This window comes from Pogoniulus pusillus, chromosome 12, assembly GCF_015220805.1.
Source record: "Pogoniulus pusillus isolate bPogPus1 chromosome 12, bPogPus1.pri, whole genome shotgun sequence".
Taxonomy (NCBI): Eukaryota; Metazoa; Chordata; class Aves; order Piciformes; family Lybiidae; genus Pogoniulus; species Pogoniulus pusillus.
Window position 1 is genome coordinate 9,700,049 of NC_087275.1, and position 288,358 is coordinate 9,988,406.

Consider the following 288,358-nt stretch of genomic DNA (forward strand, 5'->3'; position numbering starts at 1 on the left):
TGATTACTGAGTGTTCTGCTTGTTGCTATGTCTCTGCCACTCCTCACCTCTTTCCCAGTAAATGTGAAATAGCAGATTAATTTAACAAGGTTTCCTAATTTTTACAAAGTATCATACCCAGTTCCTATTAGGCCACTATCACATACCAAAGCACAAAGCCTTGAATGTTATTTCTCACGTTAACAAAATATATTGACTTAAAATTTATTTGTATTCACAGAATCACAGAATCTGTCTGGTTGGAAGAGACCTCAAAGATTACCCAGTGCAACCTTTGACCCAGTACTGAGGAGTCAACAGTAAGCCATATCCCTAAGCACCAGGCTCACACAGAGCTTGAACATGAATTTATTCTTATGTTATGCCCATTCATTACTTACTCGATAATCTTTACTAGGTTTTAGTTTTAATTCTGACCATGTAGATTCTGTCATTCATATGAAACAAATAAACATAACAACTCTCAAATGAAGTACTCTTACTACTTCTGGGTATTTCTTACCTATTCCCTGTAATATTATGTTCACAAGATGCAAATGTAAAATTTGTTTGCTAGGTCAGGTGTACAAGTAACTTTGGAGATGTAAACATTAACATCTGACAATATTGCTGCAGCATTTAAAACAAAAAAGATAATTAATAAAAGCTTTGGAATGAAAATTATTTAAAAACGCAGATATTCTTTTAAGTATAGGCAGGAACCTTCAGCAACAAGACCAAAAACCTGCTCCAGTCACATGAGTAGCTGGAGTGCTCCATTTCATATAGAATCATAGAATCACAGAATCAGTCAGGGTTGGAAGGAACCACAAGGATCATCCAGTTCCAACCCCCCTGCCATGGGCAGGGACACCCTACCCTAGATCAGGCTGGCCAGAGCCTCATCCAGCCTGGCCTTAAACAATTCCAGGGATGGGGCCTCAGCCGCCTCCCTGGGCAACCCATTCCAGGCTCTCACCACTCTCATGCTGAACAACTTCCTCCTCACATCCAGTCTGGACCTACCCATCTCCAGCTTTGCTGCATTCCCCCTAGTCCTGTCATTACTATCTGATAGCCTAAAAAGTCCTTTCCCAGCTTTTTTGTAGGCCCCCTTCAGATACTGGGAGGTCACCTCGGAGCCTTCTCTTCTGCAGACTGAACAGCCCCAACTCTTTCAGTCTGTCCTCATAGGAGAGGTGCTCCAGCCCTCTGATCAACCCAGCAGCCATTCTCTGGACATGCTCTAGCATGTCCACATCCCTCTTGTAATAGGTGCTCCAGAACTGCATGGAGTACTCCAGGTGGGGTCTCACCAGAGCAGAGTAGAGGCAGAGAATCACCTCCCTCAACCTGCTGGCCACACTTCTGATGCAGCTCAGCATCTCCAGGCTGCAAGTGCACACTGCTGGTTCATGTCTCAGTGAGGAAAGCTGTGCATGTGGACATGATTAAAATCAGACGAGTGCTTAATAAGGCCTGCCTTCTAGAGGAGAACTTAACCATGCAGTCAGGGTGGTTTACTTAAGCGGTCCTTGAATAACCACTGTGACCAGAGAGTAGCAACAGCAGCCTGTTGTAACAAGCAGCATGTTTGACATCTACATGTACAGGGGTGCTGTGGTCTGTTAATGTACAGAGCAGCTCTTTCACATTATAAATTTGATCCTAGACAGGATGAGAAGGATATTCATTTAGGAATCCGTTATTTAAAGAAAGAAAGAAAGAAAGAAAGAAAGAAAGAAAGAAAGAAAGAAAGAAAGAAAGAAAGAAAGAAAGAAAGAAAGGAAGGAAGGGAGGTGTCAGTTGATGAAAAACTTAGCATGAGCCAGCAATGTGTGCTTGCAGCTCAGAAGGCCAATCAGATCCTGGGATGCATCAAAAGAAGTGAGACCAGCAAGACAGGGGAGGTGATTCTCCCCTTCTGCTCCGCTCTTGTGAAACCTCACTTGAAATACTCCATCCAGTTCTGGTGTCCCCAGCATTAAGAGGGACGTGGAGCTGATGGGTGCAGAGAAGGCCCACAGAGATGACCAGAGGGATGGAATATCTCTTTTATAGGGACAGGCTGAGAGAGTTGGGGCTGTTCAACCTGGAGAAAAGATGGGTCCAGGGAGAACTTCTAGCAGCCTTCCAGTACCTGAAGAGGGCCTATGAGAAATACGGGGAGCAACTTTTCAAGTGCTGGTTGTGATGGAATGAGAGGGAATGGATTAAAGCTTGAGGAGGGTAGATTTAGACTGGATATTAGGAAGAAATTCTTTACAGTGAGGGTGGTGGTGAGACACTGGAAAAGGTTGCTCAAGGCAGTCATGGATGTCGCCTCCCTGAAGGTGTTCATGGCCAGGTTAAATGAAGCCATGAGAAAACTGGTCTAGTGGAAGGTGTCTCTGCCTATGGCAGGGGGATTGGAACTAGATGGTCTTTAAGGTCCTTTCCAACCTAAACCATTCTATGGATCTATGAATAACACATCTCTGAGGAGACATCCTGAGCAGTTTAGTTAATACATAACTTTGACATGTGACAAGCACTTACCTTTCTGGATTATTAAGAGATTTCAGCCTCATCTGGAGAACTCTAAGCTTGTGTTTTGGGCCTATTAAAGTTTTTGTAGAAAAAGTCAAAGATATTTTTGCTATTTTTTCAAGGTCATGGTAAAATCCACTTAGAATTTTGACTCTCTTGTACTGCTGAAACGTTGAAGCTTCACTTAAAAAAAAAAGAAGAAAAAAAAGATACTATTTCTAGTCAGGGTTTTGTTAGCTGAGTAGTAGTCACTATTGCTAAGCATTAGCAGTAAGGCCAGAAATCTTGCAAGATGCATTGACTTTGAGGTTTCAGAACAAGGACACCTACAACTGTACTCAAACCAGTATCATGCAAGGACATGAGACAGAGAAAAAATCATTTCAGTGTAAGAAGCGTTACCTGTGACACTGAAGTATATTCAGGAAAAAGAACTGTGGCCAGGTCTTAACAACCTCATATACCTTTTAACTACAGATTAACAAACTTAGAACTTTAGGAAGCTCAGAATATCAGTGCTACAAAGTGACAAAAAAGATTTAGAGACAAAGCACAACATACCTATTCATCACTGATTCTACTGTGTTTCCATCATAATCTGTTATTTTAATATTAATGAAACCTCTCCTAATGCTTTTATTCCAGGTGGTAATATCCAGTAAGTAATTATACACTGGAAAAAAAAAATAATTAGGAAACAATAACATTCAAAGACTGACCTCAACAGCATACAGCTTTTATTATTAGAATCTTGTTAAAAGTATTCACTAGCTGATGATAGGAATAGGGACTTCTCTCAAAGCAGGATAAGAAGGCCATTGACAAAAAATAGCTTCTATCAAATGGATACTTGAAGTTCTGTATAATTAGTGTAGTATTTGCCCCAGTTTTTACACTGTAAATTTTTGCATTAGAAAGCTACCATCAAAATTATAATGAAGAGCTTGACCTGCCTAAGAAAAACAAATAAACAAACAAAACACAAAATCAAGCTCTTCCTAGAATGCTGCAGTGTTATCAGGCTCTGCAAAGAGGGGATATGTGTCCACAAAAGCTACGTGTTCAGAGAACAGCTGAGGTATAGTGGCAGGGAGAGAGGAGAAACAGCACTGGGACAAGGTTTAGGTACAGGCAATGCAGGCAGTTAGCTTGGTGAGCAGGTTAATCAGAGGATTACTCACATTACCTTCTGTGTTTGCTAGTATTCCTCCCTTTCTTTTCACAGAATCATAGAATCAACCAGGTTGGAAGAGACCTCCAAGATCCCCCAGTCCAACCTAGCACCCAGCCCTGTCCATTAAACTGGACCATGGCACTAAGTGCCTCATCCAGTCTTTTTTTGAACACCTCCAGGGACAGTGACTCCACCACCTCCCTGGGCAGCCCGTTCCAATGGCAAGTCATTCTCTCTTCCTATTCCCCTTCTGCCCTAGAATGCTATACATAATCTTTGCAAGCACAAGAATTCCAACTGGTTGTTTTTTTTTTTTTTATGAATGCACAGATTTTAATACATGTGAAAGTGAAAGCAGAGCTTTATTTTTATGCTGCTGGAAGAATAATGAGAAGCCAGACTTAGCAGCCTGTGCAAGCCTTGAGAGCATGGAAAAGCAAACCCCAGGCAGACAGAAGTAGGGCAAAAGAGTGGTAGCAGGTTTGGGCTGAGGTGAAAAACCACTGGGAATGGGTTCATGAATGGTTAATGAATATGTCCATCACATATTCATTAACTTCTCCCTGTTAGAAACAGTGGTGTAAGTGAGCAGATAATCAATCAGAAAACTTGCCAAGATGAGGGAAAAAATAATGGGAAAACTTGATTTCACTTGAATTCCCTGTCTCCATACCCTAAATCAAACAATCTTAGACATAATAACTAAAGAGTGTGTTTACTTTTGGTTATGGTAATAAAGTCTGTTAATAAAAACAGAAATTGGATGAGAAATTAAACCTCTATATGGACAGATACATATGTAAACTGTTGCAGATAAAGCCTATGCCTTAATTCAATCCCATAGAGTACAACCATGAAACAGCTAAGTTCTCCCTCCAATGCTTTACTCCTAGAGAGATGTGGACTTTTAAAAGCTGGAGTAGTTTTAGTTGTTTATGGAGTGTTCCCTTCTTAGGGTGGTTCATAGAGATGTCTCTTTTTTATACCCCACTCAAGGCAGTCTTACTTCCCATTTTTGCTCTCTGAAAATGGCAGCAATGATCCTACCTAAGCGGGTTCTCTCAGTCTAGCTTTTCCCCTGTTTCCCTGATTCTCATTTCCTGTCTTACTTCTTCTTCTTGGCAGTCCATTTCATTCCTTTTAAGGTCACATTTCTTTCTCAGCTCAGATATTGCTTACTTTTCTGCCACAATCATTCTTGTCCTGTGAACTGCCACTTACCTCATTGCCAATTACACCATTTTATACAGCAGCTAACAATAACTTTCTGCTTTTAACATGCTTTCACTCCAGATCAGCTAACAAATAACAGACATAATGTTCCATAAAGAGTTTGTTATGTATATATTCAGTCACTCACTGCAGAATGGGTCTTTGTCCGTGGTATCAAAATAAGCTTTTGTTGGTGAAGTCTTTAATATTTTTTTCCATCTATCAGCATAATAACCTGAAATCCAAAGTTTAAATATTTCATTTCAGTCATTTAGCAAAATTGTGATACACATATCATTAAACATAAGAAATTTACCCAAAGAGACAGATATGGCTTCAATTTTCTTAAATATTCCCTGAGAACATAAAAAGACTTGGAAAATGCAGGAATCCCCAGAGTGTAATAGAATATAATATACAAGTATTTAATTGCTCTAATATAGCAGCATCACTAAAATTGCCATAATGAAATACTTGAAATATGTTTACTCTAAAGTACTAACTTAAAAAAAATAGTGCTTATATATTCCTACAGAGGTAATGAAAAGAAGCCCAAAATCTAGCACACAGAGAACAGTTACAGAACAGCTTTACATTAGGCAAAATTTCTTCCTTTTTTTTTTTATCATTACAATAAATATTTTTAAACCCCTTTAATGTATAATTGTTAAATCATTTAAAACCCTCTAATGTATAATTGTTAACATTATTTAATACAATGTCAGAGAATCTATAAGCCCCATAAGTTTATAGATGTAATGTAGACAGAGCTTTTGTTTTATACAATTCTATGCTTAATGACTTTGTGGCTTGATAACAGTCCTCATTTCTATTACAGAATCACAGAATGTCAGGGGCTGGAAGGGACCTCAAAAGATCATCTAGTCCAACCCCCCTGCCAGAGCAGGATCACCTATGCCAGATCGCACAGGAACACATCCAGGTTAGTTTTGAATGTCTCCAGAGTCTCTCCCTCTTAATTTTTTTAACCCAGACTGGAGAATAATGGCAGGTTCCAGAGTGCAAAGCTGTCACTGCGAGACAGGAAAGCTTCCAGTAGAAATTATGTGGTTCAGTTCCCCAGTTGAGCTGCCTGACAGGTTTTATAGTAAATTAAAAGAAGAAAAACATGACAGCTGACTGGTCAAGTATTTCTTGGACAGGGCTGTGTGATAGGTTGGACTGGATGATCTTGGAGGTCTCTTCCAACCTGGCTGATTCTATGGTTCTTCATATTTGTCCACTGCTAGCTTAGGCATTCTGTGTAAGCACATCAGACGTAGCTAATGAATATGCTGGAGATGCCTTCGAGTCTTTCTCTCTCACTTTATGGCCCTGTTATGGTTTTGGTTTATTATGAAATATCATAGTTCTGTTTATCTATATTTTTTCTTCAATCCTGATCTAACTAACATAGGATGTCCACCCTAATATAAGGATGTAAAGAACACAAGGTGCAAATGGAAAGTTAACTTCCAATTAAATCTTTTAAAACTTCATTCTTAAGTAAATCCTTCCAACTAGGAAATGCTCACACTATTGTAGTCCTTTTCAAACTGTCTCCAGATCCTCTCTACAAGCAATAAATTCCCAAACAACTAAAAAGCCCCCCAAATGAAAGCTTGATTCCAAAAAATGAGCCAGAGAAACCATGAAGTTGCTATAAATATTATTAATCTTAAATAGAAACTACAGATACTCTAGAGAAGATAACACACTGTGAAAGACTAAAGTGATGGACTAAGTAGAGGCAGTTTTTCTGTAGAAAGAAAATATATTGTGAAGCAGTTTCACACTGGAAAGGATGATGATCCAAGATTAAGAACTTTCAGCACCTATGTCTAACAGAGATAACTATAAAGCAGACAAAGCCACAAACTTTACACTGCTTTAAACAGTACACAGCTCTGCACAGGATTGATCTCGACAGATCACCTAACATGATACTACAGAATTCTGGAGTAGACCCAGGAAGAGCCAGTATGGATTTCCCAGAAAATCTCACCCAGTCCACAGCAGATAACATAATGCTTACCCAGTACTGGACAGGACATTGGCTGGAAAGCTTCACAATCAACACACTTTCCTCTCTTGTAATCCAAGTAAGAGTCACAAGGATATGTTATTATGTCACACCTTCTTTTTAAAGATGATAAGAAGAGGAAGACAGCTCTCTGGTGGTCACACTTAAAATATTCAATTCCTTCAGGAGAGGAAAAAAACAAAATGCACATAGAATGTGTCATAATTTTTCTTCATGAAAGAAAAGGGGTTATCAAAGTAATCCCATTTATCTGAGTCACTCCTAGTTAGCCATGCTTTTAATCTCTGGTTAGTTGACTACTGAGTGTAAAAAATGGATGGACACACACAAAAAGATTAAATTCCAGATGTTTTTAATATTACAGGTACAGAGAAAAATCTGTGGTTATATTTCAGAAAGAGTCTACTAAGTCTTATGGAATTTACAGACTTTTTTAATATAAAGCATGAATCTGAGCTAAAATTTGACCCATATCCTGTGCAGAATATTTAATCAGAAAAATGATCATAAGGAATACTTCAGAGATTCTTCTTCCTAATTTTTTTGGGTAAAAAAATCCTTCTTCTCTTAGTGAAACAAACTATGAGAATTGTACAGATGAATCATAGAATCCTAGAATGATCTAGGGTTGGAAGAGACTTCCAGAGGTCATCTAGTCCCACTCCCTCTGCAGTTAGCAGGGACATCCTCAACTAGAACAGGTTGTCCAGACCCCTGTTGAGCCTCACCTTGACTATGTCCAGGGATCAGGCCCCAACCATCTCCCTGGACAACCTGTTTCAGTGTTACACCACCCTCATAGTAAAGAACCTGTTCCTAACATCCAATCTAAATGTGTTCTTTTCTAGTTTGAAGTCATTGCTCCTCATCCTATCACTACAGGCCTTTGTAAACAGTCTCTCTCCATCCAAAGTAGGCCTCTTTCAGGTACTGGAAGGTCACTATTCGGTCTCCCCAGCGCCTTCTCTTCTCCAGGCTGAACAATCCCAGCTCCCTCAGCATGTCTTTGTAGCAGAGGTGCTCCAATCTCCTGATCACTTTTGTGACCTTCCTTTGGACCCACTTCATCAGGTCCATGTCATTTCTATACTGACAGCTCCAGATCTGGACTCAGTACTTCAGGTGAGGTCTCATTAGAGCAGATGGGATTCTCCCACACAGATAGAAGCACTATGCTTGTGCAGCAACTCTAACATGTAGCAGCACTGTGCAAATTAGTAGTAGAAATACAGACAAACATTTCCAAAAAGAGAAAAACAAACAAACAAACAAGGAAAACAAACAAACAAACAAAGCAAACAAACTGTGATGGTTTGGGTGTTACCCACCCCCTCCATGCTTAAGAAAATCACCCAGACTAGACTCAGTGGCTGGAAATTAAAGAATGAAGCTATATTTACAGCTTAGCACAATATACAAGCAGATATTTACAATATAAACAGAAATATACAAGTTAAAAAGTACTACAGAAACACAACACCCATCCCAGAAACCAGAGTCCTCAGGAGGAGCTCCCAACCACCCTTCTGCCCCCTTTCCACCCCTCTACCTTATCCCAGACTTTGCCTTATGTTCAAGGTGAGTTTGGAGAATTGACCAGGGGGGTTAGGAAGCAGAGGCATTAGTTACACAGCAGGTTAGAGAGAAAGAAGAAAGGCAGCCAAAGCCAAAGAGCAACTGTGTTGTCTGTGTTTGTTTCTTGTTTCTATACATCTCAGCAAGCCTGTGAGTGAGGCAGACACCACCATTGTTTCCTTTTCACAGTCTGTAATCTGATTCTTCTCACCAAAATATCCCAGCTAGGCTCAAACTAGCACACAAACAAACAAACACACAATGTGCAGCAACACTGTCCACTGAAGTAAGAAAAATTCTGTAGCAAAAGGTCATATCTTAAAGCTATTTTCATGCTAGAGCCTCAAAGAATTGTCCAAAACCTAGTTTGTTACTGCCAACCAAGAGAAATCTTAAGACCTAGTGAAGACTTGAAAGCCTTGCTTTTCATGCCATATGCAAAACCCACTTGGACACAAACATCTTCCCTTGTGCTTAGCTATATATAGACACAGGAAAATAATGACCACTCTATGCAGATTCTATAGGTAATATAATCACAGAATCAACCAGGTTGGAAGAGATCTCCAAGATCCTCCAGTCCAACCTAGCACCCAGCCCTAGACAATCAGACCATGGCACTAAGTTCCTCATCCAGGCTCTTCTTGAACATCTCCAGGGATGGTGACTCCAACACCTCCCTGGGCAGCCCATTCCAATGCCAATCACTCTCTCTGTCAAGAACTTCCTCCTAACATTCAGCCTATACTTCCCCTGGCACAACTTGAGACTGTGTCCCCTTGTTCTGTTGCTGGTTGCCTGGAAGAAGAGACCAACCCCCACCTGGCTACAGCCTCCCTTCAGGTAGTTGTAGACAGCAATGAGGTCACCCCTGAGCCTCCTCTTCTCCAGGCTAAACAACCACAGCTCCCTCAGCCTCTCCTCATAGGGTTTGTGTTCCAGGCCTCTCACCAGCTTCATCACCCTTCTCTGGACACATTCCAGCACCTCAACATCTCTCTTGAGTTGAGGGGCCCAGAACTGGACACAGTACTCAAGATGTGACCTGGTCAGTGTTGAGTACAGGGGAAGAATAACCTCCCTCACCCTACTGGCCACACTGTTCCTGATACAGTTCAGGATGCCATTGGCTCTCTTGGCTACCTGAGCACACTGCTGGGTCATCTTCAGCTACTATCTACCAGTACCCCCAGGTCCCTTTCCTCCTGGCTGCTCTCCAACCACTCTGTCCCCAGCCTGTAGTGCTGCCTGGGGTTGTTGTGGGCAAAGCGCAGAATCCTGCACTTGGCCTTGTTAAATCTCATCCCATTCTCCTCTGCCCACCCATCCAGCCTGCCTAGGTCTCTCTGCAGGGATCTCCTGCCTTCCAACAGACCAATGCCTGCTTCTATATAATAATATAGTTCCATCATACTGATGATAGTAGCATGGTAGAATACCTGTAATTATAGGAAAATCTTTGTTTAAAAAAGAAAAGTCAGCTGGTTTTGTTATTTCTCATTTGCTGAGTGAGGATGAAAAAGAAGGATTACAATGTCCTCAGCTCCCATATTACCAAATATATGCAGTGCCCACTGACTTCCATTAAACTTTTTTTTTTTCATTTGATCTCAAAGTCTTTTAGTTCCAGCACATTTTTACTTACCACCAAATGGTGTCCATGGACAGCCAGGCTGATCTGTTCCTCCATTTGCATAGAAATCAATGGTTCCTAAAGGTTTCTTGAAACCAAATGCTATAATAAAAATATCATGAATGAAAAGTAAAAAAAAAAGGCAGAATTATCCAGTCAATTATTTATCATTACATCCACTAAAAAACAACATAGAGGTCTTAAAGGTAATGTTTGCAATTATACTGTCCTTTTGTTCTGTATAGAGAAGTCATGTTATTTGTAGGTAGTTTCATACCAGTTTCTTTAAGAACAGTAAAAATACAAGCATTTAAATAGATAAATCTACGCATGAAGCTGTAGAATACAAAATTTTGTAGCATTCCAATTGTAAATAAAGATAATATGAGGTGAAAAGGAAGGCAGGATGGATTAAACTGAGTGGGAAATGATGCATATGTAAAACACCGTACACGAATGTGTGCAAATTTCTGTGAGATTTCTACAGCCACAGTCCTACCTAAATCTACTCTGATCCAGTTTAAAACCATTGCCATCGCTTGGTTTTTCTTCTGTTTAACAGCCAGTCTCAGAAATTTGTAATGCTGTGCAGTAAGAAAATATTCATGTGCAATTTATGTTAATGAAAAAAACAGAAACAGCTATTTAGTGCCATAATGTCCACACAGTAGTAGTCACACAGATGGCAGGGTAGGTTAGAAAGTGAGGTGCAGCCCACAAAGCCCAGACAGAGACTGCCTTGTCTATGTTTTTGTTCTTGTTCTTATACATCTCAGCAAGCCTATGAGTGAAGTAGACATCACCACTGTTTCCTTTTCATAGAATTGTAGAATCATAGAATCATCCAGATTGGAAGAGACCTCCAAGATCATCCAGGCCAACCTAGCACCCAGCCCTATCCAGTCAACTAGACCATGGCACTAAGTGCCTCATCCAGGCTTTTCTTGAACATCTCCAAGGACAGTGATTCCATCACCTCCCTGGGCAGCCCATTCCAATGGCAAATCACTCTCTCTGTAGCCTGTAATTCTTCTCACCAAAACCTTCTAGCTGTCTTCAAACTATCACACGTAGCTGAGACATCATTTGCACAAAGAAATTGATTAAATTCTTGTTCTCTCTAGCAACAAAAAAACTTTCCCGATGTAAATTTTAAGAGTAAGATTTCTCCAATTTTTTTTGCACAATACATTGGATTTTGAGCTACACTAATATATAGCAGTATTTTTCAAAGCAGAAAAATCTGTATTTGTTCTACAAAAGAACATGAGTAACACTCAGTTTAATCCATCCTGCCTTCCTTTTCACCTCATATTATCTTTATTTACAATTGGAACATTACAAAAATTGGTATTTTACAGCTTCACACATAGATTTATATATTTAAATGCTTGCATTTTCATTGTTATTAAAGAAACTGATATGAAACTACATAAATAATGGGACAACTGTGGTAGGTTTCAAAGATTTACTTAAGGTTTTGAGAAAAAAAATGAAACCAGACTATAGCATGGATGAAACAGGCTTCACAATGTTCTTCATTTTAACCTTACAATAACACAATTTAGAATTTGGATCTGTAGTGTACTAATGTGATAGAGCTGAGACTGACTGTCTCAGAAGAGACTAATTCAGCAATAATCACATGCTTACAACCTCTGCTCATACACGCTAGCACAGCAAAAAGGATGTTTATGCTAAAGTGTTTTGCAAATAGCAGTATAATAATGTAACAGACATGCTGCATCAGGAATGGTGTGGTCAGCAGGAGCAGGGAGGGCATTCTGCCCCTGTACTCTGCACTGCTTAGACCACACCTTGAGTACTGTGTTCAGTTCTGGGCCCCCCCAGTTTAGGAGGACCACTGAGATGCTTGAGCGTGTCCAGAGAAGGGCAATGAGGCTGGTGAGAGGCCTTGAGCACAGCCCTACGAGGAGAGGCTGAGGGAGCTGGGATTGTTTAGCCTGGAGAAGAGGAGGCTCAGGGGTGACCTCATTGCTGTCTACAACTACCTGAGGGGAGGTTGTGGCCAGGAGGAGGTTGCTGTCTTCTCTCAGGTGGCCAGCACCAGAACAAGAGGACACAGCCTCCAGCTGTGCCAGGGGAAATTTAGGCTTGAGGTGAGGAGAAAGTTCTTCACTGAGAGAGTCATTGGACACTGGAATGGGCTGCCCGGGGAGGTGGTAGAGTCGCCATCCCTGGGGCTGTTCAAGGCAGGATTGGACGTGGCACTTGGTGCCATGGTCTAGCCTTGAGCTCTGTGGCAAAGGGTTGGACTTGATGATCTATGAGGTCTCTTCCAACCTTGGTGATACTGTGATACTGTGCTGTGTTCATGTGTTTTTCATATTCAGAAGGCACAAACTATAGCAAAAAAGATATAAGTGGCAGCAGTGTATTGCTGCTTTTGCACAATATCACATGGACTAATGACTATATGGTTATCTACACATTTTCAGTTTGCTATTGCATGTAAGTTATTCCAGTATTTTCAGATGGTTGTGAAACTTCAGTCACTCAGTGTCAGGAGAACTGAATGAGACAGCCCATCATTGCTTTAATCATTAGCAAAGTTGAGTTTCAATTTCTTGATGAACAGGAATTATAGCATCCAGTATGGTTTCAAAAATACAGACACTGTACCACAGCACAGAAATCCATCTAATAACACAAAACATATTTCTGCAACATTATTTGGACATTACTGAAATGGCTTCTCCCTTCTCTTTTGCTTTCCTGCCTTTCATCAGATTGAATCAGGAAAGTAAAGGCTGTGTCATTACCATTAGTATCTGAATGGATTACATCAACAAACTGGGCATCAGTTTGATCCAGTCTGCTCTCTGGTGGTTCTCGACTGAACGAAGGGCCTGCTGGATCAAGACCTAAATGAAAATAACACTAGCATTATAAACCCTGAGGAATGTTTCTATAGATATACACAAGACCAACATTTGAGCATTACTCATCAAAGATGCTTCATTTTCCTGGGATAATAATAAAACCAAAATCCTGCACAATTTTCCTCAAGTTTCCCTTCTTCAACCTGCTAAGCAAAGCAAAAGATCCTACCACAAAACTGGTCAACCCTATATTTGAATTTCTCTCTTTCCCTAATTAGTTATGCTCATCTTCTAGTTCTTTGGATGAATTATAAGCAACAGCATTAGGGATCAAATCAAGATAATTATTTTTGTCATTTCCCCCAGAAAAAATTATACCTATTACATACTTTGTAAAAACTCAATGCATCATATAACTACCCTCGCCACCAGAACACAAGAGGAAGACATGGATGGAGAGAATGTCAAACATGCCTCCATCATTTTAACAGTTGGTGCTGAAATTACTTCCAGAAAAACAATTGTTATACACAACTAAGGGAAATACTACTTTTGGACCATGTTCTTCCCTGAAAGAAGTTTGGGGTCTAATTCTCCTTCTTAAGGCTGGCTCCTGGCTCCTGTTACATTTTGGAAGGGAAAAAAAGTATTCCTTAAGTACTCTGAAAAGAGGGTTTGGAGCTGTGAATCTCAAGGACAGGTAACTGCCCCCTTTCAGCCTGAAAACAGTTTTACTTTTAAATCCTAAGCACTACTGGAATCCAACAGCCTCTTCTCTCCTTAGCACCTCTTCTGATCACTACCTTAGTCAGCTTCCTTCTCAGCATGCTAGCTGCAGTGAGTTTTGCCCCTTCACATGGAGCCTGTGTGCTCAAGTTAGCACCATGGATTCTTCCCTAGGAATTAGCATCTAAAAGTTAATCCCAAACTTCATGTGACCCCAGCCCTGAAATATGTACCCACACGAGGTACTCCAATTGTCACTATATGCACCACTCCATAGATGACGATGCTGAAAATTAAACCAGTGTAAGATTTACAGTATCCACACAAGGGTTATGCATCTGATTTAAGAGCCCTGCAACAGGTAATTCAACATTAAAAGCCTTACCTGTAATTCTGCCAAGTTTGCCATTATACTTTTGGCCAACAAAACCAGCTATATGAGCCCCGAGACTAACACCAATCATATACATGCTGTCAAGAGAAGCTCCATCTACCTGTGTGGGGAAAAAAGGAACAGCCACAACCACACACAAGGTTAACTAAACAGACATCAGTAGACTGATTTAATTTTCACTTTTTGTCAGTGCTCTAAGTAGAGCTCTAAGTTCCTAACTGTAAAATCAAATAGAAATGACAAAATTGTTTTCAGTTTGCCATACTATATGCAGTTAAGCAGTCTAGTAATTATGAAATTCTTTTACTAGAAAAATGGAAGAAGGAAGCTGAGTCAAATTTCTTCCAAACTGTCACACTAGTTAGAAAACATGGGAGGGAAGAGGAAGGCGTTCACCAGATACAAGAAAGATGAACCAAGGAACAAGAGGGAAAAAAAATCACCCCCTGCCTTATCCTCCCAATAAAATAAAATATAATATTAACAATAAAGACTCATGTCACAGAGCCACTGAATAATGGTGCCAAAGGTACAGCTGCAGGAAAATCTTAAGATGCCCATTCTATAAAGCAGCCAGTACTTAAAAAAAGTAGACAATGAAAGTGACTGAAGGACTCTGAAACATTATCAGCAGATAGAATCTCTACAGTGCAATGAGATGATACGTGAACCTGGCACATTAATGTCTTAGAATGAATTAACAAAGCCCTCACAACTACTTGCTCAAGTATGAATCTGATAGCTTCCACAGTATCACACAGTATCATCAGGGTTGGAAGAGACCTCACAGATCATCAAGTCCAACCCTTTACCAGGGAGCTCAAGGCTAGACCATGGCACCAAGTGCCACATCCAACCTTGCCTTGAACAGCCCTAGGGACAGCGACTCCACCACCTCCCCGGGCAGCCCATTCCAGTGTCCAATGACTCTCTCATTGAAGAACTTTCTCTTCACCTCAAGCCTAAATTTCCCCTGGCGCAGCCTGAGGCTGTGTCCTCTTGTTCTGGTGCTGGCCACCTGAGAGAAGAGAACAACCTCCTCCTGGCTACAACCTCCCCTCAGGTAGTTGTAGACAGCAATAAGGTCACCCCTGAGCCACAACGTACCCCCACCACCACCGCTTGGGTGACTCACACATTGGGATTCAACAAGTCTAGCCTGATCATACCTTGCAGACATTGCTTTGTCAGGCTGATGTGTAACCAGCAATTAATCAAAAATCTGCCACAAGAAATTTACACTTTTTTCACTCATGCTGAATTATTCTTATAGTTGTATTTTATTTTTTTCTATTACGTAATAATAAATCTACTGTGGAGTCGCTGTCCCTGGAGGTGTTCAGGTAAAGACTGGATAAGGCACTTAGTGCCACGGTCTAGTTGACTGGATAGGGTTGGACTGGATGATCTTGGAGGTCTCTTCCAACCTGGTTGATTCTATGATTCTATGATAATTACAAATTATCACTATATAGTCCTAGAGGGCAGATTCTGATAGGCTGAGGTGACAGATGAGAAAATCTTTCTCAAAATGCTGAATTTTTAACTTAAATTGCACATGAATATTTTCTTACAGATTTCTGAGACTGGCTGTTAAACAGAAGAAAAATCAAGTGATGGCAGTGGTTTTAAACTGGATCAGTGCAGATTTAGGTAAGACATAAGGAGGAAGTTCTTTACAATGAGAGAGGTTAAATGCTGGAATGTGTTGCCCAGGAATGTGGTCAAGGCCACAGACTCAATGTGGCCCTGAGCAGCCTGATATAGCTGGAGATGTCCCTGTTGACTGGAGAGGAGGCTGGACAAGATGACCTTTGATGGCCACTTCCCACCTAATGCAATCTGTGAATCTGTGATAAATTCAACTGTGGCATAAATTAGATGATAACATGTTTTGTTCATTTGATCATACAACAATCTAAAGCCCAGTTAAGACCACAGGCATCAACAATTACTTCAGCAACTTCAAGAAGTTCATATCATTTTGGAATAAGCATTTCTATGTTGCTGATTTCTTTTTAATATAACATATTTAATTACGGTAGTTTAATAATGAAAGGAGTAATGTTTATTTTTAAACTTTAATGCTGCATACTACTTGAATATCTCTCATTTCATCTCCCCACTTGTGCATTTATTCTTTTCAAAGACCTAAAACTTGAAGATGTCTAAAGAAATTGTATGCACTCTTATACTTCAGTGAAAGGAAAGTGGGAGTTAAAGATATGTGGTAATAATGACCACATTCTCTTTAGGCACATTCAAATATACATTCCCAAACTATGCTATTTAAGCTTATTCAGAGCAGATGCAACCCTCTGCCTTACCAGCATCTGGTCAAGATAGTTCTTCAGTATTTCTGCAACTCTTCTGCAGTTTTCAACAGCAGTTTTATAATTCACTGTTGTAGCACCACGATTCCAATCAACTATAATGAGATTAATATCCCCTGAAGACAGCAAAAGCCGTTTCATGTCACCTAGCCATGCTGGTGGAGATCCTGTTGGTCTGAAGCCATGAATAACAAAAACCATTTTCTTGGAGGTATTAAGGTACTCAGATGCAGTAACATTGTGTTCAACCAGTCTCTCAGAACAATCCAGATTTTCCCTGGTGTATAGCAGTAGCTGGACTTGGAGTTCTGTTCCAGACAGGGCATTGCCTATATTAAGATCTGTAAATTCAGGACATTTTTTCTTCTCATCTGAAAAACATGAAAATGTTAGACAGTCATTTGATGAGTTAGATCACCTGAAACACAACCTTTTCACTTTTCTTTCCACATCTTTTCTCTATATGTGAAAAGCTCCAGACCTTTGCGGCGAGGTGCCAGAATATGCACAGAAGAATGAGGAGATACAGGTAAACTAATGACTCTGCAGATAGCACTGTGCTGAGCTAGCTCTGAATGCCATTACCAAGAAGGAAAGAAAGAAGAAACAAAGGATACTGTTCTCAGCCTGAAAAAGTAAGAACCTGTGAGATCAATGGCATGGGAAAAATTGTAGTACTTAGTATTTCTGTAGTCAGTTGTAGTATATGAGGTTAAAACACAGATCAATGGGGATCAACAAGAGGATATAGATTTTCAAATGAATCTAAAAAGACTTAATTTTTCTCCTGTATGCTTATCAGTGTCAAAAATTAACACTTCAAGAGGCATGCTTTGGCTGCTGAGGCCACATTGTGTAGCTTCTTGGCACAATGCCAGTGCCCATCACTGTTCTTCCATATGGCCTCTCTTCATCTTTGCTATGGTGTTAGCTGATTCATGGCCAAAGAAATTTGGGTCAATCTCTTGACTTATAGAGGGCTACACTACTTTACACAAGGCTTTTGTCTAATATTTGATGGCAGTCTTCACAATTTTCCTGTCATGGGCACCTTTGCACAAGCCAGTTAACTTCTAGAAAGCAAAAGTAGGAAGACGAGTAGCAACTACTCAGTTCCTTAGGAAAGAATTTAAAAAGTAACCTGCATTTCTCAGAATTAGAGAAGAGGCAGTTTGAGCTTTTCTCCTTTTCTCAGCAAGCAGTTAGCAGGGAGAAACACATCTATCACATTTACACATTTGAGATGGACAGAGATTCCTCACTGGGTTACAAGGCTGTGAAGGGCAAACACAGGGAGATTACAAGGTATCCGAAAAATGTTTTTGATGCTCTAGTGCAGATCTAAACCAAGTTAAACTATGTGAATGTAGTACAGCACTTAATACAGATAATTAAGGAAACTAGGTCATTCACCTCTGTGCCAAATCATGTATCTACAAGTTCTAGATCAGTCACTTCTGGAATGGACATTACACAAAAGAATGGATATTTCTGAAATGGAGCAGGGTTGAAGTTACAGAGTACTAGAAACGGCCTGAAACTTCCTGTCGCAAATTGTCCAGATATAAGTTGCACACCCATCATGACAACAGCTACCATCACTATGTGTGGGAAGTTAGAACTGCCTGTGTTTCCAAATAAATAGCACTGTTCTCCTCATGTAATGACACTGAATAATGTAAATGTTTTTTACCGAGGTTACTAGAATTACTAGAGCTTACTAGTTATTACCTAACTACTACTAGGGAAATGCACCTCACTGTCATTGCTGAGACTTATCCAAGCTCTTAAATTAAGAGATGTTCAGTTGCAGCTGCCTTGAATTTAATGAAAATAATATTTCAGAAACTGGTAAAATGTCAGACATGGGACATGATACTACAATGTTAATAGAAGGTATCACATTTAATCTAATTTCCATATAACAATACATGGCAGTCCAACAAGAATAGAAATTCTATCATATAAATGTCATATACAAAGCTAAACAACACTAAACAACCACTTAATTAGCTTTTTGCTACTCAGATTTGAAGCTACATGGAACACTTTAATATTTGCCTAATAATACTGTTCTTGAACCCAGTTATTCACTGATCCTTGTAATTCATTTCTACATGCTCTTGAGAGCAGCCCTGAAGAAAAGGTCTTGGGGGTACAGGTAGATGAGACAGCAGTGTGCACTTGAAGCCCAGAAAGCCAGTCATATCCTGGGCTGCATCAAGAGAAGTATGGCTGGCAGCCTGGGGGAGGTGATTCTCCCTCCCTACACTGCTCTCATGAGACCCAGCCTGGAGTACTGTGTCCATTTCTGGAGTCCCTATTACAGCAAAGATATGGATGTGCTGGAAGGTGTCCAAAGAAGGGGCACGAGCATGATCAGAGGGCTGGAGTACCTCTCCTACAAGGACAGGCTGAGAGAGTTAAGGTTGTTCAGTTTGGAGAACAGAAGGCTCTGAGGAGATCTTATTGTGGCCTTCCAATATCTTAAGGGGGCCTAAAAGAAAGCTGGTGAGGGACTTTTTAGGATGTCCTATAATGATAGGAGTAGGGGAAATGGAGCAAAACAAGAAGTGGATAGATTCAGATTGGATGTTAGGAAAAAATTCTTCACCATGACGTGGTGAGACACTGGAACAGGTTGCCCAGGGAGGTAGTGGAGCCTCCAGGCCTGGAGGTTTTTAAGGCCAGGCTGGATGGGGCTCTGAGCAACCTGATCTAGTGTGAGGTGTCCCAAACCATGGCAGAGGGGTGGGAACTGGATGATCTTTGAGGTCACTTCCACCCTGACAATTCTGTGATACCTAACATATAAAAGACACATGATGAAATATTTTTGAAGTGTTCCTCCATATCCATTTAAGTGTTTTGATTTCATATAATTTGAAACACAGAAATAAGAATTAATTCTTCTAAGGCCAGTGGAATGACAATGATACAAAAGAGAGAAACAGTCTGGTCCATGGAAGTGAGAAATCTATCACAAGGAAATTATTTTAGCTGATGAAATTTACTTAGTAAACAATAGCTGTCATTCTTTGAAAAGTAAATGAATATGATGTCTTTACACTGGAACTAGGTAAGTACTACAAACAGATTTATAGATTTAATACTTGGAATTGTTTAGCGAGGAGTCATCAAAGGTAGGTGTTTCAAATTCCTGTTTCTGTCTGATTACTGGAAGGAATAGGCAGCGCTGCCCTTTGTGCACACTTGTGGGAGCGTGCACATAAACTGCTCCGTACAGTCTGAACACACAGGCACAAGGGCAGTTTCATTCAGCTAATATACAATTTTCATTTTCCTGTGCATGTTTGTAAGCACTTTAAGTATCTTCTGTGGTTGAAAAGGGGAAAAAATTAAGTGCACATTGACTTATTTCTAACTACACTTTGTTATTTAAAGCATAACCATAACTTAAAAAAAACTTCTCAACCTATCAAACAGTGATACACAATAAACTTATGCTAATCTTAAAACTATGTCACAATTCATAGAATCATAGAATCAACTGGGTTGGAAGAGACCTCCAAGATCCTCCAGTCTAACCTAGCACCCAGCCCTAGCCAATCAACTAGACCATGGCACAAAGTGCCTCAGCCAGTCTTTTCTTCAACACCTCCAGGGACGGTGACTCCACCACCTCCCTGGGCAGCCCATTCCAATGGCAAATCACTCTCTTTGCTTTGTACAAAGTACACATTCCTGCATGTGTCTCCGTGCAAAGTACAGCCAGAGATAAAGTATCAGGCTTTCTTCTATTTACTTTAAAATGAAAACCTACATCTCATTTTCAAAGTGATCAAATTCTTTTTAATTGTCTGCTCTGTCAGGCATAATGCACAATGTTTAATCTTTTGACCAATTTAAATGAAGGAATATTTATTTTGAATGCTTGGGGAAAAAAAAAAAAAAACAAGCAACAGACTACATCATGAAAAACAAGCTAATAGTTCTTACCTGACCTCACCCAGTATATCAAACAGATGAAGAGACACAACTTCAGCATGTGGAAATGTAGAAAAGCAATATGTAATATCCACAGACAAATGGTAGATCTAATACCAGATTTCTAACCTAACGAATGCCACTAATGAATTAAGTGACATGTAGAGTAGGAAGTGGAAAGCAAAGCTGTATTAAAGCTTCTGCAATTCAAGACTCCTCCTATTGAATGACTTCAGTAGGCAGGGTGGTTACTGGTCTTTAAGGGTTGGGACTGTTCTTAATCTATTTACGGGTTTACACGTAAGCAATCAATGTTTTATATTACTGCCAACTCTGCTACATGTGTGCAATTTAGGAAGCAGAGTAACTAAAGTTACGTCACATTGGAGACCCACTCCATGCCTTTTTTGTGTCAACAGTGAAATGCAATTGGAAGCACTAAGACAGGCAAAAAAAAGAGACCAAACAGACATTCTGGTGACACAAACATTTTTCTGTAAGAACTTGTAAATAATTCTGACACCCATTATCTCCACAGATTTTTTTTTTTTGCACAAAATTATCTTTTGAGCTTCTTCTGATGAGTCAAATCCAAATCCAGAGGTCTCTGACAGTGTTTATATGGGAGAGAGAGAGAGAGAGAGAGCTTAGAACCCCTCACTTAGAACCCCTCACTTAGAACCCACTCAGACATTGACTTGCTGGGTATCTAACTTAATTGCATTCCCCCTGTGTCCTCAAATACAAAACAGATGAAGAGACACTTGTGTGCAGTTTGCTTATTTATGAACCAATTCATTAAGTAAATACTAAAGAATAAACTTCAGTTTGGAGGTTACGGTGAGGCAAAGAGGCAGATAACTGCATTATTCAAGTGAGACCTGTGGATGCTCAGCTTGCCTGTATCTGATCCCCAGTTATTTTCCACTGCAGAAGAAAGAAAAACAAACCACTCGAACGTGAAGGAGACACATCCTGGCTTTTGGTTTTGTTTTTGTTTTGTTTGCATAGTGTATCCTTTCCAGTGCTTTTAAATGTAAGGTCTAGCTCTCCTTTTCAAAACATAGCAGTTAAGGGTCTATGTGTGTAAGGGTGTGTGTCTTTCATTGTTCACTTTTAAGGGATCAGTCTCTTCCTCTGCTTTTATGATTTCGGGCAGCTCAGTGAAGCTGCTCTATTCAATCTCCTGCAGCAGACAGCTTTTAGGAAACCTTTTCAAAGTCTTTTCCCTTTCGATTGCAGCCACAAAGAAGATGCAGTAGACTCACTCAGGCAAATCTGTTCAGCTTAACCAGTGACTTTTTACTGCTTTTTTACCTTTCATTTCTCAGGTGTGTTACTGAAGTTCACTAAGGTAGTTATTATTTTGAATTCCTCCTCAAATCTCTTGCATCTTGTCCAAGTATTATTACAAAAGCATAACCCTACTGACATTAAATGTTACTTAGAACAATAATGGTGAAGTGTCAATTTGGCTCTTCCCCTTCTCTAATTTTTAATGTAGATTATTGTTAGAGCAAAAGCTTAGTGCACCCAAGTGACCACCAGTTAGGCAGCCCCAGTGTGCACCGAGTGTGCAGTACCCATTTGTATACAAATTAGGGCATGGAGAACTTAATGCCACTGAATCCAAATCAGCAACAGCCCTGGCAAAACATGTCATGCTTATCCAAGAGCCACTCACCTGACCTTAGAGGAAATCTTACATATGTCTTACATATGTACCTTTACATATACTTAATGCCACTTGTAAATACATTGCTCACACTGGTTCTTTTCCAAATGAAATCTTCTTTCCTGAACTGAAAACCAGTAAGCCCAGCTCACAGTATCACAGTAAAATACTGTGATACTGTGATACTCATGTCGATGAAACAGTTTTAAAACCCTTTGAAATCAGTCTCGGGAGAAGAGTCATTTACTGAATCGGCACCCAGAAAGGTTTGTGGTATTAATCAGGACATTAAACTAGTGCCTGCTGGACTCACCTCTCTGTCATACGACAAGGAGACTTTGTCCACCAACGGTGGACATATGACGTTCAGAAATTCCTGAAGCTTAGCTAATGTTACTGTTTACACTGCAGCTTCTGCTGTCATTTCACTGTCAGGTAAACCCTTCAAGGTGATCCTGAGTTTCAGGTACACTGTCACAAACAGATTCAAGACTCTCAAAACTACCACCTGTTCTGCTTCACTGCATATCATTATGTCTATTGCTTTTCTCACAAGGGTACACTCATCACTGAAATTTGGATTAACCTATTTTGAAAGCACCTTATGCAAACCAATGGAGGGTACAGATACTCTCTTCAGGAGTTGGACTATCCCCCCATAATGGTCAGACTCACTGGAGCAGTACTACCACAGTACAAGATTACTACAATTTATACGCATCAGAATGACATTTTAACAGTGCACTTTAACCCTAAAAGTCTCTGATAAAATGACAGCCAAAACCACTACAGATTGGTTTTCAAGATCAACACTTAATTCTTATTCAAGGCTTCATATCCTGATCTGTGGTCACATGTAAATATATTTCCTCTTCTAATCCATTCTCTACCACCAGGGATTGTGTAATCTTGGGAAATCCCATTCTCATAAGAATTCTCATTTCTCTTTCTAATCAAATCACTTCTCCAGAAAAGTTTCTAACTGCTATCTTAAGAGAGCTGCTTGCTTTCAGTCAAGACAAAACCACACCTAGTTTTTACAATGTGGTATGTTTAACTGTGGAAAAGAAAACTTGACTGAGAATTACAAAAGCAAAAATCCTGACTGGCCAGAAGAAACTTCAGATTTAATATGCAGTCTGCACTGTGGCTTGTAATGCCTGTAAATTGATAATCCCTTTCTAAATAGACTTGGCAAGTCAGTAACTAAGGCTCCATTAGAAAAACAGAGGGCACTGAGGCAAAGCACGCCATACGTGCTTGGGGGGAAAAAAAATGAAATAATCTTTTTCACATTTCTGTCATCAGGATGACTTCTGAAGATATGCTTCCTTGTAAAATAACACTTCGAAAGTACACTTACATGTGCTTAAAACCTGCAGCAACCACGTGACAGCACGTTATAACACAGGTATCACTCCAGCTTTAAACACACCCATACTGATTTGAAGAATGAACAGCTGGATCCTATTAAGATTCAGATTGGTGTAAAAGAGGGTGATCCAATGTCTCAAATTTTATTTAACTTATGTATGGATCCCCTGCTGTGTAAGTTGGAGGAGGAAGGAGTGTCCAACATTGCTCAAAAAATAAAATAGTGATGGCTTTTGCAGATAATTTGGTATTGCTGAGCAGACCATGGGAAAGAATGCAGAAAAAAACACTGACATTATGGGGATCTTTTGTGATCTAACTGCTTTCAAGACACAAAGGGAGAAGTGCCACAGCTTTTACAGCAAACCCCTGAAAGATTCATATATAACTGATGACTGTTCTTGATGGATGATTAATGGCACTCTCCTTAATATGACTGAGCCTGGTAGGTCTGAAGAGTACCTGAGTCTATGTATTGACTCAAGGATTGGAATATCAAAACCAGAACTACTGGAAAAAATTGAAGAAGCAGTTACAACAGAGTGGGAATACTTCATTGAAACCATGTCAGAAAGTTATTATCTTTAAAGTATATACTATTCCACAATTGGTTTACTATAGCTGACCAGGCTGACATAAAAGCTGTGCACCTGGAAACACCTGATTTGGCAGGCTGACTTTCTGATTGGAACAGTTATGTCTACCCTCATGCACCTGTGACATCCTCCTATATTCTAGCACTGGAGATGGAGACCTGGGTATTGCCAGACTCTTCAGGTTGATCCTTGATCCCTTGTGTGCAGACAGTTTTCAGACAAAACAACAAAACCACTCACTCAGTAAAACAGTACTGAGAAAGAATTTGCAAGATTATAGATTTGAAAGATTATAGGAGATAAAGGATAAAATCTCATATATTTGGGACCTTTGAGCAGTCGTGGCCATTTCAGAGAACCTAGGTGGTGAGGAACTAGTCTTGGGAGATACCCACTCCAAAAGTTATCTGAGGCCATATAACTGGTGAAAACAGGAACTGTGAACTGAATGAAAGTGCTATGCCAGGGTTATGGGATTTCCAACTTTGAGAAGAATAAAACCAGTAACATCCGGATTGAATACCTCAGAAAACTTCCTCCACAGAAAGTTTACCACAGTATTACACCTAAGAGCTGCTATCTACTCCACAAGAGAATTTTTGGCAGGAGGCAGAGACTCAGATTAAATCTCACTGGCATTGTCAGGCAGAGTGAGACCTGCTCACATGTTATTGGACACTGTCCCATGGTGCAAGACACTAGGGTTAAGAGACATACCTAACTATTTGACTTGTTAGCAAATGAAGCCAGAAAGAGACTGGGTAGCATTCCAGAAGCCTCTGCTGAAAGATGAACAAAATTATTTATACAAAACAGACCTGATATTCATTAGAGGAGGTCAGGCCCTTGTAGCTAACATCACAGGTGTGAGAGTACATCCCACATCCTTCACAGATGCAGCAGCACAGCAAATGAAATACCAAATCTTGAAAGATCAAGAACTCATAAATGCCAGTAATATTTGATTTACTGGATTTACTATTCAAGCACTTGTCAAGGCAACTATGAATTGTTAGACCTAAGTATCACGGTTTAGACCCATCCAGTTGGCACATAAACACCACACAGCTCCTCACTCACTCCTACATCCTTGGTGGGAGATGTTACCTCTGGCATTCCCCTTAACAAACCTGTTCAGCAGGGGGTGGGGGGTGGCCATGCTAAGGTTCAAGTAATTCCCTTGGACTAAATTAAGGCGTAACGACATCCCTACCAAAACCCCACCACACATAAACTCAGCACATAAGAACAGCCTAGTTTCTGTCCTGAGAAGGTCACTCACAGTATCACAGTATCACAGTATCACAGTATCACCAAGGTTGGAAGAGACCTCACAGATCATCAAGTCCAACCCTTTACCACAGTGCCCAAGGCTAGACCATGGCACCAAGTGCCACATCCAACCTTGCCTTGAACTGCCCCAGGGACGACGACTCCACCACCTCCCCAGGCAGCCCATTCCAGTGCCCAATGACTCTCTCAGTGAAGAACTTTCTCCTCACCTCGAGCCGAAATTTCCCCTGGCGCAGCCTGAGGCTGTGTCCTCTTGTTCTGGAGCTGGCCACCTGAGAGAAGAGAGCAACCTCCTCCTGGCCACAACCACCCTTCAGGTAGTTGTAGACAGCAATAAGGTCACCCCTGAGCCTCCTCTTCTCCAGGCTAAACAACCCCAGCTCCCTAAGCCTCTCCTCGTAGGGCTTGTGCTCGAGGCCTCTCACCAGCCTCGTCGCCCTTCTCTGGACACGCTCAAGCATCTCAATGTCCTTCCTAAACTGGGGGGCCCAGAACTGAACGCAGTACTCGAGGTGTGGTCTAACCAGTGCAGAGTACAGGGGCAGAATGACCTCCCTGCTCCTGCTGACCACACCACTCCTGATGCAGGCCAGGATGCCACTGGCTCTCTTGGCCACCTGGGCACACTGCTGGCTCATGTTCAGGCGGGTATCAATCAGTACCCCCAGATCCCTCTCTGTCTGGCTGCTCTCCAGCCACTCCGACCCCAGCCTGTATCTCTGCATGGGGTTGTTGTGGCCAAAGTGCAGCACCCTGCACTTTGAGCTATTGAACCCCATCCCATTGGCCTCTGCCCATCTGTACAGGCGGTCAAGGTCCCGCTGCAGAGCCCTTCTGCCCTCCAGCTCAGTCACATCTGCCCCCAGCTTAGTGTCATCTGCAAACTTGCTGATGACTGACTCGATGCCCTCATCCAGATCATCTATGAAGATGTTAAAGAGGATGGGGCCCAGCACTGATCCCTGAGGGACACCACTAGTGACTGGCCGCCAGCTGGATGTGGCACCATTCACCACCACTCTCTGGGTCCGGCCCTCCAGCCAGTTCCTAACCCAGCACAGAGTGTTACCATCCAAGCCGCGGGCTGACAGCTTAGCCAGCAGTTTGCTGTGGGGGACAGTGTCAAAGGCCTTGCTGAAGTCCAGATAGACCACATCCACAGGCCTCCCCACATCCACCAAGCGGGTCACCTGATCATAGAAGGAGATCAGGTTAGAAAAGCAGGATCTGCCCTTCCTAAACCCATGCTGGCTGGACCTGAGATCCTTGCCATCCCTCAGGTGCGCAGTTATTGGCCCCAAGAGAACCTGCTCCATCAGTTTCCCTGGCACTGAGGTCAGGCTGACGGGTCTGTAGTTCCCAGGTTCCTCCATCCGACCCTTTTTGTGGATGGGGACCACGTTGGCCATTTTCCAGTCTCCTGGGACCTCTCCGGTGAGCCAGGACTGCTGGCTCGTCATCTGTCAAAGCGGCCGCTATTCATGTCAGTAGATAGCGTACCTGTATTTACTAGCTAAGCACAGGTTATTTTCATTAATGAATTAATTTCACTAATGGATTAATGAACTGTAATTGTATGAACTAGTGAGTAGTAAATAAATGGATTCTTTCTCTCTAAGGTGGAAGCCAAAAGATGAAAAGGCAAGTGAGAAAACATTGGATATTAATAGCATGTAGGGATGACAAGGTGTCATGGGTTGTCTGCTGATATTAAATACCATCTTGCCAGCAAGCCAGCTTCAAAATGAAAGTCACAGAATCACAGAATTGTCAGGGTTGGAAGGGACATCAAAGATCATCCAGTTCCAACCCCCCTGCCATTGGTTAGGACACCTTCCACTAGATCAGGTTGCCCAGAGCTTGGCATTAAAAACATCCATGAATGGAGCTTCCACCACCTCCCTGGGCAACCTGTTCCAGTATCTCACCACCCTTATGGTGAAGAACTTCTTTCTAATATCTAATCTAAATCTACCCTTCTTTAGCTTGGATTCATCCCCCTAGTCCTGTCATTACCTTACACCCTAACAAGTTCCTCACAAGTTTTGTTGTAGACCCTCCTAAGATATTGAAAGGCCACAATTAGGTCTCCTCACAGCCTTCTTTTCTCCAAATGGAAAATCCCAACTCTCTCAGACTGTTCTCACGGTAGACAAGCTCTAGAGGATCATCCTCATGGCCCTTCTTCTGGGCTGGCTGGAGCAAAGAATCACAGGGCTTCCAAGTTCAGCTTGTAACATGAGCGGCTTCCTGTTCCAATTGCTGCTTCCAGTTTCTGGGTTTTGGGTGCCGGTCTTTTCCACTGGACTGACTTCCTCATGCTTGGGTGGGGGAACTGTTTTATCATTCACTTCTGCTGCTGCTTCTGCATTCTGTTGCACATTTCCTGCAGATAGGCTAGGGTAATGATGCATTACATTGTCTCAGTAAATTACTTATCTCAATCCATAGTGAGGTTTTTGTTACTTTCCCTCCTGTCTTGTGGGGAGTGGGGAGCTTCTGAGAGCAGGCTGTTAACCCAGAACACAAGGGACTTGGGAGTCATGACATGTCATCTATCCTGCTAATCACTAGTCTGCCTAGGTGGAGAGGGCACTTAATCAGGAAAAGGAACATGTACAACTTTATCTATGCTTGGAAAGTAACAATTGTTTTTCAGTTCTTCTTAAAGCCTCTTAAATGTACAGCATGCATCACCTTACATTTGTGTTTTAATAGGAACTACTACAACGCTTTATCATACTGAGGACTAGAATACTTAGGGGCCTTAGCCGTTTCTGAAGCATTGGCCAAGCGGCGCTGCTTCAACAGCTGCAGTATTCACTTGCTCCACAGGGTGGCGAGCGCAGTCCGCAGCTCTGCTCCCGCGCTGTCCTGCGGCTCTGCGGCACCCAACCTAGTCTTCACTGCGCGCCTGCGGTGCCTCCCGAACAAGCAGGAACGATGTCAGGGGTACACAGACGCTTCCTCCCCAGATCACGTTTCTATACAGTACACGCTCCCACTGGCAGGTCTGACAACAACAGTATTTCCTTCCGGTCAGCGAGAAAAACCCAAGAGAGAAAAAGTGAAATAAATGTCTTTAAATGACTAAGTTCCTCGCCAGCATAACAGCAGTAGCGAGCGCCTGGCACCAGCCGGCTGCAGGCTTAGTGTCTCTCCAAACCGCTCTTAAATAAAACCGCATCACAGAACTCATCGGATTGGAAATGACCCTCGAAAATCATCTTGTCCATCCCCTCTGCAGTGAGCAAGCAAATCTGCAACTAGATCAGGTTGCCCAAGTCTAGCTGCAAGACACACACCCACCGCGCTCCGCGCCGCTCGGGTCCCCTCCCCTGCGCCGTGTCCCTTCACAGCGCACCCGCAGCAGGCGCCGGGCCCCACCCCTCGCACGGGGCGCCCGGACCCGAGCTCGCTCCCTAGCAACGCGCCCGGCGGCTCGCCGCTGCACGGCAGCAGGGGGGATTCGCCCCGCTCTCGCTGGCACCCGGCGGCTCGCCGCTGCACGGCAGCAGCGGGGATTCGCCCCGCTCTCGCTGGCACCCGGCGGTGCCGCCTCCATGGCCTCGCCGGGGCGGTCCGAAGACGCGGACCGGACGCTGTTCGTGGGGAACCTGGAGAGCCGTGTGCGGGAGGAGATCCTCTACGAGCTCTTCCTGCAGGTGGAAGGCGGGCCTCCAGGGGCGGGACGGGACCAAAGGGCTGAGGCCTCAGCGGGCCCCGACCCGGGCAGGGACGAGGCGAGGCTCCGGGCTGCGGGCTGCGGCTCACTCCACCGGCGCTCTGCGCTGGGGAGCGGCCTGGCAGCCCCCGCCGCAGTAGCGAAGCGGTACGAGCGGCCAGAAGGCGTGAAGCTGCTGGCCAGGCGAGCCCGGGGCCTCTCGTCAGGGCATGGCGGGGTGCGCCTCCCGCAGGCCAGTGCGCACGGCCGGCCGCGTCGCGGGAGCCCTTGCCGCATCTCGCCTGTGCACGGCTCCGTGGCCCTCGGCGCCTTGCGGGTGGGAGCGGTCCCTGTCCTGCCCATTTCCCCAACCTTGGGTTTGCCTTATCCCAGCTGTGCAAGTTTTGGTGCCTCAGATGGGCCTCGAATTAGTGAGGCAAATAATTTTTTTTTTTTTTTTTTAAATTTTCGAGGAGGAAAAAAGAATTTTTGCACTTAAAAAAATTAATTCTGAGTAAGACATTTTTGGTCGATAATTTCATACAGAGAAAATGGTGTAAAATCTGATAGAGTGTTTTGAGCAAGTCTGAAACTACTAACGGTGAATGGACTTCACCTATAAATGACCTTTACATCAACAAGTCCTGCGTGGTAATACTTGAGAAGATGCTTAAAATTCCACTGGTTGGATTTTCAGAGAGGTGAGGGAGGAAATACCAAGTAGCTGGACCAGTTTCAAAACCTGAGTTTAATCCTCTTCTTTGGAAATAAGGTATGCCAAGGAGGAAAGAACGTTGTACAGACAAGGTGCTGACAGTGACTTGGCTTAGTTTTGCACTCACAGTGTCAGAATCTCTGGCTAGGCCAAGCATGTTAACCTTAAGTCGAAAGCAAAAGGTAGAAGAGTATATGGAGAGGAGGGAGCATTATATGTCACTAATGCAAGCTTCAGATTTCAAGATGGATGAACAAGATTTGATGATTATGGATTTTCCTAAACTTGTTTATGGTGTGTTTTGTTGGTGGTTTTGATTTTTAATTAATTTCTTCCCCCACCTGACATGATCTAGTTAACCACAGTAAAGTTAAAAGCTCATGACTGGACAGCTTAGTTGAAGGTGTGGTGATAAAATCGCCTCTAATTTCCCTCAGTCTTGAAGTGAACCATGCTTCCTTTCACTGAGTTTGCAAAATAAGGAGTGCACAAGAAGACGTGGGCAGAATCATCTGTTCTCATGTGATTTCATTTGCTAATCAAAACTATTTTTATTCACCTGCTTTATTCCACCGATGAACCTGATCATTTGTCGTGTTCACTATGCAGCATCTCAGTATGCTACCCCATTTGCATTGAAAGGCATTTTTGTATGGCGTACTCAGGCCCTTTGGGATTTTAGCAGTTTCCATCTCGTCTTTAAGTTTTTAACTTTCTCACAAAATTAGATAAGAAACACTTCTTTCTTCTTTATTTTATTTTTTCTTTCTCCCCCCCCCCCCATTTTCTATGCCAGTAATCCTACCTGTTTCCAACACTACGCAATTGACTACTGTTTAACTGTAAATCTTAGGTTAAGACAGCTTATCTTGCCAGCAGATATGACTAATACCATACAAGTTCTGGTACAAAAGTGATAAAAATAAGCAGGTGCTCTCAGAATGTGCTTTTGCATGACTCTTCTGCATAATCTGCAGCAGTCACAGAACTGGTGACGTTTATCTGGGTCCTTAGGTCATTCCAGTAACTACAGCTTATCTGTTTCCTTCACTGCATCTTGTTCTCACTCAGGTTTCTCTGTCTTTTGCTGCAGCAGTACATGCTTAGCACTGCAGTATGCTTTCTTGGACAGCATACAAAGTGCAGTACTCCTGCTATGGCATAATTCCAAACATGCACTCCTGACCTGCAGCTCTTCCCCCATCAAATTATGAGCAAGTATCTATTACTAGTTTTAAACTATTGGTATATTTATTTATGAACAGGAAGACTACATATTTAAAAGATGGACCTGCAAAGGACTCGTTTGTTGCTTCTAGTCCTTGAAGAACCAGATCCTCTTCATTAGGCAGATAATAACCAGAAGACTGGATATTTGCAATGATTTTTAAAACTGCATTGTAGCAGGTACAACAAAAATGCCTTAAGGAGCCACCTGAAGAGAAAATAAACCTGTTCAGAACCTTTCCTGTACCTTTTCTTTTAAAACAACAATGCAAACAAAACAAACATACACGAAAGCCCAGAAAACTTCAAGATGAGATCAGCATTTTGAAGATTGCCTGCACAGGACTACCTGGGTAGTATCCATTGCTGTGTAGCCTGATCACCCTCTGTGCCAATAATAAAAATAACATTTAAATTATTTTTGATCCTTTGTATTTGTATGACTTTGCTACTTTCACCAGGGTTGACGGGTGAGGGTTGTTTCCTTTTTCAGCAAAAGCATCTTATTTAATTGTGAGTTGACATGCATCTGGCAAAACATACAGAAATCAGACACCACGGATGACAATCCTTAGTATCTTCAGTCTGACAACATGGAGAGTATAATAAGGGGTATGGCTCTGCATCATCACTTCAAATGCTTACAGCAGACAATTTGCAGATTGTTGAAAATACAGAATAAAAAAGTAGATTACTTTCTATGGCTTGTTTGCTTTGAGTGTATGCTGTCTTTATTTTGAATGTTTATGCAGTTCCTCTAAAGCCATGGATGATTTCTGAGTGACTTCTACTGACAAGTACTTACTGCACAACTAGTAGTAGTGGAAGCCACTTCCACCAGTGAGTGCAACTTCTTTTGATTCAGAATAATGAATTCTCCATCTACTGCAGACATTCAGGTTTTTTGGTTTGTTGTGGTTTTTTTTCTTTACTGAGGCATTTTTTTTAAAACTTATGTTCAGTTTGTTGCTTATCTGGATACTGTATCCTAAAGGTAAGTTGCTTCCTTAATACTGAGCTGTGGCAGGAGGTTGTTGTTGGGCACTTCTTTTCACTCTGCTAAACCAGCTGTTTCGTTTGTTTTGATGAGAAAGTTAATTTGGTTATTTAATATACTGATTCCAGCTTGTGTAGAAAAACTTCATCTTTGGTAGCTACTATTGAAATGACAGTTGGTTTGAACATGAAGCCAATGTTTTTGCTGCTTTAGTTTTGTTCTAGAAGTCATATGCAAGGTTTGAAATGGTACATATAAGCAGAGATGGAACTTTTCAGTGAAGGTATTTAAGCCAAAGAGTGTGGTTTAGCATTTTGTTTTATTGATGGGTTTTGGGTTGTTTTTGAAGTGGGGCAGAAACAGTATGTTATCTGTAATGAGATGATTGGTGGTTTCTTGATTCCTCTTGCCATGCAATTGTGATGAGGGTTAGGCAGTACAGAAAACTTTGTGGTACTTCCAGAATCTTGTTTTCCCCCAGTGTTGATGCTGTCCATTTTAGAATTTTAAGCAAGACTGAAATAGAAGCCTATTAATGGAATAGGTAATTTGTTGATAGCTGGTATTAGCAATTTGCTTAGATGTCTTAGCTGTGCAAAAGTCCCTCTCTAATAATTGTGGCCAGCTATACACACAAAAAAATAACTTTGGACTCTGTGGAGTCTAAATTAGTCTCCACCTTGCATCAGCTATCAAAAACATCATTAAAGACTAAACATCACCTATGATGCTTGGCTCCCTTTTAACATTTGTGGAGCTAGCTTTTGTTTACAGAATGCTCAGAATTTGAGCTTGAGGGAATGTGGAAAGACACTTTTAAAATTAAGTATATATATTATACTGACAAATTTATACTGTTTCTGACTATGGCAAAATACACCTCACTGTGACATATTCAAAACAGAATGAAATGTCAATCTCTTTAAATTTCTGTGAGGAAATAATACAGCTTTCTTTCAGGCTGGACCATTAATCAAAGTGACGATTTGTAAGGACAAAGAAGGAAAACCTAAGTCTTTTGGATTTGTCTGCTTTAAGCACAAAGAGTCAGTGCCTTATGCAGTAGCTTTGCTGAATGGAATCCGTTTGTATGGAAGACCAATTAAAGTGCAGTATCGGTTTGGTATGTTTGTAGTCTCAATTTTTTGGTAAATGTTTCATTTTTCAGTAGAGCCTTTTATAAGTATGACCGTTTATCATTGTAACAAATCCAGATCCATGGGATTTTAACAAACACTTCTTTTGCATTTGGAAGGATTCATTCATATTTTTTGTTTACTAAGAGAAGACAGTAGGTTGGTTCAGAACAGCATAACATGCAAGCCAGCAAAATGTGGCAGTGCAGGCTTTCGTGACAGATTGCATTTAGGAACCAAGGCGTGACTTCAGTTTGCATACTGGCAGGAAAAGTTGGTTTACTGAGTGCTGCCACTATCAAGTGGTTGGATAGTTTTTATACTAAAGCCACAGAGTTATCAAAACTTGTTTTAAGTGGGAGGGGTTGTAGTATGAAGAACAGTTAAATCAGTCACATTCTTATGTTTATGAAATTAAACATAGAAAGCTAATGATCAGACAGAGTTTCCAAACCAAACATTAAGGGCTCATTTTCCCACTTTGCACTGTGCCACTCCTTACTTTAAAAGCTGTGCAGAGTACTTTCTGGGTTCAAGTAGAATGGCTGAGGTTCCTAAAATTGTAAGCATCTCCCACATCTGTAACTGAATGGGAATTGCTCTATTCTTGATTACTTGAGCAGTCCTGATTTATGCTTCTCTAAGTAAATGATAAGCAAACTCTTTTAAGGGGTAAAATAATACTACAGATTCCTCCCATAAAATGGCACCTTTACCTTGGATATATTAGCACACTAGAGATGATGCAGAATGCTTTCTGTGGATTTAACTTTTTAATTCAGTAGATGTAACTGAATAGTCATTATGCTCTTGTCTTATTTACAGGGAGTTCTCACTCATCAGAACTAAGCAGTCCTACACATGGTTTTGAGAACTATATTGATTTATATTCACCCTCGTATAGGTAACAAAGCTCAGCTTTCAATTAACCATATGATTTTTTAAAATACATTATTACAAAAATATTTGATGTGCTGGAGAAATCTTTAGGCTTTTCATTAAAACAGTTGTTTCATACTTTTATTGCCTCCTAACTGATGACTTGCAACAGGCTGTAGTTAGGTTGACAGAGGTTCAGTTAGCATGGATTTTCCATTTATTTGTTTCTGCAAGGCACAGGACCACAAGAAAATACAGAAATGCAGTGTTTTTACTGACAATGTTTGGAGCTGTTAAAGGAAAAATTCTGACAAGGGAGGCAATATGGCAAAATCCAGAACTCTTTGGCGATTGCACTTAAGCACATGAAGGTGTATTTTTCTTGCTTTGTAATATTTTTTTCATGGAATTCTAGTTGTTAATATCTCGATTCTCCTCATGCTCTTTTTAACTCATTCAAACCTAAGAGTTAAGTCTCAGCACTCTATTAAGCAGTATGTGGTAGATGTCTGGTCTTTGTACATTTGCTTGTTTTTCCTAGGTATCAAGAGCCTTATGGATATCCTCCCTTTCCTGTTACTCCTTTTCCCATGAATAGTTTACCTCATGAATACTCAGGCATTCAAAAGATGGTGAGTTTGTGTTAAAGGGTTAACAATTTTGGAGCTTCTTCATGAAGTTGAATGTATTCTTCCTTTTTGCAGTCTTAAAATGTCTTTCAGGATTTTATTGTATTAGATCTGTTTATTTTAGTAACAAACCAAACTATTCTCATACTGCAGGAATGTCTTAAAGCTTTATAGATTAAGGAAACAAAAAAATGACAAAAGTCTACAGATGGAGCTCTCCTGTACTGTATTCCTTTGGTGAGACAACTTAACCTAGTAAAATTACAACCATGCAAGTAATAGCTTCTTCCTATACAACTCATTGCTCAGGGAACCTCTTAGCTTTTCTGCTTAGTTCAGAAGTGCCCAGCACAAGTTTGAAATATCCTAAAACTCTCCCAACAAATCACCACTGCACAAGTTGGGGCAAAAAGAGTGTGAGGGTTTCTGGCCTGAAGCTTTGCATGTCCCTGCAATTGTTGTGTTCATAATCTGCTTCCACAGCAGTAGACAGTGTGAACCTGTGTTCTGCTTCCCTCTATCAGACTGGCACACTGGACCATTCTTGTCCTAATCTGTTTTGTCTGAAATATTTACAAGGCAAGGGAACTGGTATCTTCAGATGGCAACCTGTGGGCCAAACCATACCCACCTAAGACATCCCAGTGTTTCTGAAGGTGATGAATTTGGATTGGTAGGACTGAATACAGGCAGAATTAAATGTGAGGTACCGGCTGTACAGTCCTGCTGCCACAGTCTGACATGAGGAATTGGCAACTGTGCAAGGAGTAGAGTATCTGGATAGATTGCTGGCTGCAATCTGAGCAGAAAGATGGAGAGGTTCTGTTTCCTCTTGCACAGATGTGGTGGTAGCCTGCCTGCTTACCAGGCTGTGCTCTCAGAAGAGCTGAAGTATGCACAAGCTTTCCCATCCCCTCCACTCTGGTAGGACAGGTTGGGGAATATACCATCTCCCCCACTGTGCTCACCAGTGAGCCCACTCCTCAGCAGCAATGCCAGTACGTAAATACTGAGAGCACACATGACTGACTTCCTTGTGTTTTCTGCTTGTTAGAGGAGATGGTATGAACTATGTCACCAATGTTAAGTTTGTTGCGGCTTCAGCAGGAAGCAATCTCGTCACACCTACATCATGACGCATCTACCTCACCTTTATCTGTGTGAGCCATGCAGGCTACAAACTCAGACAGAGAGTCAAAGAGTGATTTAGGTTGGAAGGGACCTCAAAGATCATCTAGTTCTGACACCCTGCCATAGGCAGGGACATGTTCCCCTAATTTTTCTGGTTGCTAACAGTCATTAGAAAGATACTCTTTTCTATATTTGGGATGTGCATTTTGTATGAGAGGGGACGCTTGGGATACTTTAAGGACTATAGCAAGAAGCTGGGTAATTACTACGTTGTTCCAAGTGCTTTGATCTAGAAATTCAGTGTGTCTTATAGGAATGCTTTGTTTCACATTAACTTTAAACCAGGTTTAAAAAAAAAAATGCAGATGTGCATGTCTTTAACAATAGGCTTTGCAGGTACAAATACTTACAGTGTACAGAGTTGAAGTAATGCCATGTTTGATTACCTTACACAAAGACTTAACCAGTGTTTAATCTTAAATTAGGTGACAACTCTGCTCTAATTTTGCAATGAAAGATTGTCTACTTTTCCCAACTATACTAGTTGACAGAACAGAATACATATTTTATCCTCAAACATGCTGTGTTATGTTATTTTATAATGTATTTTCATGCTGTAATGCACGCAGAATTAAACTCTTCAGAACTTAACTCTTTACAGTGTTAACAACTCAAGTTTCTGTTTTTCTAGATGAACCATGTTCTAGCACAGCAGTACACAGTACAGAGTCCACTGGGTCAGCAATTTCCTTACTGTCAGATGACTCCACGATTGCCTTCAAATTTTTCCTTTTCTCCCTATCAGAATCAAGCTGCAGATTTTAAGTCTGCACAGAGTTGTTTTGAATTGGCTCTGCCACATTTGCGTGAATGTGAAATGCACCAGATGGATGAAAGTACCTCTAAGAGAAAAAAAGAACAACAAAGTTGTGACAGTGACACTAGTGTTGAGGATGACAAAGGGAGACAAAGAGAGCGTGACCAAAAATACAAGAAGCGCAAAGCCAAGAAAAAGATGCATTAATACTATGCAACTGGATTAATAGATTTTTTTTTCTTGTTATTCATCACTTTTGTTTGAGAGAAATTCAACCTTTCACTCTGGCACTTTATTTAAAAAGGAATGTTCAAGATTCATATTATTTTTGTAAAGTGTTACGCAGAAGGTATGCTGATACTTTATTTACAACTTACTGAAAGAACAAAGTGCTATTTAATGTATAGGAAGCATTTAAGAAGAAAAAGTTTTCCTAATAAAGGAAAAAAGCTATTTGGTTTCTCCCATGCTGCCCTGCCCCTCCCTGACGCAAGTAATGTAGAAACTTCATGGAAACACATAATTCAGCCACTTGTGAAGCATATGTATCACTTCATCATTTATGGAATGTGTTGTTTTGAGTGGTGTAAGAGTTTTCTGGAGCCACTGAAGAAGTCTGTGGGCGAAAAATTTTTAAGTGTCACATCAGAGATGTGCTTGTCACTGAAATATCAACACCTATAAAGTTTTCTCTTATTTAGATCTGTTGTTACTTTCAGTTAGGATCAGCTTGTATGGTTATCTGAACTGTTTTTTTTCCAGTAGTAAATCTGAGGTAAACCCAAGACTTACACATGTATCAGTGATGGAATGTATGTGCTTTATGGCTTCTGGCTTCTGGTACTGACCAGAACTACATGCATATATATATGCCTCTTTCTATAAAATTACTCTGTAGTTATTTTATTTTCTTAATTGCAAATCTAAATATTCGATGTATCAAATACTCATTAAACTTGTTATCTATCTCATTTACTTGTTAGCCAAAAAGCATGAGTCAGTGCAATTAGTACTACCTCTTACAGAGGAAAGCTCTTCCCTTGTGCAGCAGAGGAAGAATAAACTATCTTGTGCCGTCATGAATCAAAGTAGTTAAAGGATCTATTCTCTGTTGCAAACTCACAACTGCTGCCAACGATATTAAGACAACTACAGAGGTATTGTCTTACACAATACCAAGTACAGGTGAAATGTTTCTAAGATCCTACTATATGAGAAAGTGAAACACTTAATTTTCCGTTCTTTAATATTAGCAAAACTTCAATATTGCTTTAAGATAAATCTTCATAGTAGATGTAGGCTTCAAATTGAACCTGACAGTAAAAAGGAACTTTGGTTTTATTGAACTCAGTGTTCTCGGTTATACTTGGTTTGCTTGGAAGGAATGCTTTTCAACCTGACACCAGCACTAAGGAAGAATATCTGGTTTAAAGGTGGTGTGTTTTACAAGCCCAAATGAGTTTCAGTAATGAAAGAATATTCAGCTTTCAACACTTTCTCTTTTGTCTGATAAGATAAATCACACTTAGTACTAAGTTACTTTCTCAAGACACAGCTTTTAACTTCCCAAAGGGATTACTTTTTTAGCTTCAGACATTTTTCTGTAATGCCACACAGTATGGCACCTTGAAATGTCATTAGCAACTGAATTCAACCTTCTCCAGAAAGAATTTACATAACAAAAGTATATGCCTTAAATAAGATTTATGCCTTATGTTTTAAGAAACTTGGTTAAGTCTGCCCAGTTCCTTTATCTTGTCTCTCTAACTTTCCACACAAACACATTATAGTATTTTGATGGGTTTATTTGGACTTTTTTGTTTGTTTGGGTGTTTTGGTTTTTTTCTCCACCATTAACTTTAGGACTAAGCTATATAGATGTAATATAACATCTCTTGAAAGATACTGCTGATTCTGTACTAGTAAATCACGGATCACAAAAATTGCCACAGTAATGTTAAAAAATGGCATGTTAAATATACTGATTTCTTTAACCCTGTTCCCCACTGCCAAATTGAAATAGGTTTAATTTAAATTACATATAATTGGATAAAGGAAGAATACATTGACAGTAGGTTAAGTTAGAATAAAGTTCATCAGACAAAAGAGAAAACTGATGATGCCCAATCCAGAATTAGCCGAGAGAAAGAGAATCTTGCACAGGTCTAACGTGTTTTTATCAGACTTGTTCTGTGCAATTACACCCTATAAAAGGAATGTCAAAGAGGATCATATTGGATATGACTGATAAAATACTGATAAAAATCTTCTAAAGAAATAATTCTTACTGTTTTTCTCAGTCTTTTTTTTTTCCTGAGAAAGCTATGGGGTTTAACAAATTTGGATATCTGCATACCTGAAACTCATTGGTATGTTAAAAGAATTTTCTAGGCCTGTGGGAATGTGCTAAAACTACTTTTGCTGTAACCGTTTCTTTTGTACATTTGTGAACTTTAAGCATCACTTTGGTCAGGACCCATAGATATTTCAGTTACATTATTACCATATTTATGAAATAACATACTGGAAATAAAACATTTAAGTTTGGCCTTGACCAAGTATTTCTTCCACAGAAGAAAATTATTGTTATGTTGTCTTGGTCTTTTTACTTCCCGTACTGATGTCTGGCCACAAGAGCTTGCTTTTATTCTCATCACACAGGTTTTGCATTTAGACTTGTTTCTCTGTATTATGTAGAATGCAGTGCATGCTTATTTCCTTATAATCTCCAAAACTTGGTCAAATCAATATTGCTACAGTCAGCGATGCATTCTCATTTAAGGTGATAATGTGCCAGGTCAATGAATGTCAAAGGGGAGGTGCAATATTAACTGTAGAGTAAAATCAAGATACTGATTTTTATTAACTTTTAGGGAAAAAATGTGTAAAGGAAAAAAAACACAGTACCTTTTCCTTTACCACCTGGAAAAGGAAATTATCATCCATGCATTCCAGGAACCTCTTAGATTGCTGGTGCCTTGCTGTGTTGTCCTTCCAATGGGTATCTAGGTGGCTGAAATCTCCCATGAACACCAGGGCTTGTGAATGCAAAGCTGCTCCTATCTGTTTACAGAGAGACTCATCTCTTCTTGGTCAGATGGCTTGTAGCAAACCCCCACATGATGTCAGCTTCCCTTGCTTTCCCTTTAATCTTCACACATAAGCTCTCTGTCACCTCTTCTATCTCCAGACAGAGCTCTGTGGACTCTAGCTGGTCTTCCGTGTAGAGGGCCACAATCTCCCCTCCCCCTCACCTGTCTTTCCTAAAGAGCTTATATCTGCAGTCATAAGAGCCATCCCACCATGTCTCAGTAATGCCAATGACATCATAGCCCTGCAGGCATGTGCACGTTTGTAGTTTTTCCCTGTTCCCTGTGCTCCGTGCATTACTGTAGAGGCATTTAAGTTGGGGCTCCGTTGCAGCTGCTTTACTGACTGGAGTTCTCTTGCCCTGCTCTTCAGATGCTCTATTCACAGCCTGCTGTCCCACTTCAGGCCCTGGGTGCTTATTAGTGTCATTGGCCTTGATGTGTAATTGATTGAGCAGCCCTTCCCCCTGCAACTCTAGTTTAAAGCCCTCCTCACTAGATTGGAAAGGTTCTGCCCAAAGATGTTCTATCCCTTCTCTGAAAGATGGACTCCATCAGCCCCCAGAAGACCAGATCTCTGAAATTCAGTTTTGTGGCTTAGCTAGCCAAAGCATTGACTATTACACCACCCCCTCAAACATTTATTGATTTTCCCTATTCTGAGAGCCCTTTCAAACCCCTTCCCTTAGCAAGGAGGATTGACAAGAAGAATATCTGTGCTCCCAAAGCCTTCACTGCCACTCGCAGTGCCTTATAGTTCCTCTTACTGCTTTTTGGGTTCTTCACTGATGTGTCATTGGTGCCCATGGGAAACAGCAGCAGTGGATGATACTGGGACATGCAAAGTCAGGCAGCCTCTCTGTTACATCCCTTCCTACCTACCTTTACATTTGAATACTAATGAGGAAGCTGTTTGAAACTTTAAAAAACCCTATGAAGTACTGAGAAGTAACAAAAGTCAAAACTTGCTTACCTGGTACGCTGTCTGCCAGAGTTCCCAAGTGCTGCATCAGCCTGGCTCCAGAGGCAGGCTGGCGTTTCAGCTGCTAGTCCCGGGTGGGGTGGCACTGTTGGCAGTGAGCACACCCAAGAGCGTTTCAAGTTGCATGTATCAGACAGCTGGTGCTGCAGTGCTCCGATCCCACTGGAAGATGCAGCAGGTATCATCAAGCAGCTGGCTATGTGGGCCCATCTCTAAGGCAAAAGTGCTGTTGCCATTTGTCATTTTCGGGTGCACTAATACACTTCTGGTAGAACGCACAGCTAAGTGCCAGTAGTTTCATGTGTTTAGTCGTAAGACAGGACGCACACAGGCGACCACGTAGCGCTTCCTCCCCTGGCCTCTCAGTTTTTCATCTCCCTAGTACACATCGGGCCTGTCCTTCGCTGCTACCGAGGAGACAGGTGTCACAAGAAGCCCGCACCCTGGGGTGCTACAGGCAGCTTTTGGGGGCACACAATGCAAGTCGCCACAAGCTCTGCGGCCGTGGGGCCAGGCCGGAAGAGCTACCTTCGACACCTACCCGGCGACCCCGCGGCGCTGAGGACCTCAGTGCATGGAAGGCCGAGGCTGAGTCAGCGCCGCCCCCGCTACGCCCTGCCAGGCCTCAGGACCTCCGACCGCCGCCTCCCGACACCCTTGCCGGTAGAAAGCCCGGGGAGGCTCTTCGCAGTGTCTGGCTCGGAAGGAGTCATGCCTGCCTCTCACGGAAGCCAGGGCGGCTTCAACGAGCGCCTGCGTCCCACCGGCAAGAAGGTGACAGAGCGCGGGGGTAAGCACAGGGAGGAGTCGCCTCAGCGGGTTCCCGCCTGCTGCCCCGGGAAGGAGCCTGCGGCTGACGAGGGCACTGCCGCAGAGGCACTGCGGGTGGCTGCTTTAGCCTTGGCCTGGATTTGTGTGGGATTCGTGCTAGGTCTGTGCCAAAAGCAGTGAAGCTGTTGACAGCTGATGCTCCCCGCGCTGTGTCCCTTGAATTTATAAGGAGGGAATAATGTTTAGGTCGTGGTTTCGTCCAGTATCTTTTATCATTCTTTTCTCAGGGAAACAGGGACTTTGCCACAGGCAGGAATAAGAGCAGAATTTAAGAAGAGAGCGCTTGCAACCAAGGCTTGTACCGTGTTATTGGGTAGTAACACGCAGTGCTGTGTGGTAAGTGGTCATGACCACGGCAGACTTTTACATCTGATAGCGAAGGGCGAGCAGGTGCACAAGCAGATGTAGTCGTTAGGGAAGGAGGACATATGTACTTGTTGTGTATTTGGTTTGAGGGTTGTTTGTTTGATTGTTTTGTTCGATTGTTTATTATTTAATCGTTTGGATTTTCACAGAAAATACCAGGAAAAAAAAAGTTGTTGTGAAAAGCAGGAGCCGAGAGCAGCCGCAGCAGACACATTCGATAGGTGGTTGGTTTACACCATCTACCGAAAAGAAATGTAACTGCATCTTCGGCTAGAGACTGTTTAAAGAGGGTAATTTACCTCCATAGGTGTGCTGAAGTCACTCCAGGGCATGGGAGATCGCCTACTTGTTTGCCTCTCTTGTACCTATCTCCAGTGACATGGAACTGGCAGCAGTGCACAACCTTCCTAATCGTCTCCTTATTCGTGTGTACATCTTAGTAGTATGCAGTCTCTTAGGGTCCAAAAGGAGTTTGCTGTTCTTTAGGTATTATCAGTTGATAACTTCCAATAGATAGGGGGGGAAAAACCCACAGGATTTTAGGTTTCAGAAATTTAAGGGGTGTTTGTATGTACTGCACAAGGAGTCAAAGAATATCTCCATTTGGAAGGGACCCCTAAAGATCCTCGGGTCCAATTTCCATGTTTTATTGTTGGCGTGGTCATTCTCTAGAGCAGCGGTCCTCAAACTACGGCCCCCCAGGGTCCTCAGTCAGGCCCGCCGGTATTTACAGAAGCCCCGGGCCCTCCCCGCCGGGGGTTGGGCGGGAAACCAAGCAGCCACTTCCCGCCACTTAATCCGCTCGCCGGCCTCCGCAGCCGGGACTGGGCCGGAACCAAACTGCAGTCCGGGCCCAGACACTACTGGGCTGGAACCAAACTGCAGTCCGGGCCCCGACACTACTGGGCTGGAACCAAACTGCAGTCCGGGCCCCGACACTACTGGGCCGGAACCAAACTGCAGTCCGGGCCCAGACACTACTGGGCTGGAACCAAACTGCAGTCCGGGCCCCGACACTACTGGGCTGGAACCAAACTGCAGTCCGGGCCCCGACACTACTGGGCTGGAACCAAACTGCAGTCTGGGCCCCGACACTACTGGCCTGGAACCAAACTGCAGTCCGGCCCCAGACACTACTGGCCTGGAACCAAACTGCAGTCCGGACCCCGACACTACTGGGCTGGAACCAAACTGTATTCCGGCCCCCGACACTACTGGGCTGGAACCAAACTGTAGTCTGGACCCCAACACTACTGGGCTGGAACCAAACTGCAGTCCGGGCCCCGACACTACTGGGCTGGAACCAAACTGCAGTCTGGGCCCCGACACTACTGGGCTGGAACCAAACTGCAGTCCGGCCCCAGACACTACTGGCCTGGAACCAAACTGCAGTCCGGACCCCGACACTACTGGGCTGGAACCAAACTGTATTCCGGCCCCCGACACTACTGGGCTGGAACCAAACTGTAGTCTGGACCCCAACACTACTGGGCTGGAACCAAACTGCAGTCCGGGCCCCGACACTACTGGGCTGGAACCAAACTGCAGTCCGGGCCCCGACACTACTGGGCTGGAACCAAACTGCAGTCCGGACCCCAACACTACTGGGCTGGAACCAAACTGCAGTCCGGATCCCGGCAGTGTCTCGGGGACAGTGAACCGGCCCCCTGTTTAAAAAGCTTGAGGACCCCTGCTCTGGTGTATGTGAAAACAGTGTAAAATTAAGCTAAGGTGGTGGTCAATATCCTATTATTGGGAGTTTAGTTGTTCTAGTAGGACAAGGGACAGCAGATCTTTTTCGTTCTTCATACCTTGAGTTAAAGTGTGTTGGTAGGAGAAGGCAGCAGACAAAGTAGCATATGTATAAACCTTATGACAGCTCAGAATGAGCCCCTGAAAGTAGTCCCTAAAACATCTCAAAATAGCCCCTAAAACCTACATGTTTAGTAAAATTAAAACAAAACAAAATGGTACTTTGTTTTCAGTCTTTCAAGATGATACATTTTTCTTCTGTGGTCAGAAACACAGTCCTGAAGAGAATGTTTTTTTTTCTTTAGTAAGTTATCACAGTCCTGGTTTAGCAGGTGAGAATTTGATCCTTCTTGTTGATGGTTCATTGATGCTCACAAAACTATAGAACACACACTTGTGTTCCATACCATCAGTTCTGGCTTGAGCCAGAGCTCGAGTCTGAGATTGCTGCAAGCTTTTTCTACAGAAATCAAAGTTTACATTCTCTAGAGGTTGTATTCAAATATTTTGTGGAGTCACAGCCATTTTATAAGTTATCTAATGGCATTATTATTGATAACTAAGCACAACATTCTTGTTACAACAGATAATATTTTTAGACAATGAGCTATAAAAGGACAAATTAGGCTATCTTTTTTCTTGTTGCTATCACATTTTATTTCTCATCTCTCTGTGTTACATTCAACAATAGACAACAATAAAAAATATGTTTCCTTTATATGCCATGTAGTGATACAACCATTTGAAAGATACCCAGAAACAAATATTTAGTATAATATTCAAAATATTTTCCATGTAGCAAATTTCCTGCTCATTTTCCTCCCTCTTTTATGGCAGACTGCGTGTCGTTACTGTGGATCATCTTCTCATAAAGCCCCCTCGTCTTAGGAAAATTTCCACTCAAAAATAGGAACTGAAACCTCAACTATATCAAGACTTGAAGCTTCTCATTACTTAATATTTTGGATGTTGTTTCAAACAATTTTATGTGCCATGTCTTGTGACCATTACTCATATTTAATATTTTTTTTCTTTTTTCTTCTTTAAAAATCATGTGAGTCAGATATACACCCTTCAAAAATGGAAAAAATAGTTAAGAAAACCCCAAACAATTAAGGGTATTATAACTTTTTCTTGCTTTGTTCAATGTTATTAATTTTAAGGAAAACCTGAATCATAGAATCAACCAGGTTCGAAGAGACCTCCAAGATCATCCAGGCCAACCTAGCACCCAGCCCTATCCAGTCAACTAGACCATGGCATCAAGTGCCTCATCCAGGCTTTTCTTGAACACCTCCAGGGACGGTGCCTCCACCACCTCCCTGGGCAGCCCATTCCAATGCCAATCACTCTCTCTGGCAACAACTTCCTCCTGACACCCAGCCTATACCTCCCCTGGCACAACTTGAGACTGTGTCCCCTTGTTCTTTTGCTGGTTGCTTGAGAGAACAGACCAACCCCCATCTGGCTACAGCCTCCTTTCAGGTAGTTGTAGACAGCACTGAGGTCCCCCCTGAGCCTCCTCTTCTCCAGGTTAAACAACCCTAGCTCCCTCAGCCTCTCCTCATAGGGTTTGTGTTCCAGGCCTTTAACCAGCTTTGTCACCCTTCTCTGGACATGGTCCAGCACCTCAGCATCTCTCTTGAATTGAAGAGCCCAGAACTGGACACAGTACTCGGGGTGTGGCCTGACCAGTGCTGAGTACAGGGGAAGAATAACCTCCCTCATCCTACTGGCTACACTGTTCCTGATCCAGGCTAGGATACCATTGGCTCTCTTGGAAAGTTGTATTTGTTATTAATCAGCTGAGACAAAGCAACCAGATTCTTTCAAAGATTCAGAGGATTTGGTTGGACTCTGGCCCAGGTGAGATTAGGTGTTTCAGATTAGTTCTGAAATTCCAGAAAAATGGAGTTGGGCACAGCAGTTTCTTTGCTAGTTAGATTTTAGTGCAAACCCCAATGCTAATTACTGCAGCAAGACAAGTTATGTACATTTACTGAAAGTGTCAGTTAAACACAGCTGTGGTTCTGCAGGCCACCTAAATATTAACTTTCATTTGTATTACAGTTCATAAAATTCTTCAGACTTAATGCCAACTCAATCAAACCAAGCATCTTCAAAAACCAGGAGATCCCCATCAACTGCTTTAAAAAGACAAGCCTAAAACTTAAAGTATGTTAATAAAGTTTTAGCTAGAGCCCTGTTATATTACTTTAATATTGACATCTGGTTAATATCAAGTAGGTTCTTAATTTCTTGCCTGATAGCAAGGAAAGCTTACATTTGCTGTTTTAGAAAGGTGGTGAGAATTAATGGAGGCTCTCTGAAGAGTTTCCCAAAGAAGTGACTCTGCTACAGTGAAGGTGAACTGGTTCTCTGTCCTTTCCTGAAGATAAAGAAGCAACCCTGTCTTCATACATTACACATCTCTAGTTGGTGATGCCTAGTTTGTAATCTAGTTTCATTGGCTACATTAAACTAGATTACATTAAACATACCATCACTTGCACTAAACTGTTAGAAGCATTGAAGGATTTTAGGCTAGAAATAACCCTGCCTAAGTAACTATGATCTTCAGAAAGTTCTGGAGAGAATGGTGTGACAGAATGGTTCTCCAGAGAAAACATCTTTCTTTGTTTTCCTTTTCTTTCTTCCAGCAAAGGCCAACAAAGCAAAACCTCCTCATACCATTTAACCTCCTAGCAACGTTCTGAGTGCCAGAGGCAGGCTCTCTGTAAGCCCAGCTTGTTCCCATACATTATCCACTTTCATGTTCCCCTGCAGATCCACCCTTACTTGGAGGTAGGGTAGGAAGTGGCTGGGACTGAAATGGGTGCCATTCCTAAGTTTTAGGCATAAGGCTAATGGAAGTAAACTTGAGTTTTTCAGAGACCAACCCCTTTTGAAAGGTCCAGAGAAAAGAATCTGGTGGCTGGTGTCAGTAAATGGCAATTTTTTATTTGAAAGGACTGATACAAAGAAATAGAAAAACTCAACAGCTAAGACTGTTAATTAGCTATTCTTTAATAGCTTATGTATAGTGCTAGACGCAGCACTGGACACATGGGGGCTTTCCCTTCCAAACATGTGCATCTGAACACAAGTTTTACAGAATTAATATATGGTTAGCTACTACATATTAATGCTATTTCCTAGTCATTTACATTCAGCTCCTCCAGTGCATATGTGGCAGTGTCCCCTGGCAGTGGGCTTGGTAAAGTCTTCCTCTTAGTTGCATTTTTCCTCTCTGCAGTATGCTCTTTCGTTTGTTTTCCTTTTTCCTCTTCTGCTGACACCTGCAGGAACAAGCTGATCTGTCCCTGTCCCATTTTCCATTATCCGTAATTGTCTTAGATGAGCATTCCACAGATTCACTTCCATCTAAACATTACTTTGCTGTGTGACAGCTTTCTTTCTGCATGGTAAGCAGGACTCAAGCTTCTAAATAAAAAGTCCAAGATTCACATGATCACAGGATGTTAGGGGTTGGAAGGGACCCAAGGAGATCATCGAGTCCAACCCCCCCCGTCACAGCAGGACCACACAATCTGCCACAGATCACTGAGGAACACATCCAGACAGGCCTTGAAAGTCTCCAGAGAAGGAGACTCCACAACCTCTCTGGGGAGCCTGTTCCAGTGCTCGGTGACACTTACAGTAAAGAAGTTCCCCCTTGTGTTGAGGTGGGACTTCTTGTGTTGCCACTTACACCCATTGCTCCTTGTGCTATCCCAGGGAGCAAGTGAGCAGAGCCTGTCCCCCCCTCTCCTGACCAGCCCTCAGATGTTTATAAACAGTTATTAAATCCTCTCTCAGTCTTCTCCAGACCAAAAAGCCCCAGGTCCCTCAGCCTCTCCTCATAAGCCATGCCCTCCTGTCCCCTAATCATCCTTGTAGCCCTCTGTTGGACCCTCTCCAGCAGATCCCCATCCCTCTTATATTGAGGAGCCAAAATAAAACCTCTCCTTGAGGAGGAATGTAACATCTGACTCCTGAGAAGGTGCTTGTGGGTTGTCTCAAAGAGCCTTTGAACTAGACAGGTGACCTTCACTTGGTAGGAGATAGTACAAGGTACTAACTGTTCATCCTTTGAGGACCTAATGCTTAGCCTCCTTTTTCAGCTAGGTTGCTTGGGTTAGTGAAGGGAAGGTTGGGACAGCCAGTGTGTCAGGGTAGAATCTGAAGTGAGAACAAGGCTTAAGAAAGCACCATGGCTGTTTTTATTTTTCACAAGGAGAAGCATGGAGCAGAACTTGCTCCTGCTTTGCTTCTATTTCCTTTCCCACAGCATTAAAAAATCCTGCAAGCAGCATCTTCTCAGGTGCCACTCACCTCAGCCATGCTTGAAGTCCTTGCTGCATACTTTCTTGGCAATATCGCAGGAAAGACTGGGAAGAATTTGAGGAGCAGTCCCTCCTTTTCCTCACAGGAACATGCACATTTATTCCTTTCAGCAGCCATAGATAACTTCTGTCTGTTGAGGGAGGGTTGATCTAGCGTTAGGGTTGTCATCACGGCTTTTGCACTAGGGAAGAAAGAGGCTTGCAGATTCTCTGTAATAATTTTTCTGCTTATGTTTCTGGGCAGAAGTAGTCCATGAAAATTCCAGATTGGTTTTCAACTGCAGGCTTGTGTAAAACACCCTCCTTAAGAGCCCTTAATGACTCTGTTGTCTCAAAACACCCGCCTGTGACAGGGTCTACCCATGCCCCTAATGGCTTTCCCCAACCTCGGGAATAGGCCTGGCAGATGGATTAACAATGTGTACAGGGTTAACCCTCCTTGTGGGGAGTGACATATATGTAGAAGGCTTCTCACATGGAATACCGAAGGACAATTTGGGACGTGCTTGGACATGCTTCCCTACCTGCAGCTTTTCAAACTTCACATTTGCCCAGATTCTGCACAAACCTGTCCCCAGCCTTCAGTCTATGTATGCTGGGAGCCATTCTCCATGTCCATCCTGCAGCTGTTGACTAACACAGGAAAGAGTCCTGTTTCTGCCCCAAATCTGCCTCAAGCAAGGACACAAGCATAAGCGGGGTAGGAATTGCTCCCACTCCCAGCAAGAGCAAGGAATTGTCACTGCCTGCAACCAGGGTTTCCTTCCGAAGAGGCTTCCTCTTTCCTCCCAGCCATTCCTTGCTTTTTCTTGTACAAACCCACTTTTCTTCTCAGTAACCCAACTGCAGCTTGAGGAGAAAGGTGGCTTTCCCCCCTCCTCCCACCCCTGTTTTTAACATCCCTCTGTGACAATTGCCAGAGTTGTGTCACTCCAGAATGTGAGGAAGACTGAAACTATTTCTCAGAGAAATAATGCAAGTGAAACTAGACCTGTCCAAGGAACAGAAATTGCTTTTATTAGAAACATTCTGAAAGGTTGTTATAAAATGCATTTTACCATCTGCACTTGGAAGCAATTCAGGAACGTACAATGTGAGGCATCTTATACTTTCTGAATTTCAACTGGCAAAACAAGCTTTAGACATACAGATTTGTTACACACTCAGCACCACGGCCAACCATACTCAAGATTTCAAGGATTGTTTATAGAAAGATTTCAGTCTTTGAATATCAATTTGTTTAAAGAGACCTTTGTAAGCAGTACATTTACATACCTGGAAATACCAACTTAGTAGACTAATCTTTAAAATTCAGTGGTTTCTGCCAAAACACAGTATTAAAAGACAAAAAATAAATAACTTGGAATGCAGAATTCAGAAAAGTTATTTAATAAATAAGGATGTATTGTGGAATAGCCAATGTATAGTAACTTCTCTACTAAAAAAAATATCTTTGTAACAATCTGAATAAATACCTTTTGTCTTTTTTTTTTATATATACACAAGTAAACAACTCACCCTTCCCTTACAATTCCCAGAATAACACTGAAGGAGATTTAACTTCTCCACAGTATAAGACTACATGAAAGAAAAAAAGTACTTCATTTATTTGCACTGAGAGGTTAACAATTTCAAGTTAATCCCACACCTTCTTAACTTGTCCCAAAATTGCAAAAAGCTTTTAATAGTTCAGCTTTACTGTGATGTAGTTGTACTTTTATACCAAAAAAAAAAAAAAGATGAATATTTACTGTAACTCTAGTAGGTTTGAGATGAATTTACAGCAGGGTAAAAGGCCACAATGACACAAAGACACTGGAATATATGTTGAATTAAATACATACATGTGCAAAGCAAAGGCCCCAAATAGCAACTGCAAGAATGGTACTGTATATTGGCATTCACCCATGAGTTCACTGAAGAGGCACTTCTTTCAGCACAGGAGTTTAATTACTGGAAGTTCCATACAGACCTAGATAGGGTCACTTTCAAAGAAGTACAGAGAGAAAAAACAAGCCCTCAAATAATAAAGATCACTTTGGTTTTCAATTCAGGGAAATTAAACAGATGTTAGCAGTATTTTGGGAATCCTCTGTGAAATTAAACAAAGCTGATTGTATGGTTGTGTGCAGCTATGATTTAATTTAAGAGTTTTTTAATTGGATTACTTCAAAGATATGTTTAGACAACAGCTATGCAAACAGCTGAATCAGCACAACTGATTTATTGCAGTACCATAAATCAGGCCTACTGCCAGGAGAGTAATAAGCCTACTTTAATATAGTCATAGGTTAAACAATAAATCTAAGATCCACATATTATCTTGGCAAGCTGAATAGGAACAACATTATTCTGGAGAATACAAGAATACTCTTGGAAGCACCCATTACTAGAGCTTACCTGATTAAGACTGGGTTGATGGATGTTGAAACCAGTCTTAGCTGAATCAAGTGTTTTCACTGTAGAAAGTTCTGCACAGGTAAAAGAATTCAACTGGCCATTAAGTCTGATTTAATTTTCCAGAGAACAGAACTCTCACCAATTTATTTTATTCAGACCATTATTTTTTTTTCTCCTCATCCATATGCTATGTAGCTGAGTAGCAAACTATTTGCCTAGGTCCTAAGAAAGTGCTACCTGAAATCCTGAGTTCCACATTCTGCTTCCTTCCCAAAGAACAGCTACAATATTCCCATCTATATTCAAAGTGGGGATAACAAAACTGGAATCAAAGATACAAGCTAAAAAGCCAAACCAGCTGGGCAAATTTTCATTTACTAGGACTATAGGAATTAGACTCATGCAGGCAGTCCCTTCTGGCTCACACTTTCTGCCCAAGAATAACATAGCTTGGGGTACTCCAGGGGAAAGACATACAACATTTGTAGATGTGCAACAGTGAAATCAGTGTTGGCCAAATTCAAAGGAAGATGAGGTGTGGCTTTAAGATAGGCAGAATTACTGCACTTTTCAAATAAGGTGAGAGGAGATACAAATAGTTGGTGATATGCCCTTCTGTGGGGAACACTGGTACAACAGCAGCACCTGTATGTTAACCATAAACACCAGATCAGGAAGTAAGCCCTTGAAGACACTAAGTAACTCTGCATTAGCAAAAGCTAAGTTTCTTAACATCATTGGCTGAACCATGAGACAATTTGCCATATAAACTCAGTAATACCATTATGCTGTTATGAACAGCAGAAGAATCAAGTGAATGCATGTCTCATTCAAGCTGCAACATGCGTTTTAGAAAGGTGCTTAGATGCTCAGAGGACTCCATTTAATAAATAAATTTAAGCTCAACACTGCTAGTGCTATGTGCATTAACACTGCTTCACATTCTTTCAAAGTAAATACACTGGACCTGGAAATGCCTACAGTATCATATCACATTAGCTCTAACCTTTGGTCACACCCCTTTGATATTTCAAGCATACACCTCGTCAGTATTTGCTAATAAAATTTAGCAAGAAAATGTGTGTCATCACTAGCATTTTCATCCAATATCCAGTCCACAGGTAAATACAGGATACTTCTGACTTTCAAAAACCACTCGTACCTTTGCAGTAGCATCTAGCATGAATACAGTTAGGTGTCCAGGAACACCTAACCAGAACTGGTAAAAAGTTACACTAATATAGCTAAGATTAGGCTCCGCTGCCAGTCAGGTAAGTATGCACCATCAGAGTACGCTTTAGAGAGGGAAGATGATGGGAAAGAGTTTACTTTCAGTTAAAATTAGTCTTCCGTAAATGCTTATTAGGAATTTCTATGGCACTGACTTGAAGTGGCCAGGACCCACCAACAATTCCTGCTTGGATAGCTACGCCTGTTACGACGGCTAGATCAGGATCTACAGAAGTGTTAGGCTCCTTTCCAAAGAAATCCCGAATAACTTTGCGTATCTGAGGAATCCGAGTGGAACCTCCAACTAACACAATTTCATCCACTTCTGCTTTGTTTAGGTGGCCTTCCTTCAACACTTCTTCAATAGGCACAAGGATCTTCTCAAAAAGGTCTTCGTTTAAGAGCTCAAATAGCTTCCTGGAGATTTCTCTTTCAAACAGGACTTTGAGAAAGTTGTTCTCTACTTTTGGAGTGTCTCCAAAATTCTTCAGATCTGTTTTTTGTGAAGGCTTCTCTTTTCCACTTTCTGAAACTTCTTTTGTAAGCCTCCTTTCTGGTAAAGTCAATGACACCCTTAGTGTAGCTGCCTCATGAACCGTCAGGTTCAATTTAACGGCTTCCACAGCCTGTCTGAGGCGATGTATTTCTTCTTTTCTTGTTGGCAGAGAACCATACATTTGATGGAGCTGATCATATAAATACAGCATCAACCTCTGGTTAAAATCCTGTCCTCCAAGTTTGTTGTTACCTGGAACATCAGAATAGGGGGCATCAGAAGTCACTTCAAAACTACAGAAAGCAGCTCGCACCTTCTCATGAGATAGTGCTCAAGGGCCAGAACAATGATACCAGGACCATAAGCCTAACTTAAGAGCTCACACAGCTGTGAAAATAGACATAATTTTGTTCACTGAAGAATGAGTGAATCATAGAGTCAACCAGGTTGGAAGAGACCTCCAAGATCATCCAGTCCAACCTATCCCCCAGCCCCAGCCAGTCAACTAGACCATGGCACTAAGTGCCTCATCCAGTCTTTTCTTGAACACCTCCAGGGATGGTGACTCCACCACCTCCCAGGGCAGCCCATTCCAATGGGGAATCACTCTCTCTGTGAAGAACTTCCTCCTAACATCCAGCCTATACTTTCCCTGGCACAACTTGAGACTGTAATGTACAGATTTTTAATTTAGCAACCATCGTAGAATCTGCAGCCCTCAGTGTTCTTCCCCTGGGACTCTTCTGCTACATGGTAACAGAAAAAGGCAGTAGTGGCTTTCTCAGATATTCTCTGTAGATGAAAATATGTAATGACAAATTTCCAGCTGGAATCCTGTAACTGTATCTTACAACAAATTGTTTTTTCCAGGTAAAATTCCCAATTTCAAGTTTCTCTCTGCTCCAAATAGATTTCTGCTAGCACTTAAATAGCACAGCTTTATTGGGACTGCTTTATACAGTCATTCCCTGCCCCCTGCCAAAAAAAACCCCAACAATACTACTGAAGTGTACACAGATACCCTGCCAGAACTGGAAATGATGAAAAGCAAGCAGCAAACTTCAAGTTCTGCTAACAGGTAGCTTTTGTAACAGCTTTCAATGAGAAAGAGAGGAAGAAGAAATACAATGTATAACTGAGTTCTACTGAAAGCCTGCAGATTTTCATTTGTGTTGAACAATACACTCCAAGTCTCCATCATTTTGTTTTAAAAGAAAATAGGAAGTCACCTAGTGAATCTCTAGTGAAATAAATCTGAATGAAGTTGATGAATATTTCTTGCTGTTCCACTCTTATTGAGTGGACTGAGCATATCACATCAAAAACTTTGATCACTGAAAGCAATGCAGACAGCTGGTGCTGCACCTCACACCTGTCTGACTCCAGGTCATCTGAAAAACAAGTTGTGTACTTAAAGCTGTTTTACTACAGATTGCAGCCAGAACTCTGACACACACAGATCAGAAAACTTACTCCTGGGTTAATAACATGCACATTCTCAAACCCTGCCCAGCTGAGCTAGAGTCAAAGACAAGGTGAGGATGCTGTACAGCACTGGTCAATGGTTTGCAAAAAGTATTTCCAGCCTGGGAAAAGGGATCTGTAATCCCCAGACCCCCACAAGTCCAGTCAAAGTAACTAACATTCATCAGCACTTCACCAGTAGGGAGAAAAGTTAGTAGCCATGGATAAAATGAAGCCATAACTTATGCCTTTGAGTCACCCCAAACCTGTGTATCTATTTTAATTGCTGAAACCAAGCACAAACCTAATTTTGCATGAAAACCAGCTGAGAGCACATTCAGAGGATACTTTGTGACACGGCTAGTATGTTTTATAGAACCCCTCTAATGGTGATTTTAGGTGCACCTTTCCCCCAATTCCTGGAGAAAGCACAAAAATTTTCTCACCTGCCATGGCTCGTGTGAGGAACATCCCTCCCTGCTTGTTCAACAGAGACACATCCAAAGTTCCTCCACCCAAATCTACCACCAGAACATTAAACACGTCAGCTTTGTGGAGTCCATAAGCCATAGCTGCAGCTGTGGGTTCATTAATTACTCGCAAAATGTTGAGACCTACAAAGAATAAAAGATACCAAGCAACACTTATGTAAACTTTGGAAAACTACACTTCTCACATCACAGTGACATTTACCATTAATTGCTTTTGTTTTGCTGGGGGTTGTGGGTTTTGATTCTGGGGTTTGTCTGTTTGCTTGTTTTAAGGCCTTATCTGGTGTTGGTTTGGGTTTTTTTAACCAAATTTTGCCGTAAGTAAAATGTTACACAAAGGAACTAGTTTTCTAAGTAGTAATACTCAATGAACTTCCCTTACTTAAGTATAAGGAGTAGTACTTCCATGCTAGGGTGAAGTTATTTGCTCAAACAAGAGAAACCTTGTATGAGTCGTATTTCAAATGTTGTATTTCTGTTTAAATTATTGTCCAAGAGTGCTCTGTGAAGTCTCTCCATTTGAGACTACAAAACCCACTATTTTCCCTGGAGTAAAACTTACTACTCTAGCTATCCATGTTTGCATAAGTCAGTTGCACTTGTCAGTACTCAAGAGTTCTCTGCTGTTCCTTATAAATGCCAGTGGTCTGTGAAAGAACCAAACACAAAATCCATTCTAAGGATCTGTCACCAATTCACTGTTTCTATATGCTCCTCAAAAGACTCTACTGTTAGTGAAGCAGACCTGAAGACTTCATGGAAAGACTCTGGAACGAAGGGACATCACCTGCAAGGTTAGCTGCCTTAATGGTACAATTCCGCTGCCTTTCATCAAACTCTGCTGGCACAGAGATGACCGCCTTTGAAATGGGCATGCCAAGAGAGTCTTCTGCCATTCTCTTCAGTTTCAGTAGCAGCTGAGCACCAATATACTCTGGAGTGACGTGAAAGGTTTCATTAGTTGTCACAGAAAATTCAGCGGATCCGTTGTTGTTGAAAATCTACAAGGAAAAAGCAACAACTGAGAAGTTTTTGGTGTTTCATTGGGTGGGTTTTTGTATTTGCTTGGTTTTCTCTTGTTTTTAAATGCTGTCACAGCCTGCTCTCATGTTTTATTTGTATGTAGTCTTACTTCAGAAAAATATGACTGTTGGTTTGCCACTTACTGAATTACTTTTATTCCTTGACTATGTGCACTATTACAAACATGCCACTTACATCATCTGAGTATATCCTAAGTAGTGGGATCCACTGTGTCCAAGTATGACACAAAAGAAATTAAGACCTAGGAACTCTGTAACCAATTAACTTCCACTGCAGATTCAGAGATAAAAAGTAATACTTTTTAATCATTAGGTCTACCCTACTGATAAAGCTTCTCACAGGTTCATTTTTCTGAAAGGAAGAGGTTGGTACTGGAACAGCTTCTCTTAACAAGTAAAGAATTCAAAGACTGCTTGCAGTACCTGAAAATTTCTCTCTTTTCAGCAAATATTGCACTATGATAAATTCATTAACTTTTGTGTGGTTTTGTTTGATTGGTTTGTTTTGCCTTTTCTTAAAGCAGCTTTCAAATCTTGCTGCTGATCAAGGAAGCAGGATAGAAAATACATGACTTTTTTTAATCTCAGAGAAAAAGTGAAGTTTAGCAAAGCACAAGTTAAGACTTTAAAGCTGGAATTTATAGTTAAAGAGAAGGCATTGGAAGGTTACCCAGAAACACATTTCACTGTAGTGGACAGGGTCCTCTGGGAAAACCACTATCATCTCTCAGAGGCATACACACCTTCCAGAGGAGTTTCTTCCTCTCTAGATACCTCTTACTGTTCAGGTGTATCAGATTCAGACAAATGACTCAAGGTCATATAAGCTGGTCAGCTACTACATGTTTCAAGCATCCTATAGCATACTGCTCAGAAAGAACTCAAGAAGATGCCTCTTACCTTAAAGGGATACCTGCTACTTTCACTCTTCAGTTCTTCTGGAGAAAAGATTTTCCCAATGAATCTTTTTGCATCATATATGGTGTTCTGAGGATTTGAATCTGCCAGTTCTAGGCCATCATATCCTACATACACATCTCTGTCTGTGAAGGATACTATACTTGGTATGCTGTTGTGCCCATTTTCATCTGCAATAACCTTCACCTGCCCCGTCCCAGGAAGAAAGACGCCAACTGAGCAGTAAGTTGTGCCAAGGTCAATCCCAATCACTTTTGGTGTGGGCATTGGTAAATATTGCTGTGCTAGATAGCCAGCTAACAAGAGAGCCAGAATAGCTGAACCTGAAACACACATTTGAAAAGAAAAAGGTTAAAGTATCTACAGCTACAAACTTGAAATTCAATGCAAATTACACAGCATTATACATTACAACTCATGCAGTTTTATTTCATGCTCTGATGCCTGTTCTGCTACCTGATTAGCTTTCACTTTCTTCAAAGGTCACCAGGTAGTGCAGGTCTCTTAATTCAATGAAAAGCTGCTAGAAGATTTTTATCTTAGACATTCAATACTTATCTGATTTTAAAAAAGCCCAAGAGGTACAGCAAACCAAAAATGTCACCATCCTGTAATAATTATTTTTCTCTTTGCAAGGTACTTGAAATGTATAGGCTAATTAGCATTTTGAGAGGAACTGCTGGAGAATGACCCCTAAGGGACATCTTAATGGGGCTGCACAAAATCACAACAGTGAAAGGTCAAACTCTAGATTCAAATATAGCCAAACTTCATTTAAGTCTAAAAAGGGAACGCAAAATCGTGCCAACTGCCTCTATTTCAGCCATAGCTCCACAATGAGCATCTTCCCACACCACTGAAGCTTTTCTGTGCCTTGAAATCAAGGGATCGCCTAGCTTAAGTGCTAAGTGGTTTAGGGGCGAGAGGGGGCTTTTCCTTTTTACTTTTACATGTAATTAACACACGAAGCAAGAAACCCAAAAATCTAATGTAAAGCAATGTCTCTGAAGAGGGCAGAAAAGGGAAAAAAAGGGGGAAAAAAAAAAAAGAGGAGACAGGGGGGGAAAAAAGGGAAAAAGAAAAAGAGAAAGCACCAACAAATAAAATCTCAACACATTTAAGTTCGAATAGTGGATAAGGTCTTTCTCGCAGCAGGTGAGGCTGGCCAAGTATGTGCTTCTCAAACACACTTTGGTCCGTGAATCTTCTGAAGCCGTTCCTAGCAATACGCCAGCGAAGCCTGTGACTTTCTGAAGCGAGGAACACATCGAAACCATGACAGGAAGCTGCGCCATCCAGAAAATCCGCTCGGGGACGATAGCGGTGGCAGAAAGACTGCGACAGGCTCAGAGAACCAAGCCAGTGCCCACCGCCTGAAGCAGGGTAACGAGCCGCGCTTGGCCCATACCAGCCAGAGGCCGCCACAAGCGAGGCGGCGCAGGGGATCGCCAGCGTTCTTCCGACCCCACCGCCTCCCGCTCGCCACGCAGGCAGCGTCCCCCCAGCACTGCCATCTGCCCGGCCCCCTGGCCCCCTGCTCACCCAGCACTGCCATCTGCCCGGCCATGGCTGCCCGCCGGCCCCCGCCGCGCCGCACCGCACCGCCGGCTGCTGACGGCTCCTTCCGGGCCGCGGAGCACGCCGGGACGAGTGGCCGGCGCGGCGCAGCCGTCCAGCTCACATTGGCCTGGTGTGGGGGAGAGAAGACTACAGCTGCCGGGAGGCCGAGGGTCGAGGCTACTGCCGGCAGACCCCGGTCAGTGGGCTGAGAGAACGGTGGCTCAGCACCAGGGGATAGGAAGAACAGGGAGCAGAGCGGGATGGGCATCGCCCGTCAAGGCGCATGCGTGGAGCGGGGCCTGCCGGGCCGCGATGCCCACTGGGGGTAGTAGTTCGGCCGGCGGTGGCGGGGAGCCAGCCGGCTCCTGCGGCTGTCCCTCTGTGCCGAGCGCTGAGCGCCGCTGGCAGCGGCTGGCACCTGCGGTGCTAACTTGCCCTGTTCCCGCCGGCTCGCAGCGTCCTCCGTCCTGGCTTGCGGGCAGGCTGCAGGCCACAGTGCAGGGCAGGGTCGTAGCGCGGGTGCCCTGCTCCGGCAGCCGCCACCCCGGCGCCGTCCTGCCGGCGTGAGGCGTTAGAGACCGCGATTATGCCATCACTGGCAGATCTGCGCCCCTTACAAACCGTTAGCCCTTTAAAGAGAACGGTAAGAATTATTACATCTTTTATACTGTTACTGTTGACACCCGCGCTTCATAGTCTTTCGCTGAGGCGAGGCGGGCAGCTGCCCTGTCAGTCCCGGGCCAGAAACTTCGCGATGGGTAAAGCGATCTCACACACACACAGTGAAATCACCCAGGCTAGGCTCAGCCAGCTGGGAGTTAAGGAATGAAGCTATATTTACAGCTTAGCACATATATACACGGATATATACAGTTCTAAAGAAGTTAAAAGTAATACAGAAACACAATATCCCGCCCAGAAATCAGTTTGTCAGGAGGCTCCCCACCGAAACCTCCTCCCCTCTCCCCCTCTTTCCCTCCCTTCAGAAATAACCAGATCAGTCTCCTTATATCTCACGTGATGGATCTGGAGAGATCTGAGGTGAGATGTCAAAAAAAAGATGATGAGGTTAGGAGGAAAAAAAAAAGGCTTAGGTCGGATTAAAGAGTTACAGCCTCTGGGCCTCTAGGCCGCCACAGAGACCAGACTGCCAGAGAGAAGGAGCAGAACTGAGAGCTGAGGAGCGTGTGGGAAGTGAGTGTCTTATCTGCATTTTGGCTAGTTGTGTTTCTCAGCAGAAAAAAATGAGTGATATAGGGTACTGTTGCTTTTTTTCCTCTCACAGCTAAGGATTTACTTTCTCTCAGTAAAATATTCCAATTAGCCTCAAACCAGCACAGCACAACAGGGACTTCTCTTCAGAAAAACGCTGGGTTCCATGGTGAAATGATCTTGGCTGTGAATCAGGAAACCTGCTTAGTGTCTTGACTCTTGGTGCCTGTTTTGGAAGCAGACCTAGACCATCCAACACCTGCAGTGTTCTGATCAAGCACATGAAATGGAAGCAGAGCACCTGTGTTTCATCTGCTAGATCTGGAGAAAGCAGCAGTTTTCTCTGCTCTGAGATCGTAGAATCAGACTCAGTCAGGGTTGGAAGGGACCACAAGGATCATCCAGTTCCAACCCCCCTGCCAGGGGCAGGGACACCCTACCCTAGATCAGGCTGGCCAGAGGCCCATCCAGCCTGGCCTTAAACACCTCTAGGGACAGGGCCTCAACCACCTCCCTGGGCAATCCATTCCAGGCTCTCACCATTCTCATGCTGAACAACTTCCTCCTCACATCCAGCCTGAACCTACCAATCTCCAGTTTCACTCCCCTCCCTCTAGTCCTGTCACTCCCTGATATCCCCAGCTTTTTTGTACTTTCACTTCTAGCGACATGTCATCTTTCAATCCCTGAAATGCTCTGGTACGTTTTTGCAACTTAATAATGTTCTTTGTAATAGTTCAACAATGAGACAGACATGTCAGCTTTTACCTCGTCATATAAATGGTGAGGACAGATTTACTTGTTGCTCACCTGATATTTAGGTAATGAGAATCCAGATGAAACCTGCCCCTCAAATGCATCCTGGAGGATCAGAAGTAGTAATTAATGCAAGAAACACAATGTGAAATGCAATGTGGATTTGCTTCTTGCCAGCTGTCCTTCTGCTAGGGTATACTGTCCTAGGGACTTGCAGGTTCTTGCAGATCAGATTTCTGCTTCAGGCAGAAATGGGTTGTGAGAATGCAGTTTCCTTAATGCAGTTTAAGTGAGATGTTTTTTCATAGAAAATATCCATAAATGAATAGCTAGTAACAAATAACATAGTGGAAGAAAACTTGGGAGCAATAGAGGTGCTAGAGATATTAACTGCAATTGAACTTACTAAGTGATGGAAAGACACATAACCAAAAACTCCAAGAGCTTCATCTAAGCTGCTTCTTTAGGCAAAACATGGCATCACTTTAACAGACAAAAACGTATGCATCCTTCATTTATTGTTAACATAGTGACGTGATTCATTCTCTTCATGAGGGAGTGGAAGCTCTGTGGTAAAGGAGAAGGTTAAAACATTCACCCTTCTGACTCATGAGCTGACTGTTTTCTATTTACATGTCTAAATAGTTTCTCTTCCATGCATTTCAATGCTTTAATGATGTTTCTGGAAGTAGCACCATTGTAATTGTGGTCATTCTTAAGTCAGAGAAGACTTGTAATCATTGTTTACTGTATTTCTTCACTTGTGTAACTCAAGTGCAAACACTTTGTATTTTGTGTCAGTGGATGGTGAGCAGAACAAAAAACATTTACTGAAAATAAGGCATAAAGTTAAATTGGAATTCAATCATAATTTTGATATTTGATAGTGACCAGATGGAGAAGAGGAGGCTCAGGGGTGACCTCACTGCTGTCTACAACTACCTGAAGGGAGGCTGTAGCCAGATGGGGGTTGGTCTGTTCTCTCAAGCAACCAGCAAAAGAACAAGGGGGCACAGTCTCAAGTTGTGCCAGGGGAGGTGTAGGCTGGATGTTAGGAGGAAGTTCTTAGCAGACAGAGTGATTTGCCCTTGGAATGGGCTGCCCAGGGAGGTGGTGGAGTCGCCATCCCCAGAGGTGTTCAAGAAAAGCCTGGATGAGGCACTTAGTGCCATGGTCTAGTTGATTGTCTAGGGCTGGGTGCTAGGTTGGAGTGGATGATCTTGGAGGCCTCTTCCAACCCAACTGATTCTGTGATTCTATGGTACATGGGTAGCATCTGAAGTGTGACACTGTGGGGCAGATATGGAGGGAAGGTTTGAAAAATATTGATACAAAACCTTGCTCAAGAGATTTTGTCCTTGTCTAAAGCATAGGCCAGGTTTAGCGTTTTGTCCTGCAGGTAAAACTCTGGAAGACATTGAAATCACTTGATAACATACTTGCTGAAGGACAGAATTCAAGTGCCCTTTCTTATATAGTTTCCATTCTATTTCTTCAAAACAAAGCTGCATAATGAATTTAGCATATCCATCAAGCCTCTCCACCTGACTGGCTGCCCGGAGTCCTGACTGTTCCCTGTAGAATTACACATCACAGGTCACATGCCTGGGGGTCACATCAAGGAGATTGTCTCAGGCTTTGTGTTCTGCAGCAAAGGCATATCATGCAAGAAACTCCTTCAGAAGCCACCTTCCTCCTTGTAACTCTTTTTTTTGGCTTTTGTGTAGTTTGAAGGCTGAATCAACTCTATGTCCTCTGTAGTCCCTTGAAGGTAGCATTTGATCTTCAGCACCCATGATCAGATGAAGTCCAGAGTGCCTGTTTTTAACCCTCACATATTCTCCATGGATATTCCTGGATTTTGTGCAGAGATGGCTGACTTTTCTTGGATATGCAAAACTGCCAGAACTAACACTTGCCTACCCTTGGCAGTCCTTATTTTTCTGGCCATTACCAGACTGTTTTCTGGATCAGCTTCTTTTCCCTACCCTTGCAGAGCTCTTGTTTAGGACAGTGAGACTTGTTTCCAAGTGATGAGCTATATCTGAGAGGGTGGTACAAGCAGGAGTGGGTAGTTCAGGAGCAAATTAGAAATTCCCTTGTTGAGGCCTTTGATAAAAAATTAATATGCCCACAAGGAGGATGAGGATGAGTTTCCTCAAGTCATTACTGAAGAGTCCCCTTTTCAGCTACTGAACTGGCAAAGTTAAAAAAAGCTTTTGGCCACACATCCAAAGAGTCAGAGACAAAGCCTGTCTGGAGAATTTATCTGGTAAGAGGGGACCACATATTGTTAACAGAAAAGGAGGTTGAAGGGCATTGAGGACCTGGTGTGTTTTTAACAACAGGCAATCACAGGGCTTCTTAGTTGCTGATTCAGAGGGTGGCATATTGGGCCAGAGGTTTAAACCGCTTGGAAAGAAGAGACCCTCTAGCTGTATCAGGCACCATTGATCAATGGGTGGAACATGTACAAAAAGCCACCTGCCTTCAGATGTAAAATCATAAACCAAATCAGGGGTCCCCAACATTGATGCTGGTAGACTCGGAGAGAATGACCCCACTAATTAGGGGACTCCCAGAATCTCTGAAACCTCTGGGGTATACAATTCTCAGGGAAAAAGAATCATTGCAGCACTAGGATTGCAGACATCCAGGGAGGAAAGTATAGACTTGGGGGGGAAGTGGCTTAGGATTTAATTATGAGTGAAAGCATGGCCCAATAACTATTCAAGTTTTAAGATCAGAATCTAAAGGAATATAGTGGGCAGCAATGGCCCCTCTGCCTCCGCCCTCAATACTCTCAGTGAGGCCATAGGGATAGAATATAGATCATAGGTGCAACAACCTGTGGATTGCAGGTTGGTGACAGGGCATTCCCCAAGATCTGATCGATGGGTTGCTCATTGACAAATTGTAAAAAGTGGTGTTCAGCTGGCTGGACAAAGACTCAGAGGAGTGGAAGAGTAAGGTCCTGAGTGTTCTTCCACCCATAGAACTAGTTAAGAAACCTGAGATGGAGGAAAACTCCCTCCATCCCTTTTAAGTGAGCAGAGGGGTGAAGAGTAGATGCATATTAGAAGGCTCACAGAAAACCACAGGAGCACCTGTTGATTATGTGTGTTGTGGAGACCTAGGCTGGTGACAGTGACCTTTTGAATAGATACAGGAGCAGAAATTTCAGCCCCTAGAGTCAAGGATGCAGAACAGAGCAGTATAGCTAGAATGGTAGCTGATGCATTTGGCAGTATACACACAAAACCTGACTACAGTTAATATAAAATTAGCTGGAAGAGAAAACCCCAAGACTATCTCCATGGTTGTGGGACCTTTTCTGCTCAACCTACTGGGACTAGATGTTTTGAGGAGAAAGTTCATTTGGCATCCTCTCAGCTAACTTAAAATTGCTACAAACTGCATTGCTGCTCCCTCCCAGCTAATGAGCCCTTATCCCCTGTGTTGGAGGCCCTGAGAAGGGATTTCCTCTGTTAAAGAGGACCTTATATGGCAAGAAGTTATTATTTCAATCCATTTTCCCTGTAATTCCCCAGCGTGGCCAGTACATCATGGGAAATGGAGATTAACTATGGATTAGTGCTGTCTCCATAATACTGGCCCCTTGATGGTGGCAGTACATAATATACTCAAATTGATCTCAACCATACCAGAACAGACTCACCAGGTGATGGCCACAAATGATGTGAAAGATCATGGTTCCCCAGCAGGAGGAGGACCATGATTGGTTTGCCTTCCTTTGGGAAGAACAACAGTATACTTTCACCCACATCTGTAAGAGCTACGAGCATTCCCCTACCCTAGCACATCATGCTTTAGCACAAGAATTAGTTCAAATTTCCATGGAACCTGGAGTAAAGGTTTATCAATATATTTATGATGCACTGAGAGGAGGAAACCAGCCTACTCCAGTGCAGGTGACACAGGAAAGGGTTATACAACACTTAAGAGTCTTTAGGGCTTCAGATACCTGTAGAAAAAAATACAAAACCCTGCTAGTGAGTGATATGGTGGAATACCCTCAGAACACCCTTTTGGCATTAGATCAGGTGAAAATATCCAATAATAAGATGTTACAACATGTTCTTGTGTTATTGGTATTCTGGAGAAAACTTATTGCAGACACTTCTGTAATTGCAAGGCCCCTGTGTGACCTATTGTCACACCTGCACTTTGCCTTGCAAACAATGCTATGTCTGGCTGGAATGGCACCCCCTAGAAGAAACTCCTCTACACTTAAGAAAGAAGGGAGTCTTTGGGAAACAAAGCAGATCAACTATATAGAACCTTTCTGGAAGTCAGAGGGAAAATAGCATGTGTTAGTGGGGGTGGAAGTGATATCTGGATTAGTGAAAGCTGAAGTCTTCTCCCAGGCAACTGGGGAAAACATTATAAAGGCTCTAAAAATATGGTTTGGTTCCCTTCCATAACCTGATTCAGCCCAATCAGACAATGGCACTCACTTTACAGGACTGGGCCAAAGAAAAAGGAATTAAGTGGGTGTTCCATAAACCCTATTATCCAGAGGCAAATGATATAGTTGAAAGGACCGCTGGGCTCCTTAAGTGATTTTTAAAACTACAGGATCCCTACTGAGTCAATTGACTCTGGGATGCAGTTAAATAATTAAACTACCAGTGGAGGATAAATGGATGGTCTCAGATTAAAGCCTTCTGTCCAAAGACTTCATCATTGATACCTATTGCTATGAATTCAAGCTATCAGGAAAATTCCAGTTATTTCCCTAGCCAATTGGTGCTGGTGAAATTATCCACCATAGGACCCATTCCTCTTGTGCTTGTAGAGTCCCTTAACAAATATGCTTGGAAAGCAGAAAATACCTGATGAAAGAAGCACAAAATAAACACCAGATGGAGCGTGCCTTCCTTTTAATAACTGTTATTTTAGGAATGGGCTTTTTTGTTACCTTTTCTACCATTCCTCCTTTCTTATCTCTCACTTCTCCTTTGATACCTTTATTAGAGAAATAAACTGGTGGGGAATATTTTACTTTATTTGTCTCTTAATCTCATTATGAGTGAATCATGAATGGTTCTCTGAGATACTGGAATGGAAATGCCATGACAGAGAACTGGCTAAACTACATGATTTCAAGAAAAGATGATCTGCCTTCCAGTGTCTGCCCCCAACCACATCTACATATTCACTATGAGGCAGTCTGTGGGACTGCTGCTACACATATCTTTTCCCTCACAGCCAAACAAGTCTCTCCCTCTGTTGTCTGATGGATATTTATTCTGTGCAAAACCAAATTGTAGAACCATAGAATGGCTTGAGTTGGAAGTGACCTCCAAAGGTCATCTAGTCCAACTCCACTGCAGTAAGAAGGCACATGTTCCCTTCTGCTCCTAAACTACCCACTCCTGGTTGTACCACCCTCTCAGATATAGCTCATCATCTGGAAACAAGTCTCACTGTCCTAAACAAGAGTTCTGCAGGGGTAGGTAAAAGAAGCTGATCCAGAAGACAGTCTGATAATGGCCAGAAAAACAAGGACCTCCAAGGGTACGCAAGCATTACTTCTGGCAGTTTTGCAGATACCCCCTCTAGATTGTACCAGTGTTTCTGTGCCTAGTCCAAACCTATCAGGGAACATTGAGCATTATGTTTTTCCTATAAATCAAACAACACTTTGCTATCTGCCTTGGTGGTTTTGACAGCATCCATACCAATTGGTGGAGTGGTCATCTCAGAAAGGTCACTTGTCTAGTTAAGACACAAAATTCACTCTTTATATCCCTGAGAGGTCCCCACTTAGAAGATTTAACTGGAACTGGCAGCACTCTCACTTTTGAGTGAATTCTGTCCACGATGGCAGTTTGAAATGTCCTGTTCCCATTGCTCAGAGGATCATTCATAATTCACACACAGTGAGATTAAGACACAGACAAGTCAGATGCTGCCTAGCAGTTTATTGCTTTCATAAAAGTAGCAAAAGAGATAAGAAAGGAGGAGCAATAGAACAGATATTGAAATGTAAGCAAAGGTGTATTATAGATTGCAATAGGTAGTCACCACCACGGATCCAGCAGTGTCCTCATGGTCTGTTGGTTTTGGTGGTTCAGCAGGGAAGATCCCACCATGTCTTTTATAGTGCCCCCTTGTGGTTCTGTTTTTAACCAGACTCTCACTCCACATGCTCCTGCCAGACCATGCAGGGCACAAGACCCACACAGCTGTCACCTGGGCTCCGCTACGCTACTGAGCGTCTGGGCATCTGCCCCCTCAGAAATAGCCCAGCTGATTCGCAGACTCCTGCTCTGAGTCGTCCTTGCGGTCTGCCCAACCAAAAGGCCCTCAGTTCTCTTTTGATAGCAAAGCTTAGGTGGGTTTTGTTGCTAGAGAGTAACACAGCTGTGTTTGAGACAAGGCGCAAATACTGTCTTCCACAGCAGGAAGGCACAGCTCTATGTTGAACAGCCCACGTCTGGGTGGGCTGTGCAAGTCTGGATCCAAAGAACTGTTTTTAAAAAGCCCATCACTGTGATAAGGCTGGACATAGCTGAACGAGGGTAAGTGAGGAGGTGACATGGGCTGCTAGGACTGAGCAACTTCTGATATCTTTGTCGGTTTGGATACCTGGGTTGTACTGTATTCACAGCCAGCCCCCCTGGCAACAGCCCACTACACCCTCAACACTCACCTGCTGCTGACTTGAGTGGAAGGTGAGCATGCAGCTAAGTCTCTCTGAGAGTGTGGGCCGAGTGCTTTTTTATCCTTATGAGTGTATCTATTCACTCTGTTAGTAAGCTGTTTATAACATGTCAAAACGTTTTCAGGGATTAATTTCCTTCAAGGGGCTGTTGTTTTCCCTCAGTGCTTTGATAGGTGGAGGTAAACATGTTTTTGTTTGCAAGTAGCTTCAGGGGGAGAGTTGTTCTTGCAATGTAAGAGCAGAAGCTGGTTTTAAAGTGGTCTCCCATCAGATGTGAACTAGCATCTTCAGGAAAAAAAAGACTACTACACTAGGGAGTATTGCTTGAACAATACACCTGTGATGTGCTAAACACAGTTCAAACATTTGGTGTGTGCAGAATCCAATGCAGCTCGTTTTCATCTGTAGGATGCTCTGCTTCCCTGCACTTAGAGAAAAGGAAATTGAATATACAAGACATCCTCTTTTCTGCTGTTGTATAAAACTGAGCTTCCTCTTTCTAGAGTGGACTCAGTGAATGTTTTCTGTGCTGTCTCAATAGTTTTCAAGCCATTACCCAAACCCAAAACATAGGGTGCCAGGCTATAGTCAAAATACAATATGATCCCAGCAACACAATATTATCAAACTGTGTTTTTGCAATGTGAAAGAGGGAAGGAGAGAGGAATTTGGATCCACTTCCTAGATGGAGAGTGTAGTCAGTATCTCTGTGAGAAGGAAAGCTATTTAGATGGTAACATAGGAAATGTCAGTTTCAGTTTTTAACCTAAATAAAAGTAGGGTCTTAGCCTTAGTATAATCACATTGTCAAAACTGCAGAGAACTTAACTGATAGTTCCTTTCCCTGATTAAAATATTGATCTCCTCCTGCTGTATATGCTTGGGAAGGGGAAGAATTTTATCAGTGCTCAGTTTTTCTCTGGTAGATGGTTCAATGTCAGGCAGCTGTAAGAGAAGCGTAACCTTAAATTTAGACGCACAAGTTCCCATTCAAATTCCAGTGTATGGCTTTAAAATTTCTGACAGCTGGCCATTGCCAGTCAGAGGCAGCAGGAGCTGCTTGGGGATGCTTGAAGGATTCCTAGCACCAGGAGTGTGAGACAAGTGTGAGAAGCTTCCACCAGATGTCTCTGTCATGCAATGTTGCTTCCCTGGACCATTTTCGGTGTTTGACACATACCTGCAGATTCATATGAAGCATATTAACATTTTGCAATTGTTATCCAAATTCTTATAAGGGTCTAATTCATGAAGTTGGTGCCTCAGTTTTCATTATACTTTATTTAATTCCCGTTGACGTATCCATTCCATTGAACTCTCACGAAATAATTTCGAGGCTAACAATGTAGTTGCTGTTTTCCCTTTCACAAATACAGATGCAGTGATAACAGTAGAACATGAGCCTGTAGATGTCCAGGAAAACATTCTGGAAGAGAAACGAGATTTTCATAAGTCTCTTCCACTTCTCTACTTGAATTTCAATTGGTCTGCATGCTGATAGGTCTTGCTGTCATGTCAAAACAAAACAAAACAAAAGAGGAAAAAAAATCTTTTATGGAAGAGAAGAAGCAGGTTTGATGCTAACTGGTCTGCTTCCTGCTTCACCATGGTGCCATTTTGGGGTGGTGTTGCAAAGACAGCTGCTGCATGCAGCTGTGAGACTGGCTCAATTCTGCTCAGCCATCGGCATCCTGGGTTAGTGGGGCAGAAGTATGTCTTGGCTTGGATTTGTGCTGATGCCTGGAGCACATCATCCACTGCCTTCTCAGCTAGCATGTCCTGTGTGGGAGGGAGGGTGATACCCCAGAAACTCTGGGGATGACAGGAAAACTGATTGCTTCTACAACTGTTTGGTGACAAAGTGCTGCAAAGCACAACCTAGAGCACAAGGAGGAGGATATGGCTGGGAGTCTCATCATCTGCATGAATCATGATAGTGATAATGATAATGAATTAGAGTGCCAGCAGTCTCCCAGGAGGCCATTTTCTCATTCTTACTGTTGCTATATATATGAAATCCATACAGATGTCAGTCAGGCTTGTCGATTTTGTCTGTTTATAAATGATAACAAAAGGATAAACAGGAATGCACTCAAATATAGTTCCTGTAACAGGGAGCACCCCAGGCAAAGTAGAAGAGGTTTTGCAATATGTGTGGATAGAGAAAAGTTCTGCATTTGTTCTTGTGGGGTGCTGAGGCTAAAGTCTCAGAATATCTATTTTATGATTGCTCTTTTCCTGGAGGTATCACATCAGTGGGTTTGTACACTGGATAAGAACTTTGGACCTTTTACAGTGAATCTTTCCACTGACACAGAAGATCTATTTCAATTATCCTTTATAGACAGTGTTATGTTACTCTATGAGTGACTATGCTGTGCCTGTTTTCATGGAAATGCAAGTGCCCCTAATTATTTCCAGTCCAAATACACATGAGAAATACTAGTTAAGAGAATGTAATATTCCTCTTTACACAGTACTCATCAGGTCAATACAGAAATTCAGTGACTCAATAACATGCAACAGGCATGGAGGCCAAAATCAGTTGGAAGCAAGATTTCTCAAACACTGTCCAGGAAGCTCACAAAATCAGCCTTCTTTCGTTCTCTTAAGGAAAGTGATCTGCATTAAGGAGAGTCAGCAAAATTTTGGTAGCAGAGGATTGTCCTCATTTGTAATTGCTGTTTGGGCAGAGTGGTCATGGCATTTCCTAATAACCTTGACAACACACATCTCTGCTATTGGAACCAGAGTTGTCATTATTGTCTGAATATCCAACACACTGCAGTTTAGTGGATATGTAGTTCAAATATGACTAAGATGTGAGCAAGCTCATCTAGTGTTGCACAAACTCAGTTTGGTTTTATTTCTGAGTGCTATACGTGAAACCAATAGCACTTGACAGTATATCACCCAACGCTCTTAATCTACTCTAGTTCGTCTGAAATAGGAAAAGAAATGTTGAGAACACAGAAGAAAAGTCATGCTCATCAGCCTAAGTCAAGGTCCTTTGTGCTTCTTCGTACCTTCCTAGAACCTCTGGTCAATTGGCTTCCACTTTGCATTAGTTGTTGCTGTGCCAAGGCTTGCAATGTACCTGGAGGGCTCTTAAACCTATTTCTGACAATATTGATGGAATCATTCCGACATTAGTCAGATTACTCCTACAAGACAAGCAAAGATGCTAGCCACAGCATGTCTTCTTTTCTCAGCATCACTCCCCCATGCACTGTCATGTGAGTAGCAAGTGTCTTTTTAGCCTGGAGAGAAGTTTGTTGGAAGCAGATGCTGTAAAGTTAGAGTCATTCTAGAAGAAGTGCATGCCGCTACAGCAAATGATCCATCCACAGAGGCAGAAATTACTCTTTCTCTGCAATCTCAATAAAGTAGAAGTCCTCTGCCAGTTTTCTCTCTCCTTCTTGAATGATTGTGCTGTGTATCGGTCTGCTGGACTGCATCAATACCTTCTTGCAAGCCAATAATTCATTGCCATGCTTTTGGCTCAGTCCTGCTGCTCAGATATGCAAGTGCATGCTTTTGCCTATATGAAAAATCAGCTACTGCATATGCCCACACAGTACAGTAGCAGACTTTACAAGATATGTGAAATCTGTGTGCCAGCATTATTTGTGGGCGTTGAGCCCTTAAGCTTCAGAATATATTTATTGAATACAAAATACTGATAAAAATGCAGCAGTATGTTTCTGTTGTAGGTCTAAGAAACATTTGTGAGTATGTGCAAGCAGTCTCATTGGACAGGACTGCTTTTTTTCCCCTCTTGTTCTTAGCACATAGCAGAAAGGGGCTGGGACTGTCACCATGCTGAGGTGCTCCCACATTATCAATAATTATGATTGAACAGCAGTGTAAGGGTTAATCTCAGAAAGATGTAATAGAAGTATGTTAATTTCTGTTGATTTTTTGGGCCAGTGAATGTATATCTTCATGAGTTTTGGAGAAGCCTCAAATGTTTCCAGTCTCAGTGTAATAGCACTTTTTTTATTTTTTTTGCTGTCAGTCAGTCCCAAAGTGAGCAGAGCTGACAGATGTCAATTCTTTCAGATTTTCCTTTTCCTAAGAACCTTGACAGCTTGAGATGCAGGAGCAACAAACTTACTCTTCCCTCTCACCCCCTTCCCCCATCCCTATTTATTTCCACTGTAGCTGCCTTCTCTCTCACAAGCAGACATAGATTTCGGTCCCTATCATGCAGCATCAGTACTCTACCCTCGCTTTGCTGAAAAAGATCCAAGGAACAATACAACAGGCTACCTGTTCTTTTCTGTCTGCCTTATGCTGTGGTGACTATCTTTCATGCTTTCATTTTGGAAGCAGTTAAATATGACAGAAGAACTATAGGATAGATACAGATAAGTAATGATGTGCTACTCAAAAAGATCTGCTACAGCTCTACAATACTTGCAATATGCTTATCAACAAAATAAAATGCAAACAAATTGAAAAGAAAGGATTTGCATTTTCATTGGCAATAAATAATCCAAACTGAAAGATCTGTGGCTTTATTCTTGTTGCTATTACATTCATTTAAAGCAAAACAATAGTTGTGTATCATGCTGCTTATGTACACAGTTAGTAATAACCAGCTGTTTGAGGCTGGATTACATGTTCTGGCTCAAAAGGGAAAATATGACCTCTCTGAATAGTTCCAGAGGATGTTTATGTGATTGAGAGTTAAATAGTTAAACCTCTTTGGTAGTTTGATTTTGTACAGTAGGTCTTCCATAAAATAACATTGAGTTGACTGCTACCTGCAGTCACTGAGGGCTAGTAATTTGTTGCCATTCTATTTCTTAGTTTGATTTCTGTGTGGGTAAACCTGTTTCCCTGTGACTGCTTTTTATATTTAAGTTTCAAATTGTGCATCTCTAAAATCTGATCAGGACAAGCAAAGCCTATTTATTTTTTTCTGGAAAGTTCATTAGCCAAAAAGCTTTACCAGATGAAACCCTTCCCTAGTTCTCAGAACACCTTCTTTTTTAAAGTGCAGATTGATAGATTTTAGCTCAAACATGCAATAAACAGGAGCAGGGCTCTTCTTGTAACAGGCAGTCCTAGGAAAAATGTGGTTTAATTTGCAGCCTGTGAAAAAATCTTAATGGGATAATTAATGGAGGGCATATCAGGAAAACCAGCTTACAATCTCTATGCCATTTAAAATCACATATTTTATCTGTCTTTTTTCCCTCTTTTGACAAAAACATTAATCTCTCTCCTATACTGTAAGTCCTTTAGGACAGCAAAGGGAATTGAGGGAAAAAAAAACACCAAAACAAAAAGAGAGACTCTCCTTTTTAAGCATAAACATTTTCAATGACTTGGGAGAAGTGATTGCTGCTGGGAAATGGATCCACCTCTCAGTTCCTTCTGATGACAATCTCTACCATAGAATCATAGAATCAACCAGGTTGGAAGAGACCGCCAAGATCATCCTGTCCAACCTAGCACCCAGCCCTAGACAATCAAGTAGACCTTGGCACTGAGTGACTCATCCACTCTTTTTGTGAACACCTCCAGGGATGGCAACTCCACCACCTCCCTGGGCAGCCCATTCCAATGGCAAATCACTCTGTGAAGAGCTTCTTCCTAACATCCAGTCTAGACCTCCCCTGGCACAACTTGAGATTGTGTCCCCTTGTTCTGCTGCTGATTGCCTGGGAGAAGCCTCTATCCAGCGTGGGCGCTGTGTGGCGCCTGCTGTGGTTTTCCAGCTCATGGAGAATCAGGAGAGCCCTACACATGAAACAGGGTGAATCACAAGCCTGTCCCTCTTGGGGGAGTGCACAGTCCAGTAGTGCTTCCCAATTACATAGTCTTCCTGGCTCATTTTCAGCAGTTATCCAAAAAGTCCATTGCAAACCTATCCATGCAACAATGTTTAGGGCTAAAGAAAATTGAGAAAATCAGAATTAGATGAGAAAAATGTTTATGATGACAGTAAGAAGTTGCATTTTTTGGATAGTGCTTTAACTAGCTGAACAGCCTTGTTCAGCCTGCTCTCACTGTTGTTGTGCTGTTCCATGTACCATGTTATTTAGCTGGTTATTTGCTTTGTTTTGTTTCATATAGAATAAATGTTCTGTCTTTAGTTAAGTTATTCTCTGTGACTATAATGTTCTTCTTTTCTATTCAAGCAGGATCTGTTCCATCTGAATGATAAATTGGATAGAAGTTGCAGTAGTTAGAGGAAGAAAAGTCATACTACACTGGAGGTCATCATCCTGTAAGGTAAAGTATAATATTGTGACAGAGGCCATAGCAGGTGTTAAAGTGACATAACACAGAAGTGTTTTACACCATCTGAAATTGTAATGAGAGCGAACAGCCCAAGGGTGGATTTCTTACTGGTGCAACAGCCAGATTGCCCTAGGAATGAAAGGTAATTCACAGACTGCTGCAAGAAACAGACTATCGAATTAGTTCGTGCATAGTAAGTGTTCTCCAGCATCAGCCCTGTGCATTTGTGACTATAAGGTCCTGGGCGACATGCTCTTGCACCACTGGCGGCATGCTGTGATCCTTTCGGCTCTCGCTAGCCAAGTGGCAAGGGGCTATCGCAGTTCTTAGGACTTGAATCAAGATCTGTCAAAGCTAAGGGGACATCTGCCTGTTGTTTCAAAGCAAACTGATTCCAGGCTCCGCACAGCCCCGGAGGGAAGGACGGAAGGACAGGGCTTGGTGCTGCAGTAGGTGGCACTCTGTCCCCAGTCAGCCCAGCCTCTGTCCCTGCATCCTCGCAGGAGGCGCTGGGCAGCTGGAGGTGGTAAATTTTTGCTTAGCATCTGAAGGCAAGCCTCATGTCTTGCTGGGAGGATGAGACATCCCATGTCTTATTTGCAGAAGAAGGGGTATAAACCTTTTGTCATCCTGGGTCTATCCAAAATGAAATAGATCTATTTTGCTTAATTTCTCCTGCATTTTAATTGTGCTGCTGTAACTGATGCTTTATTTCTCCCAGAGTGAAGTAAGTTTTGAACCAGCCCTTTAGATGTATATTCCTTCCTTCCCCCTGCCCCACTAAATGTCAGATAAACCAGCATTTAACAGTGCACATTAATGCAGATGTGGGAGCTAGCACTCTACAAATACTCTCTTTCCTAACTGTTTTCTGTAGATTTTTTTCATCAGAGTATGAAACCATGGAATAGAAATGCTTTTCCACTCTTCTGTTGCTCGAGGTGCAATTGTGAGACCAGGAATATTGTTAGTGCAATGCTTTAAACTCTTACAACAGTTTGGTTTTTCTTCTCTCAAAATACTTTTTACAAAAATAAATTGCACCTGGTGCCCTGGTTTCATTTCTGCATGCTGTCTTCTCAGAGGTTTCACATAACTCAGAAATGGAAAGTCAAACTACACAGTGTGCTTTTGCTGGCTGTGTATGCAGGGGTAGACTAAAGAAAATACTACATTTATTCTCAATCCAGTGTGCATTTCCAGTGCTGAGTAAATACTAAACACAATGACTGAAAGGTCCTGTTACTAAGGCAACCAACTCTCGCGTTATCTTTAAATATATATACATACTCCCTATACTACTTGGCAAAAAAAATACAACTCCAAACTTGTCAAGATTTGGTGAACTGAATTCTTGATGAGGTTTGTCTTAGAAAAGGTTAAATGTTGTGTTTACCTCAGATTGGGCATTCTGGTTGACAAAAAGAGCAATAACAGAAGCTTAGAGAAAGGATAATAGTTTTCAAGTTGCAGAGAATAGGACAGCTTGTACAAAGTATGTGTTAGGACAAAACTTTCTAAGGCTTCTGTGTGCAGTAAGTGGTTTCACAGAATTAGTGCTTGTAAATATTTCATAGTGCCTCCTGAGACAGCTCATTTTGCTTGCTGTGGTAGGCAGGCCAGTGTATTTCTCTCTTGTGGTAATTGTAAACCAAAGAAAAGGAATGCCCAGCAGCATGGAGTATGGTGTGTAGTCTCTACATCTTGCTCTCGATATTTATATAGTTCTGTGTGCATATTTTCAATATTAGAACTTGGTGTTGCTCCAAAGGAATGGAGAGTGTAGTTGAGGCACTGCTTACATAGTAGCTCTCATTCAGCTGTCACAGACACAACTGACCTTTTTTTTTTTCTGTCACTGTTTATCTTGAGGGCCTCTCAGCTGTACTTTTATACCTTGTGTTTAAAAAAAAGATGTTTCAGAGGGAGTTCAGTGCTCATACTTATGCTTGTGCAGTGGCAATTTCATTCAGGGATGAAAACTCAGCAACAACACCCTAGAAGGAAGGGTGTCTGAAAGTCCAGAATTTAATGGGCTGACTTCAGCCATCCCTTGTAGGCAGTCTTCAGTTTTGTGACATATGGGCTGGGAAGTACATATACTGGAGCAGACCTTGGACTGGACAAGTTTGCAGCTTCTTGCAACTCACCACGCTGTCATCAAAGTATTACAAGTCTATGCAGGTTTATACTGAAGTTTTTAGGAGTTAATTTTAAAATAAATAAATATTTAACAAAATCTTGGGTTAATTTTCTCACAAGTTATGAGGGACCACACCCAGGATGGCCAGCTGAAACAACCAGTGGGATATTCGATACCATGCTAACATCTTACCTCTTATATAAAGGGCAGGAGAGGACTGGCCCAAGCAAGCACAGTACTTTTTGGCATGTTGGGTCACTGAGTGAGTGGGCATGTTTTGTGTCACTCACTTTATATATTACTTCATTAGTATTATTGTTATTCTTGTTGTTTCTTTATTCTTTGTATTGTTCTGTTGAACTTTCCTTATGTCCACTCCTGGGATTCTGCCTTTTACTCTTGATTTTCTTTCCCATCCCACAGCAGGGAGTAGGAGCATCATGTGAGTGGCTGTGTGCAGCTGAGCTGCCAGATGGGCCTAAGCCACAACACTCCATTTTAGTGCACTATCCCAGCAGCTTGGGACACTAAATTAAGTTGTCTCTGAAGGTGTTACTCAGCTCTACATATTCACTGGCAGTGAGTATCTCTGCCAGTCTGCTATTGGCAGGTATAAAAGGGGTCACAGAATAAGCCTAAGAATCAGTGAAACGGTATTAGATGAGACTTTATTTTCCAAGTGAAGTCTTAGTCCCAGTCTTTCTCTCATGGCTGTAAGTGTTGAGGCACTTTGCAAATACTTCTATTGTCTTTGTTATGTTGAAAAAGTTATTGTTCAGAATTGGGGAAATTTGCCTATGGGGAACAGAGATCTCTTCACTGTTGGTTGTTTTTGGTTTTGTGTTTGTTTTTTTTCTTGTCTTGTTTCTTGTTTTTTTCTAACCCTTTCTCACAGATCATACAGTAAGGCTAGGAGGTCCTTATCCATGTCCCTTAGTTAGGTTACTCTCTCTCCATGGCTCGAGTCCAAGCACCTTCAAGCTCTTTTTGACATCTTAGAAGTGACATCATTCTGTTTCCAGTTTTAAAAAGTGCCAGTGAAACACTGAGGCTGAGAAAAAAATCCTTGCTCCCAAATAATCTACTTTAGAAGAAACTTTTGTCTCATTTCTTTCCCAGGCTTTTCAGAAGTTTCCCTTGTGTGGTCTTAAAGGCAATGATTGTAATTAGGGGAATACCTTGTCCCAAGCACAACTGATACAGTCCTTTTGCCAATTATCCCCCAACAGGGATAAAAGTATTTTATTACCCTTAAATCCACAGGTCAAATGTGGTTTAAGCAAAGTATCCAACCCCAATGCTTAACTGCAGTGTAAATGAGGTCTGTCCAATACAGTTGTTTTCCTGGCTCACTAGCAGATGCTCAAGGAACACACTCTCCCCTTGGAGGCCTCTGTCCATCTGGAGTTCCCGAGAAGCCCTTAGGCTTTGCTTCTGTTTTATCAACAATAAGCTTCTTGCTCTCAAAACCTTCAGGGAATGTGGATTACGGATGCATGGAAATGGGATTTTTGGTAACAAGTGGCCAAATGTTCAGACATCTCCTCTAAAGACATTTGTGCTTCTAGTGAAAAAAAGAGTCTGATCCCAATAAGGAATCTGTTTCTAAATTAATAATGATTTTAAAAACTCCTCAGGTCTGAGATACATTAAAATACAAGGTGACATTTGAATAGGTACTGTGGGTCAGACTCTGATGCTCTAAGGCACATGGAGTACAGTTTTACTTGCAAGTAGTTCCATTAATTTCAGTGACCCAGTTATGGAGTAAGACACCACTCAGCAAAAGAAAAGATGTTAAAAATCTGCCCACAGTATTTGATAACTTGATTTCTGTACTGCTTCTCAGACCCAGTCACCCCGTTCTGCTTTCACCACAGTGCAGCATCATTTCATAGATGCTGACATCTCTAGATGGCTGTCAGCCTTTGTAGTGAAGAACATTAATGTTGTAGCTGTGTCAATAAAGCAGATATGCATCCATTCATGAGGATCTTTTTTTCCAATGATTCTTGTAAAATTATTTGGATTCTTTTTTCCCCTTTAAATTTGATATTCAGGTTTCTGTGACTGTGGTAACTTCTGTGTATTTGCATATAGTAGGCTGTGCAGCTGCAAAACTGCATTGGAGATAATTGATTTTCTCCCTGAAGTAATTTGGTGCTCTTCACTTCAGAGATCATCCTTTGGATTATCGACATCTTATTATTAGTCATTTGCAAAATTATTGCTATGCCTATGAGGTTCACACACTTGGCTTCTTTTCCTCAGGGTTTGCTTTCCAACCAGGAGGATTTTAATCCTCTTCTACTTAGGGGGGGGCGGGGGGGAGAAGGAAAGGGGGAAAGGCAAGCCAGCTAACTCTGCTGGCACCTTTCTCCACAAGGCTGACATTTCAAATCAGTGCTTCTTGCTTGCCTTTATGATAGCCTCGGAAAATGTTACAAAGAGCTTGGTCAGTGATGATAACCTCAGCAGAGCACTGACCTACAGCAAGGAGAGGAGTGTTTCCAGATGACTACAGTGTATTAGCAAGTAAGAAGTTTGTCCTTACTTGACTATGCTGTCACAATTTTCAGTGTTTCACAGCTGGACTAACTTTATGATAGCTCTACCCCATTCCTCCCCCCCACCCCCTGCATTTCCAATGAAATTCTAACTTCAGTATAAGACTTTACTCTACCCTAAATGGCAGGTAAACTGTCTGCCTAAAATTAATCGTATTATTTAGTTAAATATAAAAAAAATATCAGAATGGCCTTTGAAGATTCAGAGTGGACAGAGGGTGTGAGCCTTTTTGGTTCGGGTTAGATGTTCTTTTAGTGACAAAAAGTGAAAATCATGTTTTAGAAAAATTTTCACCAAATGTATTGTTTGATTCTATGATTCGGTGATTCTATTAAATTTCCAAGGCACAGTGGTTGGTTAGTTGTGTTGATTTTTGAAGCATCTAGGACCTTATAGAAGTGTCAGTGATAATCTAAGTATAAGGGAATGTTTAAGTCTTGGGTACTGCTGGTTCTCAGTTTGAATCATAGAATCATAGAATCAGTCAGGGTTGGAAGGGACCACAAGGATCATCCAGTTCCAGCCCCCCTGCCATGGGCAGGGAGACCCTACCCTAGATCAGGCTGGCCAGAGCCTCATCCAGCCTGGCCTTAAACACCTCCATCCATAGGGCCTCAACCACCTCCCTGGGCAACCTATTCCAAGCTCTCACCACTCTCATGCTGAACAACTTCCTCCTCATATCCAGCCTGAACCTACCCATCTCCAGCTTTGCTCCATTCCCCCTAGTCCTGTCATTACCTGATATCCTAAAAAGTCTCCCCAGCTTTTTTTAGGTCCCTTTCAGATACTGAGAGGCACTCTGTTTTCATAGCAAGAAAATGGTTAGAAAATTTTCACTAAGTGTCTTGGTTGATTCTGTGACAAACCCTATGAGGAGAGGCTGAGGTATCTGGGGTTGTTTAGCCTGGAGAAGAGGAGGCTCAGGGGGGACCTCATGCTGTCTACAACTACCTGAAGGGAAGCTGTAGCCAGGTGGGGGTTGATCTCTTCTCCCAGGCAACCAGCAACAGAACAAGGGGACACAGTCTCAAGTTGTGTGGGGGGAAGTATAGGCTGGATGTTAGGAGGAAGTTGTTGCCAGAGAGAGTGATTGGCATTGGAATGGGCTGCCCAGGGCGGTGGTGGAGTTGCCATCCCTGGAGGTGTTCAAGAAAAGACTGGATGAGTCACTTAGTGCCATGGTCTAGTTGATTGGCTAGGGCTGGGTGCTAGGTTGGCCTGGATGATCTTGGAGGCCTCTTCCAACCTGGTTGATTCTATGATTCTATTAAATTTCCAAGGCACAGTTGTTAGTTATGTTGGTTTTTTAAGCATTTAGGACCTTATAGAAGTGACAGTGATAATCTGAGTATAAGGGAATGTTTAAGTCACCGGTACTGCTGGTTCTCAGTTTGCACTCTGATTTTGTAGCAAGAAAATGGTATTTATCAGACCTTACAGTTTTCAACCACTGCATGGAGTAGGAGGAGTGACTCAGTGCTTCCATTACCACCCGTGATGCCCTGCTTGCACCTTTAGATGATTTCTGACTTGCGTTTCAGGTAATCATTGAGTAGGTAGGACCTGGTTTTAGTTACATAGTTGTGTCTGAATTAGGTGTAGGGGTGAAAATGATGGAGCTGTTGCAGTAACATCTGTGGCAGTAGCATGGTAACTTCCTCATTGTGTATGCATTTCATTGTAAATCAAGCTTTGTAAGCTTCCTGCCAAGCTCATCATCCTGTGGAAAAACAAATAATGCCAAATTGGGACCCACAAACTTATTTACAATTTTCTGATTTTCCAGTCATAGTTTCCATGGTGCTGGAAGAAGACTGATGTAAAGACGTGGTGTTCTGGGACAAAATATTAGATAACAATAAAGGCTCTGACTGCCAATAACATTTCTTCTGTTGAATAGTGTTAATTTTGGCAGTATGCACATGTACATGCATGTGCATATGCACAAGCCTCTCGTTTTTTTCTGAATTTATGGCTTTCTTTTTCTTGAGAACTCTTGTCATCTACCCATGAGGAGCTCAGGAATATTCCTGTGAACTGAAGAAGGATTCTGAGTTTCATTAATCTTAGGCTAGCCCTGACAGCCTGATCTAGAGTAGGGTGTCCCTGCCCATGGCAGGGGGCTTGGAACTAGGTGATCCTTGTGGTCCCTTCCAACCCTGACTGATTCTATGATTCTATGACAGATGAGCCTCTAATCTCAGACTCACATTTCTCTGGTAAGGGAGATTCTGCAGTCTTCTCTGTAAACTTGTTCCTTTGCCTAACTTTTCCCATAGTTATAACATTTACCTAATATTAAATCTCAATTGTCCCTTGCTGCACCTTAAACACGTTATTTCTTGTTCTGTCCTTGTTCTCTAATGAGAATAATTGGTCTACATCCTCTCTGTAACAGCCCTTTGCATATTTGTAGACTGTAATGCTTCCCCTCAGTCCTCTTTCCTCCAAACCCTGCAAGGCCTGCTCTCGTAACCTTTTCTCAGAGGTCTTGTTTACTAACTCTTTAATCATTTTTGTTGCTCTCATCTGAACTCTCTCCAGTTTCTCTGTCTGTTTTAAAATGCGGTGCCCCAAAATGAATGCTGTTCTCTGAATGGGGCTTAGCTGATGCTAAGTAGAGCAGAATAATTATCTTGCTTGTTTAACACAAGGTATTCCTCATCGTGGTTTTTGCCTTGTCTGCCAGAGCCTGGTCCTCTGACCTCTCCTTTATTACCCAACAGAAAACAGAAACTTTCTAGTGCAACATTTTAGGGCAAAGAGAAATAAATTAAGTTCTGATGTCTTAATTAGTCTGCTTTCCAAAGGAGAGGCACTCTCTTACCCCTCTACTTATAACATGGAGGAGCACCCAGCAGCCGAGCTTTCCTGTCCTCGGTTGGGGGGTCCTAGGAGGCATTGAGGTCACTCACTCCACAGATGCTCCTTTCCACAACACACACTTTGGTGTTGTGCTCCTCTTCCCTATACCTGCCCAGGTGCCATGACCTCCTATGCTTTCCCCTCATCTGTGCCCCACAGATCAGTGCTGCTGTGTCCAGGGACTGCAAGAGCCCCCAGTCCTCAGGTGATGTTCCTTGATAGTGAGGTTTCAGCCTGTCTGGCCTCCTGCAGACATGAGGCTGGCTCCACTGTCTCCCCACATCACCACCAAAGTTACTTCACATGTAAAACCAAGTGCTGAGCCTCAGATGATTGGTGCAAGCCTTGAGTGGTGTGAGGGCAGCACTGCTGAGGGCCCAGCTTTGGGCTGGATGCCCCAAACCATTTTCAGTGAGGATTCACCACTGCCCTTTTGGCCTGCCAGTAGTCAAGCTTTGAGGTTTGGTCACTGAATTTCCCAGTCCACTTTATCTCTGGAGAGATCTGCAGTGTGAGCAGGATGGAGCTGGAGAGGTGCGTATGGGTGCCAGCAGCATGCTGGTGACAGAAATATTAGGGTCAGAGAAGGAAGAACACATTAGTTTTTGCAGTCACACACAGCAGGCAGAGGATGTATTTATTGTAGTTCAAAAACAGTTGTCAAGGCAGGAGTTTTTATTTTATTTTCATGCCTGTACCATGAATTGTTTGGTTGAGTATGATTCCTGATACTTGTCTGGGCACTTGGTGTGAGAGATTTGAGTGGTGAGACCACCCTGCAAGGGCTACCAGGAGGAACTTCTTCCCAGAGAGAGTGATTTGCCATTGGAATGGGCTGCCCAGGGAGGTGGTGGAGTCACCATCCCTGGAGGTGTTCAAGAAGACTGGATGAGGCACTTAGTGTCGTGGTCTAATTGACTGGCTAGGGCTGGGTGATAGGTTAGACTGGATGATCTTGGAGGTCTCTTCCAACCTGGTTGATTCTATGATTCTATTATTCTTGGGCCATATGGCTTTGCATTCACTCTTTCAAAGCTCACAGATGGCAGCTAAGAGGTTATTTCCAAGATCTGTGCCAGCTCATGCCCCAGAAGTACATGATGCAGGGGCAAGATAAGAAACATAGGACATCGCTCATAATGGCAGCCATCACCATGTTCCATAGGAGCCTTTTGAAAGACTTGAGTCTCTTTACATTACAGTTTTCATTCGTAATACAAAGATAAATATACTTTCCAAGAAGTGCTGTGTGATATACTGTGGTGGTTTGGCCCTGGCTAGGGGCCACATGCCAACCAAAATCACTCTATCACTCTGCTCCTTATGTGGACGGGGAGAGGGAAAATTTAATGAAAGCGCAGGAGTCAAGATAGAAGCAGTTTAATAGGATGCAAAAGCCAAAGCAAAGGCAGCATGCAGAAGCAAAATCAAAGATGTTATTCTGTACTTCCCATCAAGCAGACAATGTTTTGGTCACTCCCCAGGAAGCAGGGCTTCAATACATGTAGTGATTCCTCTGGAGGACAGATACCATCAGTGAATGTCCCCACGCTTTCTTCTTTCACTTAACTTTTATATCTGAGCTGACAGCTGGCATGGAATACCCCTTTGGTCAGTTTGGGTCAGCTGGCCTGGCTGTGCCCCCTCCCAAGATCCTGCCCATCCCTCAGCCTAATGTTGCAGGGCAGGGGAAATGCTGGAAAAGTGCAGCCTTGATGCTTGACCTGGCAGCAGCCAAAACACTGGTGCGTTATCAACACTCAGCTACATCACTGCAAAACACAGCATTAAAAAGATGCTCTGGGGAGGATTACTGCAGCTCAGCCAAACCTAATACATACACTTAAAATGTCTGACAGGCTTTGGAGCTGAATACGCAGAGCTCTGTCTCTCAAACATCCCCTTTGACTTGCAGAATTTGGAGTCAGCCCTGGAGACCCTCTGACTGGAAGTGCTGCTGAAAATGATTACTTCTTTCAGAGAGCAAGACAATGCTTGCTGACACAATATTTTCCCTGAAAAAAAACCCTAAAATCTCCATAAATGAATTCTGCACAAGTGTCCCAGTCTCAGACTTTGAGGGAGAATGCAAGTGGTAAAAATACACTGACATCCCAGGCTCCACATTCAGCAACGGCACTGGGCCAAAGCTTCATCTTTGCTGAATCCACATTTGTTAAAGCAGAGTGAGGAAATGGCTATGGCTTCTTAAATCCTTGCCTGGCTTCTGGTCTACAGCCAGACTAGGGGGCCCAGGGGACTAGCAACATCTCCAAGGCTTTATAGTCACAAAGAATACAGACAGACAATAGTATAACCTGGGCAAATCCCCCGAGCCCTTTCTCCTTCCCTTCTGCCTCCCCTGCTGCCATGCGTCTGAGCAAAGGCGGCAAAGGAGCATCAGCACACTCTGAGCGAAGGTTTCAGCGTTGGCAATCAATCATGCATGCAGGTAGCACAGCTTCTCTCTTTTATCTCAGCACTTCTTAAGCAGTGCGGAGAGCGTGCCTACAATTTCCGAGGCTCCTGCCGAATGCAGCCGGCGTCAGTGACTGCTACGTTTTTCCAGATCGCTGCACCAGTATGCTGCCTGATAGACCTCTGGCATAATGTGCCACACTACCCAACTCCATGCTTGAGAACTAAAAAGGAGGAGACAGAAAGAGATGAACGGCATAGTTGTTTTGCATGCTGCACAGAGTGAAATGACACAGGAAGCAGGTCACCTCTTGAAGACGCACAGGAGTTATCGTTCTCAGTTAAATTAAGAGAAATGATTAAATGCCAGGTACTAGGGCACATATGGCAGATACTGCACAAGCACTTCTCTTGCTAAGAAAGTGACCATGTAAGCCACCAACTGACTTTAAAATAACAGAAAGTGTAGTTTCAAAATCACTATTGTTAATTTACTTTTTGGCAGAAGCAGAAGAATCCAGATTTGGCTGGGCATCTTACTTCACAGAATCATAGAATATTAGGGTTTGGAAGAAACCTTGAAAGATCATCTAGTCCAATCCCCCTGTCAGAGCAGGATCACCTAGTGTAGGTCACACAGGAACACATCTAGGTGGGTTCTGAGAGTCTCCATAGAAGGAGATTGCACAACCTCTCTGATCAGCCTGTTCCAGTGTTCTGCCACCCTCACAGTGAAAAAGGTTTTTCCTTATATTTAAGTGGAACCTCCCATGCTCCAGTTTGCACCCATTGCCCTTTGTGCTATCGTTGGACATCACTGAGAAGACTCTGGGTCTGCCCTCCTGACACTCACCCTTAATTCACAGTGTTAAAAATATACAGCATGCAAAGAGCACCTGAATGTATAAGGACATGGTGTCTGGCTTGCTCCATGCTTTACTGATGAGCTTGCATGGCCCTCAAAACAGCTTCCTGCATTGATCAAAGATCCATGAAACCCAAACCCAGCTGACTGCAGTCTACTGTCTCTTTTGGCTTCGCAAAGATATGAGACACACGTAAGCTAACTGAAGATGGGGACACTGTAGCAAAGTCTCCTGAAGTGTCTTCTCAAATCCAGCATCTCTATGGTGTTTCTTATTAGCCAGGGTCAATGCAACTGTCAGAGTAAATTCTTTTCTCAGGGAATTTTTCCTGCTGTCCCATCACTAACCTTTTTCTGGCTCAGTCACAGTGGGAAAACAGGACTAGAATAGTCCCTACAAAGTTTAGAGGGTTATTAACTACAGCCTACATGGCAAGTATCTTTGTATCAGATCTCCTACCCAAAGAAAGGCTTTTTCCCCCTGCACTTCTTTTAACCTTTCACTTCTCTCCAGCTAACACATTACTCATATTTAAAGGAAGGCACAGTTCATTTTAATGACTGTCCCACTCTGTATCAAAACTTTTCCATTCGTCTCAGGAAATTCAAACTATTAAGGGACATTTCTATGGGGAGAGAGACCTGTCCCATCTCTGAACTGTGATTCTGGAGTTTAGCAGTTTTCTGCTTGTGAAGATTGACCTCCTTCAAGAAATTTGTTCATGAATATTGTAATAGTTTTGGGCTTAATTGAAACTGATCTCATGTAAAAAAAACCTTCCCCCAGAAGTTTCTTCCCCCTCATTTCTTCATAAAGGGAAAAGAACTGCTGTATTACAGCAGAATAACATTGTCTTCATGGAGACCTCATGCAATATTGCACCTCAACATGAACTATTTAACGCAATCAAGCCTTACTTTATTTCCTAACACCTTAGGTCCTTTCAGCAACCTAGTCAGTGGAAAGTTTGGGGGAATTTCTTCATAGACTCCTGTTCTTTCAAGCTCAAAACATTACCACAAATTCTCTGACTCAGTGGAATAGTAGTTAAAAATAAAGGAAGGGAGTATGAAATCATCTCTTTGGTGTCCTAAGCCAGAGAGAGAAGCAGAAAAACTTTATTATTCAGCTAAACAGCATATAAACTCAGATCTCCACTGCTTGTCTTCAGTTGTTTCTGTCCAAGGGCAGTAGGGGAAACTGAACACAACAGCCTAACCTTTTCAGTTCACATCAAAAGATAACCAAGTCAATGTAGCATCTTTTGCCCCCACCCTTCTGAAGGACAGTGATAACTTTTGTAGTATAGGGTAGGATAGGATAAGATAGAATAGGATAGGACAGAATGAGATCAGAAGGTTGTTATTATACCTTACTTCTTTGAAATATATATGTCCATCTGTCCATATCTACTTTGCTACTCAGCTCCTGGCAATGTGATAGGCTATCTATCATGTTTTGGTTTGGTTTTTTTTTTAATCTTTAAAGGATGAGTAGGAAATGAAGTACCTGTATCTTTTAGAGACCAACTCTAAAAAAAAGTTCACTTTTAAATCCAGCTATTTCAGTTAGCAGGGCTTGGCACAGCCACTACGTCTGCTATCCCAGACCTTAAAAGATAATTTATAACAGAACTTTGAATGTTTCCTGGCTCAATGCATTTTTTAATATACTGGATCATTTGCATCAGTGTCTCTGTTCACCTTATATTTCATGAGTAAGTAAGTTGTGGAAGGTTAACCGTTTCTATAAAAAAATAGGACTTTATGTGGAAGTCAATATTGGCACAGTCTGTAGAAGCACTGTGGCTCAGCTGTCTGGGTGAATGTTTTGTCTCACTTTCCTTGCAATTCTTTTTGGGTCTACTGTCTTTCTTCTTCTTTAATTTAATTTTATTTGTTTTCCTAAAGTTAAGAGAAGAAAATTAAAAAACTAACATTAGCATCTGGTCAGGCCACACCTTGAGTACTGTGTCCAGTTGTGGGCCCCTCAGATCAAGAGAGATGTTGAGATACTGAAACGTGTCCAGAGAAGGGCAACAAAGCTGGTGAGGGGCCTGGAACACAGTCCTGTAAGGAGAGGCTGAGGGAGCTGGGGTTGTTTAGCCTGGAGAAGAGGAGGCTCAGGGGGGACCTCATTGCTGTCTACAACTACCTGAAGGGAGGCTGTAGTCAGGTGGGGGTTGGTCTCTTCTCCCAGGCAACCAGCAACAGAACAAGGGGACACAGTCTCAAGTTGTGCCGGGGGAGGTACAGACTGGATGTTAGGGGGAAATTCTTGCCGGAGAGAGTGATTGGCATTGGAATGGGCTGCCCAGGGAGGTGATGGAGTTGCCATCCTTGGAGGTGTTGAAGAGATGAGGCACTTAGTGCCATGGTCTAGTTGATTGTCTAGGGCTGGGTGCTAGGTTGGTTTGGATGATCTTGGAGGTCTCTTCCAACCTGGTTGATTCTATGATTCTATCAAATTCTTTAAACTGTCAAGTCACAGTCTGGCTAGCATTTCCCCTTATATAGTGCTCTGTGCCATGGTGAACATTTATGCTTATGGCACATCCCTTCTCGAGTAATTTATAGCATTTAAAAGCTTAGATGATCTCGTGGGCTTCTTGATTCCTTGGTGCTTAAGTGGACTCTTGGCTCTGTAGCAGCAATTCCAAATCTAGCAAGCAGCAGTGTACCACCACAGTGCCTGATTGCTACCATACTCATCCAAGGACATAACTAGCAGTATGAAAGATTTCTCCAAAGAGTGATGCACATAATTAACTGAATTACTTCAATAGGGTGTAGATAGGATACATTTAAAGTGGAACCTGTTACTGTGCCAGTGGCTGGATGAGAATCCTGCTGTACCGGCCGAGGGGTAAGAAAATTCTTCTCTGCCAGTTCTCAATGAAGAAGTTCTTGCTGTGACAGCAGATCTAGCTCACACGCTTGATTTAATGCCCTCAATTACCATATCTTTGTAATTATCGTCCATGTCTGATAAGTCTTGTGGAAACTATCAGGTCTTGAGTAGAGAATCTAGGAGTCTTGTAAGAATATAATGTCTTGAATTGATCTTTCTGTTTAATGTTTCATCACTCTGCTACCAATTGATCATTCTTTGAATAAAATGACTGCATAGCTGTATGCCAACACTTGTGATTCATTTTCACTTAGCTAATCAAAATGTTGTTTCACAAGACCCTGATGATGTTCAGGATACCTTTTAGGAGGTATTACCTTACTCCAAGCTGGCTGACTCAGATGGTCAATTTCTTATAACATTAGCAAACCAACCCCTGTGATTTACGTGTCATGCTTTTGTCTAGCAAACACTTCCTACGGGGCTACAAAACTACTTCACAGAATCACAGAATGTCAGGGCCTGGAAGGGACCTTGACAGATCATCTAGCCCAGCTCCCCTGCCAGAGCTGGGTCACCTGTACCAGATCACACAGGAATGCATCCAGGTTGGTCTTGATTATCTCCAGAGAGGGAGACTCCACAACCTCCTTGGGCACTGTTGCAGTGTTCTGTCACTCTTACAGTGAAGAAATTTTTCCTTATGTTTACAGGGAACTTCCAATGCCTCAGCTTCCACCCATTGCCTCTTGTCCTGCAATTGGGCATCACTGAGAAGAGCCTGACTCCATCCTCCTGCCACTCATCCTTTATATATTTATAAACATTGATGAGGTCACCCCTCAGTCTCCTCCTGTCCAAACAAAAAAAAGCCCCAACCCCCTCAGTCTCTGTAAGGAAGATGTTCCACTCTCTTACTCATTGTAGTGGTGGTCTGCACTGGACTCTTTCAAGCAGTTCCCTGTCCTTCTTGAACTGAGGAGCCCAGAATTGGATGTAATGTTCCAGATGCAGCCTCATCAGGGCAGAGGAGAGGGGGTGGAGAACTTCTCTCACTCTACTAACTACAGCCCTTCTAATACACCCCAGAATGGCATTGTCCTTGTCCACAAGAGCACATTGCTGGCTCATAGTCAACCTTTCATCCACTAGTACTCCCATGTTCTTTTCCCTTTCACTGCTCTCCAACAGGTCAGTTGCCAACCTATACTGGTGGTGGTGTTCTTTCCCAAGTGCAAGATTCCACACTTGTCCTTGTTGAATTTCTTTAAATTTCTAACTGCACAAGCTTCCAGCCTGTCTAAGTCTCCCTGCATGGCAGCATATCCCTCCTATGTGTTAGCCACTCCACCTGGTTTTATGCCATGAGCCAAGTTGCTGACAGTGCACTCTGTTCCCTCATCCAAGTTGTTGATGAGTATATTGAACAGTTTCATTGCAAAGTTGTCCAACTAGTGAGAAATCGTGGTATTTATACATACACATATATATAAATATATTAATAAAGAAACATATTAATCTGTTTGAAAGAGCTGCAGCACCACAGCACACCCTGCATCAATAACTGCACGCTTTCCTTTTTTAATATGAAACATAGGGATTACCTTGCAGATAAACCCCATTCATCATTAGCTTGTCAAGTCAAACATCTGGTTTTGCTCTATTTCGTGCTGAAACTATAATGCTAAGATTCAGATATTGACTTGTTTTTAGGAGGGCTTTCTTTTTGTTTGGTTTTTGAAATGAAAAGAAAATCTTTTGCTTCTTCACTAGTTATGAACTCCATCCATGTTAGTAGCTGAATTTTGAAAGTACATACCCATTAGCCAGAGATATTACTCTTATTTTTGAGGAATACTACTTGCTCTTTTTTACTGTTCACAGGCTCACAAGATGTTAGGTGTTGGAAGAGACCCAAGGGCATCACCCAGTCCAACCCCTCTGCCAGAGCAGGACGATACTATCTAACACAGATCACACAGGAACACATCCAGGCAGGCCTTGAAGGTCTCCAGAGAAGGAGACTCCACAGCCTCTCTGGGAAGCCTGTTCCAGTGCTCTGTGACCCTTACAGTGAAGAAGTTCCCCCTTGTGTTGAGGAGGAACATCTCTTGCTGCAATTTACACCCATTGCTCCTTGTCCTATCACAGGGAGCAAGTGAGCAGAGGCTGTCCCCCCACTCTTGGCCAGCCTTCAGATACTTATAAACATTTGTCAAATGCCCTCTAAGTCTTCTTTTCTCCAGACTAAAAAGCCCCAGGTCCCTCAGCCTCTCCTCATAATACATGCCTTCCAGTCCCCTGATCATCCTTTTAGCCCTCTGCTGGACCCTCTCCAGCGGATCCCTGTCCCTCTTAAACTGTGGAGCCCAAAACTGAACACAGTATTCCAGATGAGGTTTCACCAGGGCAGAGTAGTGGGGGAGAAGGACCTCCCTTGATCTGCTGGACACAGTCTTCCTAATACAGCCCAGGATCTCACTGGCCTTCTTGGCCACAAGGGCACATTGCTGTGCCATGGGTAACTTGTTATCCACCAGCATCCCCAGCTCCCTTTCCACTTATTAGGAATACTACTGTATTCCTAATAAATTAAACGGTGTAATGGAGCTTGATGTTTGCTATACCAATGAAATGATAAGTAAACATCACCTTTAGGGAGACTTAGATACTGCAGTAGGATGAGCCAGCAAGTCAGGATACTCCAATGTAATTAGAAAAGAATGGAGTTCTCAGCTCACAATAGTAAATGAGTGTTTTGTGGGCTCTAGGGGCGCAGGTGAATTTTACCCAGAAAGCCAAGCATTTTTCTAGAGTTTTGGGTCTGGTAAAATTGTATTCTCAATTTTAGTATATCATTTTATATTCCATGAGCTTCAGTAGCAGTAGTATTGGGAAAATTGGACTCTAGCACTGAACATTGCCTGCGTACCGCAATGTTGAGGACCACAAAGGACACAAAAAAGCACAGAACCCTTTTTAGCCTCCTGTGAATTATTTGTTAGTACACTTCAAGAAAGCAATCTTTTTTCCTCCCTATGTCTGTGTACAGTCTTGTGTAGCCATTTTACAACTGTTATCTTCAAGAAGACTCTAGAAGCATCTGGCAGGGCCAGAATTGTGATTTGTGATGTCAGACGCTGCCTTTCGTGTCATTTCTTAAGAAATGAGTTAAATGGCCTCTCAAACACTGCCAGATTGGCTATAAACCTGACTCAGTGGTTGGTGTGGTCAGCAGCTGCAGTGGCCACTGCATGCTGTCAAGCAAAGTGATCAATAATCAGTCAGAGTTGGAAGGGACCACAAAGATCATCTAGTTCCAACCCTCCTGCCATGGGCGGGGACACCCTACCCTAGATCAGGCTGGCCAGAGCCTCATCCAGCCTGGCCTTAAACACCTCCAGGGACTTTGTTTTGTTTGTAATCAACCATTGAGAAAACAACTGTTTCTCTAAGCCCAGTGATTAATTTATATTTTCTTAGGCATGATTAAAAATATTCTTATTTAGTGTCATGCATCTGCCTCTTTCTAAGCACTTGCCTTTGCTTTATACAACATTGATGGTCCTTTGAGTTAGCGATGCCTGTGCAATTCCAGATGAGAGCTCCCAGTGCTCACGTGGTACCATTTCTTCCTGATTAAGCAGAATAAGTGAGCACCTGATTGACTTTTACCATAAATGCTGACATTCTGCAGCCAAAGGGGAGAGGGGAAAAAAAAATCTTTGGTAGTGTTTAAAGGACAGAGGGCATTTTCAGCAAGGATTTCCATTTCAAGGGATTTGTGAGTGTAGTCTTGGATTAGTGTATGTAGTGGAAGCTTTACTTAGGAAGATTTTTGTCCTTTAAGGCACATATATACCAAAGCCCTTTGTTGTTCCCAGTCTGTGTGACTATATACTGAATAATGATTTCCCAATAGCTTTATGCAGCCACACTGTGACACCTCCCCAATTTCAGCTAATCTCACTCTTTGCTTTTTGATTTTATACATTTTTGACATTGCCTAACATACACTTTCAATCTAAAACTTTCAGCAAAGACTTTTAGCAATGTAGAAGTTCTTTGGTGCCAGGCAATTGAATTGCTGAGATGCTTGGTTTAGGAAGGAAAAAAAAAAAAGTCTCTTATGCTGATTTTGTTTTAGAACAAGCTGACTAGCTGCAATTGAGGTTAATTGACCTTTATAATGGATACACAGGACAGTACTAAAGCTGTATACATAAACTGCAAGTTTATTTGAAAGCAAATTGCGTTAATTGACATTCGTTGTGCATCTTTCTGTTGTTTATTGCTAGTTGCTCATGTGAATACTTTGTTGATATTATGGATAGGACAAACATTTGTTTCAGATAAATAGGATTTTCAGTTGAATAGGTTTTAATTAAATGATCCCACGTAGTCAATTTTGAAACTGTGGAGTACTGAACAGTATATGGCTAATCCTGTTATCTAGGCTCTTAAACTGTTGAATCACGCCTCATACAAATTTATTTATCTGGGACAAATAATGTCTAAATTCTCTGCAAGCAGTGCAAGATTTAGCTCCTTTGCCAGAGTAAACCATGAAATTATGGTGCTGCAGAGACCGGTTCAGAATGCGTGGTTGGTTTGTCTTACAGGGCAAACCAGTGTTACAGTAAGCACATTTTTGCTGCTGTATTGAAAATGCATGTTGAGTATGCACAGCTTCTCTCCTGCACAGGCCCTGTTCTGCTAGACATTCAGACATTGGCCTTCTTTTCACAGACCTCACTAGCCAGCTGTAGAGCTTGGACAGTATAACCACAGTCTTAATGCTTTTTACAACAAATAGTATTTTTGGTCTCTTAGCTAAATTCTAAACTGTGTCCACAAACTTAGTGAAAAACGGTCAATTTCTCCATTTGTTTTTTCTCTAAGGAAGGGAAGCCATTGCTGACAAACTCACTGGTCATACATACACTTCCACTAATGGTGTTTTTTCCATCGTTCTGACCAATCTGATAGCCTCCTGTGATGCTGTAACTAGCTGGGTAGATGAGGGGAGAGTAGCAGATGTTGTCTACCTTGGTTTCAGCAAGACTTTTGACACTCTCCTGTGATGTCCTCATAGATAATCTTAGGAAGTGTGATTTAGGTGAGTGGATAGAGAATTGGACTGAGTGACAGCTCAGAGGGTTGTGATCAGTGGCCCAGAGTTTAGTTTGAGGCCTCTATCTAGCAGCATTCCCCAGGAGTCGGTACTGGGTCCAATCTTGTTCAATGTCTTCATCAACAACCTGGATGAAGGGACAGAGTACGCTCTCAGCAAGTTTGCTGGTGGCACAAAACTAGAAGGTTTTGCTGCCATTCAGCAAGGCCTGAAGAGACTGAAGAGTTAGGAAGATGGAAACGTAATGAAGTTGAACAAGGGTAAGTGTAGAGTTCTGCCCCTAGAGAGGAATAACTCCATTCATCAGTACAGGTTAGGGTACTGCTGCTGGAAAGCAGCTCTTTGGAGACAAACCTGGGAATCTCAGTGGATAACAAGTTAACCATGAGTCAGCAGTGCGCTTTTGTAGCTGGAAAGGCCAATGGTGTCATCAAGAAGAGTGTGACCAACACATTGAGAGAGATTCTTCTCCTATACCCTACCCTAGTGAGGCCACCTCTGGAGTACTGTGTCCAGCTTCTGGCCTTGCTAGTTCAAGAGAGACAGGGAACTACTGGAAAGAGTTCAAGAAAGAGTTACAAACATGATTGCAGGACTGGAGCATCTCTCTAGGGCACTTTAGCCTGCACAAGATTGATAGGAGATCTTATCAATGCTTATAAATATTTAAGGAGCAGATGCCAAGAGGATAGGGCCAGTCTCTTTTCCGTTATAGGACACGGGGCAACAGGCACAAACTTGGACACAGGAAATTCCACCTAAGCATAAAAACAAATCTTGACTTTGATGATCATGGAGCACTGTATCAGGCTGCCCAGAGAGACTGTGGAGTCTCCTCTAGTGATATTCAAAACCCACCTGGATGCATTCCTGTACAGCCTGATCTGGGTGAATGTGCTCTAGCAGGAGGGTTGGGCTAGATGATACTAGAAGTCCCCTCCAATCTCTATGTTCCAGTGAGTTCTTTGAGACCAGGGAATTCTTTCACACATAGGTACTCTGCTCCAAGTACAGTTTCAATATTTTATTATAGCTTAAACACTAAAACCATAACAAGAGAGGTATAGTGGAAACCACAATAGGACAAGGGAGGTTATTCTTTCCCTGCACTCAGCACTGGTCAGGCCACAGCTTGAGTACTGTATCCAGTTCTGGGCCCCTCAATTTAAGAGAGATATTGAGGTGCTGGAATGTGTCCAGAGGAGGGCAACAAAGCTGGTGAAAGGCCTGGAACACAAACCCTATGAGGAGAGGCTGAGGGCGCTGGGGGGGTGCAGCCTGCAGAAGAGGAGGCTCAGGGGTGACCTCATTGCTGTCTACAACTACCTGAAGGGAGGCTGTAGCCAGGTGGGGGCTGGTCTCTTCTCCCAGACAACCAGCAACAGAACAAGGGGACACAGTCTCAAGTTGTCCTGGGGGAAGTATAGGCTGGATGTTAGGAGGAAGTTGTTGGCAGAGAGAGTGATTGCCATTGGAATGGGCTGCCCAGGGAGGTGGTGGAGTCACCGTCCCTGGAGGTGTTCAAGAAAAGCCTGGATGAGGCACTTAGTGCCATGGTCTAGTTGACTGGGTAGGGCTGGGTGATAGGTTGGACTGGATGATCGTGGAGATCTATTCCAACCTGGTTGATTCTATGATTCTATGATTCTGTGGCTCACATGCTACAGCCATAGGGAGAAACTACAATGCTGAGTAAGATATGACAAACAATCCCGAGTAGCTCTATTGATTGAAGGGCAGGCTATACTCTGGCCAGCAGAGCTCCTGAGATGAAGAGACAGCAGAACTGGCCAGCTGTCATCTCAAAAAGTAGGCATCCCCACTGGGAACCACAGCATCATAGTGGTAGACGGGTACCGCTCCAGCTCACCTACCTATGCTCTCGGTTTAGATGTGTTCAGAATTGTGTGATGTGGTCCAGTACACACCAGAAGGCTGAATCAAGGAGAACCAAGTTCCTCTCTTGTTTCACAACTTGTTACAGAAAGACTTTCGCTACTGCCCATGTGCATTGTTGGCTTCTGTGGTTGCACGACCCCCTAGCAAGGGGAGACTTCATCATTCTTCAGCTCCCTCTGCAGCAGGTTGCCCTCTGTGGAGCCTTTCAAGGTCATTGCTGGCTCCACATGCTGTTGAACCAACACCACATTCTGGTCTCTGATTACAGGGATGGTACTTGGAGACTCTGTTTGTCACTTGGGAGCTCAAACACCCTGTAGTTCTCAGGCCTTATCTTCTGGTAACCTGGCAACTATTTGGCCTGTTGTCTAGTTCTCATCAGACACATACCAACTCTTTCCTCTTACACCCTGCCATTCTGTGATTCTGTGAAAATGAGAAAGTAACTCCTTCTAAGTCCCTGATGGAAGTTTTTTTTATGTTACAAAGCACATTTTGCTTAACAAAGGTAAATCAAGCAAAAATTTCCAATACATTTTGTCTAATAAAGCAGAACTGAGACAGGTAGATGTCCTCTAAGCATGTTCATAACATTTAATGAGTGGTACAGAGATATCAGGTATTCTAACAATCTTCTAGCTCCTTCTGTTACTTCATTGGTGTCTGTAAATAGCTATGTAGCTGGAAAGGTAAGCAAGGAAATAAGCATTTACTGTATATTTTTAACACAACAGTATTCAAAGAGAAGTAACTGTTCTTCTAGGAAGTTACATTTCATTTTAATATGCTGGTGTAAAGAATGTTGTGTCATCTACCCCTCACATTAGAGATGAGAGCAAAGTTCAGAAGCAAAGTAGTTAGGTAATATGCAGAGGATTCTCTGATAGCATGCAAGCTCCTCAGTTTTGCTGTATTCATTTTCCCCACATGAGTGGCCTTCTCTTTCCATTTCTTTTACATTTGCACTCTGCAAAGCATAAGGTTATTGATGAGATTATTTTAAGAAGTGCTTTTCCTGGAGGATGCTTTCTTGGTAGCCAGCAAGGGATTGCTCCCTAATGTGATGGTGAACATTTTAGAGAGATTTGTGATATAATGTGTGTCACAGGCTCAACTTAAAAGCACCTTGTTTCTTTTCACAGAAAAGTGGGGAAAAAGCTGGGGCCTGATTTTCATCTCTGTCTGAGCTAATGAGCTCCAGAAGCAGTCACTAAGGCTTGCACTGAATACTGGGCATCCAAGCAAAGCAGAGCAGTAGTATTCAGGTTAGGGTGCTTTGAAAACTGAGAAAGTAGAAGCAGCAGAGGATGTCTGCCATGATGATGGGATATGTACTGCTCTATTCAGACTCAGTCCCAGCTCATGGAGTAACTCTTAACATTTGTATGTTAGTTTGCAGTCAGTAGCTACGATTTACACAATTTGGCTCCTTCTGCAGAAAAGGTAAGAGTTGGGTGTGATTCAGTCTCACCATGTCTTCTTTCAGCCATATGGCCATGACTGCTACCCAAACAATGTCAACCAACTTGCCCACAGTCTGTCCAAACTACACTGTGGGCCCACACACTTCTGACCTGTTTCTTTGTCCTGGTGCACAGCATGTCCATGATTTTGATATTGCATCCTAAATATCCATGTACAGCAAACAGCAGGAGAGCTTTTCTGTGTGTAGAGAACACCTCCAGAAGCCACGATTGAGGAAAAGCAAACTTAGAAACCCAAAATCTGGACTGTGCATCTTCCATAATGGGAAAGTAATGGATCAGTAGTAAGGGTGCATCTAGCCCTCACTCACTGTGAGCACAGAGGAGCCATGGAGAATCAGACTTTGAAGTCTGAGGGCTCTGAAGATGAATCATTTGAGAAAGCCCCACATCAGAGCATCAGCCATTAGGAGGGCATTAATGCTGTTGGTTGGCATGGGGAATGGGCCTTAGAAGGTGAGGACACGTGGGCTCTGCCCAGGGAACACATGCACTGTGGGATGTTGGCCAGGTTTAAATTAAGCAACACCACTTCCCCTCCATCCTGCTCGTCCCTCATTTGTGCATGACTTCTTTGCACAGGCAGATTTTTCTGTTCTCTTGCTGTCAGCAGACAAATTGCCTAGCAGAGATGGCTGGGCACGTCAGAGCAAATTCTGCCTAGCCATGAAAAATGCAATAGCCATCTAAGAGCCCCATAGCCTAACATGGACCCCCTCCCACCTGTTTCCTCCTTCTAGAGAACATGTATTTTCCAAGAAATTCAGGTTCATTACTGCAGTTTGTTATATATACATGGTGTTAATCTGTAGCTGTGTTTCCCTGGAATAATTACTATCTCCCAGTCCCTTTTGCCATGTGCTTGTAGAGACATTTCCTGGCCTTTCCTAGGCAGGAGGAAATAGAGGATTTGATGCCACTTTTGTCAATCTTCCAGTGAGCAGAAAACCCCGTCTTTTGGGGCCAGGTGTGATACAGAGCCTGACAGAATCACTGGCTGGTTGTCAAATTTTGGCAAGGGTACTAGCTAGTGCCAGCCCTCTGGCCAGCCCTCAGGGCTTCAGAGGCAGATAAGGAGCTACACACTGGTGTGTTCATTAGGTAAGATGAACACTGGAGACATGCAGACTGAATACACAGTCATAGCATAGCCCCTTTTGCATTCTCCCCTGAGTTGTAAGGAGAAATCTGCTCACTGTTGGGCAGGAACAGAAGGTCAGGGGTGCAAGTGAACATCTCATACAGGAGCTCTTGGACAAAAAAAAAACCCAAAGTAAAAATGTTTATAGCCTTCCACACAAGAAATTCCTGGAAGTGACCTGATGGCATCGTTGCACAAAGTAGCAGTACAACATACACAGTCAACAGACATTTGAGCATGATGCAAATAATCTCTTCAATGGCTGGCATAACCCAAAACCTCAACTGCAAGCTGGGAAAATGAGGCAGAGGGTTTGTCATGCTGTTACTAGACATGACGTAACTATTTCACGCTGACACAAAGGAAAGCTCAGCCCTGTACAATGACATGTGACTTAGTTGCAATACTGCCATTGAGGTTGTGTTAGGACAGAAGGATGTGCTGCTAGTGTGGCTTGAGGCACTGAAATAGTCTGCATGATGCCTTCTTTTAAGTGTTGAGACACAGTCTGTGTACCTATGTTTGTATCTGCAGACAGAAAGGACCGTGCTTACTTTGGCTTGATCGAACGTCTAATTTCCAGGGAAAGGGTCGGATTGTACTCACACTGTGAACCTCGTGGCACCTAGAAACTGGCTCTGTGGTTCACAGCAAGATATCCTTTTTTTTCTTTCTTGTGCTCTCTGCATCAGCCTTCTTCTCTAATGGCTCTGCCAGTGTGATGCAGATTCCTTGACAATGCCAGAAACGTGTTTAATTGTCACCACCTGGGAGCAAATGCTATGGTTTAAAGACCCCTTTTATAGTATAGCTAGTGAGCTGTGGGCTTTCTCATATCAAAGGAGTAACTGGCCACTCAATAATAACATTGGTGAAGTATGAAATGGATAACTGGACAGTCAGATGAATGGAAAATTGGCTGGACTGCTGGGCTCAGAGGGTAGTGTAAGGGCTGAAATGTCCAGCTGGCAGCCAGTAACTAGCTGAGTCCCTCAGAGATCAGTCTTCTCCTGAACCACAGATACGCCCATGTTCTGCTTTACACTTCATGTACTCATTCACACCTCAGCAAAATGAATGTGGAAGTTTCCTTGTTGCTAGCCTCTGCACTGGTGCATTTATGCACACTGACTTCCATAAGTTTTGCTATAAAACCTGGAGAGCAGGATGCTGACTCTTGGGATCTGCAGGCTAGTCTATATGCACTGCAGGGTTGCAGTCTGGCCCTCTTCTGCCCTCTTTTATGGTAGAGCAGCCCTCTAACATGATGGTAGCTGTGAAAGGCAGTCAGACAGGGTAGTTCATTCCTGGGTAGGAAGCTACCCACTAGCACCTGAATTTTTCTTTGTGTGCCATTGGTTTTCTGTCATGGGCAGGTGGCAGCACACATGCCAGCAGCCAGTTCAGGGCTTCAGCCCTGAGGGGACATCTGCTGCACCTGCACTGTGGCCTTCTGCAGAGGGGGAAATCCCCACTGGCTGAAGGCTTGTAGGGCTGACCCTGTTAACTTCTCCTCTATTGTAATTGACTTCCTTTGCACCCTTTTGTATGCTTTGTAGCTGTGAGAAACAGTGGCCTCTCAATTATCTTCAAATAACAGACTTATCCACCTTACAGTCCTCCTTAACTGTAGAGGAAGGTTAAGAAGAATGAAAAGGGACATGACACCATTGAGCAAGTGACAGAGGAATGAAACCTCTTCTCCTTGCTTCTTTTCCATGCCTCCTGGACATTTTAAAGATTCTTCCAACATATCTCAGTTCTCTACCAGGCTGGTTCCTAGAGTTACTTTTATTAGGATTGCTCAGCACTAAAACTGGTCAGAGAACTGTTTGTGCTATTGCAAAAAGTTCAATCCGTGATGAGTGCAGTTAACAAGGACACTCTAAAACAAAATAAGATTGGGTATACCTCTTGTAGGAAATATGGCTTTGGTTTGGTTTTTTTTGTTTGTTGGGGGTTTTTTGTTGGTTTTTTTTTTTCTTTGTGGTACAAAATTTCCTCATTCCTTTTCTCAGAATAGCTTGAGACAACGGAACTGTCTCCGTTTGAGATCTAATCAGCTCTGCCTTCACAGGAAGTTACAAATGTCTTGAGCAAGCTTTCAGTCGACACAGTTTTTTCTAAACAAGAAGCCCTTTGGTCAAAGCCTTACAGATTAAGCAAGACTGTTTAAACCACAGCTCATGGCCATAGTTACCAACCAGTTAACCTTACTTTATCCTCTTGCCATCAGCCCAAGTGAAGCAGGATTTGAGTCCTGTAAAATAATAGCAGCTGTTGGATATTTGGCTCTGTTGAAAGCCTTTGCTTCTCTCACTGTAACTAGTTAAGGTGGTCTATTTTTATTTGCAAAGCTATGCAAATAAATATTTCTCAGAGTATTTATCACAGGCTCACAGGATGTTAGGGGTTAGAAGGGTCCCAAGGAGATCACTCAGTCCAACCTCCCTGCCAGAGCAGGACAATATTATCGAACACAGATCACACAGGAACACATCCAGACAGGACTTGAAAGTCTCCAGAGAAGGAGACTCCACAACCTCTCTGGGGAGCCTGTTCCAGTGCTCTGTGACGCTTACAGTAAAGAAGTTCCCCCTTGTGTTGAGGCGGAACCTCTTTTGCTGCAATTTACACCTCCTGCTCCTTGTCCTATCCCAGGGAGCAAGTGAGCACAGCCTGTCCCCCCACTCTTGGCCAGCCCTCAGATACTTAAAAACATTTATCAAATCCCCTCTCGGTCTTCTCTTTTCCAGGCAAAAATTCCATGTCTTTCAGCCTCTCCTCATAAGCCATGCCCTCCAGTCTCCTAATAATCCTCACAGCCCTCTTTTGGACTCTCTCCAGCAGATCCCTGTCCTTCTTAAACTGGAGAGCCCAAAACTGAACACAGTATTCAAGATGGGGTCTCACCAGGGCAGAGTAGAGGGGGAGGAGAACCTCCCTTGATCTGCTGGACACATTCTTCCCCATACACCCCAGGATCCCACTGGCCTTCTTGGCCACAAGGGAAGATTGCTGTGCCATGGATTCAGAATTCGTATTTTAGTACGCCTCTGATCGCTGTGATTATTAGTCCTTGACCCAGCTAACTTAACAGCCATAATCATCTTCAAACTCACCTCAACATATTTTCACAGGTTCAGCATTTTCACAGATGTATAGATTGAAAGACTAAGTGCCTCTGCCGCAAAAACCTCTCTTAGAGGAAGTCAGACTGTCTTAAGTTCTTCTCTAAAAAGAGATGATAGAAGCCAATCTAAATACATTATTTCAGACATAATGAAAGTCATGATAAATAAAATCAGTACTTCATGTGATGACACACAACTGGTTACAAAATCTTCAAGAAACAAATGTAGCTGCTTGGTACAAGCTCTCACAAACTCCAATCTCATGAAAGGATTCTGCATCCCCACTATTTCTTACCATCACAGGGCCATTACTGCTAAATGATAACAGTCATTGCCAGCACAAAAAGTAAGATAAAACCAGAAACAAATATTAGCCAATTCTTATTTAATGTTCTAAACAGAGTTTATTTGAAGTCTTTCTAAAATTGCTGGGTTTATACTATAATCTTCAAAACAGGTCTGAGTATTAGGAGTTTGACAGCAGTAGCCATTTGACTGTGGAAAAATAAAGCAACTATTTGGATTGGGGAAAGAAAAGGAAAAGCTTTATGTTTCTTTATAGCTTCTTCAGAACTTTCCATGTCTTGTGGCTAATTTGTGAGCAAAAAGTTTCCCTATTGATCTGCTACAAAGATTGTAACGCATGATAAAAACATTCAGTGAAGTTGCCACCTCCTATGTCTATCTTAGAGCAGAGTTTGATGTGTAACCATCACATTACAAACATTTTGTAAAGGTCTCAATCACATGATTCTGTTTATTAATGAAGAAGTACCCTAAAAGAGGACAGGTAGATAAAATGTGTATTCCAGTGCAAAATATAGTGGGATATGACAACAAAATCTCATATGGAAGATAATAGTGCACAATAACCATGTTAGCTTCTGAGATTTGTATACAAACATATACTCAATTAACAAAGATCACACAAAAGGCAAGAGCTTTGTGAAAAAAAGATCATAAAAACATAGCACTGACACAGATTTCCCCCCCTTCAAGCTTGCATTCTTTGTATAATGTTTGGGAAGAAAGAGATCAGGAGTGAAAATAATACTAAAGAAATGCCAATGCATAAGGCATTCAGACAGCTATGTTCTCTAAAAGATAATGAACAAAGAGAGATTGATTCAGATCCCTACATATCTCCATGATAACATGTAGTAGATGATAGCCTACTTTAGAGCCCATTTTGGAGAACAATGGTGTGAAACAGCTTTAATACTAATGAGAATTAGCTTGGTATGTTTTCAGAACAGGATGTGAATGTATTCACCTCTTTATTATGACAACATATCAACGAAAATACATTCTGTACAAATATCAGCAAAACACACATCTGAAAATACAGACAGTGTGATTAATCCATATCTTTTAAAAATAGATATGTACAATATTTACATTGAGGACAGTTCCAGAAATTAATGTGTCCAGATTGTGTGCCACTACCTAAACCAAATTTCCATTATTATAGAAAATACATTTGCTTTACAAATATTCATAAATACATATGTATAAACTTTCCCAGAGAAATGTCTGTGGATTGATTGAAAACCAAAGCACACAGTAATATCAGCTAACATATACCTATTAAGTGTCCACGTATTAAACAGTCTAGAGTGTCATACATCAGACAGAAGTAGATTTCTGGTGTTGAGAATGTTCTGTGTTCTGCTTCTGTGCCATCATACCAGCAAGTCTGCAGAAAAGCAGCAGGACTGAGTCAGTTTGACTCAGTGATTGATACTGACTGCACCATGTCAGACAGGGTTTCTGGGTCTACTTCTTCTTTACCATTATCTGAATTTTCTGAGGAGATGTAACAGCCAGAATCTCTCGGGCAGTCATTTAACTGTGATTTGTCAAAACTCGGATGAGGGCTTAAGTTCTGCATCTCTTGGCCATCCTCACTTTTCTGCTGTTGTTCAACTAGAAGGATCAGAAAAAGATAGAAAGTTATCAAAATAAGCATCCTGGAAAAGAGATTGAGATAACTACATGACTGATTTTGAAGAACTGTAGAAACAGATCTGGTAATAGATACATGACTAGTTCTGTATCTTTTGTCTATCAGAAACAGAAACCTCAGTATCAAAGAAATGAAAATACGATTACATGAGTATAACAACATCTAAGTTAATGCTGAGGTTGGCTTTGATCCTGCAGGATGTTGTTCAGACATGAATGCCAGAGGATTTGGCTTCACTCTGTAGATAGTGATCCACAGTCACTATGCATGGTCACCGTGCTCACAGCAGAGATCAACAGCATTTCCCTTCCCACATTTATGTGTTCCAGAGCCTGGTCATGTAGTTAATTATATAGCCTGCTGTGCCTTGTTTATAACACACTGCATTATAGATATCATGTCTTCTGAATGTAACCCTCACCATTTTGCACACTCCATGCACTGTGTACTAAAATATAATGTGCTGCATGTGCAGCATAAAGATGTGATAATCAGGTTTCTCAAAGCACTGGACTTCTCAGTGGGTGTGGGTGGCTGATGGAAACTTCCTAAGCTTAGCTTGATATCCAAAAGGTTATTTTGCAGGACACAGAGGCCTCAGACAAATCTAAGATGCCTAACTCTTGCTGTATGATTTTTGAAGCTGGTTCCAAAAATAAGTAGAAGAACATCATCAAGAAAAGACTGGATGGGGCACTTAGTGCCATGATCTAGTTGATTGGATAGGGCTGGGTGCTAGATTGGACTGGATGATCTTGGAGGTCTCTTCTGTGATTCTATGAAAACGTGTTTAAAGCGTAATCACAAGTAAATAGTCTGGCAAATGGGTTGTCTCTGTTTAGCTGCTGTACTAGAATAAAATCTATTCAAACTCAAAAATCTGCAACTGATGGAGAAAATCGATAGATCTTTCAGAAAAAAAGCCCTAACCCAAAACAACAACAACAAAACTCCCAGCTCTGTTGCCTTGCTTCTTGTGGTGGAAGTTCGTGTTCATATTTTTGTGTACATTTTTTATTTCAGTAAAGTTCTTCAGAAAACAAGCTCTAAAGCACAAAATCTTTCCCTTTCTTATTTTCTTTTCCCTCATCACCCTCCTATACCTGCATTTTTGCTTCACGCTGTGGCTTGCTTTGCAAATACAGTATGAGGAACAAATTTATCCCAGATTTTAGTCCTTTGGAACAATGGTACCTTTTTGCTTTTGCAAAGAAAGTTCTCTTATTTCACTTATTATTCAATGGTTAAATAGTTAACTTCAACTCTTTAGGCAAATATACACTGTTACAATTCAAGTAAAGGCAAAACTGAAGTCCTAGATCATGAAGGATTCTATCCTCCATCAAAATCTTCATCTAGTTTAGCTCCGGATTCAAATCCCAGAATTGCAACATTTCCATAAGGAGAGTTAATGCTGACATTTCTTACAGCTGTTGGAAATCAAAAGCTCGGATATTTTGGGAAAGTTTTTCAGTTTGGATTATTATTTAAAAAAAAAAAAAAGATACTTCTTCTGTTATATTGTATGACAAAGAATAGGTTAGAAATTTTAAAATTGAAGTGTTTCACTCTGGAAATATTGAAACAGAACAACAGAAGACACAGATAACCTGTCTTTATTGTGCCAGACTTCAACAAACTCATTGCAGAAAGCATTCTGATTTATTGAAAAAAATATTTCTGGGTCCTGATGGAGCCTTGTAGATGTGTAAGGACTGATTAACGTAGTTTAATATCTTATTGCAGCTGTCTAATAAATATGATTTTGAGGAAAACTGGATCATCCTTGAGGTCCCTTCCAACCTAGACCATTCTATGAACTTAGTAATTTTTGCACTAATAAGTTTTAGGCATAAGACTATATATTAATAAATAAGAAAACGGGTAACAAATTTCTGACTACCTTCAATACTTTCCAAAGAACAGCAGTCCCACTTTGTTCCCAAATAAAGTACTGGTTAATTGCCCTTTCTTGAAAGAATACTCCTTTCATCAGATTTAATTGATAACTGCAACTGTTTGATCTCCTTCTCACCTTACAGAACATAGTTTGTCATGTCAAATGTTATCTCCCTTTGCAGGGGAAATATTTGATCACGTGGGGTCCAATTGATTTCTGATTTAAGTCAAGATGGAATTACAAAAGGCGTTACACTAGGGAAGGTATTACTGTTGCTATTAGCAACAGAAGTAGTTTAGCACAAATAATAGCAGATGCCCCAGTAAAGCCTTGACTAAACTGTGTCATTAACTCCTTGCACCCATCCCACCATCACCAAGGTGACCCAGGTCTTCATTGCTGTGGTTGACAGAACTCAGCCTGTGCCTGAGTCAAGTCCTCCTGCGTGGCTATGGGCAAGACTCCCCTGCCCTCCACTGTAATCCCCTCATCAGCCTAATGCTGCTTGCTGGTACTTCTATCAGCTTCTCTGGCATCATCTGCTGACCTGGAAAGCAGTGACCTAAAAAGTGTTAATCCTGTTTACGTTTTCAAGGTCAAAGAGGAACCTACGTCTACTTTGCTTCTTTTACAGTGTAAAGAAGACCAAGTAACTAGTGGATTAAAAAGAAAATGCAGGTTCAATCAGCATATTAGTGCCATGGAACTAGTTGTGGCAATCTGAGTAGTTCTAGGTGAAAAACAGATCCTCAGTTCTTTTGTAGCAATGTCTTTCCCTTGTGCATTTCAGGGAAGAAGACATAGGGAAGCCTGCAACTGAGTTGTTGGGTTGGTTTTGTTTGTTTGATTTTGAATCTGAATATAGGAGAGCAAGAGATTTCTACTTAGAGAGCATAAAGAAGCATAAAGCTTCTGTCTCCTCCTGTAACATTGGATGATTTTTTTTTAATGTGAAAAGCTGAAAACCAAGAGTGTTTGAGACACTGAAAATACAATATTTTCTATTTTTTCATTCTGAACAGAAAAAAGTTGAAGAACACTTTCCCTCCCCTCTTTTTAAGCAGAAAAGACTGAAAGCAAACTTTGGCTTTTCTTTTTCTTTTCTCTTTTTTTGTCCTCTCTCTTTAAGGCAGCCTTAAATGTCATACATTAACTACTAAACCACTAGAACAGGATACTGAGTATTATAAATATATGTAGCATGCAACATTAGCTGTTGCTTCACAAGAAAAGAAACTACACTTTTCTTTTAGCTTTGGTTTATTTTCTTTTTAGCATTTGCTCTTATATTCAGTTCTGCTTAATTCTTTCCTCTAACATGTACAGGCTGAAGTTCCATGCTAGTAAAAGTAACTTTGCTGTCTTAATCTTTTGGGCATCAGAAGAAAGATACAATGCACAGGAAATGGGAATTGATAAAATTAAACTGCCAAAAGATATTGCAGAATCATCAGAAAGAACTGTCTTATCAACAAATGGAAGTCCTATCATTTTTCTTCAGTAAAGCAGTTTCATATAAGATAAATAGTTTACAGTCATTGTTGTCTATGATATGACCAGAAGAGTCCAAGATATGCATCATTTTGACACATATTCTAATACTGCTTTAGACAGTAGGATTATATTCAGACTTCTAAAAAAAATGTGAAGCTTTTAGCTTTAGTAATATATGTGTGATGCATACTTCTCTTCCTTGCTGTTTAGATCTTTGAAATGAGTATTTGTTATCTGTTGACAGAGATGTGCGTGACACATGCAGGGACAGACCACTTTTTTTTCCTCCACCAGCTATTTTCCCCTTTTAAAATGAGTTTAAAATCCTGATTAGGAAAGCACTTTAAGCGTAGGTTTAAGGCAATTCAGCTCAAGAGTGTACAGAGGTCACGCTGACTGCTGTGTGGTTATGGCAGTTTAAACCAGATGAGTGACAGGAGGCTTGGATTTTATCCTGGAAAAAAGAAGGTCACAGAACAGCAAGCCATACTTCTTGAGTGTGTCCTCTGAGAGCTTGCCTTCATGGGTTTTGCCCTGAAGAAGAACTGGTCTATAACCACAACGCATTAGGCCGAGTCACTCGCGTGCCTTCCTGGAAGTGACATGCTGAGCAGCACCATGCAACAGCTAAACAGAACAAAGTGTGTCTTCGAGGCTGATGTTAGACCTCCTAAGTACATTATAAAGACTACATATCCACCTGTAGTGCCTGCATGAGTTAGACTACCTAAGTGTTAAAGTGAAATGAAACTCACACATCACCAAACTCAGACAGGATCATTCTGAAGCAGTAAATGGTGATACTTCTTGAAGATGAAACAGAGAAGCCTCGAGTGGTTATGTACTCACACGCAGTATTTTCAGGACTCACAGGAGTAATTCTATTGAGGGCATTTACAGACTTGCAACTAAAAAATTGCCCTCACTGAAGTCAGTGGCATAGCTTTTCTGGGAAGGGTACCGAACTGATGTGAGAGGAGAGTCTCTAGTAAAATCACAGATGAAAACCTTTGTTCTTTAAAATCTGGAAGCAAACATGTGCCTGAAAAACAGGTGAATGCTAATACTCATGCAAAGATTAAGTTACTTGAGGAATTTGGAAATATTATGTCCAGGTCAATGAGCTGCACCACAGTACAGAAGGGAAGTTTGAGCACTGTGTGACCTTGACATGATACTGTGTAATCCCATGCTCTTACAGGGACTGCAGACTGTAAAATGGTACCCTTGATGCTACATTTTAATGTAAGAAATACAACTAAGAACTGAAAGTCATGTCCTCAGCTATCTACTATCTTGCTGTCAAGGTACAATAAATAAGGAACAAACCTTATCTGGTACTGGCAGTGGAATTTAGAGTATGAGCTGGCACTTAAATATGAAAAGTAAGCTAAGGAAGTGAATCTGGGGAGATAAGCATAAAATATTATCCTCCCCAAATTGCACATATGCACTTTTAATTTTTCCATAAAATAAACTGTATGCACATATCCAGTGAAGCCAAATTTTTCTTTCACTCAGAATAGCTCCAGACTACTGCAACTCACTGAATTTTGCGAATGGACCTTTTGACTTAACATCACCCAATGGAGAAGAGAATCAAGGCTACTTTGCACACATGAAAACAAGTGTCCTGGGATGCAGTTAAACAAAAAAAGAGAGAGAAAAGTTCCAAACTTCTTTTATTACTTTCTTCATTAACCATCCAGCAACTGCTTCACTTTAAAAATAGCATCTTACAAAAGCACATCCATCCATCTCCTGTCTAGAAGTCATCTAGGAGTAGAATGGAAAGCTATTAAGAAATACTGGGAGCTGGGGTTGTTTAGCCTGGAGAAGAGGAGGCTCAGGGGTGACCTTATTGCTGTCTACAACTACCTGAAGGGTGGTTGTGGCCAGGAGGAGGTTGCTCTCTTCTCTCAGGTGGCCAGCTCCAGAACAAGGGGACACAGCCTCAGGCTGCGCCAGGGGAAATTTCGGCTCGAGGTGAGGAGAAAGTTCTTCACTGAGAGAGTCATTGGGCACTGGAATGGGCTGCCTGGGGAGGTGGTGGAGTCGTCGTCCCTGGGGCAGTTCAAGGCAAGGTTGGATGTGGCACTTGGTGCCATGGTCTAGCCTTGGGCACTGTGGTAAAGGGTTGGACTTGATGATCTGTGAGGTCTCTTCCAACCTTGGTGATACTGTGATACTGTGATACTTTATGAACAAGAGCTCCCTGGCCATGAATTCATGAAAACCAATCATTTTGTCTCAAATATATAGGTCTGATAAACTTACAGAAAATCTAAAAAGATATCTAGGAAGGAGGGGAAGGTCATGAGAAATTACAAGACCCTGCAGTTCTAGGAGAGTCTTGCTAAATGAAGTTCTTGAAGGTGGCGAGGTTGGGATAGACTCCCAGGAGAGATCAAAAGAAGATAGTGCAGTACCAGGAAGAAAAATGTGTTTAGAAAAACACTATGTGGTAGCTTTTGCTAAATAAAACTTACTTTTTAATTCCCAGTATAAGATGGGTAAGGTTTTTCTTTTCAAATTCATAGAATCATAGAACAGAATCATAGCCAGGGTTGAAAGGGACCACAAGGATCATCTAGTTCCAATCTCCTGCCATGGCAGGGACACCCTACCTTAGATCAGGCTGGCCAGATCCTCATCCAGCCTGGCCTTAAACACCTCCAGGGATGTGGCCTCAACCACCTCCCTGGGCAACCCATTCCAGGCTCTCACCACTCTCATGCTGAACAACTTCCTTCTCACGTCCAGTCTGAATCTACCCATCTGCAGCTTCAGTCCATTCCCCCTAGTGCTGTCACTCCCTGGTAGCCTAAGAAGTCCCTTCCCAGCTCTTTTGTAGGCCTCCTTCAGATACTGGAAGGCCACAAGAAGGTCACCTGGGAGCCTCCTCTTCTCCAGACTGAACAGCCCCAACTCTTTCAGTCTGTCCTCACAGGAGAGGTGCTCCAACCCTCTGATCATCCTCATGGCTCTTCTCTGGACATCCTCTAGCATGTTCACATCCCTCTTGTAATTTGGGCTCCAGAACCAGATGCAGTACTCCAGGTGTGGTCTCACCAGAACCGAGTAGAGGGGGAGAATCATATCCCTCAATCTGCAGGCCACACTTCTGATGCAGCCCAGGCTCTGGTTGGCTTTCTGGGCTGCAAGTGCACACTGCTGGCTCATGTTGAGCTTCTCATCCACCAGCACCCCCAAGTCCCTCTCTTCAGGGTTGCTCTCTAGCCAGTCACTGCCCAGCCTGGATTAGTGCTTGGGATTGCCTCAACCCAGATGCAGGACCTTGCACTTGGTCTTGTTGAACCTCATGATGTTGACTTGTGTTCCACCTCTCCAGCCTGTCCAGGTCCCTCTGTATGGCATCCCTTCCCTCCGCTCTGTCTGCTGCACCACACAGCTTGATGTTGTCAGCAAACTTGCTGAGGGTACACTCAATGTCTCTGTCCATGGCACCAACAAAGATGTTGAACAAGACTGGTCCCAGGCCTGATCCCTGAGGGACTCCACTTGTCACTGGCCTCCACTTGGACATGGAGCCATTGACAGCCACTCTTTGGGTGCGGCCATCAAGCCAGTTCTTTATGCATCTAGTGGTCCACCCATCAACCCCATGTTTCACCAGCTTGGAGACCAGGATGTGGTGTGGGACATTGTCAGAGGCCTTGATCAGGTCCAGGTAAATGACATCAGCTGCTCACCCCTCATCTATTAATGTTGCGATCTGTTCATAGAAGGCTACCAGGTTCATTCAAGTCAAATCAAATGTGAGATGAAAAAATTATCACTGCCAGAAGATCCTACATTTTTGGCAGGTTTTAGAAGCATAGAAACTCCTGCTGCAGGTCTTTTGGTTAGAAAACTCAATAACTTAATATTCTGTGACATGAATTATACAGTCACAAGTGTGTGGAATGAAGAAATGAGTGCAACACAATATATGTCAAGAAAAAGCAAGAAAAGTAAAAGAAATAAAAACCTCTGTAAAGGCATAGAGACATTTCATGATATCAGATATCACATTAAAGATATAATAAATCTTAGTTTACTATATTTTGAGTAGAATTTAGGAAGATGAGGCTGTGTTCTAGCATGCTTGGCTGTTCTAAATAATAGCAGTCACAAAATCTCAGAAATCCTTTAATTTCAACTCTGGACCATACTTAAGACTCCGTCCATTAATCAAACACTTACTTCATGAAAGCACAAATATAATGCAAAGACATGGAATTCTTCCAAGCTCTGTAAGACAAATGGGCTTAGAACAGTAAGATATTGTTGGTATATTTTTTTTTCACCCAGCTGATAAAAAGAGTGAACTTTTACCTGGAAAAATGCTGAACTTATATCTAGAGTAGTTTTGGCCAGTAAAACCAGATTACTTTGTAGCTGTGGGTAATTATGCTGCTCACTTCTAAGCAATGCAGAAAATCAATTTTAATTAAAAAATCATTTATGCTGGACTGAGTTGTGCCCATTTAGGAAAAAAACAAAATATTGACCTATGAAAGTTCAGTTCAGACGCAGAATTCACTTTCACAGCAGCACCCCCGTCCCTTCAACACAATTTTCCAATTGGATTGACAGAAGGACAAAGAGGTCAAATGATTCAGGCGAAGTCAGACTCATGCTGAGCTTATCCCCAAGATCATCATGAGTCCTCATCTTTCATTGTAACAACTTAACAGATAGCTTCTATCAATTTTGGTCTTTAGTATCATCCTTTTTAGAACAGTTGTTAAATTCTGTTCTGCCTCTACCAGACACATGGCAAATGCTATGAACCTTTGGCAACCAGACAAGGCAAGGATTTGATTCAGTTCTGATCCAAGACAGTGTCCCAAATCCAGAAAGTATATATGCACGGCTTAACTTAAAACATATATATATAAATAAGAATGTACACAGACACTGTCTGGGAGTGTAGGGATGGGGTCAGGAAGGCCAAGTGGGAGCTTGACTTGGTGAGGAATGCAAAGAACAACCAGAAGGGCTTCTACAGGTGTGTCAGCCAGAAAAGGAAAGCCAAATGAAGTCTATCCCCTCAATGAGAAAGATTGATAAGCTGGTAACAGCAGTAAAGGAGAAGGCTGACATACTCAACCACCTTTGTCTCAGTCTTCACTGTCATCACCGCTTCTTACACTTTGTGAGTTGATGGACTACAACTTTGGGACCAGGTCCTTTTCACTGTAGGAGATCAGGTTTGTGACCACCCAAGAAACCTGAATATGTGTAACTTTACAGGACCTGATAAGATGCATCTGCTCTGAAGGCAATTGGGTGGTTGACAAGCCACTCTTGATGATATTTGGAAAGTCATGGCAGTCAATAGAAGTCCCTGATGATTGAAAAGGGAAAACATCAGACACATTTTTTAAAGGGTAGAAAGGAGGATCTCAGGAACTACTGACCTCTCAGCCTCACCTCTATGCCTGGGAAGATTATGGAAAAGATCCTCCTTAGAGCTGTAGTAAGGCACATGGACAACAGGGAGATGTTTTGAGACAGCCAACATGGCTCCATCAAGGGCAAGCCATACCTGACCAACCTCATGGTCTTCTATGATGGAGTGACTACATCAATGGACAAGAGAAGAGGTACGGTTGTTGTCTGTCTGGATTTCTGTAGAACTCAGTCCCCTACAACATCCTTCTCTCCAAATTGGAGAGATATGGATTTGATGGATGGCAGATAAGGAATTGGTTGGATGGTCACATCCAGAGGGTAATGGTCAAAAATTCAATATCCAGATGGAGACTGGTGACAAGTGGGGTTCCTCAGGGATCTGTACTGGAACCAGTGCTGTTCAGCATCTTCATCAATGATGTAGAGAGTGGGATCGAGTGCACCCTCACCAAGTTTGCAGATGACTTCAAGCTGAGTAGTGCAGTTGACAAGCCAGAGAGATGGGATGCCATCCAGAAGGACCCAGGCAAGCTGGAGAAGTAGGTCCACGTGAACCTCATGAGGTTCAACAAAGCGAGGTTCAAAGTCCTACACACAGGTCAGAGCAATTCTCAGTATCAGTACAGGCTAGGAGATGTGCACTCACAGCCCAGAAGGCAAATCACACCCTAGACTGCACAAAAGAAGTGTGGCCAGTAGGTCTGGGGAAGTAATTCTGCTGCCTCACCACACTTAGCAGAACCTGGAGTACTGTTTTAGGTTCTGGAGCTCTCAGCAGAAGAAATATATGAACCTGTTCAAGCAGGTATAAAGAAGGACCATAAAAATGATGATAGATCTAGAGAACTCTCTCCAGGATGGGAGAGTTGGGGTTGTTCTGTCAGCAGAATAGATGACTCCAGGGAGAGCTGATTTGCAACCTTTCAGTACTTAAAGGGAGCCTATAATTTTTATAGGGGGACAGGTGTTCTTATCAGGGCCTGCTATGGCAGGACAAGGGGCAACAGTTTTAAACTAAAAAGAGGGTAGATCTAATGTAGATACATGGAAGAACAATAAGAATGGCAGAAACTCTCTATGGGTGATTGCCCAGAAAGGTAGTAATTCCTCATCCCTGAAAACATTCAAGGTCAAGTTGGATGGGGCTCTGAACAACTTGATCTATCTGAAGATGTCCCTGCTCACTGCAAGGGGATTGGGCTAGATGAACTTTCAAGGTCACTTCTAACTCAAACCATTCTGTGACTCTGTGAATGCTTATAGCTGGCACGGTATATAAAGATGTCTTGGTTCTGTTAGCATTCATAAATTCTGGCAATATTGTTTTATTTAATTTGAACACTAGAAAGATTGGCTATACCTATCTAAAGTGAATGGGAAACAAATATCCATTTAATCTCTTGTTGTGAGACTACAGTGTCATCTGATTTTGAAGCATGGGCCACTTTGTAAGATTTAATGTTATTATTTCCAGAAGCATTACAGGAATTTAAACTATTAGACTACCAAACAGATAACATCAGGGATATTGTTTTGCCTGGAGAAGTGAGTTAATCCCATGCTGCCAGTTAGGAAGAACCTTGTTTGGATAATTAAGGTAAATGTATTAATTTTCAATGCATGGGACATGTAAGGACATTGCTAGGTTTGGTCCTTGCACAGGTGTATGTAGAATATTAAGTGTTAAGACACCTTCAAAAGAAGAAAAAGAAAGATATAATCTTCTAAAAAGGTTATAGGTCTAAGGCTGCTTTTTCTTACACAAGGGATATAAATATAAACCTTATTCTCACTACTCCAGCACAGTCTCACATTCACATGGTCTGTTAAAAACCATTATGGTTTGGTTTGGTTTTTCACACTGATGCAGTACTGCAGAAATATAATCTAGTAGTTTTCTTTCTTTTTCTTTCTTCTTTTGGGTGTTAAATATGTTTTTAAAAGGCTACACACAAATAGGCTAGTTGCCTAGAAGTGCACACAAATATATGTATAATAAGTTTAAGAGCAGACAAGAGAAACAAGTACATTTTCAGATAATTTCCAGCTGGATCCCTACAACTTAATTATAGGAAAATGTTGACCCTGTTTTCCCCTGGATTCACTCTTTCAATCGCTATTTTTACATAGACAGTCCTTCAAGTGTCCTTTTCCAGACTCTCACAAAGTTACAGCCAACAAAGAATTATTGAACCTGGTAGGCAAGAAAACCCTTTTAGTGCCTCTCCGGTGTGGTTGCAAGAAAGTTAGCTTGCCCTGGAAGCTGACGAAGAATAGGAAAGGCCACATGTACAAAAGCCCAAATCTAAAGTAACCAAAACAAATCAGCAAAGACACAAAGATGGAGATTAGAGAGCATCTGCAAGGAAAGCTTAATGGATGAGGTAGCCTAAGATGTGCTTAGAGGACCAGAGAGTTTTGTGTACTGAAGAACATGGTGTATATATGATTTGCCATTGGAATGGGCTGCCCAGGGTGGTGGTAGAGTTGCCGTCCCTGGAGACATTCAAGAAAAGACTGGATGAGGCACTTAGTGCCATGGTCTAGTTCATTGGACAGGGCTGGGTGATAGGTTGGACTGGATGATCTTGGTGGTCTCTTCCAACCTGGTTGATTCTATGATTCAATGATTCTATATGTCTGCATGCAGATATGTGCATATATATCTATGTATATGAGTGAGAACTGGAAAGCTACTTGCCTACTGTGGAGATGAAAAGTGGACATTTAACAAGAATTAATACTGAAATATCCCTGGAGGATATTGCTTTTCCAGCTCTCCTTTTCTTTCTTTCAAATGCTTCTCTATTGCAAGTGCACATTTGATGGAATGACTGCTCATCATAGGGGTGAGTGTTCACATATATCCATGAAGAGGCAAATGCCTCCTGTTTTGGATGACTGTCCAAGTAAGTAGCCACTTAGTTGTAATTTCTAGGAATTTGATATAAATTATTCAAAATGAGAAGTCAGGCTGGATATATCATTAAAATATCATGAAAACAGTATTTTCTGTTCAGTGCCTTAGCCTTCTGATTCCCAGTGAAAGGAAGGGGTCAAGAAAACATAACAGTTGTCAATATGCATAAATATACACACATCACATGATCAGCTTTCAGAAGCTCACTGGAAACTGAAGTCAGATTAATTTGGGGAAAAAGATAGAAACCAGTTATTTGTGTGTGTGTGTGTGTGTGTGTGTATTGATCATAGAATCAACCAGGTTGGAAGAGACCTCTAAGATCATCCAGGCCAACCTAGCACCCAGCCCTATCCAATCAACTAGACCATGGCACTAAGTGCCTCATCCAGGCTTTTCTTCAACACCTCCAGGGATGGTGCCTCCACCACCTCCCTGGGCAGCCCATTCCAATGCCAATCACTCTCTCTGTGGAGAACTTCCTCCTAACACCCAGCCTATACCTCCCCCGACATTTTTTTCCCCCTCCCAAAGTTTCCATCAGAATAAACTCATTTGGATAACGATTTAAGTATGAAGTGAAGGAAGTGGAAAATGTATTCTTCTGCAGAATGCTGTTTAAAAAAATGTTATGGAGTTGGACTAGATGACCTTTGGAGGTCTCTTCCAACCCAAACCATTCTATGATTCTATTTGAAATAAGCTCTATTTTAGTTAAGATACTAGTGCACAATTTAGGAGGTTGTATTTTCCTCTCCTGCACAGATCTTGTGACTTTTGGGAAGTCACTTAAGCTCTCTGGGGTTTGGGTCCTCAGAGGCAAATGAGGCTGCTCTAGTGTAAGACAGTAAAATGAGAAATTTTAAATCATTCATGTGTTAGCATATCTAGACAGATAATCAAAGACATATCTGGAGGAGATACAGACTTTGCTGCCTGCAACAAATAAGAAAACCACCTGCCTCCATGTCTCATACCTAAAAGAAAAATCATTTAACAGATCAATGTGAGAATCACTATTTCTTTAAATGTGTGTTATCAGTTAAAACTTGCACATGACTCTTAACACAGCTTAAACACTTACTGTCATAGTCGTGCAAATTTTCAATTGCTGATAAAAGTCTTGCCCTGTCTTCTGGATTTGAAATATTTAATTCAATCAGATGGCTCTCCCGTAGATCCTTTAAGTCCTCTAAAGTTTCATAGCCATTTAGCAAGAGGGTTGAGGCATATTCCTACAAAAATAAACAAGCAATCCTGTCATGTAAGCAAGCATTATGTTTAGTAGAGGAATAGGCACAGTATCTCTTACTTTTTTTTTGTGAGGTTGAAATAGGTTTCGTTCTCTAGTCTGACAGACCCGCCTTTGGCATAAAACCAAAGCTGAAAAGGACACAGCCGGAGATGTTAGAGGGTCCTCCTGGCCATCTTGGCATTTGTGCCTGGGTTGTCTAACAGAGTCTGGCAGAAAATTGGACCAGGACAGAGCTCTGACAGAAATGATTTAATCTGCCGACTGTCTGACCTTTTGATGGGTCACCCCATGAGTACCTCTCATGCTGGGTCTAGAAGGACTTCTGAGATACGGTGTGCTCTGCCTTTGCACAGAAGGAGCCTATTAATATACATAAGGGTGAGAAGCTGAGGGGTCCCTCAGATGTGCTATGTCACACATTGTCCCTCTTTAGCTGTATGTCCATGCAGTACAAAACTCTGAGCATACTCCAGGGAAAGGAATGTTTACATCAGCACCAAAGCAATAACCATTATTAAAAATTCTACCTGTAAATCATGACCTAATTAGACTTTGACACTCAGCTGAGAACCAGAGTTGCACAGAGGGAAAGAGTCACAATGGCATAGCACAAGAAGACTGTTGCTCCCTAAATTAGAAAGCCAGAATCTAGATGTTGGCACTGAAGTCAGACTGCAGTCCTGTCCCTGTGGTGAACAGTCACCTACCTCCTGTGCTTAGGCACATAATTGCAGTCAACTTACAGGGACTTGACAAGTCACCACTGTGTGTCTTTGCGTGGAGTCTCTTAACTGAAACAAGTAACAGGGTAAAAAGCAGTACTATGAGCCACTTGCATCAGATAAAAAGGCAGACATGATGCTGCTCTACTTTGCTGACACCAGAACTGCTGCAACTCGCCTTTCTGCTTTTGCTTGTAAATGACATCCAAACCCAAGTGCACAGGAGTGAAATGTTTCAAATACAGCTGGGAAACGCGCTGGCTGACCTGCAGGTGGACACAATCCAGGAGCTCTTGCAGCGTTTTAGGCTTGGCCCTTTTGCTTCCTCTGCGCGGCTTTATCTTTCTGGGTGCAGCTTCCTCTTCCAAGATAATATCCACATAAATGAACTTGAAGTTTCCTACTTTGTTGTTCAGCATGCCTGTCCATATGCCCATAGGGGTTTTGCAGATGATATCAATAATGTCTCCTTTCTAGAGCAATGAAAAAAAGCACACCACTGCTTACACATCTTATTTGTTACAGGTAGCTTTTCCTGTGTGGACCAAAGTCAGAACAGAATCTTAACTAGTCAGTGCAAAGGAACATTTGAAAAATACCTAGAATTATCTCCTTCCTTTTATAAACATCCAGTCAAAATAATTACAGAAAATTGAGTTAGTCCTTATCTCCACATCTCTGAGAAAGCTAAGTGACCATAAGCATCATCTCATAACCATTTTTGTGCTCTGCTGTGTCCCCAAAAATGGATCAGGTTGCAGTAGCAATCAACGTTTTGCCATGGATAGCAGCCATAGCTTTGGCAAAAAAGCAAGGGAACACTGTGAGATTATTTTCCAAACATGTGCCAAAGCATTTACACAATAATCTTATTATCCAGTATCTCAAAGGTCTTAAAAAACTCATAGCTGAGCTATGTGAACAGTGGACTCTTACCCATTTTACAGTAAGAAAGCAATGGCTACACTTCTCAAAGGCAGTAAAGAATATTTAACTCTTAATATCTTCCTGTCTGCCCTTCCTAAAGGACTGACACATTTTCCCACCATTATTAACACAATCAATTGAGAAAATAGTGGAAGATGCCTTAGAAGACAGATGTAAAGGCTTCAGCTAGCCACACTTGTGCATTCACTCACAAACCTAAGTGCAAAAGAAAGTGACAGCAAGCTACTTCAGGAGGGATTTTTGGTAAAGAAGTTCACAGGCACGCTGTCTGAACCAAGGTCTCAGGTCAGCAAAACAGTCACTCTGAGTGATTCTCATAGTGAAAAACCTCCCTTGCAAGTCATACCCACTACACAGCTTGCTCCCAGATCTATCTCAGCACTGAGTCCTCTCTTCTGGGCAGGTACCACAGAATGTGCAAAAATGCTGTGTCTTTTATCCAGCAAAACAAAACGTACCGAGTTTTTCTGGCATGCTGTTACAGACTTAAAAATCAAACTAATTTTGTTAAAGTATCTTTTAACAACTTCAAGGCTTTCAAATAATTTCTGGTCTGGTCAAGAAATTGCAAGTGAAACTGTCACCCTATTTTCATACTGAAGTGTGAAATTCGCTGTGTTTCAGTGCCTTGGTTCTGTAAGAACACAGAGCTCAGAGGTGTAAGCACATTTGAAATGGAAACTAAACAGACATTTATTTAAAGCTCTGTAAGTATACATATTATTCTACATGCTTATGAAGGCTCAGGAACTTCATTTGTGAATGTAGCTCAGAAGCAGGCAGTGGCTCTAAACCAAGATGCAGGTGTGGTTTGTATTCAGATTCATGAATACTGAAATTTTGTGAGGTGAATTTAGAGGATTTCCATCCTATTAGTTTATTATTCTAAACTAGACCACCTTGATGACTGAAAAATAAATCTGTGTGAGCCAGCAGACATTTGCTGGTTTGTGACTGGTTAAACTGCTTTGAAACAAATACCCTAAGTGTGGGTGGAAGTGGAGGGCAAGGGCAGTGGTGAAGATTTCAAGTGCTAGCAGAGCACTGGCTGTAATACAGATCAGAGAGGAGGAGTGGGAGCTTCTATTGAGAGATACGGATGAGGATTATGACAAAAATAAGAGGCTGTGAAGAGCAAAAGATGCTGGCATGTGAATATAACCTAGATACAAAGGTGTTTACAAAGAGGGAAAAGAAAGTCTGGATTACAGATGCAAGTAGTCTGGAAGATAATGATACTGGAGGTATCTGTGCATAGCAGGAAAAGAAAAGGCCTGGGCTTTTTCAGTAATATTAAATTAGATCTGTGTCTGCTTCACTCACTTTCTCACTCACACATCCTGGTCACCCCTGGCATGCTGTTAGGGTCAGAGGAAATTCATAATTCAAAGGTATGCTTGAAGAAAAGCTTAATGGAAATAACCAAGTTTTCATTAAAGACAATGTGTGCCACTGAGCTATCCCAGTGGTGACTGAAAAAGCTGAGGACCTCATTGCTGTCTACAACTATCTGAAGGGAGGCTGTAGCCAGGTGGGGGACGGTCTCATCTGCCAGGCAACCAGCAACAGAACAAGGGGACACAGTCTCAAGTCGTGCTGGAGGAGGTATAGGCTGGATGTTCTTGCCAGAGAGTGATTTGCCATTGGAATGGGCTGCCCAGGGAGGTGGTGGAGTCACCGTCCCTGGAGGTGTTCAAGAAAAGACTGGATGAGGCACTTAGTGCCATGGTCTAGTTGACTGGATAGCGCTGGGTACTAGGTTGGACTGGATGATCTTGAGGCCTCTTCCAACCTGGTTGATTCTATGATTCTATGATCCCATGAGACTCAAGTTTTTCTTACTCCACATGTAGTATGTGAGAAGCAACATGTATTTTGCCTGAGGAAATCTGTAGTATCCCAATACATACTGCAGTGGGATACTTACCTGGACTCTATGCCTTAAAAAGTCTTTAGCAGCAGTTGGCTTTGAAGCACTGTTTGAACTCCTCAAAGAAGGACTGCAAAACCAGATTGTGTTACATGTGCATAACCTTTGAAAATACACTAGAAAACATATTCTTCCCATTAAAAAAATGTCCTCCTGGCATTCTTACTGGAAAATCCTGGTAGTTGTCTTACCTTGATTTTAAGAGAATCAGTGTCATATGGACTTGGTGTGAAGTCAGTGTGAACTTTAGCTCGACCGCAGAAGGGCCCACTGTAAGGGACTTCATCATCAAACCGGAGGCTGTCCCTGTTGCTCATTCCATCTGAGCAGCTGGTTACCCCACCTTAAAGAGAGCCAAGTTGAAAAAGCTCTTACACCAAATGTCCAGACGTGCAATTCTGCACAGCAGCCGAGAGGAAAGTGTTCAAAAGCATATATTTAGAGCAAGAGTATACTCTGTGTGGTTTTGACACATTCCAGGAAAAATACATTCAATAAAAAACTTATTGCAAGACACCAGGGGAAAAAAAAAAAAGTAGGATATATTTCATTAACATTTTCCCTACAATAATCTTTTCTGGTGATGATACTAATAGGCTAAAATTTTTACTTACAGATTTTTTGAAACATTACCCCCACAGATTAATAAAAGGTACTTTAAAAGTGCAGTTCAGGGAATTAATTCTGCTGAACTTCTGCTGTTTATTCAGAGAAATGAAAACAAGTACTGTAGAAGTAATTTTATTTCATTACAGAGCTAGCTGAAACATCAAAGAAACCTGCATTGCAGAGGGGAATTTTAATCTTATCAACATTTCTGCCTGTCATTTTATCCAAGTTGAGCAATAAAATATCAGCAGAGTAATTCAAGCAAATTTGAGCAAGCTCTGCAATATCCCATCCAAATATGTTTTTAGATAAGAGCAGCAGTGTGTTGGAAGTAAGCTCCCATATACAATTTTCACAAATCACATCATAGAAAATGATCATAAAAATGGTTTTGTTTGAGGTGATTGCTTAAGTGCAGAGCTCCATCTCAGGGCTAGATTAACTACTAAGAGCAAATGGTCTGGACTGCAGCTTGAGTCCCTGCTTAGGGCTCACACAGTGCCTGCAGTGATAGCACAACAATGCCTGCTGCCTACCAAATGTCCATAGCAGGGCAACAAATAGAGGTGGAAACTACTTCTCACCAGAAATTCATCTGTCCTCAGATTGAGAGTACCCTGTTGAGGGAGGGTTTTCAGTGAGTTTGTGAAGAAGCAGACTGTATCTCTCTGCATCATGATTTGAAGCTGTCAGGTCAGGCCCCATTACCCATCATCTCAGAGATAGTCTCACTTTGCCTCACATCTGCAGGGTGAAGGACTTGCAGCCACCACCACAAAAAAAGGATGCTCTTGTGGCTGTGCCCAGTGACTGCAGCTCCATGGATATCAACACCACAGTAGTGATAATCCCCCACCCCAAATTTATGGCCTATATGGCAGAAACATCCCTTGTAATTCATGTTATTTACATTTTTTTTTTACACCAATTAGTACTTCCACTCTTTAAAACAGTTATCTTATTTCTGGAAAGAGCTGTATCTGCCCTAGCTGCAGATTTAATCAGATTGCATTTCTGTTTGCCAGACCCAAAAGTTCACTCCTATCACGTTTTGGTAATTCAGACTGAAACAATAACCATGTTGATCCAGTGACTGAGTAAGAAGTAGAGATATCTTGTACTTACTAGATGAGCTTTGGCCACTGTTGAGACTATAGAGACTTTCCATAGAGTCACTAGCTTTTAGAGAGACCTTCTCAGTGTGTATTCCACCACCAGGATCACTGTCATCTTTTTCTTCTTCATTCTGTAATGCAAAAATTAGATGTTAGCCACCAAGAGATGTATTTAGACAAACATATTTTTCTTCTTTAAAAGTCATCATTGGTGATGAAGTCATTACATTTTATAAGGAACCACTCTGTGAGAGAAAGCACTTCAGAAGTTGATGCTTGGTACTAAAGATGCTTAGCACCATCCTTAGTGTCTTAGGATCTTGGAGAAATCCCCTGTTTCCACTCTGCCCCACTCACTTCATACCATTCTCGCTCCAGCAGCTAAACTGGTTCTCCATCTCAGAAGACTCCTATATGTCAGAGCAATAAGACTTGCAACAGAAGATTCACAGGTAGCCAGACTAGATGTATGTTCTGATTGCCCCACAAGAGGAAATAAAATGGAAAAAAAAAAAAAAAGGGGAAAAAAAAAAGAGGAAAAAAAAGCTGGGGAGGGACTTTTTAGGCTATCAGGTAGTGACAGGACTAGGGGGAATGGAACAAAGCTGGAGGTGGGTAGGTTCAGACTGGACGTTAAGAGGAAGTTCTTCAGCATGGGAGTGGTGAGAGCCTGGAATGGGTTGCCCAGGGAGGTGGTTGAGGCCCTGTCCCTGGAGTTGTTTAAGGTCAGACTGGATGAGGCTGTGGGCAGCCTGATCTAGGGTAGGGTGTCCCTGCCCATGGCAGGGGGGTTGGAACTAAATAATCCTTGTCCTTTCCAACTGTGACTGATTCTAATTCTGAAAGCACATGATGAAGTTCTTAGCTGATGTAGTTGTGTTTTGCACTGAACTTCTGAACGTTATGGGCACTTGATGGGAGGCTGACACCCAAGGCAGAGCCTTCTGGAGACAGCTTGCACACTTGGATGTTATTGGTGTGTTCTAGCCCCATGCTCACCACATTGCTCAAACTTTGGCCTCAAAACCCAGTTCATTTCAGAATTAACAGCTGCGTGTTTCTTTCACAAAATCTAATGGTGTATGAAATTGGCCTCTTGAGTTTATAACACTAAATCACACCTCAGGAATTACAGCCTATTCAAAGCAATAAGATCCGTATTTCAATCACAGAGAAGTTAGGGATTAGGTAATAACAACTGAATGAAATAATTATGAGTTTTCAAAGGAAGGAATCTACTTCTGTGGAGACTTTCAGGATCACAGGACCACAGGATGAGGATGTTAGGGGTTGGAAGGGACCCAAGGAGTCCTGCCAGAACAGGACAATACTATCTAACACAGATCACAGAGGAACACATGCAGACAGGCCTTGAAAGTCTCCAGAGAAGGACACTCCACAACCTCTCTGTGGAACCTCTTTTGCTGGAATTTACTCTCATTGCTCCTTGTCACAGGGAGCAAGTGAGCAGAGGCTGTCCCCCCATTCCTGGCCAGCCTTCAGATACTTATAAATATTTATCAAAACCCCTCTAAGCCTTCTTTTCTCCAGACTAAAAGCCCCAGGTCCCTCAGCCTCTCCTTATAAGCCATGCCCTCCAGTTCCCTAATCATCCTCGTAGCCCTCTGCTTGGACTCTCTCCATCAGATCCCCATCCCTCTTAAACTGGGGAGCCCAAAACTGAACACAGTATTCAAGATGAGGTCTCAGCAGGTCAGAGTAGAGGGGGAGGAGAACCTCCCTTGATCTGCTGGATGCACTCCTCCCAATACACCCCAGGATCCCATTGGCCTTCTTGGCCACAAGGGCACATTGCTGTGCCATGGGTAACTTGTTATCCATCAGGACCCCCAGGTCCCTCTCCACAGGACTGCTTTCCAGCAGATCACCTCCCAGCCTGTACTGGTGCACTTTATTATCCCTCCTCAGATGCAGGACTCTGCACTTGTCCTTGTTGAACTTCATCTGGTTCCTCTGTGCCCAGCTCTCCAGTCTGCCCAGGTGTCTCTGGATGGCCACACAGCCTTCAGCTGTATCAGCCAAGCCTCCCAGCTTGGTGTCGTCAGCAAACTTGCTGAGCAGACACTCTGTGCCCTCATCAATGTCATTGATGAAGATGTTGAACAGGACTGGCCCCAGCACTGATCCCTAGGGGACACCACTAGTCACAGCTCTCCAGCTGAACCTGGCACCATTGATCACCACCCTCTGAACTCTATCTTGCAACCAGTTCCTAACCAACCTCACTGTCTGCTCTTCCATCCCACACTTCCTCATCTTGCTCACTACAATGTCATGGGAGATGGTGTCAGAGGCCTTGCTAAGGTCAAGGTAGACTACATCCACTGGTTTCCCTGAATCTACCCATTCAGTTATGGCATCATAAAATGCTATCAGGTTAGTTAAGCATGACTTCCCCTTAGTAAATCCATGCTGACTACTCCTGATAACCTTCTTTTCTTCCAAGCACCTTGAGATGCCCTCCAGCAGGAGCCACTCCATCGTTTAGCCAGGGATGGAGGTGATTCTGACTGGTCTGTAGTTCCCTGGAACCTCTTTCTTGCCCTTTTTGAAGACTGGAGTGACACTGACTCTCCTCCAGTTCTCAGACACCTCTTCTGTCTGCCACAATTTGGCAAAGATGATGGAGAGTGGCAGAGTGATAACCTCAGCCAGTTCTCTCAGCACCCTTGGGTGCATCTCATCAGGGCCCATGGACTTGTTAATGTTTAATTTGTGTAACTGATCCCTAACCCAGTCTGCACTGACCATTGCGGAGCATTCCCTCCTCCAGGCTTCCTCTCCTTCATCCAGGGTCTGGAGTACGTAGGGGAGTTCAGCCTTAGGTGTAAAGACTGCAGCAAAGAAGGCATTCAGTGGCTCTGCCTTCTCTGCATCCTCAGTGATCAAGGCTGTCTCCTCGTCTGGATGTGTTCCTCTGTGATCTGTGTTAGATAGTATTGTCCTGCTGTGGCAAGGGTGTTGGACTAGATGATCTCCTTGGGTCCCTTCCAACCCCTACCATCCTGTGACCCTGTGAATTTCTTCGGCAGAGTGCATCACTCTCACATCAATGTGTGCTACTGTGCTGTACTTGGGACTTCATGGTATGTTTGGGGAAATATTAATGAATCATTTGGCTGATGAAGTCAAGAAAAGGTGGCAGTGCATGTATGAAGCTGAGACTCTGTGGCGAATAGTCCCAAAGGGCACAAAATGGGCTTGAGCATGTCCTGCCTTGTCCAGACATACTCACCTGCGTGTCTGCATTGCAGCCAGAGGCAGGAGAACAGGACAAAGCAGCCCAGGCGCCCGAGTCCGGTTCAATCCGGTCACCTGAGGGGGGCTTCGCGAGGCTCACGCGCCTGTGGCGTGCAAGGTGCAGGCGCCCCCATGTTTGGAGGAGAACAGCCTGTGGGGTCTGCCTTTTGTGGCTCTGTTTGGGTGATTGCCAGAGGCGATTGAGTGATTGTGTGGCCAGTGAGACCATTAGCCTCGGCCATTGCCCTATGAAAGGGGTGAACAGGTGCACAAGGAGCTGCCTGCTCCTTCGCTCCTCGCTCACCTGCCGGCCGCGCGCCTGCCGCCTCAGCCGCCTCAAACCGCCTCAGCCGCCTCAGCCGGCAGCTGATTCCACTTTGCAGCTCACGTGGAATTCGCCACAGGACTTCTGCTGAACATTTTCCTGCCTATGTTTTGGGCCACAGACGTTGGGACTGGTGAGTATTTTTAATTCTTTATTCAGGTTGCTAAAGAAATTTAACTAACCTCACAAGCGGTGAGTTAAGCTGCCAGGCTCTATCCAAGACATTTCTAAACCCTTTCAAATTTCCATTGTATAGAGACACTCTGTAAAACAGTTCTACTAACTGCAGCCAAGAACTTGTGTGGAGAGTTGCAAATAAGTTTGGGGGAATTATTTAGTGTATATTAATAAATTATTTAATAACTTTTGAATCGGGCTCGTTGCATTTCACCCCAGACTCAAATTTCAACTAGCCCCTTTCGTAACAGACTTACACTGGTATGTATAAGGCACAGAACTGAAATGAAAGACCGTATTGGTTTTCAACAAGGACGGTGCTTGTTATATCAGTCAGCAGCATAACCCATGGATTAATCAGTAGGCTGGTATTGATTGTCATCATCTCCTTCAGGAGTGAAGATTATGCTACATGTGTGTCCAGTCAGATAATTCATTGAATTTCTGTCATGTGAATCTCTGTCCTAAGTGTGCAAAAGGTAAAGGTTGAAAGTCTGCATTTTGGTTTATTTCACATATGTATCATAGATTACAGTCTCCGGAGTTTCAGTAAAAAGTGTAAACTAATGAATTAGGAATCCTGTTCTCTCACCCCCTAAAACTATCTGAAGCTGTGAAACACTCTTTACTACTTGGAAGTGTCTCATTTATTTTCCCTACGTGTGTGAGATAGGGTGCAGGCTAGGTAGATTTTTTTTTTAGGGTGATTAAATGCGGCAAGTCCTTTTTCCTAATGTTTTATATTAGTTTGTTCGAATTTGGAACTCACTGACACAACAGGTATTGAGGAAACAGGGTTTGTAATGTGTGAAACACGATAAGGTAAAAACCAGGCAATGCATATGACTTGTCACACTCTAGGATGCTGAGTGTCCTCTTCTAAATGGACTTCACAAATAACTTTTGCATTGAAAGATCATTTTTTTCTAATTAGGTGTTTTGTACAGGTTGAATATCAGACTGCTAATAGGGTTTATACAATATTCCCTTATGTCCATGTTCACGGGATCACAGGACGTTAGGGGTTGAAAGGGAACCAAGGAGATCATCGAGTCCAACCCCCCTGCCAGAGCAGGACAATACTATCTAACACAGATCACAGGGCGAAACATCCAGACAGGCATTGAAAATCTCCGGAGAAGGAAACCCCACAACCTCTCTAGGAAGCCTGTTCCAGTGCTCTGTGACTCTTAGAGTAAAGCAGTTCCCCCTTGTGTTGAGCTGGAACCTCTTTTTAGGAGGTTAGGAGGTTTTTTTGGTGATGTTTATATAAATGCTCCTTGATTCCAAAGCAAAATTCAACGGTGTAAAACTTAACAATCTAAAACCCCTGTGTCTATCTTGGGTTCTCCCTTAATGCCTTAGTTGTGTATGTGTGTCTGTGTTTGGGTAAGCTAACATGCACGTGAAAGAAAGGGCACATACTAAAAGCTGTTCTAAGTCAGTAATGTTACATCGCCTCTATGGATTGTCTTAACTGATGACAGCTGAAACATGGACAGCAAAATGCACATAATTTTACTCCACATATATTCTCATCAAGCACAAGATTCTTAAGGTGTATTTACCATCTCCTCAGAGAGTGCTTTGATGTACTTTTTACCCATCTTTTTCTTCATGGTAAGGGAAATGGCTCTCATCTTCTTACCCAAACTTCCTCCATTATTTGCTGCTTTAGTTTGCATTGCATCTCCAATGTCACTTACAGTCTCCAACTCAGATATCTAATTCAAAATCAAAAAGAGGAAGCAACAAGTCACTGTGAAAAACAAATTCAGTGTAATAGGAATTACAGAAAATATTAAGGACAGGATAATTAAATTCAGTTATAGCTTTTTTTCCTGGAGGCTTGTGTACCTAAACAGGTTTGTAGCAAATCACTGTACTTGCAAATGACATAAAGAAAATGTCTTTTTATGCCAGAAATATTGTTTTACTTATATTACCCTTAATTCAAACAGGAATTGAGAGGATTTATACAGGTTATTTAAAAGAAAAGAGAAATATCTGTGTGTTGCACACATGTGCCCATGACTTTGGATCTGCACCAACCTGATCTGTACTATTGTCTTTGTGAAAAATTGTTTCTAATCTTCCTATCAAAGAACCAAAGCTTAGGTGTGATTTTCTTGCTCATCTTGGCAAAAGCTCAACCACCTAGGCAAATCCAGGTACACAAGCAAAGGTCTTACCAGCATAAAATTTACACAAGAGATTTTTGATGGTTTTTTGCATAACTGTCATGGGAAAGCAAACTCGAGAAAGCAAAAGTTTGTGTTGTACAGACCTCAGCTGAATCATCTGCCTTTGATATTGAGTGATGTCTGAAACGGTCAAAGCTTCCAAAGCTGCTCGTGCGCTGTTAAAAAACAACAGAAGACAAACCTTGATTCACTGATAGTGTTTTGCCTGTACTCAATGATGGTCAGGCCACACCTTGAGTACTGTGTCCAGTTCTGGGCTCCTTCATTCAAGACAGATGTTGAAATACTGAAATGTGACAAAAAGCTGGTGAAAGGCCTGAAACACAGCCCTGTGAGGAGAGGCTGAGGGAGCTGGAGGTGTTTAGCTGGAGAAGAGGAGGCTCAGGGGTGATTTCACTGCTGTCTACAACTATCTGAAGGGAGGCTGTAGCCAGGTGGGGGTTGGTCTCTTCTCAGGGGCAACCAGCAACAGAACAAGAAGACACAAGCTCAAGTTGTGCTGGGGGAGGTCTAGGCTGGATGCTAGGAGGAAGTCGTTGGCAGAGAGAGTGATTGGCATTGGAATGGGCTGCCCAGGGAGGTGGTGAAGTCGCCATCCCTGGAGGTGTTGAAGAAAAGCCTGGATGAGGCACTTAGTGCCACGATCTAGTTGACTGGCTAAGGCTGGGTGCTAGGTTGGTCTGGATGATCTTGGAGGTCTCTTCCAACCTGGTTGATTCTATGAAATACAACTGTCAAGTCACCTATTTGTGTTAAAAATCCCTCCTACATCAGTGGACCATGAACTGCTGCATCCAGTTAGAAACAAACTAGGAGATGTCTATAGGGAAAAAAAATGGTGACTGCACAGCCAGAAGCAGAAAAAAATAATAAGAGAAGTAATACTGACTCAAATACTAACTAGATCATGGTATGAGTGGGCTCTTTTACATCAGTTTCACACTAATTGTAGACAGATATCTAGGAGTTACTTCTAGATAAGCTTTCTGTCTGTGAGCTCAGGGAAAAAAAGCATTTCCATAAGTAGTACACTAGTTACAGCATTGGCTATGGTTGTGTCACCTGTGAAAATCCACGCAGTTTACTTTCTCAACTGGGAAGACTGTGTATGGTTCTTCAGCAATAGGACTCAGCAAGGACCACTGAGAATACCTGATTGCCTGTTGAGGGAGCAGGCCACAGAATATCGAGGCAGGACCTGTCTTCTTCTTCCCAGTCCTCTAGTTAAAAGTTCTGTTTTAAGCATATATGGATCTTTCCTTGCACCACAGCATATAAGAATGGCTGCATCACCTCAGCTGTGTGAAGGGATTGCTTTTACTTCCTTCTAGTTTTCACCCTTTCTGTGTGCAAATAATTGACATGGTATGCAGAGATATGGCACAGCAGATTTTTGCATTAGAGGTCACACAGAACTGCCTGCCAAACATGCCCAGGCAAAACTGTTTGACACTGCGCTGCCCACAGTGTCAAACTGCATATAACAGACATCGACAAAGAGTCAGAAGTCCCTTTAAGTGTGGCCCTAACAATAGCAAGAACTTGGACGTTTATCAATTCTACAGTGTATTTAAAAGCTTGTTTTATATCTTTACCAATACGCAAAGCTAAATGAAGAATTAATCCTCTTTTAAAAGTTCTTTTCTCTGCCACACTACATGGATGTCTTTTAATGCAGCATCAGATTTGTTGAAGCAGGGTTTACTACTGTGTATTTCTCAGTATTCAAAATCCCCTCTGAAGGCAAAAAACACATTAAGTGATTTCAGACTGTGAGTTCATTGCTCCATTTCTTCTCCTCAAGGCATATCATCTACCTTTTCATCTCCCCCCAGGTTTCTAACAGGCCCATCTTGCCATCTTCATATGGCATCTCCAGCTGCCTCCATTTGAGAATGCCACAAGTCTCAAAGGGACCTGCATGCTCCTGGCCTTGCCCTACTGTTACAGCTTTCCAGTCTTCTCTACCAGGTAAGAATTTTCGCGGGCTAGTCTCAGAGGCAACTGAAGTAGGCTTTCTTTGGGTCAACAAAGGAGAAGGAGAAAAGGAGTGGTTTAATACACTGTCCCATTGTCTGCCTTTGCGTGGTGGTCATGTTTAATGCTGGTATGAACCTGCTTCCAGAGAAGCTAAGGAGAAATACCTCCATAAGGGTAAGAGGAGCAGAACTGCCCAAACACTGAGCTCTGCAGGGTACACCACCTGTGCTGCATTTGTTCTCCAGCTCCTTACCCAGGTGGTATGGCAAGCAACACTGAGCCAAGTCCTAAGTAACAATTTCAATTGCTGGCAAGTTTCTAAGTGGCAGTGTGGCACACCTGTTCTGCCTACAACTACCAAGCTGCTGTTTCCTGCTCTGTCTCCTCATGCACTCTTTTCTTGTTAGCCGTTAGTCCTCTGAGGGACTTAGCACCAACAGTGTCAGGCTCCTGATGCTGCACAAGGTGCCAAGGTGGCATTCAGGCTTCACAACTGTGATGTCAAGGAAGGAGTTCATCAAAATGATACTAGCTAAATGGAGCACACACATACCTCCCCTGGGTGTTTTCGTTCAGGAAGGATCCCATCTTATTTTGTCCCTGTTCATAAATCACAGGGTTACTAAACCTGTTAGCTCTTTTATCTCTCACATGCAGTCCCTTTTAAACTAAAATTAGTTTGCAAAAAGGAAAAAAAAAAGACAAAAGCTACAGGAAACCATGTAGAAAAAAACCTTTGTCTTAAAATCTCGTTTGAGTAGAAGAAAATCAGCATCCCTTGGAGCTTGGCTAAAAGTAAAAGCTCCTTGCTCTTTTATTTCCCTGTTTTGCCACATTTATTAGTCAGCTCTGCCAAAAAAAAAAGAGGACTTAACAGTGGGGGAGTCCAGAGCAGAGCCAGATGGAAGGCATTAACCACAGTTTGGATCCATGTCCTAAGCAGTGTGGCATAAGAGGAAAAAAAATAACATACTATTTTTTTTCCCCAATGCATTTCTGGACACATCTAACCTGAAAAATATTTCCAGTCAACAGTTATTTGAAGATAATGACCCAGATTTGTGAATGTTTTTGGGCATTCTACTATTCACTAAGGAAACAAAAGCCCCAAACAAACCCAACAAAAAACCCAGTCAAACAAATCTCCTCTTAATTGATTGTAATCTCTCAGAAAATCTCTGTTGGCTAAATATTGTGGTTTATTTGTTTGTTTTTTTTACCTTGTGAAATTGAAAAGGACAATTTGGGTTGTACACTTTAATTTTATCTAAAGTTACCCTAAAGAACTTTGCTGTTAAGTAGATGAACAATAGCCTGTGACAGGGGGTTAGCTCAATAGATGATAGAAAAACACAGCCCTAAGGGTTATGGTTCTATTGGACAAGATTAACACCTTTCACTGTCTTGTCAACCCAGCCAAATGTGCCCTGCAGCATGGAGCAGGAGGGCTATAGAGGAGGAGGCTGGGAATCACATCAATGTTGGGAAAGTATAAAATACTCTCACACAGTGATCTCTAAACATACACTGACCTTTCTGTTGCATTCAGTCACTTCAAGATGTCTAGTTGGAATAACTCTATATTAATAAAGTGCAGATGTGCTGCAAATACTTTCAGAGGAACATGAGAAAAAACATGGTTTATTGTTGGTCTTACCTATAAACAGCTTGAGCACAGTTATTCTTTTTCAACCCTTGAAACAACCTTATATCCTACATGTGCAGAAGCCTTGGGCTATTTTGTAGTGTACTTCAGTGTTGCTTCATCCCTATTAAATATTCATAAGGGTTACAGGATGATTTCCACTATTCTAGATAATGGTCTTGTTGCACTGGAGAGCACTAAATAGGGCTGCTTCAGCAATTCTCTATACTAACTCTTTTCCATTAAGTAATCAATAGCTACCACCTTTTAAAAATGTATTCAACCCCATTATACTGATAAGAAAAAGCAGATTTAGGAGCTCTGGGCTGCAGTGGCAACAGGACTATTACTTTCAGTCATGTCAGTCCACTGCATTAGTGTCAGGGAACACCTACTTTGTGAAGATACAGCCAGGCCTTATTTCCAGAAGAAGGCAAGCTTTTAAAGTAAATGCAAAACTACTGGAAGAGAATATGATATTGACTTTTGATACTGGGATTCAGCACCCTATAAAGTGATTTTTCTGGCTGGATTCATGCAATGGATATGTTAAGCAAATATGAATTGCGGAGTAAAATCTAATGGAGGTGTGGGCAGAGGGAAGAACACTTTTATTTGCCCACACAATGACTGATGAAATAATTTCTACAAATCAATGCATTGACTTTCATCCCTCCCCCTTTGGTATAATGAAGTAACATAATAGAAATTATCAAATATAACTTTCAGCACTTTAAATTCTTCTTCCATTTTCTCCTGTATCTTCAATTCCCTGAAAATCTGAATCTTTAAATAGTTATTTTCAAAGGGGTAAGTTCTGTGTAATTGCTGTATGTTTGGTGATCTGGTTTGTCTGTAAATAGAAAAGCAACAAGAGGAGATTCTCCAATCCGTGTCTTTCTTGTAGGGCATATTATAGGAGAAGTGAGTTAGTTCTTACAAGAAAACAGAGCTTTTCTGCATCTAAAAACAACACGAGACAAAACTGACAGCAGTTACCCTGTTAACTAATCATTATGGGTGATACTAATCTCATTTTTCTCTTGAGATAATTCACACTGTTCAGAGATCTGGTTTCCTGCCGTGAGAAATTCTGGCCCATTGTGTTTTGCTTTAAGTCCTATTCAGAATAGCTTTAAAGTCCAGTGTGATGCAGTGGCTTTGTACTAACCCTCTCACCCAAGTAAATCTATTAAAATTCTTCTGTGCATTTTCAATGTTAGGTTCGATTTATCCTTAGACTACTCAAACTGTGTAAGCTGTATGAAGCAAATGTGGTCACTGGGAATAACAAAAAGGGATCTTCATGTGTTGCCCAGTTTTCTTGCCTGACACAGACACTTGTAATTTTGCCTGTCTCTTTGGAAGAAGCCACAGCAGCTCCTAGGAGGACAGTCTGTGCTTGTTGCTTTGATCAACAGAGATAAGTGGAGCTCAGGGTTTGATTAATTTCTTCTGTTCTCTGGTGCTCCTACTCCTTTCAGTCAGAGACAGCTCTGAGAGTGAACTGAAGTTACCAAAGTAGAGATGAACATTGCCACTCTGCTAGCTTATCTTCTTGCATAGATAATCAAATAAATGGTGTCCTACTTTCCCAGAAGGTGAGGTAGAGATTTTTAGTTTTTGGGATATTCTGTGGGGGGGGGAAAAGCCCACTGCAACAAAACCACCTTCACTTCTGTATAAAGACTGAGAATTTGCATACAAGATTCAGTAATTCTCCAAAGAGTAATACTGAAGCAAACAAAGGATGACACTGTGACCTCCCTACCTCAGGGATTTTTTTCTTGTTTACACATTAGTTACACATATAAACCTTCTGGCCACTAACCAGGCTATTAATATAACTTATGGCTCCCACAAAACATGGCCTAAACCTTGTACTTTACCAGTCAAAAGCAATAAAATAGATACAGCTTGTTCTTGCTAACTCAAATAGGGCAATCTACTGAAATGGCATTTTTAACTGGCTTAAAAATGACTCTATAAAAGGCTGGTTGTTATCGTGGTCTGGTATTCAGTCTGCTTGGAGGTGGGAAGAGAGGAGAGCAAAGTGGTCTTTGAACAAAAGTGCTGCAGTGCACACGCTCTAATTTTAATGATGGAAAATAACTGGGAAAGAAAAGCTGTTTAAAGTAATGAGTTAATCGTACTTAATGCAGGTCAAGAAACTTTACTCTCTAAAGCAAACGCTGAGCAGTTTTATCAGTACTTCTGTTTGGTACCAGCCTCAGTCTCTCAAGACTAAACCAGTGCTGACACAAAGCACATAGTTCCTGATAACCAGAGCTACACATCAGAGTTTCCACTAGAAGCTCAGTTCTTGAGTTCTTTCAAAGGGCACCTCATGCGGGGCAGGTGCCAATGCAGCTAAGAGCAAGAGGGAAGCTACTGTTTGTGAAGTCAAATGAGGATGAGATAGTTTGCAAAGTCTGCAAGACTTTCTCAGGAAGAGGCAAGCCATGTAGGAAGTCTGAGCAAAATAAGGCAATTTGATCTGTCAAAAAAATGTGCAGTGTGGATTAAAGAAGTTTGTGAGGAACTAAGTAAGCAAGCAAAGAACCATTAACACTAAAAGGTTTCTTGCGAATGAATAGCAGAGAATGTGCAAGTGGGGAAGGACCTGCCTCTTCTTTTAAATGCACATTGACCCTGAATTTTGAGCACCATCGTTCCTGGCCAGTAGCTGCAGAGTTCCCAGTGAGAAAAGTCATTCCAAATGCTTCTCTAGCAGTCTGTCCAATTCTGGGAGTGTGCACACAGGTATTTGCAATAATTATGTAATTAAGACTTTATTATTTATATGACATTTAATTAAAAGTGACTTTCAGTGGCACACAAAACCATGAAAAGAAAATGACTTTAAAAGAAGGTTAAGGATGTGTGACAAACTCAGAGGAGCTATGAAAATGACAGTTAAGGACTTGGAGTGATGTGCACTTTACCTCCCTGCTATCCTTTTTTACCCTTCATTTACACAAAGGTAGAAACATTGACGTACAAGCCTGGAAATCCACCTTCCACAGAATCAGGGTTGAAGTAAAGGGAAGTGCTGTCTGAGTATAGACTGGTGAAACACTACCATAAGTATTGCAAGCTCTGTCTTTAATCCCTTAAGCACCAACTTCTTCCTCTCCTGAAATTTTCTCCTCTCCAAACCAGGTGAATTCACAGACAAATACTCATATTTTAAAACAGAATCACCTTGCTTCTGTTAAAGTCCTTTCCCTGATTACTTATACAGCATGATTTTATTAATTCTGTGTGTTATCTAGGTCCTGACCTTGCAGAGTTCAGCTGAATTTCTTGTGGGAGATAAATTACTCACATGCATGTTTGCAGAGTGGGCTCTAAGTGAAGAGGAAAATATGTGTGCCCAGAAATGAACCAAGGACTATGCAGTCTCCAAGGGCTCAGTTTTAAATGGAGCCCTGTGTCTGTCTAGCACACATGGAATGGGTCAGTTAGCACACTCCCTCAGAGGGTGGGGGAATGTGACTAGAATGAATGCTCCCACGCCAGAGCAGTAGAGGTGATGAGGAGCCAAACACCTCATCGTGATACACACAGACAGCACATGGAATAGCGCAGTCAAAAATGGCATAACTGAGGGCTTTGCTGTTGCTTTCCGCAATCCTCTGGCCACAGCTGCTGCGTGCAGCACACTCACCTACCAACCCCACAGAGAAGCAATAAGGGATAGTCAAAAAATACTCTCGACTGCTGTGGCAGTGTTTCAGTCAGAGCCTTTGGTCATCCAGCAACTAAATTGCTGTACCACAGCCATATAGCAATTATTTAGATGGAGTGAGAGCTTTCTTTCCTATCTTTAGTTTCATTCATGCATGAAGTGGGAGCTGGTCCTGCTCCCAGGATGTCACTGAAAATGAAAGGCAGCTTCTGCATTCCTTCCTAGGGAGAGCTATGTTTTCAGTGGAAAGAGTTCCTTCAAATGACCTTCCAGAGGGAAAACAAGATTAAAAGGCTACCTCTAAGTCACCATTAAATCTGACCATCCCAAAAGCTCATTTGTTTTTTTCTGAAGAGTAAGCAAACTTACCCCCCCACCCCTTATCCAAGTTTTACTGCCACCCTGCAGTCTTATCCTTCAGAATGGGTAATGACCAACAATAAGCTAATTCTAAGAAACTTGGTGAAGGGGGGGGGGAAGCGCGTTAGTTTTTATTACTTTTAAATGAGTGTTTGATACATCATGTTGGTTCCCCTGATTAATGTTCATAGCAAACTCAGCCATTGGAGTTGTAATGTTTCTGCAAGCTTCCCCACAGCAAAGCTTAGCCATTAATTCAGTGGCATATGTCAGCTCAGCAGAGCAAGGTCACTCTTCTCTTTCAAGGGGAACCTTTTTAGAAATAATAAAACTGACAGAAAGTTCTTTTTTGCATGCTTTATGTCACCTGAGGTTGAGTGCTGCAGTTAATATCACAGAGCTTATAAACATTCTCATCCTCGGCATTCTCCAGTGCCGCTGAGCTTTTGGAACCTCAAAGGTTTTTGTTGGGCTTTTTGGGGTTTCTGTAAGTTTTTTTTGTGTTGGTTTATGTTTTAAAAACAGTAAGAGAGTGACAGCTTTATGTGGTGCAGATATACAGTATGTAATCCTAAATAAGTTAAAAAAGACTGAAAAATGAACAGATTCTTTCCTTAGAGGCTTTAGAGGACAAATTTTGAAAGGCATTATGAGACTGCTGATACTGCAGCATGCATTTAGGATGTTAGGATTTTGGGGAAAAGATGTAGGGTTGAGGACTTCCTAGGTGCTTGCACCTTTGGCCAAGAGGAAGAAAGGATTAAAATCCTACTGGTCCACCTTGTTGCCATTTCACTGTTAACTGATACTGGAGGCATGTGATGCAAAGAGAACACAAAGTTAATTGATCTATTTATGGACTGAATTTGAACTTGTAAGTAGATGAAAACGTGTTAGTCATCTTTTTGATAACTAGTTGCCACTGAAACTTACTGGGATACAAATATTAAGGATCATTATAAGCAAACTAAGTAGCTGAAGACTAAGATTCAAGCAATAGGCCAGTTTTTTTCCTTTTCATTGTCTCCCTTCAGACATCCTGACTACACTTGATTAATGAATCCATAGTGAGATTAGCTGAAATTGCCGTAATGGAGATGCTCTAGAGTAGAGACGCAAAATTCAGTGCAGTATCTATCATCAGTCACTGTGAGTTTTAGTGTTTCATCAGGTCTCTATGTCCATTTATTTACATTATTTTTATCTTAGGGAAAAAGAAAAAAAAATTGGTATTCACTACAGTGGGTTGAGTTTTGACTCCTTTAAAATTATGATTAGGGCACCATTGTTTCCCCCTTCACATATCCTCCATTTTCAGAAATCTGAGTTTCAGTATTGGCTTACTGCCATCAATGGGCCAAAGCTATCCTTAATGTCCAGTTGAAGAACGCACACGTGGCACTTCATTGCAACCTCACAGGCATTAAGAACTGTATATGCTTGCAAAACAGAAGCCTGGGAATGTAAAACCTCCTTGCAGACTTGTACTCATAAACAAATCAAGTAAACTTTTGGGTTTGGACCAGTGCGGAAGCTGAAAGGATTCCTAGTGATTTAGGACTGCGTAAGAATACCTAGTGCAGGAGTCACAATATGCTAAATTCTGGGTATTCCCTGTGTTACTGCAATCCCAGGGAAGAGAAAAAAAGCTAGTCATCTGAAGACAGGACAGCATCCTGGTGCTGTTTGGGTCACTCTTACAGCAGAATGGAATGAGCACAATCAGCAGGTCACTACGAGTACGAAGTCCAGCAAATAGTGCTAGTCTAGTATGGGCACTTTGATTCCTATAGTGCTAGTCTAGTATGGGTACTTTGATTCTTATAGTGCTGGTCTAGTATGGGCACTTTGATTCCTCCCTGATTATCTATGTGGAATGAAGTTACAATGAGCACTGCACAGTGGGAAACTACAGTTTCATCTCATGAAAAACGAACTAAGCTTTTCACCCTTACCTTGCTCCTGCAACCCCCATGAAAACCATGCACAGTTGAGAGACATCAATGAGATGATAATACCCAGACACAGACAACAGGGAGGGCTTTGAGGTGAAGCTCAAATTCAAGGGCATGCTCCAAATTCTACTCAAATTTGGCCTTCCATTGTGCCAACTATGAGGTTTTAAACTTTGATGAAGGAGTAGGAACACATCTGGTCCTCCTGTTCCCTCAGATACTAACGCAAATCCCAAACCCATAGATTTCAAGCATTCTACACATGCAGACACAATCACCAAGAGAGTGGAAGAGAGAAAGAAAACTCTGGAAACCCTTGAGCAGATGAGTTTTGCTATACACTTGTGACTAGACTTGACTGCCTGCTCTAGCATCATCAGTCATTTCGTGTACCTTCTACACAGGCTCAGACCTACTCATACATCAGTGAACCATGTCCCCTTTCCAGTTCTGTGAAGGGACTTTTAGACTTAACATCTGACCTTATAAAGGAAGCAGATGAACAGCAGTACAGGAGAAAAAGAGTACAGTTTGGGGAGTGAAAGCAATTTGTGCCTGGTCAAGCTCAGCATCCACTTTGCACTGATGAAGGCAGCAGAAAGTCGTGCTGTGTGAGCTTATTCAGCTGCCTTCGACACTTTGTCATCTTGTGTTCATGCATCTGCTTTTGGCTGTGCTATTTCTAAGGGAAGCTGATTTTTTTTTTTTTAATCTCAAGGCTCCAGGCTGTCAGTGACAAAGCTCCATCTCTATTTCAAACATAATGCTAAAGGGAAGACACAAAATGGTCAAACAGCACTCCTATAATGCTCCTCTACTTGTCTTCCTGACAAAGCCATGAGAAAACCTGCAGAAAGACCTAAGCCTAAGTACTCAAGTATTCCAATGGCCTCATATCTCACTTGCTTTTCAGTATGCTTAAAAGAACAGCAAACCTATGATATCTCCTGAATGAGGTCAGCATAACCAAATAGAGGACCTTACAAATTTCTGTGGTTCTCAAGGAAGTTTATCATCCCATGGACATCAAGGATGAGAGTGTGAGGTTCCTTGGTTCTTCTTGCAAAGATTATATAAGAGATGAAGACATAAATGGGTAGGAGAGAGACTGGAACTCCAGAATGGTGCAAAAATATTAGACAGGTCACTAGATCTTTTTCTTAGGCAACTAAGCAGCCTAAAGACTGTGTACAGATGAAGTCATTATCCAGATTTTTGCTTTAATCCATGGATACAGAAAGCTGGATAATGAGGTAAGGGGACTTAGTGGCAATATGATATATAATATACATAATCAAAGAAGCAGCTTCTCAGAAGCAGTTAAAAATCTCCAGACTTTTCCCTATGCTGGACTTTCAGTTTCAAGTTTGGGAAAAACAAAGTAAGTGAATATGCTCTTGGGTACACTGTAAGTGGAATAAGATAAAAAAATCTAGAAAGGTAAGAGCAAGTAGGTACACAGGAGAGCTTTCTCTTGAGGAAAAAGGGAGGTGGTCATTCATCTTCCTGTGGAATATGAACATGCTTACGTGTGTACACAGCCTTCGTCTGATGTACAGAACTGACTTGTCCATTAAGATGGATTAAAGGAGCTCTGACTTGTTAAATACTCAGAGCATACACAACCTGTAGCCTGGTGCCAAGCAATCAAAATGTCTAGAGCAAAGATATTAATACTGCTAACGTTCAGAAGAGATCATAACTATTTCTAAGAGCTGTAGTCACTCTGCAGTCTCTATTGCAAACTTTCAGCAGTTTGCGATATTGTGATTACAGAAGCCTCAAAGAGTTTTATTTTCCGTCTCTGAAATGGGTATTGGATTTCTGTCTGCTCATCAAGGGGTTGATTCTTCTGGTTAAAATTTTTTTAACCACCCACAGACTGCTTATCCCAGTTGGCCAGCAATGACATTAAAATGACTTCAGTCTGGATTTGTGCTCTGACAGATTACCAGAAAAGTGTTGAAACCTACAGAAAACTGCAGACCACATCCTTTGCCTGTCCTGCCCATATACAATTACTGCTTTTACCCAGTAATAACAGGTATCCTGGCCAATGCTTAATTTGGAGTATTTTGGGTTTCCTAGGAACATAGCATAGAAATAAGGCAACTGCTCTTTAAAGCTAATTAAAGAATTAAAAGGCAACTAATTATGATTTATGTGACCTTGGTAGCTGCGCTACGGTATTTATCAGATGGTAGTTATAAACTATGTGGTTGAAAGTCTGGTTTCTCAAAATGACTGGATAAGGTGGAGTCTGGACATTCTAATCAGCCTCCTGGCACAGGGTAGGAAAGAGATGGCTTTTCTTTCCCCACTGGACACTTTCTGGTGAGAAAACAGAATTCCTCAAATTCCAAGATTTTATTATATATGCTAATATATGTGTTAAGACACAGACAATTTTCTGAAACTGATGTTGGAAAAAAAATGAAAATGCTGGTAATGAAGAAGCAAAATAGTAACATAAAGGGAAAAAGGAAAAAATACCAGAAGTAAGAGGAGCAGCAATGTCGCTGCAGAGCCTACACACACACGAGAACTAACCCTGACTAACTACCTGAAGGGAGGCTGTAGCCAGGTCGGGGACAGTCTCTTCTCCCAGGCCACCAGCAACAAAACAAGGGGGGACAGTCTCAAATTGTGCCGAGGGAGGTATAGGCTGCATGTCATGAGGAAGTTCTTCCCAGAGAGATTTGCCATTGGAATGCACTGCCCAGGGAGGTGGTGGAGTCACCGTCCGTGGAGGTGTTCAAGAAAAGACAGGATGAGGCACTTAGTGCCATGGTCTATTTAATTGGATAGGGCTGGGTGATAGATTGCACTGGATGATTTTGGAGGTCTCTTCCAACCTGGTTGATTCTATGATTCTAAGCCAAGGTTCACTCTAACCTTGTTCTATATTTTTTTTTAATCTAAACTTGAGTGAGACAGGAAACACCTTCTGAAGTGTCATCTGCAATCCCTTTTCTTGCCCTCTACACATACATGGTTATCATAAATATTTTCTTTCTCTGAACCCTCCCTGATCAAGACCCACAGGTATTTCCACTGTAATCCGTGTTCTTATAACTGCTTCCCCGATGTTGTCATGTGCTTCTGATTACTTAACCCAGTTCAAATGGATTTTGACAAACAGTCTTTCTTCAAGAGGCAATGCAGTAAAGATCTTTAATGACAGAACTATGTGTCATCTTTGCCTATAAGCATAAATTTGCACAGCGGGCAGTATGGTGAAAACAGCTTATCATCAGCTCATCACCTCTCATCATTGTTAGAATGAAATGCAAATGGCAACGAACATTGCTTCGGTCGCAGTGGTGAGAATTAGCATCCGCGATGTTAGCAGCAGCTCATTTATTATGCACTGAGAATTTCAGGGGGAAAGAAAAGGATATAGAACTTGCTGTTTTCAGAAGTCTACCAGCCTTTACCTTTGAAATAAATTAAACCCCTCAGCTTTCCCCACTCAAGTATAAATCCTAGTTAATATTCATTAACACTGAGCAATCTCTTCGCTGCAGATCTTGTCCTACAGAAGATTTAATTATGTCTTGGATTAGTTTTGGTGTACCTATTTTGTATTTTCTTCTCTGTAATGAGTATTCCCCATTAGAGTCACGAGCCACTACCTACTAAAAAAGCAACAACAGAAAACTTGCTTACAGCATCTGTCTGCACTACAGGCTGCGAACACTTAGGCAAGCGATAAACTTTGCTCAGATGACAAATCCCATTGAGATCAATGGCATCACAGATAATTTATTCACTTGTTATCAGCACGAGGATCGTGCCTTCTGTGAAGAATATCTATGAAAAGGGGAAATTCCGTCCTCAAGTCTATGGCAAAAATGTGCATCGATTTCCACAGAGACAGGATTTCATTTAAAGCTTTTTAAAAAGAAAATTAGTGGTATGAAATGGCACCAAAGAACAAAGTTGCACATGAAAATATTTCCCCCCCCATTGGATTTGCCACTATTATAACACTGAAAATAAATAATAGTTTATCACCAAAGAGAATACTGATTTAATTGAAAACTTCGATGTATTTTTTTTGCCTAAATGAAAAGCACAAGCATTGACCCTGAATTATCTTACACACCAGAAGTAATCTGAGTTTCAAGCACCCAGCACATTTGGAAGCAGAATAAGGAAACAAAAATGTCTCAAACCTTTAGCATAAACATAGATCAACTGTCATGTAGAATAATAACACAAGACTTCCTTCAGTCAAGCCAGAAAAAAAAGGGCACAAAGTAGTCTTTGCTTCAGCTTGAAGTAAAGCCAAGAATCATCAGGCAGTTCTCAAGTTTGCTATGTCCGTAGGAATTGGAGGGAGGGAGAGGGAGAGGGAGAGAAAGAGAGGACCAGGCTCTGCCCAGCACATTACATCCTGTGAAGTGGGCAAGACAATGCAACAATGTTTTACAGATTATTAACACCTTCCATTGTCATTTGCGCCTGGTCAAATGTGTAAAATATTGCAAGGTGGAATGCCAAATAGCTGTGAAATGCTTTAGAAGTGTTTTATTTGTTTCAGGACAGAATATGGTGCTGCCTGAAGCATATACAAAAGAGAATACTGGATACTGTATAATTTCTTAGCATGATTTAGAAAAATGCCACTCCCCAGATGCACTAACATTTCTAAGTCATAAGGGCAAAAGAGGAGAAAATAAAGGGGTCCTTTCATCCTCTAAGTCAACTGATCTTCTCTTCCCCAGCACTTTAAGGGATGCTGGGACAGACTGCACAAACTCTTAGCTGAAACACATCTAACAAAAGTGTCCTTCCTCCAACTTGCTGCAGTACTTTTCTGCTCTGCAACTAAAACTTGCAGTGATGTGGGAAACGTGCTTTCCCTGAAGTGGGCTGACAGAGCAGCTAAGTCTGACTCTGGCCATCAGCAGGACCACAAACCTCAGGGCTAAGGTGCAAGACTCTGTTTGTTTGACCTCACCTGCCCACAATTAATACCGCGTCTCAAAACAGCTGTGCTGCATAAACCATGCCGTGCCTGGTTTCACAGAGGAAAAAAGGAGACAGGCGAGTACTGAACGAAAGCTCTGAGAGAGCTGTCTCTTGGTGGATGCACAGCCTCTGTTCTGAAAGTCATTTAAGGTCCTGGATGGACAGATAGGTTAGATTAGACAGGCTTGAAATAGAGAGCTTCGATTTGTTGAATTTCTTCAATATTAAGCAGGGCATTTTTAAGCCGTAGGACTTTTCCTTTATAGTTCAACTACCTTGGTCCTCAGCTGATGTGCAAGATATAAACCTACAGTTCCATGGCAGTATGTGCAGCTACAACAATAACTATTTGCAAAGGATCAGAATTCTTCCAGTATGGCTTTTATAAACATTTGTCTCACATTTCTCTCCCAATTTCCTCTGAGATGACACGAGGTGGAGATTTATTTTTTGCCTAGCAATTACTGATTATTTGTTTACATTTCACACAGAGCACATGGCTATTATGTGTATCTCCATGCATATGCACACGCTGCCAGATATGCAGAGAAATTATTGGCATGACTGCAGCAGTGCAGAAATCCTGCTGTATAACCAAACAGGTTGCAACTCTACTATTTGAAGCTTGGACTAGATGACCTTTAAAGGTCCTTTCTAACCTAAGGCAGTCTATGATTCTATTTCATGGCAATGGACAAGTATCAACCCTTTCATAGCAGACACGGAGACTTGTAAGATGCTGCTTTTTGCCTGTGTAGGATCTAATACATCTGCAGAAGTCCCCCAAGCACCACAGTAATCTATAAAGTAAATGCATTGTACACAGAGAAGTGGCAGTCAGATACTGAAAACGTGCTTTAGTCTTGCATTGGTTATTGACTTGCCAACCACTACTAGAGGCTTTATATAGGGAAAGCAAATTGCCTTGAGAAGAGTTTTAACACCAGCCTTGCACAGTGTTCTTTCATCTTTACCAAAAGGTGTAACTGGATGCTGATATTTTTCAAGTTAGGAATAAAAAGCAAAAGGATTAAAAAGAAAATGCTGGTGAAACACTTGAAATTCATCCAGTTATGATAAAGACAACTGGTCACTATGGGTAAGACTCAATTACCCAAAAATATCTCCTTGGTGTCCTCTTTGAGGACCTGAGGTGGCAAATGTGATTTTCTCCTATTTAACATGCCATATCTTATGTCTCTGCCATAGGTCTTGTGTCATCCGCATGCGGATGTTAGAGACACTGGGATGATATAAGCCTCCCAAAGGCAAGGTGAGGTAGCTTAAGACCTCCATATTGACAAATGCATCCTGTCCTGCATACGGAGTATGTGGAACTACCAAATGTCGTCCATGCAGAGCATGGACAACCAGGAAATGATCTCGGGAAGTCACTTTTGAAATCTTGAAACTTCTGTTAGGAAGTAAGGACCTGTGCCCCCTGTTACCCAATTCATTATTAAGCAACTTTGGTATTTGTGTGGCTCTCATGGGGGATGTTTCAAAACATGCTATAACAAGCTAAGATTCCTATTCAGTGTGATGTGGGACTGTCCCCTTTCATGTCATTTTTATGAACAGCACACTCAGCAAAAGCTTTCTCTTTGTGGAATGGAATGTTTACATGTTTTTGTGCAAAAGTAGGACTACAGTAGATTGTTTCAAAGCACACTTTGCTCTACACATACAGTGAAACAAATCCATGAATATATATTTGTATCTATCTATCTAGCTATCCATCCTATCTCTCCATCTATCTCTCTCTATATATATTTAGAAGTCAAAATGCCAGCATTGACTGCATGCAGTGCATTCTCGAGCTGTTGTTCAGGAATGCATTATTCTGAAAGAACAGTGACCAATATTTGCTTTTCAAATTATTTGACAGGAAAAGAAGGTAGGAGAGCCCTGCAGAGAGACCTAGACAAGCTGGATGGGTGGACAGAGGCCAATGGGATGAGATTTAACAAGGCCAAGTGCAGGGTTCTACACTTTGGTCACAACAACCCCAAGCAGCATTACAGGCTGGGGACAGAGTGGCTGGAGAGCAGCCAGGAAGAAAGGGACCTGGGAGTACTGGTAGATAGTAGCTGAAGATGAGGCAGCAGTGTGCCCAGGTAGCCAAGAGAGCCAATGGCATCCTGAACTGTATCAGGAACAGTGTGGCCAGCAGGACGAGGGAGGTTATTCCTCCCCTGTACTCAGCACTGGTCAGGCCACACCTTGAGTCCTGTGTCCAGTTCTGGGCTCCTCAATTCAAGAGAGATGTTGAGGTACTGGAATGTGTCCAGAGAAGGGTGACAAAGCTGGTGAGAGGCCTGGAACACAAACCCTATGAGGAGAGACTGAGGGAGCTGGGATTGTTTAGCCTGGAGAAGAGGAGGCTCAGGGATGACCTCACTGCTGTCTACAACTACCTGAAGGGAGGCTGTAGCCAGGTGAGGTTGGTCTCTTCTCCCAGGCAACCAGCAACAGAACAAGGGGACACAGTCTCAAGTTGTGGTGGGGGAAGTATAGGCTGGATGTTAGGAGGAAGTTCTTGCCAGAGAGAGTGATTTGCCATTGGAATGGGCTGCCCAGGGAGGTGGTGGAGTCACCGTCCCTGGAAGTGTTGAAGAAAAGACTGGATGAGGCACTTGGTCCCATGGTCTAGTTGACTGGATAGGGCTGGGTGCTAGGTTGGCCTGGATGATCTTGGAGATCTCTTCCAACCTGGTTGATTCTATGAAAACAAAAGCCCATCCAGAGAGTCTCATTCTTGTTTAACCTATAATCTAATTAGATATTAATTATACTGCTGCTCTGTATTTAAAAGCAGCATAGTGATTGAATCAAGGAAAATACATACCCTAGCAAATGCTTTAAACAAATTCAACCTCGTGGGAAAATGGATTCAGAATTGTTCAGATCCATGGAAAAAAGAAACCACATTAATTTTAATTGTTAATGAGTCACGGTTGAAAACCACAAGTGCAATCCACAAATGCTAATGGCAAGTTAAACCAGAAGACTGAAATAGTGTCTGCAGTAATATTCAGGACCCAGAAATCACAGTGAAGAGTATTTCCAAACAGGAGAAGATGGGTCTGTAAACTAGGAGAAAGTGAGTAACTAATATCAGTGATACACTAGAAGGTCTGGCAAGCTATAACACAAATGGATGCTGATATGCTCAGGTCTAGCAGTAGCCATTTCTCTTCAGGCTTGCAATACACTCACAGAGGTCATTCTGTACCCACTGCAGGGACTGAAAATAAATTTCTAGTACAGGATACATCTTTATGCATCTTGGAAAACTCTCACTGTCTTTGTTACAATTCCGATGTAGCACATTAGCAATTTATTCAGAGTATTTTTCCAGGATGAAAGTTTAGTAATTCCCAGAAAAGTTAAGATGGCAAACACTAATTGCTAAGTTCCCACTCCTCCTCTGGCTATGATGATGCAGAAGCAAATTTGTTATAATAAGGAACAAATGCAATAGCTTTTCTAATTCTTCACTGATTTTCACAATCCTTTGGGGGACTTCATCAGTTTATCATAGATGAAAGGGACAGAGGGGATTTTCGTCAGCCACTCTCTTAAAAGACTTGATACAGAGCATATAAGAACAGACAGAGTGCAGGACCAGGACTGCTTAGCACAGCTTCACAATGAGGATTCCTTGAAATGCATCATTACTTTTATAATGTGAGTATAAACAAATAAGTTCCTGAGAGTATGCCACCGAAGCACTTGCTAGCAGATAAGAAACTCCTGAAGCTAGGATTTAAAAGGAAATCTTCCTTCTAAACATTGTTGAGAATTTTTGGTATTATTTCTTGAAAACAACAATTAAGCATTCTTACCTTTGGCTTTTGACTTTTCCCTTTATCAGAGACGTTAGATGGTTTTCTCTTCAGCATTTTTAGTTCAGATTTATCCAGTCAATGTGTAACTGCCGCTACCTGTAACTGCACTAAATACAATGAAACGTAGCAAAAGAGTACATCACTTACGCACTTCCTTGTTCTGTCAGGATGTGAGTTCACAGCTGCTTTGTGGCACGACTGAGCGAGGTGAAATCATTTGAGGAGGGTGTGAGGAAGGAGGAGAGGAAGTGATGGGGGAAAGAGATAGCTGCACTGAGTTGAAAATGAAGAAAGGGCTTAGAGTGAGAAATGTTCTAAGACTTATCTTCTTCTGTGTCACTGTTAGGCCTCAGTAAGACCTTGGAGAACCTCAGGAATATCAGCCTCTTTTCCACTCTCATTTTTCCCACTCAGCCTTGTGGTACTAGCTATGCCCTCCTTGTGGCTTCTGCTGGGACTTGAGTGTGAAGGTTTGCTGCTGTTCAGAAGACCCAGCAGATTCTTGCTGTTCTGTGTGACATGGTCTAGTTAGTTCCTAGTGCTTCCCTTTCTCACTAGCTCTACAGTAATGTAATAAAAGCAATGAGATCAAAGGTCACCATTTGGAAGAGATGGAAAGTTTTCTAAAGCTTTCTTTTTACTTTTGCATGGTGGAATAAATCTTCACCAGTCACTGTAAAATTTGGACACTGATATAGCACTTCACATTCCTCTCTTGTCCTTGATTTCATGACAAAATCACAGAGAGAACAGGCAAGTCCACCAGAAGGCTTAAAACAAACAGGAGGATGACAAAGGTCCTTTATGCCCCTTCAAAAAACAGCCCAGAGGCTAAATGAAAGTGGAGGTATTAAGATGGCTTTGAATTTCTGCTTAATTTTGCTCGGTACTATTTGCCAAAGACAAGTAAGCAACAGTCTTGAGTATCCCAAGCAAAATTTACTTCTTGTGACTCATAGCCACAAAACCTGAAACACTGAAAATTGCCCAACTCTTTGGAGAAAAATAGAGGCAAGGTTTTGATTCCAGACTCCAAACTTTCAGGTCACACACATTTAATCTTAATTAAACATAAATACAAATGAAGAAGAAATGTGTTTCCAAATAAGTTGTAAGAAAAAAGCTCTTTGGTGTTTTTAGAGTTTGGTTTTTTTTTCAAAAGTGGACTAGTATTTTAATTTTTTCCTTCTTTCCAAGTAAATATATTACTTGTAGGTTATGCATGAATAAAAGCTCTTCTAAAAATGCAAATCACTTTGGAGTTCTCTTGCACCAAAAAAAAAATCAGCATAGACCTTTCTCTCTTGGTGTCATTCTTTTAATATGGTTGAACTCAAACTTCAAGGAAAGCTAAAATAAGAAACCATTCAAATGAAAAAAAAAAAAAACCAAACCAAAAAAACTGATGGTTGAAAGCTGGTAAGAAATGCACAGGTCATATTTCCTAGGACTGCCATTGCCAGTGCCATAAACATTTCCAAATGCTGAAGCAGCTCTGAGGAAACAATACTAAATAGGTAGGTAGAATTGCTTTCTTCTTCCTCTATTACATGAGTACTCTAGGAAGGGATAAGAAACTGTTCATCAGATGAAATGCCATTTCAGTTTGCTATTTGGACTTCTGTTTATATATGTAAGAAACCCTGTGAGGTGAGGCTGAGGTATCTGGGGTTGTTTAGCCTGGAGAAGAGGAGGCTCAGGGGTGACCTCATTGCTGTCTACAACTACCTGAAGGGAGGTTGTAGCCAGGTGGGGGGTGGCCTCTTCTCCCAGGCAACCAGCAACAGAACAAGGGGACACAGTCTCAAGTTGTGCCGGGGGAAGTATAGGCTGGATGTTAGGAGGAAGTTCTTGACAAGAGAGAGTGATCGGCATTGGAATGTGCTGCTGTCCCTGGAAGTGTTGAAGAAAAGCCTGGCTGGGGCACTTAGTGCCATGGTCTAGTTGATTGGACAGGGCTGGGTGCTAGGGTGGACTGGGTGATCTTGGAGGTCTCTTCCAACCTGGTTGATTCTATGATTCTCTGCTTCTAAATGTTTCGGAAGCTTTCCTGAATAGTCATGGATGGGCAACAAGTGACTTGATGAAAGAATAATCATTATATGCTAATGTTATAACAAGGTTTTCCTCTGTGGGCTTTCTAAAATCTGGTTTGGTGAGAAGAGGGTAAGAAACAAGAGTTAAGGGGCTGAAATTCAGCCAAACATAAAGCAAGACTGTTCTCCAGTTTGTTAGATTGCCACAGAGTGTGTGTGGAACTTCAATCCATTAACTAAGATGTTTCACTTCACATCATGCCAGGGAGGTGGTGAAGTCATCATCTCTGGAGGTGTTCAAGAAAGGACTGGATGAGGCATTTAGTGCCATGGTCTAGATGACTGGATAGGGCTGGGTGATAGGTTGGACTGGATGACCTTGGAAGTCTCTTCTGACCTGGTTGATTCTATGATTTAATGATTGATTCTATGATCATAGTCAGAACTACATTAGTCTAGAACAGAGCTGGATTTTTTTATTGTTTTCATTAATAATTACACTTCAGAATTTATATTAATTGTTATTATTAATAATGAATTATTAATTGGCAATAATGATAAACTCTAAGATATATGTTTCATTCAGATATGTGGTAACAAGACCTGAAAAGTCCATTTATGTTTTTAGTCATAAGGAAGTTTTAATGAGGATATTTAATCAGTTTTAGTAATTCAGCATGGGCATATATTGTTATAAAAGCTGTACATATGTTTAATAATAATTAAACCTGATTATTCCTCTACATAGATGCACCTTGTGGCACACTGTTTTTCTTTTTAATCTAATCCAAATGTGAGGATTAAATCAGACTCTGCTGCACATTAGACTGTGATTTCCTGTCTCAGGCCACCATTAAAATCTTTGTGATTAATAAAATGGGTACTCATCTGAAGAGTAATATATGAGCTTCCTCTCTGTAGAATATTTATTGTTAAACAGGAAGAAAGAGGCCATTTCAAGAGATATAGTACCCACCCATATCTATTTCCTTTCCTCATCCACATATCAGAAAAATTATAGCAGCTTGAAAGCTGCCCTGATTATGTTCTTGCCCTTGGAAGGGTGACCCACGATAGTTTTAGAAAGTAACAAAGTGAAGAAAATCAAACATATACAACATTAAGCTAATTTAATTCAGGTAACCAATATATTTTTTTGAAAGAGCTTTTTAGAATTATAAACAGTAAGCTTAGTTCTTATCTCCTCTGTATTTGAAGCTATTTGTTTCAAAGAGGAATGAATATCTATGTAAAATAAGAAGACAAATTCTCGTACTTAGTTTTTCTGTTGGTCATGACTGCAGGTAACTTACTCCGCTCCTTTGCTGATCTTTGAACCTGATCCACACCCCACTGAAATCGATGCAAGTTTTTCCATCCTGAAATATCCAGGGAATGTCACTATAGTATCTGTGAGGTCCTTTGGGAAAAGAGCCCCCCACTTAAAAATAATTAAGATGATCTCATGAGAATGATTCTCTGTGGTGGTTTGGGTGTTTCCCGCAACCCCCACACTTTGGAAATCACCCAGACTAGACTCAGCCGGCTCTGGAAATTGAATGAAGCTTCTATTTACAGCTTAGCTCAACATACAAGCAGATATTTCAGTATACCCATTTATGTACAGAAATATGGAAGGTAAAAGGTAATACAAAAACACAACACCCCTCTCAGAAACCTGAGTCCCCAGGAGGGGCTCCCAACCACCCTTCCACCTTCTCCCACCCCTCTACCTTACCCTAGATGTTGCCTTGTGCCCCAAGGAAGAATGGAGGTTTGGCCAGGGGGGTTAGGAAGCAAAGTGGATTAATCAGAGAGATGGAGGGTGAGGTTAGAAATGCAGCTCAGAGCTCAGGCTGTGCTCAAACACCCTTATCTATGTTGTTACTCTTGTTCTCATACATCTCAGCAAGCCTATGAGTGAAGTACATATCACCGTTGTTTCTCTTTCACAGCCTGTGATCTAACCCTTCTCACCAAAACATTCTAGCTAGGCTCAAACTAGCACATTCCCACTGTCATGGGCAACACGCCTTATAACTTGTTATTATCATTACCCAATTTTAATGAGCGGACCATAATGAATTGTTCTGGATTTTTATATACAATTGTGCTTCCCTCCCACACAATATCAAGTGCTGCAACAGATCCATATTCCCTCAGAGGCCATCCAAAAAAAACAAAAGCAATGAACAAAATGTGACTTCTGTCATGATAGCAACTTGTTTTTCACTGTCCATTGGGCAGGTCTAGTCCAAGTTTAACCAGAGACTCAGAGATTCCTTGGGTCTGTACCTTGCTTTCCCTAACGCTAAGCAATCCTAGAGTGTGTTAATCTGTTTATTTTATTTAAAGTAAGACTTACGTTCTGTACAAGAAAGGAGTCTTGCCTTCAGCCTCTGTTTTTAGGGCCATGTCTCTCCCTGTATGATTTAACTCCCTTAGATATTGCAGAAATCTCAAAATAGTAAGTGGAGCTGAGTGAATAATTTGCAGTGAATAATTTACTTAACAAATTCAATCTTTATTTCCTCGAGGAATGTTCATGAGCAGAACACAATTTCATCATATGTATTAATTATAGGCCAGAACATAGCTAGATGCTTTCCTCTCCTGGTCTAATGTGAGCAAGGGCCAGCCATAGGTACAGTCACTGTGACTCCTTGGCAGAGCTCTCTCTGAACTATCACAGTAAAAGCTCTGCAGAAACTTAAAAAAACACACAGGAAAAGGTGAACTACCTGAAGGGTGGTTGTGGCCAAGAGGAGGTTGCTGTCTTCTCTCAGGTGGCCAGCGCCAGAATGAGAAGACACAGCCTCAGGCTGCACCAGGGGAAATTTAGGCTCGAGGTGAGGAGAAAGTTCTTCACTGAGAGAGTCATTGGACACTGGAATGGGCTGCCCGGGGAGGTGGTGGAGTCGCCGTCCCTGGAGCTGTTCAAGGCAAGGTTGGACGTGGCACTTGGTGCCATGGTCTAGCCTTGAGCTCTGTGGTAAAGGGTTGGACTTGATGATCTGTGAGGTCTCTTCCAACCCTGATGATACTGTGATAATGTGAAGTTTAAGCCCTCTCTGCCCTGTCAACAAGCCATGAAAGAAACCAGATGTTGCAGGCTGGGCTGTCTTTGTAACTATTTAAACTAAACATTTGTTTTAAATTTTGACTACATAGAATGAGAGTGTGATTTTCCAGTAGGATATTGGGGAACGGAGCTGGATGCTTAAGGTCCCATCTTTGAATTGCCCACACTCACTGCAAATTCAATGCTGGGAACATTCAGAAGTCAGTACTCTAAATTTGTCCAAAATGTTCAGGGGCTTCATGGATTAGAGTGCTTGGTTTCCTATTGAATAGGCTCCTGTGTGAACTTCATAGAATCAACCAGGTTGGAAGAGACCTCCAAGATCATCCAGGCCAACCTATCACCCAGCTCTAGCCAGTCAACTAGACCATGGCACTAAGTGCCTCATCCAGTCTATTCTTCAACACCTCCAGGGAGAGCGACTCCACCACCTCCCTCGGCAGCCCATTCCATTGGCAAATCACTCTCTCTGGGAAGAACTTCCTCCTAACATCCAGCCTGTATATCCCCCAGCACAACTTGAGACTGTGTCCCCTTGTTCTGTTGCTGGTTGCCTGGGAGAAGAGACCAACCCCCACCTACAACCAGTAAGACCCAAAGTGGTACCTATATCTTCTAGCTATTCTTGTTGGGAAAAGTTCTTAGCAAGGTTGGTGCCTTGTAAAACACAGCCCCAGGCACATCCAACATCCATGTAATCATTTTCAACAGAATTATGTGTGCCACTGGTGGTTTTCCTGCACAATTTATTATAAGCAGAATACACTTTACAATCTGTGACAAATAGCAGAAAGCAATTGGCAGAACCATGCTGCTGTGGGTTCAGGCATGTAAGTGTACAGTATGCTGCTTCTCAGAGTAGCTGTTTAAAATATAGCACAAAGCAACATCACAGTGTTGATGCCTAGAACATCTCAATGGACTCTCTTAGTGAACACTGTGATGACTAATCAGCTAGAAGGGCATTTCATCCTATGTAAGTTTCAGGTTTATATGACTGTTTCCTATAGTTACTCAGCCAAAACTCAGCCCCCCCTCCCGACATGAACTGCATTTACAGGTACAGAGCAGCAGCAGCCTTGCACATCCATTCAGAAAGCTCAAATATGAGATTTTTTTTTTTTTTTGATAGAGGGAATTTATATAAAAATAAATGTAGGCTCTCTGTTTTAATCTCATACACAAAACCTGACATGGCTTCATTTGGCGTTTAGAAGTCCAGCTTAAGGCACAGGCTCTGGCCAGGGCAGCAGGGGATTTTTTTTTCAAGGTACGTACGTGATGTCTGCCAGCCTATCTCTGATTAGAATCAAGATCAACAGAAGTAAATTCTGATTAATTCTGTCAGGAAACTCTTTGTAGTTTGAACCACCTTTTACCAGTAAACACCTCCCGCTGAATTTGCTCACTGATGTCAGAGTGTCAAGTTGCTTTGCTATCACAGCGTCAGGACTGCTGTGCAAATGCTAACATGAAAGGGAATAAAGTGTGGCACACTGTTCATTCACTTGCAGGGCTTCGATTTAGTTTAGTTTCTAGAGGAAAAAAACTATTCTTCCTTTCTCCTTGAATGCAGTTTCAAGGGGGTGAAAATCATAATTTGGAAGTGAAGAAAGGAGGGGCAAGGTTGTCGTATTGTAGCTGTTTTTAAAACCTTCTTTCTGTTCATCTAACTGGCGTGTCCCTGATTGATAGCCCACAGAAATACGAAAATGATTCACCATCACGAATGGGTCATCAGGTTCAATCTTACGCTTTAGTTTATTTTCTTAAAACACTCTGTACCAGACCTGAGGGTTTATCTGTTTCAACACTTGATTCAGATGCTAACATTAGTGGAGTTGCCTTCAAAATTGAGGAGTATGTGGGTTAAGCTAGCTCAGTCAACAGACCTGCCAAATAAAATGTCCTGGGAATGATGCTTGAGCAGTTGATTTGTTCTCATTCTCACTTCCAGGCCTGAACTTCAATGCAGAGAGGTCTGGCCCCTGCTCTGTATGTCTGTCTGGCAATAGTAGGGTAGTGACCTTGATCCATCAGCCACTTGTTCCAGGACAGAGGTGACAGAGGGTGGGCAAGCTGCAGCCAGACTGAGCTCCCCCATAAAGAAGAGGAGGCACTTTCTCTGCTGGACTTCAGCACCTTGTCCCTCACTAATGAGGACTGGCAGGATGACTGCTGAACCCTGTGCTGGTAATGATTAGTGCCCTGCTTGCCCTGCTTGGGATGCCTTGGGCTGTGATCATAATAAGGAAGTTGCTTGTGGTCAGCTGAGCCTCTCTAATGAGGTGGGAACCTGCTTTTAGTCCAACAAGACAAAGTGAAGCACAGCCACATAAATTTATTTCATTAAGGATTTAGGTTAGCATGTTTTCTCTCAGGCTGTGGGCTAAAAGCACTGTGACGGAAAGTCAGTGTCAGTAACTCCTCTTTGGGGAGAGAATGGAACTTAAGAGGCTGTCTCTGAAACTGTTCATTGTGGAAAAAGAAATGGATGCTGTCTCTTCACAAATGCCTCACTTTTCCTTTTTATTTGCTGTACCAAATAAATTCACTGACTTCCCCACCAAATTCACTGACTTCCCCACAAAGTGTGTGACCCAAGAAAGCCAGTAGGATCCTGGGCTATATTAGGAAGAGTGTGTCCAGCAGATCAAAGGAGGTTCTCCTTTCCCTCTGCCCTGGTGAGAGCTCATCTTGAATACTGTGTTCAGTTTTGGGCTCCCCAGTTTAAGAGGGACAGGGATCTGCTGGAGAGGATCCAGCAAAGGGCTAGGAGAATGATTAGGGGACTGGGGGGGATGGCTTATGCGGAGAGGCTGAGGGACCTGGAATTTTTAGTCTGGAGACTAAATGTCCAGTGTCCAATGACTGAGTCATTGGACACTGGAATGGGCTGCCCAGGGAGGTGGTGGAGTTACCGTCCCTGGGGCTGTTCAAGGCAAGGTTGGACGTGGCACTTGGTGCCATGGTCTAGCCTTGAGCTCTGTGGTAAAGGGTTGGACTTGATGATCTGTGAGGTCTCTTCCAACCCTGATGATACTGTGATACTGTGAGAAGAGAAGATTGAGAAGGGATTTAATAAATGTTTATAAACATCTGAGGGCTGTCCAGGAGAGGGGAGACAGGCTCTGCTCACTTGCTCCTTGGAATAGGACAAGGAGCAATGGGTGTGAGTTGCAGCACAAGAGGTTTCACCTCAAGACAAGGGGGAACTTCTTTCCTGTAAGGGTCCCAGAGCACTGGTACAGGCTCCCCAGAGAGGTTGTGGAGTCTCCTTCTCTGGAGACTTTCAAGGCCTGTCTGGATGTGTTCCTGTGTGATCTGTGTTAGATAGTATTGTCCTGCTCTGGCAGGGGAGTTGGACTGGATGATCTCCTTGAGTCCCTTCCCACCCCTAACATCCTGTGATCTGTTGACTCAGCTTGCATGCCACTTTTCTAAATAACCTTTTGTTGCATCCCACTCTCATCTTTTTACTTTTTTTCCCCCACATATTTTCTTGTATACTTTCTGTTTCCTTTGCTTTGCTGCTGCCATAGAAAACAGAGGTTGATGAAAAAGCAAGGGAACAGTTCCCTCCAACAGCTCCATGATCTGCAGAAGTTCTGCTGAGCTATGACAGCAAACTGGGGAGGAGTCTTACTTCAGGATCAGCAAAACTCTGAAGCTATATATGTTAGCAGACATTTTTTTCCCCAAAATATATGTACAAACTCATGAAAAAAAGTGTTCAGATTATCCTCCTCTAGTCTGAAGCAATTTTGTGTTTGAACACTCCTGTAAACCTAAATAATACCCCTAGAAAAGAGCACCCTCATGTACCATACACACATAAACCCATTAGGTTATGATAACAAAGTTTTAAAGCCAAGGGAAGGCAGAATTACTGCTCTCTAGCTGTGATACCTGAATCCAGCCTGTGTGCCTCTGTGTTTTATAATGCAGTTTTAATGATGCAGCTTTAATATTTACCATATTTTCTCTGTTGAGTGTCTCAGTGCAAGGGATGAATTTGAATGGAGGCATTAGAACCCTGAAAATAAACTGTCTGAATTCCTGTACTTGTGGTGCACAAGTTGGTATGTGTATTCTTGCTCATGCAGCAACTGCATGTTGTGTAAAGTAATATACTATTCCCATTTTGCAAATGGAGCCTGGGGCAGACAAATTAAATGATTTGTCTAATACCACACAAGAGGTCTGTGGAATTGCAGGGAATTGAATCTGCATTATCTACATCTTTAATCACTGGATCATGATTCACAGAGTTAAAGAATATATGCTGCTGCGAAGAACTGGAATAAGGAACTGCAACAAGGACCTTATTGTGGGCTTTCAGTATCTTAAGGGGGCCTACAAGAAAGCTGGGGAGGGACTTTGTAGGATGCCAGGTAGTGATAGGACTAGGGAGAATGGAGCAAAACTTGAAATGGATAGACTCAGACTGGATGTTAGGAAGAAGTTGTTCAGCATGAGAGTGGTGAGACCCTGGAATGGGTTGCCCAGGGAGGTAGTGGAAGCCCCATTCTTGGAGGTGTTTAAGGCCAGGCTGGATGAGGCTCTGGCCAGCCTGATCTAGTGTGAGGTGTCCCTGCCCACGGCAGGGGGTTTGAGACTGGATGGTCCTTGTGGTGCCTTCCAACCCTGACTGATTCTATGATTAATTTTGTTGTTGTAATTCAGAGTAATGCTAAGTTGTGTTAAAGCTTATTTACTTGCAGCTGATTGCTGCACATAATTCTTAGTATTTGACTCTATGCTTAGATCTGCAAGTGAAGTTTTGGGAGTTTGACTTTAAGGTTTTCACACACTAAAATAGCTGAGTAATATCCTGCCATCTCAAAATGGTCACCAGAGGTAATTGATTTTGGCCTTTTCTACCTGTACCCATCTTACTGTGGGATGTGAGTTGTTACCCATCTTTATTTGAGAACAAGAACTGAACTGGGAGCTAGCTGGCAGCTAACGCATGAACCCACTGTCATGACTGAGGCCACATGTATTGCTGTATTGCCACAATGATTAATTTTTAAGAGAGTTACATGGAATCAAAGATGAACTGTGAGGAAGAAAAATTCTGGGTATTACAACACCCACACAATCCAGAACTAAATATAGAAACACACAAAATTTTCTCTTGTGATCTTAAACTATCTGAACTCTTGATTTTTCCACATCCCACCCACTGTTTGTCGTCATTTCTTGTGGTATGCTATCAAAGTTGTAAAGTGAAAGTAAGCAAGAGGTTTTGTGTCATTTAACTTAATTACTACAGTTCTTTCATGGAAAATATTCAGCCATATTTTTTTCAAGTGCTTCAGAGTGTAAGCACTCCCTGCAAGATTTATGCTATGTTCAAGTCTCCAATTTGCCTTTCTTATATATTAGGGAAGGTGAATTTCAATCAATTAAATGTGTTCAGAAAGTCAGTCCAGAAGTTTCATTACCATAGGTAAATCCCTTTAAAAATAAATGAGAATAGTCAGATAAAAATCATTGTCCATTTCTTTCTGAAAACCCCTGGTCTTTGTCTTCCAGTGATCTGTTCATTATCTGACAGTATTTAAATGGCAGAATTATAGATGTGTCCACTGTGTGTCCATTGTCTCACTTTCACTCTTATTTTTCAGGCCCTATTGCTGTTAATTTTACCCACAATTAATTTTTTTTCAAAGGCAGATGAAAACACAGTGTTGAAATGAAATTTTCAGTTTCTAAAAGCAGGTTTGAAATTACTCGAGACACACATTGCATTGGGAAAATGCCTTAACAGAAGAACTTCTTTTGACTGGACTTTGAAACACATTCATTATAATAATGCTGCAGCCTTGGAAATCTTAATGCCTTTCTGGCACTGAAAATCCTCACTCTGCCATTTATGTTGTTGCTGAGCATTGATATCATGTGACTTTCCCTACATTTCTCTGTGAGAGAGATGAAAAAAGAACAAATTTCTTCTGGTTTACGGAAGGCTTATTTCACAAACAGGCTTTACAGGAATAATTAAAAACATACCAAAATGACTTAGAATCTGAATCAGTCAGGGTTGGAAGGGACCACAAGGATCATCTAGTTTCAACTCCCCTGCCATGGGCAGGGACAATAACTAGCTCAATCCATCTACACTCACAGAACAAGCAAGCAAATGTAATCATCTCCTAAGCCAACTCAGGAATTCCAGAAAATTAATGTTCCCTGAAAGAAAAGTCATTCAAATTAGCTAGGGAAGAATACAAGAAATATCAGGCATTGTCATGTGCACTGCTACCTATGACCTACATATTCTTGTAACTTAAGGTCAATAAGGACCCTTGAGTCATCTCAGGTTGTGGCTTCCTTACTGAAGCCTTAGCTTCATAATCCTGACTGAATTAGTCGTGTGGGTAGCACTTAAATTTTGGCTTCATCAGGGAGACAGAAGAAATCTGAAGCTAAGCTTGCCTGTTCTGAATAAAGATGAGCACACATAAAAGGTATACCAAGCTCATGCAAGCACGATGATGATTAAACATTTTGACTACAAATGGGAAGCATGTCTCCAGCTCAACAAGCACAAGATCTGGCCAATGTTTAGGGTTTAAAACTGAATCTCTGCAGAACTGGAATTGTGTTGCTTTGTCTAAGAAGAAAAAATTGAACAGGGATATCTCAAGGCACCTGCTGGTGTCATTGGTCAAAACATTTCTCCCAGCATCAGTAGTTAATGCATTACCATAATGTAGAATGGAAATACAGGTTGCATTAGATGATGCATTTGGCAAGAGCACTGCTCAAGTAGAGTAATATATACTTTTTTCATTTCCCTTGCATGGTATGTGGGTATAAGGGTATGTAGTGGTTTGGGTGTTACCTGCCCCCACCCCCCTCTCTGGGAATCACCCAGACTAGACTCAGCCAGCTCCAGAAATTTTGACTGAAGCTTATATTTACAGCTTAGCACAATATACAAGAAGATATTTACAATATATTCAGAAATACGCAAGGTAAAAGGTAATACAGAAACACAACAGCCCTCCCAGAAACCTGAGTCCCCAGGAGGGGCTCCCAACTGCTCTTCCACCTTCTCCTACCCCTCTCAACTTTACCCCAGTCTCAAGGAAGAATGGAGGTTGGGCCAGGGGGGTTAGGAAGCAAAGTGGATTAATCAGAGAAACAGCAGAGAGGCTAGAGAGAGAAAAAAAGATGCAGCTCTGAGCTCTGCAGCAGAAGTATCACTAGTGCCTTATCTATGTTTGGATTCTTGTTCTTATACCTCTCAGCAAGCCTATGAGTGACGTAGACGTCAGCATTGTTATCTAGTTCTTCTCACCAAAACATTCTAGCTAGCAAAGGGTGTATGTGCATTAAAATAAAAAGAAAAAGATCTATTAAAAATATCAGACTGACAGTAGGTCCACACAGGGATGACATTACAGGAGCACAGGATGTAAGGTGTTGGAAGGGACCCAAGGAGATCATCGAGTCCAACCCCCCTGCCAGAGCAGGACCATACTATCTAACACAGATCACAGAGGAACACAGTATAGGTATATAAACTATAGCACAATCTATTTCTTTCAGTGTGCAAAAGTGCATCATCTTGACAATTCTAAAAGATGCTCAGAGGAAGTCATCCTTTCATCAGACAGCTTGCTATCAACAACTGCACTTAATTTAATCATATTTTGGCTCAATCATGTTTCATGAAGCAAGTAGCATTCCTTTTTTTTTCTATTAAGAATTCATATGCCTTTTACAAAGAATATGAAATGCACATTTTCCCCCCTTCACTTTCACCAATTATATTTCCCTTCATACTACATTCATGACTGTAATCCAAAACAACCTTTCATTTCTCTCTCCCTATCTATTTCTCTGCTGCACCTAAATGGTCTGTCAGAAGCAAAGCCATGAAATCTCTTGGGGTGAACTGAAATGTTCTTTTTCAGCTACCTGTAACCATATTAAAGAGGTTGTGGTATTTTAAAATAAAATTTACTGCAAATAAAGTAACTTAATTACTGTTCTACCTTATGTACTAACAAGTACTAGCAATCCAACAACACAGAACAATGTTCCAAGTGAGAAGCTTGGTATTGTAAAGCTTTTTAGTAGTGTTAGCTCTAAGTGCCACTAAGATTACTGGTAAATGTGACATTATTCCCTGCAGAGCTATGAAAAGTCTAGTGAAGTATTAAAAATATAAACTAGAATTACCACAATGAAGAGCAGTGACATCAGACTTTGCATATTTTTTAAAGCCTGCTTTGAGACTGCACAGTCAAAGTCACCACAGATGATGACATTAAATGTCTGATTTTTGTTTTCCACATTGCTGTGCAGGGAGTAGCAAAATCACTGTAGGCTGCAGAGTGCCAGTGGCAGATACTTGCTACTAGCACACTGCAGTGGTGTAGCTAGAGAAAGGCTCTCTTCCAAGCATAGATGGAGAGATGAACCTTTGTGCTTCAAGAGATTACTCTCACTTTTTGTTTTTAACTGAAGCAAGCCATGAAATATTTACCAACTTCCTGATGGAATAATTTCACAGAACCACAGAACCTTCGAGGTTGGAAGGGAACTCCAGAGATCATCAAGTCCAATCCTCCTAGGCAGGATCCCCTAGGGTAATTCACACAGGATGCATATTCAGGCAGGTTTTGAAAATCTCCAGAGAAGGAGACTCCACAGCATCTCTGGGCAGCCTGTTCCAGTGTTCCATCACCCTCACTGTAAAGAAGTTTCTCCTCATGTTGGGGTGAAACCTTCTATATTCCTAGATAAAGCTACCTGTGACAGGAGACAAAGACTCTCCAGACACTGAAGCATCAGGAAAATGAGGGCTTTTAAGATCATTCATATTTGTGTCCTTTTTGGATGAGTCCAGGGTTTGCTTGCTATTTCCAGGAAAATCAAACACTGAAAATTCAGTCAGGGATCTTGGCATTTAAAATTTGTCAGCATTTGACTACAACAGACATGCCAAAATATAAATGTTTATATATTTATAAGGGGCAGATGTCACAGAATCACAGGAACACCCAGGTTGGAAAAGGCCCTCAGGATCACTAGGTCCAACCTATAATCCTACTTTACAAGATTAATCTTAAACCATATCCCTAAGCATCACATCCAAATGACCCTTAAACACATCCAGAGTGGGTGACTCAACCAACTCCCTGGGCAGCTCATTCCAGTGCCTGACCACTCTCTCTGTGCAAAACTTTTTCTTAATGTCCAATCTAAACCTACCCAGTCTCAGCTTGAGGCCATTCCCCCTTGTTCCGTCTCCAACTACCGGTGAGAGGAGACCAGCAGCAGCCTCTCCACAATATTCCTTCAGGTAGCTGTAGACAGCAGTGAGGTCTCCCCCCTCAGCCTCCTCTTTTTTCAGACTAACCATCCCCAGCTCCCTCAGTCGTTCCTCATAAGATTTATACTCTGGGCCCTTTCCCAGCTTTGTTGCCCTCCTCTGGACCCACTTCAGCACCTCTACATCTGTCTTTGAGTGGGATGGAGCACTGAGATTGCTGAGAGAGATTGTGGAGTCTCCATCTCTGGATATTCAAAACCCTCCTGGATGCACTCTCGTGCAACCTGATTTAGATAAACCCACTTCAGCAGTAGGGTTAGCCTGGAGGTCCCCTTCAACCCCTACCATTCTGTGGTTCTGTAAACTATATCTCAATCCCCACCCCTTCAGCTTCAAAATAAGCTTTCACAAGGTTTAGGACATAGTTTGAATTGAGAAATAGTGAGTGCCTTCGAATTTAACTCTGTGCTAGATTTGGCTGTATTTGGTTTTGTCTGTTAGTTTTTGTATCTTCAGTGACTGCATTCCAGCGAGCATTCTGGTGTGTAGTTTCTATTCAATGCTTTAATCTGCAAGAGAGGTGCTGAGTGCACAGGGTGTAGGGCTGAGTTGTTGGACTGATGGAGAGAGAAGTGTAACAGGTCAAATTAACTAGAGTGTTATAAAAAAGCAACAGGAAATCTGTCAGTGGGCTTGTAAATGAAGACATGTTAAGATGAAAGAGAAGCAGGTGGAGACAGTTTCATATCATTGACAATAAATCCTGGTTTATTGTCAGCCACAGCTTATCACCTGAACACATCACCATGGTCTTCACTGCTTTGTTTACTGCCACCCTTTCATCTGCTCTTGTTCCTTTCCCTGTGGAAAGACTTTGGGCCTCAATATGTGTACAGCTGAGCAGGACTTCCTCACACCAGCAGAAAACAGATTTACACCTAGTGAGTATTTGGCTTCCTACCTTGCCACTGAAATAGGAACAAGTAAGAGCTACAGCTTTTAAATGATCAGTTATTACTGACACTGAAGCAGCTACAGTGACCTGAGCAGTTGAAAATTGATGCCTGAGAATAGCTATTTGGCAACTTCCAGACATTTCTTTTAGTGCTATATTTGTGCCAAATAAGAATTCAAAATGGAATTAATAAAGGTCTTCTAAAGCATATTCAGGTGTCTTTAGCAAAAACATTCACTGAAGAAAGAAAAAAAATGCAGAAAACAGATGGCTGAAGAAAACTGAGTAGCCAGGTGATCCATTAAAATCCACAGCATTCTGGTATGCAGGAGAAAATTGGTGGCTAAAATGAAGTTGAAATCTTCCTGCAGCCATTCTCTGGACTGCACAAATGGTCAAATGAAGATTCTGGCTTTAAGCATACTCTGCTAAATAGCATTTTGTGTCCTGTCCATACTCTTCCTCTCCACTCCACTAACCTAGAGAACAATAACAGTCACTGGTATCACAAGAGAATCCAACAACCTGTGTAAACATCAAGACATTACAGCACCTTTTTGTGAAGTAAGATAATTTGAAGCCACAGAAGCTGTACAAAGTACAGTACATACCAAGCAAGCAAGACTGATATGGGACAACCAGAAGCCAGAAACCAAAACCTATCAAGCTGAATATGATAGGAAAATTTATGGCTAACTGGAGTATTTTAGTGAGAAGAATTAGATTATAGGCTGTGAAAAGGAAACAATGGTGATGTCCACTTCACTCATAGGCTTGCTGAGATGTATTAAGAACACAAAACATAGATAGGACAATGTGTATGGGTCTCTGTCGGAGCCTGTGCTTTCCCCCTGTGCTGCTTTCTGTGTAACTAATCTTTCTGCTTTCTAACCCCCCTTGCTGACCCTCCAAACTCACCTTGCACATAAGGCAAACTCTGAGATAAGGTAGAGGGGTGGAAAGAAGGTGGAAGGGTGGTTGGGAGCCCCTCCTGGGGACTCTGGTTTCTAGGACGGGTGTTGTATTTCTGTATTACTTTTAACTTGTATATTTTTGTATATAGCTGTATATATTGTAACTATCTGCTTGTATATTGTGCTAAGCTGTAAATACAAAGCTTCGTTCCTTAACCTCTAGCCAGCTGAGTCTAGTCTGGGTGGTTTCACAAGAGTAGGGGAGTGGGTAACTCCCAAACCATCACATCTAAGAAGAGTGTTTCTTTGATGAAGAAAGGAGTGTCAAATTAGACCTATCTAGTGAGGGTCAAAGGGAAATGCTGAGAAATGCATTGTCTGGCAAGAAAACAAATCAGACCAGGAAGAAAGCAAAAAGACACAAGAGCATTGAAAGGCCACAGAACCATGGCCATAATGGCAGAGCTGACGTAAGCACAATAAGACCATAAAACATAATGAACACGGGCACTGGCATAAAGTCACTTGCAGTTTCCCCAAACTTATTTTTCATTCCATCACAATGTAATGCATTCATGACAGACAGAAACCAGTCTTTTGAAACTTTCTGTTATCCTCTTAATCTGAACATGGGGGAGAAACTACCCTTAGAATTTTTCTTTCCATTGACGAACATTCCAGGTCTTCTCTTGGGAAATGACCCTCGTCTTTTTGCTCTCGCAGAACACCAAACACAGCTTTGGCATTTCACTTGGAGAAGATGAGGCTCAGGGTTGACCTCATTGCTCTCTGCAACTACCTGAAGGGAGACTGTAGACAGGTGGGGGTCTGTCTCTTCTCACAGGCAATCAGCAACAGAACAAGGGGGCACAGTCTCAAGCTGTGCCAGGGGAGGTATAGGCTGGATGTTAGGAAGTTCTTCCCAGAGAGAGTGATTTGCCATTGGAATGGGCTGCCCAGGGAGGTGGTGGAGTCGCTGTCCCTGGAGGTGTCTGTCAGAGACAGACAGCTGAGCTATATTCTGTGTGGCTAAGCTTGAGGGATGAAAAGAAGCATAAAACCCAATAACCTTTCGCATTAAGGTCAAGTGGTTATTAAAGCAGTGTCTGGACAATCTTTTCTCCTGTCCTCTGCCTCATTTCCAGCTGACTTGTGACATTGCAAACAGCCTGGATCACTAATTTCTCCCCCAGTATACTTTATGCTAATACAAAAATATGCAGCATAGTAATTTCTTTATCCAGGGATTTTTTTTTCCTTTTCTGCTGAAGTATTCAGCATTTTCCTAAGTATATTCCTCCACTTTCTAAGGAAGAACTATTTACAAATTACAGCTCCTTAGGAAGAACATCAGTAACAATCATTTCTCATGGCAATCTTGACACACCAAGAAAATACAATGGTTTCTCTTGCCTCTAGCATCGTTTTGACCAGCTACTAATTACATTGTAGACAGCTGAACAATGCAGGAAAGAGTGACCTATGTCTAAGTTAACTTTACAGAAAGTTGCTATGGGTGGCACACTGGCCATAAAATGTTAACACAGCATGCTCAATTCTATATTTAATTAAAGGACAGAAATACAGACTTCTAAACTTTTTTTTTTCCATAGTACATGAAGGTGGGCAAGCTGGGTGAGATTTTAGTTGTCTCCAATGCCTTTGTGTTGGAGGCTGTCAGCTAACACAGGTATTTACCATGCACTTAACTAGGGGAGGCTGAAAAAAGAGTAGCTGGAGGACTTTGGTGAGCTTGTTATAGCTGAAGGGGGATGTGACTTTTGCTATCAGTTTTCATAGTTCTCATATAGGTGACCAGCTTGGGTGATCTCTGTCAGCCTTTTTACTGGTTTAGGTGAAACAAACAATGACAATATGAAACATTATAAGGGAGGCCATGTAAAGTTTTGAGGAGGAAGAAAGGAAGAAAGAAGTTAAGGGAAGAAACTAGAGGAAAGCAATTAGGATCACTCATACTTTGTGAAGTACTGTGAAGAGATTCAAGTCTTTTTCCTGGAGCTTATGGGGGAGCACTACTTAATTTACTATCCGCAATTCAAGCTTTAATCAAGGGTAGGCTCAATCCACTTTGCATATGTTGCTGAGATGACTCTGACTCTGGACAATACGTGTCCAATTTAGATACTTGTTTGTCTTCCAAATCAGATCAATCACAGTTTGCTGACAGAATATCAAAGGCTTGGATCTCAGTCTTGCGTCTACCAGTTTTGCACATTTGCCTCAACTCAGTACATACCACCTACCATTTCAGCAGTACTGTTTCAGGCTATCTTTTCTACTTCATGCTGCATCAAAAACAGAAGAGTAGTAGCCAAGCTAAGATCAGCCAAAAAAATTAAATGATACTTTAGTCAAAGAATCAGAAAGAGTATTATACAATATATGGGTTTTCCTCTGATAACTAAATCAGCATCACAAAGAACATCTGCATCATCCCCAATGTCTGATCCCTTCATAGCAAAACCACTGCTGTCAGCCTGTTTGATTCTTAAAAAGACAAAACTGGAAATCCAGTCTTTGTAATCCTCAATTAGGCCAGTTGCTAGAATGCAAATGCAAAGAATAAGATGTCTTGCCATTGCTTGTAATTTAAATCTAAAGACACTAAGCCCACAGAGATACATTAAAATCAGGGAATCCATTGGGAAAGCAGATGGCAAAATAAACAATAATGAGAAGAAAAAAAACCAAACCACACCAATCCCCCAAAACATTAAACCTCATGCTGATATGTCACAGTAACATGGGCAGGACAAATCTCACCAGGGCAGAGCACATTAATGACGCTTTTGTGACAGAATGAAATAAAATTACTTGAATTGACACTTTTGCTCTCAGAAATCTGCCCAGCATATCTGTAATGGCTTAAACCTGTCTGCCTCCCCCAACACAGAAGAGAGGGAACAAAACACAAAAAAGCTCCAGGTTGAGACAGAAAGAGGGAGAGAAGAGTTTACTCAGCAAATCAGATCATTGCAATACAAATGCACAATTACCTTAGCCTTTTTGCAGAGACAGCACAGCAGAAAGCAGCAGCATGCAGAAGCAAGTAAGCTGAAAACCCAAGTCGTGGAGCTACTCCCCCATCCCTCCCTGTCCCACTGCCATCTCAGTGTAAGAGAGCTAACACCCAAACCTCAGAACCCAAAAGCAGCAACTGGAAAAGGAAGCCTCCCATGTTAACAACCTGAACTTCATGCCCCATACTTTTCTCCACTCAGCACTTTCATTTTGACGCCAGCATGAGTCAGGATGGTTTTGAATAACTGCAGCAGATTTAAACTCAACCTATGACAACATTTAGTATCACTATTTTGCCCTGGGACTTCAGGCTTAGCTTGGGATGCTGAAAGTTACTTCCATGAGAAGCAGGCATGTGATGGAACCTAGCATCCCTGATGCCATTTGATTTCTACTAAGGAAAGCTCCTATTTACTGGCAGAGAGGAAGACTCACCTGACAGAGCATAGTCTTTTTTGACAGTTCCCAGCCCATTTCTGATACCATTCTGTCCCAAAGTTCTGTCTCCAAGGGTTCTCCTGGGAGTTTGCTCAGCTGAGGCTGTCTAGGGCTTTACTACTGCACCTTTGTCAGCTTGTTTTTAGGGGTACTTGGCTTTCCTCTCTCTTCTGATTACAGTTTCATCAATCAAAGCTTTCATGCCTCTGTTTTCTATGTCAAGTCCCAGACAAATCCTCAGGGTTAATTCAGCTAGATAAATTCCATGTATCAGGTACTGCTTATTGTTGTCAGCTACTGTGTCATTAAAAAGAATGGGATGACTGCCTCTGTGTTATCAGAAATATGGTTGCTATACTGATCTACGCAGTTATGTGCACACATTACAGAAAATGCTGTTTCCTTCAGGAGATTCTCCTATGTAAGATTATGCTTGCTTAGGTCTCCATTTGCACACTCAGCTGTGAGGTTTCAAGAGGTGAATATCCTGTGTCACTATACCATAGTGCCACCCTTGGTTTTGATGCACTTTTCAGGCAGTTGGCCTCATTGTACAGTGAGAGCCAGCTCTGTCACTGAAGCACTGTAGAGGGAATGGGCACAGAGGAAAAAGTGATTATTCTTGCCTTCTTCTCTGATATATTTCAGCCAGACAGTCATCTTCAGTGTGCTTACCGCTATGCAGTGTGCTTATCACTATGCTCAGTAAAGGGAGGGAGAAAGGCTTCATTGCATTGTCCACATTTTCTCTATGGCAGCAACTGAAGTTTTCTTAGACTGAAAAAGCATTCACATCCATTTACCTGAAATCTGAATTTGGTTTATTGCATTTCACTATCACATGGAAGAAGACAAGACTTCTTTAATGCTGAATCACAGCAAAAAGTTTCTACTTTGCATGCATGTCAGCACAAAAGAAAGCACTTCCACTTACCCAGGAGTACTGTAGATCCATATCAGTTAGAGAATATGTAAGATGTGGTTCATGAGATGAGCAAGTACATTTTTCCCATTCTTCTATTTTTGAAATCAAGAAGTCACAAGGACAGAGTTGGTTATCAGGGAATGATTTCCAGTCACTCCACAGGTGAAATTCGGTTTCTGAATAGATTGAAATAGTTCCTAAGTTGTTAAATTTGGAAGTGTATGAGCGGCCCAGAGATGAAGAAACAAACTCTGCCCTAGTTTCAGTCTCGTCTTTTCTCCTCATATTGTCTTTCCAGGTCTTCTTTTCCTGAGGTTTTGTCAGTTTCATACATGAAGTTAATGCCTCTTCATCCTCTTCAAAAAGGTAAGCATCTTCTAATGTACCTGTAAAAATGCAAATATCCCCTGTTATGTTGCAATTCACAGAGAAAATAACACTCCCACACACCCTTAAATCCGTCTCTTGCATTCTATATAAAGAGAATGCCAAGAACTCAATAAAAAACAAATAATAATGATAATTAAGAAGATGGAAAGCGTTTTTTACTGGGTCAGACATCTGAGCCAAAAGCAAGATTTATTCTCAATTTAGTAAATTTGTCTTGTTCACTCAAAAGCCTGGAAAATTGTATTGGTTCTCCAATGAACGTGAAAATTTGCTAATTAAATGTCACATTCCTGCATAGTGCAGAGAGCATAAGCAGGTTAAATACTGGAAAAGTTCTGAAAGCTTTTCCAGATAACTCCTCTCTGTCCCTTCCCAGTATGGATATTGTGGTTACAAAGTAGTTGCTGAAATCTGAGTTTCCTCGTGTCTTTCAGGCTAGACAATGATTTGCCTGGAGTTAAAACTCATTTTGCTAGTAGTGGTTTAAAATTAATCATATAGACAAATGCATTGTACAATAAATGAATGTACTGTGAAGTTAATATGGCAAAACAAGTTTAGATGAAGAGCTGGTGCAGTCAGATCATTGGTCTATGGGAGACTCAAGAAAATAAGGTGAGCTCAACATTGGGTTAGAATTCCTGTGTCTTATGGCCCAAAGCATTCAGGTGTGATGAGATGCTGACTTGCTTTGACCACCACAGACCATCTTGTTCCCCCAGCTGCTACTGGCTCATGGTTATCTTTGCATTTGTGAGCTTTGCCTCTAGGATCTGAAATGTTGTAAAGCTAGGAACTACTCTAAAATCAAGTCATCATCAGCATAGAAGTCCCATTGTTCTACAATTGTATTTAGCTAAAATGCCCACTTTCAAGATGGGCTGTTACAAAACCCAAGGTAGCGTGACAGGAAACAGGTTTCCACACTATGAGGAAGTCAGCACTAAAGTGGCATCACAGTAATGTCTCAGCAGGGTGGTGAATGGCAGACCAGGACAGGACTGTTTAGAGTTATGTTCAATACAGTGTCATGTGCCAAATACTGGGAAGAATTATGACATGATGCTTCACTTACTGAGAGGGGGCATAACGTGCTTGACATCCTCCAGGCTTTGTGTGCTCGTTTTTTTCGTTCGGACTAATTTCTGCAGTCGTTTTAATGTTCCCATGGACTCTGCTTTATTCTCTGGTTCTGTACTCTGGCAAAAAAAAAAAAACAAAAACAACAAAAGATCAAACAAAGAAGTTAAAAGAATAATGTTCTGGGTTTGGATGGGACAGGGTTAATTTTCTCACCAGGAGTTGGGAGGTGCCACACCCAGAAAAGGAAACTGAACCAGCCAGTGGGGTATCTGATACCACACTGACAGTCGTGCCTGATACATAAGGGGAGAGCTGGCCCAGACAGGAACAGAGTGGTTTTGGTGTGTAGTAGTGTTTGGGTTCATATCACTTGTTTTATCTATTGCTTCATTAGTAAAGAGCAGTATTAGCACTGGTGGGATTTTGATGCCTTGTGTGACTTACATTTTTCCTTGTTTATATTTGTCTCAGCTGAGGAAGTGCCTAACTTTTAAAGCATGAAAAGTGTAGTCCTAGTAGGGAAACTCAAGGTTTGAGTGCTGTGGGCTTTTACAGCAAGAACTCTGTGAACATGCAGCCATTCCATATGCTTTCACTTATGTTAACCCAGCTACTATTGTGCAAATATGTCCAGAAACACTTCAATTATCTTCCAGTCTGACTCTGAACTTCTCTGTGAGCTTCCAAAACAAATTTCAAACTCTGACAGCAAGTAACTTCTCTTCCACAGTCACACAGGAACAATACTGTCTGGCTTCTATGGATGTTCATCTATTTACACCTGTAACAAATTTGGCTTATCATGGCAATGCATCTTTGGCAATGTTACAAGTGATTAAGTGCTAGTGCTGATGTTATCAGAGGGTAGAAATGCAGAGACCTTTATTGCACTCTCCCCAACAATTAGGTCACACATCATAGATCCTTTCTGCTTCCTCCTATGCACAATCCTTTGAAGATAAAGTCATCATGGAGTTTGCATGCACAGTCTAATGTATACTATGCAGACTGCCTAGAGATATGTCTCAGGAGATTCTGAGCTCCTCAGCTATCACTTGGGTTAAAGGCTTTATACAAAGTCTTAGCACTCACATGTTACAAGACACATCCATCCCCTGTAGTAAGCCTCTCAACAGAGAGGGTGTATGTTAGTTTCAGACTGAAAAAAAAACAAACCAGTTCACTCGACAGAAAACTACTTATAAAGATGGCTGTCCTTCAAGTGTCAAAGGCTCAGATATTCTTCTAACATGACATGAACTTCTCTAAGGAGAAATAGAAGTTCAAGACTTCTATGCCCAGGTATGCTTTTGGTTATTTTTATGACACTAGACAATTGTTCCGACGTTATAATCAGTTGAAGCAGAAAGTCAATGAAAGCTAAGAACAGGTGAGATGTTCCCCTGCATATTCAGGTGTTTGATGGAATCACAGAATTGTTTTGGTTGGAAAAAACCTCTAAGATCATTGAGTCCAACAGTCATGGCCATTAAAGATTTCCAATCTTTACAGGGTTTGTACCAAATGGCTTGCACTATGACTTCATCTTGGGCCAGCTGTAAATTGGTATGGGGATTGCATAGCCTACAGAATTTACTATGTCCTCCTCATCTAAATATTTGAATATTTTCTTCAATGTTATAATAAGGCAGATTGTACTATTATGATATTCTAACACTGGTTATTAGTATTATAACTTTGCAATATTAAAGATTGTCTCGAACCAAACATGACTTAGTGAAACAAATGTATACCTGTATTTGCAAAATTTTACACACAAAAGTATGGAACTGTTTTGTTCTTTCCATCATTCTTTTTGTCATTGTTGTGGTGAAATATTCTTAGCTATGTCAAACATTATTATTCTGTTTTGTTGGTATACACATATTACTCTTTGCTAGTTACTAATATAGACAAAACCTATGTATTTTCAATTTTCTTTTGTAGACTAATAACACGTAGCATTTTGGTCTCAGCTCTAGTCATCCTAGGGTCTTTTCACATCTTGCATATGAGTACTTATCTCACATTGTGGGCCAAATCCAAGGATTCTTAGATAAGTCATGTTCTGATATGTATTTTTAGCTCTCTCTTCCCCTTCTGAACTCAAAGTAGTATGACTGCAGTTTTATCTTAGATAAAGAGAGAAACTGAGGTGCAATTTTGCAATCTCCTATGAAATGTCTTTGCAAAATATATCACAATGGGTTTAAAATGCTAATATTGCTCTAATGTAAGATCTCTTGTAGCAACGATAATTTGTTCACTTATAAGTAACTATACAAAAGCAATGGCTTTGAGTTATGAGCTGGGATTTCCATCATGGACACATCAAGACAAACTGAAGATAATCTGTTCAGATAATTTTATTAATGGCAAATTCTAATCCTCTTTACCTTAAAGCACTCATTTGGTAGAGTCTATTGCTAGTGAAATGTCAGAAGTGCTTAAAAAAAATCCTCTTTTTACTAAGAAAAATACAGTAACCTCTTTTTATAGAGAAAAAAAGCTCATACAGTATTAGTAATGGGACAGATATTAAGTTTACAGTATTTTATTTTAAGCATTCAAAGCCATGAGTTTAGGTGCCTATCCAAACAGAGATTGGTGACAGTTTGAGCTAGATTGCTAGCTTAGACATAAAAAAGAATTAGAAACAGAAATACTCTGACTGAAAAAGATAACATGCCTGGGATAGGCCATAAAATGGCAACAATAGGTAAGTCAATAGGAGCATTGAAAACTTTATATGGAAGCACAGCTTGTAGCTGTCTCTCGCTTGCTGCTGCTTGCTGCTAGCTCTGCTTGCTGCTGCTTTGGCTGCTGCTTGGCTTTGCTATGCTGCTTTACTTAATTTCTACTCCCTTTAAGGTCACTATATTCTGTAACAGTTTATTTTATTATATTTAGTCTATTTGTAGAAATTTGATTTCATTTTCTGAAATCCTGAGTTGTGGTGAAATTGCTCTCTGAGGCAGATTTACAATAGGTTATTGGGGGAGGGATCCACTCTAACCCATAACAGAGGTAAAATGTTTAATGTAGAAACCAGGCAATCAAGAAAGTTGACTGGGACAGAGAGCAATGGGTGTAAGTTGTAGCAAAAGAGGTTCTGCCTCAATACAAGGGGGAACTTCTTTACTGTAAGGGTCACAGAACATTGGAACAGGCTCCCCAGAGAGGTTGTGGAGTCTCCTTCTCTGGAGACTTTCAAGGCCTGTCTGGATGTGTTCCTCTGTGATCTGTGTTAGATAGTATTGCCCTGCTCTGGCAGGAGGGTTGGACTCGATGATGTGAAGTGTGACACAATGGAATGTGAAAATGACCCTTTAAAATAGCACCTTTCATTTGACACATCTCTTCCTGCTGGGTCTGCATCAGCTGATCAAATTAGGGTACAAGAACAAATAAGCCTTGTTTGTACAGTGGTACCTGTAGCCAGGTGGGGGTTGGTCTTTTCTCCCAGGCAACCAGCAACAGAACAAGGGGACAGTCTCAAGTTGTGGTGGGGGAAATATAGGCTGGATGTTAGGAGGAAGTTCTTGCCAGATAGAGTAATTTGCCATTGGAATGGGCTGCCCAGGGAGGTGGTGGAGTTGCCCTCCCTGGAGGTGTTCAAGAAAAGCCTGGATGAGGCACTTAGTGCCATGGTCTAGTTGACTGGCTAGGGCTGGGTGCTAGGTTGGACTGGATGATCTTGGAGGTCTCTTCCAACCTGGTTGATTCTATGATTCTATAGTTGCATTTGCAGTTTGCCCAACCTATAAGCACCACTATCTAGGAGAAAAGGGTTTGCTCATATTATTAATTTTCTTCATATTGTTAATTTTCCTGCTTAATGGGGTTTAGTTATGAAAAAATCACCTCATAGCACAACTATAAATGAATGATGTAAATCACAGGCTACCCTTTAGTTGCACATGATTTACCTGTAGTGTGCATGAGCACTTTACAGACCAAACCCATACCTTTGAAAAAGGCACTGGTAGATGTGTATTACAGTAAAAGGTAAGACATACATTTCATTTGATAAACTGCTTCAGGTTTATCCTAAGAGATTCTAAATACCTTAGAAATCTTTGCTCACTGCTGAGGCATTATGAGGATTAACCTGGTGACAGAAATACAGCAATTTGGAAGCTAAAACACTGCTGGTCAGATTCCAGCAATCTCAGCCTTGTTGAGCACCCTTTCCTGGGTGCATGAACTGCATTCATTTCAGTAAAAGTACTTGCACAGCATGTCACTTCCCAGCATGAAGGATTTAGTCATGGCAGAGTCGCATCTCTGATTTTTCCTCAACTGCTTTGCCTTTCCCAAAGAACTGCAGTGATTTAATCATAATCTTAAATGCAGAGTATAGTGTAATTGTGAGAAGATACTAATTGCTGCCTGTTTAGTCTGTCAGTGGTGCTGTTGTTATTGTACCATAGACATTTCTGGAAAGTTACAGTAAAACACCCTTGGTGCACATTGTGAATATTAAAATATTCACATGATGTGAATGGAGTGAAGCTGGAGATGGGTAGGTTCAGACTGGACATGAGGAGGAAGTTGTTCAGCATGAGAGTGGTGAGAGCCTGGAATGGGTTGCCCAGGGAGGTGGTTGAGGCCACATCCCTGGAGGTGTTTAAGGCCAGGCTGGATGAGGCTCTGGCCAGCCTGATCTAGGGTAGGGTGTCCCTGCCCATGGCAGGGGGCTTGGAACTGGATGATCCTTGTGGTCCCTTCCAACCCTGACTGATTCTATGATTCTATGAATGATGATAGAGAACTTTTTGCCGTCTTTATACGAAGAGTTAGTTCTGCAAAAGTCACTGGATTTGGGTAAATTTCATGTTTAAAAATGTTAGTAAAGCCACTGACAAATAATATCTAGATGAGCGTTGTACAAACTACTTTTGTGTGCTCCTGCTCATGCATATCTGACTGTTAAATGTTCCTATTGTTTTAGTCTGATACTTCAACCACTCAAAAACTGATTCAGAGTCAAACTAAGTGGTCTAGGAATATAGGCAGATTTTATCCTGGGAATCACAGAGCAATAATAAGGTATTCTCAAAAAGATAACGAGATATCATGATTAATAACATAGATATGAATAAAGATTCTTCAATTTTTGAGGAAGCAACATACAATAAATGAAATTCGACTAAACCAGCACATTCTTCAAGGCTGCTAATGAAAAAAAAATTGTTAGAAAAAGGCTATTTTTATGGCAACTCACCATTTCACTGTTACCAGCAACACTTGTCTGGTGAACACGTGGTGGGATCCACTGCTCATAGTTTATCACCTAGATGGTAAGAACAGTAAAGAAAACCAACAACATGAGATTAATGAAAACAATCTGCATCATGGAATTGACTATAGGTTGAGAGCTGCAGTCATAGAATCATAGAATCAACCAGGTTGGAAGAGACCTCCAAAATCATCCAGGCTAACCTATCACCCAGCCCTAGCCAATCAACTAGACCATGGCACTAAGTGCCTCCCTTCCAACCCCTAACATCCTGTGATACTATGAAATCAGTATGCAAACAGTGTGTTCCTTCAATATCACTACCTCCAGGGAGGGCAACTCCACCACCTCCCTGGGCAGCCCATTCCAATGGCAAATCACTCTCTCTGGGAAGAGCTTCCTCCTGTGTCCATATAAAAACGATGGCTGACATAAACCAGCTGATACCCTTTGAAATCAGATTGATATCTTAATTTCCTAAATTATGTGGGATTTAGTAATATCTTGGAAACATCATGGTGTGTGTGTGGTCCAGTAGCAGAGCCATGCATTATACCACAGGATGCCCTAGGTCTTGGCTCTGCTTTCTCAGTGAGCAGGAAAGCCATAGAACACTTTCCTCAGCAGCAGCTCCTCAGCTGAGAAGCAAGTGTCACTGTCGCATTTCTAGAAAGTGTCTTGTTCAGTTTTCCTCATTTTGCCTGGGATGTTGAGCCCCAAAGGTCCAAACTTGAACTGGGCTAACAATGCAGAGAAAATGGGAGGATCTGTAGAACTATGTACACTATATACACTTCCATCATCTGCCCATAACCCATTTCTTGGTCACAATGTCCTCATCACAGGATCACCGTGAGAATACACATTCCCATGGGTACTGATGCAGTCCCAAGTGGGCAAGCCTGAGAGTGCTTATAGCTTATCAGTGAAAGTAATGAACACTAGCCTTTTTCCTTCATGAATATGAATGACACTTTGAAGGCTAAATGCAACCTAGGAATTTATGTGAGAAATGAGGCATGAAACATTTTTGAAAATGTATTAGCCCACAGACTGTATTGCTTCGTATTTTATGTTCTTCCCAATATGCTACAAAGGGTTTGAGCCACCAAGGCAGCCCTGCTAGATGTGAGCAAACAAGAACAAAGATATGAAACATACCTGCAGAAAGTAAAGCTGGGGTTTATGGCAAGATACAACTGTTATGTTGTTGTTCATGCTATGTCACTAGTCTCAAATACTCTTCTGTTCCAACTCCCTGTTTTTCCAGCACTATGAAATGAGCAACTATTTAGGCTATTTTGGGACTACACTTTTGGTGAAGTACTTAGGGAAGTTTGTTTGTTTGGTTTTTGGCTGGTTGGTTTTTGTTTGTGGGTGGGTTTGGTTTTTTTTTGGGGGGGGAGGTGGTGGTGGTGTTGTGGTTTGGTTTAGGTTTTTTTGAGTGAGAGGGAAAAAACCTGAAAATGTTCATCTATTTTATTTACTGTTGACTGTAAATTTGGCTCTCCTGTGTCTCATACAGTCACAGATATACAGACCAGCTGAGGTAGGAATGCAGCTCTGGGGGCTGTCCAGTCTAACTCCCCGGTCAGAGCAAGTCACCAGAGGTCTGTGTCCTGACAGATTTCAACATCTCCAGGAAGCCTCTTCAATGGTTTGGCCCCTCCTCACACTAGAGGAGTGGGGGGGTTTTGTGTTAAATGAAATGCCCTGTATTTCAATTCATGCCCACTGCCTCTTGCCCGCTGAGAATAATCTGGCTCTGTGCTCTTTATTCTCCCCATCAGGTGCTTGCCTACACATACCTGATCCCCCTGAGCCTTTGCTTCACGCTGAACAGTCCCAGGTCTCTCAGCCTTTCCTCATATGACATGCTTCAGTCACTTAATGATCTTCATGGCCCTTCAGTGGACTTAGTCCAGTGTTTTCCATTTTTGTCTTGTACTGGAGAGGCAGTAACTGGACCCAGCACCCTTATGTGGTGGGTTGGTTTGCCACTGCTGAGCAGAGGGGCAGGATCAGCTTCTTCAGCATGCTGGAAGTGCTCTGCCTAATGCAGCCTAAGAAGTAGCTGGCTTTCTTTGTTCCAAGGTTTTATCTCTGGATCATATTCAAGTTGGTGTCCACCAGGACACCCAGGACATCTTCTGCAAAGCTACTTTCCAGCAAATTGACCCCTAGTCTGTATTGACAGAAGGCTTTATTCCTACCAAGGTTCAGGACTTAGCACTGAATGGAATGAGTTTCCTGTTTTCCCATTTCTCCAGCCTGTTGAAGGCCTTCTGATGGGCAAGCACAACTCTGCACTTATGTGCACTCTGTCCCTTCATACAGGTGACTATGAAGAAGATAAATAGTTACAGACTCAGAATCAGCCTCTGGGTTAAAGCACTAGGGATTGATCTCCACTGGGACTTTGAGCCCAGCAGTTCAACCTGTTTTAAATCTGCCTCACTGGCCCGTTTTCTAGTGGAAATTTCACTAGTTTTATTAAGATATTATGTGGAACACTGTTGAATGCCTTAGTAGTAATGTCAGAGTAAACAACATTCACTGATTCTTCCCTCTTCTGCCAAGCTAGTCATTTAATTGTGGAACACCCTCAGGCTGGTGAGGCATGATTTCCATTTCATAAATTCATGTTGACTTCCCCAAAACATCTTCCTGTCCTTCATATGTTTGGGAACAGTGTCCAGGAGGATTTGTTCCATCACATTCCTAGGGACTGAGATAAGACCGACTAGCTTGTATTTCCCTGGATCTTCTTTCTGGCCCTCTTGAAGATAGAAGTGACATCCATGGCAGGCCACACTCCACTTGTGTGAGCTATCCCACCTCATTTCTGCAACACAGGTAAGAGTGCAGCCTTGCAAATGGATGCAGACCTCTATTTTCTCCTGTTTGCTGCCCGTGCTGTGTGCCAGCATACAGACACTGCATAAGGGTACACATTTCTGCTGATTTTGGGAAAAAAAAAAGTGAGAGCTTCTCCAAGAATGCTGTTCTCTCAGTATTTCCTTATTTTTGTTCAGAATCATAGAATAACAGAGTCAGAATATTAGGGGTTGGAAGTGACCTCTGGAGTTCATCTAGTTCAACTGCAAGATCACCTAGGGCAGGCCACACAGAAATGCATGAGACTGAGGGAGCTGGAGTTCTTTAGCCTGGAGAAGAGGAGGCTCAGGAGTGATTCTCATTGCTGTCTACAACCTGAAGGGTTGTAGCCAGGTAGGGGTTGGTCTCTTCTTCCAGCAACCAGCAACAGAATAAGGAGACACAGTCTCAAGTTGTGCTGGATATTAGGAGGAAGTTCTTCCCAGAATGATTTGCCATTGGAATGGGCTGCCCAGGGAGGTGGTGGAGTCCCCATCTCTGGAGGTGTTCAAGAAAAGCCTGGATGAGGTACTTAGTTGCTATGATCTAGTTGACTGCACAGGGCTGGGTGATTGGTTGGCCTGGGTGATCTTGGAGGTCTCTTCTAGCCTGGTTGATTCTATGATTCTGTGCATTCCACACCCATTGTTCCTTGTCCTATTGCTTGGCACCACTGAAATGAGACTGTCCGCTTTATCTTGACACTTACCCTTCAGATATTTATAGACATTGATAAGATCCCCTCTCAACCTTCTCAAGACTAAAACAGCAACAGTTTTCTAGCTTTTCATAGGAGAGAGATTAAAGCCCTTTAATCATAAAGCAGTACAACAAAGGAAAACAGATTTTGAAATCCTAAAAGGGCATTTTATCAATGTTATCTTGGTGATACTGAAGGACAGAGGTAGTAATCACTAAAATGCAAGGTAATGCTATTTAAAAAAAGGAACTTTACAAAAGCAAGTTCAGTAGGTCTTAGATTGGTACCAAAGCTTTGGGGGTATCCGAGTCTCTACAGTTCATTAGTAATGTGCCAAAAAAAGCAACTGAAAAACAGCAAAACATAAACAAACAAAAAAAAAGAGACAAGTCAAGAGTAGAACTTTGCTTTTAAAACAGGGTGAATCGTTCATGGGAAGGTGCTTTAGAGAATTCTAAGCAAAGTCATGCATAAAGCAAACATGTGCCTTGTTCCCTATTACCCCTCCATTCCTCTTTCTGTTCATATTTTATCACGTCTGGGGAATGGCCTCCAGAATCTTAACCCATGATTAACCAGATGCTGCCATGGAAAGATAGGGGAAGAGGCAGAGATCTCTCATGCTAGGGGAAGAACTGCTGTGGGAAATCAAAGAATAATCCATCTTTTTAAAATTTAGAAGATGAGAGGAAGAAAACAGAGAAAGAGTATGAGAGACGCAGAAAAGAGATCTTTTCTCCTTTCCTTCCTCCTCATCCACCTTTTGTCAGCAGGGAGAGGAGGTAATCTTGGGAACAAACTAACAATACAGAGACAGATAAAAGCCTGAGGGGAAGCAGGAGAAACTTGGAATATGCTGGCTTTCAAGTCACAAGTTTGCAATACGGTCATCTTTCCCTGCTATACAGATTGTTTGATTTTTCTTTTTAAGCCAGATTGTGTCTGTGGCCTACACTGGAGCTGAGCATTGCTTAAAATTGAGGTCTTCACAGCTCTCTGTCTTATCTCAGATGCCTTCAGGGTGATGCATGTACATTTTTTTTCTTGCTTTTAACCTGAGCGTCCAAAGTGACTCCTGACATTGTGTAGAAACAGCAAAGGAAGCTCAGCTTGAAGTCTTTCATAAAGTTCAGTGTTCACCTTGAATAGAACACTCTTCTGTAAAGGAAAATGGACCAGATTTTCAGCTTTTAAATAATGTATTGTTTTAATTCCTCATTTAGACCCACTCATGTGGGTGTGCATTATACACTTTTAGTCAGAGTCCCAAACTGGGTAACCTGATATGTCATGTGAAATCAGCAGAGGCTAAGATGATTTGAAACAGTGATGAACTGGGCCTGCAAGTAATATGTTAGCAGGGAAAACACAGGGCTGGAAGTGAAACAAAAAGCAAACGACTGAGATTCTAATTCCAGGCCTAGAAGTCTTTCTTTTCACCTTTCTGCTGCTCCTCTGATGATTTTTTTAACCTACTTTTATGTTATTGTTGCTATTGTTATTCACATCTAAGGGTGAGAATTTCTTAAATGCCCATGCTAGTGGGATACATAAAGGTGTGTTGTGAAGAGGAGACATAGCATGTGTTTACAGAAATTCAGAAAGCATTAGGATATATATACCAATAAAGATCATGCAAGATTGGTCTAGACACATAGCATGATCTTGGTAGAGACAATTCCAGCACATCAGTTTAACAGAAATGCATCTGTTTATGGAAAGAATCAGAGACCTTCAGAGGTCAGAAGGGACCTCCAGAGAACAAGTCTAACCTCCCTGCCAAGGCAGGATCCCCTAAGGTAGTTCGCTCAGGAATGCTTCCAGGCAGGTTTGGAAAGTCTTCAGAGAAGGAGACTCCACAAACTCTCTGGGCAGCCTGTTCCAGTGCTCTGTCACCCCTTCTCATGTTGAGGTGAAACCTCCTATGCTCCAAGGAACCATTGCTCCTTGGTCTTATTGCTGCTGACCACTAAAAAGTGATTGGCCTCATCCACTCCTCAGATATTGATAAGATCTCTCAGTCTTCACTTTTCCAGACTAAACAGCCTCAGGTTTCTCAGTCTCTCTTCACAGGGGAGATGTTCAACTCCCCCAGTCATCCTTGCGACTCTCCACTAGACTCTTTCCAGTAAGTTCCTGTCTCTCTTGAACTGGGAAGCCCAAAACTGGATGCAGTATTCCAGACGTGGTCTCATTAGGGCAGAGTAGAGGGGGGGAGAAGAACCCCCCCTAGACCTGCTGTACACACTTTTCCTGATGCACCCCAGGATGCCATTGGCTCTCTTGGCCACAAGGACACATTGGTGGCCCAGCAAAGAAGTATTCTAGGTATTAGCAACATGTGGTCTGCATAATGATAATGAAGCATAACTTATATAGTCATCAGTTCTTTAAAACTCATCTTCTAAACCACAAAGGCATACTAGCACTAAAGATTAGGCTAGGAAGATACTGAATGGAAGCAAAAAGTATGTATTTTACTTGAATAACGTTTTAGATTCTGAAAAAAGTTCCTTCACCTGGCATGCTGTTTCTTCTATCTTCTTTCCTTGCAGCAAACGTATCCCTCCGCCGATAGTATTATCGTCTGTGGATTGTGAATAAATGAAAGAAAACATGGTTTTAAATGGCTTAAGTTTTTCTGAGCAATGTAGCTTAAATTGCACTTGTTAGTTCAGGATGACATTTGCAGTAGAAAAGTGTAGAATTTGAATATGAAAAAAAAAAGGAGTAAAAATGATCATTGCAATTGAGATGTTTGCTTTAGGTTAAAAACTGCTTTCAGAGTGATCATCCTTCCGTTTCTTCTAAGAAATCAGTGCTTTGTATGGGACAAACATTTACTTTCATTACAACAACGAACAACAACAGGCTAAACAACTCTTTCTGAAGTTTGCCTTTAGTAAAGTCTACTTGGAGAGACCTAATCTTACTCCCAGTCTTAAGGCAAAGCCTCCACCCGTCATACTCCTGCAGAGAGGTCCTAGTGAAAAGGAAAATTATTTGCTATTCACAGGAATCATAGAATCAACCAGGTTAGAAGAGACCTCTAAGATCGTCCAGGCCAACCTATCACCCAGCCCTATCCAGGCAACTAGACCATGGCACTAAGTGCCTCATCCAAGTTTTGCTTCAACACCTCCAGGGACATTGACTCCACCACCTCCCTGGGCAGCCCATTCCAATGCCAGTCACTCTCTCTGGCAAGAACTTCCTCCTAACATCCAGCCTATACCTCCCCCCAGCACAACTTGAGACTGTGTCTGTCTCCCTGTTCTGTTGCTGGTTGCCTGGGAAAAGAGACCAACCCCCACTTGGCTACAACCTCCCTTCAGGTAGTTGTAGACAGCAATGAGGTCACCCCTGAGCCTCCTCTTCCCCAGACTAAACAACCACAGCTCCCTCAGCCTCTCCTCAAAGAGCTGTGTTCCAGGCCTCTCACCAGCTTTGTTGCCCTCTGGACACATTCCAGTATCTCAACATCTCTCTTGAATTGAGGAGCCCAGAACGGGACACAGTACTCAAGGTGTGGCCTGACCAGTGCTGAGTACAGAGGAAGAATAACCTCTCTTGTCCTATTGGCCACTCCTGTTCCTGATCCAGGCTGGGATGCCACTGGCTCTCTTGGCCACCTGGGCACACTGCTGCCTCATCTTCAGCCTACTATCTACCAGTACATCCAGGTCCCTTTCTTCCTGGCTGCTCTCCAGCCACTCTGTCCCCAGCCTGTAGTGCTGCCTGGGGTTGTTGTGGCCAAAGTGTAGGACCCTGCACTTGGTCTTGTTAAGTCTCATCCCACTGGCCTCTGCCCTCCCATTCAGCCTGGCAGGGTCCCTCTGCAGGGCTCTCCTACCTTCCAACAGATCAACACCTGCTCCTAGCTTGGTGTCATCTGCAAACAAAATGCTATCTTATTTTTCCGAAGTTACTAGAAACAAGTAGAAATGTGTTGGTTCTTTTCTCATGAATCCTAACCCAACATCCTTACTGCTGCTGAAGAATACCCTGTAACATCAATAATTCTCCTGTTTGCAAAAGGATAGTGAACTCTACATGTAGATTCACAAAGGCTAACTGTAGGCAAGTGAGACTGAGTACATTATTTCCTCTACAATCAACAGAAAAAGAAAGATTAATTCAGCGAATAATTCCAAGTGACTGAGGTTATTCAATTGTCACATGAAACAAAGTGTTTGAACATTACCATGAAAATTTATATTCAAAGAGGTAAGATCTTAGTCCTCCAAATGCCTCTGCTTATGTTGGAATTAAATCAGACTACAATGTGTATAGAGCTTGACAAAAAAAAAGCTCTCAAATGATGTGAGTGAAACAATCAGAGGACCACTGTACAGGTAAGTTAGCACATGTATTTTCACATCTTTTTAAAGCAAGTTCTGAATCAGGAGACATTTTTAGGATGGATTTTTTTTTTCTTAAATACAATCATCTGCAAACAAAAATTGCAGTACAATAACAAATAATCTCCCTCATAGTTTTGCAAGTTGAATGTTTTATGTCTAGGTTAAAACTCATGAATTACAATATTGGCATCAGACAAAAAAAAGATCAATTTTTTTCACATCCTAGTTCCACCTTAAAACCATAGGTCATGTGCAAACAAAACACCTTCAAACACTTCTTTGCTATATGCATCAAAAGGAAGAGGAAAAATGAGTCACAGAAAATTTTGAATTTGGCTTTAGAGGCTTCTGTAAGAGCTTCTGCCATAACAGGAAAGTGTTTTTCTCCTAGAGACTTGATGATTGCAGTAAAACCAGAAGCTCTTCCAAATGTATGCTACATTTCAAAATCTAACATGACTGATCAGATTTTAAGTTGACTCTGGAAGTCACTGAGGGCCATGTGTCTAGTAATCCAGTTATTTAAATACAGAGCCAGAAACAGCATAACTCACGTCAAGCAGTTCTGATACAGTTCTTATACAACACCACATTAACACAAGTGGGTTGTTTCTGGTCCTCAGGCTAATTTGTTTTCAAGTTCTGGCAGGCATCTCTACAGACTGTAGCCTTACTCTAAAAGTTAGAGTCTTGCAGTGCTCAACCCTGTCCCCACAAGTCTGCTTACAGTCTAGTCCAAAAGAGTATTATTTGGTAGCTGTTTGTATTTGAATCACAAAGAACCATGTGGCAACCTCATTGTGAAAGAATATGTACAGTAACACTGCTTTTAAGGTAATTTTGTTCAAAACCTAACAAACAATGGCAAGTTATTAAACCAAAACTTCATGGTACCCTTCAATCATGATCCCTTTTCCTAGCCCTAATAACATACATCCACAGTACTCTTAAATCTTGCTTAAATCAGTTCTCCAATCCCCTGTAAAATGGAATAGAGTAGTTGGGTTAAAAAACCCAAACAAAAAAAACTAAACCACCACCACCAAAAACCCACCAACCAACTCCCAAAACCTAACCAAAACCCAAAGCACAAGCATGCAAAAGATATATGCAAGCTGCAGTGTTCTTTTCTTCTTAACCTGGCGATGGCTACCAGTTACTGTACTGCGGAGTGGATAGGGAGCAGTGGAGAATTGCATTTGCTGACTCTGTTGCACTTTGGCAACAACAACCCCAGGCAGCACTACACAGTGGGGACAGAATGGCTGAGAGCAGCCAGGAAGAAAGGGACCTGGGGGTACTGGAAGATAGTAGGCTGAAGATGAGCCAGCAGTGTGCCCAGGTAGCCAAGAGAGTCAGTGGCATCCCAGCCTGGATCAGGAACAGGAGTGGCCAATAGGACAAGAGAGGTTATTCTTCCCCTGTACTCAGCACTGGTCAGGCCACACCTTGAGTCCTGTGTCCAGTTCTGGGCCCCTCAATTCAAGAGAGATGTTGAGATACTGGAATGTGTCCAGAGGAGGGCGACGAAGCTGTTGAGGGGCCTGAAACACAGCTCTTTGAGGAGAGGCTGAGGGAGCTGGGGTTGTTTAGTCTGGAGAAGAGCAGGCTCAGGGGGGACCGCATTGCTGTCTACAGCTACCTGAAGGGAGGTTGTAGCCAAGTGGGGGTTGGTCTCTTCTCCCAGCCAACCAGCAACAGAACAAGGGGACACAATCTCAAGTTGTGCTGGGGGGAGGTATAGGCTGGGTGTTAGGAGGAAGTTCTTGCCAGAGAGAGAGTGATTGGCATTGGAATGGGCTGCCCAGGGAGGTGGTGGAGTCGCTGTTCCTGGAGGTGTTGAAGCAAAACTTGGATGAGGCACTTAGTGCCATGGTCTAGTTGCCTGGATAGGGCTGGGTGCTAGGTTGGACTGGATGATCTTGGAGGTCTCTTCCAACCTATTTGATTCCATGTCAGCTTTTTTGGTTTGCCTCCATAAAACTCTTTCATAGAAACCCAATGACTAACTTATATAGTCAACTTTTCTCAGCAAGGATGCTTTTAGGCTGGCAAGTCTAGTGCTGATGGTTTGGTTTTGTGCTTGTGAGCCAGGATAGGTGTTTCTACAATTTTGTCTGCAGCATATATGTGCTTTTACTGCCTTATCAGTCTGGGAAACAGGCTTTGTTTGGGTTGGTTTTTGTTTTGGTTTTGGTTTTTCACAAATAATGTACACAGTGGCATTAAGGATTTAATCCAAGGCCTGCCAGTGTCAGTGGACATTTTGTCACTGATTTCAGTGAGATTTGGATCAGGTTTGTGGATACAGCTCTGAAGTAAGCAGAGAAGTCTATGCTGGTCACCACACATGGCTTACTAGATCTAACAAGAATTTATATTATGCAATAGACTGCAGACCTTGAAGGCTTATCTCTGTCAATAGAAAGGTTTGATCAATGGTGACAAATAATCTTCATCAATAATGGTACACTGTAAATCTCCTTGCAGTGGTTTTCACCACAGAGTGAAGGGGACTTCCCTTGAAATAATTTAACTGCAGTAGGGAAAAAAGAGATTTTTATTTAGCTGCCAGCTTTGCTTCCTTCTCCCTCTGGGCCCCTGCCCTTCAATTGCAACACTTGTCAGCTTTTTAGAATGTGCACTGCTTCTTTTGCATGTTTTGGATATTTAAAAGAGTGAAAAAAAAGTCTTGAGTGGAAAAGATTGTGGAGGAAGGTCAGAAAGTTCTGCTTTATCACTCAGCCTTTTCCCACCTTCAAGCTAACAATGTCTGAAGTAGTTTGAGGGATCATTACAAATTTTTTTTTTAATGCAAGATTGGTGTGAAAGAAATGCTTAATATTTCTTTCACCTATCACTGAGACCTTTCCCCTTGCAAACCAATGAGATTCACTGAATGTTCCTTTTCCTTTCATCAGTTCTTCACAAGAGCAGAGCTCTTCTATATTTTCCTGTTGCAGCATCACAGAATCAATCAGATTGGAAGAGACCTTAAGATCGTCAAGTCCAACCTATAACCCAGCATTACCTAATCAACTAAGTGCCTCATCCAGTCTCCTTTTAAACACCTCCAGGGATGGTGACTCCACCACCCCCCTGGGCAGCCCATTCTAATGGCAAATCACTCACTCTGTGAAGAACTTCCTCCTAACGTCCAGCCTAAACGTCCCCTGGCACAGCTTGAGGCTATGTCCCCTTGTTCTGTCACTGAGAGAAGAGACCACACCTGTCTATAACCTCCTTTCCCTCCTTAGCCTCCTCTTCAATAAACTAAACAACCACAGCTCCCTCAGCTGGTCCTCATAGGACTTGTGCTCCTGACCCCCCTTTCTGGTTCTAGTTCCAAGAGGACAAATTTGCTCATCTATGGGCAAATACAATAGATGTGGCAAATTCAGATCTACTTTCCAGGCATTTAAGTGTTTATCTTCAAGTGGTGAAGCAAATGATGTGCAGAGGGAAGGCCGGTGCCCTGTCCTCTGCCTTTGTAGGATCCCTCACCAGTGGCTAATACTTAGACCATTTGTACAGCATATACCAAAGCAAAGGAAAATTACCATCTTCCCAGTTGGTTGGCTTAAGCACAGAATAAAACACACATTCACTTTAATCTCACTTACATTGGTTTCTCTTTCTGCTGAATCTGTTTGGCTTGGTCTGATTAGGCAACTACAAGATATACCTTTACTTCACTAATTTCTTTCCTAGAAGCAACATTAATCAGGTTATGAAAGCATTGTACCATTTCTATTTAAATAGACTGTTGAGTTGTTACTTCTCATAGTTGTTGTTGTGATTTCATACCAGTCAGTGTAAGTAGCAACTTCCCATACATTAGCTGTAAAGTTGTTTTGACAAAGTTGGACAAAACAGCTTTGGAAACAAAATTGGACAAAGCAGCTGCCTATACAATTTTGCAAGCTCCATTTTGCATCAGTCATAAAAGGTTTTTTTTATGGATACCAGGAGCAGTTTAAAGCATACAGGAAACATGGATTCCTGCTCCAGGCTCTAATTACAGTTGGCAAGTCCTATACAACATGACTATGGCAATTTACTGTAGTGGAAGTTTTTGCCTCATGGACTATAGAGTGAATTAATCGTGGGATGTGTTCTTAGTCACAGAGTGTGTTCTAAGCTTCCCAGTTTTAAGGTAAGCTTTATATTTGCTATTTTTTTTCCTCCCCATTGAGGACAAGATAAATTTCAAAAAGACAAATTATTTAGCTAGATTACTGGTGAAAAATGGTAATTTTTCCTTGGTGCCCTTTTAAATACTTTGTGGAAAGTGCAAAATCAGCTGAAATATGTTTAGCAATTACCTTCAAGCTGACAGTGCCTTCTGATGTAGGAATCATTCTCTGGCTTCCTGGAATCCTGCCAAGGTGTGCCATTCACATTTTTCCTGTCTAAAGCGAAAAGAGAGTGAACAGTCACCTGAATTCATGGAAAGCTTGTGAAATAACAGGGGAGCCTATAAAAATAGCATCGGAATGGAAATCAGACAAGCTTGTAGAACACTGTGGTACCTGCTTGAACATGGAAGTGAATTGATGATTTCACCATATAGGAAATTCAGCAGATGGTATTTGTTGCAGGCCTACTTCAATTTTGTCATCTTTTGTTTCTGTCTTATACCTTATTTAACACTGTTAACACATGAGCAGAATGATTGCTATCTTAACCCTGATTTTAAGACCTGGGAACACACAGCACATCCGTACCTTTATTTTTCTTCCAGGAAATTTTACAGTTAATAAGCTACTCTGTTAGCAAGAAATGGCATCAAAGATGCCCACATCTGTGCCACATCTGCTCCAAGATCAATACTCTCTCAGTCTGAATGGGATAAACTAGGTTGGCTTTGAAAACAAGATGACCTTTCTCCTGTTCCCTTAGTGAACTTCAAGGTGCAGCTTGTAGACAAATATTAAGTTTTTGTGCTTTCTGTGGTTTTGTTTTTCATTTTGGTTTGCTGTTTGTTGGTTTGTTTGATTGGGGGTTGTTTTTCTTTGATGTTGTTGTTGGTTTGGTTTGTGGGGGTTGATTTTGTTTTGGATTTTTACTGTTGGGTTTCACTCTGACAATGTCAGAAAATTTTCTTTATGAAAGCACTTGGCAGTTCTATCAAGTGCTGGGAATTCAGTACAGCCTGGATGCTGTAGACAAAATTATACTGTTCTGCATGAAAAGCTGCCATTTCAGGGCTACAGTGCTATGAAATACAGGCATGTTTAACAGCTCTTTTATTCATTAAGGACTAGACACAACAGCTAAATCTAAGCTAAACAGTAGAATGTTACCAGGTAGCTCTCATTGAAAAAAAAATTACTTTTAAAGAAAATTAGGATTAATTTTTAACAGCTAAATTACAAAACATAACCCATTGAATCACAAGGGTAGATAAGAATATGCAGTGTTAGGACAAGCTGAAATAAGCCCCAAAGTCTCATCTTGGGTGAATTTGTTTGTGAAAGCTGAAGCAAAGCAGTTTAACAGGGGAAAAGGCAGGGGCCTGAATTTTATTAGATCAGAGGATTTCCAATTTTTATTTCTTTTTATGATTGGAAGAACCTGGGCATGTTGAGAATTTCTCATGCTGTTCTTTAAATTTTGGCCTGGTTACAATGTTTAACTAGCTTGTTTTCAATATCTGCAAACCTATCTCTGGAAAGGAGAAAAGGAAGAGGATCTGGTGATAGCTTAACTGGTGTGGAGTTGGGTTTGTTTTTGGGGTGTTTTTTCTTTAGTTCTTGGGTTTTTTTTTTCCCCTTCTCTCTTTGCATTTGATCCAAGAGCTGAAAAGCAAATTAGACCTTTAATTAAAGTTGGCTGTGTGAGATTAGCAAGTATATAATACATTATTTAAACAGTTACTAACCGAATGCTTCATTTTCAGACATGGACTTCTGGATGGATCTAAAAGAATTAAAAGAATTTACCATTAGCTGAAAGTCAGAATGAAAAACTAAAGCAATTTAATCAAATATGGATATTTTCAAACTAATTTTCTTCAAAGCAGGGCAACAGGGATTTAGCTGGGCAATTCCCACTGGCTTTAATTTGAGTTACTTGGCTTTTCTCATTCAATCCATCGTCTACTCCCACATGCCATGCAAAGCTCTGACAGCTTTTGAGTTTTCATTCTGTAAAATATATATTATTCAAGTTTCTATGTTATCCATGATTCTTCAAGAAATTAAGATTTCAGGACTGAAATCAGGGAGACCATAAAAAAATAATAAAAAGGAGGTACATTTCTTTATTTATTCTGCTACAGCTTTTAGAAATTAGTGTCTAAAGTTTGGCAACATAGCACTAGATTGGAACAAAGACCTACATATGAATATGCCCTCCCCACAATCTTGAGTTATGTTTTATTGGCCAAATAAACCTTGAGCTTTTTCCTCATGACACCAGGGAATTCTCCTAAGTCATGCTTCTGTCTGTGGGCAGAAGATTTAAAGAATATACCAAATTAACAGAAGAGAAAGAAATATTTGAATTAACAAAAATTTACCCTGTTATTTTTTTTTCCCATTTTATCCACAAAATCACCTCAACAGACATTTCTCAGCTAGTGGATGAAGTAGAGGATTATACTAGATGAGACTGGAGATTCTCTAATCTCTGACAATGATTAGGAGAAGAGCAAGAGCACAAAAATTGAGATCCACCTCCCAATTTCTGGTGTGGAACTGCTTCCTGAGCAAAAACTGAACTACTGTTTTTTTTTTCTAAGGTACTGGTCCATAAAGAGTAGCACCTTTTGAAAATGCTTGGATTTTTTTTTTTTATCTAGAGTTCCACAATTTAATTCTTAGTGTCTAATCAAGGCATACTTCTGTTCATCTTACTTCTGCTCTTCTATTTAATTCGATGCTTCCTTTTTGCCCCATTATAGGGGGGGAAACCAAAATTGTGACTTTTCCCATATCTACAGAAAACACTGTGTGCTAGTTTGAAGCTAGCTGGAATATTTTAGTGAGAAGAATTAGATTATAGGATGTGAAAATGAAAAAATGCTGATGTCTACTTCACTCATAGGCTTGCTGAGATGTATAAAAACAAGAACACAAACATAGGTAACAGAGTTGCCATGTGTCTCTGGCTGCCTGCACTTTTCTCCCTAAACTGCTGTCTGTGTAACTAATCCTTCTGCTTCCTAACCCCCCTGGCCGATTCTCCAAACTCACCTTGAATGTAAGGCAAAGTCTGGGATAAGGTAGAGGGGTGGAAAGGAGGTGGAAGGGTGGTTGAGAGCCCCTCCTGGGGACTCAGGTTTCTGGGAGGGCTGTTGTGTTTCTGTAGTACTTTTTAACTTGTATATCTCTGTCTATAGCTGTATATATTGCAAATACCTGCTTGTATATTGCGCTAGGTTGTAAATATAAAGCGTCATTCTTAATTTCCAGCTTGACTAAGTCTAGTCTGGGTGATTTTGTAGGAGTGGGGGGGTGGGTAACACCCAAACCATCACACACTGATGTGAAAATTTCTGCATTATCAGTGGGGGTATCTTGCCAGAGTAACAATGGATGGACACTCAAATGGAAATCATTGTCATTACAAAATCTTTTCATGCTGACTGAAACTATTTTCATCCACTTTACCTATGGTTTATATTGATTACTTGAATTATCTAGACAACTCTTCCAAATTCTGATAATTCATCTGCAGTAAGATTAGTTTTACAATAGAATAGATTTATTTGCATTGTAAGATTTGACGCTGCAGCTTTGACTACTGTTTCTATGCCTGGAATAGACTTAGTTCTGATGTAAGCAGGAGAGGCTCTAGTAGCTAGATGATTGCTTTATATTTTGTGAAACTTGGTGGGAAAAACCTTGGGTAAGGCCAACACAATAGTCTAACTTCCTTAAGATTGTTAAAGAATGATGAGAAAATAATGAATCAGAGAGTTAATTAATGCAGTCTTGTGAGCTCTTTTGCAGGGTTCTGTCTGGCCACAGATAACTGAAATACATCTCTGTTTGGAACTGATAAGTTACCAGTGTCTCTATCAAATGACCAGAAATAGATTACAGCTGTTGCTTTAGACAAAGGAGCTCTTGATTTTCTTTCAAATCTTTATCTATTTTGAAATTTCTCAGCATTAGCTGTAGATAACATTGGTGTCCTGAATTTAGTGGAGCTGCACCTAAAAAAAGAAAGTAGAAAATAAAAAGTATTCCATGGATTTTCATGCCTCTCACAGCCAGACAGATAAAATCTGTCTCTATCATTCCATTAGGCAGGATTTCAGATTTCATCTAGAGGGGACCACTTCTTTAATGCAATAGCCTTCAACCTGAAGCCAAAAAACAATCAAAACAAAATTATTTTCTCTGCTTGCTAATAGGTATTAATCATTAGCCCAAACCACAGCATTTCATCTTAATGAATGAATGCAAATCATGCTGCTGCCACAAATACAGATAAAATATTGTCTGACTTGCTTTGTCTGAATCATTTTGCAACTGATTTTTTTAATTTGGACTAAAACCACAAACAAAAAACCCTTCAGGAGATTAACAGGTCAGTGGTGCAAACATGCCACAAAATAGGTTATCCCTTCAATCTTTCAGCAAAGCAGACATATGGTTGAACCGAGCTCAGATTAACTGTGTTTGTTTTCAGCTGTCCTGGTTCTGATATTTTGGAAGAAGGCTTTATGTATATAAAAAATGATGGGAAAGGAGCTTTAGTAATGCATTACAAGCTTGTTACCTGCTTTCCAGCTGCAACATACTCTAGGAGAACTAAAGCAACATTGACAAACATTAACAAAACAGAAAGATGAAAGGTACGAACAGATATAGTGGCACTGTAAACCTTGAACTAGTCTCAACTTACTTTCTTTTTTTCGTCACTGTGTTCTCAATGTCAGGAAATTCCTTTTAAAAAGAGAGAAAAGCAGTCTATGAAAACAGATTTTTTTAATCAAAATATAATATTTTCCTCACTGGATAGTCACAGAATTACGTAGTTTTGATGCATGTTTTTAATATCCACTAATATTTCCAGCTGAAGCTGTGGAGGACATAGCACACCAGTGAATAGTGTCCTGATTTTAGGAGGCTTCAATATCCATGGCTCCCAAGAAGCTGACAACTGGAATACTCCTGAGAAAGGAGTTTTGTTCTCTGTTTTCTCAAGAATGAATACAATATCTCTTCCATAGTATGATTCTTTTTCATTTTATATGGATAAAATGTCCACATGTTACAGTCACAGAATCACAGAATGTCAGGGGCTGGAAGGGTCTTCAAAAGATCCTCTAGTCCAACCCCCTCTGCCAGAGCAGGATCACCTATACCACATCACACAGGAACGCGTCCAAGCAGGTCTTGAATATCTCCAGAGAGGGAGACTCCAGAGTCTCCCTGGACAGCCTGTTCTAGTTTTCTGTCACCCTCAGAGAGAAAAAATCCTCGTCATGTTTGCGTGGAACTTCCTATGCCTCAGCCTCCACCCATTGCCCCTTGTCCTGTCATTGGGCATCACCAAGACAAGCCTGACCCTATGCTCTTGACATTCACCCATTACATATTTATAAACATTACTGAGGCCACACCTTAATCTCCTCCTCTCCAAGCTAAAGAGTCCCAGCTCCCTCAGTCTCTCCTCATAAGGAAGATGTTCCACTCGACCATTTTTGTGACTCTGTGCTGTACTCTTTCAGGCAGTTCCCTGTCCTCTTTGAACTGAAGACCCCAGAATGGGGCACAATGTTTCAGATGCAGCCTCACCAGGGCAGAGTAGAGGGGAAAGAGAGCCTCTCTCGACCTATTAACTGCACTCTTCTAATATACCCCAGAATAGCACTGTCCTTCTTGGCCACAAGAGCACATTGCTGGCTCATGGTTTTTCCACTCACTAGGACTACTAGGTCCTTTTTCCCTTCACTGCTCTCTCAACAGGTCAGTCCCCAGCCTCTACTGATCCACAGGGTTGTTCTTTCCTAAGTGCAAGACTTTACACTTTCCCTTGTTGAATTTCACTAAACTTCTGCCCAACTCTCCAAGCTAAGTCACTCTGAATGGCAGCACAACCCTCCAGTGTGCCAGCCACTCCACCCAGTTGTGTGTCATCAGCAAGCCTGCTGACAGTGCACTCTGAAAGCTGCAATGGGATGTAGATTTTCAGAAAAGTACAGGAGGAGGCAATATCTCTAACGTCATTACATGTAAAGCAATGTGTCAAGAGAGTGCAGCAAACTCTAAGCAAAACTGAAAGTTGTGCAAATTGGCCTGGTAAAGCCCTGAGTGACATTGAATCAGAACCAAGCACTGGCCTGGCCACAAGATCACTTAGCCCCCAGAGCCCAGTTGATATGTATCCTGATAAGGTGTGGGAAGAAAGAATCATAGCATCATAGAATCAACCAGGTTGGAAGAGACCTCCAAGATCATCCAGTCCAACCTAACACCCAGCCCTGTCCAGTCAATATGGCACTAAGTGACTCATCCAGTCTTTTCTTGAACACCTCCAAGGAGGGCAACTACACCACCTCCCTGGGTGGCCCATTCCAATGCCACTCTCTCTGGCAACAACTTCCTCCTAACTTCCAGCCTACACCTCCCCTGTCACAACTTGGGACTGTGTCCTCCTGTTCTGTTGCTGGTTGTCTGGGAGAAGAGACCAACCCCCTCCTGGCTACAACCTCCCTTCAGGTAGTTGTAGACAGCAGTGAGGTCAGCCCTGAGCCTCCTCTTCACCAGGCTGCACACCCCAGCTCACTCAGCCTCTCCTCACAGGGCTGTGTTCCAGGCCTCTCACCAGCTTCGTCACCCTTTTCTGGACACTTTCCAGTATCTCAACATCTCTCTTGAATTGAGGGGCCCAGAACTGGACACAGGACTCAAGGTGTGGCCTTACCAGTGTTGAGTACAGGGTAAGAATAGCCTCCTTTGTAATATGCAGCACCACTTTAGCTGTGTGGATGTCATGGGATGCAGTGCCACAATGAAGTTATTCTGGAGAAGAGAGTATCTGAAGGCTGGCCAGGATGGGGGACAGGCTCTGCTCACTTGCTCCCTGGAATAGGACAAGGAGCAATGGGAGTAAATTGCAGCAATAGAGGTTCCTCCTCAACACAAGGGGAAACTTCTTTACTGTAAGGGTCACAGAGCACTGGAATAGGCTCTCCAAGGAGGTTGTGGGGTCTCCTTCTCTGGAGGCCTGTCTGCATGTGTTCCTGTGTGATCTGTGTTTGATAGTATTGTCCTGCTCTGGCAGAGGGGTTGGATTTGATGATCAAGTCGGGTCACTTCCAACCCCTAAAATCCTGTGATCCTGTGAACTGTGACACAATGGAATGTGAAAATGACCCTTTAAAATAGCACCTTTCATTTGACACATCTCTTCCTGCTGGATCTGCATCAGCTGATCAAATTATGTTACAAGAATAAATAAGCCTTGTTTGTACAGGGTTTTTTAAGTATCTTTTCATATTTGATTATGTTTAAAATCATATGCAACTTTAATCTGGAGCTAGAAGCTAAGCAGTTTTAGAAGTATGCTTTGTCTCAGAACATAAATAAGGTTCACCTAGACTCCACACATTCTACAAGGCGCATAATGATGTTGTTTGAGGGTATAATCCTTTCCTTCCCTGTGCCAAATACAAATGATCAGTTTCCTAGAAACAAACTGTACGTGTGGAAACTCGGCGTTATGAAATTGTTAATGAAATCCTTTCCTCCTTGCTTTCATCAAACAACTCTGAATTAAATAATTGAGTGTGTCCCTCTGGTGTTTACAAGCTGGCTGAGGAAGTTAAAGCTCCTGCATCTGTTAAGACTTGCAAACAAGGAAATGATAATTGGAGATAACTATCCCTCTGCTTTCCCTCACTGAAATCAAATAGCAATGATAACGCTGCAGATTAGAGCAGGTATCATGACTGACTGTGAGTTTCCTGGAAATAAGTTAGAAATACTGGTAAATTATTTGGCACTTTTCTGATAAACAGGGTAGTCAATCATGTCACAGTCAGCAGCTGAAAAATATGTGGATCTCATGACGTTTGGTGATTGCAATCTGACAGGAAATACGTGAAAACAGGTTTTGTAACAAGACTCTTTTCTTGAGAAGCTGAAGACAGTTCAGAGACAAAAGACTGTAACACAAGAAGTAGAAATTCAGTTTCCTAGTTTGTAGCAGTTACATGCAAAGACCATGCATATTCCCTCACCAAATTTGCTGACAATGCCAAGCTGTGCAGTGCAGTAGACCTGCTGGAGGGAAGGGATGCCGTCCAGACCTGGACAGGCTGGAGAGGTGGGCACAAGCCAACCTCATGAGGTTCAACAAGACCAAGTGCAAGGTACTACAGCTGCATCAAGGCAATCCCAAGCACAAATATAGGCTGGGCAGTGAGTGGCTGGAGAGCAGCCCTGAGGAGAGGGACTTGGGGGTACTGGTGGATGAGAAGCTCAACATGAGCCAGCAGTGTGCACTTGCAGCCCAGAAAGCCAGCCAGATTCTGGGCTGCATCAAGACAAGTGTGGCCAGCAGGTCGAGGGAGGTGATTCTCCTCCTTCACTCTACTCTGCTCTGTGAGACCCCACCTGGAGAACTCCATCCAGTTCTGGAGCCCCTATTAGAAGAGGGATGAGGACATGCTGAAGTGTCCCCAGAGATGGGCCATGAGGATGATAAGAGGGCTGGAGCAGCTCTCCTATGAGGACAGACTGAAAGAGTTGGGACTGTTCAGTCTGGAGTAGAGGAGGCTCCCAGGTGACCTTCTTGTGGCCTTCCAGTATCTGAAGGGGGCCTACGAAAAAGCTGGGGAGGGACTTTTTAAGCTATCAGGAAGTGACAGGACTAGGAGGAATGAGGCAAAGCTGGAGGTGGGGAGATTCAAACTGGAGGTGAAGAGGAAGTTCTTCACCATGAGAGTGGTGAGAGCTTAGAATGGGTTGCCCAGGGAGGTGGTTGAGGCCCCACCCCTGGAGGTGTTTAAGGCCAGGCTGGATGAGGCTGTGGGCAGCCTGATCTAGGGTAGGGTGTCCCTGCCCATGGCAGTGGGGGTTGGAACTGGATGATCCTTGTGGTCCCTTCCAACCCTGACTGACCCTATGATTCCCTATGATTTATTGCATACTGTTGGCTACCAACTGTTTCTGAGGAAAGTCAAATTCAACTTTGTTATGCAGAAGGTTCAAAACCAACTCCATAAATGTATTTTGTTCTGTCTGAGATTACTGCATATGAGCAACAGGCACAGTAACAAAAAAGTTAACAGGCCAGTTCTCTGAGAGGATGAAAACCAAAAGGTGTGTAACAGGCACAAGACAGCGCCACAGGAACCTGGAGTGGGAACATCTGAGACAAAAATAGTGTGTAAACTAAACAGGTTTTGTAAGTGATGTTAAGGAGAAAAATGTTATATATGAAAAAGAGATTATTCTTCATCTACGATGTGTTATTTGGGCAGATATTTGGATGGGAGCAACAATTATCATGCTTCAAAAAGTATCCCATAGAGTATCTTCACTGAATTATGTCCTCCACAGCTTCAGTAACCACAGTACCCTAGTGTTTCCCAGCTCTCCAGAAGAATATCATAGCCTAGCTGTGATTAGGATAAATATGCAAGATAACTGTGAGAAAAGGACTATGTTTTGCAGTATAAGGGAAAATTTCCTCTAGCTCTGGCCTCCTTTTTTTTTTCACGTTGAGGGAAGCAGATCTTGAATGCCCACGCTGTTGATTTCTGAAGTCAAATGAATAAAAGCAAGGGGGCAAAGCCTCCTAAGGAGGAACTGTGCCACGCTAGGCTGCTCCACCCTTAGGATATTTAATAGCTCTGCGGAATCCTCATGGCCGTGGTTCAGCCGACCATTTAAACACATGCTCCAGCCCATACCTACTTAGCAGTGCACTTAAGTATGTGCATTACTGAATAATGATAGATGGCCAAATCAGGGCCTGAGGGAGCCAATAATGTTCTGAATTTATCATGTTGTGGGGGCCATCCTGCAGCCTGGAAGCAAGTGACGGAATTAAAAATGGGCGAGAAGTACAAATGGGCTCAGTTAATAAGCTTAACGGCTTCATCCAAGGTGTAGGTCTAATAACTCACATGCTAGAAATAGCAGATAAGATTACACATAGTCCTTTGGCCTTAGCAACGTTTTTCCATAGGCCTTACTGCTGGCACGTCATCACTAATCTTGTTTTCCATTTCTAGAGAGTATTTTATAAATAATGTTGATTCTACAGCCAGCACAGTGACACAGCATCCAGCCATTATTTTTAGCTAAGTGCTGAGCTGAATATTCTCTCCAAATGAAAAAAAATAAACCCCACAGTCAGCCTTAGGAAGCTTTTTTTTTTCCACGTTAATATCTAGTGAGCCAACACTTTGCTTACACATTTCAGCATTGCTTTTCTCGATGATGAGAGGAGCAAATGTGCCATCACTAAAATGTGCCCTTCAGGAAAACAGAATGTATGGCAAGAGTTTGTGGAAACTAAAGTCCTGGGTTTTTCTGTTCACTGCTGTCCACATGTGTGCATAGATTATGCAGTGGCATCCCACAAAACCAACACTGAAAAACATGAGAAATGTTCTTCTACAATTTGTTCAGGATTTTCTAATCCTACAGTAGCAGCAAAACTGCTTCTCTTGGATAGCTCAAGGAACATAAAATTCTCTATTGGATGGGTCAATTACTTTTACTTAGGAAAAAAAAAATTACAAAGCCTAAGTTCTTATTAATATAATGAAGTCTGAAGAAATTGTGCCAAGTCAGAGAACATAAGAAAGCAAGAAAAAGTAAGAAACAAAAAGTCCCTTATAAATTATCACTGCTGTTTTAATGCTTAGTCTTACACGTTGTGAAAACCATAATAGAGCATAGTGCTATGGATGTGTCTTTACCCTACCTTGACAAAATAGAGGATACTTTCTAGTATATATCCACTGCAAAATATATTAGGATGTCATATGTTATATGCTGGGTAGGAACCAAAAAGAAAATCTGCTTTTAATTTTCATTTTACTTTGTCTAAATATCATTCCTAGCAGACAAGCATTTACTGGACAAGAAAAGTGTAGTTGTCATTAACTGTTAAGTTGGTTTGCAGTCACAGCAAAGGGGAAAAAGACTGAATGGAGGTAGGAGCTGAAGCATAATGTCCACCTTTGTTAGCAGAATGGCATGCTTCAATACAGTTGTGTAACAGATCTGTAACCCAATAGCAAGAGCTTCACACAAGTGAAATACTACAGGCAAATTAGGATCAGGTTACAGCCATATTTCACAACCATGATTACATACACTTAGCTGGAACAGTACAGAGGTGGCTTGCTCTTGCAGTGAGAAGGTCAAGACCTAATAATGAGGAGAAGCCTGTCATGCAGGAGAGCATCTCCCACCTACTGCAATAAAATTATAGTGTAGGCACCTTTTATAGATCTATACTGATGCTACGAGGAATCAACTTGAGATCTGTGCACTGCTACACTCAAAACCAAGACCATTATATAAAACACTCTATCTGCAGTAGAGGGACATGCACAGAGTGAGACAGTTGCAGAAGAAGGGTCTAAGAAGAGCAAGTTGTTTCCAGGTGCCTGCAAATGCATGCTACAGTTTCCCATCCACTATCCCATGTCACCAACTCCAGCATTTTCTCCATGCAAGTCCTTTGTGCCCGCCTGATGTGTGATACTGCAATGCTATGGGCCCAAAGTACCAAACTCAGCATGTGCATGGGTAAAACTTGGCATAATTTCTGAGGGAAGCACAGTCTATCTTATTTGAATATATGCACCCTGTTTTCTCTTTGTTCTTTCACTAGGCTGCATCATATGTTGCTCTAGCCTGAGATAATAATTTTAAATGAGGAGCACTATAAAATAGAGAACAGAGGTTATGAAACAAAAAAGATTATGAAATTCAATATACTATGTTAAAATCCTTGTCAAAGCATAAATGATATATTATACCACTAACATACCAATAACAAAGGATTAAGTAAGGTAACATTATTTAGGAAGAAAAAATGCTGAAGTCAACCTCCTTTACAGATGTGTGTAATGAGGTCTTGTAAAGGTTATACCAGGGGCTGTCAGTTCCAAAATTCATATAGCTCACACTTTAGAAAGACAAGTTTTAAAATAGCTGAAGATCCCCACAGAGACAAACTCTACTTATAGTTACACCCAGTATTTTCATATGCTGTTACTTGCAAAGAGAAATTCCTTTGTACAATGAAGCTGCACTAATCTCACTTTGCTGCCAGCTGTATAGAAACTCATGACCTGTTTTTCAACTGTGCTTGTTAAGACTGGGCATAAATTAGGTCATTGGCTACAGAGATGAGATTTGAACAGTTCAAACTGGCATCTCAACACAGATGTGCCTATATACAGAGTAATAGGTTTTTTTGCGAAGCACATAACGTACTTTACAATTTCATTTTACTTACCAAAGACATAGACCTATCAGATGGTCCACAGTTTGCTTGCATGCTCACTGGAGTACTAGGCCGGCTGTCAATAGTAGTTGCATCCTTGGGTTCTTGATGTTGTGGGACAGGCTCATACAAGCTGTCCATTGAGCCCTCCTGAAATACATTTAAACAGGTTTTTCGAAGATGAGCACTTGTAAACACAACAAAATGCTAGTATTTTTAAGAGCAAGCAGTTTAACTGAGATTTATAAAACAGAGAGTGATTTTTCCTTCCTTGTCTTTTGGAATCCTTTATTTACTCCTCTAAAAAAAGCACATGGGAATTGATTATAAATGCTGGAGTTCACAGTGTCGAGGCTTAGATTCCACAGTTTGGCAGCAATAAAGCTGAGAGCATGGCAAAAAGAGCACTATCTGCTCAGAATGAGTAAAATCAGGAGTATATCTTCACCTGAATGCTACATAAAAAATACTGTTAAAAGTATAAACCATGAAAGTGTCTATATAAACTATAGAAATGTTTTATAGTTACTACCTCTTCTTTATGGGAAAAGAAGTTAATTTGATGTAGAAAGGTAACTATTCCTTAGAAATAAATGGAAACAATGCTGCCAGCTCCCAGCACTTCAGAATCATGACTTAGGCTCCAAAAATAATGAGATTGGCTGGAATACAAAAAAATAAATGTTTAAATTTGCATTCAGATTTTTGAACTTGAGGTTATAATGTGCATGTAAGGATTCTTTTTCTCCAACCCCCAAGAACACAAACATGTTAATAGGAACTCAGATTTTCACATTTATCTCTCAACTCCAAGAGCCATATACATCACCACCATTCCATAATTCAGGAGTCAAATAAAAGCAGATGGTAAAATTAATGACATCCCGACTAATGATCCTAGATTTTAGGTGCTGCCACTTTGAACTGCACTGAATATTTTTCCAATGAATTTTGATTACTGATTTTAACTGCTAATTAAGGAATAGATAAAATTTATAGCAGTGTGACTTACAGCAGAGCAACACCACTGCAATTAGCATGGTATTTTATTGTTTAAAAGCATTTGTTCCTCTAGTACAAGACATAAACACAGATGCATATCTGAAGTTATACTGTAAATATGTAAAGCTTTGCAGGCAATATTACTGACTGATAAAACAGCAGTTCAGAGATGTGACTAATTTTTGCAACCATGGTGTTATCACAGGATCACAGGATATTAGGGGTTGGAAGGGACACAAGGAGATCATCGAGTCCAACCCCCCTGCCAGAGCAGGACCACACAATCTAGCACAGATCACAGAGGAACACATCCAGACAGGCCTTGAAAGTCTTCAAGGAAGAAGACTCCACAACCTCCCTGGGGAGCCTGTTCGAGTGCTCTGTGACCCTTACAGTAAAGAAGTTCCCCCTTGTGTTGAGGTGGAACCTCCTGCGCTGCAACTTACACACATTGCTCCTTGTCCTATCACAGGAAGCAAGTGAGCAGAGCCTGTCCCCCTCTCCTGACTAGTCCTTGGATGTTTATAAACATTTATTAAATCCTCTCTCAGTCTTCTCTTCTCCAGACTAAAAAGTCCCAGGTGCCTCAGCTTCTCCTCACAAGGCATGCCCTCCTGTCCTGTATGGATCAATGGATCTTTCTTCAGTCTCCTAGAGTCTTGATAAGCCAAGGTGTACATTATGGGACAAATATTACATGTTCAATCTCTCAAAAACACTCAAGATACAGACTGGAATTTATTCTAGGAACTAATGAGTTCCTGGGATAGTGGCTTGTGAAGCACATTACAGGTGATTTGTCCTCCTGAGAGCCAGCTGAGCCCAAATTTTGACAGCAACTGGCTTTACCCATACCAGAAGTATTTTTTAGTGCTGTAACTGTGCTGCCATGTAGATGGTTCAGATTCACATTCCAAAGTTATAGATGAAGCATTTCTAGGCAAAAATGAGTTTAAAACACTTCCAGGATTCTGCAGTGTAACCATACACTTTTCCCTCAATAGGAAATAATATAGGACTTTGCCAAGAGAGTCTTTAAGAGGTGGAAGTGTAATAAAAGAGTATGCTTGACAAAGGATAAGAGAGGGAAAATAGGGGGTGAGGAAAAGTGAAAGAAGAAAAAGTAAAAAAAGAGGAGAAAAAAAGGAGAAAAATGAGGAAAGCAGAGAAAGGAGGAAAAGAGCAAGAATAAGAAATGAAAAAGAATGGGAAGAGAGGAGAGGGGAGAGGGAGAGTCAATGAAAGAGAAAGAAAAAGTGTAAGGCAGAGCATGTGAGAATGATGGCTCAAGAAATAGAAAGAGCATGCATGAAAGAGTGTGCAAGAAAGAGAAAGTACGTGCCAAAGAAAAGTGAATGTGAGAGGCTGAGAATGCAAGTGAGATTGTGAGAAAGGAGATGAGGTCATTCAAATGGGGGACAAAGTGTGTAAGAGTGAGTACAAGGCTTTGAGACAGAGAGGATGTGAGAAAGGGAGTGAAAACCAGAGAAAGCCAGGCAGCCTAAGAGAAGCTGTGAGTACACACAAGGTAAAAAGAGAAGACCTGTGAAAAAGACATCTTGGGAAAAAGTGAGAGGGATGTGCAAAAAAGCAAACAAGAATGATTGACACTGAAGATTCCAGAGAGGGAGCAAGGATATGAGAACTGGAATGAGGGTGGAACAAAGAGAATGAAGTCATGAGCAGAGGAGCAAGAGGGTGACAGAGCAGGACCACATGCAAGAAAGAGCAGGCAGAGTGAGCGAGTGTGAGGGCACAGGAAAGAAAGCCAGCACTTGAGAAAAAGCAAGCATGCAAGGAAGACTTCGAGTGTGTGTAAAGGATGACAAGAATGATAAAGTCTCTGAAACAGAGCAAGAATGAGGAAGAACAAGAGGGAAGAGGAAGAAAGAGGGAGAGTCAGAGGGGGGAGGAGGTAAAGCACAAAAATTACATTGAGAGATGCACCACATCAGAAACAAGACGAGAGTATGTCAGGAGAAAGCTTGCATGAGTAAATGAGAGAGAGTGAAAACAAGCAAATGAACAGGTTGAGAGAAAATGAATAAACACAAGAAAGAGCATTATCAACTTCAAGAAAAAGCAAGTGCATGTAAAAGGGAGCTGGGTAGAGGGGGAGGGAGACAGAGGGAGAGTTATAGAGAGTCCCTAAGAAAGACAGCTCTCAAGAAAAGGGGAGACAAAAATGAAGAAAGAGTGAGCATGAGAAAGGATGGGTGTAAGGATACAAGAGTTCGCACACAGGAAACAAGGGAGAGGACATGTGCAAGAAAGCAAAGCAGTGAGAATGACGGAGGGTGCAAAAAGTTAAGGGAGTTAAAGAGTGTATTAGAGAGTGAGAGAGAAGACGACACAATGGGATTGTTGTGTTCTCCTCTCTAGAGAAGAGGGTATGAGGAAAGACAGAGAAAGGAAGGAAAAGATTCTGTAAAATGGGAGAGGGAGTGGAAAAAAGGTGAGAGCAAGAAAGAGTGGGACAGTGATGCAGTCAGTGAAGGAATACACGAGTGGAGTAGTGATTGAGAGTGCCATAGAGTGCATATTTAAGGAAGAATGGTCGTGTTAGAAAGATAGTGAGTACAAGGGCAGAAGAAAGCAAGAGCAAAGTTGCAAGAAGTGGTGCAAGGTCACAAGAAAAAAGTGCACCATGGGATATAAAAGAGTGAGTGAAAAAGGGAGAATATAATAATGAGTGATAAAGAGCAAGCACATATGAGAAACTGCACACACAAGAGATCATGATTGAGAAGAATGGAGAAAGAAACAGGAGACATACATGCAAAGAGACAAAAAGAGAGTGGGATAGAGAGGTGGTGACAAGGATGTTGAAAATGAAAGACAAAAATGTGTGAGGAGTGGGAGAAGGAGTGAAAAACAGAAAAGAGAACGGAAGAAAGAGGGAGCATGTGTGTAAGAAACAGGGAGTATGTGGAAGGGAGAGTCTGGGCATGAGAGAGTGAGTATGAGAAAGAGTGAGATTGAGATAGTAAGAAAGGGCATAAAGGCACAAGATAGGGTGCAGGGTTGTGAGGAAAAGCATGGATGTGAAAAAGGGAGTGGCCACAAGAAAGACTATGATCACTTGCAAGAAAAAAAACAAGGGTGCATGAAGAAGAAAGATAAAGAGAGAGAGGGCAAAAGACCATGAAAGAAGGAGAGGAGGAAACGAGAAAGAGGGAGCATACAGACAACACAAGAGATGATACAGGAAAGAAAGTACACACAAGAAGGCTAGTGTGAGTGGTTAAGGAAGAGTGAGCATGAGTTTGGAAGAAAGGGCTCAATGTTGCAATAATGAAGAGTCAAGAGAAAGGGCATGAGGGAAGGAGATAACAAGCATACCTGAGAAAAGGAGAGCATTCACCGGAAACTGCACTTGACAGCCATAGATAGAAGAACAGAGGAGAGAGAGCATGAGAGAGAACGAGAGAAAACAGGAAAGAGAAATGGAGAAAGAGCAATAGACTGAGTGTGAGGGTAGGGAAAAGGGTAGACATAACAGAAAGTGAGGACAGTGGTGCAACATGTGCAAGTATGTGTGAAAATGCAAGTGCAAAAAAAAGAGTGAGTATGTAAGGAAGTGAGAGCATGAGAATGTGAAAGCATTTGAGAAAGGGAGCATACAAGAGAGCATGAGTGGAAGGAAGAGCGAGCACAGGAGAAAGAGAATGGTAGCATGAGAATTCAATAAAAGGAAGGAGAGGGTGAACAGAAGGAGCAGGGGAAATGAGAGCATGTGTGAAAGAGCGGTGGAAAGAGAATGAGAGTGGCACAATGTGAGAAATGTGTACCTAAGAAAACAAGCATGAGATTGTAAGGCAGACTGAATGTGAGATTTCAAGAAAGGATCTGAGGTTGTTAGGGTGAGAGGCTGTGAAAAATGAGATGAGGTTAGAAGAAAAGGCACAGCATTGTGAGAAAAGGGATGAGGTTACAAGAAAGACTGTGAATATGTGAGAAAATGAGTGGCCATGAGAAGATGTGCAAAAGAGAGAGAGAAAGGGGAAGAGATACGGAACAAGAAATTCAAGTAAGTGAGAAAGTGAGTGCTCAAGACCGGGGAAAGAGCACATGAATAAAGTGTGCTGGAAAGAGATTGTATGAGGAGAGATAGCATAAGAAATTGCATGAAATGGCATGAGAAAGAGTAAGAGTAAGGGCACAAGAATGGGCGCAAGATCACAAGAAAGGGACTAGAAACGTGAGAAAGGGCACAAGAAAGGGAGTAAACACACAAGAAAATGAGTGCATGCAAGAAAGTGTGACTGACAAGAAGCAAGGATGTGAAAGTGAGTGTGCAAGAACAAGATACTGTGAGAGAGAACGAGCATGAAAAATAGAGCAAAGCAGCAGGGAGAGAGCTTTGAAAAACGAAAACGTGAGAAGGAGAGAGACAGTGTGTGTGGGAAAGACAGAGATGGCACAAAAGAACTGAAAGAACACAAGAAAAAGCTTCTTCAAGAATCCAAGAATGGGTACATGAGAGTTAGTGCACTGAGTCACAAGAAAGGGCATAAGATTGTGAGATAAGTGCAGCAGCATATGAGAAAGTGTGAGCATGCACATGAGAGAAAGGATGATTGAAAGAGGGATAGAAGGAGGGAAAGATGAGGGAGAGAAGAAAGATAAAGTGAAAGGGAAAGAAAGATCATGAATAAGAGTGTGCTGGGAAGAAAGGTATTGCAGGGGGAAAAAGTGCAATAAAGTGAGGATGTGCTAAAGAGTGAGAACGCAGTCACAGGAAAGCATGCAACATCACATAGATGTGAGAACTTACAGGTGTGAGAAAGGTGCAAGAGGAATGAAAAAGAGTGAGGTTCTGAGAAGGAGAGTGAGCATTAGAGGGATTATGACCATATGCAATAAAGACCAAGCAGGAGAGAAAGAACACATTCACGTGAGAAAGAATGAGATAGAAAGAGTGGGCGTGCAAGAAAGAGAAAGAGAGCATGTGAGATGAACATGTGTGGACCTGTATGAAACATTAGGCATGAGAAAAGGCACAGGAGTGATGTGTGTGAGAATGAGCATGTGAGGGCGAGGGAGATTGAGCAATACAAAGATAAAGCACAAGAGCTCAAGACAGGAAACGATGCAGGAAAGAGCAAAGGAACAAGTGTTACGGAGTATGGAGTTTGTCTGGGTTTTTGGGGAATGAAATGCAACCCTCCACCACAACAAGAAAGACCTAGGACACATGAGAAAGCAGTCTCAAGAGCAGGCACAAGAAAAAGTGAGCACATGTGAGAGAGTGAGTTCTAGAGGATGGTCAAGAAACTGAGTGCAAAATAGCACATGAGAAGGCAAAAAGAATAAGGGAGATCTTAACAAAGAGAAGGCACACCTTCAGTTTACAGAATAGATCTCTTTGTTGACTAAGTTTATATTTTGTAGGAATACATTTCCTTTGTGAGAGGTAAATATTGAAAGAAATGTCTTTCAAGGCAACTCAAAGTATTTAACTGAACTTGGTATTTTCTTGCTTCCTTTTTTTTTTTTTTAGTTAATGTTATTTTAAGTTAGGTCTACTTCTACGCAAGGCTAGCAAAGTAGTAATCCTAGTAGTAGTCCTCAACACGTTAAACAACATAGAGTATGAGAGATTCCAGAAGAAAACATTAAATTAATGCCAGAGTAGTTAGTACTTTTTGTTTATCCTACATGGGATGAGAAATTCCTTTGCCTCAGGAATTTTATGAAAGAAAAGGTCTTAGCTCAGATGAAGAAGAAAATTGTTATCTGTAGCTCTTTCTTTGCCTGATATTATTATCACACCATGTAGAGATTAGGTCAATCATAAGGCAGAGAGAGGTGCATTTAGGAACACAGGTCATTCTTCAGTTTAGTGTTTAAATGTGAACTGCTACGGATAGCAGGATGATAGCAATCCAACTCAAATTAACAAGGAGTATATCAAGATGATTACATAGGAAAAACTACAAAGCTCAGCTGCTCACAGCTGTTCTACTCACACTACACTTTAGATGATGTTCTTTGCACATTCAGATAATCTTTCTTTGTTAAGCCACTATGGTTAAGTCCAGTATATTATAGAATCATAGAATTAGTCAGGGTTGGAAGGCACCACGAGGATCATTCAGTTCCAAACCCCCTGCCATGGTCAGGGACACCTCACACTAGATCAGGCTGGCCAGAGCCTCATCTAGCCTGGCCTTAAACACCTCCAAGGATGGGGCTTCCGCTACCTGCCTGGGCAATCCGTTCCAGGGTCTCGTCACTCTCATGCTGAACAACTTCCTCCTCATGTCCAGTCTGAATGTCCCCACCTCCCATCTTTCCTCCATTCCCCCTAGTCTTCTCACTCCCTGATCTCCTAAAAAGTCTCTCCCCAGCTTTTTTGTAGGCCCCCTTCAGATACTGGAAAGCCACAATAAGGTCACCTTAGAGCCTCCTCCTCTCCAGACTGAACAGCCCCAACTCCATAAGTCTGTCCTCATAGGAGAGGTGCCCCAGCCCTCTGATCATCCTCGTGGTATCACACCACAACAGCCACAGCAGCTTACTATTTACTTTATGGTTTGTTCAGCATATCGAGGCTCCATCTAATTAATGATACATTTATTACATGACTTTATTTAACACTTATTTTCTCTGCATCTTTCATCATAAGGGCATCAGTTAGCGCCAAGGGTTGCTTCGGCTTCTAACACAGATGTAATATATTTTACATTGTGCTGTCAGCACATCTTTAAACCAGCTAACAAAATAAAGTGTATAGATAAGCTCAGTGCTATGGATATCACTAAGACTTTCACTCTGTACTTAACTTTATGTTTTACCAGCAAACATGGTGCTTAGAAAGCTGCCATATGGAACAGAAACAGACAAAACCAAAGTGTTCTCATCTGGCTTAAATCCCAAGATCAGTGCTCAACTTAACTGTTCTGAGCAATTCTGTGATCACAAATGTGGTATCCTTTCCTTACTGCTTTTCTTGCACAGGTTTCTGATATATGAAAATTTAGGACATCTTAAGTATCTGAAATTCTTCTCTGTTTTCATTGTTTTAATTACTAACACCATTTTGCCCTGCCAAAGGAGGTAGGAGCTAGGCTTTATGTATTGCCTCGTGTAAGGAAGTCTTTTTTGCCTTTTTCTTAGGAAACATTCCTGAAAATAAAACAGAAATTTAAGCAGAAATGCATTTGGCTGTACCTCTCTTAGTAAATGAAATTATGGACAAGCATGAACCGGAGTATTACAACTGCACTGGTGCTGCCTGCCAGAACAGTCCATGGCCCACACTTGTGTCAACTAACAAACATCCAAATGACTCCTCGGTCAAGTTGACAAAACACCATCAAACCCATACTGAACAGGCAGCTCCCTTGTTCTGAAGGGTTTGCTAGAATGGACACAGGTTCTTGCTGCCAAGGAGGCTCAGTGTCTGGACATATTCCTAGATGCATGTTCTTCTCCAAGAGAGTTGAAGCCTCTCTCCTCCTTGTGGGTTCAAAAGCAGAGAAATAGCTGGAAAACTTATTATTTGGACTAAATATGCATCTGTGGTCAAAGACAGCTTTATCTGAGGAGACACATCTGCTACTTCCATGATTAAATACAACACAAGCCACTAAAAGCATATCCTGTCAGAAAAGGGAAGAATCCAGGGCAGGACTAACTGGTTGTATTCCAAACTCCAGTGTGTATATCCTCAATATTGGCAAGAGATTCAGGGAAAGGATGTAAAAAAATTAATTCTGCCTGAACTAAAGAATTTGGAGATTCAATAACCTCTTTTAGTTTTCTGTTTCGTAGGATGCTGTCATTTATTAGACAGGGTATCAAAATAGATGGTTTGGCAACATAATTTCTTGCAGTGCATACAAAATTAGTGCTTGATTTGGGCACCTCTCTGTATATTGTCCATAATATGAATAATGTTGTTCTGATTTAATTGTCTGACATGGTAAGCACCACAGGATGGAAAAGATACTGAAAATTCAGGCTCTGAGGTTGACGTTTTAATATGACATGTCTACAAAAGAAGGGACATTTATGCTTTGTAAATGGAAAAGGGACACAAGGTTTTGAAGGCAAATCTAATCTGTCTTCAAATCCCTTGAAACCAGGAGAATGAGTCTAATGTAAAATTAATCTCAATTGACAAACCAAATCATTCTGAAGTTAACTCAGGACACAAAGTACTGCTGGGGAAACATCCCATGATTGAGCACTCATGTTTAGAGATCAAAGGGCTCTAAGGGGCAACAGATTGAAGTAATTTCTGTCTGCCTGCCTGGGGAGGGCAGAGTCCAGTCCAAGCTCCAAAGCCTCTACAACCATCTTATGACTCTCAACTGTCCTGAAAGAATGTTGTAGAGAGGTTAGTGCTGATCTCTACCCGCAGGTAGTTAGTGATAGAACAAGAGGAAATAGCCTCAAGCTGCAACATGGTAGGTTTAGACTGGACATTGGGATTTTTTTTTTCTCAGAAAGAGTGGTCAGGCATTGGAATGGCTGCCCAGGGAATCACTCTCCTTGGATGTGTTGAAAGGTCATTTAGATGCGGTGTCTGGGGATATGGTTTAGGGGTGAACTTCATAGAGTAGGATCAATGGTTGGACTTGATGATCCCAGGGGTCTTTTCCAAGCTGAATGATTCTGTGATTCAGCCTCCATGTCATCACTTGCTAGACTGGTCCATAAAGCTGTGTCTCACATGCTACAATGTGTCTGGTTTATGGACAGGTATGAAAGTAAACCCATAGACAGTCATACCTGACAGCATAAACTTATGTTCCTTTAACCACCGCAAAGTTCCATCACTTTGGATCAGCCCTAACACTATTTTATAACAGAGTATTCCTGTCATGCTCTTGGACTTTACTTCAACCACTATACTCCATATGGTAGACATCTGTTGTCTGAGCTATAAAGCAAAGCATTTTGACTATATATGTGCATGCACACACACGTACATAAGCACACACTTGTTGCAGTCTGAAATCTTCTTAGCCTACATGAGGAAAGTATTTCCATGATATATATATATTTTTTTTTACAGTTCCTTTTGTTCTGCCTGCTGATAGTCTAAACTTCTCTTCCATGATTTCAGGTTTAGCGATTACTGCAGATGTTCAACTAATGTAAATCAGCAGTGATTTTTATCCATCGTTGGCTGTTTGCTTGTACTAAGGAACCAGTATCTTTAAAAGTTGTCTTTAAAGCCTTCACTATTTTGTTGTTGTGTGTTATTTCTGACTTGACTCTCTTAAAGAGGAAAGTAGCTCTTTCACAGTCACAGACCAACAGAGTACAAGTAATTAGGGTACATACGTGGATCACTGGCCCATTTGCAAGCTAGACAATCTGATTATAGCAAATAACTGCACTGTGTCACATGCATAGGGAGGACTGCATAGGGCTCTGAGCTTCATGAAATGCATTACTGACTTATGAATTATCTTTAGATCTTGATAATTTGTGAGGTGTTCTACTGGGTGCTTAGAAGATTACCAAAGTGAGTGGAATGGCTCCCATGGAAAGCTTGTAAAGAATGAAAGTTATCTTCTTAGCAGCAATCTTTAAACAGAACTAATTATTTCATTACAGAAACTAGCATGGCTCTAGCTTTCACTTGTCTGAAGCATCCATTATTACTGCAGTCGTTATCTCCCTCACACAAACTCCAATATCTGCATACCTAGTTTAACAGAGAAACTGCAACTTGACCTACTCTCATCCACGCAATCTACCTCACTTTCTGTCTAAATGCTGATCTCTCAACTGATACAAGGCGAAACACCTTTCTAAAAAGTAAATGACATAAAAAGCAAGAAGTTGCCCCAGAGGAATAATAAAATATTGATTGAACAGTTCCGTCCTAAAGAAGTTCAGAAATTAGTATTTTCAAGCTGTTACAGACTGTAGCACAAAGCCACTGTTAACTTCCAATAAGTACACAGGTATTCACATTAAACTACGATCAAAAGCATCTTGAGTTCCCAGGGAATTCTTTTTTGTGAGTGGCTCTTGTCACAGAATCCTAAAATAGACCTGCATTTTACTTTATGTACTCCAAACCAACTTTTAATCCTTACAATCTGAAGAACACCAATACTCTGCAGTAGGATAGCATCACCAGTCAGGAATAGTTTACAGAAAGCAGCTTCCCTGTTTTGAATTTTTTGTCAGTGCTGTTTGAATATTGATTTTTTATAATTCTTTCTAAACATATGGGCAAGACACATTAAACATGTGGACAAAAGATGAAAAAGGGACAAACAGATCTACTGTGCTGTGTAAATACTGCAAACATACTATTTAATTACCCTTACTGGTAGTGAACATTGGCACTGACAAATGGTTAAGCTTTGACAACAGAAGCAGTTCCCCTGGATTTACCTCTCTTGATTTACCTGTTCGTTCATTTATTCATTCACCTGACCAGCTGTCATGGGGAAGGGGAAAAAAAGAAAGAAAAAGACAACCTCAAACCCAAAAAGGTCTTGCATCAGCTCCTCTGCCTGTGAGTAAATATTACCATATGACTGGATTAGCCCTGATGACTATGTATTCAAGCTTGGATAATAGAAAACGAATACTTGAAAAGTTCTGGCTGTTCTCCCAAATTACTTAAGAAGAAAAACAGATACTACTATCTCAGAAAAAAACCCAAACCACCACAGCTTAAAGCAAATAATAGCATACATACATTTAGTAATTTTAGCACACGTATAAGGGGGTTTACTGTGCCGAGGTCAAATGCCTGATGTTTAAATCCTCATGTTTTTACAGTAGTCACGGCTTGTGCACAGCACATTTATGAAGCTTTTTGCTTCATCTTATTTTTACTGAATCATACTTTGGTACGTAGAGGTTCTTATACATAAACTCTCGTCTGTGCTAGACAGACTCGCTGTTGCTACACAAGCCTTGCAGTTTGTCGCCTAAGACCTTGATTTTTTTCCCATTCAAACACAGCCACCAGTTCAGTTTATCAAGTCAGCAACACACAAAATAAAAACAGATGTGTGTACACTTACCAGAGAAAAACAGAAAAGATTCATGTTGATATTGAGATCCACTCCAGCACCCCAAAATTCTGCTCCACAAACTCACGCCGCACAATGCAGCTCCTCCTTGCTCTCCCAGCTGTTTGTACATTTCTCCCTGGAGATTACTGCAAGATAAAATCCCTGCAATAATCCACTGGATTCAGAGCCCATTATCAAATGAGACAGGCTTCCCCAGGCCAGTGCAAACTGTTTTCTGAATTAGAGAGCAATGTTTACCAACAAAACAATGCCATGGTCTAAATGATTATGATGGACTCAGGAAATGCTCTCTTGCAGGCACTGTTTCCAACAGAAATAAAACTCCTTCTGCCTGAGACAACTGGAACATACAGCTAACTTCAAGGTAAATCTCATTCTACTCAGACAATTAGAAGAGAGATAGAAATTCTTGGATAATGCTTATTTTCTATGTAGATGAACTAATTTCCACAATCCAGCAATTATTGTTGACTATCTTTTTAATGGAAGTATCTTACTCAGAAGCCTTGGAAAAGAAATCTCTGGACCACAGTTGAGTTATTAAAAAAAAAAAGGCACAGCCAGCAGATTGAGTCATTCTACACTACTCAGGTGAGACTCCACATGGAGAAGTGTGACAGACCACCAACTGGATTTAACTCCACTGATCACCACTCTCTGGGCCCTCCTGTCCAGCCAGTGCTTTATCAGGAGAAAGTGTGCTCAGCCAAGCCATTAGTAGGCCATTTGTGTACAAGAATTTTCTGGGGAACAGTATCAAAGGCATTTCAGAAGTCTAGGAATACAACATCAACAGCCTTTCCCTCATCCAGTAGCCAGGTGATATTGTCATAGAAGGTGATCAGGTTGATCAGGCAGGACATGCCCCTCATAAACCCATGCTGACTTGGCCTGATACCCTGGTTGTCTATGTGCCATATGATGTTATTTGAGATGACCTGCTCCACGACCTTCTCTGGTACCAAGGTCAGACTGACAGGTCTATAGTTTCCCAGATCTTCCTTTCTGCCTTTCTAGACAGGTGTTACACTTGCTACCCTCCAGTCCATTGTCACCTCCCCAGCTGGCCAGGACTTCTGGTAAATAATGGAAAGTGGCTTGGCAAGCACATCTGCCAATTCCATCAGCACCCTTGGGTGCAGCCCATCCGACCCCACAGACTTGTGTACGCAGAAGGTGGCACAGAAGGTCAGTGGCCGCTTCCTCATTTATTGTGATGTCCTCCATGGGATTCTCCTCCCTGAATCCTGCTTCACACAGGTTGGTGCCTAGGTCTCTAACTATTGCAAATCAGCAAAATTCCATCATCTTCAGTGGAGTAAAACTACCAGAGGAGGAAATAGATCCAAAAGCACTGTGAGTCTCAAATTGATTTGAGTTATGAATTTCCTGAAATTAGACTGTTTTCCTCCCAGCCCATCATTAATTTCCTATAGTACTTATGTGAATGCTGTATTTAGTTACATGAACAAACAGCGGTTGCTACCGAAGAAACTGAAATTCACCAGAAATGGAGAGGCAGTGTCTTTTTGTGGCCAAGAATTTGTTGTCCTTTCCTTGGTCCCAGAGCTTGATACTGGCGAATGTCAAGATTATTCTAGTATTTTTGCAGTTTGATTCTGCTCGTCTGTAAACGTAAAATGGCAGGATAAAGAAACTTTAACATGAATTAATTTCCACCCTGATCATAACCCAAGTAAGGCTCACACAAGTATACACCCATAAACAACAGAAGATAGATACAACTCAAGCTTTTAGAAAAGAATCTTTGGTTGGATTTCTTCCTATTTACACTGAAGTACCTAAAAGTGCTTTTGGATGGCTTTTCCCAGGCCTCCTCTTCAGTTGGTTTGAGATGACCTAGACATATTAGAAAAGTAGAGCTGGCTATGAAGATCATAATGAAAAAGATTACTGTTTAGAAGTCAATTAATGAGACTTCTCATTTACTTCTCCTACAGACTTGAGGAACACTAACAGATTTTGACAATTACAACCTAATGACACTTTTCTAATGTGATTATACAAACCCAGACATTTCAGATGCTTGGGTTGCATTTGCTTTGTGGCTTACTTTGGCTAGTTGCCTTGTGAGGGACCAAGTCCCTTCTCTTCCCATGTCTCAGGCTCTTCAGCTGGTAAAACAGAAATGACAGCACAAAGCTCATGTGCCAAGTACTATCATCAAAAGCACTCTGTCCCAGCTATGGGGAATGATTTTTTCCCCCCATAATACCTATTTATAGTAATAGCTATCTGAAAAATTCCAGAAAGACTAAAAATCTAGTAAAATGATAAGATATAATAATGAAACAGCACCAAAGTAACTTAGGAAGATGTATTTTTTTCATTCAGATTGATTTACTGTCTTGATTTTGAGCTGAGGTTTTCGAGGGGATTTTGCTATGCATTTTACTTTGGAACCTTTAGGAGGAAGTTTATGTCGCATATTCTCAAGGTAAGAGTATCACAGAACTTTAGAGGTTGAAAGAGATCTCCAGAGATCAGAGTCCAACCCCCTTGCCAAGGTAGCACCACCTGGGATAGTTCACACAGGAACTCATCCAGATGGATTTTGAAAGGCTCCAGAAAAGGAGACTCCACAACCTCTCCTGGCAGCCTGTTCCAGTGCTCCACCACCCTCACTGTAAAGAAGTTTCTCCTCATGTTGAGGTGAAACCTTCTGTGTCCCAGTTTGTACCTCTTGCTCCTTGCCTTATATCTGCCAACCACTGAAAAGAGATTGGCCCCATCCACTTGACACCCGCTCCTCAGATATTTGTACACATTGATAAGATCTCAGTCTTCTCCAAGTAGTTGAGAAAAACTTATACTGAGATACTTGGTTTTCATTTTGCTTGTATTTTTCAGTTTATATTTTGCCTGTACTTGTAGGCATACAGGAAAGACAACAATTTAAGAAGGAAAACCAATTAAAAGATAAAAAGCAGCCAGTATCCACAGTTGCAGACATATGCATACTATGTAGGAAGGCAAAGAGACAGAGCTGCAAAAGACAATCTTTTGTGAGGAGAGAAAAATGCTCATGTGGAAACTTTCTAGGGCATTGGGCCAACTCTTGTTTCAGTTGCTCTTACTTCACTGTTTGGACAGGCACAATTTATCACATCAGGCTTGAAATCTAATGAGCTAGGCACTATTCCATTGAATTAAAACTGGGAAAATCAGAGGCAGGCTTTTTGCAAATACCAAACTTGAGAGTGAATCCCAGAGTCATACCACGCTCTGGATGTGCCTCCTGAGTGCATGTCCTAGATGTTTAACTTTCTCCAGTCTGAAAGACAGACTTTCAGTATTCAGTTGCTGTCATTTCTTATCCTGGTGCATCCATCCTTTTGTTGCAGGCTGTACCAACTCTCTATGTATATCTATACAGAAGGCATTGCAGTGAGAATACAGTTGGTCAGTTTAAGGTTTAAAATGCTCTGTTCGAACAGAACACCTGAGAAACAGAAAAGTGTAACCAAACTGGAAAAAACACGGACTTGATGGGTGGAGCACTCACTGGATAAGGAATTGGCTGGATGGTCACATGCAGAGAGTGGTGATCAACTGCACAATGTCCACCTGGACACCTGTGACAAGTGGCGTCCCTCAGGTACCAGTGCTGTTTAACATACTTGTCAGTGATATGGACAGAGGAATTGAGTGCACCCTAAGCAAGTTTGCAGATGACACCAAGCGGTGTGGCACATTTGACTTGCTAGAGGGCAGGGATGCCATCCAGAGGGACCTGAACAGGTTGGAGAGGTGGGCCCAGGCCAACCTCATGACATTCAACAAGGCCAAGTGTAAGTTCTTGCACCTGGGTCAGCGCAATCCCAAGCACAAATCCAGGCTGGGTGGCGAATGGCTGGAGAGCAGCCCTGAGGAAAAGGACCTGGGGAATCTGAGTTTATGAAAAGCTCAACATGAGCCAGCAGTGTGCACATGCAGCCCAGACAGCAACCGTGTGCTGAGCTGCAGCAAGAGCAGCGTGGCCAGCAGGGCAAGGGAGGGGATTCTCCTGCTTTACTCTGCTCTCATCAGACCCCACCTGGAGTACTGAGTGCAGTTCTTGAGCCCCCGGCACAAGCAGGACATGGAACTGTTAGAGCAAGTCCAAAGGAGGGCCACAAAGATGATCAGAGGGCTGCAGCACCTCTGCTATGAGGACAGGCTACAAGAGTTGTGGCTCTGCAGCCTGGAGAAGGCTTCGAGGAGACCTTATAGCAGCCTTCCAGTATCTGAAGGGGGCCTATAAGAAGGCTGGGGAGGGACTATTTACAAGGTGTTGTAATGACAGGACAAGGGGTAATGGGTTTAAACTTTCCTAACTAGATGTTAGGAAGGTTTGTTTCCAGTGAGGATGGTGAGACACAGGAACAGGATGGCCAGGGAGATTGTGGATGCTCCCTCCCTGGAGGTGTTCAAGGCCAGGCTGGATGAGGCCTTGAGTGACCTGTTCTAGTGGGAGGTGTCCCTGCCTATGGCAGGGGATTGAAACTGGATGATTCTTGAGGTCCTGTCCAACTTAAACCATTCTATGATTCTATGAATTCATTGATATAGGCATCTGTAAAGTTCCTTGATACATCTAAACTAAAGATGACACTACCCATCAGGTGTCAGTTATGTCTAGTGCATAAATTACTAATTGTTATGAAACACCTACTATAATAATTAAAATAAGTTTCAACAGCTTAGGATTGGTTGATCAGGATGAATCATATAAATAAAACATCCAACAAGAGTTCCAATACCACTTGATGACACAGCTGTCTGTGTAAAGAATTTGAGCTTGGGAAATAATTTTTGAAGAAATGGTAACCAAGTAGAAAAAAATGTGAAGGTAACATCAGTGTTGTGACATCTATGTAAATTTCATCTGATAAAAATAGAGCAACTTGCAGCTGCAACAGCATACCAGAAGAGCAACTCCTCCACACTGTAATGAGGGTGCAGATTTCAGGGTACAGGAAACACTTGAACTTTTGCTTTGTAGCTCTACTTTTACATGACTGTTAGCATTTAATTATCTTTCTTCACTGTTACATGACTCTACATGCTTGGGCTCTACAACCTTGCAAGTATTTCGAATACATTAAGACAGAAAAAAACCAACCCAGAATCAAGGCTTTCATATATTGAGGCTTCTGTTCCTGCACCATGAATAGAATTTATAGCTGAGATCTCTGGGCATCCTTGGCCTTTTCAGGAGACTAGCTTTCAGCTGTGTATTCACAGTAAGTGGCAAGCCCTAATCTAGCCAGACATAAAAGCAGTTAAGGTCGAGCCATGATTCAAGTACTCACAATTTAGCCTTGGCTCCAGGCTCCCAGTCCTGATAGCCAGTCTGCTGGTGTAGCCTCATCTGTCACTGGGAGAACTCACTAGCAGATTTTTGGAATGCATGGATTTCTTTGGTTTGCTGGACAAAGGAAAAATAATTTATTAGTAGTTGTTAACCTGGACATATTTAGTAAGTCTGGAAGTAATATTTACCTCTGTTTTCTGCTCCCTTCTTTTATTTCTCCCACAGCACATCTGTTCCTAATGAAAACGTATGTATACTTCTTTGGTGATGTGCTAGTTTGAGCCTAGCTAGAATATTTTAGTGAGAAGAATTAGATTCTAGGCTGTTAAAAGGAAGGAGTGGTGATGTCTACTTCATTATAGGTTTGCTGAGATGTATAAGAACAAGAACACAAACACAGATAACTGAGTCCCTCTCTGTCTTTGGGACTGCACTTCTCTCTCTCTAACCTGTTGTCTGTGTAACTAATCCTTCTGCTTCCTAATCCCCCTGGCTGATGCTCCAAACTCACCATGAACATAAGGCAAAGTCTGGGGTAAGGTAGAGGGGTGGGAAGAAGGTGGAAGGGTGGTTGGGAGCCCCTCCTGGGGACTCAGGTTTCTGGGAATGCTGTTGTGTTTCTGTATTACTTTTTAATTTGTATATTTTTTTATATAGCTGTATATACTGTAAATATTTGCTTGTATATTGTGCTAAGCTGTAAATATAGCTTCATTCTCCAATTTCCAGCTCAACTGAATCTAGTCTGGGTGATATTCTTAGGTGTGGGGGGTGGGTAACACCCAAACCATCACAGATGATGATCACTTGTTGCCTGAGCATCTTCATACAGATTTAAACTAAGAGCAACAGTGCTACTGCTTGTCTGTAGTGTGATGAGTATTAAATACATAACTAACCATAAATACATAGCTGATTCACAGAATCACAGAATCAACCAGGTTGTAAGAGACCTCCAAGATCATCCACTCCAACCTATCACCCAGCCCTATCCAGTCAACCAGACCATGGTACTAAGTGGTCACATTTTTTTATTCACTCCACATACAAAGTTGAAGTATTACTTATCTTGAGCTCTAGGTAAACATAGTACACTGCTAGCCTAGAGGTAAGTGGGAGATTCAGAAATTAAGTCAGAGCCTTCCTCTTGGCTCTCTTGTTCTTCTGAAAAGAGCCTGCATGCCTACTTTCAGCAAGCGCCTACTCAGTACAGCACATATTCTCTAAAGTGTGAAGGCAACCTTGTAGGTAGCACACTGGATAAAACCCCTGCCTGATCTCACCTCTTTCTGTTCACTTCACAAAGGCAGACGACAAAGGAGTTCTATGCATAATGCTTTCCAAGTTGACCCACAACCCATGATCCAGTGCTTTATGAGAAGCCAGAGTCTGAATGTAAGAAACTATTATAAAACAAGTTTAACATTTTCTGTAATGAACATCCCATGAAGACATCTACTGCAGATGGTAAAGAGCTCCATTTCAAGCTCACAAAGACAGTAGTGTCTCTAAAACAGAACTACTAACATTTGATATTCCTGAATTACATGTTCCAATCACCGGTTCTAAATTACATCTACTTATTAGTTTGGAAAGAACCCATGAGGTACTAACTAAAAATCTGATTCTTTAAACGTTACTGATTTTTTTTTCTTTTAGAATTCCCTTCAATTTGGACACAGCTTCTTCATTTCCTCCTCTTACATTCAGCAGCTAACTAAAAATCGTAAAGGGAAAAGCATCGCCATTCCCCTCACCCCTGCCAAACTGTAGCACTCTGTTCCTCCTTCAAGAAGACACCAAGCTGGGAGGCTTGGCTGATACAGCTGAAGGCTCTGCAGACACCCAGAGAGACCTGCACAGACTGGAGAGCTGGGCACAAAGGAACCAGATGAAGTTCAATAAGGACAAGTGCAGAGTCCTGCATCTGGGGAGGAATAACAAACTGCACCAGTACAGGCTGGGAGGTGATCTGCTGGAAAGCAGCCCTGTGGAGAGGGACCTGGGGGTGCTGGTGGCTAACAAGTTAACCATGGCACAGCAATGTGCCCTTGTGGCCAAGAAGCCCAATGGGATCCTGGGGTGCATTAGGAGGAGTGTGTCCAGCAGATCAAGGGAGGTTCTCCCTGGTGAGACCTCATCTTGAATACTGTGTTCAGTTTTGGGCTCCCCAGTTTAAGAGGGACAGGGATCTGCTGGAGAGGGAGGGTCCAGCAGAGGGCTATGAGGATGATTAGGGGACTGGAGGGCATGTATTATGAGGAGAGGCTGAGGGACCTGGGGCTTCTTAGTCTGGAGAAAAGAAGACTTAGAGAGGATTTGATAAATGTTTATAAGTATCTGAAGGCTGGCCAGGAATGGGGGGACAGGCTCTGCCCTCTTGCTCCCTGTGATAGGACAAGGAGCAATGGGTGTAAGTTGCAGCACAAGAGGTTCCACCTCATCACAAGGGGGAACTGCTTTACTGTAAGGGTCCCAGAGCACTGGTACAGGCTCCCCAGGGAGGTTGTGGGGTCTCCTTTGCTGGAGACTTTCAAGGCCTGTCTGGATGTGTTCCTGTGTGATCTGTGTTAGATAGTATTCTCCTGCTCTGGGCGGGGGGTTGGACTGGATGATCTCTTTGGGTCCCTTCCAACCCCTAACATCCTGTGATCCTAAGACAGTTTACAGATGCAACGATCAATTCGACTTAACAGCATTTACACCTCTGCAGTAAGAATTTGCAAGAGTTGAGCTCAGTTAAAGATTATGTTAAGCTCACTCAGCATAAATAGTCACAACATTTAATTCAGCCCAGAAAAATCAAAGAAATAGATACACCAAGAGCCAACATTCTGCAACTAAAATAACACAGGCAAGTAAAATACCTTCATGGTTTCCAGAATCCCAGGGAAGGTCTGTGCCTATCAAAGTCACTGGCAAAATGCAGCACAATCTGAATTTCCTGCACCTTCTCCTTCATAACTGAACATATGCAATCACAGCATCATAAAAGATTGTGTTTCCCATGTAATTCCTTGCAACATTCAGCCATACCTTGAAGCTAATGTTCCTTCTAGGCTAAATAATCACATTGCTCTTTCCCTTGTCACAGAAAATTTACACTTTTGTTTTTCCAGAGCAGTTATACTTTAATCAGAAGAGAAACTGCATGTGTGTTCCACAGAGGAAATACAGTTCCTGAATGGGCAGGCCAAATCCTCAGATCTGTAATTTTACTCAGTCCCTCTCTGGAGATATTCAAGAACTGTCTGCATGCGTTCCAGTGTGATCTGTTCTAGGTGGTGCTGCTGTGGCAGTGGGGCTGGACCAGATGGTCTTTTGAGGTCCCTTCCAGCCCCTGACATTCTGTGATTCTATGAATCTGGCCCACATGTTCTTTGTTGCTACCTAGCACCATACTGCAATTTAGAAACTGCTAACTTCAATTGTCAGGGCAATTTATGCTTTATCAGGCAAAATGGACGTCTACAGTGAATTATGGGTGCAGGAGTCATTATCTTCCAGGAGCACCTTGAAAACGAGATGTCTAATCTCAATAATGTAAGTTTCCTGGTTAAATAAATCCCCTGTGCTTAGTAATTCTGAGCATTTATAGAAAATATGTCACCCCCTACCTCCTTAGACTTAAAAAAAAATATAACATTTTAAAGCCTCAAGGGGATTTGAATCCTCACTAAACAGAACTGATTTTTGTACTTGCTACTTAGTATTCTTAACCACACAGTTCATGCATTTTTGTTATGTAATGGATTGGGAAATTCAAAGGACCAGCCTGTTTTGCAAACATTTAGCCACCCGTCACCCTGCTTCCCTTTTACTTTGAATGGCTTTTTTCTAATATCAAGATGAGAGTCTTACTAAGCATACCCTGCTTGAAACAGCTCCAAACAACCAATGCTGCCCTCTAAGTTTGTGGCCACCCAGGCTTTGCATGAGCACTTAAGAACAGGACTTTGAAAGGCCAGCAGAGGTTTTTCCAATCCACTCTGCCAGAAAGATTATCTCTTCATTTCTGCCCATAAGAACTCAAGTTAAGGAATTTAGTCACCTGTTTATTCCTAGAGCATCCTGATCCAAAGCCAAATGAAGCTAAAAGGAATCCATCTATCAATCTGAGCACTTCTGGCAACTTAATCCAGAGTTCCTCTACCAGTTTATACACTAACTTGTATACAGCCTGAGGACAGTCTTTCTAACCTAACTTGCACCTGCTGCCTTGCCCACTCTCATTCCCACATACTGCCTTTCCTCTGGGAGATACCCGCAGATGGATGCTGACAGCAGCAAGTTCCAAGTGAAACAGAATAAACCAGATGGCTCACAGAGTCCCTCACACCTAGATGAGTAACCTCTGAGCAGAGTGTATTCTTCTGCCCATCCTACCATCTTATCTACAGCTTTCTGGGGCTGGAGCTGCTTCCCAGCCAGCCAGTTCAGACTGCATCTGTCTATATTTGCGGATACAATATCAGATTTAAAGTATTTTCTGTCCTTCAGGAGTTTACACTGAGGCCCTTGGGTCCTGTCTCTGCTCTCGCTCTCATGCAAACCAAGAGTAACTCACTGGAAGACAGTAGAGCCACAGCAGCATCTAGAATAGAAGAACTGAAGCCTACCTATTTAATTGGTGAGACCTTGGCTTATATTTCAATTTTCTTAGCAGGTTTGTGTGAGGATCATGTTTTGGAAATCAAAATTAGGCACTCAGAAATTCCTCAATCCGTTTTTATATATCTCTCGGAGCCTCAACTGACTTAGATACGTACCTTCTGTCTACAGGCTGCTCTTTTACAAACCTTTCCAAATAAATTCTGCTGTACAAGTATCACATTTTGACCACACTAAGTCTAAGTTAGACTCAGTGCCTTTTTAAAACCATCTTCCCGGAGAAAACACAATTATTTATACAACCACAGAAGACCAGCAGTCTGTATCAGTTCTACATGAAAGGCTGTACAGTTGCTATTGTGTCAAATAAAACTTTAACATCGTGAAACTCATGTTCTAATCAGTATTTAGTAAAATACACTGATAAACCCTAATGTTCTAGACATTTTTGGAAGAATGAGTACCAACACATCCAGGAAGCACAGAATTTGCTTGAAAGACAACAGTCTAGACACTTTAGGGCTGCAAATACAGCCATGAGCTGGAATCATCCACAAGTTACAGCAAGAAACACACGCTGCTACACAGAACACTCTTTTCCACCTCACTGTTTTACAGACCCTTCATGTTCTTTGGAAGTTACTCTAGATAGGCCTTTAGTTGGCAGACATTAGCAAAACTTTGTGTTCTTCATCTGAGTTATGCCAGGCATCCAATGTCACCAGACAGTTACACCTATGTAGATTATTTTTGCAACAGTACTTATTTTCTTCTTTTTTTTATTTTAAGGATACATCAAATGCTGCAGTGGAAATTTGAGCTGTTTACATCCCTGTGCATGTGACTGCAGAGCCTCCAGCTTAGAGTGCCCTCATTTTTTACTATCTGTGACCCTGCTATACTGTCTTACTGCCTCTCCATGCTTTACAGCACTTTTCTTTACATACCATGCCATGTGGGAGACAAACTCTATTTGCCTCTCAGAGAGGCACACTTAGGCCCTATCGAAATTCATGATTTTTGCAGGTGCAAAATATGCCTCATTGTGATGGTTTGGGAGTTATCCCACCACCCGCACACTTAAGAAAATCACCCAGATTAGGTTCAGCTGGCTGGAAGTTAAAGAATGGAGCTATATTTACAGCTTAGCACAATATGCAAGCATATATACACAAATATATACAAGTTTGAAGTAATACAGAAACACGATGCACCTCCCAGAAACAATCAGAGTCCCAAGCAGGGCTCCCTTCCCAATCTACCCCTTCCCCCTCTCTCTTTCCCTCCCTTCAGAAATAACCAGATCAACCCACATATATCTCACGTGATAAATCTGGAGATCTGAGGTGAGATGTCAAAGGAAAAAAAAACCAAGACAACAATGAGGTTAGAGGAAAAAGAGTTAGATCAGATTAGAGTTAAGGCAGAGGCAGCCACAGAGACCAGACCACCAGAAAGAAGGCACAGCCCAGCAGTAAGAACTGAGCAGTGTGTGAGAAGTGAGTGTCTTACCTATATTTTGACTAGTTGCATTTGTCAGCAGAAGAATGGGTGATATAGGGTACACGTTGGGCTTTTTTCTTTCTTCTCGCAGCTAAGGATTTATTTTCTCTCTGTAAAATATTTCAGTTAGCCTCAAAGCAGCACACTCATCTATAGCTGTTATTATTGAGGTTTATTACTGTAAGCAAATATGCAGAAGAGGTTGGTGTTAAGGGGAAGAAGTCTGTGCACTGGTTTGGGGACATGTTGTAGGAACAACATGTAGTATATCAGCTTGTTCTAAAATATTCAGGGAAATAGAATTTAAATTTCACTATCACATGTCAGTAAAACATTGCATCAGCTACATACTGTCTGCACCAGTTGCATTAAACCCAAGCTTATACAGAAGGAAATGCAGATGCCATCTGCAGCCCTAAAATAACGTTGGCAGTATACCAGCACATACTCTTTTCTGTGCAGATCAGCCTTGCTGGCTGTAGCTGAGTCCTCATGGTAACTCTGACTGCAAAATTGTCTCAGAGCTAGTAACTGGATATTATCACTCCGAAGTTCATTGTAGTTAAGGAGGATGCTTGAAAAGTGCAGTTCCTGAAACTTTGTTCAAGGCGAGTAGGTAACTTTTCTCATAACCACTTTCCCAGTTTAGCACTCACCAAAGGCCTATCATGGATAACTTGAAAACTGGAATGTGCATTTAAAAAAAAACAAGAGACAAACCCCCAAAATGCTGTGAAGGAAATTTCAGTGTTGTGCTTTAGGTAGAACAGGACAATCAATATGAATTTAGTGAATTATAAATGGATTGAAAAGGGAGACAGAGGGGAAACTGCACCGCAGTATTTCTGCATTTGCACAGGAACTTCTACCTGGACAGGCTAACTTCTTTCAACTCATGAGAAAAAGGCATAATCAGGACAGTTCTTGCAGAAGACTAGCCTCCAGAGGTCTGGGAGAAAGAAAAAAAAAAGAAGGTATAGTCAACAGATGCAGTTATAGTTCAAAGACTTGTACATCAAAGAGTGACCCATCCCCCTGTGACTCTCCCTGCTCTTATTTCACTCAAATTCTTCAAAGTAGGAGTCAGTGGAATAGATGACATTTTTTTTTAATCCTGGCTAACCATGGAACAGCTATGATTTACTCTATCTCTATTGAATCCACATGTGGTTCAACAACCTGTTACCCTAATAACAAAAGAAAACACTGCTGTATGCAGAAATTAATGTCCATAAATAAGTTCCAAATGTCCATCAGGAACAGCTTAGCGAGTCAGACACAGATTAGTTTGGTCCTACAAACTGCTAGAAGCAGTTTTAACCCAGTATAGTGCTTAGGTAGGACTTCAAAGCTGACTCTGCTTGACATACATTCCCACCTTCCTCACGGGCACTCACACAGTACCATTATCAGATCTCAAACTTAACAGTCTTTGGTACAGGTATCCTTTGAACATTCCCATGACAAGGAGCATTCTACTACTGTCATCTTATCATACAGTTGAAGCTATTGTTTGTATCACTAAAGAGCATAACCATATACCTTTTACTTGCAGTCTGTGATGATGGGTTGTCTGAATCCAATATACTTTTCAAATCTTTAAGTTTCTTCTTCACTCTTAAAGATACTTAGAAATGTAAGGTTTGTCTGTGAAGGAATCCAGAGACTGTAGAAATCGCGACAATACTGAGTAGCTAATCAGCTATGCTACATTTAAGTTAAATCAGGGTCTGTAATTTATGCATTCATGTTCCTTTGTTGCCTCTGATTAATCTGCTTTCCTTCAAAGAAACTTAGCAAACAAGTTTTGTAGAGAAGAAGGGCGAAGGAGTGAACAGGGCTTTCCCCTCTTGCTACCTTTGATCTGTCAGCTCACCAATCGCAGCCCAGAGATTGCAGCATCCTTTCTCACTGTGACGATTAGGGTTCAAATTTTCTTCTTGGTTTCTGTTCTTCTCTTCTGTGTGACCTCTCCAACCACCAGGTTAGAGACTTTCTCCTTGTTCAGGACCTCCATTTCACTGCTTTATACAGTACAATCACATACAGTTGAGTTGAACAAAAGGGGGATTGGCTACTCATCTGTTCTTGTCTAAACATCTCACTATACTGAGCCATATGTCTGCTCATGTGATAAGCATTCCAGAGATACCTTCCCATTTTCAAACTGCTTTCATGCTACCTGTTGAGTTTTGCTTGTTTGTTGGGTTAGGGTTTTTTTTAAATATGAATCCTAGAAGTGGGTGATAAGCTGTAGAACAGCCTACAAAAAGCCAGTAAGAGCAAAGATGAACAGATGAGAAACAGATGTGTAGCAAATGCTTGCAGTGGAAACAGACAAAAATACCACGTAGCAGAGCAATTCAGTGCAGCTGTCTATGAGAGGACCAGGCCTTCATGCAGAAATCCTAATGAAGCTGACAAAGAAATCTTATAGAAACTTTTCTTTAAATCATTTTACCAAATTTCATTTTGGTATGAAATTTATACTTTTGATGCAGAGAAGTATATAATGTATACATATATAAATACTGGATTCCATACATTGGTTTAAAATCCTATCTAGAAAACCTGCAAGCATAGATCTGCTGCTCTCTCTCTTATTAAAACTAATGTTATATTGATGGGTTTATTCACAAAGTGAACAAAAACTATGATATCATCTGGTTTACAGAAAATCACAGTAAACTTGCCACCTGAGCCTTCTGACTTTGGGTGCCTAGAAACTCAGAAATCATTGAAGAAACAATTTGTTCACAAAGCTCTGTTAAACCTAAGCACACAGCTTAAGCAGAAGTGTCTAGAAAAAATACCAAGGCGTGCAAGTGAAAACAAACACGAGGGGGAAATAATTACAAGGGATAATGAGACATTGGCTGTAATCTCCTGCATGTATTGGTATTGTCAGCTGAATCTTTGGATAGACCAGATCCAAAGTCTGCTAAATGATAATGAGGGCATTTCTTTTGGTTTTAATAGGTTCTGAATTTAATCCTAAAACATTTTGATTTGGAGATGCAAAGCACAGTGTATGAACATGAACCTTGTATGACACAAAGTATCACAAGCAGCTTCTCATTAATCTTTATTTGTAATGCCACAAAAAGAGGCCTTTTAGAAATAAAGTCAGGAAAATAGATTTTTTTTCAGCAGTGCATTTCTTGGGTCCATGTACTTAGATTTTGGCTTAGATGTACTATGATCAATATTTCTAGGTGAAGCAATTAATTTCCTCTGTTTGGCACATGAATAAAACTCTTGCAATGCAATTCTGACTTTCACTTTAGTTGCAGTCTGTTACTGCTAATGAAAAAAAAAACCAGCTTCTTAGCTTTTCTTATGTATCAGCTAGATAAATTGTTAACACTTAAGAACTCTCCAGGCAGTAATGAATAACACAGTTTTCTGTGTTATCCCTGATAAAGTTTAGGATATGGAAAGCAGTTTAATCCTCTTTGTATACTCTCCCATCTGTGCTTCAGAGCTACCACAGTAAATTACTACATACTGAAGCACTGCTTCAGATGCAATTTCATATTTTCAAAGCTGAGATAATTTTACTCCACAGTGTACTTTTTAATCTTTGTTTAAAAATAAATGCTTAAGGAAGGCAGGTCAGGTGAAACTGCTGAATTTAAGAGCTGGATGGCAGTTTTGAGTGAATTAGACCTTTCATGCAGGTTGCCTGGAATCTAGAGTTAAGCCAAACTAATCGCTTTGTTTACAGAAAATCTGAAATGCAAAGTGTTAAGATTGAACTCAGTTGTAGTCTTTTGCCAATTATGAGACACTTTATGCAGGGATAGTTTCTGACAAACATGGCTAGAGGCTCTCATTTTATTGTACCTTAAATATGCTATTGCTTATAAATAATGGTTTTGATTCTGCTTTCATATTGCAGAACACACTTACTTGGTACAGTTTTGCCATTAACCTATTCAGTCATGGTTAGGGCTCATTACTTTCTCTGTGTGGAAAGCTTAAGTTTTGTATTGGCTTTTTCCACGTTTTATCAGATGTGAGTTTTGCTGCCATCTAATCATTATGGATAAAGGGACTGATTTACTATCTATCTGAGTAAATTGACTGACTCAGTTCAGAGGCTGAGCATAAACAGCTGCCCCAAGCCTGGAAGTGAATACAGAGAGAGAGGCTGATTCAATAAACTTCCCTATCTTGCATTTTTCTTCATCCACATGAAAGTCCACGTTTGATAACATTATAGAAATCCAGTTGGTTCAGTGTCTTGCTCAGGTCACCATGTGGTTGTAGAACAGCTGGTTAATATTAAACCTTCACAAAATTGAGATTATACTTACAGGAGGCAGCAGATACTTTGAAGAATCAGCAGCCACAGTGCAGCATCTAAGACTGCCACAAATCATCAAAATATTCTGCCAGAGAAAGAGTTTCTCTGTAACCTTTGAATGTCTAAGCACCATCTATACCACCTGTCTTAAGTCCTGGGACTAACTTGCAGAATATAGCCCATTCCACTTGATGACCTAAATCCATCTGAACAAACATCTGTCACCTCACATCAGATTATGGCAATTCAGCACTTTCTCCGAGACTTGACAATTGCTTCGAAAACTACCAGTTGTCAAACCTGAGCTGAATCTTCTGAATTCAGGGTGGGAAAAAGGGGTCTGTGGGGGAAGGTTACCCAGATCTGCAGAGAATAGGCTGCTGACACTGAAACAGAGCTGCTTGATGCTGCATATGCCAGTAAGAAACTCCTCTTCATTTTATTTTCTCTAGGTCTTCATTGCCGCACACTGGATGATGGGATTGTTAAGTAGCAAGCTCTATCTTCCTCACTCTGTCCACACCATCTGCTCCTCCAGTGTGGGATGGGTGGGGAGCAAAGAGCATTTCAGTGTGCAAACCTGGATTTGTGCTCACTAGTGTGAGCAGTGGCACACAGAGTTGCAGACAGTGTGGAAGGGATGGAAGAACAGCCATTGTGGATAAACCATAGTTGCATATTGTTGGAAGGGTAATGAAGTGGCACAGATACACTACTAGAAAGATGTAAGTTTCAGAAAGCTCTTGAAAAAACAGAAATACCTGAATGTAAGGCGTTTACGTGGCCTTAAGTTTGTCCTTTTGGGTGTCTAGTGTGATGTTATCAATATTGACAGTAATCCAAGGGATCATGCAGGAGAAGCAGGGAGGGGATCTAAAACCTGCCTCCAGGAGGGAAGAAAAGCTCACTTCAAAGCTGATGCCTCAAGAGGCAAGAGAATGATTTACCTTGAGCCTGAGAAGGTCAGAGAACAGGGAGAACGGCTGGCAACAGCCTGCTTCCCCCTGCTTCACCCCTCCTCATGCCTGTCCCTGTGTCCTGCTGGGGAATTCAGGTGGCAGCCTGCCTCTGCCTCCTGCATACGTCCAATCTCCAGAAACAGCATTCAGCTGCCTGTGCACCCCCAGGGACTCTGAAGAACAGGAGGGGGAGTCAGAACAAGGTGGAAGAGGACCTGCCTACCCTTCTGCAGTTTAATCTCAAAATCGTTTCATAAAATTAAACAACAGATGCTTCCCAAGGGCGTGACACTTTGTAGAGGTCTCCTTGAAGTAGAGTAACTGCTAAAGCCTTCCAGCTAAGGTTGACAGATTTTTCTGATAACAGAAAATGAAGCAGTCTGAAAATGTTCTCTTTCAGCTACCCCTGCAATTGGTTGCAGGTAGATCATAGCATGTTTCACAAATGCCAAAGCAAGCTGTCCTGACACCATTAGTCCTTTATTTGAGACACTTATAGAAGAAGGTGATTTATGAATATTCAATGTGCTGTTAGGACAAAGAAAGCATGCAAGCAGGTTGATCTGAACACTCTTAATGACCTGATGCAAAGATAATTCATGATTTCCTGTCCTGATTTGGTTTACATTTTTTGTGGCAATGATACTACTTGATTAGCTGCTGTGTACTGTACTGCTGCGTGCAATAACTGTTTAGAACTATACGAACGGAAAGCAAAGAGGTTTTATAACTTGTAGTAGAAATTAAGTTTAGGACTTGGATGCAGATATAGAGAACACAAATGTAACTATGGTTTTCTTAATGGAACAGTAACAGTCTTTTAGTGAATATGTATGTTAGGGTGGAAGTTTTTGTAAACAAGGCAGTTGAGATATTTTGGACCTAAGAATTCCTATAAACAGCTTATGAAGTACTGCTCAGATTTCTGAGACATATGGAGTTACTGCCTAAATAGCTCTAGGACTCTGCAAACATAATATGGGAGAGATGCTGTCAAGGGTTAGCTGCTTAAACCACTACAGATGCAAATATAATATACCCAATGGACTGTACGATCTTGGAGGTCTCTTCCAACCTGGTTGATTCGATGATATGATTCTATGGAGCATCAAGCCAGTGATTGGAAAACAATGGCATGATTTAAGCATAAAAACATCAGGGGAGTTCAGTCACAGAAGGAACTTTTTCTGCAAGATATCTTTGTCTCTTTCTGTGAAGCCACAGAAATACTGACTGGGTGTAGGTGCCTTTCTAATAGTAAAGAATATGAATAATAGAGTGTTTAACATATATATATATATATATATATATATATATATATATATATATATATATATATATATATAAAAAATTGTATATGGCATGTAAGTGTACCATATTTCCTACTATATTTTTAGTAATATTCATGGAACTGTCTAGAAGGAAGAGCTGCATTCAGTAACCATCAGAGATTTACCTGACCTAACATTATCTGGCAATCAACGCCTTTTCACTGGAGCTTGGGATGCAAGCAACCAAAGTCTCATGGTAAAACCAGAATGCATCACGTGAAAAGCTGGTAGAATGTTTTACAATAGAGTAAAATGACAGGCAAGAGGATTTTGATAAAACCAAGAAAAGATTTTTTCGTTCTTTTTCAAAAGGAAATTCTGTGTTTCCTCTCAAAGTGCTTGCAAGGAAACACTTATTCTCTAATCAGCTCTGATCCTAAGTTAAGGGCAGTAGTCTTTTTTCCTCCCACCGACGACAAAAAGAAAGCAACTAACACATGCGTCACTGGTTCTCATGAGTGTGTCCAACTGTACCAAAACAGTATTGACCATAAAAAAGAGTAAGCAGCTTTTGAAAATACGAGTGTAACCTTCCAGAGACAGATTACATCCAGCCTGATATAAAGCAAAAGCAACAAGAAGGCAGGAGAAGGTTGGGGTGTTAGAGGAAAGAAGGATACAAGAGAGATCCATTCATTCCCTGTCTTGAGTTTGCTTGCAGAAACAAGACCCAGACTGTTTTTTTGCAGCTTTGTAGAGCTGTCAAGACTGTTGAAAGCACCATCCATCATTTCACCAAAGGGGAGAGGGATTTGACCCTATTCACTCATGCACTGGCCCACAGATTTGACTGCATATGAACACTGTATATGTATATGCAGTCTATTAAGAAGGCTCTGTCAGAGCTTATCATAGGGCTTTCAGGAGAGCTGTGTAATGTTCTCTGAGTGACTCCCTGTCTTTTTTGGACATGAAGTGTCAAGAGGGTAGCTAGCTCCAACAGGCTCAAGAACCTTCATATTGGTTAATACTGTGCTTTCCATACACTTTGTATAGCCACTCTATACACCGAGTTACATAATTGTGGTTAATGGGTGGTGGCCTTAATTAAACTTCTCCTGAGCAAATTTAGTTAATCGTTCAAAACACATTTGTGAGATTCTGCAAAATGAGCAGCTTACCCTCCACCTTTGTGAAATTACTGTTAATCATTCACTAATGTCTGCATCATTCTATTTAAAACCTTCCCCCTGTGGTTTTAGGCTTCTTTCTGCTTGCTAATCCACCACAAGGGAGTGATATGTAAACAAGCAAATACATTTTTATAGGCTTTTCCTACTTGTGGTGGGTAGGTTCTATCAAGCCATATTTATAGCCTCACTGAGAATTATTTATAATTCATTCACCTCACATTCAACTGAATTAATTTAAAGGTATAATTCAATTTAACAAACATGTAGCTCAGGGTACTGAGCAGTAAGACACACTGCAGCTGTGTCAGGCATGCTGCACTTCACCCCATCTTTCTGTTTTCATCTGGCCTCCTGGCTCAGTAGAATATATATATATTCATATATATATCAATACATATCTATAAATATATATGTATCTATATATTTATCACACCAAGTGCCACCCCAGAACAACAGTGGACCATAACGAGACAAGAGCAGCTTTTAAACTTGCAAGCTGTGTAACAATTACTTAGCTGTCCTAAGTTGTCCTAAGTTCTCTTTCTCCAAGAAGAGTATGTCCATTACTGAACTCTGTCATGAAATCTAGACAATATGAATTGTTGCACTCTTGCTACTGGCTCTGCTGAAGTCCATTATAGACAACCTTTTCCTGTAATTTATGCCTCATTATAAAAATCAAATTTCTTGGCTATCAAAAGTAAATTGACTGCAGCAAGCTGAAGGAACTAACTCTTTTTTGATGTTGGGCATGCTGAGCTACCTCGCCAGTTTGAGGGTTTAACTTTGAATGTGATGGAAAGATACTCCATCTTTTTAGAAGGGAAAATGAAAAACTGATTATCAGGTTGAGTGAAGGGAGGGCAGACTGTCTCTCTCCTAGCCTAAACCTAACTACCAGAATGAGCTGAGACTTGGCCCACACTCAGAAGACATCACCCAGATAACAAACCTGTCAGGAGAGAAGTTGTTCTGCTCCTCTTGCCAGCCCTTTTGCAGCCCTACTACATCTAGAGATGTAGCCATCATCTCCCTCCTAACACTAAATCTAGTCTTCACTGTACTTTAAACCATAAACTTAAGATATGTTGTGCTCTGAGCCACAGCCTGGGAACGCAAGTCATGTCTGAGATGAAAACATTACAGAAGAAATATTTTTGCAGCCTACTCCTTCCCTTGGCAGCCCTCAGGCAGCCTCCACCTAGAGTCCCAAGATTTGCCTTTTCAAGCCCTGTGCCTGATTATAATGGTAATTGGTTGATATGGAGTAAGCTTCAGCTAAGGATGAAGAGCAGTGGCCCAGAAAATAAATTATTTTGGGAACATATGCCTTCTCAATAACTTCTTTGCAACCATATTCTAATGGGGGACTATAGGCTTTGTCACTCTCCTAACCCTAACTCTAAATGAAGGATGAGCTGAGCCTTAACCCAAGATACCAGCTGTGGCCCAGATGAAAACAGTCTCAAGAGTGAAATGTTTAGCAGCCCAGTCCTACCCACAGCATTATGTGAAAGCACAGTTTTTCCTCACCTGCTAACTGTGACTCAAAAGCTAGCCAGCATCATGATTAAAGTTAAAAGCAATACAGAAACACAACAGCCCTCCTAGAAACCAGAGTTGCCGGGGGGGGCTCCCAATCACCCTTCCACCCTCTTTCCACCCCTCCACCTTATCCCAGTCTTTGCCTTTTGGGCAAGGTGAGTTTTGAGGATTGGCCAGGGGGGTTAGAAAGCAAAAGGATTAGTTACACAGAAAAGCAGGTTAGGGAGAAAATTGCAAGCACCAGCTGCAACAGAGAGCTACTGCATTATCTGTGCTTTGTGTTCTTGTTTTTATACATCTCAGCAAGCCTATGGGAGAAGTAGGCATCACCATTGTTTCCTTTTCACAGCCTATAATCTAGTTTCTCACACAAATATTCCAGCTACCCTCAAACCAGCACACGCATTTAGATTGATTTCAGACTTATTTATCGCAATAGAGGAGACCTTATTTATACCCTAATGTATGATTCTTGAGTTGATTCATCCTGTCAAGCTTTAAAGGCAACTCATCCCTGTTAGCACAGACTCTGACCTGGAATTAGCAATTCTTCCAGGCTTTGGACCAAAATGGGTTATTAGTGGTCCACAACCCACCCCCATCATATCTGAAGAATGTCATGGCCTTACAATGGCATGCTTTTTGAACCCTTTCCAATTTCAGATATTTCCTTTCTCTTCTAATACCTCATTGCTTTTGCATCAATTACAGCCTGACCTAAAGCCACATTGGCAGTGAATGTGATATATCGGAGAATCCATTTAAATGAATTTCTGATGAAAGAATAAAACTGTTAAAAGAATAAATTTACTGCACAGATTTATACAAATCCTGTATATGCACTGAAATCCTCTTAAAGGAAAAAAAAACTGATGGAAGATTAAAATGTTAAATGAATTAAAACTCAGCATTCTAGTGAAATGTAATGATTATTTGACCTATTAAATTAATAGCACTACTGACTGTGTAATGGTAAGTATTCAAATATATGTCAGTTTTAAATATGCAGTGAAAAAAAGTAAAGCAAACAGTGATCAATGGGAATATCTATTACTACAATAAACTTACAGGACAGCAGGGAAATGTTCTTGAAAGGTCTTTGTTCACTCAGGCATGAAGCTAGCAAATCCTTCACTTCTGTTGGGGAAGACAGAATTTTAATGATTTTTAAAATTTGCTAGTGCATAGCAAAAATGTGATTTTTGTTTTGCTTAATTGCAACATGTTAAAATGTCTGTGACAATCATTCTTGTCTCTTCCAGCTGCGCTCTCTGCACTCTTTTAGGGACTGCTCTTAAAATTACATTGACCAACACCTGTCATTAGAGTCATAGAATCAAATAGGTTGGAAGAGACCTCCAAGATCATCTAGGCCAACCTAGCACCCAGCCCTATCCAATCATCTAGACCATGACACTAAATCATAGAATCATAGAATCAACCAGGTTGGAAGAGACCTCCAAGATCATCCAGTCCAACCTAGCACCCAGCCCTAGCCAGTCAACTAGACCATGGCACTAAGTGCCTCATCCAGTCTTTGCTTGAAGACCTCCAGGGACGGTGCCTCCACCACCTCCTTGGGCAGCCCATTCCAATGCCAATCACTCTCTCTGGCAAGAACTTCCTCCTAACATCCAACCTGTACTTCCCCTGGCACAACTTGAGACTGTGTCCCCTTGTTCTATTGCTTGTTCTATTGCTCTCTGTATTCCATTTTATGGGAATTGTCTTTGTTAACTGTGCAAAGGTTGTTGTCATTAGTGAAACATACAAAATATGCATTTTGTGAGCACTGTTCTAGGTTTTGTAATTTTAAGGTATAGCAAAGAACATCACACATGGACATATTTCTGATAAATATCAAATCCATACACTTCAATGCTAAAATAAAAATTAACCATTTTGTCTTTTCCCATGAAAAGCACTGTTTTGGTAGCACTAAAATCCTGTGAAGTAATCTCATTTTGGGAAAAACAAAAAGGAAAAAAGAAAAAAAAAAAGGAAAGTATGCTTTATGTTTAGTCAGTTCTTCAAGTAACTGATTTCAGGTTTAAATCCCAGATTAAACCACATAAAACATGCACTCTAAAACCCCTGGCAATGAGCTGAAAATTATTTTATACATCAGCTTCCTACCTGAGAAGAGCTGAGTTCACATTCAGTTTAGGTCATAGGTGAAATGAGTTTGTCAGTCGCAATCTAGTCTGCAATGAATTTATATCTTGATCACAAAATTACTGTACTACCTAATTAAATATTGCCTGAAGGGACTCTTCATTAGAGATGGAGACCCCACAGTGGATGTCAGAGACTGAAGCACACTTTCAGTGTATGAACTCTATAATCCCTAGTAGTAAGGTGCTAAGCATGGAAATGGTATTCTTCCTACTGTCCATTCTTCACATGTGCACCACTTCCTGCCTACATGACCTTACAAACCTCCAAAACTTTATACCAAGAAGTACTATAAACCTCAAGTCACAGCCTTCTCTGCAGAAAATGTTTTTTTCCAAGTGATTTGCAAATGATAATTACATGACTCTGCTTATCATTTTGCCACTTAGCTCAGAGACTATATTTTTGAAGGCTGCATTGGATAAGGCAAAGACTTTATTAGAGAGGTCTGTCTGGCAGTGAAGCATGTTGAAAGCTACAGCTTCCCTGTACTGAAGGAACAAAGAGTATGTGCAAACTGCAGGGCGTCAGAAGAATGTACATGTAAGAGCACAAATATATCAGTCCTTTCTACAAGAGAAGATGGCTTACGTCTGTACCCTCTGAAAGCAAATCCAGATGGGCATGAGAAGGGATATTCAAGTCCCCTAGATTGACTTCAAGTCCTTTGAGTTTCCCTGTGATTCTCCCATAAGCTTTGGGAAAAATTGAGGAATGGAAAACTGACTACCTGACTGGCAAAATGCAAGGAAAATATATCTTGGGAGATTTGCTAGTGGAAATTTTTCAAGGTAGGATTTCACTTTGAATTTCCCCTGTTACATGGGTAATATCCCCCTTGTCTTTCACTCACACTGAGATCTGAGACTACAAAGACATTTCAAATTTACAAAAAACATCATGCAGCAGTATGTTCTGATAATCTATGCACCATAATAGTCATAAAGAAGAAATCTTGAAATAACCATGCAAACACTTCCCTCATCTCTAAAGCTGTGTTCTATTGTACCTTAGAGAGCAAAAATTTATGCTGAAAATACAACTAGATGATAGCAGGGAGACATAGAATATTAATTTCATGAATCAAAAAGTGGCTGGGTGGTTGAACCCAAAGATGTGTGATGAATGGAGTTAAATCTAGTTGGTGGCCAGTCACAAATGCTGTTCCCCAGGGCTCAGAACAGAGGCTTGTTCTGTTTAATGCCTTTATAAATGATCTGGATGAGAGGATCAAGTGTACCCTCAGTAAGTTTGCAAACAAGTTTGAAGGGAGTGTTGGTCTGCTTCAAGGCAGAAAGGCTCTCCAGAGGGATAAGTACAGACTGGATCAATGGGCCAAATCAGTTGTATGAGATTCAGCAAGGAAAAGTGCTGAGTCCTGCATGTGGGTGACAACAACCCCATGCGACACTACAGGCTTGAGGAAGAGAGGCTGGAATGCTGCCCAGAAGAAAGGGACCTGCGGGTATTGGTTGACAACTGGCTGAATATGAACCAACAGTGAGCCCAGTGGCCAAACAGGACAGCAGCATCTTGGCTTGTCTCAGAAATAATGTTCACAGTCAGACTAGAAAAGTGATCATCCCCCCTGTAATCAGCACTTGGGAGATTGCACCTCAAATACTGTGTTCAGTTTTGGACTGTGTGACTGAAGATGTGGGCATCAGGCTCAGCTGATCTGGAAGACAAAAACTATTTAGTCAGCAAGACTGTAGAATAGAAATAAAAGACAAATTCTCTTGTAGTTGAAAACAGGTGTGGAGAAGCAACATTCACTGAAACACTGCAGTGTATATATACAGCGGTAGCAAGCTGAATGCTGAAAGTGATTCTGAGACGCAGCTTAGTGGGGCAGATCATGCAATTAAAGAACACACTGAAGGAGATAATAGGAAAAGAGGAGAGAAAGAAAACAATGAATCATGCATAAGTTAAAACAAAGAAATGACAAATCAGATCCTCTCTCTAAGAAATCAACCAACCAATCAAACAAAAAGTCAAAAAACTCTTCTGAACCAGACTAAAACTGAGAGCAGATGAAATTATGTGGGAGAGAATCAAGAAAAAAGGGCCTGTGGGAGACATTGACCTCAATATCTTGAGAATAAATGCTTTTATCTCATGTGTTGTCCACGTTGGAGGAAATTTACACTTTGGAGGAGTTCTATTGGTGCAGAACAGGGACTTGTAATGATTAAATTACTTGTGTGAGGTGACACAGAAATCAGAGCCAAACCACTGACTCCAAGACCTCTGAATCCCAGGCCAGAAGGTTTGTGAGCTAGTAACTATTGGTTGGTTGGTATGGACAGAAGGTTCATACCCCCTGCTCTCTGCAGAGCCTCTCTCTCTTTCCCCAGTACAGATTCATTAATGGACAGGTATCTTGATTAAGGTGCTACTCAAGATAATCAGCAGATTATGTCTCAAAATATTTCACCTTTCTCAGTTTTTTGAATTTGCTATGAACTCTGAAATGACAGGAACAAAGGCATGCCCAGAAACGGCTTCATTTTTTATCAGCTGCTAGGTGGGAAGACAGGAAAGCAAACTATGCCCCATCTCATCATAGAGCTTATCGCTTCCCATAGTACAGAGAACAAAGGTAAAAATTCACTACTCATGAAGTATCTACCTATGCTGACAGCTAATTTAAGCCCAATATACATGCTATGCAGAGAGAATAAATTCTTATGACACATCAAATCTGGAATCCAGGACAGCCTGGTAGTGATACTGAAGGAACACAGTTTGCATACTGATTTCATAGTATCATAGGATGTTCGGGGTTGGAAGGGACCCAAAGAGATCATCGAGTCCAACCTCCCTGTCCCAGCAGGACAATACTATCTAGCACAGATCACACAGGAACACATCCAGACAGGCCTTGAAAGTCTCCAGAGAAGGAGACTCCATGAACTCCCTGGGGAGCCTGTTCCAGTGCTCTGTAACTCTTACAGTAATGAAGTTCCCCCTTGTGTTGAGGTGGAACCTCTTTTGCTGCAACTTACACCCATTGCTCCTTGTCACAGGGAGCAAGTGAGCAGAGTCTGTCCCCCCACTCCTGGTCAGCCTTCAGATACTTAGAAATATTTATCAAAACCCCTCTAAGTGTTCTTTTCTCCAGACTAAAAAGCCCCAGGTCCCTCAGCCTCTCCTCATAAGCCATGCCCTCCAGTCCCCTAATCATCCTCATAGCCCTCCATTGGACCCTTTTCAGCAGATCCCTGTCCCTCTTAAACTGGGGAGCCCAAAACTGGGCACAGTATTCAAGATAAGGTCTCAGCAGGGCAGAGTAGAGGGGAAGAAGAACCTCCCTTGATCTGCTGGACACACTCCTCCTAATACACCCCACTTCTCTTTGGTTTGGTGGGCTTTGTCAAACAAGCCCACATAGTTAGGCAGTTTCACTGAGAGCACAGGAATTGTATGCAAATACACAAGGAAATCCAGCTAGAGTGACTAGTTTGTTAACAGATCACTCTATAGCTGAGGAGAGATGCCATTATGGGTTTTGGAGTTTTGGATTCTGTTTGTGAAGTAAAAGTTAGGGAGGCATTTCCTATTTGCCTTTCAAATGTTGAGATTGGAAATGTCTCCTTGTCTATTTCTATAGATTGTGTGCACTCCAGAGTCATTTCAAGTATAATTTTAATCTACTGATAGTTCACAGTGCACTTAGAAACAGCATAATTTGTTAGGCTTCTTATGCTTTTTTACTTGAAAGATCTTTGGGACTTTTTCCCTGCTTCTTAGCAAAGAAGTTCTTTATCCCCATGTGCTCAGAATTTTAGGAGTTTCTTTAAATAGGTGTGATCTTGCATACACTTCATCTGCAGAACTCCTCCTCAAGAAATCTACAGCATAATAAATAAATCAAAGAACTTCACCTTGGTATATCTCCTCGGTGGTTTTGCATGACTTTTACTTCACCTCTTGTACCTCTTCAACATACTGTCAAACTGACTGTGCTTTCTGCTTATCTGAGATTACTTTCTCTCCACTGAAATGCAGTTCATTACTTTCTTCAATGGAATTCTAAATCTGTTCTCTAATAGATTTCTAATCCTTAGCAAGCCCATGCATTACGAAGCAACCACTGTGCTTGCCATATGGTTAACCTGATTTTCAGTGACCCTGCCACATAATTTTCATGAAGAGCATACGATTAGGAAAATATCACACCAACAATAGTGTGTTTCCCCTTTCCAGCTTTCCCTTCTTGTTCTGAGATTCTGATTATTACATGCCCTCCGTCCTCTGTGAAGAACTGTGATTGTTTCCCCTCTCAGAAATCTCCTGTTCTTTTATATATTCAAAGGCATCGTAAGACCTTGCTTTTCAAGCTCAGAGTAATGGATGCACTGTTCCTTGGATGTTTGTAGTCCACTTGTTTGTAGAAGAATCAATAAATCAATGAACTTTTGATCTGTTCCAATAAATTACTATAGTGCAAAGCATGTTTCCATACTAGCACGCTATTAAAACCATTGTGTGCTAACTTCATCCTATTTCTGACCACTTGTGATCATTAATAATCTTTTGCAGCTTTTCACAGCAATAGAGGACTTCATCAAAATGCCCTTGGAGAATTCCTGCTCGTATAACAGTATATCACTTCACGCTATACCCTTATTTCACCAAATGTGACTTTCTATCTCACATCCAGTTCCAAGCTGTCCTGAGATTATACTGAATGTTCTTGTATAGTAGTAGCTGTTACCCTCCAAAGTGCAGGACTTTCTATGTAGGAAGGAGAAAAAAACATAAAGGCATCAGAGAACAGAGATGATCTTCTGCAATATGAACACAGTAGTGAATCTGAACTATTTGTCTGATTAATATTCAAACAAAATTAAGTATATAAAAACACAAAGAGTGTTTAGAATGACTGCATTTAGCAAGGGTTTTGAGATCTTTGAGTGGAAGACATCACATATTTGTGCTGTATTTTCTCTGCTGATTTATTACACTGTGGAGTTGAGGGTTTTTTTGAGTAATCATTTTAATATTAATTTTAGAGATATTTCCAAAAGCTAGGTTATACTATGCACCTTCAGAAGTAGCTCTGCTGAAGAAAGATATTTAGAAAGTGATTATTAAGTACTTGAGAACATAGAATCATAGAATCAACCAGGTTGGAAGAGATCGCCAAGATCCTCCAGTCCAACCTAGCACCCAGCCCTATCCAGTCATCTAGACCATGACACTAAATGCCTCATCCAGTCTTTTCTTGAACACTTCCAGGGATGGCAACTCCTCCCAGGGCAGCCCATTCCAATGGCAAATCACTCTGTCTGTGAAGAACTTCCTCCTGACATCCAGCCTGTACCTCCCCCAGCACAACTTGAGACTGTGTCTCCTTCTGTTGCCGGTTGCCTGGAAGAAGAGGCTAAACCCCACCTGGCTACAGTCTCCCTTCAGGTAGTTGTAGACAGCAATGAGGTCAGCCCTGAGCCTCCTCCAGGCTAAACACCCCCAGTTCCCTCAGCCTCTCCTCACAGGGCTGTGTTCCAGGCCCTTTGTCAGCCTTGTCGCCCTCCTCTGGACACATTCCAGTATCTCAACATCTCTCTTGAATCAAGGAGCCCAGAACTGGACACAGTACTCAAGGTGTGGCCTGACCAGTGCTGAGTACAGAGGCAGAATAACCTCTCTTATCCTGCTGGCCACACTGTTCCTGATACAGGCCAGGATGCCATTGGCTCTCCTGGCCACCTGGGCACACTGCTGGCTCACGTTCAGCTACTATCTACCAGTACATCCAGGTCCCTTTCTTTCTGGCTGCTCTCCAGCCACTCTGTCCCCAGCCTGTAGCACTGCTTGGGGTTGTTGTGACCAAAGTATAGAATCCTGCATTTAGCCTTGTTAAATCTCATCCCATTGGCCTCTGCCCACACATCTAGCCTGTCAAGGTCCATCTACAGGGTTCTCCTACCCTCCAACAGATCCACACCTGGTCCTAGCTTGGTGTCATCTGCAAACTTACTGATGCTGGACTCAATCCCCTCGTCCAGATCATCATTAATGTTACTGAACAGGATCGGGCCCAGCACTGATCCCTGGGGCACACCACTAGTGAGAGCTGCCAACTGGATGTGGCACCATTCATCATCACTCTCTGGGCCCAGCCCTCCAGCCAGTTCTTGACCCATATCAGAGTGAATCTATCCAACAATTAAAACATGCAAAACCTGTTATTTTCAATTAGTATTCTGTTACCATGACAGAATAACACCCCCTTATCTTGCACATACACTGGAGTCAGGAATAACAGCCCCAGAGAGGGGCTGAACCAGAGGCGAGGATCAGTTATAAGGAGTGTATAGGCAACTGAGAAAAAGTGTGACAACAGTTCCACAGCAGTGATACAAACATGTTGATCCAATGCTTGAATAAACCTTTCTCCCATCTCTTTTTGCATCACCAGCCATTCATCTCAGCATGCTGTATGTCATCATTGCTTTGTCAGACAGCCCATTATATTAATTATAATACTCCTTTTGTACAAACAAGACATAGAAAAGCTCTGGTTTAGACTGGCTTATTCATCTTTACTTGTTAAAAGTTTGTTTTTCAAAACACACTTGGTGTTTCTATAATTTGTGTTGCAGTATCATCTCAACTTGTGATGGTAAAAGCTCTAAGTATTCAAACAAAGGTCTTGTATTTATATGTTTGACCAATAATTACATAGTGTAGAAACATTTGGGTCATCATTTCTATGTTTCTATTCCTGGTCATTAGGACACATTCCAGTGCCTACTCATATGGTGTTTTCCCTGCTGATGTAACTAGCTAGATGGGACAAGACTATGAAAGTTATGAGACAGAGCAATTTCCACATGGTAGTAGGGCTGATAAGATGCTTTTAAACTGCCTTTTTTTTTTTTTTTTTGGATTAAAGAACTGCCAATGCTTTTATTATACCTTCTCGATTTAGCTAATTTTGTTGAACAGGCAGGCTCTGACATGCTAGACCAGAGGCTTCAGAGCTGGAAATGAGCTACATACAGGTGTTCTAAAGATGCTCTCAACCTGGGAGCATCTGCCAAACACATGTTAGCAGCTTGGTTTACCTGTGACTTCAGTGGGTGAAGACTAGCCCCAAACCATTTGAAGTGGCTTAGTTTCATATATTAAAGTGAGATTGAAAATTAGCAATGACACAATTCTGTGTCTTTGAATTGACTATTGATCTTAGCAAATAGCACTGACTCTAGTGAAGGATGTTCTGACACTAAAGGCTGGTTATTGAGAACTAAGTCTCTTAGAGAGCCAAAAACACTCTTCTGTCCTTCCTTGCTTCATTAACACTTCAGTAAACCTAGCTGGAACAAGGTAAAAAGCTTTGCGTTTCAGGACCTGATATTTCCCAGCTGGAACTGTATCTCTATGCAAATCAAAACAAGCAGTTGCATCTCATGGCTATTAAATCCTAATGCTGTGATGTGCATTATTAATGCTAGTGACTTAATCCCTGTGAAGTCATTATGAGAGAAGAAAAGAAGAAAATTCCCAGACCCTGAAAGACCCAACACCCATTCAGAAGGCTTCCACTAGGCTCCTGACAGCTGAGTTATTTTCTGGGGGTGGGGGGAAAATACAAATAGTTTCAAGGAACAATTGAGAATATTGTGACCTCTTCCCCAGACTCTTCATGAAGAAACGAACAATGAACAGAAAATCAAACACTCATAATGTAAGTTTTCCATTAATAATTACCTATCCATCTCTCTTTTCTGTCCAACCACACAGTCAGAATCATGCCATAACCACAACCAGATGTTTTCCTCTTAATATTTTTATCTCCTATGTTCTTCAGAAATGTTAGCTTTGCAGTCAGTGAAAGGAGGTATCTCTCACTGATTTCAGTTGAATTATGTGATTTACACCAGCCAAACACTTATATTTAGCTCTACTTCACTCCCCTTTTTCTCTTTCTACTCCCATGAATTTGTTAACACACAGACATAATCCCACTGAATTGTTCACCAGAGTAAGCAAAAGTTATATGGTTAGGATCTGTGAATCAGAGTTCTGATGTGACTTTATAGATTTTATTTTATCCTTTTTTTTAAGTGTATAGAAAAGAAGATGCATACAGTACAAGAGTATTCTACATAGCCACAACCACCTGCTTACCTTTTATTTTTCTTCTTTTGCTCTACAGCAAACCTTCATGACTGATGGCAGCTGTATGTATGAAAGCAGTTAGATTCACCTAGAAAGTAGAAGAAGAAGGATCCTTTGAGTCCTACATGTCTAATTCAAGGTCTTGAGATCTGTAGATATCTCAATATATCCAAACTACAGTACACTCTGGAAATCATAATTCACCTCACTATCCTTCTTTATAAGTGGACAGCTGACAAAGCCATGTAAATCATTCACAGCATCAGTTCTCCTTGCAGCTCTTTCTTCTACTTCCCAAGAAGCATGGCATACACAGATTTAATAAAATGGATGCCCCTTCCCATCATACCTGCTGATATAATATCTGCTGGCATACATCTTACAGACCCATAGAACTGTTCTCATCTGACCCCTGAAGTGCACCAAGTAGCTTGGGTTCAGAACTACAAAATGTTGCCAGCCACAGTCAGCTAAGCTCAAGATGTATTTCCACTCCAATTTTTTATGCCCTTCCTCATTTAAGATGCATTAAACCTTCTAATAAACACCAGTATGAGTGATGTGGCTTCTATCTAAATCTCTCCACAGAACTGCTCATCACTTGGAGTCTCCAGAATCAGCCTGTTCTATGAACCTGTAGGAACAAAGAAGTCACAGGTACCAATGGCTAGACCTTCATAAATGATGAGTCTAGAAGGTCATTACACTAAGAAAACTCTACATTTAGTTCACATATCTGCTCATGGTCATTAAGCTACCCATATGTTGAGCCCCTCCACTCAAACATTCGCGTATCAGCTAGCGAGACACTAAAATAGCAAAAGATGGTGAGACCAGTGTCCATAGGTCCTGCTGTCATGGAAGATACATGCCCTGGCTTACACAGACATGACCCCATGGTTCCCTTCCCTCTGTTCAGAGAAGAGGATCACAGGATGAACAGGTTATAACCAGGAGATGCTTGGGTAAACTGAGACACAAAGCTGAGCTCCACACCCAGAGCTGCAGGTGAGGACTCCTCACTGAGCTAGGCCAGTTTTAGGATCTCTTCAGGGTGTAGTGATATTTTTTTCCCTCATCTCAGCATACCTTAGACCTATTTTAAATTGATTTATCCAAAACCTCTGAAGGACCACTATGACAGTTAGAGATTATCAATAAATACAGATTTCTGGTATGTCCTCTTTGTAATACTTGCTGCAGGGTTGAAGGGTGAAAATAAAGGGCTTTCCCACATTTTCTGACTATTCAGATCATCTTTCTGTTGTCAAGACCCCTTTATTATTCTATCTCATTTCTCCTGGCTCCTTCCATTGGCCTCACCCCTGGCTTGTTCTATAATTTGCATCCTTCCCATCATATCCTGCCCTTGGCAGCTCTGTCTCTCAATGAAAGCCCTCTCCAGCAATAGCTTTCAGCTTTGCCAGGTATGCTTTAGGCCACTGTCAGCTTTCCTCACACTCAAGGCTCATCTTTCTCTGTGCTCCACGTCTTCCCTGCACCCCATTAAGTCTCAGGAGCTGCTAGAAATTTTCACATCTATTTTCTTTCTTCACAAGCTTCTTCAACATATGAGCTACAGTTCCTTTCACTTTATCCATAAATATTTTCAATAGCCTCTATCTCCTCTTCCCAAACTGCTTGCATCCAGCAGATCCTCTCTTCACCCACCTAGAACTATTTCTCTTCTGAATTATTCCTTTTTTCTTCTGTAATGATCTTCGAAATTATCATTTCTTTTGAAACACTCCTTTACAGCCCCTGCTGTCTTCTGCAATTCCAATTTTATTTAATGGATGGAATGGTGTTGGTATAGTCTGTGTAATCCTTTAATTTATCTGTACTGTTCATGTTTCAACAACCTCAGTTCTATTCGACAACATTTCCAATGAAAAGTAATATTCTGAAGCATGTGCTGTGCATACACTTCTCTTCAAATGTAAAGCCAAGCATGTTTCACATTCTTTTTAACACTGGAGATGCTTTCACTCCCATTCCTTCTCCTATGATCTAAAATATTCTCTCTCTTGTTCTTGCTTTTAAAAAAAATAGTTTGGATATAAATGTCCTTGGAGAAAGTTGTTCCATCAGAGGGAATTAAACACAAGTCAAAGCAGCCAAAAAAGCCCCCAAAATAAATCAGCACAGTCCCTGCTTACTTGGCTACCTTAAAAAAAGCCCCAAACACCCACTAAATGACAAAAATTATCCAAGGAATTCTGCGTACACCATGTATCTTAGCTCCCTCTGAAGCTCTCTCTCTCATTTGAAATGGCAAAACACCTTACAGTAGTTTCCCAAAGGTAATAATAATGCTGCAGTAATATTTTCTTTCCTTCCTTTAGTGGATTTATTTTGTCAGTGGTTGCTTACCTCAGCAAAACAGCTTCATCTCTCTTTTCTATTTAGTTCATGTGGGGATGAATCCTGCAGTACCAGTCCCAGTGAAGTTGTTGGGAGTGCTGACTCTGTAAGAACAAAATGTGTCCCACTGAATAATTATCCAGGGTTGAATGAACTCCCAGAAGTTGAGTGTTCAGACAACCATTCATATCTAAAATTTGTTAATCAAAGTAGGAGCCTCACTAAGACAAAAATCCTCATTGCTCACCAGGAATACCCTCGCTAGCCTCTTGAAATAGATATTCCCAACTGTGCTAGTTTGAAGCAAGCTAGAATGTTTTGGTAACAGAACTAGATAACGGGCAGTGAAATGAAAAACAATTGTGTCTACTTCTCTCACAGTCACGCTGAGAACTCTGGGAAGAAGAAGAAAACATTCTCCATTTTGTCTCTCACTCTTGCTTTTGCCTTGGACCTGGTCACATCTCATTAACCCTGCTCCTACTAACCTTGCTCCCTAACCTCTTGGCTGCACCTCTCTTCTTCCTGAGAACTGGGGTAAGGTTAAGAGGGCCGGGGGGAGGTGTTGGGGTGGTTTAAAAGCCCCTCCTGGGGACTCAGGTTTCTGGGAGGGGAGTTGTGCTTTTGTATTGTTTATCCTTTGTATATTTCTGTATATAATTGTATATAACTGTATATATTGTAAATAGCTGCTTGTAAATTTTGCTAGCTGTAAATAAATTGCTTCATCTATATTCCCAGGGTCCCTCTGAGTTAGCTGGGGCAAAATTCAAAAGTGTGGGGGGGCGGGGTAACCCCCAAACCATCACACCAACTGAACACCCCAAATGGATAGAGAAAAGATTTCAACAAAGAGAAATGATTTGGTATTAACCCACAAGAGATTGCTGGAGGTACACAGAGCAGCCAGGTACACTGGATTTATTAAACCCTGATATTTTAATAGAAAACCTGGGAAAACCAAAACTTCTGAATGTGAATTTGGGAGCTGTCCTGTTGCACATGCCATGGGCCCAAGGGTATCCTCCTGTCCCTTACCACGGCTTGGAGCCATGCAGGATCTGAGGCAACCTCATATCGCTGCAGTCGTGAGGCACCCACAGACAGGATCCCTCCTGGGAGCACAACCCAGGGACCAGGCACTACAGGGTTAGCTCAGAGGTTGAAAGTGTCTGAGGTCATTTTCAGGGTGCAGCACATCCAGCAGAGACCTGGGGTGGAGAGGCTGTCAGGGCAGTGCATTGTCCTCCCTGAGGCCAACCAGCCCTGTGCCAGAGCTCAACAAGGCAAGCTGGGCCAGGTAGGTGACAGCAACCAAGAGTTTGCCATAGCCTGGCCAGGCACCACTGCAGGGCCCTGGGCTTAGCTAAGAAGGAAGCACCTCGGAGTGGATGGGGCTGGGGCAGGTCTGTGTTAGGGCTGCAAGTCAGGCCTGCCATGTCCAGCTGGAAGTCGGCCCTGGGAGCATTCTGTCTGCAGCACAAGGCTGTCTGGCTGCTCTCCCCCGCGGCCCCAAGGGAAGAGGCCTCCCCACTGTGCTGGCCTGAAGCCTCAGCAGCACACATCATGAGGGCACATCACCAGCTCCCCGGCAGAAGGGTCCCAGCACAGAGCATAACTTATTACCAGACAGAAATGTCATACCAGAAGTTGTGACAGTACCACAAGGCAAAAATGCTTTTGCAATGTTTATCTCAGTGCAGGGAAAAGGGAAAAAATAAGCATTGCTGAGAGATGTTAGGCAACGGCCAAAACAGTCGACATCTTTTTCTTTAGTCTATCACTCTGACTTTTAAAGTGTTGGTAACACAAGGGGCAGCTCTTTGGCACCAGTGGTGTCAGTCCCCCACCAGGACTGTGTAAGCCTGAATAAAACCTTCCCGAGTCCTGTGTTTCTCACGCACCTTGCATAGCAGCACACATACCCGCGCCACAGCACAGGACTACCGCTTCTCCAGCCCAAGTGGAGATGCCTTCTGGCTAGAAGTCATTGAAGCTGCCACCAACAGAGAGCCTCAGAAAGACAACTGGATATTTTGCAACATCAATAATCCCCTTCTGACCAGCCCATTAACTGTCAGTCTGTAATTGAACTTGGATTAAAACTTACTGGAGCTTTCTTTTTTCCTAACATCTCCACGAGGAAGCTAAAACGATAAAATGCAAAACAGGAGAAAACAAACCCTACGTGGAGACTCAAATCTGTTCTGCTGACAAACCAAAAATCTCATTAGACCTAACACTGTCAGATGCTGAACTGGGAGGGAGGAGGAGGCAATTGTCTCACGTTGTTAATAGCATTCCTCAATGCAATTTTTATTGGAACAGGTGAGTTGTAACTGGAGCTTGGGTTTCAGATAAGATGTTGTCGATCCTGCTCTGGCTTGCCTGAGAAGTAGAGGCTAAGAGCCACATTGCCAGGAAGAAATAGGTCAGCATAGAATAATAAAGGTTTGATGTTATCTTGACCAAAATGGCATCGCAGCCATGGCAAGCATGGGAGGGTGAAGGCTAGGTGGCCAGAGAGAGTAGTCACGACTCAGGTTCACTCACCTATCTCTTTCTGGGGCAGGGTTGGTATAATCTAGCTCTTAATATGCAAGCTGCTGGGGGAGAGTACTATAAATATGGAACATCAAAATGTCATTTGCACAGTCACTTTAAACAGATATGTCCTAGTGCTCTCTTCCTTCTGTGCAGGAAAGATAATAATCTTTTAAACTTTCTCCAGGAACCATATTTTAGCATTTTAATTATAGACCCAACACATGCACTAAACACACTCTCAATAAAGGTCATGCCTTAATAAAGTCAGTACAGCATGCTTCTGTAACCCAGCAAGGTCACTACCTGAGAGGAATCACCAACAAGGCGTGTGGCTTGCTGCCAGAACAACCTGCAAAGTTGCTGGGGCCCATTCCAGGAGGCCACTGCTGCTGTTGGCCAGCAGAGCAGTGTAAGGAGGCAACACGCTGCTACTTACCCACAACTGGTGTTCATCCACAGGAGAGAAAATTAATCTAAATGTAATTATGATTTCTTCCTAACGGAGGGCTGCTACTGGTCTGAGCATTACCGTGTGTTTCCTTACTGGTGATGAGTGCCGTAGAGGTAGCCTCTATGCCTTTCTTCCTCCTTTGAGCACTATCTCCCTCTGCTGTCGTGCCTCAGCTCTGCGCCTTGACTCCAAAAGGCGACCTCTAAAGTGTAACCAAAAAAAGTCGTAAACATGGAAAAATACCTTGTAAATTTTTTGCTTAGCGTTAGTTTCATCAGAAACACTTTAATGTTAGAAAGGGTCAGTCCCGAACGCTGGAGGCTTTCCAGTGGAAAATACATATATAAAGAGCACCTGGGAAATAGATTTTCTCCTTATAGACCTGCCAATCAGCTTTTCATTACCAGTAAGAAATAACAGGCAGTAATGGTTTCCACTCTGGGAGGGAAGGAACCTGAATTTGTAAGCAGCAGAAATCCCCCTGAAAAGAAGTGTATATGAGAAGTGATGGAAAGAAAACACGGGGCAAGTGTCTGACCAAGGCAGGGGTAGTTCTTGCACCTGCCTGTATCCATATGTAAGACACTAAGACACAGAGGGCCGGTTCTGAGGATAGCCTATGAGGTGTATTTGGATCAACAGCACCTCTGAGATATCTAAGATAAAGACATAATAAAGGCTAGTTTTCATTGGCATGGATGATTAAGTCCTTGTCACTTTGGTGGTCAGCATCACTACTTCATGAGACATTGCATTCATCCTCTCCAAGAGGCTCTGGGCACTTCTTTGTTTGCTGATCTCTGCAGCTCAGCAGAACTCCCACATTAATCTCAGTCCTGTAAGTGCTAATGCACTTAGCACTTAGGATTTTGCTTTAATTGGTATTTTTTGTATTTTTATGAGAAAATGTAAAAGTTAATTTCTTTCCTTAAGCACAGAATGAATATAACATTCTTGACGCAAAAAGGTCACACTAGGTTGTAGTGTTTGTGGATATTTTTATGCTTTCCATGGAGGAACCAAGACAATACCATCCCAAGTGATAAAGTAAATGCTTACTAAATCATGGATTTTAAGCATGAGACTTCAATCTTGATGGTTTGCTTTTCCAAATGCAAGTAAGATAGCATTTTGCTGGCAACACTACATTGAATTCTTACAGGCAGTGTTTTAAGATCTACCAAGATCTAACTGGGGCCAAAATTTGTTCTTATTTGGTTGGGAGCCTTTCAGTGTGGTCAGTGTATGCATGGGAAGATCTGGTTTGCCTCTTGCTATTTAATATACACATCACAGTTAAAATTCTCCTCTTAAATGTACATAGCATGAGACACAGTGAATGATATTTTATATACACTAGCAGTGAGAGAGGTGTTGACATTTTAATTATTCCAGTATTCAACAGTGTTGAAAAAGGAGTGCCATATTTTTCAGTCAGCACTGTATTTTTTAATATGACCTCTAAGTAAAAACACTGGAAAAATCTTGCTCCATGCAAATTAGGACAGAGACTGGAGCAGAGGTTCAGCATCATTCTGTAGGTCTGTGCAGTGCCTCATGCATCCAATTAACTAATGAAGTAGGAATGATGGGAGAAAGAAAAATCTTCTTTTCCATAACATTCCCAGTTTGTAGTAGATGAGAGCATTGAATCAACAGTGGCACTGCCCAGCTGGAGTTGCAATGTAAAGTAATAAACCAGAGTGCAGTGACAAAGTAGAGTGAAACCAGACCCAAGCACATTAATCTGTCTGTGTAGATACAAGAGAATAGCAAGTTCTCAAAATCCTCTGCCTTGTTACGGATCCCAATGGCTGACTGGCAGAACTCTGAACCCATACAGTCTGCACAGCTGTTGTGCCTCAGAACAGCTTCCTCAGCTTTCTAGTGCCCAAATATCCTGATAACATTGTGCTTTTCCTGACACTTTAAAAAGACTTCCCTGGACATTATATGGCTTTTAATCCAGGTACTGGTTTAGCATTTAGCTTGCACATGATTCCAGAAATACACAAGCCAAGCAACAGAAAGACAACAATCTCAGCATGTCTGATATACACGGACCCAACATCTACACACTACTGAATTAGTATACTAACGATGTTACTGCTTTAATTAACCATGCTACTGTGCTCATGCTGGACTCTTTCCCAAGAACTGTTCAGGTTACTGCATGAGGCAAGGACACTGATTTTCTTTTAATTTTTTTTTCCATTATTGACAGGGCTGCCAAGTTCACAGAAGAATCAATAACCAAGGATATTCACATAGGATAAGATTTACAATGCATGCTTCACAGACAATAACAACTGGGACCTCAGAGCACTTACTGAAACCAACAAAATGACAACTGCTATGTCCTCCAGCTAATCTACGTGAAGACGTTTTGTCTGCTGTAATTAAAAACTAGGTAATCTCACCTGAGTGAAAAGCACACCATAAAATCAGCTCCACTTAGTAGTGTAACTTGATATGTTGACTTTTTTGTATGAGCACCTATGTCCTCTAAGCCAGTCTCTAGCTTCACTACACTTAAATCCAGCATATTCTTCTCAAGCAGTCTCTCTTGCTTTTCCTACTCTCTCTCTCTCCTTCAGTATCACACCTGACCCACTAATTACACCTGAGAAAATTACACTGAGCAAACAAATATTTTTTCACACAATTTTTCATCATACATAAATTTTGTAGTAATGATACTTCTCTTTCAATTCTTTGATCTTATTTAACCAAATGTGCTCCTGTCAGTAAAAAGCTCTTTTTTTTGTTGTGTACAAATAGCTGTGCAACCTAGATATCACTGAGCACAAGGATCCCATGGGTATTCATAGTGTGCAGTACAAATGAAATTGATTCTTTTTCTTCCTGTACTACAGAAACACCCTTAAACTTCTACAACAATCAGAATACACACATTGAAACAAGTCTTTTAGATGTTTCTTTCATACACACATTTGTACTGACTTCATGGAGCAACTTTTATGCAAAGAAATAATGAATGGGGGGGAAGGAACTAACCTTATCATAGGTTATTGCATGCAGGTATTATAAATATTATTAATTGCTTGACTCTTTTCCTTCTCTGACATATTTCCCTCAGGTCTATGTTCCATGCTCAAGGCCATTATTTGATGGGGGAGGTATAAAGTCATAACAGAGTGATGTAAATTTCCTTTGAGATGTCTTATATATCACAGATAGCACAAGGGAGATGAAACAGCAATTTTGTTGCTGTTCGTAAGTAAGGATGGAAGAAATGCTCCATCTTAAGAGAACTAAACTGATACCCACCCTCTAATCGAGGCTAAAATATAATATATTCTTCAGTTAAAGCTTTGATAACCATTGTCTTTTTCAGGTAGATCTTTGATAACACTTATTGCCTTTCTCAAGATCCCTTTGGAAGGAGGGCTTGTAATTCTGAGAAGGAAATGAACAACTCCAAAATTGAGGAAGATAAAGAAAATGTCTGTGTCAAGAGCCTTAGATGTGCTCCATCAGTATACTGAATTTTGTGCCTGCTAAATTAAAATCAGAAACTCATTACAGAAATTGAAACAAGAAAGTAGCTTAAGTAGTCACTTTTTAAGATAACCATCAGCCTCTCAACAGTTCAGAAACCTTTTGTCAGCCTAGTGTAGATCCTGCGTTTCTGGTTTGCAAAAGTGCAGATCTACAACTCTGATGAGGATACTTTTGGTTTCTTGACTTTGCTGAGCATGCCAAGAAAGCCATTTATTGAGCTTTAAAAGCTTAGTTGGGAATTCACATGGGCAAATTTACAGAAGATGATAAAAACCTGGGGAGAATATTAATTTCACAAACACTGTAATGGGTCCATTCAGGGAAATAAAACAACACCTCAGGTGAGCATGTTCTATACCATGAACAATCTATGTCTAGTATCTGCTTCATCTGCATGTAGTGCCTTTAGAAATCACCCATCACTTACTATGCCAGAAGACCTTTCCATAAAACACCAGTGAAGTTCTAAAGTATTTCTGACTTAGCTAACAATTTCCAGCTTTTACCCAGCAGGACATCTGTGCCATTAAGCTGGTAACCCAACATTTTCCTTCAAAGAATTTTAACATCCAATGGGAACATCAAAGCTAATTCCGTGCAGATGCAAGTATGTGCCAAGCCTACTGCAGACAAGGCAGGTACTGTGCTCCCTTACACCATTCAAAGTTCTATTCCAGAAACACTTTTAGACTTTGATCCACTTGTAACTGCCACAGTTAGGCTTTCAGGTGAGCCAGTTCATTTGAATAAATTGGAAGGGGGAAGTGACAGTTTGTCCCACAGCTATCGTCAAAACTCTGTGATAAATACCAAGTTTGCTACATCACAGATCGGGAGGAAAATAATTTGCTGAAATCCAGTTCTTGTTCAGGCGAAGGCAAGAAGCTGTTTTTATACACAGACTGTGCTTGCAGCAGTGTAACTGATGATACAGCAGTATTTTTGCTTGCCTAACTAGTATCTTACTTCTAATGGCAAAGATTCTTACCTGTTCAATATACATGTAGAGATAATCACGGTACTTTGCCACCAAAATACACGGTAGCACTTAATAAGCAGAGTGAGAACAACTGTCCAAATTTCAGTGGGTAATACTAGCTGGAAAGTAGGAGGGAGGAGAAAAAAATAGTAATTTAAAACAGAGCAATGGGGATTGATGAAGAATGAGCTGAGGAGCCAGGAAAGTGTCTCAGCAGCAGAAGCTGGCATCACTGATAACTGAGCTATACAGTCAAGAAGATAAAATATCTATGTGTGTTTCCTGGAGAATAGGTTTCCCAGAATTTGGTGTGCTATTGATTTACTTTATGGTGTGATTTTATTTTTTTTTCACTTAAGTGACATTATTTGGTTTTCTAAACTGTTTTTACTGTAGCAGGGAAACCAGAGCTGGCTCAAAGTTAAAGCAGTGATGTACTCAGACACGACAGCAAAATGGAGCATGTAAGGACTTGCGCAGGCAGTAACTGGCAATGTTGTAAATATTAGTAACATTTCAAGAGTCAGACTCCACCAACACATTTAATCCTATTCAATTCTGTGGAAGTATTTGCTGATAAGTTTGTTAATCTATAAACTATAGAGAAGAACAGTCAACCCTTAAAGTATAGAATCATAGAATCAGTCAGGGTTGGAAAGGAACCACAAGGATCATCTAGTTCCAACCTCTGTGCTGTGAGCAGGGACACCCTACCCTAGAGCAGGCTGGCCAGAGCCTCATCCAGCCTGACCTTAAACACCTCCAGGGATGGGGCCTCAACCACCAACCTGGGCAACCCATTCCAGGCTCTCACCACTCTCATGCTGAACAATTTCCTTCTCAAGTCCAGTCTGAAACTCCCCACCTCCAGCTTTGCTCCACTCCCCCTAGTCCTGTCACTCCCTGATATCCTAAGAAGTCCCTCCCCAGCATTTTTGTAGGCCCCCTTCAGATACTGAAAGTCCACAAGAAGGTCACCTGGGAGCCTCCTCTTCTGCAGACTGAACAGCCCCAACTCTTTCAGTCTGTCCTCATAGGAGAGCTGCTCCAGCCCTCTGAGCATCCTCGTGGCCCTTCTCTGGACATGCTCCAGCATCTCCACATCCCTCTTGTCAGAGGGGCTCCAGAACTGGATACAGTACTCCAGGTGTGGCCTCACCAGAGCAGAGTAGAAAGGGGAGAATCACCTCCCTGGCCCTGCTGGCCACACTTCTGATGCAGCCCAGGATCTGGCTGGCTTTCTGGGCTGCAAGTGCACACTGTTGACTCATGTTGAGTTTCTCATCCACCAGCACCCCCAAGTCCCTCTCCTGAGGGCTGCTCTCCAGCCAGTCACTGGCCAGCCTGGATCTCTGCTTGGGATTGGTATATGTCATCCCTAGAACACTTCTGTGCTGGGTTGGTTGCAGGGTCATTATTAACAGTTTTAATATATTTATTTTTATTGCTATAAAATATTTTAAAAACCACTTTACCTTCTATTATCAAGGTATTAACCCTGTATGTTGGGAATCTCAAAATTTATCTTTCACACTGAAGATTTTTCACTATCTGATGCTGAATGGTAGAGGACTGTTCTATCTCCATCTTCAAGACACACTTTCAAAATGCTGATAATACTGTATGCTAAGACTGTCATATATAATTACTAGGCTAGCAGTTATGAGGACATTGGTATCTGATTCCCTTAGGTCTGTAAATATATGACCATAATGTTGCAAACAGCTGTCCATCAATAGCCCTGTTTATCAACATCTATGTGGAAGGGTTTAAATATCTTCTTTCAGTGCTTGTGAGCTAATAGTCTCTGCTGCCTTTTCTGCAGCACACAAGGCCAGCCTAACTGCCAATTCACACTCTAATCCCAGTGAGACCAGAGGAAGAAGAAGCCAACAGAACTTACTGCACTCTCTATATGAAGATAGTGAAGGTCATAGTAATCAATCTCAAATAAAAATGATACTACATGAAAAGCTCTATTTGAATCCACAGTAATTCCTCCCTAACAGAACACTCATGTCCTGCTTCACAAAGAAAGTCTCATTGCTGTTTCCAGGCAAGTGCTTGCAGGTCTTTTATAAACTGCCGCTGAAATATCCTAATTTATTCAATACCTGTGCAGATTCATCTCATTCCATACAAAACAGTGCATCCACTGTAGCATCACATAGCATCATCTATTTCAATCACATTACTAACATTTGCTTCATTTTGTGGAAGCCATGTAAATATAAGTTCACATGGGAATAAGATTCTGATGCTGTATAGCAGCTAGGCACCTCCTGGAGGTGTTCAAAAAAGGACTTAGTGCCATGGTCTAGATGACTGGACAGGGCTGGGTGATAGGTTGGACTGGATGATCTTGGAGGTCTCTTCCAACCTGGTTGATTCTATGATTTTCTTAGAATTTTAGTAAAATAATTACTCAAACCAGAAAAAAAATAATCAGGATTTAATGTTTTAATTAGTTACATTTTTATAGCTAACTCCCTAGCTTATGTGAATTAGCAAAGATCCACTGGCTTTGTGGCAATTCAGCCCTCATTTGCCTTAGCAGAGTAACACTAAACGGGAATCTGACCCTGACCAGCTTATGTTCTGGAAGCTGCAGAACCACATTCTAAAAAGGAGAGGACTCTGAAAGATAGTAAGTTGGGTATTATTTAAATGCCATGAAAGAAAGTAGTTGGGTGGAGAGGACAGCCACAGCAGGGAGGCTGTAACAGAGATTACCCATTAAGCTATGGCACCAAATTCACCTGGGAAACGTTACCAGTGCTTCATCACAGAGCAAGGCCTTCTTAGATCCAAATGAAAACATCCACTAGGGAAAAAGCATACAGAAACTCAGGCTTTATGAGTTTTACCATCTGCAAATCTGCTTCTTATGTTATTTGTTTCATTTCATTATTTGTTTTGATCAGTAAAGCTTTGTTTATGTTACTTATGAAAATCAGCTTTCCTTTGGGTTTTTCCTTACTGTTCTTTGAATCATCATCCCCTGTGGGTGTCTAACACATCTCCATCCCTGCTACAGTTGCTTACAAAATTCTTCCCTGTTTTCAGCATTTTTAGTGGGTTTTGAAATCTATTTCTGCACTGAAGTCCTGGCTTGGCAATTTATGAAGAGCTCCCTTAAAATTCAGATAAATTATGAGCTGTCAATGTCAATCTCGACTGTAATCTTATCAAAAAACTTGAGGTTAATTAGGAAGGATCTCATCCTTCTAAATCCATATAAGCTTAACATAATAATTGAGAGTTAAGATCAATTACTCATGGTGTGTCAAGGGTATGAACTTATATGGTAATGATTGAGTGGATGGCTTGAATGCTCAGAAGTCAAGGTCAGAAAGCACGCCAAATGCACATTTAACATTCCTGTAAGTCACAAGTGGTGGGGTGGGAGAGGGAATTGAGTGAAAGTCTTATATGTAGGGCTAATAGCTAGGATGTGTGTTTGCCTCATCCTGCCTGACAAACAATGAGGAAGGTGAACATCTGAAATCTCCTGCTCAGCAGGGCCACACTGGAAGTAGAGTCATAACAATGGCTCTAAAGAACAATACAAAACAATTAAATGTTTGGGGGGTGGGGGAGCATTTGTTTTGTTTGGTCTGTCGTTTTCTTTTTTTTGTCTAGTAACTACCACAAGGTTTGTAGATAAAGGCACTTTAGCACAGGTCTTATTCCCTTACCAACTACTTTAGAACAAACTAGGTGGAATGTATCAAGAAAAAAACCCAAACAAAACTGAGTAGGAGAAAATCAGGAGAGAGGGAGAGACAAAGAGTCAAAGAGAGATAGGGACAAGGGGCAATGGTTGAAATGGAGGCATAGGAAGTTTAATGTAAATGAGGAAGAATTTTTTCACTGCAAGGGTGACAGAACACTGGAACAGACTGCCCAGGGTGGTTGTGGAGTCTCTCTCTAGAGATATTCAAAACTCACCTGGATGCACTCCTGTGTGATATGGTATAGGTGATCATGCTCTGGTAGGAGGGTTGGACTAGATGATCTTTTGAGGTCTCTTCCAGCCCCTGACATTCTGTGACTCTGTGATAATCGAGAGGTTTCGCTGTCCTTGGATCCATCGTCTTGAGTTGGAGTCTTGATCTGTAGGTGGTAGGTTAACAAAGGCAAATACACACGTTCACCCTTATTAATCTTAGTCCAGGACAATGGTCTCCTATCTGCAGGGCAGGATCAAGTGTTTAGTGGAGTTTAGGGAGTGACAGTGTATTAGCTGGAAATCGAACCCAGACCCTCTGGGGGAGAAAGTTCAGGAGAGTGACAGAAGACCAAAGTTTGACCTGTCAACCAGTGCATGCTCAAACTGATGTTTCCCAACCATATAGAAAAGTACAGAAAAGCAGCTTGCCACTCTCCCTCCACAGGGCTCAATCCATCCCTCTCCTAACTGCCCTCTCACAACAGTTCTAGCTTAAACTGTTTGAGACAAGACAGGCCAAATCCCTTGTTGCTCTTAGTGCTGATCTGAAACTCTTCAGGCCAAATTCAGCAGACATTGTAATAAATGCAAATGTGTAGAGAAGCTGGGAATTACTGAAAATGAAACTGGCAATAGCTGAGAACTGTTATCATAAATAACCTAGAAATTCCATTTCACAAACAGGTATCTAGCTTTCCAAGTGGATGAACAACTTTAGATAAAGTAAAAGTAAGGTGTTCTGTCCCATGCAGTGCATGAGACATTCGTGTTGCAGACTCACCTTAACTTGACACTGGTTGATCCTTTCAAGCCCAATCTTTGTAACACTCTCCAGTCCTCTGAAAACATACTGCTGCACCTACTTCAACCATATCAAGACAAGGAGAAAAGAAGAGTCCTAAAGCAGTCCTGTTCATCCTGGGAGACAACACCAAAAGAAAGACTGGAAGAATATTGATTCTGTTTTTCTTTCTTTTTTTTTTTCTTTTTGGTAATTTTTAACTTTTTTTCCCCCTCTTCTTTTCTTTTTGGTAATTGCTTCTCCCCATCCCCAAACCCCCAACAAACTAACAAACAAAACAAAGCAAGCAAACAAACAAAAGCTCAGCCACTGAGAGTGGCCTAAACACATTTGAGTGTATCTGAGACAAATTGTGCCAAAAGTCAATAATAAAATGTTCAAGAGGATGCAAAAAGTATAACAAATTGCTTGCAGCTTTGGATAGAACATTAGACTGCAACTGGGAATTGTACTGTCTAAAGTAGGTTTTGTAGGCTCAGAGGAGGTCAGAGGAGGTTAAGACTTGCAGCAAATTCATCCCAAGCCTCTCAGACACCACAGCATTGACTGTTTGTGCGTAATTCCCTCCATCCAAAAATGAGATGATCTCACAGTGAGACTGTGAGAATAAGTACACTGAGAGGATCTCTCCACTGATACAAGGCAGTGTACTGAATCAGATTAAAATCATACCTGAGCAAGCTAGCTCAATTACCAAGAGCAATATAAATGTGTTAATGTGGTGTTCCACCAGGCTGGTTTGCACAGTTATCACATTTCTGTTCTGCAGAACACTGCCCAGGTAGGGCTCCACAATTCTGGCTAGCCCAGTGACATGTACTGTCCCTCCAAGGCAGCTAGGGACTCCATAATGGCAATGTAGTTTTGGTATAAGCTTTAAAGAGTATGGAGCTTCCATCCTGCAGTGTGTGCATACTGTATGGCAAAATAAGCACGTGAGACTCAAGGAACATTTCAAATCTTCTGCAATCATGTTCCAACCTTTCTGAACAAGAAGACTCCTGGTGAGCATTCCCTGAAAGGTATGGCTTTTGCTTCAGTATGCTCACAAAATGCATGGCACCTGAAACCACTACCTCAGAGAATGTTACAGGTTCAGGAAGTTCAGCTACTCTGTTATTATGTGTAGGGTATCATGGCCAGAGCTCTTACTTAGCTACCTTTCACATTGCATATTACAGGCACCCAGGACCACAGACTTGTGACCAAGTCACAACATGCCAGCTGTGCTGATGCAGCTCCTGATTGTATGTTCCCAGACTCACAGCAGAGGCTTACCTTTATATTTGCCATGAGCCAGGACCACATAGTGGTGACACAGCGAGTGCCACGCAATTTGTCAAGCCACAGCAGCTCCATCATGTGTTTGCATTGCAGGGAGCGTGGATAAAGGACGAAATCTGTTCTGGAGAGAAAGCAGCACAAGTTTGAGAACAGGAGTCAGAGCTAAATGTGAAAAAGTAAGAAAAGAAGAGTACTGTGTCAGGAAAGTCAAGAGAGGAAGTGATGAAAACCTTTTGGTAACTGTATATGGACCCACTGTGAAGCAATATCTGGGGAGCTGTCCATCCTCAGGGGAATGTTTTCTGTTTTGTTTTGTCCCAGAAATCTAGTCACAGCACTAAATTCAGGTCTTGCTTTCCAAACCCACCACTTTAAATGTACAAACACTTAAATATTTACAACAATACAAACTCAGAAGAGGCAAAGCTCTAAAAAGCCTTTTTCAAATGTGTGTATCTGTTCAGACAATAAATGTTTCAGACTGCTGTGTGAAAGCCTTTCAGAGATTCTGTACTCTGCTGGTATCATTAAAAATCCTCCTACAGCTTGGCTTGCTGAAGACCTCAAGCAGGTCTTTATTAACATGCCTCCAAAAGACTCAGGTTACTCTGCAGAGTAACTGTTTTCTTCAGGAGTCAGTTACTACGTATGACATTACTATGCATAGCCTTTGTGATTAGGCTGAATCCTTAGTGATTTCTGTGGCTTAGTGTCCTTTTCTCAGTTCCTCCAAGTTAGAAGATGTATTTTTGTCATCTAGCTCTGCAGCTGGCAGCTCACAGCTTGACTGGTTACTTAATGCCTACAAACCAGTTTTTGAATGCTGTCCCATGCTAATGCTTGACAACTACAGTTGTCATGGCTACTCAGTCCCTCTGTGAGGGCTGTGCTGGACAGCTGTTGCAATGATTCTCTGGTATTTCCCCTAAATAATAGTATTTCTGTCTCAAATACATTTTCTACTGTCTCAAACAGTCTTGCCATCCAGTGGAGGAGGAACTGAATTTGAAGATGGCTGCTATGCCTGTCCATGAGGCTCTTGTGGGCATGGCACTGTGCTAAATGACATTTTCCTGGTAGCAACAAAAAGCAAAGTGCCTGGATCCCACTGAAACCCATTACACAATCACCAGCTGGTCTGATTGGGCCTGCCAGCCATGTTTAGCATGTTAAGGTGGTTGACCCTGCCTGGAAGCCAGGTGCCCACTGAAGGCACTCTATTTTTCCCCCCCTCAGCTGGAAGGGAAAGAGAAAATAAGACAAAAGGCTCATGGGTTAAGAGAAGGACAGAGACATCACTTAGCAATTACTATCATGGGCAAAACAGACTCAGACTGGGGAAATTAGTTGTGTTATTACCAATCAAATCGGAATAGGATAATTAGAAACAAACCAAAACCTTAAAATACCTATTGCCCATCCCTCACCCCTTGTTCCCAGGCTTAACTTTTCTCCCAAATTCTCTACCTTTTCATCCACAGCAATGCAAGGAAACAGGAAATGGGGGCTGCAGTCAGGTCATCACATCTTCCATTCTTTCCTCCCCAGGGGAAGCATTCACACTCTTCCCATGCTACAGCATGGGGTCTCACCCATGGGAAACATTTATACAAGAACCTCAATGTAAGTCCTTCATATGGGCTGCTCTGGTGTGAGGTCCTTCACAGGCTGCAGGTGAATATCTGTTCCATCATGAACATCCATGGGCAGCAGGGGAACAGCCTCTTTCACCACTTTTTTTGCCACAGGCTGCAGGGCAATGTCCACTCTATCATTTGGAGTGCCTCCTTCACTGACTTTGGAGTCTGCAGAATGTTGCTCTCACATATTGTCACTCCTCTCTACAGCTGCTACTGCACAAAGTTTTTTCTCCCTCTTAAATATGTTACCACAGAGGCATTACCATTGTTGCTGATGAGCTCAGCCTTGTCCAACAGCAAGTCTGTCTTGGAGCCAGCTGGCATTGGCTCTGTTGGACATGGGGGAAGCTTCTAGCAGCTTCTCACAGAAACCAAAACTGTAGTCCTTCCATTACCAACCCAATACCTGTGTGGACTACTGGGTCTAGAGAGAGGTCACAGTTACTTCTCTGCAAACTTGACATCCACAGTACAGGTATGTGAGGTAAGTCAAGCTAGGGGCCTATAATATGAGACATTCCCTGTAAAGATACAGCCCTTCTTATTTCCTTCAGTGAGGTCAGTTGCAAGATGGTTACAACCCTTCCACATATTCTTCCTCTGGAATTCACTTCCATATTTCAGAAATAACCCCCCAAAATTCACCCCACAAACTATTTGTAGCTTCCAAGAATACACCACAGCACAAACAGACTATAGACTTAGGTTCAAGATGAGTATTTTGATGCTAAAAGTAACAGCAGAACCATGTTCCATATTGTTGCCTCTAGAGTGGGTTTTGGAACTAGCTTAACAGTGGTGGACTCACAAATCAAAGACTGTCTTTGAGAAAACTTTCTGTGTTGATAGACAGCTAGCATACTCTAAGGCATTTTTTTCTGCATTACTTGGCAGGAAGCCTGAGACAGTTTGAAAAACACTGCACAACGTACCCAACTCAGCCAAAACTCATTAAGGGTCTTGTCTTCTCTTGTGCACTTCGTGAAGCACATTACTGCACCCCTGATGGGCAGCAGTTATGCTAATATTAAAGATCACCAAATGCCTTTAATGTACCAGTCAAACTGCATTTCTCAGTTGTGTATACGTTGGTAAGTGTTCTGCTGTTTTAGCAGATGAAAGGTGAAGATGTAATGGCTGTTCTCCAGCTACTGAGCTTGGGTAAGGAATTGCTCTGGAAGAGGTTTCATGGGATAATAATTTCATCAAAAAGTGAGACAAGTGCTGAAAGATGCTCAGTTTCATGGCTGCATTAACTCTGGTTGCTACTGAAAGACTCTTCTCTGGTGAAGAATTCAAGACACATGCATCTTTGATCACTTTCAAATATATTTTTAAAGAGTTGCTCTGGATTTTGCCCTGGGAGTCCCATTGATTTTTGAGGCAATCAGCTTAGTTAAAGCTCTGTTTATAGCTGGAGAACACTTTTAACTCACAGCACTTAGTGCCATGGTCTAGTTGATTAGACAGGGCTGGGTGATACGTTGGACTGGGTGATCTTGGAAGTCTCTTCCAAACTGGTTTATTCTATGATTCTATGAATGCATTGTTGTAGTTTTGCTAATCTGGGTGCTGCAAATGACTCCTTTTCCTTCTTCATGTGCCTTCCTTTCTTTCTCTGCTTATGGGAGTGTTCAGCTACAGTAATACTTGATAGCTGGCTCCTTTGTTCTAGTACTGCCAAACAACCACCACCACCCTACTTTCACGTTTACAGTAGACTTCCTTATGTCAGCCAGTTCGTGATGGAGGAGCTTTAAGTGAAACCAGACTTGTTAATAAAGGATAGTTGACAGACCTTGGCATGATAATTTGATCACTTTTTTCCCCCTTTTTTATTTCCTAATCCAAGAAATAAAGGAAAAATATTTCTAAAACTGTCTGTTTGCCCTTGGATTTACATGTTTCTGCAGCTTACAGCATCTGAACCCTAAGTGTTTGTATTCAAGGATCAACTGAGTAACCATAACAAAAATGAGAAGAACATCAAACCCTAGCTAAAGGTGGTGAACATTCAGCTTAGCAGAAGTAGGTAGGGATAATAGGTCACAATATGGAGTTAAGAATGAGATAAATCACAGAAGCAGAAGGGGATGAATTTGCCTTATGTAAACTCTGTGCCTGCTAATACACAGAACAAAACAGCAGATGAACTGGGGGAGTGAAGAGGAGGGAGTACATTCTGTCAGAGGGATTTGTTTCACCATTCTTACTTTTCATATTTTCACTACTGACATTCCCTTTACCTCTGCCTTTCCCACTGTTCAGCTGGGGTGAGGAGGAACTACAGAAATTGTCACATTGATAACTCCAAATTTACTTTTTTTTTTTTGTCCTAAGAAAGTATCACGTCTGATTCTTCATTCAATGATCTACACTGATTAACATTGGTCAAGGCTATCCCTTAAGCATAATTCACACACATTGAATACTACTAGTTGTAAATAAGGAGAATAATTGAATGAGTGCTCAAATGCTATGAAAATTACAGATGAAAACAGTCTCTGCTTGAGCTATAGGAGGAAATAGTTTTGCCTTGACCAGCTAAATCATGGAACACAGATATGGAAAACTGCTACAAGACATTTAAAGCAAAACTTGCCAAGAAGTGGACAAGATTTAATAAAAGACAAGTCAAGGGGATCCACAACGGGAAAAGTATTTCAGCCAAATATGGGTAGCTCAATAAGAGCCAGAAAGCATGACTGAGATTTTAAAGAACTGATTTGACAAGCATCTTCAGTACACACCGCCTTTGCCAGTAGCTGATAAGCGTCCTGTCAAAGCCAAGTAGTGACAGGCTTTCTTCACCATGCAACCCAGAGGCAGCTCACTCTCAGCATCAGGCTCAGACAAAGTGCCTGCAAGAGCTTATCAAGTTAATCAACCAGTTCCAAAATAGGTTAGGTTTAAAGGAAAATCAGCTGTGGATGATGGTGTTACTAAAATTGTTCTAAAGCAACCAGATTAGGATGTGAAGAGAGGAAATGAAAACATCATTGTTCTAATGATACAAGCATTTTACAGGGGTTTAGACTTAGGAGACTTTCCCTGTGTTAAAGTAATTAATTAACAACAGAAGGTAAAAAGAATTAGTTGGGATTAGCAGCTGTAGTCACCAGTCAGTTTGGATTTGTACACGGAAGCAACAAGGAAGATGTAGTTTAAAAATTGTACACAAGATGGCATGAGGATGCTCCACCAGAATTAGCTTTGTATTTGATGCACCAATCCCAATGCCCTTACATGACTCTTCTGTTGGAAACACCCGAGGACAGGAGCTTAAAGAATAAGCTGTTTACTCAGAGCTGCACCATGGTTAACAAACATACATACAGTGCCATCCTGAAACTACCTTGACCTTTAACCAAGATGTTCTGTTGTGTTTCAGAAATCCAAGCTCATCTTCTGCAAGCACAGCTAACACTAACTTGTGTTTAGTCTATATATTTTAAGAACATTCTGCTGAAGGGAGAACCACAGAATGTTCAGCAAAGCCTTGAATGTGAAAAGCCTTGATTGGTGTATTTCATAATTACGATAGTCTCATGGAATCATTCTGAAAATTATGTAGACCAAAGAGGACCTGAAAATAACTGAATTCTAGACAAGGATTAAACTTGGAAAATAAAATGTTGAGCATCTGGAAGAACAAGCAAATTTGCTGAAACAAGAAATAATACGTACAAAAGAGTCAGCTTTGTCTACAAACAGAGCTTACAGACAAAGCCTATTGTAGCGCTTCTGCTAAGCTCATGTAAGAACTACAGGCTCACAAAGAGCAGCTGAAGCAGGAAGGCATCTCTGACATCACCTAGTTCAACCCCTATTCACAACAGGGTCACCTAGAGCAAGCTGCTCAGGGCCATCTCCTGTCACAAAAATTCTCTACAGCCTTTCTGGAAAGCCTCTTCCATTGTTTGACCACCCTCAATGCAGAAGCTTTCCCATATTCAGTGGAATATCCTTTATTTCAGTTTGTGCTCACTGCCTCTTGTCCTGTCATGGGGCACCACTGAGGAGACCCTTCTTCACTCTGTCTGCCCTCATCAGGTATTTATAGACATTGATCAGGTCCTCCTGAGCCTTAGGAAGCATCTCTCAGCCTTTTCTGCTAAACAGCGCCAGTCGTCTCAGCCCCTCCTGATATGGCACATGCTCCAGTGGAGCTGATCCGATATGTATGTCTGTCTGTATTGGAGAGCTCAGCACTGAACACAGCACTCCAGAGGTGTCTTACCGGGACTAAGAGGAGGCAAAACAATCACCACTCTTTTTAGCTACTGCTGATGCTGGTCCTAACGCAATTCAGAAGGCTCTCAGCCTTCCTTGCTGCAAGGACTGATTGCTGGCTCAAGGTCAGCTTGGTAGTCTCCAAAGCCCAGGGTCATTTTCAGCAGAGCTGCTTTCCACATCATTGGCCTTCACCCTGTACAGGTGCCTGGGGTTGTTATTCCCCAGGTACAAGGCTTTATTTAGCTTGACAAAATTCCTGCTGGTCCATTTCTCTAGCCTGTCAGAGACCCTCTTGATAGCAGCACTACCTCCTGGTCTACAAGCAGCTTCTCAGTTTTGTATCATTTAGAAACTCACTGAAGGTATATTCTGACCCATGAATACAAGTCATTAATGAAGATGTTAAAGAACATTGGACCTAATATTGACCCCTGGAGTACATGACTAAGGACTGACTTCCAGATGGACTTTAAACCTTTGATTACATGAAAGAATGCAGCAGTGAAAAAAAGGTAGGTATGCCAGTCACTGTGGGAAAGTCAATACTGCCGATACTTAGGAAGTATCATAGAATCAATCAGGTTGGGAGAGACCTCCAAGATCATCCAGGCCAACCTAGCACCCAGCCCTATCCAGGTAACTAGACCATGGCACTAAGTGCCTCAGCCAATCTTTTTTTGAACACCTCCAGGGACAGTGACTCTACCACTTCCCTGGGCAGCCCATTCCAACGCCAATCACTCTCTCTGCGAAGAACTTCCTCCTAATATCCAGCCTATACTTTCCCCAGCACAACTTGAGACTGTGTCCCCTCAAGTATTTCTGAAAGAAACTTGTTCTTTTCTTATCTTTGTTTCATGGAGTAAGGCTGAAAAATACTTGAATATAATGCCCTCAAATAAATTTATGTCAGATCACATGTGGTAAATGTAATGCTGTCAGGATTCATTTAAAAAAATAAAGAAAAGAGAAAAAAAATATACAAATTGGTTGTGCCAAATATACCAGGCACAAGGATGTGGGAGTTGTCTTTTATCTCAAAAAATGCCTAGCTTTCAATAGAAACAAGTATGTCCTCTGTAGTTTCAGGCAGTAATAAATTTGTTGCTTATTCACCAGACAGTCATTTTCTCCAAAAACGATTATCACTATAGTCAGATTAAATTACAAGACTTGGAACCTCAGGAAACATATGGATTCTATAATAAGAGCAAAAACATCGAGTGACTTATTCACATTTAATTCCCAAGAAGGGTTATAAATTTAATAGAAAAAATAAGGTTATTAACTACAGCAACATAATTTTCTGTGTGCATCAGTGAACTGTGTAAAACATCTGAAGGGAAACTTGCTACAAAGGAGATTGCAGGCTAGATACATTGAGAAATTTTGTGCTGTCCTTGTCTACTATCCTTTAATCAGCTCTGCTTCACATCACTGAAACACTAAAGTGTTGTTATTTAATCAGTTTGGAAATATTTCTAATTGGAGAAGGAAGGGAAAATGTGTAGGAAGACCAGCACACTAGAAAAGTCAAGAAAGGAAGGATGAAAATGAAGCCATGAAGCAAAAGCACCTTAACCTACACCATTATTTTCACTGCCCTTAACCTAAGTTAAGAACACTTCAACACTCTGTGATTGCAAATGCGTTGTGAAATTCAGACATCCGTGGCATTAGGACATCAGCAACAAGGCCAGTTTATAGAGCATTCACTCCCTTCCACTCCACCCTTTCCATCACCTTTGTTCTCATCCCCAGTTCATGCCTACTCTTGGCTAGCTGTGTTAATATACGAGTAAGTTTCTAAGGCCTTTCCACCAAACAGGTTCATTTCACTCAACCCTAAAGAACTGCAACACCATTCTCAGCTGTTTTGACGAGTCAGTACTAAGGCAAAGCTGGGGAAAGGCAGGGACTTCTTGAGCTAGGATTATGTTTGTGCAGCATTAACAGATTAATGTTGGTCACAAAAGTCTGGCCAACAAAGGACTTCATCTAGCAGGTATCAGCTCAGCTTTAAGAGGCAACTAAAATGAGATCCAATCTAAAATCTAAATCTTGCAGATAGTCACCTCTATACATGGAAGCAGGTCACACTGAAGCAGAGAACACTTCTGAAAACTTAGGCATCCTGCCTTTTTCCTTTTTTGGGGAGTGCTCCAAGGAGGAGTAGGAACTAGTTCTTATTAGTCTTCCCCTCAGTTAGCTTGACTGCAGTACATTCATGGGATGTAGGAAACTTCTGTTCAAATCTCATCTTTGACTCTAGTGGGAGTTGTAACCTCAATGATCTTCATGAAGATGACATCATGCCTAACCTTCACTTATTTTTAGACAGATTGTTGTCAGTCTCACTTGTCCATTTCACAGAGAATACTCAAATATTTCCTGAGCCAAGGACAGGGTTAGGTTAACACACTCACTGCAAAGCTCTGAATACCAATCTCTGCCCAGTGCTTGCCTCGGACAGGAAAGTCCCTCTGTAAGTCAAGCTTGACAAGACATAGACTATTACCTAACTGTTTTGTAGTTTGAAGCACATATTTCACTACCAACCACAAACACCTACTCCTTGGAGATTTCCTGGATTGGGAGTATCACTGAAGAATCTGTTAATCTTTACTTTGATTTCATACTTGGCTGAAGATTACACATTACCCAATAAATAGATTGAGAAATTTAGCAATCCAAAAGGTAGAGGAGAATCTGTACTTTACTAATCAAAACAGCATTACAGACCAGAACTGGAACAAACTTTTTTCAGAGTCACACATGAGATTTGAATAAAGCTAAACTTCAGTGGAATACAGAACCAGCTTTTCATACTTACCGTTATTATTACTCACAAATAAACGTCTGCATAAAAGTGATGTAAATAAGTGGAACTTATTTCACTGAGAAGTAAAAACAATATCAATTGCCCATGAATTTGCTGTCTTTCCAGAGAACATCAGCAAGAAGGAATGGGCAGGGATCTGACTTCAGTTCACACTAACTAATACATTTGAACTAGGACAAAGTACAATGTAATTGGCTAAAGATACAGATCAGCAGCATCATAGAAATGAGGAGTCACAGAAATCATAGAAGGAGTCATACCTTAGATGCAGCTGCCAGAATCCACTACTTTCCAAGGCTGCTCCTAATGGAAGACAATTCAGGACAAAGATATTATTGTAGGTTGCTATCCATTCTGTAGCATAGGAGAAGCATTCAAGCAATCTGCTTCAGTTATTCTAGCTATCCTGGTGTGATGGTTTGGGAGTTACCTGCCCTCATACACTTATAAAATCACCCAGATTAGACTCAGCCAGTTGGAAGTTAAGGAATTAATCTATACTTACAGCTTAGTGCAGTACAAGTTAAAAGCAATACAGAAACACAAAATCTCTCCCAGAATAATCAGATTGCCAGGAGAGAGGCTTCTGTAATGGAGGGGTAATTAATTAATATGAGATTATATTTTCAAAATTAATATTATTAATTTTGGTATTCAAAACTCTCAATACCCTGACCATTTTAATAACAACTGGTTCTTCACATGGTCATGAAAACATTCTACAGAGGAATATCTAGAAATAACATGCAAAAATATATAAACATTAATTGAACTGGATAAGAAGGTTCCTGTGGTCAATACACCACTTGCCTACTAGGTGGACTCAAGGAGCTCCCTCCTGCTTATGGCAGAAGGCAATGGTGAATTACAACAGGCTTTAAGTATTTACTCACAAAATATTATTTCCCAACTCGTGAGGCTAGCTACAGCTTCAAGGCAGCGTGCAAATGCTTTCAGAGAATTCTGTCTTGTCAGCTGCTGAGACTGCTGATTCTTCCCAGGCTTCACAGAGTGCTGGGGAAAGGAAGCAGGCAATCTCTGGCCTAATCCTGGCTTCTCTGGACAATTTGTCTATTTCCAAGACTTCCTGTCTTGACAGAAGACTTTCAGGTGTAGGCAGGATATCTTGCTATGTACAGTCTCAGCACAATGTCATGCTGGCTGTGCAGGCCAATTGCATAGAGGCATTTAGTGCCTGTGTCTTGTAAACTTGATGCAATGGAGTCTCTAGGCAAACAAATCCCAAGTATCAGAGTTTGTTTGTAGCAGAGTTAGCTTATAGTTTAGCATAGCATGGAAGCAGGCAGCAGCAGGCAAGCAAGCACCAATAAAACAGCAGAGCACACTGTTACCAGCTCATTTCTTTTTATCAATGTAGCCTGAGACTAACGGGCCTTTGGACACAGAACAGCCAATCAGAATGGCAGTTATCCAAGCCTGACCATATTAGGTGAAGCCATAGGCTTGCTTTACTCTAATTTGGGAAAAACGTAGGCCTTGCACAAGGCAAGCACAAGCTAAGTGTGTGTACCTTGTTTACCACAGGATGTAAAGAAGTCTGGGCAAGCCAGAGTCCTTAAATTTAGTGGCTCCAGGTTCTTTGTCCTCTTTCTCACAGTTGCTTCTCACTAAAACAGAAGGAGGAAGAGTGGAAAAACATGCCTGGGCATGCCAGAACATATAAAGGCTATTTTGGCCTACTCAGGCCTACCATGGCAGCTCCCTACCCAAACATCCTCCCTCCTCCCCACCTCTTTCCCTCACTTCAGAAATAACCAGATCAATTCTCATATATCTCACATGATAGATCTGGAGAGACCTGAGATGTCAAAAAGACAAGAAGAAGGTTAGAGGAAAAAGAGTTAGGGTAAGGCAGGTGCATCCACACAGACCATCAGAGAGAAGGAGTAGAAGAGAACTAACTGAGAAGTGTATGAGAAGCAAGTGTCTTATCTATATTTTGACTAGTTGCATTTCTCAGCAGAAGAATGAGTGATATAGGGTACTGTTAGTTTTTTTTTTCTTTCTTCTCACAGTTAAGGATTTCTCTTAGTAAAATATTCCAATTAGCCTCAAACCAGCACGCCTGGTAATTCCTATACTTTCAGATTAATTCAATTCTGTTAGTGATTCAGCTCTAGCACGAAGCTCCCATATTTCCTGACACCCTATCACTGAGGTACAAATCTTTGTGTCTCACTTTCTTTCCTAACAAAGCATATGGTGTGTATCCCCTATTTGCAGTCTCTGTCCTAGCTCTTTCTTTCAAGCAACAATCATCACTCTGGTAGCTAAAATGAAAGAAGCAGGAAAAAAAACAGTTCAGCAGTATTTCATCTTATTCAAAATAGGTATCTAAATAGAATTAGGTGATTTGCACCCCAAAACTCTTTTTTACTAGCTTGTTGATTAGCTTTAATTCCTCTATACAGCAGACATCTAGGAAGGAATTAAAAGAATGGCAGTCAAAGTACCTCTCAGAGAAGAGGAGCTCTACCTCTGTCATGAACATTTTCTCTTTTAGATGCTCAGTGATATTATTTCCTATTCCTTCTTCATTCAGCTTTGTATATACTCATAGAGATGGCAGAAACATGTAAAGTCTCTTAGTCATTCAAAGAGAATACAGACATATTTGCTGTAATTGGTTTTGGCCCTCTTTTCAACTGTACATTACTGTATGCGCAAGTCTGGATGAGTACTTGTAAAATATTCACTGCTTTAGTTTATGTCTTTATAACAACCTTTATTCACCAGCAGATGTTATGTCATGTGAGTATAGCAGATACCCATCTGTCCCACATTCATTTCTAAAACACAAAAGTCAAAGGCTGAGTGCACTCACCCGTATGGGCACACAAGGTCATTACTAAGAGGTACTATTGTTATTTTTTTAAGCAAGCACATTTAAACATAAAAGCTGATTACAAATCACTTATGTAAAAATGCCTATAATAAGTCCAGATGCTTTCAAATACAAGACTTTTACAGCATAGATAAAACTCAGTTCCCAAAGTCAGTGGGAGTTTCACCAAACAGTTTTCAATGATCAGAAGCCTCAAAAATATGACCTTTGAGAAAGTATAGGAAGGAATGGCTTTGTTTAGTCTAGAGAACTGAAGACTAAGAGGCAACAAGATTACAACTTTCTAACATACAAAGGTTTACTACAAAAAAAGGAAGAAGAAAAACTGATTGTCTTACCCATTGTGGAGAGGACAAAAAATAATGAGCTTAAATTTTAGTTTTACACTTGGAAAACATTTCTAAGTGTATAGAAAGATTGCCTAGGCTGGCCATGGAGGTCTCACGCTGGGAGCTTTTAAGAACAGGCCTGATAAACATCTGTCAAGGTGCTTTAGGTAGGTCTAATCCAGTGTTAGAACAGAGGGGATGACCCTGCAAGATCCCTTCCAGTTCTGCTTCTATCAATTTATAACTCGTTGAGATGCAGCATTAAGCAAAACTTGGTTATCTTCTTGGAAAACCTTACTATGCTGAAATGTGACAATGCTGACATTTCATCAGACAAATACAAACCCGGCTGCAATACAAAACAAGAACAGTTGCCACAGAGGAGCCACCTGTTTGATAAGCATGGAACAACCCATGTCCATGGGGTGCAGCAGTGCTCAGCTACCTTGCTTCCCTACTGCGGATGCTCAAACAGCTCAGCTAGGCTGTCAGATAAGAGCTGCAGTCCCTGAGAAGATAATTCCCAGATATTTTTACAGGATCCACTTCTTTAAAACACATGTGATGCTCTGTCTGCATCTTCATGCTCTCAAACACACTGTAATTTCCATAGTAAAGTTCCCTAAAATTAAAGGCAAATACATAGTACAAACCAGACTATTTATACTTAGGTGAATATATCTTTGTAGTGTTCTTTGTTTTGTAGACATTTCTGGTTCTGTAATGATGAATTTGAAGGGTAAAATGAAGACTCTTTATGCCTGGCACATCAAAGTGCTCTAAATTTAGAGGGGGAATGCTCTATTGTATCTTTTCTTAAGAAATGGATCATATGTAATTCAGTGATAGAAATATTGTCTCTTAACCTAATTTTATAATGCAATCAGACTGACCTCTCCTACATGCAGTAATTGAGAGACAAAAAAAAAATAGAGAGAGTTAAAAAAAAAGAGCCTCCAACAGACTAAACAGAAGCTACCCTAGTTTTTAATCAATAGTCCTATTCCCACTGGCTATGTATTTCAGTTCAGAACACTGTAATTAAAAGTAGTCTTGAGCTGTATTTCTTTATGAATGAAATCGCTTGCTTACATCTGAATATATATTTTTTAATGTGCTGTAAGTATTTTCTGCTAAAATACAATCACGATGAGTCTAAACAAAATAATAATGTATGGAATCATTAAGTGTGCAGAAGAAAATCCCTGTAATTCTGCTAAAAAATACTTTACTGTCATGGGGGTTTTTGGAAGTTTTCAGAATTCTGGAAGGATATTAGTAGCACTGCTCAGATAAAATCAAAGAATCATAGAATCAATCAGTTTGGAAGAGACCTCCAAGATCATCCAGTCCAACCTAGCATCCAGCCCTAGACAATCAATTAGACCATGGCACTAAATGCCTCATCCAGGCTTTTCTTGAACACCTCCAGGGACAGCAACTCCACCACCTCCCTGGGCAGCCCATTCCAATGGCAAATCACTCTCTCTGGGAAGAATTCCCTCCTAACATCCAGCCTATACCTCCCCTGGCACAACTTCATGTTACATATTATGAAATGCCACTTAAATTCAGGAGCATAGAGACAACTGATTCAGACAAGTGGTCCCACTGATTTCCTGCAAATCTACATACAAGATTACAGTGGATGAGGTTTCAATCTTGCACAGATATTTTGAACTTAGAATCATAGAGTTAGTCAGGGTTGAAAGGAACCACAAGGATCATCCAGTTCCAACCCCCATGCTATGGACAGGGACACCCTACCCTAGATCAGGCTGCCCACAGCCTCATCCAGCCTGGCCTGAAACACCCCCAGGGACAGGGCCTCAACCACCTCCCTGGGCAACCCATTTCAGGCTCTCACCACTCTCATGCTGAACAACTTCCTTCTCACATCAAGTCTGAACCTACCCATCTCCAGCTTCACTCCATTACCCCTAGTCCTGTCACTCCCTGATATTCTAAAAAGTCCTTCCTCAGCTTTTTTGTAGGCCCCCTTCAGATATAAACTTATATTTCTTTGAAATATAAATGTAATTCATAAGAATGTTCAAGCCCAAACAGTAGCACTGGGAAGTTCACACACAGGCTGCCACTTTGCCCATAGGCAGTTTGTGAAATTGTAATTTGAAATACTATTGCTTAGCAATCACATGTACAGAAGTACTTAAAGGTTTAGGAAACACAATTAGCATCATTAGCAAAGTTTCACTACTTTGTGTTACTGGATGAAATTGGTATCTTCTTAGAAATAAGAGAAAAAAAACCCTGGTAATTCTGCTATTTAAAAAAAGGCTTCAAAAAAACATACAAAGGTGCTGTGAGGATAGAAATATTCTCATTTTAATCCTCAGTGATTAGTAATACACCTGCAGTGATTCTGCCTTGCATAAGAGTATCCTTTTGCCCTTGACTTTATCACAGCCTAAAGTTAATGGGCCAAAAGCATGCATTGAGTGAAATAGTCTTACTCCAAGGATAAGTTTGGCTTACTTTACAGAAACAGAGTTCAGAGCAACCTAGAGAATTGTAATAATTGGAAATAAACTACATCCTGGCACCACCTCTTAAGAATGTTGCTAGCCTTAGGTATATATTCAAGGTCAAATTTGAAATTAGAAGGAAAAAAAATATTTTCAAGCTATTACTTCTTAGTTTAGTAAGTGATATATTGATTTCCTTAATTTTTCAACTAGGAGGCTTTCAGAGCCCAATATTTCTTACTAAGAGATTGATTCAGAATTACATGAATAGTACCCTGTATGTAGAGATAGATTGCATAAAGGAAATTAAATGAATAGCTTTTCCCTGAATTGGACACATCATAGGCTAGTTTTTGCAACACCTAATATCACTTTACTAATGCTGGAAATTAATTAGCAGTTTTTACCGGATGTGTGCCCCCTGAGAAAATTTATTCCTATTTGTGACCACAGGTATCTCCACTGAAAAATATTCCACTGTCTGTCACAATGGAAAGCTCAAAACATTCAAAGTGATGCTAGTAACAGCTGCTTGCACATTAGAAAAGAGAAAGTGTATAGAACATTTCGCCCCCATGCTCTACTCATAACAAGGGAGCCAAAGTATAGTGGACTATTTGTTAAAAACTAATGCAGCATTTAAGTGGATATCTAACTTAGGACACTGAAGACTGTTGCTTTTGAGTCAGGTTAAGGTTATATATGAAAGATGGGAAGTTCAGAAGGAGGTGCTTTCTTCTTTGAAAGGAAGAGAAGAAGCTTCTGCATAGTTTGCAGAAGAATGCATTACAGGGTAAAAGCACCATAATTCAAAACTTTTAGTTACGTGTGAAAGAGCAATCCTTTGCTCAAAGTGCGAGGTTTTGAGGGTCCTGTTACAACACAAAATATGCTGCCTATCTTAGAGGGCAAGCTGATAGAGAGGATCACATTATGGAAGCATCAGCTTAGTTGAATGTACAACCAGCAGATTCTTCAGGGTCTGTTTGAGATCTGGAAAATCAAACCACCAACTGTGCCATAATAATGTAAATTGTATCTACAACCATTTTTGCAAATCTTGGTTTATTTCACCCTACAGTAACATGCTAACTCTCTTGGCAAAAGAACAAGTGAACTAACACAATATTACTTCTTTTGATACATACATATAGTTTATAAACATATATAATTGGTTATATCACATAAAAGAAGTTTATTAAACTACTAAAATTTACTGTAGTAAACAATTTTTTGAGTGTGAAGAACAAGGAAAAATAGTTACAAGTAGCTCTTAGAGATGCTACACTCTGGTTGTATCTGTTAAAGATTTTGAATCACAGTGAGTAGCAGTCTCAGGCTGATTTCCTTGGAAGAAGGGACTTATACAATCTTTGTATATATCTAACAGAGGTCAGTCAGCAGGAGCAGGGGTAATGAACATACCTTGGTGAGTCAGACTGATGAGATATAGTCCAGGACGCTTCATAAAGGTCTAATGTTTTTCTTTTAAAGCCAGGGCACTGAAACGAAACAAAAAAAATATGAGGGGAAGAGAAGATGCCTTGCACCAAGACACAATTTCATCTCTTTTTCTTTTTTAAAAGATCAGGAGCTGATCTGACTGCAATTAAAATCACTTTATGGGAGAGAAGATACTCGCAGCCTTGGGGCTCACCAATTTGGCAAAGTCAGTCACAACAAAAACAAAGGCTGAGATCTTAACACTAACTAATTTAAATTAGGAATAAAGAACATACTGTTTAAAGCTAAATCAGCCAGCGCTCTATGCAGGGCTATGATAGATTCTCCTCTTTATGATGCTTTTAGGAGAACATTAGTATCCCATATGGACATTCTTCACTTAATACTAGCTATTGGGCTTGTCTCAGGAAGTACCAGGTGGCCCAAGCTAGATAACAGCATCAAAATGAACATGCTTAGACCTGTTCAGCTACCCAAAATCTTAAAAATGCTCAACCACCTCAGACATTATGAGAATTTGAAAAATAGAACAATTAACATTTTAGAGAAAAGCCTCAAGCCCTGAGAAAGGTATTAGAATGGTTTACCAAGCACTCCCTCTTCTACTAGTGCTTTCCTTGATTTTAGTTACTCAGTGATTTTCTGAGTGGTTCAAACCTTGTGCGGCCTTGCCGCTGCGTGGGAAAATGTTTCTATTCCTCTGAAGAGAGCTCAGTTTAGGCTCCCTTCTCCTGCCAACCTCCCTGGGACTGCCTACCTCTAAGGAGGTTCAGTTGCTCATAGGACCAATAGTAAACATTCTTTTTCTCTGAGAGTTTCAATCCAGACAATTAAAGCAATGTAATTCACCTTTGAACAAAGTAAAATACATACGTACCTCTATACACTCACATGAATACAGGTATGTGGATATTAGACTACTTGTATAGTTCATTTACTGCTATATATTTGTGTGGGTGTCATACAGATATGAAAGCACACACACCTTTGATCACCAAGAGATAAACCAGATGAAACATGTCATTCAGGTCAGACTAAACAGTCTATTAGTCTGTTGCTGAACTCTGTTGTAATTTGCCTCTCTACACCTCAAAACTTTGTGGAAATGTTTGCAACTTGAGTGAGAAAAGAGAAGTTTCTCTTCTAATAAAAAGGTTTTTTTAAAGCCACTTCTGCAAACTTGCTTTAAACTAAAGACCCCAATTGTTCTTGCATATTGCTACATGAGACTGCTGTGGAAGATCTGTCAGCATTTGATTAGATAAATCTAAATATTTCCCATGTCGTCAGACACTGCTTAAGGCACTAGAAGGCTTCATCATGCTTTCTTATCAGGTATTTTAAATTCAGACATAACGCAGATATTAAACATTAAAAAGACCCTCTGTTAGCAAGCAGCAGTAGTATGCAGTCACTTCTCACTGACCACTAAAGAATGCATGCTTAGCAGGACTATTATCATAACAATAAACCTAAACTCATATACAACTATCAGCTCAGGAACCCTGAACTATTTTTGTTCCCTTGTCTGTTCAGAGTGCTGCCTCTTCTGCTTACTTCTCCATTGGAAGATGGCATTTCCACTGAACCATGAACCTGCTTTGGCATAACAAATGTTCCTGGATGTTTCTCAAAATGTGTCACGAAGAGAACATCCTTTGTCTACTCCAATTATATCAGCATTGTCCCCTTCTTCTAGCTGTCATTTGAATATCTTCTCTTTTCAGCCTTTCTTCTCAGCATTAAGGTCTTTCTTCCTGAATCATTACATTTATGCCTGATCACAGAAAATAGTCACCATGCTGCATGATGAAAAGAAGGAACTCTGTGATTTCCTTACCTCTTGTTATGTCTTTTACCCAGAGAAGAGATCTGATTCTGCATTACTGATGGATCAAAGATCTTCAATGACTTCACCAGAATTTTAAAGTTTAAAAATTAATACAGGCTGAGACATAAAGCTGGCTGTTCATCAGCCAAGAAGAGCTCAATATTCAAGATACTTGCTGAAAGAGTATTTCCCCCTAGTACTAATAAGAGGGGACTTGGAATAATGCAACATTATTATGTAATAACATAGATGTTTCAGTCTCATTTTGCATTGAATTAATTCAGTTAACTCTGCTACCAGAATTTTTCTATTTTCTTTTATTATTTTTAATTAAAGAGCAGGCCTAGCTGACACAGTACTGTTCAGGAGGAAAGGCTTTGTAGCTGCAAAGCCATGACTCTTTCATATTATTGAGGGCTCACCTATATTGCTGGCACAGGGCTGGGTATTAGAGAGAAGGCAATCTGGACACCATGGCAATCGTTTTCCTGTGTAGGGGAGGTGGAGGTTAATTGCAATTTTTCTCTTCTTGCCCTTCACACACAAGCATTTGAACAACAGCTCTGAGACAACTCAAGAGTATTATTGTATTTTTCCCTGTAATGGTTAGTTAGCATATCCCCCTTCAGTGTACTAACACCAGCCCCTGAAATTCCCTGCTGTGGGGATAATGGCAGTCCTTCAGGCAGAAGTGTTGCTGTAGCTCGCAGGCTCACACAGCTCTGCAGCAAAGAAGGGGTGAGCAGGAATAACTCTTCCATATATATGCTTGAAATCCACATCCCCAATTTGTGGAAGGCTAACCAGCTTACAGCATTTTAGAATCATAGAATCATTAAGGTTGGGAAGGGCCTCTAAGATCACTGAGTTCAACTGCCAACAGGTCAACTCACACAGCTGAGACCAGAGGCCTTGAATGGACCATCTCCACTGTGTGGATGTCTTTTATTCCCTCTGTTTCTGAGGTTTTGAAGTGAGAGGGACCCTCAGGGCACAACCACCACATAGGAATGCCTCACCACTCCCACAGGCTGATAAATGGCCCATGCACTCCCCATATACTGTAAAGAAAGAGATATTCCTGCACTAGCCGTGGGGAATGCCGTATAACTCAACATGTGACAATGTAAACTTCAGAGCATCTGCAAAGAAGTTTCAAGGTTCACATACAGCACAGGCACTGCCACTCCTCCTCTGCACTTCTAATGCCGTGAGTCCCTGAGGCTGCAGACTACAGACCTCTGTTTCATCCTGGTGCACCTTGACACAAGACAGACCTGTAGCGAAACAATGGGAAGGTTTATTTAACTTGGTTTGAAGCCAAGGTTCAAAGGTATGCATGCAAGGGGACATGGGTTCGAATCAAAAAAGGCTGCAGGAAAATCAAACCACAGTCTTCCTTTCAGTACTTCCTTCTCATAAAGAACATCTACTAAAAACGTGGTCCTTGGGCTGCCCTTCACTCATTTCCATATGTTTACCCCATTCTCATCACAGGATGTTAGGGGTTGGAAGGGACTCAAGGAGATCATCGAGTCCAACCCCCCTGTCACAGTAGGACAATACTATCTAACACGGATCACAGAGGAACACATCCAGACAGGCCTTGAAAGTCTCCAGGGAAGGAGACTCCACAACCTCTCTGGGGAGCCTGTTCCAGTGCTCTGTGACCCTTACAAGTAAAGAAGTTCCCCCTTGTGTTGAGGCGGAACCTCTTGTGCTGCAACTTACATCCATTGCTCCTTGTCCTTGTCACAGGGAGCAAGTGAGCAGAGCCTGTCCCCCCACTCTTGGCAAGCCCATAGATATTTATAAACATTTATCAAACACCCTCTAAGTCTTCTCTTTTCCAGACTAAAAAGCCCCAGGTCCCTCAGCCTCTCCTCATTAAGCCATGCCCTCTAGTCCTGTAATCGCCCTCGTAGCCCTCCGTTCTCATCTCCTAGTCTAGATTATTTCCTCCTGTGCTTTTTTCTGACAGCTTTTCCTGAAGACTTACACTTCAGAGGCCCCTTCACAGGCTTTCACTTCTTGCCTTATTTCAGAACAAGTGCCCTCCTGCAGGCTCACATGACTAATAGACATCCAGCAGAAACTCTGAGCAAAAAGTCGTATGTCACATACTATGAACTGAATGTATTGTTCCTGTATTCTGTCAAAGAATTCCAGATGTAAGAATGAGACTCTTGATGAGACACATCTCAAAGCAGACAGCTCCCTGTGGCTCCAAATTCCTGCTAGTTTCTGGAGATTCCTAGAGAAACAAAGTAGGTAGTAGGCGTTGCATAAACTCAGTCATTTGTGTTTGAAATAAATCTACTTTTGACAGCATGTGTTTATTAATATTTAAAGCTTTAAATTGTTTCAATTGTTCATTTATCTCATTTCTAATCCCCATGTTCAGAAAGCTTCCCTGTGCGGCTGAGTTTATTTCCTTGGGTTTTAGAACACCTGAAGCATCTGCTGTATTTAATTGAAATAAAAGGAACGTGTTAAGTAGCTCCTTTGTGTGACGTCTCTCTAACATCCTGCTTTAAGACTAAAGAGTAATGGCACGTTAAAAAGAAAAAAGCCTTTCATTACTCACTTTTGCAATGAAAGCTTTGTAAAACATTTTAAAATGTTCTTTTTTAGAAGAAGGTGAAATCTCTGGAATGTTAAAGATTTTGGACATCATAGAAAACAAGTTATTTCCTGACGCTGTGGGCTTAGAAATCCTTTTCACCAAAGGATTTAGACGTCAGCACAGCCAACTGTGCGTCACATTTCCTGTGCTGTAAAGGTTAGAGAACTACAGCTAGAATCAACCTGGAGTCAAGCTGCAAATTACATTACAGAGCTGAAAATAATTAAGCAATAATGATAGAGGAAGAGGGTATTTCCTGGGGCTTAATGGCCTGCTGGGAGAAGCTGAGGGCTTTAATGTTACTTTCAGCTAAACATCATGAAGAAAAGTGCTACGGTATACTTTTTCCTGGCCCTTGCATGTACAAAGGGCAATGCCACTTTGTTGCTACTTCCAAAGAATTAATGTGCTCAGTATTAGTCAAACAGATTTATTTATTTGCTACCAGACACAGTCTGGGGCACTGGAGGTCCCTGTCTATGGTAAAGTAATTGGAGACAAGATCAGCGAAAGATGACTTTCTTGGCCAGTTTCTTTGTACAGGGCCAGAGGGATTAAACCCATTGACCATTGAAAGCTTTCCCACTACATGACATAGGTGACTCCAGTCATCTCTTCTCCTCTCTGTCAAAAAAAAGTCCCACTGTCTTTTCCCCAGGCACCTCATCTGACCTTTCTCTCAGTCTCATACTTTCCAGAAAGCTTCATATTTACCTTCCAGTCCCCTCGGCTGCTTCTTGCTTCTCCCAGCAGGCCTCTGGTGCTAGCACCCACACTTGGACCTTTCTTTGCACTTCCTCTGTGGGGGGCTCAGGTGAGCTGTCATTGCTAATCCTTATCCAGTGCTCCCAGCTCAGAGAGGAAGCAGTAAACCATAGGGACTCAACTCCTTTCTGTGTTTGCAGTTGAACTGTATTTTCAGCAGAGAATGGCATTACAGAGGAAGACACGGCTAAGACACTGTATTTATTGTCCCTTTTGTTGCCATTTACAGTCTTATGGTTATTTCTGTACAATGCCTAGAAAGCAGACAAAATGGTGTCTTCTGCCTAAGTAAACAATGTCTATTCCAGCTCTAGTTATATTTAATGGAGGGAAGGAGGGAAAAAAACTCAAAAACAAACCCCTAAAAACAACCACCTATCATGTCAGCAAGAATGAGACTCCACCCAAATATTAATTTCTTCATGCCTAATCAAAACAAAATATCCTGCAGACCTAATGAGCTACAGTCACCCCTTGTGCAACCATGCTATAATCAAGGGAATCACGTAGAGAATGGATTTGGCCCATTCTGTGGAAAACAGAACTCAAAGGGCAGAGTGACCTGATTTGCAGCAAGAATGTAAATACAAGTGATACAGTATTTTATTATTTTAATCACTTAGCTGCAGAACAGTCATCTAATTTCTAGATCTGGAGCTTTGTTCAATGAGGCTCACTAACAGGAGCCCAAGATTTTCTGCATACTGTAAAGCAAATCAGTAGCAAATTGCACTTCAAAGCAAAGATCATAGTATCTTTTTGCCACATTATTATTGCAAGATCAATATCATTAAGTACTTTTTACACACCTGGGTCTACACTGTGATTGAAAAATTGGTTGAACAAACTGCAGAGCAGAAATTTCATTACCTGTTGCTAAAACGCATCCACTTCTGTAACAAAACCCAGCAGCTGTTAACAGTACACAGCTCTACGAGACAACAGCTTTGGGCATAAAATGAAGATGATAACTCTACTTATCCAAAATTGCAAGTGAAGTGTAAGAAGATAGAAATCATGGTAAGCATCCAGATAGTAATACACTGCAACTCTCTTGCCAAAAGTGAGAGACTGTACTTGCAAGACCATCAGTCTTATCCAAAATCCCTGCAGATCTTCACCAACTAATGTCAAAGGCAGTCTTTAACTCTGTGCTTCTGTAAAGAGAAGGCACGGTATTTAATCTGTCAACTGCATCTTCATTTTATAGACTCTCAAGCTTTTCCCAAGAGGACCTCCTAAAACTGGTACCCTTAATCCATTAGTTCTCACAAATCAGCATTGCAGCAGATCACAAAACACCAGTTTCTAATGAGCAAAACATATTTCTCATCTCCCTCATAACATCAGCCTTTTACTTTCTTGGTTATTTTGGATGCTTAGTGGAGTTGGGACTGATAGGAGACTCTTGTTCATGTTCCCTAAGCCCTCTCCCTCCAAAGGAAAATTAATTTCTCAGCAACAATGACAGCATAAAGGGCAGAATCTGTCATCTTTCTTCCTCGTGAAATCAGTTATCTTAAAGGAATACAGGTAGAGACTGTATTAAGTATTATCATGGATGTTAGCATCTATATACTCTAAATGCTCAATAAGTACACAGTGGTTCATCATCCAGCCAGGACTGCAAGCCTGAATTTCACATCAGAAAAAGAGGATTCTTTAGAAATGTCAACATTTATAGCTTATTTGTTTGCTTAATTGAAAGAGTGATTTTCAGCCTCAGTTGTAATAGCAGGCTACTCTCTGAATGACTAAAGTTTTCATTAGCATGTGCCACCTCCAAATACAAATTACATAACATGGTATTTTTCTTGTCTCTCCTCAGATCATGGTTGTCATGAAAAGCTTTCAACAGGCTCACAAGAGGAGAAAATACAAAAGTCCAGTGATGTTTTTATCATCAGAGGCACAAGCTCCCTAGACGTTCTTGCAATATACAATACTCCTTTAAGTTTCCTCTTCTCTCCACCCCAGCATCCACAAAACCCACAGAGAGATTCCCCAGTCCCTCTCCATCTCACTGACAGATATCCCCTCAATGAGGGGTACCCAGCCATTAAGCAGCCAATTAAAAACACCTGCCTGCTACAATAACAAGAAGGGGGAAACTTGCCTAAGATCTGTACAATAGATGAAAATATCCTTTGGTCTGTCAGGTTGCAGTGAAGAAAATGCCTTGCAGCCAAAAAACAAAGTGGGGAGCAAGGATACCGTGCTAGCACGTAAGAGCAAATACTTTTTTGTTTGATGTCTCCAAGGGACAGGATAGAAAGATACACATTTCTCTATGGGTGTTGTTCCCTTCCTCTTGTTTATGCACCTCCAGCTGACCTAATTATGTCAATGCCTCCTGAAACTCGTTACAACAACTTCTTACTATTGCAGTGACACTCCTCACGAAAGCAACATTGAGCTGACCCAGGGAGTGGCAGCAGATTCCTGGAACTGACTGCAGCTTCTGTGCCACTGTGAACTTCACAAATCAGGATACTTGCTACCCTAAAAGGAGAAAATGGCAGTACACTTGAGGAGAGTGCAGCACTGTGCCCATTGCCACCAGGGAGAAAAGGCAGCTTCAACACAGTCTGAAGTTATCCTACAGTGCATTCTGCATTCTTAAGCTTTCCTTTTCTTCTTTGGGAAAGGCTATTTACACCAGGTGTATCAGTGTTAGAGGGCAAAAAAAAGTATAAAGTTTCTTATGACACCAAAATCACCCTTTTTCAGGAAACAGGGCACTTGCAAACAAGAACATCTTATGTATTTTGTTAAAGGTGGTATTTATCAGCTAATAAAGCAAACATCAAATTTACAAATGTGACTAGCAAAGACAAGGGGATTTATTTTTTTTTTTTTTGCTTAGGTGGTAATGTGCTCTAACAGGAGAGTGAATCTGCATCTCTTGACAAGGAAGTTGGGGTACAGCCAGAATTCAAGCCAGGTAATGACTCTTTGTGTTCCTGCACTGGGTCAGGCTCTCAGCTCCACTTTTTTATTTCATTAAACTTTCTCTTGCTACAGACTGTTTCAAAGTCCTTAAATAGTGTTAAGTCTGGAAGCTCACTAATCCTTCCACTTCCTTCTTCTCTGACAAAATGTGATGATAGATAAATATTAATTCATAATAATGATATATTTTCCAGAATAAAATAAGGGTTCTTAATAAGAGGCAGCAAAGTGTGTATTTCTGAGCTACTAGCAGTAAATTCTCAGTATTTCAGAATCAAGATAATCTTCCCTGGACTATTTGCTACCAGTGACTTAATGGTATTCTCACCATGGTCATAGATGGCTATTGGTTTAATTTTTTTGGCATGTCGTAAAGCAGAGTCTTGGGGACGAATAAGAAACATTTAAAACCCCACACATACAAATAAGGACTCCTTGAGTATAGTATCCAGCAGTCCTGTCAGTCCTATGGGTAGAATCACAGAATCAACCACGTTGGAAGAGACCTCCAAGATCATCCAGTCCAACCTAGCACCCAGCCCTAGCCAATCAACCAGACCATGGCACTAAGTGCCTCATCCAGGCTTTGCTTCAACACCTCCAGGCACAGCGATTCCATCACCTCCCTGGGCAGCCCATTCCAATGCCAGTCACTCTCTCCAACAACAACTTCCTCCTAACATCCAGCCTAGACCTCCCCTGGCACAACTTCAGACTGTCCCCCCTTCTTCTGTTGCTGCTTACCTGGCAGAAGAGACCAACCCCACCTGGCTACAACCTCCCTTCAGGTAGTTGTAGACAGCAATGAGGTCACCCCTGAGACTCTTCCTCTTCTCCTACATTTGCAATGTAAGGACAAACTTCTTCAAGAGAATTGTTCAAACAGTAAGGTAGGCTTTGAGGCTAACTGAGCTGAACTGAACTGTTTCCAAAATACCACCCTGTACACCTGGTACCAAACAATACCCTTAAAATTATCAGCTACTTTTTAATGTACTTTTAATTTATTGTTTTAAATTCCTCTTTCTAATACTTGAAACTAAGAATACTAAAAAGTATCTTATTTACTCTATGCAATATTTTATGCGGCACGCAGAAAAGGTTTTAAGGATAAGTAATAAAAAAATAACATGCAGGGCATCAATTATGCATCAAAAGAAAATACTTTGCTGTCTCAGTAGACAGACTGAAATGTGTCAGAGGAAAAGCATTTTATCAGATGAATTAGGCTATGCACTTATGCCTTAAATACCAGAACTTTTTTAAATTGATAAGGCAGTGAAGTAAAACAAAATTTCACAAACCCAAAAATCTGATCAGTTGCAGTTTGTTAATTTTCTAGTTAATACGTCTTAATTTGAAGCCTGAACACTTCTTTTGCTATTTGCTTTCCATTTCACTTGCACATCTGTCTTAAACTAGCATATTCCTCTAAAATAAAATTACATCTTCTTTTGCCTCACAACTAAGCAACATAAGGAGGAATATATTTTATTATCTGGCTTTGGTTGAGCACCAGACATGAGACAAGAACACACTTTGATCTTTATTCTGTGTAATAATTCCCACTGCTGACAGCAAAGGAAAACAGAACAAAACAAAACCCAACAAAGTAATAACAAAATAAAACCTACTAAGGAATTTGGCCACGAAGTGGGGAAAGTCTGTTAATGTCTCTCTCCTTTTGTATAGTTCTACAATTTATCCAGTGGACAGTAACACTCTCTCCCTTCTTGACAAGGAAATACCATCCAAGAGAGGAAGATTTCTCTGCCAGTGGCCAGCCTAGCCAACAAGTTCTGAAATGTTATTGTTAACCTGATTGGGATGCTCTTCCCTTAACCTATTTGAGACACATCCATGACATAAAAGAAAGGAACACGAAAGAAGCTGTCAACCATGGTGCTGATTTATAAGATGCTCAGCTTTGCAGAACAAGCTTCAAACTCAAATTTAAACTTTTCTTTGATTTGCACACCAGTATCTGCTTGTCCACTTCACAAACTTCAGGCACATCATTCTTAACATCTGAAGCAATGCACTGGCACCACAGACCTACTCACATTGAAAACACATCAGAACACATACCTCATGTTTTTCCAACTCACCGTTAAGAAAGAAGGCTTTGATGAGCATGAAGCTCCTCACCCTACATCTAGTCATCGTTTTGTCTTGCCATTCTTCTTGCGTTCTTTTCAGGAAGGATTCTGTCTTCTTCATCCTTGTGGACACTCAGATGTCTTCTTTGCAGAGTCATAAAGTAATAATGACAAACAGGCACATCCATCAATTAATGTGGCATAAATATTAGTCCCTACAGACAAATCTTTGCATGTTATTAGACTTGTGCGTAATCTAAGACAGCAGCAAGTGGGGAACAAAGATGAGACCAAAGTGAGGTTTTTTTCCAAGACTGCCTTTGAGAAACAATCATGAGGGTATGAACATACAGTTTAACAGAAGCCTGATTTCAGGTTTTCAAAGAATCACCTTTCAGATCTTCAACATGGAGCCTTTTTCCTGGAAGAGCTTTCTCCTTTTAATCCTCCTTGCAACCACTCCTGTCTGGAACTTTAAATCAGGCATTCCCAAGCTTCATGATCCACTATGTGTGAGGGCTGAAGCCCACGGAATGGCACATCCACCAAAAAAAAAATGCTGCAAAGAAAAGTTTTGCTACAATCCAATTCCACTTATAGACACGTTGTTTAGCTACCAACTTGCTTGGACCAGCCACGGGTAGCTGCAGGCAGGGCAGAACCCTGTGACAAAAGGATGGATGTGTTCACTGCCAGGTTTTATCACCGTTACTATAACCCTTACTAACCACACGTTTAGAGGTAGGTTTGGTCTGTGCATTTACTTCTAGTAAGTGGGGTGTTATTCCCTTTAAATACCCTAGCATGGTTCGCATTTCAATTATATTTCCTTTCTGTTCCTCACCTTGGCCACAAATTAAGCCATAAGTATCTCTTCGAAAGGTTTTTATTTCCCCTTCCTCCCTTCCATGCAATACATTTCAGCCTTGATCATTTGGCTTTGAAGGACTCAAAGGCAGAGTGTGTCGGTTGTGGCATTTACTGGGATTCCTCTTTTACTTGTTTCACTGTGCAGGGCAAGGTGAGAATTTTGCATTCCATTTTTGTATAAACTCTGTCCATCACACACCCATGCAGAAAACATGCTAAAGAAGTGCTGTCTATACCCAGCATGAGAGAAAGGATGGGTCCAGAACTGAGAACAAAGCTTTGACTTTCTGAACTTTATCCTGACATGGTTTCATCCTGAAGTCCTAGTAAGCCATTTAATTTCTGCTTTCCATATACATACAGATTATAATAATTATTAAAATTATATTTTATTTATTTCTATAATACCTGTATGCTTCATCTAGGAAAAAACACAATGCAGTTTTGTCCCAACAATATTTTCTTGTATTACTTGTTTACCTCCTGAAGAGCCCTGAATGCTAAGTATTTCTATTACTATTTTTTTTCTGCCTACACCTCCATACTCACTAGAAGCTGACTGTATGCTCAGGAGCTCCATGCTCAGGAGGCAAGTCTGTAAAACAACAGATCAGATACCTCTTTGCTGTGAGGGACAGCAGATGTAGATCCAAGGGTCTTGCCACAGAGAATAGCTGGTGCTGGTTCGCTGGTGCTGAAACCTAAGGGAAAACAGAACTTCAGTGTTTCCACAGGCACAGTAGTGCACAAGGACACATGAGTTTGCAAAGCTCTCATAGAGAAAGACACTCCCAGTGTCTAAGCTTGTGTCTAACTGCTGTAATTTGCACTTAGGGACAAGCTCTGGTACTTAACTTTCTCACATGAGTAGCTCTGCAGTACACAAACACCCATGCACACTTTCCATCCATCCACATGCTACCATGCATACACACTCACGCTGACTTTATGTGTTCTGTCTCTGTGTATGAGCTGTGAGATTGCAGGAGTGGCTGCTAGCAAGGTTTTCCAGTGCTTGTTTTGATGAACATCCTGCTATCAATTGCCTGTAACTTTGCCAAACCTCTTCTGCCTCTCTCCAGTTGAAGTTTTCTGTGCCAACTATACACAAGTTGAACACTTTTTGGAAAGCTGCTGCACTAAAACAGTCACAGGATCACCGGATATTAGGGGTTGGAAGGGACTCAAGAAGATCATCAAGCCCAACCCCTCTGTCACAGCAGGACCACACAATCTGCCACAGATCACAGAGTAACACATCCAGACAGGCCTTGAAAGTCTCCAGAGAAGGAGATTCCACAACCTCTCTGGGGAGCCTGTTCGAGTGCTCTGTGACCCTTACAGTAAAGAAGTTCCTCTTTGTGTTGAGGCAGAACCTCTTGTACTGTAACTTACACCCATTGCTCCTTGTGCTATCACAGGGAGCAAGTGAACAGAGCCTGTCCCCCCCACTCCTGACCTCCAGCCCTCAGATATTTATAAACATTTATTAAATTCCCTCCCAGTCTTCTCTTTTCCAGACTAAAAAGCCCCAGGTCCCTCAGCCATGCCCTCCTGGCCTCTAATTATCTGGATCAGGGGAAAATGCAGTGTTTCTGTCTATGCTGAAAAGAAAAATAAAGTCTGGATAACCTGATAGCAGAAATGCTCTTACTAACCCCCATACTTTCCAATTAGCCTCAAACCAGCACATAAGCTTGTCTGGAGGACATGGGCCTTTATTCCACGAATTGTCTGCTTTGGCCCAGTGACCAGACTTCTCAGCCTCTTACCTTGCAGCTGCAAACCTGGAAAATCTTCAGAACCAAATGCTACAAAAGGAGTGCAGGAAATCCTGCCCAGTCTCCAGATTGGTCAGTGTCACTATTAGAGGAAGGGATAAACCAGCCTGGCCCAAGCATGACTTGCCATGGTTTTCACACGCTCCTCCAAGGCTGGGACACAATGAAAGGATCCACATTTCTCTGCAGGCAGCACAGAAGGAAGTGGCTTTCATAAATATATCCTTACCTCTCTTCACTGGGTGCTAAAGAGGAGGCCAGTCCTCATCAAGGAAGAAGGCACCTGTTTGGCCAATGCTCAACAAGACCCAAGGCCAAAGATAAGAAAATTCATATTTTTATCTATGTTTTCTTGTGTGTTGCAGCTTAAGTGTTCTTTCCTCCACTATAGCTTTTGACCAGTAGCAGTCTACTCATAATTTCACTTTCCCAGCATGTATACAGCAATCTTAGCACCTTCCTGAGTGAGCACTTCATAGAGACAGGCCAACACTTTTTTCAGGTTCAAGGTATTTCATTCAGACTTTCTATGACAGTCTTACCTCAAGCAGGAAATAACATAGACACCTCTGTGGAGGTACTTCTGACCACTGGGCCCATGCAGTCATTCAGCACCACTGTACTTACAGTTTTGGCCCCCATGCATCCCAGAGGGAGTCTCTGTGAAAACTACTAAGGGTCACAAATAATGACCCAGCTGTTGGCAGGGAAAGATTAACACACTTTTGATTATTCTCTTTTCACGTCAACCATTATAGATGCATCTGTGGAAGGAGGGATATGAAGTTGCTCTTTACGAGCCACTGGACCCTAGCGCACATTTCCCTAGCCTCACAGAATCATAGAATCAACAGGGTTGGAAGAGACCTCCAAGACCATCCAGTCCAACTTATCACCCAGCCCTATCCAATCAACTAGACCATGGCACTAAGTGCCTCACAGCTGCACCTTCACAGCTGCAGGGGTGAGCCTATAACCTGGGCTTTTCCAAGCAAAGGTGCATTTTTGCAAAATCTCCAAGACTTGTGTCTTTCACAGTTCTTTTCACCAGGACATATAGGATGATCCTCAAAATAGCTATTTGATTGGCATGCTTGTTTAGAAAGAGGCTGGCTTTCTTCAGCTGGCTTTAATCAAGATTTGAAATATCATCCAGACTCAAAACTTGAAAGATGCAGGCGTCCATACTTGCCATAACATCTAGCCAGTCTGAAGATTTTTCTGCTAATCTTCTAGTAATCCTAATGCAGCAATTTCATGCTCTAGCACATCTGCTTCTAAAAGACATTTTGATTTTCTTTTTTTCTTTCTGATTGTGTTTCTGCATCTAAAGACAACTGAAATGAAGCTCAACAGAAGCTCAAAATGAGCCAGCAGTGTGCACTTGAAGCCCAGAAAGCAAACCAGAGCCTGGGCTGCATCAGGAGAACTGTGGCCAGCAAGGCAAGGGAGGTGATTCTCCCCTTCCACTCGACTCTGATGAGACTGCACCAGGAATACAGCATCCAGTTCTGGAGTCCCTATTACAAGAGAGATGTGGGCATGCTGGACTGTGTCCAGAGAAGGGCCACGAGGATGCTCAGAGGGCTGGAGCAGCTCTCCTACAAGGACAGACTTAAGGAATTGGGACTGTTCAGTCCAGAGAAGAGAAGGCTCTCAGGTGACCTTCTTGTGGCCTTGCAGTATCTGAAGGGATACTGGGGAGGGACTTTATAGGATATCAGGTAGTGACAGGATTAAGGGGAATGGAGCAAAGCTGGAGTGGGGAGATTCAGACTGGATGTGAGAAGGAAGTTGTTCAGCATGACAGTGGTGAGAGCCTGGAATGGGTTGCCCAGGGAAGTGGTTGAGGCCCCATGCCTGGAGGTGTTTAAAGCCAGGCTGGATGAGCCTCTGGCCAGCCTGATCCAACCCCATGGCAGGGGAGTTGGAACTAGATGATCATTGTGGTCCCTTCCAACCCTGACTGATTCTATGAATTATACAATTTACATCAAACTGTGTTGAGTTTGTAACAGAGAAGACAAATAGTTGCTATAATAGGGAACAATATGATATGCAATAAACTTCTAGGAAAACTTAAGACATAAACTTTTGTTCTTCCTTTTCTTACAGTGAAAAAAAAAAACCACCAAAACTGTCAGGATATCAATAATTTACATTTTGCCCCAAAAGCTTAACATTTTCTCTTACAGGAAATATTTTCTTTTAACATTATTGTATTTGTCTGTTTTTCACATAAGTTCTTTCATCTATAACTACATGGATCCATGATAATTCTATTTTACACCTACATAACACTGATTCTAGGAAGTTTAAATGGTGCTTTTACTGCTTCCCACATTGCCTCCCAGACTAGTTCATAGAAAATAGTATTCCTAACAAACTACTGACTGCAGATAATCTTCATCTTGCTGAGACAAGAAGCAGAGATTATGTTCTTTCATGTATGTTATTCATTAGAAAGTACAATTTATGTGCAAGTACAGAATTTGCAATGTTACTTATTTGATTATTTCCTAGTCAAGAAATCCATAATCTCGTCAGCTGCTGGGTATTACTGAATTTAATGTTTGAGGAAGTAAAACCCAGTTGAACAAAGAGGTAAAATACCTTTGCTCTGTGAGGAAAATTATGCTAAGGGGAAACAGTAACATACTGGTGTATGTCCTAAAGCTGAAATCCAGTGTAGTCTGAATTGCAAACCTTGCTGTAGTGTCTGACAGATTCATAGCTCGTCTCTCTTTTGCTTGCCCACTGTACCTGCCAGTTACTGGAAAATAGTTGTCCCTGTCACTTTTTGTATGCAAACAATACCTCCCTTGAGTTTTAACTGGCACACAAATAAAAATATGACGTAAAGGACAAAGAATAATTTTGGCCTGCTGACATTTTTTGTGTCCACGGGTTAAGGAAAGTTAATAAGAGAGTTTACTGTGTATACCACTTGCACACTAAAAATGTTCCTCAAGAGGTTAAAAGTTCAAAGTTGAGTCAAAGTCTGCACTGCCTCCACTCTTCCCTTTTAATTATCTGAGGTCAGGAAGTTAATAATACCAGAAATCCCCAGTAGAGACCTCTTGCTCAGTGTATGAACTTTAAACATGTTCAGCGTTTTTCAAAGGGTAAAAAGTTCAGTGAAAACACAGTGGATTTTCCCTCTGGTCTCCACCGATTCAACCTCAAGGGTTAAAAGTTTAACTGTAAAAGAGGAACCTTTGTTCTCTGAGCTACATTTACAGAGTTCACTTATTAAAAGGTAAAGATTTCAAACAGCAGCTAAAGTCCAAAGTGATTCTTTTCCATAATGATGAAAATATCGCAATAAAAGAAAGTCCTTTGATCTGTTATCACTTCCCTCAGAAGTGACTGCCAAAACTTATTTTTCTCTTTATATCGAACATTTGACGAGTAATGGAGCCACACAGGTCCCTAAGGCCGTGTATGTCAGTTAAACAGCAACATGCTGCAGTTGTGAATTTGTCCTACATTTTTTAGCCAGGCCATATCTTTTCCCTACTGAAATATTTCCAGCAGATGATTCTCTACCAGGACTTTTTGCACAGTTTATTTCACACAAGGTCACGTTCACCAGTTCTGCTAATGGCGAGTATGTCAAGTAGAGGTGTTTTCATCATCTTAATTCTCTAAAGAGTAAGATCCTCATGCTGACCTTTTAGCAACTACGCTTCTAGAAAATATACAAACCAGTTAATCTAAAATACGTCTGGTTATATGTAACACAGTTCAGATCTGTGCTAAGGGAGTTCCCTGAGGAGCATTCAATAGGTGCAGGCAGACCAATACTAATCTGAGCGGGTCAAAAGGTCTCCAAAAAAAGGAAAATCCAACAAAAACATTACTTTTGTTTTAAGTCTTTGGGCCATGTCTAACGGCCAGAGTAAGTATTTATGGAACTGAAAAGGGAAATGCCCTTGGCTTGGAATATAAAACACGCTATGCATGAGTTTGGGATAACTGCCGTCTTGAAAAGCAACAAACTCCAGTTCAGGCTGTCCTTAGGCACTTTTTTATAACACCAGTTTTGTGTTGCCATGGTGTGAGTGGTCTATTTATTAAAGATCAGCTTATTAGATTTTAAATAGTCTCAGAACAGTTCAGTCCTGCTTCATCTACAAAGCAAAGCTCACCATTTCAGCATTGCTGGATCTCCAAGCAAAAAATCCTTCACTGTGCACCTGAAAGTGTTGCGCTGCCCGACACCTGTGACTGACTCTCTGACACAAACCTCAGTAAAGCCAATATGAGTTCCCATTTCCAGCACTCTTTAGATATGCATGTCTCACTGTCAGAATACAACTGAAGGAGGATTTTACCACCTGCTCCACCTGATTCATGCTTTGGAGGACAGTTTAGAGAAATGAAGTTTTAAATCTGGTTTTGCTCTATAATTTCTTTCACTGGGATGTAACCTACACTTTGCACTTCCTAGCCTTTCTTATAGTATAATGCTCACTACTGTGGTTATATTTGCAATAGACCTACAAATCCTCACTATTAGGAAGCTTGTACTTTTGATTTTTAGTTCTCCTGAAGAATTTGCAGAACTTGGTATTCTGTTTAACCTATTATTTGTCAAGCAATTTCTACAAGCACTTCCTCTTTACAATTTCGGTCACTGGTTTACACTGTCAGACTAAGGCTAGGGCAAAGATAAGGGGTTTTTGGATGTTCTGACAAACAGCAATTGACTCCAACACAAGAGCTGTTTCAAGCTGAGTTTAGAAGGAAAGGTTTGCCATTTTGGCAGAACTACTTCACTATTCCCAGGGAACTACTTTACTATTTCCAGCTAAATGCAGTGACTTTATGAGAGGGTCTAGCTGGGTCAGCCCAGGCATGTTTACATCAGCCTCTCTGAAAAGGGTACGCGGCACTAACTTGTCGTGACCTTCTCAGAACGCTCCGTTCAAACCCTAAACTCACAAATTAACAACAGATTCTGTAGGTTACAGGGCATACAGATAGGAAAGGATGATGGAATCTGATTATGAAACCATTTACAAGACTTGCAGTAGGTAGCATAGCATGATTTTTTTATTGGAAGGGGTCTCTTTTGGACATAACTGTCCCTTCACTCAACTAATTACAATTACGCTAAATATAAAAAAGAAATCCAGGCCATCAATACAGCTGACACTGACAATATTTTGCAAAGCATGACTGCTTCTCAAATGTAATCTGAGTTCAAATGATTCCAGGATCAAA

The 288,358-nt window shown here is 41.6% G+C and overlaps 4 protein-coding genes and 1 long non-coding RNA gene across 10 annotated transcripts in view; 2 read left to right on the top strand and 3 right to left on the bottom strand.

Annotated features, from left to right (window-relative positions):
- LIPI (lipase I) overlaps window positions 1–17,641 on the bottom strand; it is a gene marked incomplete at its 5' end in the record, with an annotated part of 20,624 nt that extends 2,983 nt beyond the window's left edge. Inside the window, 9 exons of the mRNA XM_064152205.1 lie at window positions 2,518–2,691; window positions 3,070–3,181; window positions 5,043–5,129; window positions 6,930–7,097; window positions 10,159–10,248; window positions 12,930–13,031; window positions 14,101–14,209; window positions 16,437–16,813; window positions 17,584–17,641. Of these exons, the coding sequence (XP_064008275.1) occupies window positions 2,518–2,691; window positions 3,070–3,181; window positions 5,043–5,129; window positions 6,930–7,097; window positions 10,159–10,248; window positions 12,930–13,031; window positions 14,101–14,209; window positions 16,437–16,813; window positions 17,584–17,641 (1,277 nt within the window). The remainder of the gene's footprint in view (window positions 1–2,517; window positions 2,692–3,069; window positions 3,182–5,042; window positions 5,130–6,929; window positions 7,098–10,158; window positions 10,249–12,929; window positions 13,032–14,100; window positions 14,210–16,436; window positions 16,814–17,583) is intronic.
- Window positions 17,642–28,837: 11,196 nt separating this feature from the next.
- On the top strand, window positions 28,838–39,085 carry RBM11 (RNA binding motif protein 11). The gene is made up of 5 exons (XM_064152311.1): window positions 28,838–28,993; window positions 32,892–33,054; window positions 33,893–33,971; window positions 34,488–34,578; window positions 36,398–39,085. The coding sequence occupies exons 1-5, from the start codon at window positions 28,892–28,894 to the stop codon at window positions 36,728–36,730; spliced, it is 768 nt and encodes a 255-aa protein (XP_064008381.1). The 5' UTR covers window positions 28,838–28,891; the 3' UTR covers window positions 36,731–39,085.
- A 9,798-nt stretch (window positions 39,086–48,883) lies between these two features.
- HSPA13 (heat shock protein family A (Hsp70) member 13) lies at window positions 48,884–57,530 on the bottom strand. 3 transcript variants are annotated; one of them, XM_064152316.1, is made up of 6 exons: window positions 57,474–57,530; window positions 55,914–56,254; window positions 54,758–54,971; window positions 53,926–54,093; window positions 51,695–52,267; window positions 48,884–50,934 (listed from the first exon to the last, which is right to left on the bottom strand). In XM_064152316.1, exons 1-6 carry the CDS (start codon window positions 57,496–57,498, stop codon window positions 50,810–50,812), a joined length of 1,446 nt encoding a protein of 481 aa, XP_064008386.1. In that variant the 5' UTR covers window positions 57,499–57,530; the 3' UTR covers window positions 48,884–50,809. The 3 variants fall into 3 exon arrangements, with proteins under 3 accessions (XP_064008386.1, XP_064008388.1, XP_064008387.1); XM_064152318.1 differs by lacking the exons at window positions 55,914–56,254; window positions 57,474–57,530 and adding an exon at window positions 55,684–55,870; XM_064152317.1 differs by lacking the exon at window positions 48,884–50,934 and having other exon boundaries at window positions 51,586–52,267.
- Window positions 57,531–65,844: 8,314 nt separating this feature from the next.
- Window positions 65,845–82,052, top strand: LOC135180098 (uncharacterized). Its single transcript, XR_010304271.1, has 3 exons — window positions 65,845–66,007; window positions 72,306–72,396; window positions 81,900–82,052. It is a non-coding gene; the product is annotated as an uncharacterized LOC135180098 (long non-coding RNA).
- A 17,276-nt stretch (window positions 82,053–99,328) lies between these two features.
- Window positions 99,329–207,451, bottom strand: SAMSN1 (SAM domain, SH3 domain and nuclear localization signals 1). Of its 4 annotated transcripts, none has more exons than XM_064152312.1 (16): window positions 207,408–207,451; window positions 195,409–195,546; window positions 187,819–187,859; window positions 184,844–184,881; window positions 183,285–183,371; window positions 177,115–177,182; window positions 171,004–171,072; window positions 165,769–165,892; window positions 164,313–164,689; window positions 125,241–125,312; window positions 124,522–124,677; window positions 119,201–119,321; window positions 117,658–117,809; window positions 114,855–115,061; window positions 113,696–113,846; window positions 99,329–100,836 (listed from the first exon to the last, which is right to left on the bottom strand). In XM_064152312.1, the coding sequence occupies exons 1-16, from the start codon at window positions 207,429–207,431 to the stop codon at window positions 100,631–100,633; spliced, it is 2,031 nt and encodes a 676-aa protein (XP_064008382.1). In that variant the 5' UTR covers window positions 207,432–207,451; the 3' UTR covers window positions 99,329–100,630. The 4 variants fall into 4 exon arrangements, with proteins under 4 accessions (XP_064008382.1, XP_064008384.1, XP_064008385.1 ...); XM_064152313.1 differs by lacking the exon at window positions 99,329–100,836 and adding an exon at window positions 110,205–110,279; XM_064152314.1 differs by lacking the exons at window positions 164,313–164,689; window positions 165,769–165,892; window positions 171,004–171,072; ... (4 more) ...; window positions 195,409–195,546; window positions 207,408–207,451 and adding an exon at window positions 143,614–143,682.
- Between the last annotated feature and the right edge of the window lie 80,907 nt (window positions 207,452–288,358).

Coding starts and splice junctions, on each gene's coding strand:
- HSPA13 (XM_064152316.1), bottom strand. CDS start 57,498: ATGGCCGGGCAGATGGCAGTGCTGG. Junction 56,255..57,473: donor CGGGCAGATGGCAGTGCTGG/GTGAGCAGGGGG, acceptor TGTGTGTTTCAG/GTTCAGCTATTCTGGCTCTC. Junction 54,972..55,913: donor GTAGCAGGTATCCCTTTAAG/GTAAGAGGCATC, acceptor TTTTCCTTGTAG/ATTTTCAACAACAACGGATC.
- RBM11 (XM_064152311.1), top strand. CDS start 28,892: ATGGCCTCGCCGGGGCGGTCCGAAGACGCGGACCGGACGCTGTTCGTG. Junction 33,055..33,892: donor TAAAGTGCAGTATCGGTTTG/GTATGTTTGTAG, acceptor TCTTATTTACAG/GGAGTTCTCACTCATCAGAA. Junction 34,579..36,397: donor ACTCAGGCATTCAAAAGATG/GTGAGTTTGTGT, acceptor CTGTTTTTCTAG/ATGAACCATGTTCTAGCACA.
- SAMSN1 (XM_064152312.1), bottom strand. CDS start 207,431: ATGAATCTTTTCTGTTTTTCTCTG. Junction 177,183..183,284: donor AAGGCACTGTCAGCTTGAAG/GTAATTGCTAAA, acceptor CACAATCCACAG/ACGATAATACTATCGGCGGA. Junction 171,073..177,114: donor TAGAAGAAACAGCATGCCAG/GTGAAGGAACTT, acceptor CTTACCATCTAG/GTGATAAACTATGAGCAGTG.